The 282,184-nt window shown below is 48.5% G+C and overlaps 9 protein-coding genes and 1 long non-coding RNA gene across 21 annotated transcripts in view; 4 read left to right on the top strand and 6 right to left on the bottom strand.

The window, feature by feature from the left end:
• Positions 1-5,692: 5,692 nt before the first annotated feature.
• Positions 5,693-13,683, top strand: LOC130865358 (uncharacterized). 2 transcript variants are annotated; one of them, XR_009056102.1, is made up of 4 exons: positions 5,693-7,059; positions 10,742-10,895; positions 11,037-11,122; positions 11,240-13,683. It is a non-coding gene; the product is annotated as an uncharacterized LOC130865358 (long non-coding RNA). The 2 variants fall into 2 exon arrangements; XR_009056101.1 differs by having other exon boundaries at positions 10,742-11,122.
• A 59,332-nt stretch (positions 13,684-73,015) lies between these two features.
• On the bottom strand, positions 73,016-93,328 carry Rhcg (Rh family C glycoprotein). 3 transcript variants are annotated; one of them, XM_057756389.1, is made up of 11 exons: positions 93,142-93,328; positions 85,600-85,786; positions 82,485-82,635; positions 81,514-81,661; positions 80,584-80,750; positions 79,531-79,668; positions 79,221-79,357; positions 78,816-78,940; positions 78,520-78,593; positions 74,699-74,905; positions 73,016-73,363 (listed from the first exon to the last, which is right to left on the bottom strand). In XM_057756389.1, the coding sequence occupies exons 1-10, from the start codon at positions 93,326-93,328 to the stop codon at positions 74,723-74,725; spliced, it is 1,497 nt and encodes a 498-aa protein (XP_057612372.1). In that variant the 3' UTR covers positions 73,016-73,363; positions 74,699-74,722. The 3 variants fall into 3 exon arrangements, with proteins under 3 accessions (XP_057612372.1, XP_057612373.1, XP_057612374.1); XM_057756390.1 differs by having other exon boundaries at positions 74,710-74,905; XM_057756391.1 differs by lacking the exon at positions 79,531-79,668 and having other exon boundaries at positions 93,142-93,282.
• A 21,934-nt stretch (positions 93,329-115,262) lies between these two features.
• On the top strand, positions 115,263-152,760 carry Ticrr (TOPBP1 interacting checkpoint and replication regulator). Of its 2 annotated transcripts, XM_057756363.1 has the most exons (23): positions 115,263-115,925; positions 119,948-120,227; positions 120,786-120,788; positions 121,686-121,912; positions 123,346-123,574; positions 125,785-125,914; positions 128,814-128,953; positions 130,048-130,266; positions 132,263-132,414; positions 133,877-133,977; positions 134,334-134,427; positions 134,517-134,596; positions 134,770-134,997; positions 135,482-135,578; positions 140,326-140,383; positions 141,605-141,751; positions 143,793-143,883; positions 145,596-145,654; positions 146,886-147,017; positions 147,921-148,078; positions 149,640-151,719; positions 151,845-151,970; positions 152,645-152,760. In XM_057756363.1, the coding sequence occupies exons 1-23, from the start codon at positions 115,263-115,265 to the stop codon at positions 152,752-152,754; spliced, it is 5,604 nt and encodes a 1,867-aa protein (XP_057612346.1). In that variant the 3' UTR covers positions 152,755-152,760. The 2 variants fall into 2 exon arrangements, with proteins under 2 accessions (XP_057612346.1, XP_057612345.1); XM_057756362.1 differs by lacking the exon at positions 120,786-120,788.
• Positions 152,761-154,069: 1,309 nt separating this feature from the next.
• On the bottom strand, positions 154,070-171,000 carry Kif7 (kinesin family member 7). 6 transcript variants are annotated; one of them, XM_057756162.1, is made up of 19 exons: positions 170,947-171,000; positions 169,170-169,521; positions 166,917-167,117; positions 166,204-166,597; positions 165,553-166,072; positions 164,866-164,982; positions 164,167-164,382; positions 163,280-163,422; positions 162,744-162,859; positions 162,464-162,616; positions 160,556-160,758; positions 158,507-158,704; positions 158,175-158,300; positions 157,829-158,005; positions 156,709-156,924; positions 155,893-156,099; positions 155,139-155,337; positions 154,896-155,042; positions 154,070-154,804 (listed from the first exon to the last, which is right to left on the bottom strand). In XM_057756162.1, the coding sequence occupies exons 2-19, from the start codon at positions 169,495-169,497 to the stop codon at positions 154,437-154,439; spliced, it is 4,029 nt and encodes a 1,342-aa protein (XP_057612145.1). In that variant the 5' UTR covers positions 169,498-169,521; positions 170,947-171,000; the 3' UTR covers positions 154,070-154,436. The 6 variants fall into 6 exon arrangements, with proteins under 6 accessions (XP_057612145.1, XP_057612149.1, XP_057612147.1 ...); XM_057756166.1 differs by having other exon boundaries at positions 160,562-160,758; XM_057756164.1 differs by having other exon boundaries at positions 162,464-162,613.
• A 6,798-nt stretch (positions 171,001-177,798) lies between these two features.
• Positions 177,799-190,543, bottom strand: Plin1 (perilipin 1). 2 transcript variants are annotated; one of them, XM_057755856.1, is made up of 9 exons: positions 190,409-190,543; positions 189,734-189,792; positions 186,023-186,227; positions 184,311-184,393; positions 182,363-182,615; positions 181,689-181,861; positions 179,839-180,042; positions 179,141-179,386; positions 177,799-178,386 (listed from the first exon to the last, which is right to left on the bottom strand). In XM_057755856.1, exons 2-9 carry the CDS (start codon positions 189,776-189,778, stop codon positions 178,048-178,050), a joined length of 1,548 nt encoding a protein of 515 aa, XP_057611839.1. In that variant the 5' UTR covers positions 189,779-189,792; positions 190,409-190,543; the 3' UTR covers positions 177,799-178,047. The 2 variants fall into 2 exon arrangements, with proteins under 2 accessions (XP_057611839.1, XP_057611838.1); XM_057755855.1 differs by lacking the exon at positions 190,409-190,543 and adding an exon at positions 190,196-190,273.
• A 2,425-nt stretch (positions 190,544-192,968) lies between these two features.
• Pex11a (peroxisomal biogenesis factor 11 alpha) lies at positions 192,969-199,639 on the bottom strand. Its single transcript, XM_057756402.1, has 3 exons — positions 199,438-199,639; positions 196,999-197,114; positions 192,969-194,819 (listed from the first exon to the last, which is right to left on the bottom strand). Exons 1-3 carry the CDS (start codon positions 199,491-199,493, stop codon positions 194,251-194,253), a joined length of 741 nt encoding a protein of 246 aa, XP_057612385.1. The 5' UTR covers positions 199,494-199,639; the 3' UTR covers positions 192,969-194,250.
• Positions 199,640-199,682: 43 nt separating this feature from the next.
• Positions 199,683-236,255, top strand: Wdr93 (WD repeat domain 93). Of its 2 annotated transcripts, XM_057756400.1 has the most exons (18): positions 199,683-199,802; positions 203,500-203,837; positions 204,391-204,583; positions 206,336-206,400; positions 210,490-210,568; positions 213,272-213,387; positions 215,435-215,473; positions 218,716-218,751; positions 219,876-219,960; positions 222,897-223,068; positions 225,959-226,026; positions 226,520-226,606; positions 227,753-227,872; positions 228,786-228,999; positions 230,976-231,039; positions 232,324-232,480; positions 232,812-233,016; positions 235,973-236,255. In XM_057756400.1, the coding sequence occupies exons 2-18, from the start codon at positions 203,538-203,540 to the stop codon at positions 236,070-236,072; spliced, it is 2,100 nt and encodes a 699-aa protein (XP_057612383.1). In that variant the 5' UTR covers positions 199,683-199,802; positions 203,500-203,537; the 3' UTR covers positions 236,073-236,255. The 2 variants fall into 2 exon arrangements, with proteins under 2 accessions (XP_057612383.1, XP_057612384.1); XM_057756401.1 differs by lacking the exon at positions 218,716-218,751.
• A 4,435-nt stretch (positions 236,256-240,690) lies between these two features.
• Positions 240,691-242,001, bottom strand: Mesp1 (mesoderm posterior bHLH transcription factor 1). Its single transcript, XM_057756493.1, has 2 exons — positions 241,327-242,001; positions 240,691-241,030 (listed from the first exon to the last, which is right to left on the bottom strand). Exons 1-2 carry the CDS (start codon positions 241,999-242,001, stop codon positions 240,965-240,967), a joined length of 741 nt encoding a protein of 246 aa, XP_057612476.1. The 3' UTR covers positions 240,691-240,964.
• A 16,926-nt stretch (positions 242,002-258,927) lies between these two features.
• On the top strand, positions 258,928-260,828 carry Mesp2 (mesoderm posterior bHLH transcription factor 2). Its single transcript, XM_057756544.1, has 2 exons — positions 258,928-259,755; positions 260,542-260,828. Exons 1-2 carry the CDS (start codon positions 258,928-258,930, stop codon positions 260,809-260,811), a joined length of 1,098 nt encoding a protein of 365 aa, XP_057612527.1. The 3' UTR covers positions 260,812-260,828.
• A 6,685-nt stretch (positions 260,829-267,513) lies between these two features.
• Positions 267,514-282,184, bottom strand: part of Anpep (alanyl aminopeptidase, membrane) — a 20,578-nt gene continuing 5,907 nt past the window's right edge. Inside the window, exons 10-20 of the mRNA XM_057756138.1 lie at positions 280,893-281,068; positions 280,616-280,701; positions 279,891-280,027; positions 279,733-279,788; positions 278,412-278,559; positions 273,349-273,440; positions 272,681-272,791; positions 272,400-272,567; positions 271,398-271,538; positions 270,774-270,855; positions 267,514-268,057 (exon numbers count right to left, since the gene is read on the bottom strand). Of these exons, the coding sequence (XP_057612121.1) occupies positions 267,908-268,057; positions 270,774-270,855; positions 271,398-271,538; positions 272,400-272,567; positions 272,681-272,791; positions 273,349-273,440; positions 278,412-278,559; positions 279,733-279,788; positions 279,891-280,027; positions 280,616-280,701; positions 280,893-281,068 (1,347 nt within the window). The 3' untranslated portion in view covers positions 267,514-267,907. The remainder of the gene's footprint in view (positions 268,058-270,773; positions 270,856-271,397; positions 271,539-272,399; positions 272,568-272,680; positions 272,792-273,348; positions 273,441-278,411; positions 278,560-279,732; positions 279,789-279,890; positions 280,028-280,615; positions 280,702-280,892; positions 281,069-282,184) is intronic.

Genomic DNA, 282,184 nt, shown 5'->3' with positions numbered 1-282,184 from the left:
CTTTCTTCTACCTTGGTGTCCTCTCCATCATAGATACCTTAGCCATATTCTTATCTGAAAACGGGGACCTGCTGCTGGAGTCGAGCTGTATTGTTCTGTCCAGTGTGATACCCAATAGACATGAATGGTTCATCTTATAAATGTGGATGGTTTGGGTGGTATGACACATTTAAATAACATTGGACTAAATAAAATATATAATTAAAATGACATGTTTCTTCTGTCTTTGGTCTGAGGCTTCTAGAATTTAAGATTACATAGGGAGCTCCCACTTACGGTTCTGCTGGAAATGGCTGATCTGGGGGGGGGAGCCCCCCTACAGACCCTGACACTTGAACTGATCGCTCCGATCTCACCCGAGAGAAGTTTAATCACAGAGGTCTATGCATAGCGTGCAGGGGAAAACCAGGTGGAGAGTCTCGGGCCTGAGGGGGCTTTTGGGACAGCCTAAAAGAGCCCGTTAGGTGGAGATTACCCCTCAGTCCTTGAAGGTGGAAGTTATGGCCTGAGTCTATGGGTGACATTGTATTTTTCAACATTTAAGGTAAGAGTAGCCCTGAAAGAACCTTTAGATAAAAAATTTTAGGTCAGCAGTACCCTAGTGGGTTTGTGTGGGCAGAACTGGAGCTGACGGGATCATTGTTCCAAAAGTGGGACCCACACCCCCCACTGGTGACTTCATATTCTCCCAAATACAGAGAAACCACTAAACCAGGGAAGACAGCTGTGTGTCCCAGGCTCACATCAAACTCCCTTTTGGCTAGGTTCCTTTCGAAGGAACATGGCTGGGGCTGCCCATCCCCTGACTGCCCCTCCTCCGCTCAGCCTCAGCCTATTAGCAAGCCCCAGCTTCTGGGATGCTCCTTGGCTCAAAGCCAGCATTTTCTTGGAGAGGCTCCTACTTTGGCTCCCTGCCAGGCCTCTGGTCTCCAGAGAGATTTTTTTCCCCCCAGAGAGGTGCTGGGCTCATCCTGCTGTCAGAGGGTAGAGGTCTGTTCAGCCTTCTCACCTTGGAAGACCCCAGGCAGTGGGTCAGCCGTGACACCAGCTCTGGCCCCTTTCAGAATCTTCAGCTTCTTACTGGTTAAGGGCCTGCCAGCCTCCGTACTCTGGGGGTGGCAGAAAGTGGCTCCTCACTGGAGTTTGAGAGATGGGGGATGGAAATCCTAGTGAGTCATAGTGATGGTGGCACAAAGCACCCACCAGGTGCTTGTTCTGTGCCAGGTTCTGTGTTAATCTTGGCACACTGGGTCTTTGAGACCTGGTTCAGAGTCAATATAATCCAGGGTCCACCCTTCTTTTCTTAGCCAAATGTCATATGGGGTGGCATGAGGTATGACTCAGAAGCTGTACTTCTTAGTAGCCTGACTCGGTTGTCATGAGGTCCTTGTTTCCCAAGGGATCGGCTGGGTCTCGGGAAGCAGCATGGGGTTGTTTGGGTTGCTAGAAGATGTCTCTGCAGCATCTCCTTCTTCAGGTAGGCAACACAGCTGAGTAAGCCAGATGGGAAAGCTCAGAACCAGGCCCCCAGGACCCCCAGTAAGGAATCAGAGAGGTGGGACACATCTCCTTGGGTCCTGGTTTGTCTTGCTATTGTCTGTCAGCCAAAGCCTCGCTGTGCTTCAGTTTATAAAAATCAGGGTGGTTCCAGGACAGCCAGGGCTACACAGAGAAACCCTGCTTCAGATAGATAGATAGATAGATAGATAGATAGATAGATAGATAGATAGATAGATAGATAGATAGATAGGGACTACACAAAGAAACCCTGTCCCCAATCAATCAATCAAGACAGCCAGGGCTACACAGAAACTTTGTCACAAATAAATAAGTTAAAATAAATAAATAAGTTGAATGAATGAATAAATAAAGTCAGGGTGACCCAACTCCACCAGCTCCCACAATTGCAAGAGACTGACTGCTTAGGGTGAATGTGGGTTTTGTTTCTGCCCCTAGAAGTGGTACACAATCATATGGGAAAGGGGTAGGGTCTGTGTCCTCTGTCCAGTCTTGTTTTCTAAGGTGTATGTTGTGATATGATGTGCATATATATGCCGTGTGTGTGCAGATGGCTGCAGAGCCCAGAAAGGGGCTTCAGGTCCACTGGAAATGGAATTACAGATTTGTAAGCTGCCTAACAAGAGTGTGCAAATGTAGGCTTAGTCCTCTGGAAGAGCCGGAAGCACTCCTAACTGCTAAGCCATATCTCTCCAGCCCTCATTCTTAAGCAAAGAATGCCAAGACTCCCTTTTGTCTGCCAGTTTGGCAGCACAGAAACCTGCTGGTTAGGAGAGCGGCCATCACCTCTGAGAGTATCATTTCCTTATTAAAGAGTGAAGAGAAGGAGAGGGGGTCTCTAGTATACACGTCCTTATGAGTCTGCAGTTTCTTTATCCCATTGCATTTAAATACATATTAACATTTATGTATGTCTATCTGTATAGTGTACGTGTGAGTGTGTGTGTGTGTGTAGATCAGAGGACAACATGAGGAACTAGTTCTCTCTACTGTGTGGGCCTGGTGATCAAATTCGGGTCGTCAGGCTTGGCAGTCTCCCTACACCTTGCCAGCCTCAGCATTTCAGCTGCTGCAGATTCTCCCTGATGCTGTCAGGGCACAGCAGTGAGGCAGAAACCACAAGGCTTACGGAGCCCAGGTTCTGGGGCCTTTCTGATCTAGTTCAGAAACCATGAGCATGCCAGGTTTCCTCTTCATGGGCTACTGTTCCACCTGCAGATTCCGGAATAACACTCAAGAAATACCAGGGCCTAAGTTCAGTCCCCGACTCTGAGACAGAAGGAGAGGAAGGAAAGTAGAGGAGAGAGAAATAGAGATATTTAGAGAAAAAAAATTAGTATGTATCCCTTAATGTCCCTATCTTGATGTCGGTCACACATTTGTCATGAATAAAATCCCTGGAAGACAGCAAGCAAGGGACCAAGCTGTGCTCTCAGTCGGTTTACACTGCGCTAAGTCATTGTTTCCTGACCGTTCATAAGCTCCACGGTCTAGGGAGAACCCCGACATGCTCTCTGACCTCTGGATCAGAGGGAGGAGCTTGAAAAGCCTTAGCAGGCACATGCACAGGGTTTTATCAGGGGTATGTGGTCTAACTTGGGTCCAGGAAATTAAGAAAAGAGGAATTTGTCTGGAGATAGAGGTACCAGAGAAGGCTTCCTGTGCCCAAACATGTTTTTTTAGGCCACCAAGAGGGCAGGAGAGGGCATCCATGCCACAGGAGAGTATTCTCTGGCCAGAGGTTCAGAGAAGCTGCAAGTATCCTGATGGACAGGGCATGAAATTTGGTATGGAGCATCAGGTCAGATGGTAGAAGCTGAGAATAACAGGCAGGAGCCAACTAAAGGGACTGGTCACCATGGGTACAAGGTGGGGAGGATGGAGGCTGTCAGGCCCTGTGCCACCTAGGCCAGCTGGAGCTGAGCAGGCATGCCCACTCTGTGCCTGTCAGCCTGTAGCACTTGGCTTGGGCCTGGGAGCTCATGGAGCCATTTCCAAGTTTGCGAGGAAATTGTGGAGCCCAGAAATTGGACATCTTCCCATGCCACAGTGTTTTTTTCTACCACAATCATTTATTCATTCAACATTTACTGACGTACATTATGTGTCAAGTAAAGCCTCGGGGACAGAGAGGAGGAAACCACAGTCCTCTCTCCAGCCCTTTAGCTCTTGTAATATGGAACTTCACGTATCTATCCGCAACAGGAAGGTCAGGCTGAGGGGAGGGAGTGCTGAGTTAGTAGGCATGGGATGTGACAGTTACCATCATTTGGTGGCTTCTTGCCTCCCCTATCCCTCTCCAGTCTTCAAGAACCTGCAAGAGCAAAGCCAGAGGCCATTTCATGCTTTGCCCATGGTGGCCATCAGCTGTCACTTAGCTTCAGCCGGACTTCGGTTCTCTGGATCCCACCGGTTCTATAGTTTCCCTTTCTCCATTTAAAACAATTTTGATGTTAAGAATTAGAATATCAATAACTGACTGGGATTTATGTGTGAGAGTAGCAGAAAACATCTTAAGTACAATTAAATAATAAACCATACCTGGAGGAATTCATGGATGAGTGCTTTCTTCTCCTTGGACACCGGAAGCTTCTCTGGAGTGCCAGGTTCAGAGTTCTACCTGGTTCTCCTCACGCTGGATCCTGAGCGCAGTTCTTGGTGGTTAGGCTTGCGATAGTAAATTGATAGTGGAGAGCACCTGGCCGCCACTTCCCTGCACAGTTGAGTTATGGCCCAGCCCTGCAAAGGGAGCTTTAGCCAGCCCTCTAACCCTAACCAAGGACTTTTTCTGTCCCTTGCCTTCCAAGAACAGGAAAGACAAATGGCTTTCTTCTTCTCATTGCTACTACTCTGGTAGACTTGTTACTGGTGTGTGTGTGTGTGTGTGTGTGTGTGTGTGTGTGTGTGTGTGTGTGTGTGTAAGATAAAACTCTTAGATACTGGCCGGGCGGTGGTGGCGCACGCCTTTAATCCCAGCACTCGGGAGGCAGAGGCAGGTGGATCTCTGTGAGTTCGAGACCAGCCTGGTCTACAGAGCTAGTTCCAGGACAGGAACCAAAGCCACAGAGAAACCCTGTCTCGAAAAAAAAAAAAAAAAAAAAAAAAAAAAAAACTCTTAGATACTGTATGGTGAGTATCAGAACACATTGGAGGGTCCATGCCACTTTTGGCTACCTGGGAGTTCTTTCTAAATCTTTGGTTTGGCCTCAAGAAGACTAGAAGGACATGCCCTGGCCTCCTGCTCCCTTATGTACTGACTAGTTGTTGCTAGCATGCAAGGTGAGTATACTTGAAATCGGTTCTTCTGTGGACAGGTGAGTAGCCACTGGTGAGACGAAAACACTGGGCACTTTCTAAAACTTCTGTCTTTCATGTGGGAAAGCCAGAGGTCTGTGAGGATGCTGTCCCAGGAAGAGAGCATGTACTCTGGGTTCTGTATGCAGGACAACAGAGCAAGGTGGTTTTCAGGGTCTAGCTGCTAGCAAGTGGGTCGTCCTTATACTGAATGGCCTTGGCTCCCTTCTGGCTTCCTTTGCTTAGATTTCCTGGAGGAAGTGGCCTGAATAAATGTCACCCCCACAGAGACTTGCCAGTTGACAGCTCTCAGTCACAAGGAAGCTGCTGGGAGATACTTCCTCCAGAGTAGAGTGGCTCACAGACCCCTGTGCTGAAGAAGGAGGAGCAGAGTTGTCTCATTTCCTGTTCCGCTGTTCCCCTCATAGGCCTTGTCTTCCTTGTCTCTCTTCCAGGACAGCTCCAGGGTCAGAAGAAGGGAAAAGAAGCCGGGCGATGGTGGCGCACGCCTTTAATCCCAGCACTCGGGAGGCAGAGGCAGGCGGATCTCTGTGAATTTGAGAACAGCCTGGTCTACAGAGCTAGTTCCAGGACAGGCTCCAAAACCACAGAGAAACCCTGTCTCGAAAAAACCCAAAAAAAAGAAGGGAAAAGAAGAAAGACGGCTTGGTGACAACTAAAGAGGTGTCTCCCTTCCGACACGCGCCGCGGGCCCTATGTATGTCCACAGCTCTCACCAGCAGCTGTCCCCTCTCTGGACGGTGGTGCAGATGGATGGTGCAGGTAGAACGCGCTCTCATTCACTGTCGTGACTGCTTTTCCTTCGCTGGGACAAAAGCAGCCTCCTCTGAGGAAGACACTGAAATTGGTGAGCCAGATGTGAGGACATACACTTCCTGTCCTGACTGCTCAGGAGGCTGAGGCAGGAAGAATGCTTGAGCCCAGGATTCAATGTCAGTTTGAACAACTAATGAGGCCCTGTCTCAAAATATAGTACAGTAAAATTAAATTAATAAACAGATGGAATGTTCCCTTCTTGTGGGCCTAGTTGCTTGCTAAGTTGACCCATATAAAGTTTCTTTACTGTTAAATCAAGACCAGTCAACTGTTGATACGGTTCCTTCATGAGATGGTACATATTAACCATTTGTGTTCCTCTCATCCTACGACACCCCTTCAAAATTATTTTAACAGCAAGAAACTGGAGCCTGAGATTGTGCTGAAAGGAAAACCTTCCCAGCAAAGCTCCACTTTGCTCCGACTTCAGGCTATGTTGTCTTGAGATATAGGACAATCAAAATGACTTTTGAGGCCCAGATAATGGTGGTGCAGGCCTTTAACCCTAGTGCTTGGGAGAGGGGTGCAGGAAGATAAGAAGTTCAAGGTCATCCAGGGCTATGTGAGCTCCTGCCTCAGAAAGCAAACAAAAGAAATAAAGGAAAGACAAAATGGCTTTGGCTATCCTTTCCTTCATCATTAATAAAAGAAGGAAAGCCTCTGAGATAGCCTCGCCAACCCTGACTGAGGACTGGACCAGTTACGGGACTCTGATTCAGAGTCCTTTGCTTCCATTAGCCGGTGAGATGGTGTTTTACTTCTCCATCATGGGAGGCTTCGGTGCAGTAGAGGAAGCAGGGTGCTGGGGTGCTGGCTCGCAGACACACCCCAGCGGCAGGAGTGCCATCCAGTCTTCAGTACATCACTGTCAGTGTGTGTCTGTGGCCGCCTCTGGGTGTGTGTGTTTCTTTTTGTATCTCCGTGTCAGTGTCGAGCCGTGTGTCTATTTATGTCGGCCGTCTAGGCGTGCTCAGTGTGACAGGAGCTGGGGGCGGTGTTGGTAAAGGAAGACAGTTCCAAGCCTCAGCTCTCCCCTCGGGGACATCAGGATGCTGGTATATGTGTACTGCACATATATAGATACAGAGCTTTTGTCATGCTGTTCATTGGATGGGGGATGCATTCAAGTGTCTGGCCAGGTATGGCCTGAGCAGTGGCCTGGCTGGGGAAGCCCCATCTGCCAAGAGCTCACAGAGTTGCCTTCCCGCCCTCCCTGTCCATGGGGAGCCCCGTCCCTTCGCAGTTTACCATCTACTCTCTAATTTATTAGATGGGAGGGAGGAGAAAATGAAATGTCGCCTGAAGACAATGGCCGAGACAGCCCGACCCACCCTGCACAGCCGCCAGTGCCTCCTTCCCCAGCCTTGACTCCTCTGTCGCGAGTCTGCACATTACTCTGCTAACCCTGAGGTAAGAGAGAAAAGAACCCCCAAACCATTCTGTTAAGAAGTTATGCCCGCCCCCTGCACGTGCAGAGATAGCTGAGAACTGTTGAAGGAAGAAGCCACCAAGATGAAGGCCTGAGTGAGCATAGGATCTAGTTGATAAACCATAGACACAAGGCCCTTCATCCGCTCTGGGGCTCCCACCTCGCAGTCCCAAGACTCCCAGATCCCAGCCAAGCAAGGGAGGGGCAAGGGGCCCAAGGCAGCTGCAGGGGCTATGTTAGTAAACACTTTACTGGCTTCCTATTTTCTTCACACACACCCCCACCCTTCTCCACTCCCTGATGCCCCTTACACACTCCCAGCCCCCCAGCATCCCCCTTTCTGTGGCCTGCACAATGAGCTCATTGTCCCGGGTGTGATTTGAATAAGGGATCTGCGGGCCTGTTCCCAGCATTGTCCGAGGGGCTGGGAAAAACCCCAGTGCAGGCAGGAGGACCAGACCAGACAGAGACAGATGCCTAAATTAGCAACAAAGCTTTGTGCAGGTCCCCTGGACAAGGGCTCGCCTTGTCTGCATGGACTCAAGGGTGTGGAGCTGGCCGGCTGCTCACATGTCTCCCCATGTTAATTAGTTTTGCATGCATGTCTGAGAAGGTGCCAGGGGAGCTGTGTTTGCCTTCCTCCTCCCCCAGGAGGGGGCCCTGTTTGTGACTGGCCAGTGGGCTGGAGGCTGGGAAGTTGAGCTTGGCAGGGCTGGGCTGGGCCTACCTGGGGAGCTAGGCTCAGATTCTGGATGGGGATTCCCAGCTTCCCTGTTCTGCTGTTCTGTGGGGAGCCTGGCTTTGCTCTCCGTGCCCCCTCCACTCCTTGCCCTGCTGCAGAAAGTTGGTCAGTTCTAACTACGGGGAACTAACTCATTGGCTTCTACCCAGACCTAGGCTACTGCCTGTCCATCTGGCAGTCTGTCTCTTGCGACACAGGGCCCCTTGGGACCAGGCAGCAGAAGCGACCAGTCTGGGCTCTCTTCTGTCCCAGAGCCAGATGGCCAGTCGGCTTATCGCATTACGGCCTCCGCTGTCCCCAGACCCCTGCCGTCCATTGCAGGTCAGGATCTTGTTTAGGATATGGTGAAGAAGCTTCCTTTTCGGCTCTTGTAGTAGGGTGGTGGACAGTGTGTAGTCATGGCCTTGCCACTGGCTCACTGTGTGACCTTGGACAGCGCAATTCCCTCTGACCCTTAATCTCAGTAGTCGAATGAGGCTGAGCTTCAGGAATCCTTGCTCTCCTCCTAGCTGACACCTCTTTGCTGTTGGTGATCAGCTCAGCTTGTGTTCATTCAGCACAATGACAAGGGTGAGACCAGTGGGTTCTGGATGAGGGCGGGAGGACTATGGAAGGACAGAGTCGAGGCTTTGTGTTTTCTGGGCAGGTGATGGAAGTGAGGATTCAGCAGAGCCTGTCTCCTCGGGTCCTCCCTGAGCCCCGTGCCAGGCCTGCGTCTTCCTCTGGCCTGTATGCTGCAGTGGTGGAAAGCCACTCCAGCCCAGCCCAGGTTAGGAGAAGCTGGACTGAGAGCAGCTGCTGGCTGGGGCCCCTGCAGGCCCTTGGCCAGGGCACAGGGCACAGGGCTGAGAAAGGCTGGACACCTGCTGGGCTAAGCTCAGCCAGGCCTCCTGGCATTTCCCAGGTCATGTCTTCAGAGTGTCTACCCCTCTCGAACCCCCCAGGAACCCCAGGAGGTGAGGGGCAGGTATGCAGCCTTGTTCCTCTCATTCGCGGGCAAGTGTCTGGGCATCTGACTCTAAGCTCTTTGCCAGACTCTTCCCACCACTCATCCGCACGAGTCTTCCTTCTTGTGACCCAGCGTTTGGGTGACTGAATGTCTAAGCATAGGACTCGTCAGTCTAAACTCCCTGCTCCTTCCAGATTAGTTTTCAATCAGATTAACCAAGCCTATGCCATTCTTTATAGACAGAAAGGAACTCTCTGTGTATCTGTCTGTTCTCTCTCTCTCTCTCTCTCTCTCTCTCTCTCTCTTTCTCTCTGTGTGTGTGTGTGTGTGTGTTCGAATTTTAGATAGGATCTCTGTGTAGTCCTGGATGTCCTGGAATTCCCTGTGTACTCCAGGCTGACCTTGAATTTACAGAGATCTTTCTGCCTCTGTCTTCTGAATGCTGGGATTAAAGGCATGTACCCCCTCTCCCGACTACTGTGTGTCTTAAATAAGTTGGGGTGTCTTCAGATCCAGAAATCCTAAGGTCTTTAGGAAAATATGCGAATGCCCAGTTGGTCCTCTCTCTTGTTCCTTTTTTGCCAACCTTCTGTTCTCAGACATGGTGGGAGGTACCCTGCTCTAAAGCAGGCAGCTGGTCAGAGACCCACGGGGAGCTATGTGGTTGACCCCAGATGACCTTGGGACAACAGGTGAGCCTAGGCTTTTCTCCTCCTTTAGCTAGTTTCCTGCTTTCCACCTCCCTCCATCTCAATACCCCTTCCCCTGCCTCCCTGAGCTGTTTCTCACTCAAGCTGGGAGTCTGGTGGAGTCCAAGCTTAGTGAAGAAGAGCGCAGAAGCCAGACACAGTGAGCCAACTGTCTGCAGTAGGGGTGGGAGGAGAGAAGATGGCAGGGCCTTGGGGGAGTTGCCCACTGCCCTTCCTGCCCCATTCCTCTCTTAGCTGCCTCAGCTGCTGCCTCAGCTGTATCTGAGCTCCTTAATCTGGTGATCAGTGTGGTGCTGGGAGGGCGGGCTGGCAGAGGCTTTAGGAGGTGACAAGGGATCTTAGGAGTCACACTCTGCTGATGGAGCATCACCAAGTGTCATTGCAAAGCTGGGGAATCACATTCCAAGCGCAGCTCCCCCTCCGGAGGCAGCAGCCTTGGCTGGGCTGGACCCAGGATGGGTGGAACCCAGTGAAAGCTAGGACACAGCCCTTGCCTGCTGCAAGGCTTCACCTTGTTCTTTGTTTCTGAGAAGGAAACTTCCCAAGATTGGTGCTTTCTAGTCCTTTCTATGTGACCAGGCCTTTATTTTTCCGTAGCTGCCTTTAACCGTACCCCAGCTCCTAGATCTTCCAGCTGCCAATCTCAATTAGAAGTGGTATCTGTTTGTTACAGGTCGTCATTCCCCTGGTCAGTCAGGAGAATGCTATCAGATCTGGCCAGGGGGAGATGTGTTCTACAGATGAGTGGTTATGCTAGACAGGAAGCCTTCATATTAGTGTGAGTGGCTCTGAGGAAACCCAGACAGTTTATAAAGAGAAGTCAGGATGTGAATGCAGCCCATGTGGCCACCAGGAAGTAGGCAAAAGCCTGGCTGGAGAGAAAGGACAGAGGGACAGAGACGGGACAGAAGAGGCAGACACTCAGCCCTGGATTCATGGGCACTTAGGTTCCTGAATGTCCTGCGAGTTCGAAAGCCTCATCTGTAGTGTTGGACCAGCTGCTACCTGTGGAGCTGTGGTGACTCTAGCAGGCACACCTCTTCTCCGTAACTACGTGACAGAGAGGAAGGAGCTGGTTTTCAAGGTCACTCAATATGGCTGTGTTTGGGGGAATGGAAACACTGGCAATATTCGGAGTATTAACTACCAACTGGCCTTGGTACCAGTATGGCAACTTGCCTGAACCAGCAGCCCATGAGAGAGGGCACAGCTGGACCCAAATCAATCCATTTGTCTTTTTGTCTCTCTGTTCCATCACATAGGTGTCTGTTCATCTGCAAGCTCACAGCCTCCCTCAGGGCACTTCCTGACAAGATGGCAGGATGCATGATCCTGGGATCTCCTTTGCTCTCTCCAGGTTGGATCTGCCTTCCTTGGGGGCATGCCCCATCTGATCTGAGCTGCAGGCTGGCACTGGTAAAAACCTACCATAGCCTCTCTCTGTGGGGATGAGCTTCACCTGGGTCTCTCCTGCCCTTTTCAGCAGCTCTGTAGGCCAAGGAGTAGGGGCCTGTCCTCATTCTGACTCACCTCCTTATGCTCTGCTTCTTTCTCAAGGGAGCATGAGTGGCTCCTGCTGAGAGTGTGATGCTGGAGATGGATGGAGCCATGTTATGTTACTGAAGAAAGCTTCTGGTCTCAAGGTAGTATAAGTCTTCAGTCCTAGAATTTTGGAGACTATCCCCTGCCTTAGACATGTGCACCTTGACAGTAATGGCTTCTACTGGGCTTTTCTCCTTACTGAAATCTTTCCCTTTCAGGGTCTGAGGTGGCCTAGTAAAAAAACAAGGTCACGAGAAGATCCACTCAGAAGTCAGAGGGTCCTCGGTCCTCCAGCCCACTGTCCTGCTTAGGACATAAGGCAAGCTTCTTCCCTCTCCGGACCTGAAAAAGGAACACTGGATACAACAGTGTCTGCAGCCACTTAGCCCCTACATTTTATAATTTGGGAATTCTTCTTTTTTTCTGCTTTGTTACCTACAAGTCAGCCTATCCCTCTTCCTGACTTTCAGAAAAGTCAGCCTTTTCTCCTTTAAGCTGTCCTGGGACACAGGTCAATTCCTCTACCTAAAGCCTAAGAAGAAACAACCAACCAAAGAAACAGAAAACCCAGAAGCTTGTCTCATTTCTGACCTTCGACATTGGACTGGAAAGTGGCCTGGGCTGGACAGTATGTTTTGGCTAGGTGTGCTTCCAGCCTGAGTCTGGATGCTCTGTCTTCGCCTCTGGTTCCAAATGTTCTGAACAGCGCCCCAGTGGTTTTAGGAAGGTTTGTCATATATTTGGGACCTTTCCTGGGCCAGAGTCCCTTAGATTCTATGAAGGCACCACTTTTTCTTGATGTCTGACTTCCCCAGCAAGGTGGCTCCGCTATAGGCACAGCTGAAACAAGTCTGGCTATGAAGTCTAGAAGGCGTGAAACCAATATCCCTGTATGGCCAGGGTGACCCTGGGCCAGTGCATAGCTTCCCTGAGCACTGTTTCCACGTTTATAAAATGGAAAGGGGATAGAGAGGGGAGGGGATATGCCTTAGTGGTGGAGAGCTTTCCAAGCATTCTCAAGAAGTTGGGATGTATCCTTAGACTCAAAATATAACAATAATAGTAGCCATGCCTTTCACATACATTATGTGAGATATATAAATAAGTCCTTCTCCAACTTCAGGACTTCCCTGCTGGGGAGGTCCTGAGATGACCTTCATTTTCCCCTTCCAAGCCCTCATAACACCTGAATGGAATTCAGAGGGCATCTGCCTCCCTGAGCGCCTCCTGCTCACAGACTATTCCTCTTGTCTTTAGAGCGTCCTGCGAAAGGAAGTGATGGGTCAGGCTCTGTTCACTTTTCTGGAAAGAGAGAAGTGGCAGCTCCTGCTAGGGTCACAGGACGAATACAGAGCCAAGCTGCTTCAGAGACAGAAAAGAGCAGGAAAGAAAATGCAACGTCACCACCCTGTCGCCCCTGTACAGGGTGCAACCCAGCCACCAGGGACTCAGCAGGAGACCAGGGAAAGTGCTCCACAGCCCTCCTAGAGGGCCTCTCTCATTGACCAGCTGGCCTGGCAACTCCTCCACGCCTGCCCATGCCACACCTTTCTGGACGGTTCTGGGTCTGCTGTGCTGTGGGACACTCTGTCCAGCCACTTGGGAAACGGAAACTTCACCACTGGCATTTCCACCCTGGAGAACTAGGCAGCACACTGGGAAGCAGCCAGGGGAAGGGACTCCAGCCTCCCAGGAGTTAAAGATGCCTCTCCCCAGCTGTCCTCCCCTTGGTGCTCCTTTTCCTCCCTCCTTCTGCTCACAGCAGGCAGGGCCTGGAACCAGGAGCCATGCTGCTGTGCTGTTGCCAGGGGAGCTGGGAGGCAGATCGGAGCTATGCAGGGAAAAGGCTCAGCCTGTCAAAGTGTCTGAGATGAACCACCGCCATCCTGTGCAGCTGGGCTCAGATGTGTCTTGGCTCTTGTTCTGTGCCTGAGAACGGTGAAGCCCAGTGAGGTTCAAGGGCACACTCGCTATTCATTAGTCAGGGGTTCTTGACATCCTGTCTCTCCCAGGCATAGGTTCCCCCCTTCTTCTTTCTCTCCCTCCTGTGACACATTCCTGGGTGCCTGTGGTGAGGACTGCACACCCCCTCCTGCATGGCCCCCTCCACGCAAACCCTGAATCAACTCCTGTTAAGGAGACCAGGCGGGACAGAGACAATGGCTTCAAGAAACCATTCAGGCGGGACCCCAGCCACATTCGCCTTCCCTCCACTCCAGTGCCCCTACAGAGCCGACTCTGCTGTGACTCAGGGCACCCTTGGGCCCCCAGCTTGCACAAGCCCAGACAGGAGCAGGCCACTAGGTGCTGCCCTACACAACAACAGGCCAGCCAAGCGCTATTTTCAGTGGGCCCCTCAGTGGGCGCCTCTATCCCATTGGCTAGATATTTTTGTGCAGTTGTTTGGGGAATAGAAACTGTACAATATTTTTCTGAAATGTTCCAATGTCAAAATTAAAAGGTACATTTACTTGGATACTAATTTTATGACTAGGAATTTTCTCCAGATACAGTGGGAAGGTTTGCTAAGAAGCATAGACAAGGAAGTACAGTTCAACTAATGCATCACTTACTACTGTGGAATGCTTCAGAGCTGTAAAAGTGTGGCAGATCTCTGCATGCAGGTGATATCCAAGGCTGACTGATAAACTTGAGTGGATATATTCAGATAAATAATAAATAATAATAAATTACAGAGCAATCAAGTATGTTCTTGTTTGTATACATTTAAAAGTCAGTCATGGAGTCTGAGTTATGTGAAGCTCGGTGATAAGATACATACCGCACACAAGAGGCCTAGAGTCAAATAAAATCTATCAGCCATAAGCTGTGTCTGGATAGTTCCTGAACACAGGCACTGGACGGCAAACCTCTGGGAAATGGGAGGGATTTCTTCCTGTGTATTTGTGTTTGTTTTGTCTCTGTGTTTCTGAAATGCTTTTATTGAAAACGAAAGGGTAGTAGCCGTTTAATAGGCTTAACTTCTCTCAGTCAATGAAGGGTAGGCACTTCAGGACAAGGTGGTGATGTGTCAGGGAAAAGTGTCTTAATGGTACTGGTGGCCTCTGGCCAATGGCATTACTGCGGCCTAATAACCACATGTCACCACCATTGCTGCTACTATTAACCTAAAACCCACCGTGCTCCAGGCTTAGCTTTTCTGGTTCTTGCTTAGTTGAGCATCATTTTTCAGTCCCTCCTATGCAGGAGACAGAGCAAGGAAATCAGAGGCACTACCCTAGAGTGGGTAAGTCAAGTGTGGCTCCTGATTTCTCTCTGGGAGGACCTGTTTAGAGAAGGGGGGGGGGTTGGGCTGTGTTGATTACGAGTAGGTACCCTTCCCTGCTTTAGCCCAATGGAGGTGCCCTGCTGGGGACAGCCTGCCTTCAGGAGTGGACTGACTCGGAAAGACTCTATCTGCATACACAGCGTGTGTCCAGAGATGCACCATCTGACCCTGCTGCTCCCAATGCTAATCAAATGCCTGGCTTTACCCCCAAAGGAGTAAATTGCTTGCTAGAGGGTGTCTGTAAAGGGCAATGTGGAGCTGAGCTTTGAGGCCTAAATCCAACGTAGGTCTAGATACCGATACCACATCCCACAGAGCTCTGTGTTGGGTCCTGAGACCCGGGAGCCAGCAAGTAGAGTTGACCAGAGGAACCTGGGAAACCCATAGAGGTCCCTGGACTTTGATGGCGGCTGGAGGAAAGCAACCAGAGGTGGGACTGTCAGGTGCCAGGCCTCCTGTTCAGGTGCAGGGAGCCCTGGTTTTATACTGTGGGAGCCACTGGTACACTCATTTTACAGGCGACACTGAAGTTCAGAAATGTTGTTACATGTCCCAAGTCACAGCTAAAAAGGGTCAGAACTGAGATTTAACACCCCTCTCATTGATTGCAGTCTGGACTCCTAACCCCAAATATATCCTGTTTGGCTGGGCCATTTAAAAGAGGTTCCCTAAGTCCAAACCCTCCTGGCCAGTTAACCTCTCCCTCCAAGGTTCCCATAATGTCTTACCTGGGGCCCTCCCTAATGCTATCTAATTTCAGCCTTGGGCTATGCCACGTCTTGGAACCTAGGCACTAGGCCTGGAGAAGGAATTCTGGGCCATATAGAGATTGGAGGCCTTCGGTTAGTATTGCTACTGCGGACTACGCTATCTGCCTCCTGGGGACTGGTCATCTGCTCTCGGCAATTGCTGTCCCTCCTTCGGGTCCTTGACTTTTCAGGTCAAGGATTCTCCTGGACCCACCCCAGTGCTTCTCAGAGGTGGACCTGTGGGGGCTCCAGCAAAGCTGAGGCTGGAGGAGCAGACATGGGGGAGCAGAGAGGACGCTAAGGTTCATGAGCCATTGGAACTCTCCGGAAGCCATTGGTTTTTCAGGACAATGCTGGGGGAGGGTTAAGAGAAATTCTGCGAGAAAGAACTCTTCCAACCTTGAGAGCCCTCTGCCTCTTTTATCCCAGCTCACAATTGAAGGCTTGAAAAATCGTCCCTAATATTTTTTTTCTTGGGCAGACAAGAATGAGGAAAACAAGACTCAGCCACTAGCAAAGACAGCTCATGGCGTTTTGAGGTGTGAGGGGAAGAATGGATGGAGAAGCTTCAGAAAGCCTTAGACTGTCAGTCTCTCTTACCTGGGCTAGGGTCACAAGGGCAGCCAGAAGCCTGGCTTGTTTTCAGGCTGGAGAGTGTAAGAGTCTGAACTCTGGGAACCAGATCCCAGTCTACTCCTAAGCCTCCAGTAATGTCTTCTCAATTTTCACCATGATCCCATAAGACGATCACATTTTCCACATTAGGAAACAGTGGCCCTGGGCTCGGGAGCTCTATGACCGGAATGGGAAGCAGGGGGTCATGAGGCTCTGAAAGCCTTTGACAAGTTTTTTCATGTATGCGCAAAATCACAATCACGCTTTCATCGTTTTCATTCTCACAGGCCCTGTACCCCAGACAATAATTAACACTCTCTCGCTCCCAGCACACTAAGTGCTTGCGCAGTCCCAAATTACATTTAATCCTCAGGCGTTGGTGTGCATAGCTGGGCACCACCGGCCCTTATTCCCATCTAAGCAGCGGAGAGGGTAAGGACCGAGAAGCTGTTCAAGGTGGCCGGTGCGAGTGTGAGCGGCTGCTGAGACGTGGGACTTCAACAGTGGAATGCCTGCCTGTCCAGATGCCAGACGCTTATCCCACTGCCTCCCTTAAAGCTTGGTGGCTGGCCAGCTTGATCTGACCCCAAGATCCCAAATGAAAAACTCTCTGGCCGGCTCATAGCAGCCAGAACCACCGACTACCAGGCAGCACTCCCCGGGACGCCCGAATCCAGCGGCCAGGGCAGCAGGCTGGAGCCCCAGGGCACCGGGAGGAGCCAAGATCCTGGTCTGGGAGGAGAGGACTTGGAGGCGGGCGGCACAAAGAGCTTTTTATTCAAATTTGTTTAGAGTTTCGCGAATTTGCATGAAAAATGTGTGAGAAAAGCCAGCTCCGGTGACCTCATCCGCACCTGCCATTAACGTTCAATTAGCGGCTGAATAGTGCCTGCCGACGCGACGTGCAGAGAATCCTGCCTGCCCCGCGCCGCTCGGCGGCGGGCCGGGCGCGGGATCGGGAGGAGGGGCGCGGCGGGGCGCAGGGCTCCGCCTGAGGCTCGGGACCCGACACCCAAGACCTCCTCACCCTCAGTCTCAAGGGACCCTGGAATCCCAGGGCCCTGGAGCACCAGGCAGTTTGGAGCAAGACGGGGCCATGGAGATACGGGCTCCCTAGGGTCCTGGCCAAGTGCTCTCCGGGCCTCCCGGATCGAAGGTGGCGGGCGAGTCCTGTCCCGGCTCAGACAAGCTTCCTCGCCACCTTCCGGACAAAGTGTCAAGTACAAGTTCAAGTTCAGGGGCAGGTCCCAGGAGGAAGGGGTGGGGGGAGCCATCCCCAGCTGCCTTTGTTCTCCGGGATAAGCGCTCCCACGTTCCCCGCCCGGGCGGGGCCCGGCGCAGATACCCCCGCCCCGCCCCACCGCGCCCCGCTACAACCGCCTCCTCCCGCCCGCTCGGTGCCTGTGCCTGGGTCCTGGCGACCCTGCTCAGGGCCACGGAAGGTTCTGGGGGCTCGGGGAGGGTGGGGGAGATGCGCAGTCCGAGCCCGTGGGAGCCTCCCCGGCCCCGCAGTCCCAGCAGCAAACTGCGCTTGGTCGGACGGACGCCCGCGCGGAGGTAAGGACCCTTGGCGGGGTTCGTCTGCACCCCCTGTGCTCCGCCCCACGATGGGCTCAAGCGACCTAGACCTGCAGCGCGCCTGGTTGGGCCTCAGGGGGGCGCGCTGCGGCTCCCCACCTTAGAGGGTGCCAGACTTCAGGGGGATGGGTTCTGGGTCAGGGGCGCCTGGCGGAGGCTGGGAGAAATCATTGATTGGCCTCTTTCCCAGGGGCGGCTGGTTCACCATCTTTCTTGCAACACCCCCTTGGCCTCCACGCCTGCATCTCTCTGACTTCGGCGCACCTCAGATTTAGCAGGGACGGAGGGTACCGAAGCTAAAGCAGAGCTCCTCAGACTCGAGTCCCGTTGGGAAGGAGGACTGAGGTGTGCTTGCGGCTTAGCTAAAAGAGGAATCAGCGGTGCACTCACTCCACTACCTCCTCTCCTTCTCCGGAGCACCTAATTGAAAGTTTTGTATCAAATGGCGCTTGCAGATGTGGGCTGAGGTGGGCTGAAACCCACTGTCAGTGCTGTGATCTTTATTCTGCCGCTAAAACCTTCTTGGGTTCCCGCACGCTTGATTCCTGGACTCTTCCGAGTTAGATGTAACCCTTTCCACCCCGCCCTCTCCTAAAGCAAAAGAACCACGGAGGGCTGCGTCAGAGCTGCTTTTCACTCTCTTCTTCTGGATTGGACACCGTTTGGTGACACTGCGTTACATACTGTTCCAACATCCATGACAGTTGGTTTCTAAATTCGCAGTTAGAAGTGGAAAGTCAGAAATGTGTGTTCCCCGCTGCACCAGGTCTGCTGCTCCCCTTGGGTTCCTCTGCTTGCTTCGTTTGGGAGTCTTCTCCCTGACGTCTCCTTTATGGGACGCTGCCTGACCGAACTTTGACAAGTTCCTCCTTGCGACCCAGGATGCTATCTCCGACTTCCATCACCTTCCCTCTCTCTCTTGACATCTTCAGCTGTACTGTCAATATTTATCAATAAAGAAAACGGTTTGTTGATAAATAGATTTTTAAAAAGGTACAGCATCAAGTTAAAAAGCTTTGAGGTTTGCATTCGCTTTGCTTTTTAATATTCTCTTCCATGTAAGGTGCTTCATCCTTCTGTTCCATAACTTTAGGGGTCTCAGGTGCGCAAGCAGGGGCCATAGAAAGAAAGAATGAGACGGCCTCTCCATGTGTTCTATTAAAAAGAAAGGGGAAACATTCAGTGGGAAAAAATGTTTTAGAGTGTTTTGTGAAAGTGAAAAGGAGAAAGCAGAAAGGAGCCCCTTCAACTCCATCCAGCCCTTCACTCCATCTGACCGAGTATGGGGTGGCCTGGAAGAGCTAGGGGCATGGAACCCTCTGACTTAAGTGTGCTGTGGAGAAGCTGGCTGAAAGTGGGGGTCAACTTACCTAGAATCGTTCAGCTCCATGAGATCTGTCACTGAAACACTGTGTTGGTTTTGTATTTTGTTTTTGTGGTTTATAACCTTTTTCTATGTTGCCTTAGCTATCCCGGATATCACTATGTAGATCAGGTTAGCTGCAAACTCACAGATGTCAGCCTGTCTCTGTTTCCCAAGTGCTGGTATTAAAGGTGTGTGCAACTATGACCAGTTTGTCACCAACACCCTCACAAGAGAGGAGTCTGGGGAGAAACTTTTATTCCTTAAAAAGAAAAGAAACCAAAATAGCTTTATTTGTTTATTCGATGAATATGGGTGTTTTGCCTGTAAGTACATCTGTGTATCACGTGAGAGCCTGGTGCCCTCGGGAGCCAGAAGAGGGCATTGGGTCCCCTGGAAGCAGAGTTACAGACTTCCAGATGGAAGTGAGATGCGATGTGGATATGGCAATCAAACCAGGATCTTTTGAAAAAGCGGCTATTGAGTTATTTCGCTAGTTCCCCAAATGACTTTTCTTAGTTTGAAAAAAAAAAAGAATCTACAGAGGCTGTTCTAGATATTTCTCTTCCTCGGGGGGGGGGGATTTTGGGTTAGAGATCTCATCCACCTGATTCTCCCTGAGGGATTGTGACGTCTTAGATGAACCCCTCTTTTCCCTCCAACCCCCCAGTTTATAAGTGACAATTATAAATTATAAATAAGGACACATTAGGCAGCCATGGTTTGCAGAGTGGCATAAATACTTCTCTGCAGCAGGCAAGGACGGGTGTTATTAATATGTGTCCAATTCTGAAGTTCCCTCAGTTAAAGAACATGGATCCTGTTCTTAGCCCCCTTCGAAGAGGAAAGCAAGGAGTGGAGACCATCTGTCTCACAACTAGGAAGAGGTGCCGGTGGTTTTCGGCATGCAACTATCTATGCTGCCAAGACTCTGACTTGTCCCTGAAGCCTCATTCCGCTCCCTCTTCTTTACAAACCTGTCACTTTGGTCAAATCCCTATTTCTTCATCTGTAAAATGGGCTTGCTGATGGACTTGCAGTGAGGACAACGCTGTCTGGCTGAGTACCTGAGACATTATGAATAAACTCATGAGTGGCAGACAGTGTTATGGATAGCAATCACCTTTAATAGTTGGTACTGTCATTTTCCTCCACTCCAAAGCCTAAGAAAAATTTCACCTTCCTGGCTGGTCTCTAAGTGCTTGCAGAAAGCAGTGGTGAAGAACTGGGTCTAGGAAATGGCACTTCCCAAGGCCAAGGAAGACTCACGGATCCCCAAGGTCCTAAATACAGACACTCAGAAAGCTCTCTTCTCTAAGCAGGTTGGGAGGGGTGTTCATGGAAAGAAACTCCCCATGGATAACTGAGAGACGCACAGACCAAGACAGAAAACTCTCAAAGGAATACATCTGAAGCCTGTTTTTAATTTCTTAGTCATTTGGTTGGTTAGTCATCACCTCTGGGTGGAAAACAAGACTGGATCCTGCTACCGAAACAAATCATGTCGCTGGGCTAGCTGTCTCTGCCACCTTTTAAAAATTTAATATTTATTTATATCCGTGTTTATTGTGTGCCAGTCAAAGTTTTAGGCATTGGGGATGAAGCAGAGAACAAAACAGAAACATCACTACCCTTGGGGAGCTGGTGGCTGGTGTGTGTGTGTGTGTGTGTGTGTGTGTGTGTGTGCTCAACATCAGAGAGAATACAGGGATAGCTATGTAAGCTACAGACCCACCTGCCTCTGAGCAGATCCTCCATGGTGAGACAGGTCAGCTGGGATCCTCTCTCCTTTAAAGACTGGCTCCTTCTCTAACAGGCAATAAGCAAAGGCCATTGGGAAAATAGCTTGATGGCAGAGGCACTTTCCTGGTACATGTGAGGTCCTGGGTTCCAAGCCCAGTATGAACCACCACAAACAAGGTGACAAACTAAGGCAGAGAACCTAACCGTCTGACCTGACAAGGGATTGTGCCCTTCCCCATCCCAGGGGAGACTGAAATCCCAGCAGCAGAAACAAGGATAGAAATAGTGACATTTTGTGGTAGAGACCAAGAGGACTGGGAAGGGTGGAGCTGTATTCAGAGGTCTTGGGAAATTACATTAATTACGTTAATAGCTAACCCAGGACAGTTTGTGATCACCATGCCAATACTGTTTCAATTCGTGTTAGTAACATGACCATCAGAGCCCTGAGATGAAATGAGGAAATCAAGTGGCCCAGAGTCACAGAGGGAGCTAGCACACCTGAGTGGGATATGAATCCCAGGTAGCCTGGTTCCAGGGCTTCCATACCTAATGCTGCTTGACCTAACTGCTAATCTGGGGACTGGGGATGGGTTTCTCCTCAGTTTAAATCTATCCCCTAGAAGGTCCTTAGAGCTGCGGAGATTTCCTTCTGCTACTTTCTGTCACAAGTGTTCGGACTTTGTCTGTCTGTCTATTTGTTTCAAGGTAGGGACTCACTCTATAGCCCAGGCTATTCTCCAGCTTGCAGCAATCCACCTGCCTCCGTTTCCCAGATGCTGGATTTATACACCAAGTATCCCTCCTACTCCTTTGCAGCGTCAACTTAGAGATGCCAGGAGCCTTCTTTTGCAACTTTCTGTGTCTTGGCAGATAAGGATACCGAGTCTGGGCAAGGACTTGCCTGAAGACATTGTCCAACTAGGCACCTGCCCTCAATCATGGTCTTGGCAGAACTCATTCAGAAGTTGCCAGCCAGGCTAGAACCTAATGCAAAGGCTTCAGGGGGAAGAGCTACTGCCTTGACTGGAGACTTTTCCAGGCTCAGCTGTCCACAATGCTGGGCACTGCAGTGCCAGTGAAGCAAAAAAGATGATCCACATGGTCTTCAGGGGCTTCAGAGGACCTGAGGCACCATGCACTGAGAATCAGAACTCCCCCCCCCCCCCGGAAATGCTCCATCCTCTTTGGAGGGAGGAGAGAATGCCAAGTTTGAAGTCAGAAATGCCGGGATGAATTGTTATGTGTCTCCCCATGCTTGGGGAGGCCTGAATTTCTATCCATTCTCTGAGCTTTTATTTCCCATTGGTTGAAGGAAGACAAAGACACCTCCCAGGGGAGCCTGGTGGGTGAAGGAGAATGGGGGTGTAGGAGAAGAGGGTGAAGGTGCTCTACCAAGGGGAAGACGAATTGGGGGTCCTGCTTACTCCACATCAATTCAATAATTTCGAAAAATTGAGTTTTAGACCAGAGAATCATTGTCAGCCCTTCCATCCTAAATTCAAAAAGAGGATGGGAGAGGGTCCAGAGGGTACAGGATGGGGAAGGAGGAGGCAGGACCCGCCTGAGTTCTATATCAGCCTACTTCAACCCTAGAGACTCCCTGGCTGAGGCGAGGAGGGAACTGGAGTGGGGTGCGTTCTGTTTAGAATTCTTCCACTGCAATGATTTCCACCGTTTGTAAAGCTGGATGCCAGCTTGATTGGGTCTTCTGGATTTTCCTGGCAGAGATGGAGGCCATATCACCAACTAACCAAAACACAATATTGGTGATAGAGCCAGAGTAAAGAAAAAGTATTTTCTTCCGCTCCAGTGATCCCCAAATCTAGACCCAACTATTCTTGGGTGAAAGATTTCTGCCTCTGTTGAATCTGGGGTTAAAGTTAAGAGCACTGGGTTTTATCTAAAGAGCTAAACTCAAAAGAGCTTTTTGTCCCCTGCTTTTGCATGGCCAGTCAGGAGGCCTACCTAACTCAGTAGAGTGAGGGAGACACTTGAAGCCCCTGTGGCAACTGTCCTTGCTCAATGAGGCTTTGCTGGAACCCAAGGACGTCCATCCCAGGCCCTAAACTAATCTGCCCCAAAAAGAATTAGCCCAAAACTCTCCTAGAAAAATAACCTTAGAGGACTGGCCAGTCAATCCCATTGTCTTGCTTACTCTAAGAACATTATTTATATGATATTATAATATAATGTATTTATTATGTTGCTAGGATTTTAAAAAAATCCTAATGTGAAAGAAATCACTCAGGATGTTCATACCAACGGCCCTCCTCCTGAGCAAATTTATATCGATTAGATATGCCTTAAAGTCTTGGAAGCGCCAGGCGGTGGTGGCACAAGCTTTTAATCCCAACACTCTTGGAGGCAGAAGCAAGTACATCGCTGGTTTTTAGAGTGAGTTTCAGGACCACCAGGGCTACACAGAGAAACCCGGCCTCAGGAAAAAAAAAAAAAAGTCTTGAAAGATATATATCTTGGCATATATCTGTAGTCTATCTCCCCTGGTTCCAATCTAACTCTCATTTAGTTCCTGAATTTGGGGCCCCAAGTAGGGGCGACCTTGAGCCTGGGATCTGGCAGCCCCAGTCTGTGGGTCTGTAGGATTTGATTTGCTTCCTGCACGCAGTGGTTCAGGGTACATATCCTTTTAGCCTAGGAACTTCAGAGGAGTCTCAGGCTCCTGGCCTCAAAACGTTTTACCCAAGCCTGTCTGGGCAGAAAGCTGTTCTTATGGGATTGGCCAAGCCCAATTCATCTCGACCTCTGGGGGCTTGCCTGGCACTTCCTTTATCCCTCATCCAAGAGTCCCTTCGGCGCCGGTGCCAAGGTACCCAGAGAGAACTCACCCTGGAACTCTGTCTCAGGCCCTAACAGGAGACTTGAGGGAAAGCCTTTCCTTTCTTACAACCCTTCTTTCTTGGTCGTGTTGGCTACCTCGCCTCTCTTCTCCTACAGCTGATGGTTGTGCATTTAAGGCCTTAGGCATTCGGACCTCCCTTCCGGCTCTATCTACCACTGTCCAGTGGCTTTCACAGTCAGGGTCTCGGATTCGCCTGAGAGTCAGGTTTACTCTATCTCTATAATTTATTCTAACCTCAAGGTTCCAGAAAAGTCTCTGATGGATGTCACTATGTACAGTGTGCCTCCGAAGGGAGAGCTGTCGGGTTGTTCGCGATGGGAAATGTAAAAACTTGCCTGGTGGTGGGTGACATCAGTTCCCTGCCCCTCGGTTTCCTATCATCCTGAAAAATTTTTTCTCCCCAAGGGGGAACCCAGCTTGTTTAAAACCCATTTCTCCTGTCTGATTCTGTGGTCTGGAGATAAGTTATCTTAGCAGGCTTTTCAAAGCTATTTAAAACAACAGCAACAGAAAGCAACCCAGACAGGCCCCAGGAGGACGCACACCACTGGTATCTCCGACCTTGGGACATCACGAACACTCAGCACCCTCGCAGCCTGGGGTCTGCCACACACAGATTGCCCAGCCGAGGCCGGGAACTGCTCTTGGCAGGTCTATGACCAGACCCGTGTCTAAGCACAGGAGAGCCAGCGCTCTGTGCCCGGGGTCGGTGCCCGCCGAGCTCGCTCTGCCTAGGCGAGGTCGCGCTGAACCTAGTGGTATTTAGGGATTCCGCAGCAGCCGCGGCGAGGGCAAGATCGGGTTTGTCCCACGACCTTGGCGCCAGCAAACTGGAGAATGAGACAGACCCCAATTTTCTCCCTTTGGAGTTGAAACAAAACGTGAAAGCCCGAGCTTGGCCGCACCGCCAGAGGTGGCGCCTAAGCGGCGGGTGCCTGAACGGATTCCCAGGCCTGGGTTCCACGTCCCGTCCTAGTTGCCCAGTTAGTTAGCTGGTTAGCCAATAGTTAACTCCCAGACGACATTCGTGTAAATGCAAGGCCGGATCCCGCGAGCCTCTGCGGCCTCCAGCCCGAGAGAGCTGCCCGGTTGGGCTCCCAGAGGAGGGTCGGAGGGAAATTCCTGGTAATTAGAGGGGAGGTTTTCTCGGAGCGCCCTTCTGTGATGTGGCCTAGGCTCTAGAAGAGGAACAAAGGGCTAAGGTGCCAGCGTTCGGCGCGCCCTCCGGCCCCGCGCGCCCCGCATCCCGCCCCCTCTCCGTGCCGCGGCGGCCGCGGGCTTTGTGCGCTGGGGCCGCGCGCCGAGCTGCACCTGCCCGGCTTTAAGTACCTTGGCTAGGCAGCTCGGGCGGCTGCTCTAATCGCCATCTCCAAAGTACCTGCTCATGAATAAACACCAGCCCCATTTGTCAGGTACTTAGCGCTCATTGTGAAAGGGAAATTGGTCCTTTTCTGAAAGTGTCTATCCTCAACCCATCTGCACAGTCCTGGTTGCAGAATTTCCCCCACCCTTGACACACACACACACACACACACTCACAACACGAGGCTCCTCCAAGCTAAAATAAACTCGCTTTTCTTCCGGTAAGTGCGTGATTGAACCGCGACAAAAGGCCGAGAGGAGGAGGCCGCTGGGTCAATAGCCTGCGTCTCTCCCATTGACAGGAAAAGTCAGCACCGCTCTGTGTTTGCCACAGGGGCTTTGCAAGTCGAACTTGAATAAACCTGCAGACACACTGCCCAATGGGTTCCCCGGACACTAGGCAAAATACTGGAGGCATAGGTCTGAGATGTCCTATAGACATTCCTACCAACTTGGGTGCCTCACTGTATGGTCATATCCCCCCCCCCCCCCCAGGCATCAGATTTTGATCTGGCTCTTAAGTCTAGGGCATTTGTGATAGAGACTATAAGAATCTGGACAACACAATTTGCAAATACCCAGGCCAGTTGCGAGGGATAGGGTGGAGTGGCGCTTCCAGGAACCCGGCTGCACCGAATAAGTAAGCTTGCAACTGAGGGTTCAGAATGCACAGAGCTGGGAAGGGGTAGCCTGCCAATACATTCTTGCTTGCCTCCTAGAGGGTATAAAAGCTGAAGAGAACAACTATGCATTTTAGGTTCACACGAAGGCAGGACAGTAAACCGCAAGGAGCCGGTTGACATCCTGGGGGTGTGCTTCTTTTCCACCCTTACATTCTTGCCGACAACTGTGCTTTCTGTGTGCCTGGCGCCTGTTCCCGGGACTCTTTCCGGGATGGAATTCGTCCTGAAGCACAGCGATTTTTCCAGACCTGCAAACAACCACAAGCAGCTCTGAAAATGAAAGTGTTTGCTAAGTGGAGATTCCTCTAAATGAGCCGAGGGAAGCGGCTTTGTCTTCATTCCGTTCTCCTGATTTCGTTCTGTGTTTACAAACACCAGCCCAGAGCCCCTATACCAAGCCCAGCTTTGCAGCTCAGCCCTTGCATGGCTCATGGAGGTGGCCAGGCTGGGATTCCAGAGTCTGGATATGCAAACCTTGAGCGCAAAATCGGGGGGGGGGGGCTCCTAGAGCTCTCCTTTTACACTGAATACAGCTTCGGTTTCCAGATCCCCCCCAAGCATTAGGAAGGACTTTAGGGTTTCTGCAATTCTGTGGGTACTGCGGTCAGTGGTGAGCCGACCTAGTCTGGGAAAATCTGCTGGTGATCCACAAGCCTAGACCAGGTGAGGGAAGGAGCCTGCTGCAGGCTCCTCCAGGTAAATGGGAGAACCATGGCTGTCCTGGAGTCCTTGGCTGGTCCCAGACTTCCACCTGGGTGCAGAGACAAGACTTTCCAGGTCCTGTCCAGTCCTGGCCAAAGAAACAAAGTCAGCATAGCAGAAACTCAAACACAGCAACTTATTTGAGGAATATTCTAGAAAACAACAAGTTCTTGTTTCTCTTTGTCATTAGCTGGTGGTAGTTGATGGGGTTTGGGATTGGAATGAGGACAGACAAGGAAGGGATAAATGATTTTAGAAGAAAGGCTTAAAAGCAGAAATAGGTTTAAAACCTCTGGTGTCCACCCCAGGGGTTCAGGGCCTGAATCCCACAGCACCCCTTACTTATTTGGAGAAGACTCTTGGAGAGGACTCGGGAATCCAAATTAGTTTACCTTATGTGTTATGTTGGAATGTCTTACGGTAAGTGTGTGCGCTTTACTTCACAAATCTATGGATCTGGAGAGGCCGATTGTTGCAGGAACTAAGTGTTTCCCTTCCAGGGCAATGGCTGGATCTCAGATCATACCCGGAGCACTGAGAGGTTTGAGCCGCTCCCTCCAGTGCTCAGGTTTGGCTTTTTGGGTCAAACCTTTGGTGCACACCCTTGCTGTCCCTCAAGAAACCACCCCCACACTCCCAAAGGCCAGGGTGTGGAGTCCAGTGGGAACAGAGCAGAGGATAGCTTCAGATCTGGTTACTCCACCTGGTGGGGCAGCCGGACAAGAGGCATGGCGCACCTGCTGGGAAACCTTGGCACGTTGGAGAAACGCCTTCTCGGACCTGGGTCACATAGAAAAGGCCCAGAGCAGGTGTCTCCGTTTGAGCTCAAGCCAATACCCTCCTCATGTCTCGACAACACAGCCTTTCTTTCCCAATTTTCATGGGCCCTATATTGGGCCCCAGCCTGTTGTAGCCTTAGTGAGGGCCAAGAAAGAAGTACTGGGGTTGCAGAGGCTCTCTCATGCTGCCCACGGAGCAATGGTGGCCCCCTGAACATGGTTATGTCATGAGGTGCTGCTACTGAACCTCTAAATGGGGTTGAAAAGGAACCTGTCATCTTGTCCCATCACCTTCTGAAAACCCCCTGTCTTCCTAAAAGGATTCAGCCTACATCTGGGCTTTTGCCTTCAAGCCATTTGCCTTTGGTTGCTAGGGCCCCTACTCTGGCTACATGATGCCCACAGAGCAGTTGCAGCAGCTGGGGATAAAGGCAGGGAGGATCTTCACCTGTAGTGTAGGGCAATGCCCTCATTCTCCACAAAGTTGGCACAGGCCTTGCTAGCAGAGAGAACTGGCTGTGGTCTCCTTAGACCCTGGCTCGTCTGCTGCAAGCTTCTGAGTCTGGTCTTCCTTCTCGGTCTGTGGTGGCTAAGAAGTAGGGTCTTGTTCTTTCAAGGGCTTTTCACGAGCTTTCTTTGGCTGCCTGGAGCGTCTCTGAACACACCAGAGATCAGCAGCCAGGGTCAACTCCTGGTACACACACTCTACCCAAACCCGGCTTTGATGCCCTGCTCTACATGTTACATACCCATTAGCAATCTGTGTTGGATGGAGGAGGCAGGGTGGTCCTAGAAGCCCTTAAAAACAAAGGGCTGCAGTACCCTGCTCCCCTTCCGTTTAGTTTCGTGCTCTTGGTTCCACTCTGGTTGTGCTAGCTCCTCTCCCAGCAGAGAACGCAGCTGCCTAGATTTCACTGTTCTGACTCGGGTCAGGTCTGCAGCTGTGTACGCTTGAGCGGCCTCCTTCAGAACCTTCTGTTACAGGTCAGCCGGCAGAGGGCGCCCTGGGAGAAGAAAGGAGCGGGATTGAATGCCTTTCCTGGGTCCCTGGCGCCACACTGTGGGGCTCGATGATTCACAGCCAAACCTGTCATCCCTGTATCCCAAACTGGCAGCCTCTTGGACAAAGCTACAGAAGCAGGCCTGAAGGAGGGTGGGAAGGAGGCGTCCCCACCTACAGCAGGAAGGATGCTGGCTACTGCTCCACCGATCTTTTTATAACCCCGTGAACACTGAAGGCAGCCATTGTCAGGAGCACTGTGGAGGGGTGCGCGTGCCAGCAGTGTGTGCATGTGTTCACACGAAGTGTGCAGAAGCAAGGGAGGGCCAGAAGGTATCATCCGTGAGATGCCTGTTAGTTCTTCTGAGCTGGTCGAGTTTGTCTAGAATATTTGGTTCAAGTAATGGCTCCTCTTTGGTGATGGTAGGCAGGGTTTCACTAAGTAACCCAGGTAGGTTTTGAACTCCCGATCCTCCTGCCTTAGCTTCCCTAGGACTGAGGCTACGTGTATGCACTCCACAACCTACTTGAGTGTCCCCTTTAATGGCAGGAAACTGAGGCCCAGAAATTGGGATGGATTTATCCAAGGTCCTGCAACAATTATAAACAGTCTAGTGTTGACTCAGCTAAAGCTGGCAAAGAGCCACCTCTCAGCTGTCATCTGAACACCAATATCCTCTACTGTTAAACAATGAAACTCTACCAGGCCCATGCTTCTGGGTCATATTTGGAGGGGTGTGTGTGTTCACGTCTCAGAGGCAGCATATGCTCACTTGGGAAGAAATGTGTCTTGAGCGTGAATGTCTGTAAAGGACTCTGGGTGCCTCAGGTGGTGGCTAACACCTGTAATACCATTCCAGACACTACAGGAGAATTGTGAATTTAAGGCCAGCCTGGACTACATAGTGAGTTCCAGGCTAACCTGGGCTACAGGCTGAGAGTGAAGAGGGATAATAAAAGGATATTTGTGTCTGGGTAGGGTGTTCGTGTCTAAAGGGGTGGCTGTGACTTGGGAATAGCTTCTTCAGACAGTGTGTGTGTGTGTGTGTGTGTGTGTGTGTGAGAGAGAGAGAGAGAGAGAGAGAGAGATTTCTATCCCTAGTCCTCTACTCCCCACTGACCCCCACTCTCTGTTTTTCCCGCTTCTTCAGATAAACCCTGGAGCACACTCATCCCTGAGCCCCAAAGAGAGAGTGGGAGGGTAGAGGGGTGCTGGCTCCAGGGTGTGGCTGTGTCCCAAAGCCCAGCAGGCTCCGAGGGTTGCAATTAGGCAAAGCTTCTGGTCTGCAGAAGGAGGAGGAGGATTATGGCAAATTCATTTCTGTTTTCCACCCCAGTAAGCCTGCAGCATGTCCCTGGTGTTAGCATGAGAATGAGCCAGGGCTCCAGGAGCCCCTCCCCACCCGACCTGCTGACCCCAGTTCCCCCACGTGAATAGCAGGACTCACGGCCTGGACAGCCACTCCAACCAGTGCCTGCAAAGCCATAGCTCCCACTCAGGGTAATTTAATATATTTTAAGCCCCCGGCGGCTTTATTTTCCCTCCTTTTTGAGTTTGTTTTAGGCATTCACAGCTCTCACCCCGTCATTAGACTGCCTTATTTGACGGATGGAAGGACCTGCTATGAGACCACAGCCCTTTGTGTCCCCTACATAAGCTGGGCTTCCCCGTAATTAGAATGGTATTCCCAGCCATTGAGGCCTTTCATGAGGCGGAACAAAAACTCCCCGAGATGAATATCCCCCAACTCTCAGCCCCCTGGATGGAAAGGGGACTGTGAGTTAAAGGGACTCCTCGGGGAAGGTAGTCTGTGATCAGGGACATCTGAGATCCTGCCAGGAGCAGACATTTAGAGGCCACAGGGAGTGGGCTCCAGACAAAGGTTGGTCAGGTTTTCCCCAGGTGCTTAGCCAGCCCCAGGACCCGCTTGGCTCAGCCTTTTGTGGCAGAGGACCCGTATATACTCATGGGATTGTGGGCTTAGTAGTAAACAAGAGTGTACATGTAACTCTACAGCCATCCGGATCTCACTTAGAAACGACTTTACATTTAAACATACAAACACACACGTCAGTCACAGTTACTTTTACAAGTTTTAGGATTCTATTGTAAATACATGTATGTGAGTGCATATATGTGCACACGCATGCTCAGGACAGGACCACATTGTCACAAACCAGGTAGGAAAAGAGTTGTAAGTGTGCATACACGTCACATGCACATCCTTCAAACATAGAATGGAATTGCGGTGTGTCTTGTCGGTGTACACACACACACAGATAGACCATCTTGAGGGGAGTGTTGCTTGTAACCACGTGCATACACACACACATACACATACACACACATACTTACACACTCACACCCAGATCATCTGTGGCAGTTCATGTGCCCTGAAGTGATTCCACACTTTCCTCTGAATTATACATCTGGCCTCCTTAAACCTATGGTTAGCCTGTGTTAAAATACAGATTGACATGCCCATACATATGTGAATTTGTAAACATTGTCTGTTCATACTGACACAGGAAAATACTATGGAACGCTGTGGAACCAAAATGTGGTTACATTTTTAGGGTAGGTATCATGGCCAGATATGCAAGCATAAAAAAAGAAAAGAAAAAAGGAAGGAAAGAAAAAGAAAGAAAGAAAGAAAGAAAGAAAGAAAGAAAGAAAGAAAGAAAGAAAGAAAGAAAGAAAGAAAGAAAACCATTTGGGTTGGGTTCTTCTCTGCACCCCAGATCTTTGGGAAAAGGAAACCTCCTTTAGGGCATTTCCACTGAACTAAGCTTTAAGAATAAATGACAGGCATGTGACTATCTGGCCGATCAGTAGCTTTTCTGCTTTTCCACAGGAGAAGTTCAGAGGGTGCTCTCTATTCCGACAAACCAGGTTTCTGAGTGGCACCCAGGAGAAACAGCTCCAGAGGGAAGCAATAAATGCCCCATTTCTGTGAGGATTCAAACAAAAAAGATGGGGTAATCACGAGCCACGGATGCTGTGGGGGATATATCAGCTTCTAGTCTGTGTCAATCCTACGCGCGGAGCTTGGAGTGCGATCGTGAGGGTTGCACACTATTAATATACAGTTATGGTATGAGATGCAAGAAAGGTTAGGGCCAGGAGAAAAGTCATAGAATACATCTCTGGTTTCTCTCCACTCTAAGCCTTTATGCGTGTGTCCCGTGTTGTCCACAGTTTTCTCACAGGAGCACCTTTTCCTACAGGGGACCCACACCACAGCCCTTTAGCCCAAGCCAGAGCTATATGCAGGGCCATGGTGAGGGCAGCCTGCTGGGGCCCACTCAGATCCCCAGGACCAAAGATGAGGCTGGTGATCCTGCTTCAGTAGAAAGCATCAAAGATAAGTGGGTCAGTTCTCAAGTGCAGTCAGCTGCATGCTTATTTTTAACGATGTGCATGTTTGTGTGTGGGTATATGTTTGTGTGTGGGTATGTGTTTGTGTGTGGGTATATGTTTATGTGTGGGTATGTGTTTGTGTGTGGGTATGTGTTTGTGTGTGGGCATGTGTTTGTGTGTGGGTATGTGCATGTGTTTGTATGTGGGTATGTGTTAGTGTGCGGGTATGTGCATGTGTTTGTGTGTGGGTATGTATTTGTGTGTGGGCATGTGTTTGTGTGCGGGTATGTGCATGTGTTTGTGTGTGGGTATATGTTTGTGTGTGGGTATATGTTTGTGTGTGGGTATGTGCATGTGTTTGTATGTGGGTATATGTTTGTGTGCGGGTATGTGCATGTGTTTGTTTGTGTGTGGGTATGTGCATGTGTTTGTATGTGGGTATGTGTTTGTGTGTGGGTATGTGTTTGTGTGTGGGTATGTGTTTGTGTGTGGGTATGTGCATGTATGTTTGTGTGTGAGTATGTGCATGTGAATGCCAGTGCCAACGGAGTTCAGGAGAGGACGTCAGGTCCCCTTGATCTGGAGACAGAGATGGTTGTGAGACACCGGACAGGTCCTCAATAAGAGTATTACGCACCCTTAGCCACGGAGCCACCTCTCCACCCCCCATTTGAAAGCTTTTTAAAGGCTTGTCTTCTCTGGGAAATGTGGATGACCTTGCCACGCTGTAACTGCTGGTGGCACATATTGTCTCTATTTGAACAAAATGTTCCTCTGTTTCTCTTTGTAGGAAAAATGACAAAGGATTAGTTAGAGAATAAGGGGTATTTAAAAGCTACTTCTAAAGTGTTTGCTATTACTTTCTAAAATTTGTTTGTTCTTAATGCATTGGTGTCTTGCTTGCATGGATGTCTGTGTGAGGGTGCCAGATCCCCTAGAATTGGAGTTACAGACAGCTGTAAGCTACCATGTGGGTGCTGGGAATTGAACCCATGTCCTTTGGAAGAGCAGCCAGTGCTCTTAACCCCGTGTTTTTTATTTTATTTTTATTTTTATTTTTTTTTAACTTTCGAGACAGGGTTTCTCCGTAGCCTTTTTGGTTCCGGTCCTGGAACTAGCTCTTGTAGACCAGGCTGGCCTAACCCCATGTTTTTTTAATTATTTAATTTAATTTAATTTAATGCTATATAGCCTTGGTTGACCTATAACTTTCTGTGTAGACCAGGCTACTCTCAAACCTGCAAGCCATCCTCCTGTCGCAATCTGTCTCTTGAGTGTTGGGGTTACATGCAGACATGCGACACTATGAAAAGCTCTTGCTTGTTTGTTTGTTTTGAGACAGGGTTTCTTTCTCTGTGTAGCCCTGGCTGCCCTGGAACTCACTCTGTAGACCAGGCTGGCCTCAAACTCACGAAGATCCACCTGGCTTTGTGTTTTTATTTTTTGTCACAATTTTCCTTCGTATTTTGTAGGGATTGGGGCCTTGGCTATAGAAATTACCCAGGATTAAAACCTTTTCCCAGCGTCGTGTGACCCTAGGTACTGATTTTGAGGGCGTGGATGTCTTCAGCTTTGAAGTGGGGGTGGTCATAGCCCCACCCTGATGTGATGGTTGTGAGGATTAAAAAAGTCCTAATATACAGAGTCCAACAAGGTCTCATATGCAGTAAGTGCTCAATTAGTGTCAGCCACGGTTCACAGTGAGCATGTATAGGGCCAGTCAGAGCACCTTTTAATTTTAGTCTTTGCATTCGTAATAAAGTTCGGTGAAAATAAAACCTTGGTCAGAGGGGCTGGAGAGATGGATTGGTGGTTAAGAGCACTGGCTGCTCTTCTTCCAGAGGACCAGGGTTCAGTTCCCAGCACCCACATGGCAGCTCACAACTGTCTATAATCCCAGTTTCAGGGGACCCATATCCTCACACAGACAAACGTAAACATAAAATAAAAATAAATAAAAATGTAAATAGAGATAGAGAGAGTCCCTTGAAGTTACAAGATGATTTCAGAGATGGGGTGTTAATCTGCTGTAGTGCGCCTGACATGCGCAATGCTCCGAGTTATATTACTAGAATATAATAGATGATGATGAGGAGGAGGAGGAGGAAGAATAAAGAGAGAAAGAAAGAGAAAGAAGAAAAGAAGGGAGAGAGAAGGAGAGGAAGTGGGAGAGGAAAGGGGAGAGAGAGCCGGAGAAACACCAACCTGCTTTCTGCCTTGGCTCAGGTTGTTTCCGCAGCAGCCAGCAGGAGGAGCACAAGGCGCCGAAGCACGCAGGCGCCAGGAAGGGACCCCGAAAATGACACGTGACCCAGCACCTACTGGGTGCAGTAGTATCTGAAGGAAAGCAGGCAAGTTGGGGGCTCCGGTGACAAAATGAGGTGTCCTAGGATAAATGTAGAAGTCAGACTTCCGTAGTTCGAGGGCCCTTTCCCTGCAACGCGGCCTAGCTTTGGGCCTGCAGAAGCCCAGGCAGCTGCAAGTTCAAAGCTGAAGACAGTCCCCAGGCCACCCTGTGGAGTTGGTGGTGACCTGCTCTTAGCGGAGGGTACAGTCTCTTCGTAGCGCTCAGAGCAGGCACCCTCTGCTACCCATCACAGATGGAGGTGCGGAGCAACTGTCCCCACGAGCTGCAGTGTGGAGGAGAAAACCGCACCCCGGCTCTCTCCCTTACACACCTCTGCACAGTCCCAACTCCAGCGCTGTCCGGGCTGCTGTGTGGAATGTGGCTTGGCGGCGTCATTCCCGTCCTACTTTTTCCCACGCCAGGTTTTCTTGTCCACTACCTTGCGCTGGCAGGTGGACAGCGGAAAGAAGAGCTAATCCAGGCCCCTGGTATGCATATCTGCCAAAATGAGGGCAGCTATATGTGCGATGTCATAGTTGTTTTCACAGATGCTTTTAAATACCAGAGCCCCTGACAGTCTATCATTTCAGCTAATTAAAAATCAGTTGCCTCTCTGTTTCTAAAAATGTCAGAATTAGAAAGACGTGGAAGGACAAAAGATGGTAGCGCTTTTTTTTTTCTTTTCTTTTCTGGCTGCTGAGCAGACAGGTATGCCCCAGGCAGGGTGTGGTCTGGCATCTGAATCTGGGAGGGAGACAATTCAAAGGGACTCCTTTGCTTGGTTCCCCGTGTGCAAAGGTGGGGGGTGTTACAGAACACAGTGACTCCAGCTCTAAGGCCATGGGAAACCCTTCTCAGACCCCTTCTCTCTCAACCCTCAATTCCCCTTCTCCCACTTCTGTCCAGCAGGATCCAAAACCTGGCTCCTGCCCTCTCAGATGCTCAGGCATACGTGGGTTGGAGTTCTCAAGCTCCACATTTCCTGCTGGGTTATTTAACCTCTCCTACCCACTGACCTAGCACACCAGCCATTTGGAATATGCAGACTCCTTGTGGAAGGCTGTCTGGACCCATGGTGGGGGCATAGCTGGAGCTTTGTTTTATTTAATCCTCCCTCATCAAAGAAGTCTCTGGAAAAAAAAAAAGATAGTTTGTTTTCTTTTTTAAAAAAATAAAAATAAGCCGGGCGGTGGTGGCACACGCCTTTATTCCCAGCACTCAGGAGGCAGAGGCAGGAGGATCTCTGTGAGTTCGAGGCCAGCCTGGTCTACAAGAGCTAGTTCCAGGATAGGATCCAAAGCTACAGAGAAACCCTGTCTCGAAACACCAAAAATAAATAAAGTAAAATAAAATAATAAGGAAGTCTCATTCTCCTGGTGCTACGGTGAAATAGCCAGTGTTTTGAAGAAGTGGGGCATGGACATTTTTCTTCCTGGGGCAGTGAGTAAAAGGTCTTTGATAGCTCCTTAGGCCTTTGTAGAATTAGTTTCTGAGACCAACCAGGGAAGTACAATGTCTGTCAATGCCAGCACTTTTCTGAAAGCTGAGTCAGGAGTTCCAAACCCGTAGTGAGACGGTAGCAACAACTAAGGTTCCTAAGGGTGACAAGGGCACCAAACCCGTAGTGAGACGGTAACAACAACTAAGGTTCCTAAGGGTGACAAGGGGCACCAGTGGTGACTGGCTGAAGGCTGAGGCCTCTTGCCAGGGGTCTTGCTTTGGGAAATGGAGAAAGGTAGGACAGTTGACTTCCAGGCCTCACTCTTCCCATCTGTAAAGTGGGCTTGCCTATTTTACAGATGAGAAACTGTTTCTCTCTCAGCACAGTGGCTGCACCTGAATCCACTGCTGTTTCAGCCAGTAATTGACAGTAAGTGCAGCTCCTCAGGTGCCGGCCCACTTCTCAGGCAGTGGCTTGACAGGACACTTATGTCCCACTGATCCACCGCCTGCCAACTGCCACCAAATGTTTTTAATCTCTATTGCATCATTCTATTTATCAATAAGACTCGGGAGTCAGAGGCTGGGGTGGAAACCTGCTCACTCAGAGAGGTGGAAGAGCAACTAGATGACCCACCCTCCCAGAAAGATCATGTCCTTCCATTCTGCCAAACCTAAAACAAAACAAAAACACCACACTCAAAGTCCCTCCCTACTACTTCCTGCGCATCTCTCTATCTGTCTTCCAGACTCCCTCTGACTCTCTATGATTACTTCCTGTCTACTTGTTGCTGACTCCACCTCCTGACCCAAGGTTGATTTTATTTAATTAATGCAAACATAAACTCAGGGTTCACAATGTGATTGAATAGCTCACAACAAGAAATGGTTGCTTGGGGCTCAGCAGAAGTCAAAAGGGTCCAGAAAGATTCTGGGGAGTATCTTGGTTGGGGGCTTGAAAAGATTTGTCTAGGTGTCTTCTTGGGTAAACTGTTCCCGAGAGAGTCTATTGTCTGGCTCTGTGATCAGTGACTCATATCTGGTTCCCTCCTGGGAGGGACTTGATTGTCCCCTATTTCAAAAGTAGACAAACTAAGATTGAGATCATCAAAGAAAAAAAAACTGACTTTACTGAGTCATGGAGACAAGAGAGAAAGTTTCATCGGAGGTCTGAGGTTTTCACAGTCACACCAAGAAACTTTGACTTGGGCATAACCTTATTTGTGTAGTCACCTTCTGTCCCTTAAGGATAGGGTAGTTGCAAAGCAGGGACCTGATCCATTTCAGGGACTTCTAAGGAGAAAGTGAGTGAGTACCAGTATCCAGGCCAGTGCAGAAAGCACCAGGGAAATGGGAGGGTGCGGTGGTCAGGGAGTCAGCGTACTGGCCAGGGAGGTAGTCAGTGTGCTGGCCAGGGAGTCAGTCAGCGTGCTGGTCAGGGAGGTAGTCAGCGTGCTGGCCAGGGAGGTAGTCAGTGTGCTGGCCAGGGAGGTAGTCAGTGTGCTGGCCAGGGAGGTAGTCAGTGTGCTGGCCAGGGAGTCAGTCAGTGTGCTAGCCAGGGAGTCAGTCAGTGTGCTAGCCAGGGAGTCAGTCAGTGTGCTAGCCAGGGAGTCAGTCAGTGTGCTAGCCAGGGAGTCAGTCAGTGTGCTGGCCAGGGAGTCAGTCAGTGTCCTGGCCCGGGAGTCAGTCAGTGTGCTGGCCAGGGAGTCAGTCAGTGTGTTAGCCAGAAAGTCAGTCAGCATGCTGACTAGGGAGGTATGTGCGGACCTGGACATTGGCAGAGAACTCTTGATTTGCAGAAGGCTGAGCACTGTGGCACAGGTTATCCAAGGAGGGTTCCCGGGGTAACTTGAGGGGAATGGCTAAAGCTGGGGTCTCACTCTTGTTCTCTTTTTCCCTCTCCACAGGGAAGCTGAGAGAAAGCATGTCTTTGGAGACTAGAAGCCTAGAGGTCATTTCTGAGCATGAAATCCAGAAACTCTACAGGTCTTAGAACCCTGCTCTCAGCACCTCGGTAGAGAAGGTTCCAGAAAAGAAACTAAGTGAGCTCTTCAGTTCTGGAGCCCCAGTGGCACTCTCCAAACTTGGAAGAGGAATCATGTGGATGGCCAGAGAAGGAATCTCATCAGAACTAGGCTGTGAGCAGGGGAGGCCACGGACAAAGAGGCTCCTGGATTGCATTCTACAGAGGCACCACTGTCCTGGAGGGAGGATGTGGCCTCTGGTGTGTGGGGTGACGAAACTACGGGGTTCTCTGGAAGATCTGCTGTGCCACGGTGCAGGACAGAAAGCCCTGTGGTTAGACTTTGTCCAGCACTCTCCCACCCCCCCCACCCCCCACCCCCCGTCCCACAACCCGTTGAAGACTTGACTTTGTTCTCCAGCCTTATGGGTGACAGATCTAGATCAGAGACAGTGACCTTGTGCCCTCCCCCACCCCACCGCATTCCGGATTCCCCAGGGAGTTTGTGTGGGCTCACAGAGGCCTTTGAAGGCTGAGCGTAGTATTTTCCTTCACTTTAGAAGGCAGCAAAGGGTTTTTCAAAGGTGAAATATTTCCAGAAGGAGGATACCAAGGCTCAATCCCCAAGATGCCTGGGTCCGCGGAACTTGCAAGGCTTGGTTCAGGTCACAGAACTACACTCGCCTAGCGGGTCAAGAGCTGTTCCTTCCGTGGTGCTGAAAGTCAGGTCCGCACTGCCGGATCCGGATCCGGATCTGTCTACAAGCCTGGCCATCTGTAGCTCACCCATCACCCTCCTTCCCGCTCAGAGGCACAGGTTAAATAATTCACTACTATCTGGCAACAAATCCCGGCAGCCACCTAATGGCTCTCATTGCTTCCAGTTGTGCCTTCCGCCCTTTCTCCACTCAGCACCCAGAGTGGTCTTTTAAAATTATTTATGTTTATTTTTCCGAGATAGGGTTTCTCTATATAGTCCTGGCTGTCCTGGAACTCATTCTATAGACCAGACTGGCAATGAACTCAGAGATCCACCTGCCTCGGCCTCCCGAGTGCAAGCAGGCTCTGGTGGCATTGAGAATGCTGAGTAGACCTGGTACTGCCGCTCGGGTCTTTGCCCGCCCTCTGGCATGGTTTTCAGTCCCTGTTCCAAGAGGGAAAACACGCTACAGATGTGAAGTGAGCGTCCCAAGGTCATGCATCTGGAAAGTCACAACTCCAGCTCCAAAGAAACATGTGAGCCCAGGGACTTCATCTCCAGCAGAGGTATTATGGTGCTGGTCCTGGAACCTGACTGCCTGGGTGTAATCTCAAGTCTGCCAGTTACCAACTTAACCTCTCTGTGCCCATGTTTCCTTATCAGGAAAAGGCAATACCTTGTAATAATGCATCCACCCTGACTGGCATCGCCGTGAAGACTGAAGGAGATAACATGTGTGACGGACTTGGCATTGTGCTGCTGTTACCACTGCTGTTCTCACGGCTCTGGGTCTGAGCTCTTCCCCTGATCATGGCGGCGGGCAGGTCCAGAGGGTGGAGAGAAAAGCCAGGCTGAGAATTTCTCGCCTCATCATCCTCGATGTGCAGGAGCAGAAAGGGCAGAGGACAGAGGAGGGGCCGCGTGACTGCCTGGGCTGCTGAGCAATTTACTGGAGGAGCTCATTTGGCAACTCTGATTCCAAGTTAATTAAAGATGGCCACCGGGGGTCATTGCCATGGTGACAATTAGGCCAGAAAGAAGCCTCATTAAGGTGCGGTTTTAACTAGGCCAGACGTTTTTAACCTAAGATCTCTGGGAAAGGGAACTAGCTTGCTTCCCTTCTCTCCTGTTCACACCCGTTTCCAGACAGATCTGGCTGAGGGGGCAGCAGAGGACGAGTCCTAGGCTGAGTCCCTCTGAGTCCCAGCAAGGCCACAGGTGTCACTGTGACACTCCTCCTGTCTCTGAAAGGCGACTGGTGGGGGAGGGGGGAGGCCATGAGGCCAAGGCAGCCAGAGAGGAAAGGGATTTTGCTCAGAGTGGCACAGGACTCTTTTCCCATAATTTGAAAATGTGGACTTATCACCCAATCTGCTTCCCAAATTGAGTGGGGTGAGGGGTGCAGTGGGGGATAACAGGGGGCACACGAAGCTTTTTTCTCCTACACTGAATTGAGAAAGGATAGAAGCTTAAAGCCTGTCTCCGTTTGCAGCACTGTAATGTGTATAAGCCAGGCACGGCGATACCCACCTCATGTTTCAGCACCGAAGCAGGAAGATAGCAACACCTAGGCCAACCTCAGCTACCTAGTGAGACCCCGTTTCATGATGGGGGTGGAATCAGGTTGTGGGGAGGGAAGCTGGTGAGATGGCTCAGCTCTTAACTTGTTTCTCCCGTGGCAGACCTGCCTGGACTTGGTCCCCTAACTCATATGGCAACTTACAATGTCCCTAACTGCAGCTCCCAGAGGATCTGGTGCTGATCTCCTGATCTCTATGGGCACCAGACATCCTCACAGTGCATCTACATACATGCAGGAGAAATTCACATACACATAAAATTAAAATAAACAATTTTTTTAAAAGAAAATGAAGGGGCTGAGACTGGAGAGACAGCTCAGTGGATAAGAGCATTGACTGCTCTTCCAGAGGACCTGGGTTTGATTCCTACCTGGTGGCTCACAGCCGCCTTTAACTCCAGTTCTGATACCTTCCTTTGGCCTTCAGACACTGCAAACATGTTATGCATGGCCAAACATCCATGCACATAACAATGAAAAAGTAAAATATTTTATAGAATTAAGGGGTTGGGGGAGATGACTCAATCCATAAGGTGCCTTCTATGTAAGCACGAGGACCTGAGTTAGGCCTGCAGCCCCCATGTGAGAAGTCAGGTGTGTTGATGAACATTGCAATCCCAGGGCTGGGTCTACAGAGGCAAGCACATCCCCGAAGCTCACTGACCAACAAATTTAACTGAACCCATGTCAATGAGAGACCCTGTCTCAAAAAATAAAGTGGGGAGGCCAGAGAGATGACTCACCAGTTAAGAGCATTTGTTACTCTTCTGGAGGATTGGGGTTTGGTTCCCAGCACCCACACAGTGGCTCACAATCACCCACAACTCCAGTTCCAGGGGGTCCAGTGCCCTCCTCCTCTGACCTCCCAGGACACAAAGCATGCACGCGGTACACACACATACATACAGGCAAACCACAGACACGTATGAAATAAAAACAAACCTTTAAAACTAAATAAAGTGGAGGGGACTGGGGCTGAAGAGATAGCTCAGTGTATAAGATCACTGACTGCTCTTCCAGAGGACCCAGGTTCAATTCCCAGCATTTATATGGCAGGTAGCAACTACCTGTAACTCCAAGATCTAATACCCTCACACAGACACACATGCAGGCAAAACACCGGAGCACATAAATTAAAAATAAGTATATTATTTGAAAAAAAAAAAACTAAATGAAGGGGCTGGAGAGATGGCTCAGAGGTTAAGAGCACTGACTTCCTTCCAGAGGTCCTGAGTTCAATTCCCAGCAACCACATGGTGGCTCACAATCATCTGTAATGAGATCTGGTACCCTCAGGCACACATGCAGCCAGAACATTGTATACATAGTAAATAAATAAATCTTTTAAAAAAAAAGATTAAAAAAAAAAACTAAATGAAGTGAAGAGTAACTAAGGAAGACACTTGGCTTTGACCTCTGGCCTCTACATACATGTGTTCAGTGTACACCTGAATGTGTACGTGAATTCATTCCCTCAAGAACACATACATGTGCATACAGTACACACAAATAAAATCTAGTTTTTTTTTCTCCTCGTCGCAATATAAATGCACTGATGAAAACCAGAAGTCCCAGGAAATCACAGAAGGAGACTCTCCCCTGCCGTACTCCAGCTCAGACATAATGTCTGATGACATTTTCCATGTGATAAGTTAAGCACAGGCTACAGGGAACTGGATTCGAAGAAGCAAGAAGGGGACATGGACTTTGGTACTTGTGCCCTTTTCTACTGTTTGTATTTTATCAGAAAAATGTCAAATAAACTGCAGCGAAAATACCAACTAATGCAACATTCCTCTGTGTATGGAGATGTATCACACATTTTTCTCTACAAAAATAGGGGTCGCATTGTACCTACGAGTTTGAAACCTGAATTTATCACGTCAAGATAACAAGATGTCTTGAATGCTTTTCCAGGATGCTGCAACTTATCTTTTTTTTTTTTTTTTGAGCACATTGCAAACTATTCAAACTGCAAAGACAAGAATCAGACAAAACAAGTTGCCTGAGCTTCCCTTGTCCTTTGTTCCTCTCTACAGAGGCAGCCTTGAAGGCCCATTTCTTTCTCTTTCCTTCCCTACTTCCTTCCCTCCTTTTAGCTCAAGATGACCTTGAACCCAACAAATAGCTGAAGATGGCCATGAACTTCAAATGCACACACCTCCACCTCCAGAGCACCGATGTTACACAGTGCTCTATGATGCCTGGTTTTGTGCGATGCAGGAGGCCTAGAGTTTCTCATGCTCACAGATAAGCAGTAGGGAAACCGGGAATGTTAAACACACAGGGTTGTCTCTCAAAGGGGAGAGATGCGCAACCTGTTTTCCATCCAGAAGGCTGGAAGTAGATGTGTTTAATAATAGCCTGGTGGCTTTTATGCTATGGTGGCTGAGAGATCACGTTGGATCCTCCCCGCACCCTTACCTTGAGCTTGTTTTCCCAGTTAACCCATAGAGCTCAACTTTAAGGAAGATGTCACATGTGCTTTAAGAAGAGTTTTGGTGTAATCTTGTCTTACGCTTTGCTGTGTACAAGGGATTGAGTTCATTATCACCAGAAAACTTTTTACCAAATTATGCTGTGCTTAAATATGCATTAAATAAACTACTCAGGGTCGGACTCTTGATGTTTGAGGCAGCACTGATTGCTGAGTTATGCTGAACTGAGTTGCCTTCTTGCCTCCCATGAATCATCACTCTGCTGGCTGTAGTGTTCACAGAGACCCCCTAGAGAGCCATGCAGTGGATCAAACCCAGGGCTTTTATGCATGCTGGGCAAGCACACTACCAAGTGAGTTACATCCCTCGGTCTTTAATATCCATTTCTCTTGCGTTCACCCAGGAATGTTCTATGTGGGCACAGGCACATCAACTTTCTCATATTTCTATTTGTGCAAGTTATTATACAGTTCACCCTGTTATGTATTTAGAGCCTTTTGTGGCATGTGTTGAGGCTGGCTTCATATCAGTTATGTAGAGTTTTCTTGATCTTTTTCCTAATACCTGTCCATCGGCAGCAACTGGGAGTCTAGGGTATGAAGAAGAGGTGGCTCTGGCCATGTGATCTCTGTGTCCAGTATTCAATAGGTTGGTCAGCACACAGAAGTACTCTGGGCATAATTGCAGGTGAATGAAAAATTGGGGTAACAAAGGGAAGGGTTTAAAGGAGTGATCAGGGACCACCACGGATGACTCAGTGGCCTTGCTGAAAACTTTCGATTTCTCTATTCTGGAATATGATCCCCAAAATAACCTCACATGAAAGATAACTTACCCAAAGAGACCCTTATCTTCCAGGTCAGGAGGCCTAGTGGCAGGACATCCTTGGACCACTTACCATGGGTCAAAGCTCATCAAGGTCACCAAACACTCAAGTCCTCCATCTCTTTCCTTCACACTGACTTTATCCTCAGGAGTATTCTGAGGACCACAGGATGGCTGCCAGTAGCCACCAATGTCACTGAGGGTATGTGGTTTTCCTCAAAGAGTGATTTATGTTCCACCAAGCCACAGAGTCATAACTATCAAAGGGAAGAGTCATCCATTGGCCGGCATAAACCAGCCATTCTTAATCCTGCCGATTCAATGTTTCCTATCTATAACAAATATTCCTGTCCTGATGAAAGCTAAAGAAAACGGAACTCACATATTGAATTAAGATAAATAAAGAGGCTGGGGGAGTGGCTCAGCAGCTAAGAACACTTGCTGCTCTTGTAGAGGACATGGATTCGATTTCCAGCACTTACACAGCGCCTTACAACTATCTGTAACTCTGGTTGCAGGGGATCCAATGCTCTCTTCTGGCCTTGGGGATACCAGGCACATAGATGGCACACAGATATACATGCAGACAGAAACACTTATAAACATAAAATCAAAATAAATAAAATCTTTTAAAAAAATTTTATGATTTATTTAACTTTATTTTATGTGCATTGGTATAAAGGTGTTAGATCCCCCAGAACTGGATTTTCAGACAGTGTGAGCTGCCGTGTGGGTGCTGGGAATTGAACCCAGGTCCTCTGGAAGAACAGTCAGTGCTCTCAACCATTGAGCCATCTCTCGAGCCCCCAATAAATAAAACCTTTTAAAAGTACCAATATAAAGTTCTAAACATAAAACAACCAAACACTGGCCTTGTGGCATGAACATGTAGTCCAAATAATTTTGGGGGTTGGGAAAGAGGACATGAATCTGGGAGTTTGTGGACAGCTTGGGTAATATAGTCAGATGATTCGCATCACCCAGCCCTGTGTCAGTTAATCTTCACTGTCAATTTAATGACTTAGAGTCGCCTAGGAGACACAGTTCTGGGTGTGTCTGTAAAGGGTGTTTCTGTTCCGCTATACAGAAATACACGCGAAAAATCTGACCTAAGAACTGAACCCTGCTGGATATATTAGCAGGAAGTTTCTAGAAATCACAGCACCCCTCCATTGTTGTGCTTCTGCTTAGGAAGGGGTCTGGACATCATGGTGGCCAGGTGTTTCTTTGCTGCTACTGTCCCACGACTCTTCTCCCACATTTCCCTCTTGCTGCTCGTCCCCTGGGCCAGGGCAGGCTTTGTTGTGAGGATGTCTGGGAGCATCTGAAGCCCCAGAAACTTGCTTCTGGTAGGGATGTGAGTCTATGCTCCCTGGTGACTGGTCCAGCCCCGGTATAGCCAGGATCTACTCCTCCCCTCTTTTGGGTATCCCTTCTCCAAAAACATCAAATGTGTTATTAATAAAATAAGTTTACAGAGCTGGAGAGATGGTTCAGCAGTAAAGTGTGCTGGCTTTACTTTAAAGGATCTAGGTATGAGTGCTGGGAACTGAACCTGGGTCCTCTGGAAGAGTCGTAAGCACTCATAACTGCCAAGCCGTCTCTCCAGTCCCTGTCAGTTTAATTTTAGGTACCCTACAATTATCTATTTAATAATTTTAGTTTAGTTCTCTTTTCAGAAGGGTTTTTTTTTCCTCAAACGGCTTAAAATTAAACACGAAAGTTTTTCTACCTCTGCTCTGTGGCTCAGCCTGGATTAATTCTGAAGGAAACTAAAGCCCAGCATTTTTTTGTGTGTATTTTTCATATATATGTTCTACAAAATTCACCAGGATACAGATTATTTATTGGAAGGGTGTTCACCACTATGCTTTTGAAAATATTGACTTTTAAAAACTATCATGTGTGCCAATGTTTTGCGTACATCTATGTTTTCGTTGTGTGTTTTGGAGACAGCATCTCATGTATCCTAGGCTGGCTTCAAACTCAAGTCTAGCCTTGAGCATCCAAGCTTCCTCCTAAGTGTTTGGATTACAGGCTTATTCCACCACACTCTGCCTGCACCTTTTTTCTTTTCTTTTCTTTTTCTTTTTCTTTTTCTTTTTTTTTTTTAAGATAAATTTTTTTTAATATTTATTTATTTATTATGTATACAATATTCTGTCTGTGTGTGTTTGCAGACCAGAAGAGGGCAGCAGACCTCGTTACAGATGGTTGTGAGCCACCATGTGGTTGCCGGGAATTGAACTCATGACCTTTGGAAGAGCAGGCAATGCTCTTAACCACTGAGCCATCTCTCCAGCCCCCTTCTTTTTTTTTTAAATATTTATTTATTATATATACAATATTCTGTCTGTGTGTATGTCTGCAGGCCAGAAGAGGGCACCAGACCTCATTACAGATGGTTGTGAGCCACCATGTGGTTGCTGGGAATTGAACTCAGGACCTTTGGAAGAGCAGGCAATGCTCTTAACCAATGAGCCATCTCTCCAGCCCCCTTCTTTTTCTTTTTCTAAAAGCAATGTCAACAGCAAATAAATAAATAGTCTCCTCAACTTCTTTTTTGTTTTGTTTCTTGTTATGCAGCTCCAGCGGAAATGCTCTCTGTAGCCCAGGCTAGCTTGGAGCTTGCTATCCTCCTGTCTCAGCCTCCCGAGTGCTGGTTTTAGAGGCGTGAGTCCCTTCATCCAGCTAAACTTTGATTATTCCCTCACATACACCCCCACCCCGCGTGAGGAGTGTATCTAACCTCTCTTCCAGTGTGTGGCCCCGCGGGGTCTTTAGTCTAGGACTGAAAATCCTCATGACCTTTTCCCAGAGTCCGGAGGCCATCCAGGCTGCGCAGTCCTGTGCCGCCTGGTGCAATCTTGGCCAGAGCCTGCTCTCCAGGCGCACGGGACAGACACACACCCACAGAGGGCTTCCGGGGAGCAGTGGGGTCCGGTTGCTTTGTCACAGCGACACATCGTGGTGGACCTCAGAAGTACAGCAGGCACTGAACAGAGGAATGGGGGTTGGGGGACATTTGATCATAGGCTGTACTATCTGGAAGTCTCCTAGAAGCACCACCATGCACCCTTCTACCCAAGATCTCTCCTTGTCTGCAAATACCCGAGGCATATGGCTCTGTAACCCACCTTCCCACCATCTGGACTGCCGTCGGTGCACCTACCTAGTGATTGGCAGATTTGTGCCTTGGCAGGGTGGGGTGTGTGTGTGCGTGTGTGTGTGTGCGTGTGTGTGTGTGTGTGCCTAACATACACCCAAGCAGATTTGGCTTATTGGTTTCTTGAGCAAGGATCTCATACAGTCAAGGCCGGATTTGAACTTCCTATCTTCTGGGATTACAGGCATGTGCCACCATGTGAGGCTCAGAAGCAGGTTTGTTTTGCTTGTGTTCTGGTTTTGCTTTTCCTTTCATTATCACCACATTTTTTTCCATATAAGACAAAATTATAGACACTAATAATCACAAATGAATAGCTATAAATGGCTGGCAGCCAAAATATTATTTTACTGAATTTTGTGTATGAACTTATGATAGTTGGGAAATTAATATACTAAGAAATAATTATAGCACAAAAGGAAAATAATGACCAAGTGCTTTTCAATGAAATGCTTTTTTAAACATTGTTTTTATTACATTTTGCGAATGGGTGTTTTGTCTGCATGTATGTTTATGAACCATGAGCAAGCATGTGCTAGAGGAGGCCAGCAGAGGCATTGGATACCCCGGAACTAAGATTATAGCCATGTGTTAGCCACTGTGTGGGTGCTGGAAATTGAACCCGAGTCTTCTAAAAGAACAGCCAGTGCTCATAACCACTGAACCATCTCTCCAGCCCCTGACATTAATTTCGTGATAAAGAGAGGAGGCATGTACTTACACCTTGCTGTTTCTCAGTACTAAACAATGCTAGATTGAAATTTGAGAGAAGAAGAGTAAGCATTTGAAAAGAAGAAACTCCTGGATTATTTGTTTTGTTTTGTTTTTGAGACAGAGTTTCTCTGTAGCTTTGGAGCCTTCCTGGAACTTGCTCTGTAGACCAGGCTGGCCTTGAACTCACAGAGATCCACCTGCTTCTGCCAATTGAGTGCTGGGATTAAAGGTGTGCACCACCACCAGCCAGCTGAAACTTCAATTTTTAAACATACTCTTCAAATGTATTCAATGTTTTCTGGATAACCTACTATTTGTACTTTCCAAGTAAAACTGTTAGAGCCTCAGAACTCACTTTCTGGTCCTATTTGAGACTTTTTGGCTGCTAGAGTTGAACCCAGGGCTTCCCCTTGCACTCTGCCCCTGATTTGTATCCACAGTTCTTTTGTATTTCTAAAATATAGTTCCTGGGGTTGAACCTAGGCCCTTGCGTGTGCTCAGTGTGTGCTATACATTGCCCCCCCCCCACGACTCCCTGTTTCAAGATTTAATATCAAAAAAAAAGGGAAGGATTCAGATTCTGTTTCTAAAATTTTAATTTCACTAAACCAGGGCTTGAAAATACAAATTATACCAAAAATAGCTCAAAATTCCAACCATTAGAACCCTCTGCCTCCTCCTCTTTCTCCTCCTCCTTTTCCTTCTAAACCAGAGTCTCATTGTGCAGCCCCAACTGACCTAAAGTTCCCAGCGTAGCCCAGGCTGACCTTGAGCTCACAGCGATTAGCCTGTTTCTGTCTACAGGTGTTGGAATTAAAGGTGTGGATCAGCAGGCCTGCCTGCTTCCTCCTCCTCCTCTTCTCCTTCCTCCTCCTCCTTCTCTCCTTCTGACAGTCTGGTGTAGCCCAGACTGGTGTCAAACTTGATATGCCATTGAAGCTGGACTTGCATTCCTGATCGTGCGTCTACCTTCCTATTTGAAGCATTCATTATTAAAATAAAAGTAAGTTAGAACCATCAAGATGGCTCAGTGAGTACAAAGAACTTGCTTCAAAGCCTGGAACCCAATCCATGGAACCCATGAAAGAACAGATGCCACAAAGTTGTCTCCTGACTTCCATATATGACACACATATGCTCCTCCCACAATAACACATACATGCATGCAAGCACTCACACTATGGCACACACATGTCCCACAATAACACATACATACATGTAAGCACCCACACAATGGCACACACATGCTCCCCACAATAACACATACATACATGCACACACATGGCACATACATGCCCCCCACAATAATACATACATTCACGAACACATGCATAATCAGGTTAATATGCAAAAGGACACGTGTTTCTATGGTCTCATTTGAATGAGATCCCTTGAACAGGCAAATGCCATAGATGAGAAAGCAGAATAGGAGTTGCTTTGGTGAAAGGACGTGGAGAGCTACTGCTTAATAGGTTCCGAGCTTTCGTTAGGTTTATTGTCTTAAGGTCCTGTGAAGACGTAGTGGTGATTGTTATAAAACACCGTGAATGATTTAATGCTACCAAATTTGCATTATATGTGGGTTCTGGGGACCTGGGGCTGGGGTTCAAACCCAGGGCCTTTTGACTGCTCAGCTAGTGCTGTCCCAGTGTGCCACATCCCCAGGTCTGCTCTAGACACTTTAAAGTGATTGAAGTCGGGCTGAGGTAGCAACTCAGCGGCACAATATTTGTTTAGCTTATATGGAGCCCTGAGTTCAATCCCAGAATCTCTCTCTCTCTCTCTCTCTCTCTCTCTCACACACACACACACACACAAACTGTCAAAGTATCACAGAAATAAAGGAAATGTTTACAACTGTAAACTTTATGATACACACATAAAACATACTTACCCACATTTACATACATACATACATGCACAATTTTAGAAACATGAAAACCTCAGTAGATTAGATTAAGAGAAAGATTTAGGAAGGAGGAGCATCTTTTCATTGATATGGCTAAAGAACTGCCACTGGGGGCTGGAGGAATGGCTCAGCAGTTAAGCATATAGACTGTTCTTCCAGAGTACCTGGGTTTGATTCCTAGCACCCACATAGTGGCTCACAACTGTGTGTAACTCCAGTTCTAGGGGATCCAATGCCCATGTCCACAGACATACATGCAGGCGAAAGACACACATAAGTTTTTTAAAAATTAATTCTTAAACAACAACAAAGAAAGCATTGCCATTGACAATACAAGGGCCAATGAAAACAAACTGAAACCACAGCTCCCAGCTCCCGGCCCCATGTCTAGAAGGCAGAAGCCAGAGCATCAGGAGTTCAAGGTCATCCTCAGCTAGAGAACAAGTTTGAAGCCAGACTGGGAGAGATGAAACCCTACTTCAAAATAGAAAAAAATAGATTAAGAACAACAACAATAAACAAACAAAGGAAGAGAGAAGATGGCTCACAAGTAAAGGCGGCTGTCACCCACCCTGAAAACCTGAGTCTATGCCCAGGATCCACACAGTGGAAGGAACTAGCAACTCCTGCAGGTTGTCCTCTGAGTCCAACACCACACACAGCCCAACAAATGTCAAAAAAATTGAAGAAAATCCAGGCCTGAAGCAATGACTCGGTTAAGTGCAGGTACTGCTTTCTCAGGGAAGGAATTCAGCTCCTAGAGCCCACGTTGGACAATTCACAGCTGCCTATAACCCCAGTGCCAAGGGCATCATCTACATACATGTGAACATACCACCCCCTCACACACACATACACAGATACATGCAATAAAATAAAACAATTCTTTAAAAACTATAGTTTGCTGAATGTTATGGCGCATGCTTTTAATCCCAGCACATGGGAAGTAGAGGCAGGTGATCTCAATGAGTTCGAAGCCAGCCTGGTCTACAGAATGAGTTCCAGGACAACCAAGCCTACATAGAGAGACTGATCCTCAAATAAATAATTCTAGTAAACTAAAACATAAAAAGAAAATAAAACCAAGTTGACGATGAGTGTTGTCGTTTTGTTGGGAAATGATAACACAGGGTCTCTCTCTGTCACCTCTGCTGGCCTAGAACTTGAGATCTTCTGCTCCAGCCTCCTAAATGCTGTGATTACAAGCATGTGTTCCCCTCCTAGGTTTTCCCATTGCTTTTCAATTTGTTGGTACCGGCCGGCTCCCAGGCTAACTCCGCCCTGCCCCCTGGTGTTTGGGACAACCCTGTCTGTTTATCTTGGTAGCTCAGATTCCTTTTCTGTGTGTGTCTGGGTCAGGGAGGGGTGGAGTGCTTGTCTTTGACTTGGCGCTGTGTGTGTCTCTCTGTCTTTGTGCGTTCGTAAGTTTGCCTACATGTTACGTGACAATTAAGTGAGATCACGGGCGTCAGACACCGACTACAGTGTTCTGAAAAAGGCTCACCCACTGTCATCTCTGTCTGCTCACTCCTGTGAGCTCTGTTCTTGCCTTGGCTGTCTGGGAGGCTCGTGGTAGCTGACCCTTCTGTGCTTGTCTCTGTTTATCTTCTTGGCACATTGCAATCTCCATTTGGCTCCTTCTCTGGCCTGGACTGTGGCTATTAGGTGGGGTGCCACCACCCCTGTTTTCCGGTGGGGGTTCTCCCAGGGCCGGCCTGCTGTGAGGGGGCACCCCAAGGTCTGGTTTGCCCAACAATCACACCAAAACGGTTCTAGAGTTGTCTTCCTGGTGGCAGTCTTTCCCAAGTCCCAGCTAGTCCTGTACTTGCTCATTCATAGGACCCCAAAAGACCCTGGATCTCCTGAGCACAGAGCTTGAGACCTGGACCCTTAAAGACAATTGAGCCGCATGAGAAAAAAAATCCTAAACTGGCATCTGACACACCCAGCCTGTGTCCCTGCCATTAGCTGTTGAGCCTGGGTTCATCGTCACCACTGGGGCTCTGTTTTTCTGTCTTCAAAGCGGACTCTTGTCCCTTCCTCCTGACATTACCAGGAATCAGCCTTCAGTGCTGGCCCCTTTCAAGGACAGCACCAGGAGTTTTGCTGAAGGTCCTTCCCATTCAGAGCCATGGGTGAATGGGTGAAGCAAGCGGGGGTGGGGGGGCAGATAGAGGGTGGGCAGGTGGGAAGCCTGCAGTCTGACTCACAAAGGGGAGGGTAGCCCTTAGAAACGCTTGCCTCCCAGCTTGAAGGTTCTCAGGAAGAGAAGGGCAAGGGTGGCCAGGATGTCTGTTTCCTGAGCAAAGGGCAGCCTAGCTGCCTCCGATGGTCTTTTGGAAGTCTCAGATCTGGCCAGCAGGGAAGAAAGACTGCTTTTCCCGGGTGGGGGTGGATATTGGCACAGACCGTCTAGATACAGACTCCAGTGTCTGTCTTGAGGGATATTCAGATGCCCAGGATCTAGCAGGCTCTGCCAGCTGCCTGGAGAAGGGGGCACTGTCCTGACCACCAGCTCTAATGGGACTTCCATCCACAGCAATGGGAGGCCTGGCTAATTCTTTGCTTCCAGGGTGGGCTGGGACCCGGAAGCCAGATACCAGTACTCAGCTCGGAGGGAAAACTGTCATGCCTCCCATTCTTCCAAGGGTCAGAGTTCTGGATTCAGCATCAGCCTCTGTTCTGCCTGAAAGTCTTACATGGGCCTGTGTGAGTATCCACAGGATGTGCCAAGTAGGAGGGCACAGGACTTCAGAGGCTTCAAATCAGCAAGAGAGCACAGAATCTTGGCTGTGATCCGGAGCTCTGCTTTGGGAGTTCCACATATGCTAATGATCTTAGCAAATCCACTTCCCACAGGGGAAAGTGCAGAAGGTGCTTTGTTGTTGTTTTAGTTTGGTTTTTGATTTTTTTTAACGTGTGTGGGGGCGGTTCTCTGTGTAGCTCTGGAACTCGAACTCTGCCTCCTGAATGCTGGGATTAAAGGCGCGTGATACCACCACCTGACTTAGGTAAGAATGTTCTTTAACTCTGGTTCCACCACAGAAATGAACTTAAGTGAACCGATGGAGAATATCATTACTGTTCTTATATGTATTAAAAGCCAAGGACCTGGACTGGGTGTGTGGCTCATTTGGAAGAGTGCTTGCCTAGTGTACAAAAAGCCCTGGTGTGATGACTGCCAACCTGACAGGGTCTGGAATCATCTAGTACATCCCTGTGAGGGTTATCTAGATTAGGTTAGCCTCTGGGCAAGCCTCAGTTTATCTAGATTAATTAGGATGGGGAGACATGTGTTTTTAATATTTTTATTTCATGTGCATTGGTGTTTTGCCTGCACATTTGCCTGAAAGTGTTGGATTCCACAGAGCTGGGGTAACAGACAGTTGTGAGCTGCCATGTGGGTGCTGGGAATTGAACCCAGGTCCTCCGGAAGAGCAGCAATTGCCACCTCTACAGCCCTGGGCATGTTTTAATTGTGGGTCACAGCACTGCATAGACTGGAATCCGGGATGGAATCAAGAGAAGTCTAGCCAAGCATCAGCATTTACCGCTCTCTGCTTCCAGTGGGATGCAATCCAACAGCTACGGCAGGGTCCTGTCACCGTAATGACTGGATCTCCAGCTGTGAGCCCAAAGAAACCCTTTCTCCTTAGATCACTGGAAAGGGGAAAGGGACCGACATATGTGGGCTGGGTTCCCAGCACCACAGAGATTAGGTGTGGTGGCACACACCTGGAACCCCAGCATTGGGGAAGTGGAGGAAGGAAGATCAGAAATTCAAGGTCATCACTAGCTACATAGTAAATTTGAGGGCCAGCCTGTACTACAAGAGACCCTATCTCAAAAAAAAACAAATAAGCCTGGTGATGGTGGTGCGCGCTTTTGATTCCAGTACTTGGGCAGCAGAGGCCGGTGACTCCCCAAATCCGAGGCCATTGTGGTCTCCAGAGCAAGTTCCAAGACAGACAGGGCTACACAGAGAAATCCTGTCTCAAAACACTAAAACAAAACAGCAAGTAAATAAAAAGTCACACACCAAAACAAAAGAGGAAGCTAAGTGCCATGACACTCTGGACCAACCATATTTACGGAGAAAAGCACAGGGAAGTACTCCAGGGTGTGGTGGTCTGTACATCTTTCTAGTCCCAGCTAATTGGGAGCCTGAGACAGGAGGATTCTTTAAACCCAGCCTACACTACAGAATAAGACCCCATCTTGAGCAGTCTGAGCAGTAAGAAAATAAAAACAAGGGCCGGGCGGAGTTGGCGCATGCCTCGAATCCCAGCACTCAGGAGGCAGAGGCAGGTGGATCTCTTTGAGTTCAAGGCCAGCCTGGTCTACAATTGCTAGTTCCAGGAAAGGCTCCAAAGCTACGGAAAAACTCTGTTCAAAAAACAAAAAAAATATATAAAAAACATAAATAAATAAAAACAAGGGAGTCTGGCATTTAGTTCATGCTCTCCCACCTACACTAATTCCTCAGTTGTGAGGGATTTACACAGATGTGTAAAAATGTCAGGGTAGGAGGACACTGGGCAATGGGTATGTGCAAGCTCCACTCAGACAGTGCCATGTAAAGCTATCACAAAAGTGTGGGTGGGGACTGTAGAAGGAGTCATTATTTCCCCCATGCCGTGGGTCTCTTTCCACCCCACCCCCCTTCTCTGTTTTTTTGAGACAGGGTCTCATGTGTCCCACGCCGACCTTGAACTTAATATGTAGTCATGGTGGACCTTGAATTCCTGATTGTCCTGTTTCCACTTCCCAAGTCATAGGTAGGTATCACCTACCCCTCTTTAACCCCACTTCTCTACCCCCAATACACAGTCTGCTACTAAGATTGCTGGTTAGACGGAGATTGCTTTAGAGCACAGCTAATGTAGAATTGGTGCTCCTTGCCGCTGAGAAGGCAGATCACGTATGTCGGGGTAAATCCTCATCCTCTCTCATGCCATGCACACCCACCCAACAAACACAGAATTACTGCGTTGCCCAGGCTGGTTTTGAGCCGTGGCTCAAGCAGTCCTCTGGCTTCCGCTTCTGGTGGGGAGATGAAGCTGGTTGAGGCAACTCTGAGCTGAGGAACTCTGAAGCACTTCCCATGAATTCCTATCCCTAGAATGAGATGATTATGTGGCCAGCCAAGGGGTCAAGAACAGTGAGCTTGGGAGCTTGGATCCATGGCCTGGCCGAAGGTGGTATCAGGGGAGATTTTTCTCAGCCTCTGCTTGCTGTTTGGAAACCATTGTCTCCCTGGGAGCCAGGGAATGAGGAGGGCGGAAGTAGATCTGTCCTTCATCCGAGTGCGATGCTGAATGAACTCACAGGACAGCAATCAGTCCTGCTACTGCCCCTCTCCCCTCAGCTGCCTCCACTGCGACTCTTCTGGAACTCCTCAGGCCCTGCACAGTGGAGGGTGGTTCCCTCAGCTCTCACCAATGCCTGGGCCAGCTGCCTATGCTGCCGGTGGCTGGGGCCCAGCTGGCCCCCGGGGATCAGGCAGTGGGGGGATGTTGGGAGGATGCCTGGGTGGGCAGCCAGGGAGCTGTGGCTTCCTGGGGCCTCCCCGGGTGCTGAGCAGCGTGGCCACTTCCGAAGGCCCCTTTGTTCACCCCTTTATCCAGAAGAGCGGCTGCAATTGTGCAGGGTACAAAGCCCCCTCGGGCCCTGACTTCCCACCCTTGCCTGTGGCCTGGCTGGGAGAGGGTTTCCCAGGCTCCTGGACCGCAGCCTTCTGTCCCCTCCTAGGCAGCTGGGGACCCATATCCTCTTTTTCTATGCCCAACATCTATTCATCGAACCCTCCCTTACCTCCCCTCCTCCACACCCCCAGTCTGGCCATTCACACAGACCACAGGCCCACTGTTCTCTTGGCACCCATCCCTGGACACACAGAGAACAGTTCCCAGGCTTAACGTTAGGAGGAAGCCCCTCAGAACATTGAGCGTGGTGTCCGCTGCGCAGGTGGGTTGATGAGAAGGGCTGGGTCGGGGACCAGAGCATAGATAGGGCACAGCTAGACGGGCAGAGGGTATATGAGAAGGGCCTTGTAACTGGACTGATTGCCAAGAGAAAACAGCAAAGGAACCGGACAGCTTCCTCCCCCTCCTCCTTCCTCCGCTTGCTTCCCTTTCCCTTCTCCCCTCTTTTGAGACAGGGTCTCACGTAGCCCAGCTAGCTTCAAACTCTGCATGTAGCCAAGGATAGCCTTAAACTTCTGTTCCTCTTGCCCCCATCTCCTGAGTGCTGGGGTTACAGGCACCCACTACTGTGTCTGATTTCCTTCCTGCTGAGGAAGGGACCCAGGGCTGTGTGTAGGATGCTAAGCAAGCCCTCTGCCGCCTGAGTTACATCTCAACTGCTTGCTCCTCCAATGGGTGCTAACGTGCAAGCCGAGGCCCACACTGCTGTCCCTGTTCCTCCCAGGATCACCCTCCGAGCAAACTGCCAATGCTAAAAGAAGTCAGTCAGCTAGCTTACTCAGGGTCATCAAGTTCTCAAGAAAGATTCAAAACCCAGTAGGGGTTTTGGCCCTATGTCTTGGTTATTACTTATCCCATAGGGAAGAAAGCTGGAACACCAAGGCTGCAGACACCTGGCTTCTGTCTTCCCAGACTCTCTGGGTGCAGGGAACACCGGGAAGATTCTTCTGCTAGTCCTCTTGGAGTGGCTACTCTTGTTTGTGTTTTCAGGGGGATGGTGGGCATTCTAGTCCTTTCGTCTGTCTGGAAAAAGGCCAGGAAGTCATTTGACCTGCACTAACCTCTTAACTCTCTACGCAAAGAGGGATTGAGAAGGGCCCTCCTGGACTCATCCTCACCCCTGAGAGCACATAGGGGGCAATCATGAAGGCAGCACACTGTTAGTCTTTTTTCACCCATTCTATATAAGCTCCAGAAGGAAAGAATATCCTTGTCCGTAACTAACACAGCCCAAGGGCTGTTGAACAGTGCCTGGAACATTTGGGGACTGTTAAACATTCGAATAAATGACAGCATGGGCTGGGAGATGGTTCAACATGGAAAGGCATCTTCCCAGAAGCCTGGTGACCTGTCCTCTGACCTCCATATATATATGCAATAAATAAAATGCAATTAAAAGAGCCCAAACATTTGGTTTTCCACTAGCTTCCAGGTCCAGACCTGATGTGGATCTCCTAGTGAGGAACAGCCCCACTCCCACCCTCCTGGGGCAGCCAGCGGGTTTGTGGAAGGAGAGCAGTTACGGGTCCCCAAGTGTTGGGGATGCCGACTGTGCCTGGCCCATGTCACCATTCTTTCGGTTCTGTGGCACTGGGGTACCCCAAGAAAAGGTAGAACAGGCTGTAGTGGTAATCTGGCCTTGCCCACGTGTGAGGGCTGGGAAGAAACGTGGGGGCGGGGCAGAGACTCTGAGTCCTCATTGCCTCCCAGGGTCCCCAGGTGTCACTCTGGGCTGGCTGTGATCCGGAACTGGCCTGACTGAGAAACACTTGCTCTTTATGGCTGGGTTTTGTGAGGTTGTTTGGTGCCTGATTGGATGTGTTTCCCTGGGAGATGTCATTGGGTTTTAAACCTCGGAAGGACCATAGAACCGGCAGCAGCAGTAGTCCCGTGGACAAGGGAACACCTTGCCTGTTTCCAAGTCATCGTGAAGACTAGGGAAGGAAGCAGCACAGCCACCGGGTGGGTTAAAAATCCGACCTATTCTCGATTGGAAGTTGTGTGCCTGCAAAGGCTACATCTGCCTCAAGGGGGCGCGCTTTCCCAATTTTCACAAAAAGACATGACCTGGACTGGTGGATGGGACTCGCGTTTGTCAGGAAAGGAGGGATACTGGTACCCGGAAATCCTCCAAAATTCTCTGAAATCAGAGGACTTTTCAGATCTAGCCAGTTCTTAGAGGCAGTGAGAACAGGATATAGTTCAAGAGGGTCAGAAATCTGAATCTATGACCTCTTCATGGACCGATGGAGAGTCTTTGACGTTCTGAGCCTTCACCACACACCCAGGGCCCTGCCTGTCACCTGTCTCCAGAAGAAAGCGTCTTCTAGAGGCTGGAACGTCCTGCCCTCCTCCCGTCCCAGCTTCTGCCCACAGGACCCTCTCTGCTCATTTCCCCAGCTTTCGGGTCTGCCGACACAGATAATAAAATTATTATTTCCGTCACATTTGGTGCTGTTTCCCGGTCTAAGTAAAGAGTGTCAAGATAGTGACACGCTAAAAGCTGCTGATTATCGTGGCTCAAAGCAGGGCCCAGTGAAAAGAGCCGGAGTCAGAAATAATGCGGCCCAGCTTGTTTTGGGTGCCTAACCATACAATTAATCAGTGTGGAAGGGAAGGGAGGTCTGCCCAGCTCCTACCCTAGGAGGTAGCCTGGCAATTAAAAGGACAAACATTGTCCCCTCACCAAGAGGTTGGTGGGTGGATCAGAAGACGGTAAACACGGAGAACAGGGCAGAGTCACCAAGAACCCAGGCTAGGTTCTTTGGATTCAAACTCATATTTTTGGTCTGTGGCTGGGGTCTCTCCTCCCAACCCCCATCAAACTCTTAAGATTATCACCGAATCCAATTTAGCCGCCTGCCCTCTGGGGGACTGCGCAGGAGAACAGACGAGGCTCCCACCAGGCTCACACACATGCTCAGAGGCATTTAATCAGTCTGGCAGGGGCAGGGGTGGCGGTTTATGGTCGTGATCCCATTTCTTTCCCTCCCAGTCCAAGGGGGCCTGTGAGGAACAAACCTTTCCCTGGAATGGGCCGGAAAACTTCCCAACTTGTTTGCAAGTTTGTTCTAGGGCTAGGCTGTCACGGGGAGAGGGGGAGTCTCAAGGAAGCCCTGTGTGGCTGGCTTTCTGCTTTTCATTCCTCCTGGCTAATGGTTTTGATGGGACTCATAGGATCCACACATCCACACCAGGGTGGGGATGGGAGTGGACATTCCTATGGCAGCAGAAGTAGAGACGTACTGGTTCTCCCTTCTTCTGGGATGGATAAAGGGGCTTTCCATCACATAGAGCACAGAGCTAAGCCTCCTGAACTCTCCCTTCCTCACGAGGACAGAGAGAGGTGTGCTCAACATGAAGGGTGCTGGGGACTCAGGGAACCGTGATCTTCCGACCCTTTAGCCCACTGAGGATCAGTAAATCAATCCACTAAAGGAACTTGGTTGCTTTTATCTAACACTCAATGCAGCCCTCCCCCACCCCCACCCCCACCCCAAGTCCCCTTTGTACATTCACCCTGGGGACTGAGAGCCCAGACAAGACTTAAACTCACAGAGAGGTCAGAGGGGAAGGCCTGGTAATTAACCCAACATCCTACACAAGCAGTCAGGGGTCAGTGGGCGTCGGGGAGGAGTAGATCCCTCCAGCCTTTGGACTGAGGCCTCCAGGGGCACCTACAGGTGGAATTCCAGCTTCTGCCTAGCTGGCCGTTCTCAGGTCTCTGTGCCTTCCACTTCCTGCTAGATAGCCCAGGGCCTGTCTCTGGCTAGGCCTCTTGCAGGGGTGGGACCCCTGCCCCCCACCCCATCCAAAGCAGCAGCTGAGTCCTCCCCCTGCTGCCCCTCCCTGCTCCACTCTACTTTGGGAGGAGAATAACCTGTGCTAATTTTTTTTCTTCTTCTTTCTGGCAACTAATGGACTCCTTAAATAGCAAAAATTGCGGCCTGTAATTAAGATCTTGCTTTTTAAATGATTAATCATTGTAACCCCTTTGAGCAGCATCCTACTTCCCACTCTTCCCACATTGAAATGCAGATCGCTGGCAAAGGAGGGAGGTGCTCCCAAGCCACTAAGGAGCAATTAAACCTTCCCAGCTGTCACTTGTGCCTCGTCTGCCTCCTCGGCCCGTCCAGACGCTCAGGAGAGAGCTCTGGGCCCCTGCTCCCGAGAGCGGCGGCGCCAGACTCGCCAGCGGCTTGGCTGGGGGCACCCGGACAGTCTGCCTCCAGGCCTGACCCCTGCCCCTGCATGGCAGCCCGGGCCTGGCTCCTGGGAACTGCTAGGAAAGACGTCAACCTCCGTGGAACACTTACCAAGGAACCGGAGGAGTCAGGCCTTCCCCGTTTTCCACCACAGCCACGAGGAGGAGCGTATCATTTCGGCAAGGGGAGGGTTGAGTGCCCAGAGTCACCCAGTGGGTGGGTAGTCAGAGCAGGGCCTTAAACAAGCTCAGGTGGACTCAAAACTCAAGGTCAGTTTCCTCTTTCAAGTCCTCAATGGGTCAAGGGCGAACAAGAGAGGGAAAACCTCTGCAGTTCCTCCCCAGTTTACAAAGGGCTGTCCCGACTGATCTCTTCTCGGCCAACCTTGCAAACAGGGGCCATCTTGCGTCAGCGAAGCTTTCTTCTTCCTTTGATAGGCGCAGGAGTTCACGCCCTGATTTGGGGGTGGCAGGTTGGGCAAGGCTAGAAGACAACTTGGGAACCGCTGAGTCTACACCCCTCATGTACTCCAGAGGATCTGGGAGATGAGCTAGGCAAGATCACACAGGGCCGGTGTCAGCACTGGCTGTGGCCCCAGATGCCTATCAGGGTCTCCAGGGTCTGTGGTGGTGAGGAAGCCTGAAATGTATCAACACAAAAGCAGTTCTTGTTTCAAAGAGAACAGAATAGTTTATTCTGGAATAGGTACAAAGAACCCTGATTGGGAAACACAGCTGTAGGTTGTTCTGGACTACACGCGCTCCGTTGTGGATGAGGTGGCGTGGCTTGGTTTTGCAGCCACAGAGCAAAAGGGTGTTGTAAAGCAGGGTGTCTACTGGCATTGACTGAGCAAGGGAGCCCTGTGTACAGAGTCCAATTCGTCCCCTACCCGTTTAGACGGAATCTTTTAGCCCCTGCTGGTCTCCAATTTAATACGTAGCCGAGGAGGACCTTGAACTTCTAATCATCCTGCCTCAGCCCCTGCAGTGCTGGGACCCCAGGTGTGCAGCTTCTGCATTGTCAGCAGAAAAAAAAACCAAACCATACATTTCTCACTTCCAAGGGAGCAATAGAGCAATCTGGAGTCAAATATGCATGAGGATAGAGCGGGAAAGCAGGTTCGTGTTCCCCAAATTTCATGTTTCTGTGTGGTAAAAGTTTCGTGAAGTTTTCATAGTAACAGAACAAACAAAGTCATAAACTAAGACATTTAAAAATTCTATCAATGACCAGCCTGGTCTACAGAGCTAGTTCCAGGACAGGCTCCAAAGCCACAGAGAAACCCCGTCTTGAAAAACCAAAAAAAAAAAAAAAAAAAAAAAAAAAAAAAAAAAAAAAAATTCTATCAATGGAAGGGCTGAAAATGTAGTGATATTTTGTTTGTGTTTTAACAAATAAAGCTTGCCTGGAGATCCAAGAGCAGTGCTAAGCCGTTAGAGGCCAGGCAATGGTGGCACACACCTTCAATCCCAGGATGGGGAGACAGAATCAGATGGATCTCTGGATAACAACATCCCAACTCTTCACAAACATTGAGGTTCTAATCAGTTTTGAGGAACATTTGAAATAAGTGAGACTTTTTTTTTTCTTCTGGGAACTCTAGTGTGAGCAGTGTTGGAGATCAGCCCCAGTCCTTGTTCAGGCCAGCCAAGCACTCTGTAAGTGAGCTGCAGGGCTGGATTCTGATGGTGTCTGGTATCACTTAGCTTTGGGGTCGCTGGAGGGTGGACATCCGCTAGGTTTGCAGTACGCACCAGAAGTGTCCTTACTAGAGAGCAGGCTGTGAGGTCAAGGGTGGGGCTTTGCGGTGTGTTCTAGTGTGCAAGAGGCAGGGATATCTAAAGTTCAAGGCTAGCCTGGCCTATATCACGAGGTTGAGGTCAGTCTGAGCGACACACTGAGATCCTGCCTCCAGAGTCAGTAAATACATAACGACAGAGGCGGAGGTGGGAGTGAGCAGCCACTAACAAGGACGGAGGAAGGGTCAGGTTGGGCTCTCCATCTGCAGCATCCTCCTCTCCATGGTCAGGACGTCTGCCAGTCATCAGTCTACAGGACAGACATGGCTTCTCCAGAGAAGCTCACCGAAGACATGCTTCTTCCTTTCCAGTGGTTCTCAACCTTCCTAATGCTGCGACCCTTTAATAGGTTCCTCATGCTGTGCTGATCCCCAACTATAAAATTATTTCATTGCTACTTCATGACTGTAATTTCGCTCCTGTTATGAATCATAATATAAACATCTGATATGAGACCTGTTATGATTTTTATGCTGGTCTGCCCTGTCACCTGTGTACCCTGTCCCTTTAAGAGACAAGCTCCGCCCACTCCCAGTCTACCTATGTTGTGTCCCCCCCCATTCCAAAGAGGCAGCTTTCTGTCTCCCTCCCCCATTTAAAGCTTTCTCTCTTTCTCTCTCCTCTTCCCTCTCTCTTTCTGTCCCTCTATTTCTCTCTCTTTCTCTGTCTTTCACCCCCAAATCCCCCCTACCCTTATACCCTCCCAAGACCGACTAAATAAACTCTCCACACCCAAGCTCATTCTGCATGGTGCATATCTGTCTGTCCCCTTACTCATTGTGGTCTCCCCCACACCCCTTCCCCTGCAGTGGAATCCACCAGGGTCACTGGCGTCATAAATCATAACAAGACCCCCAAAGCGGTTGGGACCCACAGGTTGAGAATCGCGGCTTAGACTCTGCTGAAATACTTTCCAGGAATGGGGAAGGGGGTGTAAATCAGGCTTCATGAATGTGGGTTGTGCAGATCCTGTTGGGATGCGCTAGGCCAGCGACCTGCAAGGTCTGTGCCCTGAAAACCAGACTGAGATGTGTGCACAGATTAGCATGGACCCTGGGTTTAGGCAGGGGAGAGAGGATTGGTGGAAAGCAGGGAGCAGACCATAGCTTTCTACAGTACTGGTCTCGAGTGGACAGTGGGACCGCACGTTCCTGAGGGCTTGGTAAACTCAGAAAGCAAAGCCACCTGCCTTGGTCCCCAGCTCTGCCTAGCTTCCAGGGAGCCAGATGTGTTCCAGGATAGAACCTTCGCTTCATTGCCAAGTCTAGGAGCCGAGGCATGGAGAGATGGGTTGGCGGGCCTAAGTCTCACAGCTGGTAAGGGGCAGAGTTAGTTGTATCAGGCAGGTTGTCCCAGGGGTGTGATCGGCCTCCTCCCGTCAGCTGACATTATGCCTTGCACATGGTGGGAATTCTCTTGGTATGCAGGGGTCTTTTGAGGTGTTTGCTCAGGAACACACCTCCCCAGGGATGGATGTACTGGAAGGCACTTAGAAAACAAGAGGGTCATCATTATGGAATTTTCCCTCCGTCCCCAGAGGAGTAGTTGAAGGATCAGTGGTCAGGTTCTGTTGGGCATCCTGAAGGAGGACTCTTCAAGAAGTATGGGGCCCAAGGTGTCCTAGAGGTGAGTCTCCTGGGGCAGAAGACCTGAGTTTAAGAAAACAGCCCAGTTCACTGTGTCCTGTCCTAGGATGCCGTAGCTATCATGACGGCATTGTCTTCCCCCATTTGCTAGGCGCCATTGGTCCAACCCTTATGTCACCGAGCAAGTAGAAGGACAGGAACATGGACTCCCAGATAGCCCACTGGTTGGGTCAGAGTATTTGGGCTGCAGGTAATCCATAGACAGAGACTTACATAGCCCACCTGTATTTACCTCACGCATCCACATAGGAGTGACCCAGAGCTGGTCCGTGGCTGTTATGTCAGAGAGCAGGTTCAGCTTTCAGCAGTGCTGGGCTATGAGCCTTAGAGTCAGCTGGGCTGTCTCCCCAACAATACATCACACAAGCCTACAAGAGTTAGGAAAGCTCGTCAGTTCTAGCTGGTAGCTAACAAGGGCACAGGGCCTCTTTGGCCCCATCAGCAGCCCGGGAGGGAACTCAAGAGATCCGCCTCTGTGCTGGAATTAAAGGTGTGTGCCACTGCCGCCCAGCAAATAAGCCATTTTTAAAATGTGAAACTCAGAAATACTATTGTATGATATGAAGCCCTGGATTGTGAGCACACTCCACTAGGTGCTGCTAAGTTTAGACTTTGGTATGTGTTGGCTGAGGTCTCCATTCCTGTCTCACAGGAGGAGGAAACTTGACTGTGGTCTCAGCCTCCCTTATCTCCCCAGTCTCCTTATCCAGAGGTCAAAAGAGAGTGCACTACTGGGATCCTTTCCCTTGGCTCCCAGACGCAGTTCTGCCTGCAGCTCACTGCTGGCTTCTGCTGTCACTTGCAGTGGCAGAGCTGTCCTGTCTCCAAAGAAGGCAATTCCTGCCTTCCCTGACCCTCTGTTTTCCCAGCTGGAGGCAGCAGTGACAGGTTAATGGCAGTCTGTGCTGGTGCCCTCAGGATACTTTGACCTTCCCTCTGGGCTTGATGTGATCCCACATCACACACACACACACACACACACACACAGGGCCAGAGGGAGGGGAGGAAAGCAAGGGGAGAGGGGCACAAAATGATGAGGGGGGAGGGAGGGAGGGAGAAAGGGAGGAAGGAGGGAGGGAGAGAGAGACAGGAGGCAGGCAGAGGAAGAACCACTCAGAATGGCATTTATTTTATACACACTTAACTGAAGTGCATGTAATGATTTACCCTCAGAGTGTTTTAAAATGAAAAACCTGGCAGGGCAGTTGATGGTGCACTCCTCTGATCCCAGCACTCAGGAGTCAGAGGCAGGCAGATCTCTGTGAGTTCGAGGCCAACCTGGTTTATGGAGCTAGTTTCAGGACGGCTAGGGCTACTCAAAAAAACCCTGTCTTTGCAAATATGACACCATGTTATAGGAGGGATCAGATCGTCAATAGATGTATGGGGAAGGCTTCTGAATCAATCCCTCAGGGATACCAATGGACAAGTATATAGTCAGAATTACCTTTAGTGTGATTTTAAATTTTAAAAGGAAAGGGCCACTTCCTCACTCTGAGGACCCACAGCAGCCATTTCTTTGTTGTCCTTGATGGCAGAGCCTGCTTTTGTCCCTGTCAAAGGGAAGGAGAATCCTATGGTAGCCTCAGGGAGAAGGTTCTAGAAGGTGTAAGTCATTTACAGGGACCACAATCCCCATGTCGATGACTGATTCAGGCAGCGAATGATACGCACCCTTAGCACTGTGGTCTGTGGCAGTCTCACTACCTCAGAACTGAACACGATGGCTGACAAGTGTTTGCCCAGCACATCTGCCATGGTTCAGGTCTGACTTGACCAAAGAACCCAATTCCCAGGCCCTGTCCTCATGGCTAGTCACAGCCTAGGAATGTAGGTCTGGGTCCCTGACTGCTCTGCTATAGTGGCTGGAGTCCAAGAAACAGAGGCAGAAGTCGGCGTCTCTTAAGACGCAAACCAGCCCAGAGCCACTGTTCTCCTACTCTGTGGACCAAGAGGTCACTCACTCTGATTCAAAGGAGGCCATCAGCCTTACTGTTCAAAGGGAGGAATGCCAACGAATTTAGGGACCATGGTTTAAATGTTTCACAGTCCATGAAACATTGAGAGAAGTGTGTTTAAGAGAGTCCTGGGACCGGCTTCTTTGCTCTTGAAGGGAACCATAAACTTAACCAAGTCATCACTGTGAGGCCAGCATGACAGACAAACTTCCTCCATGATGAACATGCCTGATTCTTCAAGATCATGGCTCTCACTTGCACAAAATTCAGGGAAGGAGGAGTCCACACCCTGTGTCCTGTGCACATGCAGGGGATGGCAAACCTGGCTAGATGACTTACAGCTATGTGACATACTTAACATTTCCAGGATTTCAGCATTTGATGAGAAAATTCAATATTAAGACGTCGGTCCTGTGGCTGGTGAGATGGTTCAGAGGTTAAGGGCACTGATTGCTCTTCCAGAGGACCTGGGTTCAATTCCCAGCACCCACAGAGTTTCACTTTGTAGCCCTGTCTGTCCTAGAACTCACTGTATACACCAGGCTCCCCTGGAACTCAGAGATCCAGAGATCCGTCTTCCTCTGCCTCCCTAGTGCTGGAATTAAAGGTGTGCGCCAACACACTTGGCTCTTTTTACCCTTATCTTGACTCTTTTATCCTTATCTGCTCCAGGTGTGTGCTCAAGGAGACACTCGTGTAGACAAAACACCAGCACACATCAAATACTAATCTTTAAAAAATGTATACAGATGGGGTCCTCATTTGAAAGCTCCACTGGGGGAGGTTCTACTTCCGAGTTCATGCAGCCTTTGGCTTAGTCGGCTCCCTGTACTGTCGGGGCTGAGGTCTCACCCCTTGGTCGATCCCCTGACTTTCTGGAGGCCATTCTCAGCTAGACCGCAGCATGGCCATCTGCCATATCCAAATCAGCAAGGGTGTAACAGACTCCAGGAGAATGCATGCCACAACCCTGTGTGATTCTACCACACAGCCACATGTATGGAATCAACTACACCCCATCATCTTAGTTATGGTATAGCGATCAGAAGCAAACCACAGTTTCTACCCATGTAGCAAACAGGAAGTGGGATTTTAAAATGGGCTTGAAAACCAGGAAGCAGTTTGAGAAGGGAAGGAGAAGCCTCAAGTACCTGCCATGTGGATATATGTGGACATATGTGCTATAATGTACATGTGTTTCTTGACTTAGAGTTGCAACCTGATAGCTTCATTGTGTGTGGAGAATATCCTAAGTTAAAAGTGCATGTAGTTGGGCCATAGCGATGACTCAGCAGTTAGGAGCATTGGCTGCTCTTCCAGAGGACCTGGTTACCATTCCCAGTGCCCATAGAGGGAGTGGCTCCAGTTCCAGGGAACACAACACTTTCTTTTGGCCTCTGCAGGCACCAGGCACGAGTGTGGTGCACAGACACACATGCTGGCAAATCATCTATTTACACATAAAGTAAAAAAAAAAAAAAAAAAAAAAAAAGTGAATTGCACTTGGGGCTTGGGAGACGGCTAAGAGAGTGCAATGCTTGCTGCACAGTGTGAGGACCTGAGTTCAGATCCCCAGAAGCCACAGGAAAGCCGGGCACAACAACACACGTCTGTAATCTCAGTCCTGCAGATGGATCTAGCAGGATCCTGGATGCTCACTGGTCAGCCAGTTCAGCAGCCAAAATAGCCAGGTTCAGTGAGAGACCCTGTCTCAAAAATAAAATAAAATATAAAAAAATGAGCAATTGAGCAAAGACATCCCAACATCAACCTCTGGCCTCCAGACACACCCATCACCCATGGCAAGTGCATATAAACATGCGTGCATGCATGTGCACACACATGAACAACCCCCCGCCCCCAAACCAAACAAGAAGCATGGGAATGCACTTAAGCTGCTGGCCACCGCAGTCTAGCAATGCTGTGAAGGACCCACTGTCCAGTCCAAGGAAAGTTTCAGTTCCCACCTTTCCCTTTGTCCCCGTTCAGAGGGTAGTCTGGTGTGCCCACGGCCATCCTAGTTCAGAGGCCAGTCTGCTCTGCCCACGGACATCCTGGGTAAGGTAAGGGCATTCTGCTCTGCCCACGGCCATCCTGGTTCAGAGGCCAGTCTGCTCTGCCCACAGCCATCCTGGGTAAGGTGAGGGCAGTCTGCTCTGCCCACAGACATCGTGGGTAAGGTGAGGACAGTCTGGTGTGCCCACAGACATCCTGGGTAAGGTGAGGGCAGTCTGCTCTGCCCATGGTCATCCTGGTTCAATGGTTTTCCTGCAAAGCAGATGTAGTCTTCCCACCTTCTCGACTCCTGCTCCCCAGAGCCGAGGCCTCCAGAAGTGTTGTGAAGATTGACACACAAAGGCACGGTGCCTTCAAATGCTGAGTGGGGAGAGGGGCTCTCTTTTCCCCAAAACCTGCGGAATAGAGAGAAAAGGCCAGAGAAGCAAAAAGATAATGGACTCATCGAGTGTGGTTTCTTAGACATCTGAATCTGGGAACTAGGAGCCATGAATGCTCACAATATTGACCTGTCTTTCCAACCCACAACCCCTTTCTAAGCTCTTCTTGCCGCCCCCACTCCCAGCGGCAGCTGGAATATTTAACACAATATCAACTTGGAAGCTGGTCTGGGAGGGCAAAAGGAATCAATCGGTCATACATAATTAAAAGCATTTTTTTTCTTATGTAAAAATCTGGGTATTGGAATAGTAGCCCTGGTAGCTATCAAGGGCTCAGATTCTCCATCTTTAAAATAAAACAAAACCATTTTTTTAATGCCTTTGTGTGGGGGTGGGCACATGTGGATAACTCACGCAACTGATAACACTATGTGGGTCCTGAAGCTCTCAGGTCAGGTCATCAGGCTTAGTGACAAGGGCCTTTACCCATGGAGTCATCGCACTAGCCCCAACTCTTTCCATCTTGTTGCTCGGCCATGGAAGAGGAAAGGAGCTTCCTTCCTGAAGTCTGACCTGTTGTGTTGACCTCTCATCAGCCAGAACTTGGCCATGTGATTACAAGAGAGCTACAGAGGAGTCTGGGAAATGTAGTTTTGTAACGAGAGGACCTGTATACCCTTATAATGGGACAGTCAGAATTCTCTCTATTAGTTGACCAGGGTGACAATGAGTCTCAGAAATGATATAGCCCCAGAGCCTCGGCTCTGAGTCTTTGTTTAAGAGGTTCTGAATGAGTCTTCATCACAGCCAGCCTTAATACCACATATGGTAAAACCACTTCTGCTGACGTTTTTAAGGAATACATAAGGGGAATGCCAGGGCTACACAACTCATGCCCAAGTGCATGAAGCAAGTTTCAAGGACGGCAGCCTTACCCTCTTTTATTTGCTGCCCATCACCCCGATTAGTTGGTTTTGTGGTTATATCTTTCCCCGACTCAAAGCACAGCTTTTGACTTCTTTCAGCACAAGGCAGCAAGGGTTACTAGGTTGAAGAAACGAATTCTAAGTTGCACGAGGGGCCTCAGCTTTTCTTTCTACTGAGTCTACTCTCAATTCAAGGAGATGTACTAACTGGGTGTGGTGGTGCACGCCTTCAACCCCAGCACTTGGGAGGCAGAGGGAGAGGGATCTCTGAGTGCGAGGCCATTCTGGTCTACAGAGCGAGTTCCAGGACAGCCAGGACCACACAGAGAAACCATGTCTTGAAAAACCAAAATACAGCAACAAGAAGAAATGCTGTAGGTGATAGACTCGCCTGCTGTCAGTACCACCTTACAGTGCCCACACTGCTCAACACATCTACTGCCTGCATTCACGGCCTGCCATCTGTGTTCATAGCTGGCACGGTAATGACCTGAGTTGGTCCTGGGAGAGCATCGTACAATGACATCTCTGTTGTCTTTGACCTTAGTCTCCAAGTACAGACGAACTAAATCCACCCATCCACCCTCCCCATCCATCCATTCATCATTCTTTTACTCAGCAAGTACTGATCAAGATCCACAATCCGCCAGGCTTAGCCTTGGCAGACGAGCTACTTGTCCTGGTGTAGTGCACGTACCCCTGGAGAGATTGACAGGTGGCTGACCACACAAAGAAACACGCTACACTTCAGACTTGATGAGCACCGTGAAGGAAAGGTAAGAGTAAGGAGGACACAAGCAGGAACGGGGCATGACAAGTAGAACATTCTAGGCCAGTGGTTCTCAACCTTCCCAATGCTGTGACCCCTTAATACATTCCTCATGTTGTGGTGACCCCCGACCATAAAATTATTTTGTTGCTACTTCATAACTGTAATTTTGCTGTTCTTATGAATTGTAATATAAATGTCTGATATGCAACCCCAGAGGGGTCACGACCCACAGGTTGAGAACCATTGTTCCAGGCAAAGCCCACTGCTTACACGAAGCTTCTGAGGGCAAAGGCACTGTGACTAATCTCTAGGACTGGATGGAACCGGGTTGGCATACTGCCTGGCAATGAGCAGAGAGTGCTGTTCTCAGTCACGTGATTGCTTACAGCTCCCGTCTTCATCCCCCTAGACAGTACCGTAAGATCCCAATTCGCCCCTGGTGACGGAGGTTTCTGTCTTTCTTTCTGGCCTCACGATTTCTCAGATGGATATTTTGCCACCTCCCAGAACCTGGTTCCCTCACCCACAATCCTTTGTCTCAGAAATTCCCACTGGTCCTTCAGGACCCGGCTTGAACACGGCCTCCGGGGCGGCTGGATGCAGATCTGTACGTTCTGCTCTCCTGTTCAAATCCATGGGTTCCTGGTGAATTTGTCAGGAGGGACGGGTGGGAGGCCGGAGGTGTGCTGCTCAGTTAGCTTTAGGGTCTTGGGACACTTATTCAACCTCTTTTTGTTTCTCTGTGGAGTGAAAAGGGTATATATATGATATATATATTAAGGATATATATATTAAGGATATATTAATCCTGCCACATAGGTTATGACGATTTGTCAAGTTAATGTACAACGCATGCCTAGCATAGCTTGGCACCAAGCAATGCTCCCATGTTGGCTGTTGAGAGAAGTTAGCTCCTATCCAGAGCAGCCACTTCTGGGTTTTAGTTTCTCTGACCAGGGCTGGGAAGCCAGTGGTTAGAACTTCTGGACCTCACAGCCCCTGACCCAGCTGAGGCTGTGGTAACTTCGCCACCATTCAGATCTGTTCTAAGCAGACAGAACTTCTGGCCACCGTACAGTTACAAACATTGGCCCTGGCCCGTTCCCCAGGCGTGACCCTGGCTGGTGACCCTCCCCTCCTGAGGTCTCTTTCTCACCTCACCCTCTCCCTGTACCCAGCCCCTTGCAGGTGGATCCTAACAGCCTTGGAAGGGAAAGTTAGGGAGGCACTGGAGTGGGGGCCAAACAATAGAATTGGGACGCCAGATCCAGGACAGATGGGAAGGGTGATTATGTACTGAAGGGGATTCTGGGATCCATAAGGCAGGAGAAAGCAGGCGGTGCATGTGCTGTGTCTGGATCCGATGACACTACTGTTCCTTAGTGAGCACTGTCCCTAAGTGCAGTGTCTAACGCTTGGCCTTTCCGTGTGTCCCATGCTGGCTGACATACCACAGGGTATGGTGGTGTGTGAGTGGTGTTCAAAGTCCCTGTGATCATTTCCTATCTGAGTCAACTCAGGCCTCTAAAGTCCCAGTGTCTCATCCAAGTCAGGGACAGGGACATAGTTCCTGTTTGAAGGAAAGAATGAGTCCATGGAGCGGGGTGGGGCAGAGGGACAGCGAAGACTCAGATCTCTGCTGCTCAGCCATGAGCAGCATGGCTTTGGGCAGATGGCTTAGCTTCTCTGCGTCTCTGGATTCTGGAATGTGAATTAGGGCCTATGGCACGCTGACAGTTGCAGTCATAAAGGCTCAGGAAACCAGCAAGAAACCTCCCCCAAGTCTCCATCCACCTCTGGATCTGCCTGACGCCATAAGTCCCACTTGAATTCATCCTCCAAAACTCCATCTCCCAGCTCTCCTGTCTCTCACAAATGGCTCAAGTCTTAGCCTGTGCTACTAGAGAGCTAGTCAGCTGCTGCCTGCCCAGTTTCATGAAGGTCTCTTAGGGTCGCCTCGCCTGGCCAACGCTCTCTCCATGGCCCTGTCTCCCTCCCCATCGTCAACCTCACCCATTAGTTCAGGTCTCCCCAGAGGACAATCTAGACTGGAAGTTTCTGGAATGTGTTATATAAAGGCCCCGGAGAGGTAGGTACCTCAGTGGATTCTTTAATGTGGGCCCAGGGTTCCACAGTCAGACGTAGGAGTGTGAGGGGAGAGCCCTATATCAGTGAAGGGAGCCACAAAAACCTGGGCACCCCAAACCCCTGTCCTGTCTGCTCCCCGGAGAAAGGTCCCAGTCCCTCCTATTTTCCCAGCCAGGAATCCTGCTGGTTCCCACATTACCACATGAATGGGGCACATGCCCCCCTGTCCACTTGAGCAAACAATTTGGCTAGCAAATTGACATAATTACCAAAGACTGGGAAGAAAGAAGCCCCCACCCCTTGGCCCCCCAGAGGGTGGCTCCTGCAGAGTTCCTCCGGGGCTTTGTAGGCTGGGGCGCTCAGAGCTGATTAGGGACCTTGTGGCCTTTTCAAGAGCCCTAAGTGATTGGTCCCCTTAATCTGATTACAATTTGCAGAGCCCCTCCAGCCGCCTCTGAAGGGCTTCTCTTGAGCACCCTGCTCGATCAACCCTCAAGTACACACACACACACACACACACACACACTGATATATTAGGCTGCCTATTTTTAAAGTGTCCCACATACAACACCCAGGCCAGAGCAGCCGTGCACACTCCTTCAGGTATAACTACCCATCGCCCACTCATCCCTCCTCCAGGTGACCTCCTCAGCACCCAGGACCAGTCTGCAGGGACCCCAGCAAAAGCAGACTGTCTCCCCAGCAGCTTTGTCTGGGTTCCCAGGGCCTGGCTCCCAGGGGATTAGGCTCAGCAGGCAACCTGGACACAGAGTAGTCTGCTCCAGCCCCGCCTGGGAACTCAGTTCATGCCAGTCAATGCTCCAAGCACTTCATATCCAATTGGGATCTCTTAATTCCCTTGGCCCAGCGACAATGGTGCCTTTTCTCATCCTTGCTGCTGCCTGTCACCAGCCTCAGCCTGGCCCCCTACCCCCAGTGTTTCCCTACTGCAGCTGAGTGCCCTTCTCTAGGGCATAAGGCTTGTTGTATACATGTGTGGGACCCTCCAGGGTAACCTCCAACTTGATGCACCATCCTTGGGGGACCCCAGCCTAGAAGTACAATAAGAACAGTAGTTGCATGTAGGAACCCCACACAGTTCAGAACATCCTGAAAATGGGGCACTGAAGGCTGGGCCTGGAGTCAGAGAGCCTGGAACAAGTGCCCAGGGCAGGTATCGGAATCAGAGGCCCATTTCTCACCTTAGGCTATCTTTAAGAACTTTTATTGGTCTGGGTGGTGGTGGCACGCACACCTTTAATCCCAGAGCTCAGGAGGCAGAGGCAGGTGAATCTCTGAGTTTGAGACCAGCCTGGTCTACAGAGTGAGTTCCAGGACAGCTAGGATTACACAGAGAAACCCTGTCTTGAAAAACAAACCAAAAAAAAAAAAAAAGAAAAAGAAAAAAAAAAAAGACTACAGCCGCTCTGTCGGGGTTGTTGGAAAGTTAAATGACTGGGTGGGTGAGGGAAGTCTTCAGCACAGTGTCCGGCTTAGCGCTCAGTGCACACAGGTGAGGGAACCAGAAACACATCCATAGGACATTGGCAGGGCAGTCCTAGTGGACCTGCGAACTTCCTGGGAACCTTCACAGTCCAATTTTCTGGTACAATGCCCTAGCCCATAGCGCCATGAGACCTCATTCCTGTTCACATCACGTTGAGGCGACCTCTGCCCAGCTCGCTCCCAGAAAGAGGATGGGCATCGCTTCCAAGGCAGCCAGCCTGATGTTGCCCGAGGGCAGAAGCCTGTCAGTCTCTATCTTTGGTGTCCAAGCCCTGTGATCAGGGGATCACGGGGAGCGTCAAACCACAGTTCCCTCGAAGCCTGGCCCACCATTGGTTTTTCATTAGTTTGGAAGACGGTTCATAGAGACCCACGATGTGGTCCTCTGGAGGATCACGCTCTCTCCACTCCAAGGGCACCCCGCCTTCTGCACCTCTGGTGGATCCTGCCCCCTGTATCCTTCGCAGATATCCTCCCACGCTCCCTGCACCCCGCCATCTGTACTGCCCCTCCCAGACCTCAAGCCTGTCCCTTGCGCCCCTCCCACACCTCGCCCCTGCACTCCGCCACCTGCACCCCATTTCTTGTCCCCTCCCAGACTCCGCCTCTGCACCTCACCACCTGCGCCCCTCCCACATCCCGCCCCTGCACCCGCCCTGGCCCTGCAGGGACCCGAGGGGCGGGACCGCGCGACCGTGGGGGAGGGGCTGGGACGATCAGCTGGAATCAAAGCGGCCGCCCCCTCCCCCGCCACCCCGTCCCCCTGCCGAGCCGCCGCGCACCTCCTCCTTTGTCACAATGTTTTTCAATCCGGTGAAGCAAACTGTCCAATTAGAGCCGGGGCCTCCGGCTTCCATCTTTGCCGACGTTTAATTAACATGCTCCTCTTGGCAGCTGCTGACAAGTTCCAGAAACAGGTTGTAAAGGGTTTTTGTCTTTACCCAGCATGGAAAATAAGGGGTGTTACATCGCGGAACATGAATAGGTGGCACTTCAGCTTCCTCCTTCTCTCCTCCCCCTCCCCCTGCTCCGCAAAGGGGCACGGAGCCCTGAGTGTTCGTGTATGCGCGTGTACGTGTGAATTGCCAGGGAGGCGGGGAGAGCGAGCCGAGTTGGAGGCAGGCGAGACCGGTCCCTTCCTCTCTTTATGCCTTCCTTCCCAGGAACCTTTGCTCCACAAAAGATTTGGGTTCCTTTGCTCTCAAGTCTCCACACTTTCCCCTCCCCTCTCTGTTAGCTAAAGGCAAACTTGATTCCTGTCCGTGAGTTTGTCCGCGCTATATCTCCCCTTGTTACTCTTCTAGTAACTATTCCGCCTCCACAGCCCCACCAGGCTACCGCCCATCCACAGACTGCCTCTCCAAACGCTCCTGTCTGTCGTAGTCTACCTGTCCGTTGCAAGGCTGGGAATTTAAGGACCCGAAACTTTCCCCATTGTACAGCAGGAGTGGGGCTGGCCTGGCAGAGGAAGGGAAGGGCTAGGGAAAGCCGACTGGAAGGGGAGCCTCCCTCTCCCTAGCCTGCTGGAATGCACCCAGAGCAAGTCAGTGTGGCCTTCTCACCAGGGTGGACCATTAATGTAAGGGAAAAGGGGGCTTGGAGAAATAAAATGTAGCCGGGTTGAGCCCCCCCCCCCCCCCCCGCCTCCCAGGCTGGATGAAATTCTTGTAGAGATAGTGGCCCTTTGGGCAAAGGTCAGGGCCAGGCAGGGGACCAGGTTCTCTGGATCCATATATCTCTCACAGGGGCCCCACCAGAGAATTCACACCCATTCTACAAAGAACATCAACAACATTTATTTACTACATAGGATAGAGTGGTCTGGGGTCCCCAGGAGCATGGGAACTGTGGTTGGGGAACAGGCAGTGCTGGAAGAGTCTGAGAAGTGGTACCCCCTGGGAGGGTCAAGCTCACTCCTGCCCCAGCCACTGTCCATGCTGCTTTTCACAGGCTATTGAGCATGGTGACCCCAGGCAGGGGCAGACCTTCTGCAGCTGACCCTGGCTTGGAGCTCACTTTGTCAGAATTCCTCTGTTCTCAGGCAAGCCCCCTGGGATGAAGGGGGTCTGGGAGGTGCTGGGTCCAGGTCAGCAGGCCTTTCAGCTGCCCTGCTCCTGAATCCCTAGCTAGGCCGCTCCACCTCCTTCCAGAGCTTGGGGACAGTCTGCGAAGCCTGGAGAGGAGAGAGAGAGAGAGAGAGAGAGAGAGAGAGAGAGAGAGAGAGAGAGAGAGCAGCGGGTGGGATGTCCCTACCAGGCCTGCTGCAGTTTCCAGGCACCAAAGGGGACACCAGCAGCAATGGACACAGTCTGGCTTTGGTATTCCCCAAAATCTTCTTTCCTGACATGACCCTTTGCCTTTTACCCTAGACTCAGCCACTTCCAAGCTGTTTGTAAGATCAATGACAATGACCTTGAAAGACCCCAGTTCCCCCACTTGTTAGCCATGCGGCTTGAGTCCTGTCCCTTAATTTCTTCAGCTATTAAAAAGAAAGAAGGGGGCCGGGGATGTAGCTCAGTTGATGGAGTGCGAACCTAGCATGTACAAATTCCTGGGTTTGAAGCCCAGCATTGGTTAAGCAGGGTGCAGTGGTATGCACCTGTGATTCCAGCACTTAGGAGGTAAGACAGGATGATCAGGAGTTCAAGGTCATCCTCGGCTACATAGTGAGTTCAAAGTCAGCCTGGGGTGTCTGAGATCCTGTCTTTAAAAGGGGTTGGGGGGCCGGGAGGTGGTGGCGCACGCCTTTAATCCCAGCACTCGGGAGGCAGAGGCAGGTGAATCCCTGTGAGTTCAAGGCCAGCCTGGTCTACAAGAGCTAGTTCCAGGACATTTAGGACTGTTACACAGGGAAACCCTGTCTCGAAAAAACCAAAAAAGAGGGGGGCGGTTGGGGATGGCTGGTTGAAATGGTACACATCTGTAATTCCAGCACGTGGCTGAGGCAGGAGGATACTTCTTAGTTTCAGGCAAGCTTGGGGTATGAGCAATTACCCTGCTTTGTGGAAATTTCTCAAGGGTTGGTTGGTATTACAGCACCCCATTAATACACTGTGCTCTATAGAGGGGAAGGAGGAAGGTCTAGCCTGATCTAACCAAGTAAAGTCAGATCATAGATGAGGAAACCGAAGCTCGATCTCTAGGTTGAAGAGAGTCTCCAAGTCACACAGCAGCAAGCAGTCACAAAGTCAAGTGCGTCGCTGGGTCTCTTTCTTTTCTTTTCTTTTCTTTTTTTTTTTTTTTTTTTGGCTTTGGAGCCTGTCCTGGAACTAGCTCTTGTAGACCAGGCTGGTCTCGAACTCACAGAGATCCGCCTGCCTCTGCCTCCCAAGTGCTGGGATTAAAGGCGTGCGCCACCACCGCCCGGCCCGCTGGGTCTCTTTCTATGTGCTCCTCCAGGCTAACCTATCCCACCTCAGGGGCAGGAGAGCTCACGTTTCCATCTGGTTTTGAGACATGAGCCTCTATTGAGAGAACCTGAGCACCATCCCCCAAAGAGAAGGCTTACCTGCTTCTCACCTGCCTTGGGAGCTTAGTGTACCAAGGATGTTGAAGGTACTGGAGTTGCTAAGGATACTGGAGGTGTTGGAGGTACTGGAGCAACCAAGGATGCTGAAGGCGTTGGAAGTACCAAGGGTATTGAAGGTACTGGAGGAGCAGGATGTTTGTGGGTGAGGTCCTCAGGAATGTAGACAGTGTTCACCTCTTCAGGAATCTGTGGAGAGAGGGCAGGACCCGGTATGCCTAGTAGAACTAAAGGTGCTGGGGTGAGCGAAAGGCTGCAAACACTGTGTGGCGAGTGCCATCTTGTGGTCATGTTAAAAATTGCATGACACAAACATTCCTTTATAGCTTGCGATGGGCCCTGTCAGAACTGCAGAACTGGCCCTGTCAGGGTGCTCAGGCAAGGCAAGAACCAAATAGGGTCCCACAAGGACAAACGCTGGGTGGCATAGAGTTCAGATTGCATTCTAGACTCTTACAAGCACATGGGGGGGTTTGAAAGATGAATAGTGTGGCTTCTCAGAGCTAGAGTGGCATCCCAAAGAAGAACAAGGGAAGGCAAAGACTGGAAACGGATCTGGGAAGTGAAAAGCATGGGTGGGGCTGCTCAGCCCTGCCTTCTCGCAGCTGTCTCACCCCCTTCCCCTGGGAAGCCGGCTCATGACCCAGGCAGAAAACCCAGGGGTGCAGGGACAGTTTCCGCTTCCTCCTGACCTAGCACTGCTGGGGGAAGAGGTGAACTTGGCATGAATTACAAAGGTCCTAACAATGCAAGATGGGATGGAGGGATGTCTTGGTAGTTAAAGAGCACCTACCCTGCAGTCATGAGAACTGGAGTTCAGATCCTAGCGCCACGTGACACTCCAGGTGTCTGGCACATGCCAGTAACCCCAGTTCCAAGAGGAATGGAGACAGGAGGACCACTGGGGCTTACTGGATTCCAGCCTAGCTGTGAAGATATGAGCTCCAGGTTCAGGGAGAGACCCTGCATCAAAGGACTAGGCAGAGAGTGACAGAGAAACTCAACACCATTTTCTGAACGCATAGGTACATATATCTGGGTGGGCACACATGGATATACATTCAGGCACATAGAAAGATGGATGATGACATACAGGCAAGCAGATAATAATTATAGATGGTAGGCAGATATATAGATAGACAGACAGACAGACAGAGGCAACTCCCATGTATGGAGATTTTGGGTCCATTTTATTAGCATCATGCCCAGGTGTTTCTAATTGTAGTGTCTTAAATTGTGTTGGTGTGGGCTTTAAAGAGAGGATGAAAATAAAAGTTTGCTAAGAATATAATATGCAAGGCAATCTGGATGCCAGACAGGAAAAGAGGAAGAGCGGGGTGGACCATCAAATCTCAACAGCATGTGGAAGACATACATGGAGAAAAGAACGAGAGGAAACATGCCAAAAGGTATTAGTGGCGCTTCGAGGAAGGTTGTCTGTGTGTGGTTTTTTGTTGTTGTTGTTTTTTTTTGTTTTGTTTTGCAGTGTGTGTCTATGTGGTGAGACTGAACCCGGAACTTTGCAACCTGCGTTCTCACGCTGTACTACACCCTCGGATCCTTGTAATCATATTTCTTGATGTGTTTCTGTAATGAGCGTCTAGTAATATTTATAATTTAAAATAAGCAATAATTTAAAATAAGATGACTCAGTGGGTGATGGCTCTTGCCACCAGGTTGATGACCTGAGTCCCATTCCAGAACACACACACACACACAGGGAAGTTGAGTTTCTCTGTCACTCTCTGCCTAGTCCTTTGATGCAGGGTCTCTCCCTGAACCTGGAGCTCATATCTTCACAGCTAGGCTGGAATCCAGTAAGCCCCAGTGGTCCTCCTGTCTCCATTCCTCTTGGAACTGGGGTTACTGGCATGTGCCAGACACCTGGAGAGAGAGAGAGAGAGAGAGAGAGAGAGAGAGAGAGAGAGAGAGAGAGGTAAACATGAAAATGTATTGTGAATTACTGTCGGGGAGAGAAACCGTGATGCCATTAGAGGCCCAAATTGTTGGTAAAGCAAGAGTTCTGGGCTGTAAGGATGGCTCAGTGGATCAAGTCACTTGCTGTCAAGCCTGGCGACCTGAGTTCAATTCCTGGGACCTACATGATGGAAGAGAATTGACTCCTACAAGTTGTCCTCTGACCTCCAACAGATGTGTGCCCCCACATACATACACACCCACTTGTGAGCAGACACGAGAGAGCAAGAATGAACAAGCAACACATACAGAAGGGAGAGAGAGGAAGAGAGACAGTTTTGCTATACTCTGGTGTTGACTTCCTGGAACACCTCCATGTTAGGTTTTCTACGGACAGGCTAAAAGTGGTGGTGTTCCACTTCTGAGCCAGAACCCCCTGGGAGCTTGGCCATCCGTAGATTCCCAGTCCTTCTGAAAGAGGCCCTCCTGGCTGGCATCAAGTGGCAATCTCACAAGGTGACCATTATGCAGTCTGAAGTTGGACACCACACCGATTCTTTCACCAAGAAGAGAGTCCCCTGGGAAGAGCTCTTACAAAACATTCTCATGTCCAAACCCTACACCCCTAGAGCAGTGGAACCCAAGCTGCTGGACGGAAGCTCTGAGCTGCCCCAGAGGCCTTCCCAGGTGACTCTCAGATGCCAGGAAGGGTAAAAAGTCACCAGCCTAACAAGGAAGTTCTCAGATGGGGCTTCAGCCAATGTCACTCAGAGGTTCTTAATACTTCTGGGTAGGATGACTTGCTATTTTGTTTTTAAGGTAGGGCCACATGTATCTACCAGGCTGGCCTCAAACTGTGTTAGAAACTATGTATCTAAGGATGACTTTGACCTTCGGTTCTTCTTGCCTCTATCTCCAGGGTGCTGGAATAGTGTAGCGCTGGGATCCAACTCGGAACCTCATGCATAGGCGAGCATTTTACCAATTGAGGTATAGCCCCAGCCTTTGCTAGTCTGTTTTTTGAGGCAGAGCCTCACTCTGCAGCCCAGGTTGGCCTCAAACCTGTGCCTATCCTCTTGCCTCAGCCTCTTTCCTAGGCTAGGATTGCTCGGTGACACCGCTGCTGTTAGGGTCGGGGACAGACTTTGGAAGTTATGACTAGAACACACCAGATTCAGGCCCCATGGTAGGCTGCTCGTGTGACTCCACTCCCAGAGTGTGTAGAAAGAAAGGTATTCATGGCCCCCTTGGGGTGCCCAGGGGAAAGAAAGAAAGACGGGTAGGGAAAAGTCTTCAATTTACAGGCGACACCATGCCCTACATAGATTAGGTTAAGGCAAGGTGTGGGTGTGGTGGGGGGTATAGCTATCCTTGTATAGAGACAAGATGAGGGGATATAGCTATCCTTGTATAGAGACAAGATGAGGGGATATAGCTATCCTTGTATAGAGACAAGATGAGGGGATATAGCTATCCTTGTATAGAGACAAGATGAGGGGATATAGCTATCCTTGTATAGAGACAAGATGAGGGGGGTACAGATATACTTGTATAGAGACAAGGTGGGGGTATAGCTATCCTTGTATACAGACAAGGTGGGGGGTATAGCTATCCTTGTATAGAGACAAGGTGAGGGGGGTACAGCTATCCTTGTATAGAGACAAGGTGGGGGTATAGCTATCCTTGTATACAGACAAGGTGGGGGTATAGCTATCCTTGTATAGAGACAAGGTGAGGGGGGTACAGCTATCCTTGTATAGAGATAAGGTGGGGAATACAGCTATACTTGTATAGAGACAAGGTGGGGGTACATCTATCCTTGCATAGAAACAAGGTGGGGGGTACAGCTAGCTATCCTTGTATAGAGACCAGTCTCTAGAAATTACCTCCCAGTAGATAGCATCTTCAAAGCAGTTTTCATCAGCAGCTTGTCCCCAGAATGGCAATTTCAAAATGAGCCCTAAATAGATCGGAGGACACAATGGTCAGAACACACTCTTTGCTTACCCCAACCTCTTCCCTCAGATGGACCCCACATTCCCAGTCCCACAGCTGACAATACAGATATCAGGTATTCTGGGGGAGGCCCAGGTCCACCCTTGAGACATATTCTTGGGTCCCCCCCCCTTAGTAAGTCCCCAATCAGGACCCCATCTTTTCTAGTGTAGCCACTCTCACTCACCCACAATGATGCCGCCCACCAGGGCTATGGCCAAGGTCAGGAGGAGGCTAAATATCTGGGATCTGCCCTGCATTTTCTTGGTCCAGTCTGCCTTATAGCCCCCAAAGCCAAATGAATGGAGCAGCCTGGGACAGAGACAAGAATGAGTGAGGACCCCATGGAGAGGCCAGGGAATTGATTACTGCTACCCCACCCCTGTGTTCTTGAAACCCCAAGCCTCCTCCATCCCAATTACTCTATTCCTCTCTTGGACCCTTGTGGCAGGTCTGAGGGTGGGGAGAGAGGCCAGTGAATGGTCTAGAGTGGAAGAAGAGGCTAAAGGAGGAAGACATGTCGGGTCCCACAAAAAGAAGGAATAGAGAACGAAGGAGAAAACCCCACTTCTCACACCTTCGCCACACTTACCCTGGCTCTCCGTAGATATCAGGAGAGGAGTAGGCTGCTGTCACAGCACCCACGATGCCACCTATGATGCCAGGGATGCCGTGCAGGTTGTGAATGCCACATGTGTCCTGGATGCGCAGGCGGGACTCCAGGAATGGCTGCAGGGAGGAGGGAAGACGGTGCTGCTCAGGCCGTGGCTGTGGCAGGGGCACGGGAGGCCTTCAAAAACACAAATCTAGTGTTCCCTAGGTCTCACCCCTTCTTCCTCTCCCTGCTTTCAGGAACAAACCCCCCCCCACAGCATCCCCAGCCCCAGCCCTAGGGTCCTCACCGATAGGTACGCGAATCCTAGGGTGGAGAAGATGCCACAGAAGAAGCCCACGATGAGAGCGCCGTAAGGCGTGAGCATCATCTCCGCAGCTGTGCCCACGCCCACCCCGCCTGCAAGTGTGGCATTCTGGATATGCACCTGGGCAGGGTAGACAAAGCGTGCAAGCTCTCAGCTCTGTTCCTGGAGCGTGGCCTGCCTTCACATGTCACACAAAGCTGGGAGCCGGGAACAGCTCAGATTCTGCCTCAGCAGGCCAGGAGCAGGTTGGCCTTGGCCCCAGCTGAACACAGCTTCTTTGTGTGCTCTGCAAGTAAGTCATTCACGACCCCCAGCAGGCCTGGACATGTTCTGTGTCCGTGAGGCAGTGTGCTGCTGGACACGCCCATGGACCCTAGAAACCCATCTGCCCATTCCCCTTCTCTCCATGTCTACCTGTGGGTCAGTGGGTGTATCTGAGTGCATGCTATATCTATACCAGGGATTTGTGGGCCCCCCACGCATGCCCAGCTGCTACCAATGTTCTTCGTCAGCCATGACAGGTCCTGGGCTGCTGACTCCTCTAAGTGTGGGGACTGGTACAGCTTTAAAAAGCCCAAGAGGCCGGGCGGTGGTGGCGCACGCCTTTAATCCAGCACTTGGGAGGCAGAGGCAGGCGGATCTCTGTGAGTTCGAGACCAGCCTGGTTTACAAGAGCTAGTTCCAGGACAGGCTCCAAAACCACAGAGAAACCCTGTCTCGAAAAAACAAAAAATAAAAAAATAAAAAAAAATAAAAAGCCCAAGAGGCCAGTGGTGTCAGGAGGATAAAGACCTCGCAGAGGTGGGGGAAGCCGCACGCACATGGGCAATTCTGCCAGGCGGGCCTGCTATGACACACAGCTGGCACTGGCTAATAGCGTTTCAGGCTGTGAGGAAGGACAAGAACACTTGGTAGGGATGGCCCTCTGTGAACATCCAGGTTTGGGTGTGCCAATCTAGAAGCTGCCTGCCACAACAAGGTGCAGGCAGGGCGTGACAGTCAGAGAGGTACCTCCCCGCAGAAGCCCCTGCTCACCATGTCCAGCCTGCCCTTCTTGTGTATGATACTGGACACTGCCACTGTGGTTAGCACACTAGCCGCCAGGGAGAGGTAGGTATTGAGGGCTGCTCGGTGTTGGGTGTCTCCGTGGGAGCAACTGGCTGAATTGAAGCTGGGCCAGTATATCCATAGGAAGAGGGTGCCTGGGTCAGAACATATGCAGGCCAGGGGCCAGGAGAGGAGGTGTTAGGCCAGGCTCACAGAGCCCAAGTGGAGGCACTGCCTTTCCGCTCGAGAGATGGCCGGCTGCTTCCAGCCTATAAGAATCACTCTCATGAGTGCTCCTTCTGGAAGGTTCGCCTGGCCCAACTCACCTAGATCCCACTTGGCCTCCCACGCCACGTCACAAAGCCCTCTCTGTCTCCCCGACCCTAGGACTGGTTACCTGTCGCCTACTCTTAGAGCATCGTGGGGGAGAGTCTCCCCCTCTGTAGACAGATTAGCTGGTGGTACTACCGTCTCTCAGTCTACAGGGTGATGGAAGGGAGGGCTAGGTCTGATAGACATCACAAGTTCCTGTTTCCACTCTGTCTGCCTTGGGTTATTCCAGGAGGGAGAGAATCGGACACCCAGGAGTCTAGAAGTATCTACAGGGCACTTCATTCTGCCCTTCCTCCCAAAGAACCAGCAGACGCCCACTACATGGAGACCAGGGATGCACACGACAATCCTCACCCACCATGCAGACCCTCACACATTTATAGTGGCCCTCACCCAGCATGGCTGTTCTTACTCCTGACAGGTGTTCCGCTCTTCATTTATCATGGTGACCTGCACTCTCTACGGCAGCCTTCCAGCTAGTCCTAGTTGGTCTTACCCACTCACGGCTGTATGACCAATCATAGCAACCGGTATAGCTCCCCCACCATGGCAGCCCTCACCAACAGGACAGCTGTTCGTTCTCACCAATCATGGCAAAAAGGTCCGAGTGGTACACTGAACTCTGTCTCCGCTTGCTCTGCTCCAGATTCTTTCGGTAGAGGATCCAGGTCACTGTGAGCCCAAAGTAGGCGCCAAATGTGTGGATGGTCATAGAGCCCCCTGCATCCTTTGCCTGGAGTGCAAGGGGCCTGTCAGGGCCTGGTACCCTTTCCCCCTCCTTCCTCACAGTACTCCCCACCCCACACATATGCACACACGCTTAGCTGTCTCTGTCTCCAGCTGTGGGACACAGAGCCTAGTTCCCTGTCCCTGTTGCCTTATTTCTTCCTGTGTATATGTGTGTGTGTGTTTGTTTGTTTGTTCATTTTATCAATCTGACACAAACTAGAGTCACCTGGAAAGAAGAACCTTCAATTGAGAAAATGCCTCCATCCCGCCGGTCTATAAGCAAATCTGTAGGGCATTTTCTTGATGTAGGAGGGCCAGCCTTGGGTAGGGGGTTTTTGAGCTGTGTAAGAAAGCAGGCTGAGCAAGTCATGAGAAGCAAGCCGGGAAGCTGCATTGCTCTGTGGCCTCTGCTTCAGTTCCTGTCACCAGGTCCCTGCCAGGACTTCCTTTGATAACGGACTGTCAAATGGAAGTCTAAGCAAAATAAATCCTTTAAAGCAGATTTTCATCAGAGCAATAGAAACCCTAAGACAGTTCCCACGGCAACCAATTGAGCAGAGGGAGGTAGGGATGTTGACTGGCTAGCCAACAAAATGCCAGGGCCCTTTCCTCTTGTCCTCTCCTTGGCTTCCTTAGCTCTCCTGGTGTATGCTCTGTAGCGCCCTCTGCTGGGCTGCCTAGCCCTGGAGGTCAATCCTTAACACAGGGCATGCTCAGCGCCTCTTTGCTTGGACCCCTCACTGAATTGTACATTCTGGGGCTTATCTCAGTGTGGCTCGCTCCCCTCTGCCTCTAGCTCAACAGAGCCACAGACTCTGAAATCTTACCTCTATCAGGTACAGGATGATGTACTCATTCACTGCGAAGAGGGTCACTTGGAAGAAGGTCATGATAAGCAGTTGGACTGGGCTGATCTTGCCTAGAACTGCCCCAAAGGCCACACAGGTAGATGCCACACAGAAGTCAGCTTCGATGATGCTATCGAGAGACAGGACCAGTGAGGAGCTGCAGCTACAACCAGAAGCGACACTCCAAGCCTTTGGTCCTCTGTGGACTGAGACCGGTGGTTTAATCCTCCTGATCCTCAGTTTCACTCTCTGTGATAATGGGCTCACCCTAGCTAGGACCAACATGCATAGTGTGCCCAGTGAAAAGCCTACTTTGGCTTCTTGTAGAGACCGTCCTGACTTAGAGGACAGAGTCAAGCTAGGATGGGGTCAGAGATGAGAGATGAGAGAGTCGGTGGCTGAGGGCTAAAACAAAATGGCACAGTGACTGACTGGAATTTAAGGTGGTCTAAATTCCTCCCTCCCATAGGGTAGGGAGTGTTCAAGGCTGGGCTCAAATGTAGAAGAGGAGACTTGGAAATGTATAAAGTGATCAAATACTATTCTCCTCCACAAGGAGGCACCAGGGAGGCTCCTTTGTAGCAGTGGACGGCATGTCTTCCCTTAGCCTTGTGGGCTCTATGCTCAGGGACCCAAGTGGTTCATCCACTGTTGTTGAACAAGTCCTGTATTTAGGGTACAACCCTATCCCCTGTCTTCTGCTTGCCTTTCCAGAACCTCCTCTTATTGTCTCTGTTTGCCAAAAGCCCTCCTCATCCCCCCCCCCCCGCCAATGTGGACCCTGCTCCTGACACGGAATTCACTCCAGACTCACTCACCCTGCCCTGCCATGGCCTTCTGGGTCCTCCTTGTCACTGTACCCACAAGGAAAGGTCAGCGTCCACACAAGAGACAGAAGGACCTTCCCACAGGAAGTAAAGATCTAGCGTGGTGCTGGGCATAAGGAGGGGGCAGGAAGGCCCAAAGAAGGGATGGGGCAAAGGGTGGTACAAAGGCTCCCCTCGATCCTGAAATGCCCAGGCTCCGCCACCGCAGCAAGGGAGTCAAGGAGGCGTGGTCACCTACTGCAGCCAAGCAATGCCTACACCTGCAGGAGACCCTGCTTCTGCCCACCTCCCTGCAAGCAGCAAGGCAACCCCACATTCTCAAGCCGACTTCCAGTACAGCTCACGAGACCGTGAAAGCTGTCAGTGGGGTGGGCGTAGGGAAAACAGGGTTGCTTCCTCAAGGCTGTCGAATACAGAGATTCTCCACATGTGTGAGGGTGTGTGTAAAACACAGACTCAGGGTGAAACAATCTCGCTGAGGTCCAGTTTCTGGAATGAGGGCAGGACCTCTCCAGAGGATATTTATAGGATGTCCCCACACACACACTGCTAGCCTTGCTCAGCACTGTGTCTGCGGGATCTGCCTGAAAGGGTGATGGGCTACTGAGTAAGCAGTCGCGTGGCCTCCTGAATCATCTCCCCCAACCACAAAAGGTGGGTACTTCTCATCAATATTTCATCACTGTGATACAAAGACTCAGCGAGGCCCAGTGACTAGCTAGAGTTCTCCAGATGCATCCCAAAGAGCCACCTGATGGGGGTGCCCCTCAGGAGAGAAAAAGAGCAAGAACAGAAAAGCCGGGCTTCTGCCCATCGACACCCGGGAGGTGGATCTGGCTACCACATGTTAGGGGTCTCGGGGAGGCCTGAGCAGAGCTCACAGAGGAGAACTGCCCCAGGGTGGCAGGTGAGCATAGCCAGGACGGATGTCAGAAGTATATCCATACCTATAAACCCGCAGGCTAGATCTGGGAACAACACGCCCATCCTAACTTGGGCTCCCAACATCGGCTCCAGGCCAGAGGCTGGAATCTAATCCCCCAAATCCTTTGCCCAAACTCTATTTATCAAGTGACCAGCTTGCTGACTAAGTAGTTCACCTCGAACTTGCTAACTCAGGGTTTGTAACCACTCTTTTGAAAAAAAAAAAAAATAATGGCATACTTTCTCATGTGTCATGGCCATTCTACCGTAGTGGCTAATTAGATATATAACAGGTAGACTCATGCTTTGGGCCTATGGTATTGAGGCTGTTTTGTGCATGTCACAGATTTTACTGAAGGCAGTTTATCTAGTCAATTGTTTTTTTTTTTCCGTGTGTCAGTCACTGGCCACTTCTCTAAAGAGGAGAGTGAGGTACCTGGTGGGAAAGTGCTGGTGACACTCATCAAACTGAGAAGTTATCACAGGAGTCACTTAGAGGACTGGAGGTGGGAGAAGAGGTTGGTGCCCCGCCCTGAAAACCCACACCAGCCTTCCAGCTCTTATTCCGCCAGAAGAGGTGGCTTGCAAGGAGAGAGGGGCTCCATTTGGCTGAGCTCCCCATTGCTGTTCCCAGCAAGGGACCCTCTGAGGCGCGCTCAGGCTTCTGGGCCGCCCTCCTGGGTCCCTGGGGCTGCGTTGTCTCAGAGCATTTTAGTGTGTGGAAGCAGGGGCTTGGACTCTTCCTTCCTCTTCTGGAGAAAAGACTATCCTCCATCGTGGGAGAGAGACCCTCCCACGGTACCTGAATAGCATTATACACAATCTCTATCTGGAGAGTGGCGATAAGAAAACGGTGTGCGTAGCACAGGTGTCCATCACCCGACCAAGGTGTTCTGAAGGAAGAGCCACCTAATCCCAAACCCTCAGAGCCCACCGCCCTCTTCCTGTCTTCCTGTCCCTGCCCACTTCCTTTAACCCTCCCTCCCCCCACTCACCGGGCACCCGCACTACCATTCCCCCCCCCCCCAGGCCTCTCCTTTTGAACCTTTTCCAGTTTTTCTCGCCACCCACCCTTAGGGCCTCCCCTGTCACCACAGGACCCATCCCAATCCAGACCCCGACCCCACCCCCACTCCTGAGCCATGCCCACTCAATCCTTCTCCCCAGGACTCACCCCCAGCCAAAACCGGCTAGTGAGCATCTCCCAGTCCGCCTGCGCTCCCTCCCCACCCAGAGTCCTCCCCACCCAGGGTCCACCCCACCACTGCCGGACGCGCCCTCCCCGCCGGACCCTGCCTGGTCCATCCCGCCCCGCCCCTCCCCTCGAACTCTCCCGGGCTCACTTCTCCACGCTCAGGATAATGTGGCCTTCTTCAAAGAAGCGGAACCAGCCCTGCATGAGCAGCGCCCACTGGATGCCGAAGGCTGCCAGCAGGAAGTTGAAGCCTACGGCGCTGAAGCCGTAGCGCTGCAGAAAGGTCATGAGGAAGCCGAACCCCACGAAGACCATGGCGTGCACATCCTGGAAACCTGCCGGGAGGGAGGGCGCAGCTGAAGGTCTCTGCTGCTCAGAGAAGGTCCACCATGGCTTTGAGTCTGACAGGCCAGCACAGCCTAGGGCAGCTCCTGTATTTTCAGCCACTGTGGCAGAACCTGGAGCCCTGACTCCCTTTTCCCCTCATCCCTGCTCCCTTCTTCCTGGTAACCAGACTGCATCTGGGTGGCCGGAACAAGAGGGCTCTTGATGGGTTAAATAAATAAATAAATAGCCACTACCTTCATCTTCGGGTTCTCTGGAGGGAGCGGGGGTGGGGGGGAATTAGCGGTGGCTCTCCAGATTAGACCTTTGGGTAACAGGATCAAGATGACTGAGAGCACCCTTGGGAGATGACACGTTTTCATGTTCCACCCTCCATCTGGATGGCACTGCTGGTCCACATGCCCTCCCCTCCCGTCCACACTTCCCCTTCCCCCCCCCCCCAGCCTTGCTAGGTTGTGGAACATAGGGCCTTCACTCATATGCCTTATCCATGAGCTTTTTCCACGGGCCGGGGGCATTTAAAGTGGAGGCCAAGCTATGAGTTACACTCTGGGTCCAGAGTCTAGAGCACAAATCATCTCGGGTAATGTAGTCTCCCCCTCTCCACTGTAACCTTTTCCTCGGGGGAGAAGAATCAAAGTTAATCCGAATAAGCAGGACCTCAGCAGGCCAAGCATTGGTGCACACAGCTATCACGGTCCACACGCCGCCCTTCCGCCTCCACCACGGAAGGCACCTCCTCCAGCCATGCAGAGGGAGGAGTTATCTCTCCCCCACCTCTCCCCCCCCAACACCCACACAACACCCACACCAAATACACGGCCTCCAACCATGCAGTGGGAGGAGTTATCTCTCCCCCCACTTCCTCCCCCAACACACACACCAATTGCATGGCCTCCAACCGTGCAGTGGAAGACGTTATCTTCCCCACCCCACCCCACGTCCTCCAACCGTGCAGTGGAGAAGTTGGAACACCAGTGTTTCATCTTCGGGATGGACAGCTGTTATCAAACAGACTTGGATCGCAGCACATTTTATTAATGCCTCACAGATGTTGCAGAGGTAAAATGCAGATGTGTAGTAGAGTTCTTGGCATAGTGTGCACCCAGAACAGGTGACCCAACTGGGCAGCTGTCTTTATTTATTATTGCTCAAGCACTGCCTTTGTTTCCAAGTCTGACCAGATTTCTACCCCACAGTGATCCCAGCAAGTCCCCTCCCCACTCTGAGCCTCAGTTTCTAAAGGGATGAGCTGAAATGATGTGGGATGGGCTAGAGGAATCTAAGCTGTTCTGCCAGCACTAATACTATTTGCTTTTAGTAGAGCCCAAGAAAACAAAACAAGAGATGGCAAAGAGCTTTAGCAGTTGAAAACTTAAGTGTAGTGGCATACACCTTTAATCCCTGCACTTGGGAGACAGAGGCAGGCGGATCTCTGTGGGTTCGAGGCCAGCCTGGTCTACAGAGTGAGTTCTAGGGTTACACACAGAGAAACCGTGTCTTGGGGAGAAGAAAAAAAAAAAGCTCAGGGGCTGGAGAGATGGCTCAGTGGTTAAGAGCATTGCCTGCCCTTCCAAAGGTCCTGAGTTCAATTCCCAGCAACCACATGGTGGCTCACAACCATCTGTAAAGAGGTCTGGCGCCCTCTTCTGGCCTTCAGGCATACACACAGACAGAATATTGTATACATAATAAAAAAAAAAAAAAAAAAGCTCAGACCGTGAAAACCTAATAGAAATAGGACACAAAGCCGGGCGGTGGTGGCGCACGCCTTTAATCCCAGCACTCAGGAGGCAGAGGCAGGCGGATCTCTGTGAGTTCGAGACCAGCCTGGTCTACAAGAGCTAGTTCCAGGACAGGCTCCAAAACCACAGAGAAACCCTGTCTCGAAAAACCAAAAAAAAAAAAAAAAAGAAAAGAAAGAAAGAAAAAGAAATAGGACACAAAGGAACTGTGGATGCCATGGGACACAAAGAGCCAGACAGAAGGGCTCCCGTTGGCCTCATCTGGGGCAATTTAAGCACCAAAATAATGGTTTCTCATAATGTTACAATCATTTACATACAGGAATTCTTGAGTCCGTGCTGATAATAAATGGGCAAAAATGGACAAGGGAGCAAAGAGGACTCTGTCCGCAATGGAACACTGAGGACTCTGCTTAGAATTTGGGTAGAGAGTTGGGATTGGAGAAATGATTGCTTTCACAGCAGCAGCCCCATGAGCGATGCTAATGCAGGGGAAAATTCCAAGAAGAGCAGGGCTTCGCACCGCACCGTCTTAAAGATTCTGCCAACAAATGACTCATTGCTCTCAAGGGAGGAACAAACAGTAGTAATTGCACAGAGGAAAAATTAGGTTACATATTAACAGGGGGAATAAAAATTAACATGTCCAATGGTGGCAGAAGGACTTTGTGTGCCTCCAGATGGGACATCCTATAAAGGAGGTATCCCCTGGTATCCCCCGTAGGGTGCTCTTCCTCAGACTGCAGGAACAAATTTAATAATGAAAAAACAATTGGACACAGAAGGAGGAGTCTATTGTTAAGAGGGGTTGAGGCTGAGGCAGGGCACAATGGCACATGCCTGGTAGTCCAGCACTTGAGAGACTGGCCCAGAAGACTGCAAATCTGAGGCCAGCTTCCGCTTCATAGTAAGGCCTTGTCTCAAAAACAAAACAAAACGATGGTGGTTAAGCTGTACTCTTGAAAATTAACCAAGTCGTGGAAAACGAAGAAAAGGCTTTTCTTTTTAATGTTCCAGATTAAAAGATATGCCAATTATACTTAATAAATACATCTACACTTGATTTGGCAGAGAGTATGGGGAAGACCTAAAAAAAAAGTTATTAGGTTAGCGAGAGAATTAGGTATTGATGGCGGGTTAAGATTCCTCACCCAGGTGGATGTATGAAGCTGAGTACTGTTGATCTGGAAGTGAGCACTCCTTACTCCTGTTCTGAGGGAGGAAGACTATGAGGAATGTGAGTGACCCTCCCAAGTGATTCGTGATGGGTCTATACGTGTGTGTGAGTGTGTGTGTTTGTGTGGGAATGTATGCAGTGTGGGAATGTATGCAATATGAGTGTGTGTGAATGTATGCTGTGTGAGTGTGTGCGTGTGAATGTAAGCCGCGTGTATGTGTTTGTGTATGTATGTGTAAATGTAGGCTGTGTGCGTGAATGTATGCTGTGTGCGAGTGTGTATGAGTGTGTGTGTATGCATGCCGTGTGTGTGTGTGTGGCTGGAGAGAGAAATAACAATGCCGGCATCTGAGATAAAGTATATTGCAACATACTGTGTCTCTCTGTGTTCTCTCATTTTTGCAGCATCTGTAAATTTAAAATTATTTCCAAAGAAAAAGTTGAAAGAGAAAGAAAAGGCAGCTCCGGGACCTGCCAGGCCACCTGCTTCCCTCTGGTTCCCAGTCCCACTGCAGGGGCTTTGCTGTTTCCTTTACTAGAGGACTGTTACAGAATTACTGTTACAGAATGGCCTCTCTCAGAATAATGCCCCCTCACTGAGAAGCTTTTTGACCACATACTTTTATTTTATTTTATTTTTTAACAAGGTCTCAGTTTGTAGCTGTCCTGGAACTCACCATGTAGACCAGGCTGGCCTCCAACTCACAGAGATTCACCAGCTTCTGTCTCCCGAGTGCTGGGATTAAAGGTGTGTGTCACTACACATAGCTGTGACCACCTACATTAAGGCAGGCTGTCCCCTCCTGGTACCCTCATTTCCTTCCCGGTCCCATTACAAAGTGAAGTTGTATGTTTGCTTGTTTGTGTAATCTTCTAGACCAGAAAGCTGCAGGAAGATGTGCTATGCCCGTGCTGACCGCCAGGGCATTCTTAACACCTAGGCGAGCACCAAGGGGCGCTCTCCGCCATATTCTCAAGAATACAGCATACTGGCTGCTCTCACAGGGGACCAGGGTTCAATTCCCAGGACCCGAGTGATGGAATGATGGCTCATAATCATTTGTGACTCCAGTTCCACGGGATCTAAACCCTTTGGTCTCTGCAGGCACTAGGAAATGACACCCTGAGAGCCTTGGCTCCTCTTAGATACCCTCTACTTTACAGCACTACTGCCCTACAGAGAGGCAGTCTGAGGCTCAAGGTTAGGTTGCCAAGTTAGGGATTTGACCCAGATGTTTCACTGAGAGGCTCATCATCAGGCTATGCTGCCGCCTTCTCTGGTTAAATGAGTTCTGATGGATTAAACCTAGTCTGATGTATACGTCCATAGAAGACCAGGTGAGCCTGGAGGCTCTGGCCTCAGGAGACAGGCTCTGAGTCGTGGGAAATCTGGGCATCCTCAACTTCAGGTCCTTTCCTAACACGTCTTGACCTCCTTCGGGGTCTTCGGAAAGCTTCTGGGGTCAGGACCTGGTGACCCTCCTTGACCCAGCTTCCATTGTCAGAGCTCATGGTCACTGAGGCTGCGACAGCAACTGGGAGGAGGCTTCATGTTCAGCAACTGGCGTGGCACTTCAGATCTCCAAGAGCAGGAGGGTAGGTTCCCAGCTAGCTCTGTGTCGACTGTCTGCGAGGGGCTGTGGCCGGGGATGCTGATTTCAGGCCCCGGTGCTGACCTGCTCCAGAAACCAGAGACACCTGGCAGGTTCCACTGATCCCTTGAGTAGGGATGAAGCTCCCACAGCATGCCCTGAATGGGTGCTGATGGCTACAAGCCAAGAACTAGGAGAACCACAGGGGCCCACCCTTTGGAATTACTTGGTCTTGCGGAAACCAGGGCCTGGAGATGCACCTGGCCAGAAAGCTTCATGCTCCTTAGAGTCTAACCACAGTCACAAGATCTAGCAACTCAAAGATCCGTGCTGGGAAGAGGCAAAGGATGAGATGTGGGGTGGGAGAGTCACCCAGGAGGACAGGCTCAGACCCCAGAGAAACTGCCTGGATTCCTGGTTTCTTATTGGGTGACCTGTGTGAGACACGCCTACTATATGTTCAGTTTTCTCATCTGTGAAATGGGGTGTGTGGGAGAGTAGTAACGTCTCCCCTTGAGGGTTGGTAGTGATGAGCTAGGAGAGATCCCATGCTTGACTGGAGCTCTTTCAGCCACCACAGCACTTCCTGTGCTTGCCAAGGAACACAGCTCCCTCCCACTTCCTGCTTCTGGGCGAGCGGGGGGGGGGGGGGGGGGGGGGGGGGGCCCATGGAGTTAGAGACCAGGGTTACTGGGGGGGCATCCTTGGTGTTTAGGGTTCCCTTCTCCCTCAGCATTCCCCCCTTCTCTCTCCGAGTCCTTCTCTTAGGCTATTCTGAACCTCTCGTCCTTCTTCCTAGGCTTCCCGTTCAGAGGTCCTTTGGCTGCCCTGATCTCTCATTGTCAGACACGGACTGCCTGCTTGGAGCTCAGCACCCCTGGCCTTAGGTGTTTTAGCATGCAGTGCTCTGTTCCCAATAAATCTAGGAGTCCTTGAGGAGCAGAGGATATACAACTCATTTGTCTAGAGTGACCATAAATCCTAATTCACTGGAACAGTCAGGGTTTATGTCTTGCTCCCAACATATTGCGGCCAATCCCCTCTAGATAAACACTTATGGGGTAATGGAAAAGAAGACAGGTGGTTGGGTGAAGAGGGACAGTATAGGAGTTGGGGAGACTGAGGACTGCATCCCTTCTTAGGGGGTGTGAGGTTCTATAGCTTCCTGTGGGGTCTCGATGCCCTGTGCTGCCAGCCCAAGAGCTATAAATGCCCACGAAAGGAAGCCTTTCCCTCATACTTTTCTATGGGGCTGGCTCTGGTGCCCAGATGTGAGCAAGACCGCTGGAGATGAGACGGAATAAGTCAAGGATGAATCCTATGCTCGCCTGCTTCCCACACAGAAGAGGAAGGTTCGGCAGATTTACCCTGTGAATTCTGAAGCCACAGCTGTCAAGACCTCTTTTGAAGCACACAGCCCTGAACAGGGGCCCCCTTCATTTCCAGACACAGAGGATGCCCTGCCGCTGAGCATACAAGCTGCAGAGGGACAGAAGTTGACATAGCAGCTGTTGGAGAAGAGCTTCAGGGTCCCCTCAAAAACCAGTGGCCCATGACCACATGAGCGCCGGCTGTTAGAAGAATTGTCACTGGCTGCCGGTAGACAGCGTGGAAATTCAGAAAGCACAAGAGCACTGGCAGACCCTGGGCTGGCAGTTCAAGGTCAGGCTGCCTGGGGTGACCTTGGGCTAATTCTCCGTGCCCTCAGAGATGCCTGAAGTCCTCAGGTGCCTGTGTTTAGTGCTCTTGGGGTTGATGGCTTTGTTATAAAGCGAGGGTCACACTCCCAGTACTTCTTCACACCCTTCCTGTGCGGTGACTCCCGCCAGCACCCCTAGTCAGTAGAGAAGGAAGTTAGGGTCCTTTATGATTGTCATCTGCTTGAGAGCACCCCCAAAGCAACAGAGTCATGATAGGAAAAAAAAAAAAAAAAACAATGTCATTCCAGGACCATATTCTTCTTCGTCATCTTCTTCTTTTTTCTTTTTGATGTGTATGAGGGCTTTACCTGCATGAATGTCTGTGTGCCACATGTATGTCTGGTGCCCACAGAAGGCAGAAGAAGTCATAAGATTCCCTGGAACTGCAGTTATAAATGGTTGTGAACCACCACATAAGTGCTAGGAATCAAACCCCCGTTCTCTGGAAAAGTATCCAGCGCCCTTAACTGTTGAGCCATCTCTCCAACCTCTGTAGTCTCATTCTTAACCACAATATCATGGATGCAGACAATCCCAGGGCAAGGAACGGTGTCCAGATTTTTCTCCAAAGCCAAAGAGGGTGGGTGTAATGACCTCCTGGCCCAACACCACCTGTGGTCCACGAAACCTGTCTCCATAACAAAAGTGGAGGGTCATCATGCCATCCTTGTGACCACTGACATTGGACCAACCCCCTATTTGAAGTGTATGGGAGCCAGGTCATCTGCTGGTTGGTTGATGGAGGTGGAACTCTGGCTTTTGAGGACCAAGAAGGACAGGGACATAGGAGTGTCTGATGGTTGGGAGAGATGAAAATTAACCAAACTAACCAAACACCAATTTAAAAAAAAAAAAAAAAAAAAAAGGCAGCCCACTTCTCCCAGGTGAGTGCCCATAATCAGGTTTCCATAGCAAGTGTGAGCACGTATGGCCACTTCTCCCAGGCTGAGGTAGGAGAGTGCCCTGGTGCGGAGCCTACCCTGGGGCCAGCTCGGGACTGTGGGGCAGTATCGCCCCTTCACCTCCATCCTGTTCCAGAGGCAGAGGCAGACCTAAAGCGGAGAGCAGTCAGGCGGTCGTCCAATGGGAACCACCGGGAGACTACAGGTGAGACTGCCAGATAGGACTTACTTGAGTAGCGATAGTAAAAGTCGTTCTCAATGTCGCTGGAGATGTTCTTGAGCTTCTTCTCCAACCACCAGCGGGCATCCGCCTGGATGTCGTAGCGCACGAACACGCCGAAGAGAACCACCATCACCACCTGCAGGACCAGGCAGATGACGGGCAGCCGCCCCCGGAGGTTGGTGTTCAAAGCCATGCTCTGCACTGCTGGTCGCTCCGCACGCCGGGCTCCGAGGCTAGGGAGGCTGGGGCGACACTTTTAGGACACGGACACTGGGCGGGGCGGACGCGGAACAGCTGACCCTGGTGCCGCCCTCGCGCCCAGGGCGCTATCCAACCGGCAAGAGGCCCGCGGGGCGGCCCCGAGCCCGGCGCCCCTGATAGCTCCAGGTGAGGGGAGCAAAGGCAGACAGAAAGAAGAGAGTAGAGCGTCCCAACTTCCGCGCGTCCTGTCGATGCCTAATCTTTTCTCCCTTGTTTGGGTGAATAGAGCGAGAAGATCTTCACCGCTCATCCAGATCAGAACGAAGAATTCCAAGACTGGAATCACTACCCACATCGCCACCTCTGATCCTTTTGTTGTTGTTGTTTTGTTTTGCTTTGTTTTGGTTTTTGTTTGTTTTGTTTTGTTTGTTTGTTTCAAGACAGGGCTTCTTTGAGTAGCTCTGGCTGTCCAGTAACTTGCTCCGTAGACCAGGCTGCCCTCGGAACTCCCAGAGATCTGCCTGCTGCTGCCCCTCCCCCACGGAGTGCTTGGATTAAAGGCAGGCACCACCACAGCCCAGCCACTCCCATCCTTTTTGAGACATTCTACCTCTATAATCTAGGCTAGTTTTGAACACTTGGCGGTCCTCCTGCCTCAGCCTCCCAAATGGTGAGATAACCAGCTTGAAGCACCGCCACTTAACATCCTTTTCTTTTTTCAGTTCACAAAATATAAAGGGGATGCATAAATAAAAAGCAAGGGAATTATGAGAAGCTGTCACAAACCACAGCAGTTTTGGGGAAGGTACAGAAAAACATAAGGAAGAAGATAGAAACCATCAGTTTTCTGCCATGCAGAAGCAATCCTGGAATTTTGGTGTCTGTAGGTATATAAGTTCAGCCTTTCAAGCTTATTAGAGACGACACAGGCTCAGGAGAGATCGTTTTACTCTGTAATATTCATAGATAGTTTGTGTTACTCAGCAGTTCATAAATAAACATCCCTCTGACTCTTTACAACGTCTTTATTTACATTGACTGATTGATGATTGATTGATTGATTTTGTAGAAGCAGGGTTTCTCTGTGTAGCCCTGGCTGACTTGGAACTCACTGTGTTAGCCTTGAATTTACAGTGGACCTCCTGTGTCTGCCCCCTAAGTGCTGGAATTACAGGCATTCTGTCACCAAACCTGGGTTTCTGCTGTTGTTATTTTTTTTCATTTCATTGTTTCTAGGCAGGGTTTCTCTATGTGGTCCCAGCAGTCTTAGAACTGCTATGGAGACCAGGCTGGCCTTAAACTCTGAGAGTCTGCCTGCCTCTGCTTCCTGGGCACTGGGATTAAAGTCTAGCTTTGGTTCTGGTGGTAGTTTGTTTACCTTATTTTGTTTTGTTCTGTGGTATTGAGACAACATCTTCACACATTAGCCAAGGCTGGCTTCCTGCCTCAACCTCCCAAGTACTGGAATTACACGTCTGAGCCGCCACACTCACGTTCCAACATTCTTTTTATTTATTTTTAATTAAACAACATTTAGTACTAAAAAGATAGCCCAGTGGTTAAGAACAAGCACTGAGTTTACAAAGGACCCAAGTGCTGTCCCCAGCGCTCATGCTGGTGTCTCCCAGCAGCCTGCGACTCCTGGAGGGCCTGATGCTGCTGGCCTCTGAAGGCACCTGCACACATGTGCACACACACCTCCTCCTACACACAATTAAAAGTAGTAAAAATAAATCTTAAACAACTAATACCTTTTGTTACATTTTGTTTATGTTCATGCCTGTGTTGTAGCTCATGGGAAGGCCAGAGGACAGCTTATGGGAACTGGCTCTTCCCACCATGCAGGTCTGGAGGATCTAACTCAAGTCTTCAGGCTTGATGTGAGGCATCTTTATCAGCTGAGCCAATCAGCCGGGTTCAGCATCCTTGTTAAAAGCAGGGTAATACCATGCTTGGCCAAGCCAGTTTCTACCGTTGGATACTGAGGCTGAAATCAAAGACACCTCACTAGATTTCCCCGAGGAAGTCCCCACCACACAAAGTACACACTCCAGGGGTGCCTGCCAGGGGTGGGTCCCTCTACACACCCCATATCAGCACCGGACTTAAGACCATATTTGCCCATAGGTAACACATGACGCCGAGCCCTGGTCAGTGTGTTGGGAACTCTGAGGGTTCTGCCATGCCAGCATGGGTCACCGAGGTCCCAGTCCTCAGCAGAGAATTATCCTGGCCAGACACCATAGAAGCCTTGCCAGCAAAAACTCTCCTTCATACCCTTAAATTCGCAACAATTCACAATATTGTAGACACATGTTGGAAGTGAAAACTGAGTTCTCGGGCAGGCTAAGGGCCTAACCAGAGAGTCAAACCCCTGACTGTCTTATTACAAAGGCTGAGACCCTACCATGCTGTTTGTGATCCATGGCCAGCACATCTCACTGGGGATGACACCCAAGAACATGGCAATGGAGATCAGTGGACTGAAGAGAAGGTTGCAGTGTCCATCTAGATCCCCAGGCCTCTAGGGGCCACAGAACAGCCACTGACTGGAGAAGAAACAGTGGCGGGAAGTACAGCCTCTGAGAACAGGCCTAGCAGGGATCTATGAGAGGCTTGTTCCGCAGGATGGCCATCAAGGTTCGATAAGGAAGCAGAGATGTCACACTCACTCTAAGAACATCCCCTTTTCACTGGCTGACCCACACCCCTAACAGAGTCCCTAGCATCCCTGTGGGACTGGAACCTGGACTCTACTTGAGATGCTGCCTAACGGACCTAGAATATCATGGCCCAGGCCTAGGATCCTGACAGAGAGCCCTAAGGAATGTCCACGGGACAGACCTGGAATCATAGGCCAGCCTGGCTCCTCACAGGGACCATAAGAGAGCTCTTTGACATTGATCTTCACAGAGGGACTACATCTGACAAGCTAGGGAAGCCAATGAGTACATTCAGAGAACCAGAAACTCAAGGCTGAAGAAAGACACTATTATCAGGTGGGGTTTTTTTTTGTTTTGTTTTTTCTTTTTCGAGACAGGGTTTCTCTGTGGTTTTGGAGCCTGTCCTGGAACTAGTTCTTGTAGACCAGGCTGGTCTTGAACTCACAGAGATCCGCCTGCCTCTGCCTCCCAAGTGCTGGGATTAAAGGCGTGCGCCACCACCGCCCGGCCAGGTGGTATTTTTTCATTGATCACATTTCTGGGGCGTTCTACTCATAGGTCACTTTGAATTAACATCGAAAACATCATGTCACCTTGTGGCTGGCGAGTTTGGTTCTGCTGAGCAAACTTTCCGGGTACCAGAAGCATTTACTTACTTAGGAAGTCGATATGTAACAGTGCACAAAGCTTTGTGGTATTTTTCAGTCCTGGGGATGTTACCCCCTCACCCCTCTACTGACCTGTAAAATGGGAACAATAATGCCTGGGTTTTGAAGACTCAAGGCCCGTCAGTGGGGAATGGTGGAAAGACGGCAGACCTTGCATTTGGACATGCTGTCTTCTTCCCCTTGCTGGGTGACCTGGAGAAAATTCTTAGTCCCTCTGGGCTTGAGGACTCTATTGGGTACAAATGGGCATCCCCAGGGCTTTGCAAGGGCAAAGAGCTCTGGAGATGGGTGGTGGTGGTGGGAAATGATGTGCATGAACTCAACACTGGCTTACTAAAATAAAACCTACAGCTGAGTGTGAGCGTGGTGGTGCCCGCCTTTCATCCCGGCACTTGAAGGCAGAGGCAGGCGGATCTTTGTGAGTTTGAGGCCAGTTTGGTCTACATAGAGAGTTCCATTAAACCTCAAAAGGAAAAATGCCAAAAAGAACATACCCAAGGCACTATGATCAGGACGGGTAGGGGAGAAAGAGGATTAAATGAGTAGGCAGGCAGGGAACAGAAGTGGGAGCCAGACGGCCTCGCTGTGTTCCTTTTAATATTCTTTCACTGGCCGTATGGCCTAGTCAAACATTAAAACTATAATTACAAAATTTAAAAATAGTTCTTTTAGTCTTGAGAGAGAAAAAAGCTGTCGTACCTCCATGGAGTGCTCCTTGAGGGGCTGTGCCTTTAGCACATATGACCATTATGACCGTATGCTATGGGGTGGAGGTAGGGGTGGAGCTGTCCGGGGCTGCAGGTTGTCTAGGGAACACAGAGATTTGTAAATATCCAGACGCCCATCTCTCTGGGCTCCTCAGAGCACCTTCTTTGAAGAGTCTCCCACTATGCCCAGTCTCCACAGTAGGCCAACAGAAGTTTTGAGGTCCTAGAGGTACCCCTTTCTTACCCAGTTAAAATGCAGTGTGTCACGAACCAATCAGGTTGCTCTTCTTCAGCTTCCCTCTTTACAGACTGCTGTCAACAAGCTGGGTCCTGGGGTCATAGACATTGCTGACCATAAGTGTCCCTCAGTATGGGCCTGTGCTAGAAAGGACAGTTCATAAGCTTTCTCCTTTATGGGGTACCTGTTGCCCAGTCTTCTGAAGCTCCTCAGTCCTGGTCCAGCTTCCATCCTGGGTTTCCAGCCTCTGTTAATTCTGGGAACCCAAAAACCACCCCACATGGCATCTTCACTAACCAGCACTTTTTGTCTGGCTTATGCATAAGAATCTTGACAGCTACAAGTTCAGAAGACTTGGGAGATATGATGATGAGGGACTCAATAATTCTCTATCCTACATGAAAGCCAATGGCAACTTCGTCATTCCCTCCAAAGGGAAGTATAGTTAAGGTTCACCCCTACCCCCCCACTTCAGAACTAGGGTTTGATCGTAGATCGTAAGCCCTGTAAGAAATCTAACTAACGGGAGAGAATCCTGGAGAGGCCTCTGCAGGGGTCTGGTTGACCAGTCCCGGAAGGAGCTGCAGACAATAGCCCACATCAGCTCTCAGTCATGGAAGTGAGTCATGGTGTACACCTGGCCCAGTTAAGTCTTCATGTGATGACAGCCACCATCTGACTGTAACTGCGTGGAAATTGCCGGCAAGCACTGCCCTGGGTTCCTTTTCAGGTTTCTGACCCATGAAATCATGAGCATAAGCATGATTTCTCCGAGCAGCTAAGTGTGGAAGGCACTGCTGTTCTTTTTGATACAAGGTTTCTTGTAGCCCAGGTGACCCTCAAACTCACTGAGTAGCAAAGAAGTATGTCAACCTCCTGACCCTCCCTGCCACCACCTCTTCTTTTAACCTTTAAATTTGACTTGATGTTTATGTGTTTTGCCTGCATATATGTATACCACGTGAGTGCCCGGTGCCCTTGGAGGTCAGAGGATGGCATCGGATTCCCTTGAACTGGAGTTACAGGCCTCTGTGAACTGCTATGTGGCTGCTGGGAGTCGAACCCAGGTCTTTGGGAAGGACAGACTGAGACATCTCTACAGCCTCATCTGCCTCTACATCTTGGGTGCTGGGATTACAAGTAGGTTCCACCATGCCTGTTTCTATAGTGGTAGGAACTGATCTCAGGGCTTTGGATACACTAGGGGAACACTCTCCCAACCAAGCCACAGCTTCAGGCTTGTAGTCATTTATGCACAAACTAAAGACTCTTGCTAGATTGTTTATCTTGCCCCACAGAAAACTGCACATTCTTAGCAACCAGGAAGAGAACAGGATAAACATTTGTTGACTCCTCTCACAGGCCTGAGCCTTTCTGCATACAACCTCAGAAAGCCTTTCAGATTCTGAGAATCAGAGACAATTGCTCCTTTGTCAAAAAGAAGATCACCGGGTGATGGTGGCTCATGCCTTTAATCCCAGCACTCAGGATACAGAGGCAGGTGGATCTCTGTGAATTAGAGGCCAGTCTGGTCTATAGAGCAAGTTCCGAACAGGCTCCCAAGTTACACAGGGAAACCCTGTCTCGAAAAGCCAGAGAGAGAGAGACAGAGACAGAGAGAGAGACAGAGAGACAGAGACAGAGAGAGAGACAGAGACAGAGAGAGAGACAGAGAGAGAGAGACAGAGAGACAGACAGAGAGAGAGAGAGAGAGAGAGAGAGAGAGAGAGAGCACACATCAGACCAGATATGATGGAGAACACCTTTAATCTCAGTACTCAGGAGGAAGAGATCAGCAGATCTAAGTAAATTCAAGGCCAGCCACAGCTGCATAGTGAGACCCTCTCTCAAAGAGGGGGAAAGAAAGATGTCTTGGTTCAGAAGGGGTAAGACTCCATTTAGTTGAGAGTTAGATCGTAAAGCTATGCTTGAGGAAAACTCCTAAAATCAGGACTGAAGGATTGGGAATTAGAGAAGGAAGTTCAAGGTCAGCTTGGCAGCTTGGCCTTGCTAGGATAGAGATCTCCAGAGCATCTGTGTTTAAAGGATTCAAAGCGTCCAGATTGCTGCATCCTACACATTAGTTCTGAGAACAGCAAAACAGGGCATTTAAGGTGGAACTAAGCAATGAGTTTTCATAGAAACTTTCAGCGACAGAGAGCTAGAGGAAGGAAGCCTCCGAGCTTCACGTGGGCAAATCACTCCCCTTAGTTCTCAAACGACCCTGTGAGGACTGGGGTTGGGCTCTGCAGGTAGTCAATAGCAAGACAGAGAAGTAAATGTCATAATGCCTTGGAGAATCTCTACATGAGCTAGGCACTTAACGCAACATCCCTGAAGCGACAGCCCTGACTCTATCGCCTGGTAGGATACAGAGAGAAAATTGCTGGGGACTTAGCTATTTGTCCCAGACTACACCCAGTTATGCAGTGCAGGCTAAAAAAAATAGTCTGGCTGGAACAGCGAAGGGGAAGAGAGGTGGGTGGACAGGCATCAGGTCCCATTTGGCCTGGAGCCCCAGACAGAGAGAAACTGGGAGACACAAATGAGCCGTGGCACAGAGAGGTGGTGGGTTCCTGGAGGACAGTGAGTCGAAGGCTCATTGGCCTTGGGTTGAGTGGACCACGCCCCCGAGATAGCATCTCACTCTCAGGCCACCTATAATGGGCTATCCCACCTAACCCCCCAAGTTAGACGTGAAGCCACTGGCACCAGAGAGAAAAATGGACATGCTTAAAGTCCCCCGGGTTGGCGGCAACAGGACAAGACAAAAGGACTCCTGTCCCCAACTCCTGGGCAAGCTTTTCCTGTCAACTTCTTGCAGTCTAGGATGAACAAGGGCTTTACCTAGGGACCCCTGGCCTGCAACATCTCAAGCGGACAGAGAAGGGGGACTACTAATAATTACACGGAGACAGCAGGTGCAAACAGGATTGCCTCAGGCAAATGGGACACACGGTCACTCTGGCGTGACAGCTGACTGCCACCCACCAGACTTGTAAGAAATCTTCTTTGGAGCCTTATGGCCTAAGAGACCTGAGAACTAGTTACCGCTTTCCTCATGAGGTAAGGAGCCAGAGCATGGAGGAACTGTGAATGTCCTGCCTTCCCGTGCTCTTCAGGGTGCCTAGAACTGGCTACTCCATAGCTGGCCTCTGTCCCCACCTGTAACGGTGGATACATAAACAGAGGCGTTCCATCTGTCCCATTCCTGCCTATTCGAGGTCAAGGGCTCTGCCAAGTCCCACACAACTCTAGTTCCAGGTGCCTCTCACTGGTAATACCCACTGAACCAAAGCCATCATACTATGGGTGTGACTATCAAGCCCTTTTATGCACCAAAAGGCAACAGGGTAGAGATATAGGAAACCTGTCACTCCTGGCCTGGAAGCCAGGTCACTGTGGGAACATCTGGAACATAGCCTATGCCAGCAGAGCTCAGCCCAGATTGTGGGCTCACACCATACTTTTTGAACTCTCTAACTTCTAGGAATTGAGTTATAAATCAGAGGTTATCACTGGTTAAGGTCTCCAGTGCCTTGAATTCATGAATGAATGAGCTAACCGGGAACTGGGTGATTTCTGCTCCACCATCCTTTTCCCTGACAAGAAGCTTATTCTGGGCCCACTGGTCAGGGTTAGGACATGTTATAGTCTAGTCCATAGTGATGGGTTAGGAATGAGCATGTGACCTTAGAAAAACCCCATCAGATAGACACTCAGGATTTTCCCTGCAAATCCCTGGAGCCTCCGGATGTAGCATGAGCCCCACTCAGTGAGATTAGCCCAGTAAGGCTTATTGTGAACGGTAGGAATAGAAAAGATTTGTGTTGTGCAACGAAGTTAATGGTGGTTTGTGAACATAGCCATGAAAAATAAATTGTCATCGTCTTAATAAGTGGTAAAGTCTGCAACTAGACCCAGGGCACAGCTCTTTAGGGGACTCAGAAGCACTGAAAAGTGGGAAGCTCTGACCTCAAAGGGTGGCTCTCGGCCCTCAGGGCACAGCAGATTCATCTGAACCCGGGAGCACCAAAGTCCACACCTGCCAGGTCCACACTGAGAAGTTCTGATTTAATCGTTCCACAGTAGATCTCAGGCTCACTGACTATTCTAATGTGCAGCACTGTGGAGAACACAGGATCCCTTCCTCACCCTGCCCTCCTTTGGTTTCCCTGTCCCTCCTGTTAAGCAGTGGGTGGGATTCTTCCTGAGATGGCAGGGCATGGTTTTGTAAGCATTTCTTTTTTTTTTTTTTTTTTTTTTTTTTTGGTTTTTCGAGACAGGGTTTCTCTGTGGTTTTGGAGCCTGTCCTGGAACTAGCTCTTGTAGACCAGACTGGTCTCGAACTCACAGAGATCCGCCTGCCTCTGCCTCCCAAGTGCTGGGATTAAAGGCGTGCACCACCACCGGCCGGCTTGTAAGCATTTCTTAAAAACAAACAAACATATGTGTATGGCACACGTGTGGATGCCCGAAGAGAACGGCGGGCTCCTTGGAGCCGGAGTCACAGGTGGTTGTGAGCTGCCTCATGTGGGCGCCGGAAACTGAACTCTGGTTCTCTAGAAAAGCAGCAAGCGCTCTGAACTGCTGAGCCATCTGGGTTTTGAACCAGGGCCTCTCAGATGCCACTAAGCAAATGCTCTACCTCTGAGTTATGCGCGCAGCCCGTTTTCTTTCCTTCCTATCTGGAAACAGGGTCTTGCTAGCCTGTAGCTAGCTCACCTGGCTGCCTTAAATTTCCAATCCTGCTGCCTGAAGCTCCCGAGTAGGCAGTATGACTGGCCTGTGCCACCAGGCCTGATTTATATTTCTAACCAAAGCAAGCAATTATATTTAATACATAAGTATATGTTCTGGCTGGTTTTCTGTCAACTTGACCCAAGCTAGAGTCGTTGGAAAGAAGGGAGCCTCAATTGAGCAAATGCCTCATTGAGGTTGGCTACAGGCAAGCCTGTAGGGCATTTTCTTAATTGGTGAATGATGTGGGAAGGCCCAGTCCATTGTGGGTGGTGCCATCCCTGGGCTGGTGGTCCTGGGTTCTGTAAGAAAGCAGACTGAATAAGCCATGAGAACAAGCCAATAAGCAGCACCCCTCCATGGCCTCTGCATCAGCTCCTGCCTCCCGGTTCCTGCCCTGCTTGAGTTCCTGTCCTGGCTTCCTTCAGTGATGGACAGTGATCTGGAAGTATCAGCCAATTAAACTCCTTCCTCCCCTACTTGCTTTCAGTCATGGTATTTCATCACAGCGTCAGAAACCCTAAGATAGTCAGGCGGTGGTGGTGCACGCCTTTAATCCCAGCACTCGGGAGGCAGAGGCAGGCGGATCTCTGTGAGTTCGAGGCCAGCCTGGTCTACAAGAGCTAGTTCCAGAACAGGAACCAAAAACTACAGAGAAACCCTGTCTCGAAAAATTAAAAAAAAAAAAAAAACCCTAAGATAATACATATATAAGGTTTTATTTAAAAAAAAATAAAATGTAACATTTGGGGCTGGAGAGATTTGTGGCAGCAGATAAAAGTATTGGCTGCTCTTTCAGAGGACCCGGGCTTTGTTCCTAGCACCCACATGGATGGTGATTCCTAACTGTCTGTAACCCCAGACCCAGGAGATCTGATGCCCTCTTCTGGCCTCCTCAGGTCCCGGGCACCCACATGGTTCTCAAATATACATGCAAACAAAACATCCATATGCATAAAATAAATTACATTTTAAAAATAAATAAAATTTCTAGTTAAAGAAAAAACAATATAAGCTATACAGTTATATTGTGCGGACTATATAATTGTGCGTAATTATAAATCATATAATGAAGAATGAAAGACCCTTCTCCGAGGGTCTTTCAAAGAATATATATTTAATTTATAAAATTATGTATCTATTAAATACTTGTCACAAACCTAATAGGGCTGTGGCAGTGGACGACATAGTCACTCCTTTTTTTTCAAGACAGGGTTTCTCTGTGTAGCTGTGGTTGTCCTGGAGCTTGCTCTAGAGATCTGGCTGACCTCGAACTCAGCGATCCACCTGCCTCTGCCTCCTGATAGGTTGGGTTTAAAGCCATGAGCCACCAAGTCATTCACTCTTAAAAGGATTTTAGTTGGAGAGCACTGTTCTCACCACAGCCTTTCCAGTTGGAGAAACTGAGGCCCAGAGAGAGGAAATAACTCATCTGGACTACGGGGCTCAGCCTAGAGCCTCGAAGGAAGCTCCAGTTATCCGGGATCACACTTACTGGGCCTCTCACAGCCTGGCTATGCTTGTTACAGAGGCTCCAAGCTAGAACTCTGCTCTTCAAAGGCCCCCACCTTACTGTCTTGGTTTCCAGGTATAGATAGCAGGGAGTCTATGAAGTGGGCCAGGAATTCGCTGGAGGTGACCTTGAGTCGGAGCTCAAGTGGCAGGAAAGGTTTGCTGAATCGCGATAAGGTAAAATCTGCGGGTCCCAAAGGCAGCCACCTGAGACTATCGCATCTGGAAAGCAGCCTGCGGGCTCTCTCCTGCCCTGAGCAGGTGCAGGGTAGAGGGAAGAGAGGTGAGGGGAAGAGGGGGAACAAGCAGAGGGAGGGAGTACGGTGCGGAGGCGTGGTCAGTGGGTGGTGAAGTAGGGTCGGGAAATGCCCAGTGGTGTTTTAACTGGGTTACTTGGAGACGCAGATCCTCTGGACCAGCTTCCCTTCGGTAAAACAAGGTTCTAGGCAGTAGCCTACGAAAGGACTCAGGACTAGACGCACGGGGCTCAGAAACGGCAGGCAGGCAGCACCTCTAAGGTTGGGTCAGCCGCTGGTGTTCAATCCCAGCTCCCCCTCTATTTTGCTTACTCCTTTCTTCTGGCATGTGTCACCGCAGACATCTCCCACCTGACAGGAGTGCGTTAAGGAATGACAGTGGCCTAGGACAGGCCTGTGGCTCAGCAATATCCTTACCGCTCTTGTTCTGTGCTTCCCCAAGGGACCCTGCTGTATATTACCCCAACCTGGCCCCGGGAGGCCCCGGGACTCCCCGGGACTCCAGACCTAGAGTCAGGGCCTTAGGTTTCCACTTTGAGAAAGTGTAAAAGGAAAGCTACAGAAAGAAGTGATGGTCTAGACAAATGTCCATCAAACATATGTACTGTGTTCGGAAACATTAACTAACTTTTACGACGTGTTTTGTTTTGTTTTTCGAGACAGGGTTTCTCTGTGTAGCCGTGGCTGTCCTAGACCAGGCTGGCCTCAAACTCATAGAGATCCTCCTGCCTCTGCCTCCCAAAGACGTAGGTCTAAAGGCCTATGCCACAACTGCCCGACCATTTAATAACTTTTGAGTTCAATTTATAGGTTAGATTTGTTTGGGGGGGGTGGTCTTCAAGAATTTAAGTGATTTAATTAGCTTGTTAAAAAAAAAAAAAACAATAATCTTGGGGGCTGGAGAGATGACTCAGTGGGTTAAGAGCCCACTGATAACCTGGATTATCTGGAAGAGAATGGCCAGTTCTCTTAACCACTGAGCCATCTCTTTAGCTCCCCGCCCTTTTTTTAAACATGAAGCTATATATACAGATACATATATCAAAAGCATATATCAAAATGTCAATGGAAGAATTATAGCCATTATTTTATTTATAACATCTGAACTTTTTTTTTTTTTTTGAGACAGGGTTTCTCCGTAGCTTTTGGTTCCTGTCCTGGCACTAGCTCTTGTAGACCAGGCTGGCCTCGAACTCACAGAGATCCGCCTGCCTCTGCCTCCCGAGTGCTGGGATTAAAGGCGTGCGCCACCACCACCCGGCATATCTGAACTTTTATACAATGGCATTTATTTAATTTATTACTGGGTTGGACACCTTCTCTCTCTCTCTCTCTCTCTCTCTCTCACACACACACACACACACACACACACACACACACTCACACACACAAAACAAAATAAAATAAAATGATTGGCATTTTGAAAATCAACAAACAGACACTGAAATGACTTTCCTGTCATAAAACATCACTCACGCTGGTTTTGGCATGCAGTCTTTAGCTGGACAATAGTAGAAACAACATGTAATTTTGAATTCAAATAAAAAATGTTAAAATATTTTGATGTACATGCTATCTCTGATTGAAGAGGACCTATTTTGGTCTGAATTTTGCCTCCTTTTTATGGCTATGGGTAGCACTTCTCAAAGGACCCTGTCCAAATATGACTTAACTCTCCAAGCTAGAGAAGGTGTGGGGAGCTGGGATTTCCTAATGCGCCTGCTTACATCTGAATCTGGCTAGAGCCCATGTTCTGCCCTGAGTCTCGCTTTGGCTGGAAACACCTTCCTTCACAGGTTTCAGGGATCCCGACCAGCTCCCCCTTTCCTCCCTGCAATACTGTACGTGAATCTTTTTTTTTTTTTTTTGGTTTTTTCGAGACAGGGTTTCTCTGTGGTTTTGGAGCCTGTCCTGGAACTAGCTCTTGTAGACCAGGCTGGTCTCGAACTCACAGAGACCCGCCTGCCTCTGCCTCCCAAGTGCTGGGATTAAAGGCGTACGCCACCACCGCCCTGCTGTACGTGAATCTTGAAAGCCTTCCCTCCCTCCTTCTGTTCCTTTCCCCCACTCCCTACCCCAGGTCCTTCTCTCCCCTACCCCTTCCTCCCTTCAACTTTCCAAGTTCTGGGAACTATACTTGGGGCCTCAGGCATGCCAGGCAGGGGCTGTACCACCGAGAAAACTGATCAACACCACATTTTTGAAATCGCAATAAAAATTATGTAAGATAAAGATGACGCTTTTCATCATTTTAAGGGTACCTCTCAGTTCAGGGGTAAATACTTCCACACTATGGCACAACCACCAACCCCCGTTCATGTTCAAAACTGCTTTGGCCTTCCATATCATAGGAGAGAGAGAGAGAGAGAGAGAGAGAGAGAGAGAGAGAGAGAGAGAGAGAGAAGCTCACAGTTTCTAAGATATGGATATGTGATATGGAATACTGAAGTAGTTCCTGAGATGAATGAGACGGTGGTTTGCAACAATGTGAATATATTTTAGTGTTTTGAGGTTCAAGCTGATCTTGAACCCACTACCTACCTAAGAATGGCCTTGAATTCCTGTTCCTTCTGCCTCCACCTCTCAAGTGCTGGGATTACAGACTACACCCTGTTTGTGGGGGTTACAAGGTGCTAGAGAGCCTGTCAGGAGAAGGGCTGGGGCAAACTGAACCCAAGGCTTTCTTGTAAGCTAGACAAGCACTCTATAAACTGAGCTACACCCCAGTTTGCCTTGTTTATGCTTTTGAAGAATGAATTTAAGAGGGATTCCCAGGCCCTGCTCTGGAACAACCCGGAGGCTGTGGGATTCAGGCTTTGCTTAGGGCCCTGGTGCTGGGTGGGCCCTCGCTGTCTTGGTTCTGTACAAGGGTGGGAAGTTGCAGGGATTTACTCCTGAAAGGGGAAGCATGGATTCCTAAGGAGTGGGACCTCACACTAGGATGCTGAATTTACCCTGCTCTTCCCAGGCTCTGGCCATAGCCCACTGGGGAAGGTTTCAATTTTGCCCATCTTCCAGCTTTCTGAGGTCCTCGTTCTTTTCCATTCCTGCACCCAGGAGCTCACTCATTTCCTGAGCCTTTCTAACCCGTGGAGTGTATCAAGAGGGATTTAAGCCCCTTCCTCTGGAGTAAATGTGTCCTCTGTTGGGAAGGACCAGGGGCTGACGAGAGCCAGGATGGGAACTCTGCAGTATGACAGCCTTCAGAGGAGTCTGGTCTCCTTCAGAGGGCTCTGGTCTCATAAGAACCTTCAGTTCTGCTCAGGCGTCCCATGCCGCCCATCTGCTCTGGCCCCTCTCCTGGTGGCCTCCAGAAGGAGACGCCTCCCCAAGGCCTTTTTAGCCCTTGAATCTCCATGCCTATAAACAGCCTCAATGTTCCGGGTCATGTCTACAGTCACCTGACATGAGGGGTGTCTGGTGATAAGGCAGGACTAGGCCATGCCTCACTGCCCTCAGTTACAGCTTGCGCCCCTGGCCAGAAAAGGGAGGGCCAGACCCACAGGATTCTGGGACCACACCAGCCTGCAGACAGGTTTTGCCCAGTGGGCACCACTGGAGTCTGAGGGGGTGGGGTTGAGAAGAGAGCAGAGTCTCAAGCCTTTAGCTTGCAAGAATGTCCCGCATCTCCCACACACACCCTGAAGTGGGAGTCCCTTCAATCATCCATGAGACTTTCAGCAATTTACTTAGCCATTCCAAGCTGTATGAATGGGGGATTTTAAAAGACCCTGTAGGTTTTTTTGGAGAATTAAATATGAATGCTCTTGTCTTTGATGTCCTGTATTCAGAAAGTGTTCATTAAATGCAATTTCTCAGCCAGGCACACAAACACACACACACACACACCTTTGATCTCAGCACATGGGAAACAGAGGCAGGTGGATCTCTGAGTTCGAGGCCAGCCTGGTCTACAGAGTGAGTTCCAGGACGACCAGGACTGATAGAGAGTAATCCTGTCCCAAAAACAAACAAAAGAACAACAACAACAACAAAAAAAGAAGCTACATAATGGAGAAACCTTCTCTTAAAACAAAAACCGAAACAAACAAGCAGAACTCCCTCTCCCCCCTCAAAAAGAAAAACCTAGAATGCTATTTCTCTTTGCTTCCTTCTCTCTAAGAGTTAACGACCACGGCTTAGGTGTCTGAGTGTGGTTTGTGTCTAATCTGGGGTCTGGGAGGAAGCCCCACTATTGGGGCGTCTCCTTCACAAGGCATCGTGATTCACACCTAGGATCCCAGCACATGGAAAGCAGAAGCAGGACGAGTGAAGCCAGCCAAGGCTACAGAGTGAGATCCTGTCTCAAAACCTCCATAACAATAACAACAAATACAAATAAAATGCAATAAACTTACAAATTTAAAGGTGGCACCATCAGATTGTCTAAACCAGGTCCCTTCTAAGCACTCGGTCTCAAGGTTGGAGGGGGCTGGAGAGAAGGTTCAGTAGAGTGTGTACGGAGGGTCTGAGTTCTGCTCCCAGCACCCACATCAAGTCGCTTACAAATGCCTGTGACTCCAGCCCCAAGGGATGCAACGCCCTCTTCTGGTCTTTGAGCGCACTGCATTCATATGCACATATCCACACATATACATGAAAACTAAAAATTAAAATTAAAGTTAAAAACCACTGAGCAATCTCTTTCACGCAACTGAAAAATAAATTTTTATTTATTTTTATGTGTATGGATGTTTTGCTTGCATGTAGGTAAGTCTGTGCAACACCTGTGTGCCTGGTGCCTGAGGAGGCCAGAAGAGGGCATCAGATCCCCTGGGACTGGAGTTACAGATAGCGGTGAGCTGCAGTGTAAGTGCTAGGATTTGAACCTATGTCCTTTGGAAGATCAGCAAAAGGACTCTTAAGTGCTGAGCCATCTCTTCATGGCCGCTCCTCCCATTTTTAGGCTTTGGAAATTTACTCTGCACAGGTGCCTGAAGTTACACAGTCCTGGCCCCTAACTCCCCGAGCTCTCAAAGGCCAGCGTAGATAATGCTCCCGTTCAGGAAAGGTGGGGACAGGCATATGACACAGGCTTGCTGACGTGCAGTCAGGAGGGATGAGACACAACTTCCCTAGCTAGTATCCGCTGCCAGCCACGGGAGCACTAAATGCCCACCCGATGCTGGCTGGATGGGGGGGCGGGGAAGATGAGGGTTGAGGGTCCGCGTCTTTCGGGGAAAGCAGTGAGGACTTCGGCAGAGACTAAACCCAGTCCTGGGCCTCTATTGCTAGCTGTGAGAATTAGTCTGAGCCTCAGTTCCCTCGTGTGTAGAAGGAAGAAGAAAATAGCACCAGAATCACCATAAGGCGGCCCAGCATCCCGACCGTCCCACTAGGTGCTAAAAATACTTGATTTCTCTTCTCTTTGTGGGGGAGAGAAGGAAGCAGCTTTCTCCAAAAGAAGGAGACTCACGTGTCCCAGACGCAGCCTCTCAGTCACCCAAGGTCTTTTGAGGGATATTGCGGGGAGGATCTCAATAAACCCCTGGTTTCTGCTTTTCTTAGGCAAATTAAGGACAAGCAATTTTGTGTGAAACAGAAGTCAGAGCCAGTGATGGAGAGCTGTCGTCGCCCCCTGGTGGCACTTTATGATATCGGCCTGCTATTCTAACAGGAGAAATAAATTCTTGGTAATATTTTAACGCAATTTACTGAATATGCATTCTGCTAGGTAAGGCTACAAAGAGAAAGACACGGCTTGTTATGGTTTGAAAATGAAGTGTCCACACAGGATCACGTATTTGAGCATTTAGTCCCAAGTTCGGTGGTGGCTTTTTTTTTTTTTTTTTTGATTGTGGACCGAGGTAGGTCACTGGGGTGGCCTTTGAAGATCTCACTTCCTACCTAAGCACCCTGCTTCCTGTGTCAGTGAGATTAAGTTTCATCACAGCTCCTGCTGGACGCGTGGGCAGGTTTAAACAGCTTTGGGAAGTCACTCTCTCGTTCAGCCCTGTTGAGGCAGGGTCTCGCTTGTCTCCACCTAGCTGTTATTTCAAGTTAGCAGCCCTTCAAGCTTCCAGCGGCTTCTCCTGTCTCTGCCTCCCGTTTTGCTGTGGGAGTGCTGGGATTGCAGGCAGCCACTGCTCTGGCTTTCTGTGGGGTTCTGGGGATTGAACTCCGGTCACCAGGTTAGTGCGTTCTCACTGAGTCATCTCCCTGGATCACAAAAAAAGAATATTTTTAGTCTATTGTCCTTTTTAAAAAAAATATTTTAGGGCTGGAGAGATGGCTCAGAGGTTAAGAGCACTGGCTGCTCTTCCAGAGGTCCTGAGTTCAATTCCCAGCAACCACATGGTGGCTCACAACCATCTATGAGATCTGGTGCCCTCTTCTGGCAGGCAGGCATATATACATAATAAATTAATAAAAATTTTATAAAAAATTTATTTTACTATTTTGTGTGTGTGGGTGTTTTACCTGCATGCACATCAGTGCACCATGTGCCTGCCTGCTACCTGAGGAGGCGGGATGCCTCCATGTGCATGCCTGGTGCCTGAGGAGGCAGGACGCCTTCATGTGGAGGCTGGGAATCAAACCTGGGTCCTTTCCAAGAGCAAGTGCTCTTAACCACAGAGCTCTCACCCAATTTTATTATTCTTAATGTTAGCCTGAAATTCAAATTTACCCCAAGCCATTGTAGCAATAGTACTTTGTCACACACAGGTGTATGTGATTGCTCAGGGCAGCAGGAGTAGGCCAGCAGGCCCTAATCATCTCAAAGCTCAAGAAAAACTCAGCTGTCCAAAAACTGTGGCTGGGAAGTGCCAGTCTAGGTTCTGACACAGAGACATGGATATCTACATGACTCCATCTCGTCTGGATGTTCCGAGGTTGCCCAAGGGAGCTCTTAGTGGCTTAGCTCTGCCCGACCGAAGCCAAAAGCTTTGTAACATCATTGAAGGTCCGTATTACCACCGATTTTCAATTTACTGACTGAGGATTCATTTTACTGGTCATCAAAGCCAGCAAATCTGAGTCAGCCATGGGGACTGTGTAGCCAGCCTTCTTATCTGAATCAGGAAGCACCTGTCCTTGCCATTCTTCACACCCACAACTCAGATGGCAGTCCATCCCCTGACCCCCTCACCTGACGATGAGACACCTAGGGGAGCTCATCCAGGCATAGGACTTTAAATGGCAGCTAGGTACGCATCATTTCCAAGTTACCTCTTTGCCCCAGCTTTTCCCTGTTTCTCTATACTCGCCTATCTAACAGCACACCTGAAGCCTTCCCACCTGGGGAATTAGCCTCGTTTCATTTCTGCTGATGCGATAAAATAAATAGCCTGACAAAAAGCAACATAGGAGGTAAAAGGGTTTATTTTTAGCTCACAAGTCTAGATTAGGGCAAGGCAACAGGAACTTAAGGCAGCAGGAACTCGAGGCAGTCAACAGTCAAGAGCGAAGAGAAACGAACTTCTGCATGCCCATCTGCTGGCGCCCAGCAGAGTTTTTTCACTCATATAGTCCAAACCCTTCTGCCTAGGGAATGATGCCATCCATCATGGGCTGGCTCTTCCCACACTCATTGCCTTCACTAAGACAACCCCACAGAGATTGGCCCACAGGCCCATCCAGAGTAGACGGTCCTTCACCGATACCCATCCCAGGTGATTCTAGGTAGCATCAAGCTGACGAATCATCATGGGGGTCCAGCTGGCATCTTAATCACGTTGCCTGACTAGAGCCTGATACTCTGCCCCCTCCTTACCATCACTTCCTTACTCCTCTACTCTTTTATCATCTTTCAGGCCCTAAACCTCGAAGTTATCATCATAGCCTGCAATCTGTGGGCAGCTACTTTTAGCTCCTCCACACCTGGAAAGTATTTTTAACACAACCGTGGTTCAACATTCCCCGCACCCCCAGGAACCTTGGTCCAAAGTCACTGCCATAAAGTGTAGACCAATAGTCTCCACGTTTATTTGATGTTTCCCCTTAAGAACACAGGATTACATTAGAGGGGCTAAAGAGATGGCTCACTGGTTAAGAGCACTTGCTGGTCTCCAGAGGACCAGAGTTCAATTCCCAGCAGCCACATTAGACGTCTCACAACTGTAGTTCCAGGTCCAGGGGACCCAAAGCCTCTGGACTCCATGGGCACCTACACTCATGTGAACATGCCCATACGCAGATATAAAGATCTACTCATGATTAAACATAATAAAAGAAATCTTTTAAAAGTAACATACAGAGGGGCTGGAGAAATGGCTCAGAGGTTAAGAGCACTGGCTGCTCTTGCAGAGAGGTCCTGAGTTCATTTTCAGCAAACACATGGTGGTTCACAGCCATCTATAATGGGATCTGGTGCCCTCTTCTGGCATGAAGGCTTACATGCAGACTTACATCTTTTTAAAAAAATACACATAGAAAGGTGTTGAATCTGTATCCCCAACATATGTTGTTGTGGTCCTGCCGCAGCCTGGATTCAGGTGCTGAGATGGGGAAGGGGTGTCAGTGCTAAGAAATGAACTGTCCGACCACAAGATGAGTTTCACACAAGTGGATCGCCCTGAATAGCTCTAGTCGTCTTTATTTATATGAAGAAACAAGCGTATTTTTCCATAATAACAAACAAGTTTTTCTCATTTTTCAATGTTAACCTCCAGCAAAAATAAATATGTCAAGTATGTATTTTCCCAACTTTTATATCGAAACATCTTCAAACCACAAACAACACTTATCATTTTGCTAGCTTGGCCAAATACCGAGCCAGATCCTGTCTTTACAAAACTAAAGGAGATAAACATAGGCACACATTTTCAAAACAACAATCCCATTTAAAGTATATTTATAGAAATAAAAGTGATCTGCCTTTCAGAATCAGAACAGCTCCCAGGGTCTGAAGTGATAGCTGGCATCCCCAGACAAGAAATTTGAGAAACATCAGCTCCTAAAGAATTTCAGGGGAAAATATTTGAGAAAAAATGGGATTTCCAGGAATGATCACATCTGTCTCATGCATGATCAACAAAATGACATTAAAACCACCAAGAGAATCATCAATATTACAAGAGAGAAGAGAGTATGCAGGCCACGTGGCCCCAGCAGTATTCTGCACCATAGTCCACTTGCTGGTCTCTGCCGAGTGACTGTCCCCGAGGGCTGCGCCTCATCTGGAGACCTGTGGACAAGTACTCATATATTGGTCTGAAACTAGGTTGCACAGCTCCCAATAATATGTATATTTAATAAGCAAGTTATGTGTAGAGACTTTAAAAATATTTATTTTATGTGTATAAGTGTTTTCATACATGTATGTATACACACTTCACGTATGTCTGGTATCCATGGCAATCAGAAAAGGGCATCAGACTTCCTGGAATTGTAGTTATAAATGGATGTGAGCCACCAATGCATACTGGGAATGAACCCAGATTTGATTGAATTATCTTTTTTTTCTTCAATATACAGTTGGTATTCTAGGAATGGTGTCATATTATTTTTATGTGTTTATTTGTGATTGAATTATTAACATTAATGTGAGGCTTTATTATAGGAATTTTACAAGGCTGTGTGCCCTGTTTTGGAAAGAAATTTTAAGTTAACACTCAATCAGATAATTCTAAATCCCTTAATCTGGTACCAACAAAAACTCATAGGAGGGGCAGAAGAGACGGCTCAGTGGTGTAAAGCAACTAGTTCTTGCTGAAGATTGGAGTTCAATTCCCAGCACCCACATGGTGGCTCACAACCATCTGTAACTTCAGTTCCAAGGGATCCAACGTCATATTCTGATCTCTGTCCACAGGCACGCACATGGTACCTATATATGATATCAAAACACTCATACATTTAAGATTTAAAAATAAATAAATAAAATAAGTAGTATCTAGTGGCCAGGGGTGAGGCTGAGAGAGAGCATTGTCAACAGGTACCTACCAGGCCCTGGGTTCCATCACCAGCAACCATCCCCCAACATACATAAATTAAAAAGAAGAAAAAGAAACACCTATGGCTGTTGGAGATGTTGGTACAGGTGCTTGGCTGTCCAGCATGCACAAAGCTGTGGATCTGATCCCCAATGCCCCATAAACAGGATTTAATAGGGGCATGCCTGCAATCCAGCACTGGGGAGGCGGAGGCGGGGTGATCAGAGAGGTTCAAGGTACATCACCGATTTGAGGCCTGTTTGGGATACAAGAGAAAGTCACAACAATCAAACAAACAACAAAAACAAGTTTAAAACAAAAAGTCACAAAACACTAGCATCTATTGAATGGATGAGGGTTAAGATTTTTTTTTTTTTTTTTTTAAAGGCAGGTTCTGGGAATATAGACGTCCTGGTATAATTTTTTTTTTGCACCCAAATAACTGACTTAGGTACTCTCTGGTGTGTTGGTTGTTTGCTTAGTTTGTAAGACAGCCTCCCAGATGTTCTGCAGACTCTTCGTGGATCTCACTGCTTCTATTTTGACTCCTTTAGTGGTCCGTATATCGAATTCTTCCACCTAGGACCCCGAATCCTGTCACTTCCCTTCCTTCCCGGAAACCTTTCCCCTGGCTTCCTGTCCTTCACAGGATCCACATCCCTTCCACTGTACTCCCTGCTGCCCGGCTGGTCTGGAACCCTCGATCCTCCTACCTCCGCTTCCCGAGAGTGGAGATTATGAAATTCATCTTTACGGAAAAAAACTAAAGCCTCCGTCATCGGATTCTGTTCCCTAAAGACTTCAGAGTAGTCTAAAGAGAGTCTGACCCAAGCCACGCCAAACCCTGGCCCGCACACCGCCCAGGCTCCGGGGTCCCAGGAAACAAGCCCCGCCTCCCACACGCACACGCCCCCGAAGTACCGCCTCTTTAAATTTTAAAACGAAGGCTCAGGCCAATGAGGACTGAGTTTCTCCCCCGGAATTCATCGCCCCGCCCACAGTCACATCCTTCACCAATCAAACGGAGCTTTTCTACACTCCTTCCAGTTAGGGTTAAAAATGGGAGTGCTTACGTAACTCACGTTCAGCTCGCAGCCAATAAGAAGCAAACTTGGGAACCAGCTCCTCCAATAGCGGCAGCTGTCGCGAAGCGCGGGAGGCTTCGGAGCCTTAGAGAAGCGGGCAATGGCGCTGGTTCACTGAGCAGAGTGCCTTGCCTCGGGAAGGGCAGCGCGCGGCCGGGGGTGAGCCCGGTGGCGGCCGAAGATGGCCTGCTGTCACAAAGTGCTGCTGCTGGTGGACACCGCGGGCGAAGCCGATCGCCACAGCCCGGCCCGGCGCGCCGCCCTGCGCCTCCTCACTTACCTAAGCTGCCGCTTCGGCCTGGCCCGGGTCCACTGGGCCTTCAAGTTCTTCGACTCCCAGGGGGCCCGGAGCCGACCCTCCCGCGTGTCTGACTTTCGCGAGCTGGGGAGCCGCTCCTGGGAAGACTTCGAGGAGGAGCTGGAGGCCAGGCTCAGGGATCGCGCTCCCGGCACCCACCTGCCCGGCCCGACGCCCAGGGCCACCCACACGCACGGCGCCCTGATGGAGACGCTGCTAGACTATCAGTGGGATCGGCCGGAGATCACGTCGCCCACGAAGCCCATCCTGCGGAGCAGCGGCCGGAGACTGCTGGACGCCGACAGCGAGGCCCGGGAGGCCCAGACCGCGTTCGGGGGCTTTGGGAACGCCGTCTTCCTCCTGGCGCCCTGTCCGCACTCGCAGAGGGAGCTGCTGCAGTTCGTGTCCGGGTGCGAGGCTCAGGCCCAACGCGTGCCGCTAACCCCCAAGCAAGTGATGGAGAAGGTGCTGCCTAAGAGGGTCCAGGAGGTCATGATCGCCCGAAATATAACCTTGTACTGGGTGGACAACACCGAGCGGTCCAAGGTAAGGTGAGAGCGGTCTCGGATCCAGGACTAGATCCAGCTAGAACTTGGCAGGCTCTGTAGAGGGCCATAGACCCAGAATGAACGGTGTATCATGACCCCGCGTCCCTCCCGAAAGAGACCCCTGCGGGTCCCAAAGAAGGACCGTTTTCCCCAAGAAAATGAGTAGATTCTGAGTATTTACTAAGTACGAGTGTGGAAGAGCCTCTGCGCTTTGGTAGCTGTGTGCTTTCGCGTACTTAGTTTTCCTGCACAGTACTTTGTTCCAGCATGTGGAAGTTTGGTTCGGCCAGGCCACGGATCTTTTTTCTTTTTTGGTTTTTCTGAGACAGGGTTACTCTGTGTTGTCCTGGCTGCCCTGGAATTCACTCTGTGGTCCAGGCTGGCCACGAACTCGCAGAGATCCACTACCTCTGCCTCCCTGGTGCTGGGATTAAAAGCGTGCGCCACCACAGCCCGGCTCAGGTCACAGATCTTGACTGCTTGTTTTGTCTTGTGCTGCCCTGTCTTCCTGCACCTCTAGTCCTCCCTCTTCTAAAGCTGTAGAAACCTGTCTTAACTTTTGTTGTTGGATTGGCGTGGTGGCCGCCCAGCCCACACCTTTAATCCCAACACTCAGGAGGCAGAGAGAGGCAGGTGGATCTCTCTGAGTTCAAGGCTACATAGAGAGCTCCAGACAGCTTGGGCTCTGTAGAGAGAGACTCTGTCTCCAAAACAAACAAAACCAAAAACGCTTTGTGGTTGTGGCATGTAGAATTGTGTCTATTCTGTTCGAGTTGGACACGTCTGTCATTTTCCATCTGTTCTAAAATACCACTTCAATGATGATGGCCTATGGGAAGCTGAGGCAGGATTGTCACAGCTCATGCCTAGCCAGGCTCCATAGAAAGATTTTTATCCCCAAAAAAGCAAGCAAACAAAAATCTCAACCTTGACCTCTTGGTCTCTTTCATATGTATATATGTAAAATTATAAGGTGAAAATATATATAAAGTTTAATTTTTATTTCTGTTACATTATTTATTAAAGATATGAATTAACAAGCCGCTAAAGTAGAGCGGTGACTAAAATAGAGTTTATTCTCTTTATTTTTTTTTCTTCAAGACAGGGTTTCTCTGTAGCTTTGGAGCCTGTCCTGGAATTCATTCTGTAGACCAGGCTAGCCTTAATCTCACAGAGATCTGCCTGCCTCTGCCTCCTGAGTGCTGGGATTAAAGGTGTGTGCCACCACCGCCCGGCCTAAAATAGTTTATTTTCTAGTGTGGAAGATGTGTTAAACAGATGAGCAAGTAAGTGATGATTTCAAAACTTGCTCCAAAGAAAAGAAGTGAGGGTGAGGCCAGGCAGGTGGTCAGTGTATTAGAGGTGTCCTTCGGGAAGAAGGCCTTTCCTAGCAGAATTGAACAGTGAATGAGGAAGACCGTGAAGGCTTGAGAAGAACATTCCCAGACAAAGTTCATTCCCAGGGTGTGAGCTGGGAATGAACTTTATACATTACAAATATAAAGACTAGGATCTGGGGTTCCATGAAGCACTGGGGAGAACAGAGTTGGGAAGGCGAAGTGCTGCTCCACCAGGTCTGGCTTGAGTCATAGGTTTTGTTCTGTTCAATGAGAAGATTTGGACAGTGATTTACACAGGAGGAGAGCTTCCACTTCCTAGAATACACAGCTCTAAACCAGGAGTTGGTGAAATAGCAAGACTAGAGATGAGAAGTCAGCAATAATCATACAGAATGTTAAGATTTAGGGGGAAGAAATGGGAGGTAAATATGATCAAATACATTAAAAGAAATTCTCCAAGATTTAATCAAAATTATTTGGCTTTATTTTACGTATGGGTGTTTTGTCTGCATGTATGTCTACAGGGGCCAGAACATGGTGTCAGATTCCTTAGAACTGTAGTTATAGGTAGTTGCCAGCTGCGATGTGGGTGCCAAGAAGTGGACCTGGTTCTAGAAAAGCAGCCAGTACTCTTAACTGCTGAGCCATCCCTCCAGGTCTAATGAAAACATTTTTTAAATCTGGGTGTAGTGGATCTCTGAGTTCAAGGCCAGCCTGGTCTATGTAGTGAGTTCCAGGACTCACTAGAGCTACACAGTGAGGCCCTGTCTTGAAAAAAAAAAAGGAACAACAAAAACAAATAAAAATTATGTTAAGTGTTAAGATGACTAATCAGTTAGGAACACTGATTGCTCTTCCAGAGGATCTGTATTCAATTCCCAGTACCAACCTGGAGACTTACAGCTTTTTGTTTTTGTTTTTTTGTGAGCTAAGGTTTCCCGTGTTGTCCTGGCTATTTTGAAACCAAGCTGGCCTTGAACTCACAGATATCTGTCTGCCTCTGCTTCCCCAGTGCTGGGATTAAAGGCAGGTGCTAGGATTAAAGGCACACACCACCACCGCCCTGCTTTTTAATGTGCATTGGTGTTTTACCTGCCTGTATGTCTATGTGAAGGTATTGAATCCCCTGGAACTGGAGTTACAGACAGTTGTGGCTTCCACCTGGGTCCTGGGCCTCTGGATGAGCAGCCAGTGCTCTTAACCACTGAGCCATCTCCCTGCTCCTTGTTTACAACCTTTTGTAACTCCACTTCCAGGGGATCTGACATCTTCTTTTGGCCTCTGAACGGCACCAGGCAAGCAAGTGGTGTATACATTCAAGAAAAACACCTATATACATATAATAATAAATTATAAATATATATCTACACACATATATACATACACATGATAAATTATATATATATTTAATACATGTAAATGAAAAGTCAACATGCTCTATTAAGCTTTGCCTTCATCTGCAAACAGCCCCACTCCACCTTTCCAAGCTGGTCTTGGCTGAAGCAGTTTCAATAGATTTGCTTCTATCCTTTTGGCAGAAAAAAAAAGTCATAACAGTGATATCTGAGCTAGTTTGCTTCCTTCCACATAGCAGTGAACTGCATGTATGATAACAGATTAATTGATGAATTAAGTGTTATTTGCTGTTACAACACTTAAATGGTGTGCACAACTGAAAGAATACTTTCAGAATATATTGTGTTTTTTGTTTCTAAAACTGAGACCGGTGTATAGCTCAGGTTGTCCTGGAATTCAGTCTTCCTGCTTTAGCCTCCCAAGAGCTGTGACATTTAGTTGATCCATCAAAGTCCATGGAAGTGTCATTTTTACAAACATGAAGGTGGTTTCATTCTTGGACTGGTTGTGTTCTGTCTGCATTTATGTCTGTATTACTTGTGCTCTTGGTGCCCTTGCAGTTCAGAAAAAGGTGTTAGATCCCCTGGAATTGGAGTTACAGATAGTTTAAGGTACCATGTGGCTGCTGGGAATTGAATCTGGGTCCTCTGGAAGAGCAACCCAGGACTGAAGAGTATTTGCTGCTCTCCCAAGAGGACTTGAGTTTGGTTCCCAGCACCCATGTTGGGCGGTTCATAACTGTATGTAGTGTTAGCTGGCCTTTGAGGACACCCACATACACTGCATATACTTATACAGATATATGCATATAAATAAAACATGAAAAGCACTAAAAAGAGGGCTACTTTAAAAAAGAATCTTTTCTTTCTGTGTAGTTTATATTCATTTGTGTTTCATGTGTGTAGGAGGGCAGTAGGCAATTTTGGGTAGTGTTGCTCAAGTGGAACTCACCAAGTAGGTTAGCCAGCCAGTGTGCCCTAAAGATAAACACTCTATTTCTCGGTGCTAGGATTAAAAGCATGTGTCACTGTGCTTGGCTTTTTAACCTGGGTTCTGGGATTTGAATTCAAGTCCTTACACCTATAAGGCAAGCTCTTTATTGGTAGTCATCTCCCCAGTACTCTGTTTTCTTGAAGGAATGTTGTGTGGTAATTATGACTGTGTAGTAATAGATGCTAGCTGTTATTTGAACTTGGTTCAACAGACACATTAATTGTATAATTTGACCCTTTAATGTTTGTATCAACTTTTCCCCAATTTCCTCTAGTTTATTCATAAATGCTTAATTTACACTAACCTAAACTCTTTGTCATGTTCATTTTAGTTGTGGGCCTCCCCAGACCATGTTGGGTACTGGACGGTTTGTGAACTGCTCCACCATGGAGGAGGCACCATCTTGCCATCCGAAACCTGGAGCCTGGGTTTTACTAAAGTCAGGGAAACGGTACTGCAGAGTGGTGACAAGCTGTCACATGAACCTCACCTCTCCCCGTGGATCTCAGCTCTGCCAATAGATGCCACTGTAAACTGCTTACTCTATAATTCTCCTGAGTATGAAGCCTCATTTCCCCAGACTGAAGGGACATTGTTTCTCCCTGTTAAAGGTAAGCAAATAGCTTTTTAAAAGAATCTTATTTTTTTTCCTCAAGGCATACTTCCAATTTCTTTAGCATTTCCTATAGCCAGTACTCAATTTCACTGAAAGAATTTTAAAAATCCATAAGCAAAATAGACACCACAGGAAGACTGAATTGTAGTACGACTGCCAGTGCACATGTGAAAGAAACAAGGGAATAATCACAAGAACTTTTCAGCCCTTCCGAAAAAGAAGGGTAATATTGTTCAGATACCCAAGCACATTGCGTTGTAGAAGAAAGTGATAAATTAGAGATCATATAAAAAGAGGATGATTACAGAAGAAATAAGTTACAAAATCCTCAAACAGTTCTTGTTACCAGGAAAACCAACAACCTCACAATTTTTTTCCCATATGATTTACTACGTGGTGAAGCTCATTCTGAATACATCTGTATTCACAGGGAAATACTGCATAGAGATGGATAATTTAAACTATGTTGTAATTATGCTCAGCTTAAGGATTTTTAGTGTTTTTTTTTTTTTTCTTTGTGGTTTTTTGTTTGTTTTTGAGGTAAGATCTCAAGCTGGTTTCAGACTTGCTAGCCTTGAACTGCTTGCTGGTCATACTGCCTCCACCTCCTAAATGGTGGGATTCTAGGTGTATGATTCAAGAGTTGGCCAGTTTAAAGAATTTTTAAGAGTATTTTTGGAGGCTGGAGAGAACACCTGCTTGGTTCCTAGCACCCACATGGTGGCTCACAACCATCTGTAACTCCAGTTTCAGGAGATGCAACATCCTCTTCTGACCTGAGGACACTAGGCACATGTATGTACACATACATACACATATATAAACACTCTAACACATAACATCCTCTTCTGACCTGAGAACACCAGGCACATGTATGTACATATACATACACATATATAAACACTCTAACACATAAATTTAAAAAAAATTTAAAGAGTACATTTGTTTAAGCAGTTTACCATTCAGCCTTTGGAATTATGAAGATAATATATAATACAGTTTTTATAAGATTTTTTTTTCTATCTGGTACCTTGATATTGAACCTAGAGCCTACATGCTAAGCAATTATCTGCCACTGAACCATATTCTGATCTTACCAAAGTAGGCTTTTTTTTCTTCCAGTTCTGTTTTTGAGTCTTCTTTGAGACAGGACCTCAGTATGTTGCCTAGGCCACTCTATCTTCCCCCTCAGGCACCTGGGTGCTGGGATTATGGACATTTACCACCACACTAGTCAGGGAGTCTTATTTTTTGTGATTGAGAAGTTCTGGTACCATACCCATTGTGTACCTCCTCTGATAGCGTGTAGACCACAGGCTAAGGGTTGAAGTGTGAATTGAGTGACATTACCCACTGTCTCAACTGGAAATCTGATTCTTTTCATTCTTGCTATGAAATCTCTTTTAGAAACTATTTCATACATTAAAATTTTAATATTCTTTATTTCTACCAGGAAAAGAAATTCAAGAAACATGGACAATCTCCCTAGAGCCCTTAGCCATGCATCAGAGACATTTCCAGAAGCCAATCCGAATATTTCTAATAGGCTCAGTGGCCCAGTGGTCTCTCTCAATGAGTAGTGAGTTAGGCACAGACAACTGGATGCTACAAAGTCCAGGGGCTCAAAGGCTGTTGTTTCAGGAGCTGGTAAGCAGGTTGACTGCTGAAGAATTCCATTTGGTAGGTGTCCTCCACACGTCGGGGATTCTTGTCAATAGCACTGGCGAGATGGGACAAGCTTGTTAACAAAATGCCAAGGATCGCCTACCTGATCGCTCTTACTGAAACTGGTGGTGGTTCAGATGATGCTGTTTATACTGGAGCATGGCAGAAATAATGATTATTAGTGAAGAAACCATTTGTGAAGTTGCATACATTATGAATCCAGTTAAGTTAAAGAACCTGAATTTACATAGGGAAAAGGTAGTTGACCCAATGAGTATTGAATGAGAATGAGATGATGGGTGGTTTCTCACTATTTATTAAATATTCTGTAATATACTTTGATTTTAATCTATTTAAGAAAATGCTGTATAATGTAAAATTAAATATAATAACTTAATAGGTACTCGAACTTAGAACTGTCTTCTGAAAGGAACGCAAATATATCCAACTTTGACTTTAAAATGGTGGCTTCTTTTGTTCCTTTTGCTTTGGTTTTTTAAGACAGAGTCTCACTTTGTAGCCCTTGCTGGCCTGGAACTCAGCTTTGTAAACCAGACTGGCCTTGAAGTCAGAGATCTGCCTGCCCCAGCCCCTTCAGTGCTAGGATAAATATTGTGTAGCACCACACCCAACTATGATGTCTATTTTGAAATTACTCTCAAATTCCTTATTTTTCTTTGCCTTTGTAATCTCAGGGAAATATCTTCATTCTGGATCCTGTGGTAAAAGATTCTAGAGGAAGATTCTAGATCTGTGGGAACTGTCTTAAGAGTTGCATGTTCCAGTGGAAAGAACACTTTATTGTGTTATTACTAATGTGATACAAAACTTGGTTATAATAGGTAGACAAGCTTGGGGAGTCAGGCATCTGGATTAGTTCTCAGCTCTACGGCTCAGATGTTGTGTTGGCTAAATCCTTCAGTGATTTATTGCCTCACAGTGAAGTACTTTGTTCTGAAGTCAGGTGTACCTAGTAGCATTTTCTTACACCAACAGGTGACCTTGAACAAGGAGCTTTTTCCTAAGCTTCAATCCATCCTATAAAGTGGAAGTGATAATCATTTTAAATTGAGTGCTTGTAAGATTCGGCAAACGTGTAATGCATGTATATATAGCTGTGCTTACTTTGGTTGCCATATTCTAGACTTGAGGAAAGTGGGCCAGGAGTTCTTTATTCTATTTCCCAATTGAATAAATCTTGTTTTCCTGCTTCTCACTATTAAAATAAAGCAAATACAATTGGAAGGATGCAGAGACAATAAGCACATAGTAAATATTACTGGCACTGTAAACTTTTCCTTATAGGTTGAGATTTAGGGACTGTATAATTAGTAACTGTGAGTTCTCTTCTGCCACTGTCAGCCGACGATTGTTCTGTCTCCTAGTAGGCTACATTCTTTTAGGCATATTGACAATAATAGTCTCGACTAATTAGCATTTCTTTGCAGGTTGCCAGTGTGGATCCTGGTGAAGGCTGGCCCCCCATCACAGGAGTTATTTCCCCATTCTCTGCCAATGCTCTGATTCTCACAGTGTTCCGAGCCAAAGAAGCTGAATTTCAGAGACATTTTCTCCAGACAGCTGAAGGCCCCCAGGAAAAGACGTCCCTTTTCTCAGATGTTGTAGATAGTGTACTGAATCAGGTTCATAATTTATCTGAAGATCCTGTTTCTTCTGGTAAGTTTTCCCACCAGTAATTAGCATGGCATGAGGTGGTTTGCAGTCTCTCTTCCAGCCCTTTCCATCATGCAGGTAGTGGAACCCTAGGATGTCGTAAGACAGATAAAAGCAAGCCCTATTATACGCTATAGGCAGTTTAAGTTTCTAGTTTTAGAAAGCCCGAAGGCCTTCAGCTGAAGGCTCTAGAACACTTTGAAAGTCGTCATAAGATGAAACCTGGCTTTTTTTTTTTTTAATATTTATTTATTTATTATGTATACAATATTCTGTCTGTGTGTATGTCTGCAGGCCAGAAGAGGGCACCAGACGTCATTACAGTTGGTTGTGAGCCACCATGTGGTTGCTGGGAATTGAACTCAGGACCTTTGGAAGAGCAGGCAATGCTCTTAACCACTGAGCCATCTCTCCAGCTCCAAGCCTGGCTTTTTTTTTGAAGCTTGACTCTTACTATATAGTTTATGACTATACATGTAGATGGATAGGACATAAAAGTAGAAGGAGATTAAAAAAAGCAGGAGGGACATGGGTAATAACAATGTACAAAAAGACAAAATATTCTATATTTCTCTCATGTGGGCCCTGTCTTTCTGTATACATACATATATATGTGACATGGAAGCTGGAGGTGGGAAGGGGAACAGCAGAATTGGGACAGGTTAGGAAGGGGTGATAAATATGAACAGGGTTCAATGATGCATGATAAAAGTCCCAATGAAAAAAAATTTAAATGAATGAAAATACAGTGAAACCTATATTTTATACACTGAAAAATTAATTTTAAAGCTTGGGGTGGAGAAGGCTGCATGAGAACTGGAGAGATGGCTCAGTGCTTAAGAGCACTGACTACTGCCTGGAGACCTGCGTTCAATTCCCAGCTCCCACATACGGCTCACAACCATCTGTAATGAGATCATGGGTGCCTTCACAGCTGTCACAGGCACTACACAAAGTGGCGCACAGACATAAAATTACAAAAAGAACCGTGAGGACTGTGGAGATGGCTCAGAGGGACTAAGAATGCTTGCTGCCCAGCCTGAGAATCTAAGTTTGATCTCTGGAACCCATGTATAGAAAGAAAGAACCAGCTCTACAAAGTTGTCTCCTGACCTCCATGTGCACATTGTTACACACACACACACACACACACACGGTAATATAATTAATAGACAAAGGTGCACTATATTCATAAGTAAACTGCTGAGTGCATGTTTTTCATTCCATAAATAAGAGGTAAAGGTGCTGCTGTGGAAAGGAGTGAAAGGAAAGGTTGGGATTGGTATTCTAGAGATATGGCCGAGTGGCAAGGAAGAGAATGTGGCCCGAAGGCAAGAGTGTGGGCTGGAAGAGGGCAGTGGATAGTACTGTGTTCTTCTATTGTGTTTATGTTAACTCACTCTAAATTCAATTGCTGCTTTTTAGGTAGGATGATGTATTAGCATATTTGAAATAATACATATTAACCAAAGCAATGGATTATTTTGTATCTGCGACATTGTCTTATTTGTCAAGTGTGTGTAGGCTCTTTGTAAAGTCTTTAGAAACAGGTCAGAAAGCTATTTTAGAATACTGTAAAGCAGCATTCTGAGTATTTTGCCAGAGTGTTCTAGCATGGCTCAGTTGCGTGGAGTAGGATAAGTTGGCGTGATGCCGTACTGTCCAGGCTCCCCACCATTCTTTATCCTGATACGATCCTATTCCTGAGGTCCTCCTGAAGCTTGGTCTGGTGCTCCAAACATCCTCCAGCAGGCCTGTTCTAAGGGTGCCTGCTCTTCTATAACTCGGCGTCGTATCTTACTGTGTCAGAATTACCAACTTGATGCAGCATGATGGTTCTGCTCTGTGGTTTTAGACTGCTTTTATGTTAGTACATTATTTATTCTTGTACTAAAAGGCACTTTTAAAAGGAAGTAAATTTTTTAGTATAGAAAAATAGCATAATTTTAAAATGCATTTAGAGGAATATTTCAGAATAAGATCAAAGGTTGTGAGAATAATAGGAGCGAAAGCTTCAAATTGTGTTTGTATTCCCCACCCCCTTCCACCCTTATCGCAGACAAGATAGACCTGCAGGAGTCAGTGATGCAGAATGGCGGTTGTTATTAACAATGAGCATTTACGTGCCCTTTGGAGAGAGGGAGTCAGTCCAGGGACAAAGAATTGAATTTTCTCCTTGGTTCTTATGTCTTCTTCTGTTTCTGTCCTTTTAGCCCCCTGTGTTCCAGAGTGGGCCCAGCAGGAGCTTAGTCGTACCAGCCCCTGGAGTCCAGCTCTTATGGAAAAGTGGTTTCCTTTCTCTAACGTCAGTGGTGCCACTTCAGACTTGATGGAATCATTTTGGTAAAGCTTTATACATCTTTTTGAATATTGATTATTAAAGTCAATAGTCAGATGTGAACAGGCTTGTCACAAGGGAGCTTACCCTTAAATAACTCAGTGTCATGTTTTACTATTGCAGATTTACCAACTTGATGCAGTATGGTGGCTCTCTGCATTTTGCATTACTATATTATTTTCTTGTACTAAAAGGCACTTTTTAAATGAAGTAAATTTATCCTGGATATAAATAGAAAATAGGATAGAAAAATAGGATAATTTTTAAATGCATTTAGAGGAATATTTCAGTCAAATATAAATACATAGTATACAAGCACATTTATCTCCTTTAATCACTGTTATATTGCTATGAAGAGACACTGTGACCAAAGCAACTTATAAAAGAGGGATTTAATTAGGTGTTTACTTTCAGTTTCAGAGGGCTAGTCCATGACTCTCATAGTGGAGAGTATGGCAGCAGGCAGACAGACATGGTTTGGGAGCAGTAGCTGAGAGCTTACATCTGATCGTTAAGTTGGAGGCAGGTCAAGAGAGAGATGAGGCCTGGTGTAGGCTTTTAAAGCCCAGTCACACACCTTTTCCTACAAGGCTACCCCTCCTAATCCTTAGTAGTCTACCAACTGAGGACCAAGCAATCAAATGGGAGTGCGTCTATGAAGCCATTCTCATGTAAACATCACACTGTTTATCTATCTGTATAAATATATGGCAGCAAGAAACATTTAGAACTACGTATCAATGAAAGCAGAAATTAAGCAAACTTGAGTTGCTGAGATGGTTCAGTAACTAAAGCTGCCAAGCCTGATGATTTGAGTTTCATCCTGAGAACCAAATGGTGGAAGAAGGGGTAACTTCTGCAAGTTACCCTCTGACCTTTACATATGCACCATGGCACGTGTGTCTCTTCTGCTGCCTGTGACTCTCGATGTAGAAAGTCTTAGCTACCATGTCTGTCTACGTGCACCTTTGTTCCTCATCGTGATAAAATGGACTATACCTCTGAAACTGTAATCCAGCCCCAACTAAATGCTTTCTTTTATAAGAGGTGCTATGGTCATAGTATCTCTTCACAGCAATAGAACACTGACTAAGAAACATAGGCTTCACTGACTATTTTTCTAAAGAGAAATTTAAGAACCAATTAATAAGAATCAAGTACAAGAAGGGATAAAGAGGGCTGGAGAGATGGCTCAATGGTTAAGAGCATTGCCTGCTCTTCCAAAGGTCCTGAGTTCAATTCCCGGCAACCACATGGTGGCTCACAACCATCGGTAAAGAGGTCTGGTGCCCTCTTCTGGCCTGCAGACATGCACACAGGCAGAATATTGTATACATAATAAATAAATAAATAAATAAATAAATAAATGAATAAATAAATGAATGAATAAATAATTTTTTTTTTTTTTTTTTTTAAGAAAAAAGAAGGGATAAAGAATCAGTATTGCCAGGCGGTAGTGGTGCACGCCTTTAACCCAGCACTCAGGAGGCAGAGACAAGCGGATCTCTGAACGGGTCAAGGCCAGCCTGGTCTACAAGAAACCCTCTCACAACAAAACAGAAAACAAACAAACAAAATCCAAGGTCAAAATAAAAGTTCCTCCTCCCATGACATGCAGATTTTCTGTAAAACTTTAGTACATGAGGCAGTGTGGCATTAGTGCACAAATAAACCAAAACAGAAGAGGACCTGGAAAGTGACTGCTATATGTGGCAGATAGCAAACAAGGGTGGCATTGAGAGCCAGCAGAGAAGATAGCCAAAAGATCAAATCAGATTTTAATCATTCAGAAAACACAACAGTAAATTAAAAAATATGGAAAGCACTTTAAAATTATTAGAATGGTAAAACCCAGGATAGATTATATCTAGGTGTGTATGTCTGCGTATAGATATGTCACATGAGTGTAGGTAACCTAGGGGGCCAGAGTTGTCCCCTGAAACTGGAGATAGAGATGGTTAGAGATGGTTTGATAGAGATGTGGGAATTGAAACTGGGTCCTATGAAAGAACAGCACGTTCTTCACCACCGAGTCATCTCTAACCCTCTTATACTTTTGATAAGACTTGTAAAGATGAATAACTAGAGATATTTATATGCAAATGAAAAATATGTTGAATAAGAGCAATTGCAAAAAAATATGACATCATTTTTATAAAATTTACAACGTAGAAAATAGAGATCTTGCTGGGTAGTGAGTAGAGATGGACTGTGACTTTAACTATGTCTGCAATGATCAATTTCTTTTAACAGTCTGGAACAGGTACAACTATTAACAAGAATTTAATCTCTAACTCTTTTTTTTTTTTTTTTGGTTTTTCAAGACAGGGTTTCTCTGTAGCTTTGGAGCCTGTCCTGGAACTAGCTCTTATAGACCAGGCTGGTCTCGAACTCACAGAGATCCACCTGCCTCTGCCTCCCTAGTGCTGGAATTAAAGGCATGCACCACCATCGCCCGGCTATCTCTAATCTTTTTTTTTTTTTTTGGTTTTTCGAGACAGGGTTTCTCTGTGGTTTTGGAGCCTGTCCTGGAACTAGCTCTTGTAGACCAGGCTGGTCTCGAACTCACAGAGATCCACCTGCCTCTGCCTCCCTAGTGCTGGAATTAAAGGCGTGCGCCACCATCGCCCGGCCCGGCTATCTCTAATCTTGATGCTAGGTTCATTCTTACCTTTTTCTATTGTTTTCTGTTTTTCTGGTTAAAAAGTTCATATTTCCAAATTAACAGCAAAATTTTAGAAAGAGAAAAAGGGGGAGACAGATCTTTACCTTCCAGCTCTCATGGGACAGTCAGTCTGCTGAAGACTGGCATGTGTGTATGAAGTTGGTAGCCCTGTACCTGTTCTGATTCTGCTGGTTTGGAAAGTTAGAATTTGTCTTTATACTATGTATCTTGTCTTATAGGTTATTACAGGCCGCCTCATCTGATAATGAGGAATCCTCTAAAGCTGAAAGTGAGCTAACACGCTGCCTCTCTGAACTCTACCAGAGAAAATCTCATGAAGAATCGACTGAAGTTAATCAAGACCGCGGCAGAAAGAAACGTATGCTTATAGAAAGCCTGTTTCTTGTGGCAGTCTTTTTTCCTTTTGAGACTATATTTAAAACTATTATACTTTCTAAAAAAGAAACAAAAGATTGATTAAGATTGAAATGGTAACTAAAGGCAAATTTTTATATTTCAAATTTGAAAGTATTAATTCAGTTTAGATTAAATCACTAATGTTCTTGCTAATGAATTGAACATCCTCATTTTTATTATAATAGAAATATCAGTACAGCTTTTTTACTCCCTATTTACAAATATTTGCTCATTAGTTACTTTGCCTCTCCGAACCCCATGCTAGGGGCATGAACCTAGGGCATCAGGCATGCTAGGCAGTGCTTTCCACTAGAGCTACATCCCCACATGACTTTGCCTTTTTGTATTTATTTATTATGTATACAATATTCTGTCTGTGTGTATGTCTGCAGGCCAGAAGAGGGCACCAGACGTCATTACAGATGGTTGTGAGCCACCATGTGGTTGTCGGGAATTGAACTTAGACCTTTGGAAGAGCAGGCAATGCTCTTAACCACTGAGCCATCTCTCCAGCCCCCCCCCCCCCCGGCTTTACCTTTTTAATCATTCTGCTTCGCTCATGTTGTTGACTATGTAGATTGTTTTCAATTTCTGTCATTACAAATAATACTCTAGTATACACACACACACATATCATGCATAAATTCTGAGTTTCCAGGAGTGAGTTGTCAGTGTTAAAGAATAAGAAAATTGGCTTTTGATGTAGATTGCTAAATTGTGCTTGAGAAAAGGCATCTACTTGCCTAGCATGCCTGAGCTATAGGCTCCATCCTTAGCACTACCAGAAAGAAAAGTCTCACCACCACTGTCTCTTGAGCAACATCAAAATGAAGCATGTTTGGTATTTGCTTTGGGTAAAATCATTGAGATGGTTCAAGAGAGATGGCTGAGTAGTTAAGAGCACTTTTTTCTTTTGTAGAGGACCCAGGATTAGTTTCCAGTATATGTGTGTGTGTGTGTGTATTCATGTATACACACACACACACATAGCATAATATAGTTCTTGATTCCGTAGAGGTAAAAGTTGACTTTTCTTCCACACTGATGTTTTGGCAGGCGGTATCCCTCGAACTCCAGTGAGACAGAAGATGAATACCATGTCCCGCTCCCTGAAGATGCTGAATGTGGCGAGGCTAAATGTGAAGGCTCAGAAGTTACACCCAGACGGTAGTCCAGACATTGCTGTGGAGAAAGGCCTCCAAAAGACAGCTGTCGGGAAAACAGGAGAGAAATCGGAAGATAGAGGAAGAACATTAAGAAGTTCTAAACTTAAGGGTATTCATTCATTCATTCTAGAGCGTTTGGTATCTGTGTTGTTGTATAAGAGAGCTGGAAGCTGGGGGGTTCCAGCCCAGTTGATAGAGTGCTTGCCTAGCATTCATGGAATCCTTCGGTTGATTCCCCACATAAAACTGAGCGTGATGGTACACACATATAATCTCAGCACTGGGAGATAGAGGCAGGAGGATCAAAAGTTTGGTGTCATCTGTGTAATGAGTTTGAGGGCAGCTGAGCTATATGAAACCTCTTGTAAATAAATATACAAATAAATAAAATGAAATAGGTGAGGGGGTGGGACATTGAGATAATTTGGGGAAATGAAGACCGGACTAGGACAGCCTTGGTTGTCCTTCTTCAGGAGCCATCCACCCTTTTAAAATTTGTATTTAATTAATTTATTTTATTGACTTAGGGTCTCATATAGCTGAAGCTATCTTCAAGCTCTCTATGTAGCTGAACCTGACCTTAAACTCCTGATCCTCCTGCATCCACCTCCACAGTGCTAGAACCACAGGCATTTGCCACTATACCCAGCAATCTTTGAGCTAGGTAGGGTTTTTCATTGACCTGAAGCTTGCTGAGAGGCTGGGCTAGCCTGGCTAGTAAGCTATAAGGATTTATCTGTCTCCATACCCCCAGCACTGGGATTATAAGCGTGGTCCACCACATTTGTCTTTTAAAACGATGATGCTGGGAGATCAGGTTCTCATCCTTACAACTGAGCTGTGGCCCTCAGGTGGCCATATTGTTTAATTTTAAATAATTTTTGTAACATTTTCATTTATATTGTATGTTATGGTGTACATACATAGTGTGTGCATGTTGCAGTGTACATGGAAGTCAGAGGGCAGTTAGTGGGAACTTGTTCTTTCCATCCACAATGTGAGTTTGATCCTAGAGGTCAAACTCAGGCCATCAGTCTTGGCAGCAAGACTATTTAAATATTGATCCCTCTTACTAGCCTTTATTATTTTTTTAAGAAATCTTTGCATATTTTGGATAATGAACCTTTATCAGATGTCCTTTGCAAATATTTTCTTCAAATCTATGACTTACCTTTTACACTCTCATCAGTACGTTGGTAGAACATTTCATTTATTTAGCTTTTTTCTCATGTAGCCTAGGCTAACCTCAAGCCCACTATGTGTCTGAGTCTTGCCTTGATTTTCTGTTTTTCCTTCCTTCTAGATATTCCATTTTTTTTGCAGGTTAAAAATGATTAATGATGTGTGTGTGAGTTTATAAAGATTTATTTATGATTATGAGTTAACCTGCATTTATGTATTTGTACCACATGTGTGACTGGTATCTGCAGAGGTCAAAGGAGGGCTTCACATCACCTAGAACTGGAGTTACAGGGAGTTGTGAGCCACCAGATGGGTGCTAGGCACCAAACCCAGGTTCTCTGCAAGAGCATCAAGTGCTTTTAACACTGAGCCTTTTCTACTAATCCCTGCTAATGTGGTTTCAGTTTCAAATTCCACTCATAAATTGCTAATATTTAGGGAAGTGGCAGGCTTTTGTAGGTTAGCTTTTTTTAAAATACAACCTTTTTATGATCCCCCATTAATTTCAGGAGCTGTCTTATTAGTTCTTTCAGATTTCCTGTGTAGAAAATCTTGTCGTCAATAAACAAAGACATTTTTAAAATTTTTTTTCTTGATCTTAATTTTTATTCTATACATTTACAAAGCCTTAGACATAGTCACTAATCTCTGTTCTTCCTCAGCCTTGGCACTAGTGATATTTTGAATGAGATATCCTTTCTTGTTGACCTGTGCTAGGCACTGTGGGGTGTTTTAACATTATTACTAGCATCTATACACTTTATGCTAATAATCCCTAGTGTCTGCCATGGCAATCCAGACCAGATGTAGTTAGATTTTTCCTGGGAGACTAAAGTCTCTCTCCCCAATTGATAAACCCTTTAAATGATACAGAGTTGATCAGAGTATGATAACCAAATGTTTGTTTGTTTGTTTTTTCACAGACTTTAAAACTGAAGAGGAGCTAATGTCTTACATACATGAAAACTACCAAAAGACTGTGGCTACAGGAGAAACCACATTGTATTCATGTGCTCAAAATATGGTCTCAACCATTAAAGTGTTCCTAAAGTCGAAGGACGTCAAGGAAGTAGAAGTAAGGACTTCTGCTGTCATCAATGTAGTTGATAGTTTAGTGCATGTACCTTGAAGAATTTCCATTATGCTTACATGACTGAAAAATTATTAGTAGGCTGGAAAGCTGGCTCAGTGGTTAAAAGCACTGACTGATCTTCCAGAGGAACAAGTTCAATTCCCAGCTGCATGGTGGCTCACATTTGTAACTCTGATCTGATTCCCTCTTCTGGCCTCTTTGGGTACTACATGCATATGGTGCACGGATGTATATTTAGCCAAAACACCCATATTTGTAAAATAAAATAAAGATAATTTTTTTAAATGATGAGTAAAGGGTTGTATATAATTCCAGATTTTGAAATGTGAGCCTGATAAAATGGAGAGTGGACTTTTGTCCTAATGAAAGTGCTATAATTTGTGTGTGTGTGTGAGTGTTTGCTACATGAATTAAACTAATGGGTTTAACCCTAGCTGCTCTTCAGAATCAATTTGTTGTTGTTTCGGTTTATTATTATTGATTATTGTTTATATTTTATGTATATGGGTGTTTTGTCTGCACATATGTCTGTACACATGTCTGTACACATGTGCATTGGGGCCCCTGGAACTGAAGTTACAGACATTTGTGAGCTGCTGTGTGGGCACTGGGAATCAGACTTGCATTTTCTGGAAGAACAGTCACTGCTCTTAATCAATGCGCTATCTTTCCAGGCCTGCTGTTTTGTTTTTAATGCTGGTGTCTAGTCCTTTCAGACTGACAGACTAACTCCAGGTCTCTTTGTATTAGGACTTGGGCATCTGTTTTAAAAAAAACTCTGTACATAACTTTAGCAGTGCTGTAAACCACTGTTTTAGAATACCTTATTCATTTTAATTAAGTGGATATCACTGGGTGTGATGACATACTCCTTTAATTTCTGCACTTTGGAGGTAGAAGGATCTAGTGAGTTCCAGGCCAGCCTGGTCTACATGAATAGTTCTAGGACAACCAGGGCTACATAGAGAAACCCTCTCAAAGAAAAATGTGTGTGTGTGTGTGTGTGTGTGTGTGTGTGTGTGTGTGTGTGTTATAAACATGTGAGTGCAATGTGTTCAGAGTCCAGAAGAGAATAACAGATCCTCTAGAACTAAAGGTACAGATGGTTGTGAGCAGTCCAGCATAGGTACTAGGAATCATCTGCACAAGCAGTTTGTGCTCTTAACCTTAGCTGTTGAATGTCTATAGCTCAGGGAACCTTCCTTTAATAGTTGAAATCTAAAGGCTTGCTGTGTCTACTTGGATACACATAGATTTTTTTTGTTTGGTTGGTTTTTTGTTTTGTTTTGTTTTATTAAACCTGCATTCTCTTGACATCAAAGGAAAACATTCATTCCAGTGGTTTTCATTCAGATGAAAGAAAAGGGAAGTATATAAGACATTAGTCAACTGTGCAGCAAACTAGAAATGAGTAACATTTAATATAAAAATTTTGTATTTGCAGGTGGTTTGCCTGAATCATATGAACAACAGCCTCTTAAAAACCAGCAAAACTCTCCGACAGAATCATGGGGGAAAACTGGATAAAGAAGACAAAGTGAGAGAGTAAGCAACCACTTTGTTCAATTTTACTACTACTCCAAAACAGAGTTCTCAGGTTAGCTTGGGACAGTTTAACGCTGTCAACTACTCAAGCATGCTTTTGTTGGTGATCTTTATGATGTTCTGAGGGGCAGTTTAGGTCACCTGTTACCTAACAGGTATACCAGTGTTTAGAGAAAGCACTGGATTCTTATTGGACTTAGACTTAGTCTTCCTTTCCTTTTTTTTTTTCTTTGACACTGAGCTGCTTTCCCTGTTCTTGGTCATTGCTTCCTATGTGAATAGATCTTTGCTTAGAGAAAGAGTTTCCAGTAAGCGACAGTCAAAGGAGATGTGACAAAATATTTTGTTTCTTCCAGGTGCCAGCTTCAGGTGTTTCTTCGTCTGGAGCTGTGTCAGCAGTGCCCCTCAATACTGGAAAGTACAGATGAGGTAGAACAAGTAGTGGAGGAGGTGAGTCCATGGCTGCTGCCCTGAGAGCATGTCCCTGCGCTTTCTGCTTCCCGGCAGAAGCTATGGTAATTTTCTGCAACCTCTTCCAGGTGACAGATTTGCTGCGCATGGTATGTCTCACTAAGGACTCAGCATACCTGTCAGAGTTCCTGGAGGAGATTTTGAGACTGTAAGTTTGATTACTGGCTTAGTTTAAAATTGTTACTGAGGACTCCTCATGTTAGCTTATTTATAACACTTAGAATTACAAGATTACAAGGGCACTTTTTTTTTCAAACTGGGTGGAGGGATAGGGAGGATGAGATGGGAATCTGTTCTGTATCTAACCAATATACTTCACAGGTATATTGACTCCATCCCGGGGACAATTGGACAACTTTACCACAGCCTGGGGTTAAAGATTCCTCAGAAGCTGGCTGGAGTCCTTCCTACAGAATTTTTTAGTGATGATTCTATGACTCTAGAGAGTAAGTCACCACCTCCCCCATCAAGTGCTCACAGATCGGTGTCAGGAGTCACTGAGTCTGAGCAGCTGGAGGAGCTGAGGACCAGATCAGCTAAGAAGAGAAGGTATTGGAGCAATTACCTGTACTATAGTTGAGTTCAGAGAAGGGACAAGTTTGAAGACAGTCTTGTTTTTGTTCATTTAATGTGCTGAGTTGGTAGTTGCCCTTGTATCAGAACCACAGACATAAATTTTCAGGAGTCCCTCCAAGTAGCATCTGACACTTTGTTTTTTACTCAGGGAATAGGTGGTATTTATTTATTTAATACAAAGTCCTTTACTGTCTACGGGGGTGTCTAAGAGCTAGGAACCTCTTCTGAAATAGGATTAAGGTTTAGCTTATTTATAACACTTCCCTTGCTGCCTGTCATTGTTATTAGCCAGCTGAATCTGTAGTAGTTATTTTTCTTAATTCTGGATTTGTTATAAATACAGGCCAACCTCAAGATAACTAACTAGAACTTACTTAAACAATGTATTTTAGATGCTGGGTTCATGCAAGCCTCACTACATCTTTCTTTTATTTGGTGTGTTTTCTATTTTTAAAAGGAAAAATGCACTAATAAGACATAAAAGCATTGCAGAGATTTCACAGACTCTTCGACAAATTGAAGTTCCCAAAGTGTCCAAGAGAGCTACTCGAAGTGTAAGTGATGGCATTGATTAAGAGCTAGCGGCTCCTCTGCGGCTAGGGTTGACGGTGAAGAAGAAAGGCGGTGTTTCTCCGGGTGGGAAGACAGCTTTGGTACCTTATCTGAAATGACACTTCAGGGTTTGGATTCTGGAATATTTACAAGCAAAAAAAAATTTTTTTCTTAAATCTTTGGGAGTTAGAGAGATGACTTAGTGGTTAAGAGCAGTTGTTGCTCTTCCTGAGGTCCTGAATTAATTCCCAATACCCTCATTGTGACTCAGAGCCTATTGTAACTGTGCTACTATGGCATCTGCTGCCCTCTTCTGGTGTGCAGACATACATGCAGACAAAAACACCCATATACATAAACAAATCTTTTGGAAAGAAAAACCTTTGGATTTTAGTGCCATTCTGATTTTGGACTTTTGGATTTAGGTATATTCAGCTGATGTTGAATATTTCTGTGAACATGTATGAAACTATAACCAAAGGAATAAAGAAATATAAATTTAAAAACCAACAACAAAAGCAACAAAATAAGGGCTAGGGTGATAGTTGAGTTAGTACTTGCAGCCTAAATTCAGTCTTCAGAACTGCTGCGTGGACGTACACAAATACGGAAGCAAAAGCACGTGCGCGCACACACAAGGACGGGGGTAGAGGGAGATAGAAGCTCAGTCAATAAACTTCTTGCTTTAACATGAGAACCTGAATTTTATCTTTAGAACCCATGTTGAAAAAATACATCCAGGGCTGGAGATATGGCTCGGTGGTTAAGAGCACTAGCTGCTCTTCCAGAGGTCCTGAGTTCAATTCCCAGCAACCACATGGTGGCTCACAACCATCTGTAATGATATCTGGCACCCTCTTCTGGCATGTATCAGACATACATGGAGGCAAAATGTTGTATACATAACAAATAAATAAATCTTAAAAAAAAAAAAAGAAACCCTGTCTTAAAAAGCCAAAAAAAGAAAAAAATACATCCAATTGGACTAGAGAGGTGGCTCAGTGGTTTAGCAAACATGAAGACCTGAGTTAGTTCACAAATCCCTGGATCTGCTAGACAGCTAGCCTAGGCTACTTAGCAAGTTTTAGGCCAGTACAAGACCCTATTTCAACAAAATTGTGGATAGTACCTAAGAAAGGAACCCCTAAGTTGGTCTTTGGCTTCCACATGCACACATGTGGACCTGTCACTACAGAAATACACACATCTGTGAACAAACAAACTCAAAGACAATGGTAGTGATAGTAAAATGAAGAAAGCAAGGAAAAGCTAGGAGTTAGGGCTGGAAAGATGGCTCAGTTAAGAGTGCTTGCTTCTCTTCCAGAGAGGACTCCTTTGGTTTTCACACCGGGAAGACTCACAGGCACCTGTAACTCCAGTGCTAGGGGATCCTGTGCCTTTTACCTCCAAGGACACCTGCACAGACACACATGCACAACTGAAAATAATAAAAATAGGTCTTGGCCAGGCATGTGACTCACGCTTTTAATCCCAGCACACGGGAGATAGAAGTAGGTGGATCTCTGAGTTCGAGGACAGCCAGAGCTGTTATACAGAGAAACCCTGTCTCAAAAAGCCTAAAACTAAATGAATGAACAAACGAACGAATAAATAAATAAATAAATCTTTTTAAAAAGTTAAGCAAGAATAAATTCAAAGTCTTTAATGTACATAACAAAACTTATAAAACAACAGTGAAAATATTATTGAAAAATAATATGATTGTAATAGGTGTTTGATTATCTCCCAGAATCAATGTGTTACATTTCATTTCAGTAGTAATTTGGGGGTGGGGGAGTAGATAAAGATGACCACTGTCATGAAGCCTGGTGGTAATTGGTTTTCCTGTGGCAGCATAAGGGCTTGCAGGGAAACAAAACAGTATACCTAGAATCTACTTACTAGGTGGGATTAACGTCATGCTGAGGAAAGACGGGAGAATAAAGATGCAGTGATGCTTTGGAACACGAACTGAGAAGAGGGCAAGTCTGAGAACTTGCTTCTGAAGCATCCGCTACGGCAGTAGTTGTTCATTTCTAAACTGCCCTTATCATGGGAGGTGGGGCTTCTTTTAGACATAGAAGTATTCACTCTTCTTAACTTATCTTATCTGTGGAGAGCTGCCAGTTTCACAGATCTTACAGTCATGACTGAAGGGCAGAAATCCAAAAGTGGATTACAGAAGCTGAGTGAACTCTGTTATCACTAGTTTTTATAGTGATTTACTCTTTCTAGCATTTTTTGAAATTTTTATTTTATATTGTCCCAGACAGCCATGACTGGACCCAGTGCTCAGGAGGCAGAGGCAGATAGATCACTGAGTTCGAGGCTGGTCTGGCCTACCTAATGAGTCTCAGGCCAGCCAAGGCTACATAGTGTGACCCTGCTTCTGAAAATAAACAATAATAAAAAATATCAGAGCAGACTTACGGAGATCAGAATTTGATATTGATATAGAATTATTTCATGCCAGTTGGTACCATAGATAATGATAGCTGTTGAACAGGCTCAGATATTAGTTTCTATTAGAATGATTGGGAAAAGTACCTCCTTGATACACTCTCCTAGTTTTTCTTTCTTTTCTCATTTCTCTTTTTAAAAGATTTTTTCACTTTGTGTGTATTTTATGTGTATGTTTTAACTGTGTGTGTGTGTGTGTGTGTGTGTGTTTAAATGTACCATGTGAATACCTAGTATCCAGAGACGCCAGGAAAGGACATCAGATACCCTGAACTAGAGTTCCAGACAGTTGTAAGTGGCACTATGGGTAATGAGAACCAAACCTGAGTCCTCTGAAAGAGCAGCTATTGCTCTTAACCACTGAGCCAAAACTCCAGCCTCAGTTTTTCTTTGTAAATGGAAGAATGAGGTTAATAAACAAGGTTAATTACAAAGGACTGATTAAAATGTTAATAATGTGTCAATACAGAAAAAGTAAAAATCGTGATAGTAAATATTTAAGCCTTAGTAGGCTGTCCAGTATCTGTCATTTTGTCACATTTCTGTTAGGAAAGTGACCATGGACAATTTGTAAACACACAAGCTTTGTCTTCTAAAAGTAACTAAATTATTTATTTATTTTATGTATATGATTATTTTGCCTGCATGTCTGTCTGCACATTTGTACCTGGTGCCCAGGGAAGCTAGAAGAGGACACCAGGTCTGTGGGGACCTGGTTGCTGGGTACTGCGAATCAACCCAGGTTGTCTGGAAAAACAGTCAGTGCTCTTGACCTTTGAGCCATCCATCTCTCCGGCCCATTTTGTTTCCTAAATAAGAGCTGATCCAGATTTTGTCTGTATATTTTGGTTTGCTCATTAGAGACTCCTATGTTAAACGTGTTTTCGTAGTTGTCGTTTAGATCATTATAGAAGGTATTACCAACCATTGTAACTAATAACTATCATATTTGGTTTTTCCAGAAAGACCCTAATTATATTACTGAGAACATTTATTAAGTTTTTCTCTGATAGTGCAGGACTGTAATCCCAGTTCTTTGAAGACTGGGGCTGGTGGAATGCAAATTCAGAGCTTTCAGAATGAGTTCACAAAACTAACCTGGGCAAACCTGTCTCAAAATAAGGTATAAAACCAGGGCTAGGAGTGTAACTCGGGAGAAGAGTCCTTGCTTGTTTCAGGGCTCTGGGTTCAATCCCCAGTGCCATCAAGAAAAAAAAAAAAGTTACACGTCATATGTGGTATTCCATTCTTCAACTATTATGAGAAATGGCACAGTTGAAACAGCAAGTAGATGGGGCTGGAGAGATGGCTTCATGGTGAAGAGCACTGGCTGCCTTGTGCAGGACCCAGGTTCAATTCTCAGCACCCACATGGTGCCTCAGAGCCATGCATTCTATGGATCAGTGACAGAGGATTCAGTGCCCTCTTCTGACCTCTGTGGGCACATTAATGGTACACACACAGACAATGCAGACAAAACACTCATACACACAAAGTAATAAATAAATCTTTAAAAAGAAAGAACAAATAGGAAAATTTTGAGAAAGGATTCCCTTATTAGATGCACCTGGAATTTAGAGTTTTGACTTCTTTACTAGAATACCAAGCCAATAGAGGTTTGATGGAGAAAAGTTAAGTGTCCCATGTCCTAATCAATCTGTATGGCTTTCACCTTTTTAGGTCATCATTAAAAAGTTGAACAGTATCTCTTCTCTATCCAGTCTTCAAAAGTTGTAACACCAGTTACAGTCTGTATAATCCTAGACCTTTTTCTGTGTATACCTAAAACAGACATCAGCAGTTTATGTTTGTTCATAACGGACCCACATCTTCATGAACCTTAAAAATAATTTCATCCTAGCTGGGCATGTGCACATCCCTTACACATTCCTGGTGTAAGGAGCTGAAGCGTGAGGATCGTTACATGGCCAACCCCAACTACATAGAAACTCTTGTTTACAAAGAAGCAATAGACTTAAGCTGCCATACTTACTATTCTGAATTCAGAACCCTCCCCATCACCGTCTCTAAGGTGGTATACACAAGTCTCCCGTGTGTGGTTTCAAACCCTCATTGGTTGGGGTGTGATTTCACTGTTGCTTTTTGTTTTGTGTGTTCACAGTGCTTCTCATTCTGGATTACTGCTCTGTTGCAGAGGTGTCTTTGGAGCATGTACTTTAGTGCATTTTTGCTTTGGATCTCTCTGAATTGCAAAGGTCAGAGAGTTTCAGGTTGAGCTTTTATCTTGAACAAATGCCTGTATTGATCATCCTCATTTCTCATTTCCAGGAGACTTCTCACCTTGCTTCTGCACAGCCATCACTCCCAAGGAAAGACACGGGTCAAGGTGTGTTTTGTGTTTTCAACACCTATTCACTGGATTGGCAAATTTATTTTGATTGAATGTATTTAATGTAAGTTACAGCTCTATATCAACACTGGTTTAAAAAATACATCCAAATCCTTGTTTGGGGGGAATAAGATAGTTCATATAGCCTAAATTAAAATACTGCATCATGTAAATCACTGACTTAAAATATTTTAAAATGTCATTATCATGGAGTCCAAAATTAGGAAAAAGAAAAGAAAGAAAAAGAGTGAGGGAGGCAATGAGACTGTTTTAGACAAAAGGAATTTAACATGTTGGTCAAAGTGCACTCTGTGGTCCTGCTTGGATCTTAAGTTAATTTTATTTCTTTCTTTTTTACAATTATAATATAATTATATCACTTTTATCCTTTTCCACTCTCTAGTCCTGCTCATGAACCTTCCCCTCCCTTTGGAAATCATGGTCTCTTTTTCTTTGTTATTGTTATATGTATGTGGAGTACAAACCTAAACATATAAATATACAAACTTCTCAGTCTGTTCAGTGTTGCTTATATGTCTATGATTTCAGGACTGACCATCTAATATTAGATAACCAATCAGGGGCTTATATCTGCTAAAGACTATTTCTCTGAAGTTAATATATTTTTGTTTGTGTTTTTGTTTTGTTTTAAAATAGGCTCTTACTAGTTAGTTCTGGCTGCCTGGCACTTGATCGGTGAACCAGCCTGGCCTCTGGAGCCAGAGAGCTGTCTTACCTTGACTCTCTAGTGCTAACAGATAGAAACAATTAATAAATCTATAAGTAAAGGTACTAAATTCATTGTTTAAAAAATACTTCCCACGAAGAAAAGTTGAAGATTAGATTAGATGATAGCTTCGCTGCTGAATTGTACCCATCATTTAAAATAAACACACTAGCTTGTATTATTTCAGTTGATAATTCTAGACAGTTCGTTGAGGAATGAATTACATTGAATAAATGATGCTGAGATAACTGTATATCCATGAACAAAAGAATGGTACTGGCCCTCTACCTCAATGAAAATTCTGTGTAAAAACTCTTGGAACCTGTAAGGTCGGTAGTTTTGAGATCCCCGAGAAGAGTGCTATCCAGGGGAATCATTTTAATACTTAGCTTTACAGAGTGGCTTTCTTAAGCAGCTCTGTGTTTGGATCCTCAATTGACACCAACATAATGCTTTTTATCTCTTTGTCTCCCTCCCCTCAATGCTCTTAGAAGTGACTAAAGTCCGAAGAAATCTCTTCAACGAGGAAATGCTTTCTCCTTCAAAGCGGGGGCTGAAGCGGGGACTGCCTCGCAGCCATTCTGTATCAGCCCTGGAGAGTTTGCACCACAAACAGAACAGCTTCAAGAAGACCAAAAGTAGCACTTTTCAAGGTAACCACAAACACAGTTGGTAACAAACTTGCTGGTAACATTGTCCTACTTTTATTCTCAAATTAGTAATCTGAGTCTTTTGCTCTTTTCTGGATCAGTTTAGCTAACTGTTTGCTAGTTTTATTATCTTTTGGAGAAACTTGAATTTTTCTTCATTGACTTTCTAGCCTTGCTTTCTCTACTTACTTTGGCTTTAGTTTCTTGCTTTTTCTTTTTCTTTCTTAAAAATTTTTGTCATTGGTTTTGTTTTAAGACAGGGCCTCTATTTGTAGGGTGCGGGCATTAAGTTGTCTCTTTGAGCTCATCCTTCTTGGAGTACCTTAAACTTGAGCAGTTAGGTTCGTGTCTTTCATCTGATTAAGGATGTTTTTAACATTTTCTTCAGAAACGTTTTCTGCCACTTTTTTTCACCTAGAATTCTCATGGTACATGTGGTCACATACATAATGGTACAGTGTACACGGGTGCCTCAGTTCTTAATTTTTATTTTTATTTTTTTTAGTTAGGCTGTTTGGTCAGGCTGTTTAATTTTGGGAGCCTTATTTTTCCGATTCACTGATTATTCTGCCTGCTAAGACATGTGGTCGAATCCCTTTACAGAGTTTCTTATTGCATCTGTATTTCTTTGTTGTTATTTTGAGTCTGTTTCATTTAACCTAGGCTGGCCTCAAGCTTGTTAGTAATATTACTAAGACCTTTGATTTCTTTCTTTCTTCTCTCTCTTTTTTTTATCCAAATTATTTTTATCTTTTGGAAATGTTTAAATTAAAATATAATTACATTATTTTCTCTCCCCTCCAACCCCTCACTCCCTTTCAGATTCATAGTCTCTCTTTTTTTTTAAATTATTACTGTTAAACACACACACGTAAGTAAGTGTATGCATATGTATGCACATAAATATATAAATACAACTTGTGGAATCTGTTTAGTGTTGCTTGTGTATATATGAGTTTAGTGCTGAACACTTGATATTAGATAACCCCTCGATTTGTAGGGGTTATCCTCTTTGGGGGATATTAATTCTCCCTCTCTCTCAGTCATTAGTTGCCCATAGTTCTTTGTCTAGGCCTAGAAAAGAATCTATGAGATTATGTTAGCGTGTCTGTTGATGTCATTATTCAGTTTTTATTCATCCAAGTTGTTGAAGTACAATATATGTAGCTTCTCTGTCATTTGCAGCAGGTTTTCTGTCTCCTGGCTCTTATTAATCTTTCTGCCCCCTCTTTGGTGATGTTCCCCAAGCCTCAGGTCTGCAGTTTGTGTTGTGGATATACTAAGTTGGGCAAAGTACCCCACAATCAGTTGCTCTCAGCATTTTGGCCTGCTGTGGCTTTTTGTATTGGTCTCCATTAGCTGCAAAGAGATGCCCCTTTGATAAGAGGTGAACGCTCTACTTACCTCTGGGTATAAGGATAGATATTTAGAAGGCAGGTAGGGATTATGCTAGTTTAGTAAAGTAGGCTGTCCCCTAAGACCCATGATCTCACTAGCTGTAAATAGTTGGTTAGGTTTCTCTACCAGGCCTGAGTTGACTGGGACCAAAGTCTAACTAGCCAGCTGTTGGTTACTTACTGCCAAGACAGGTGCCTATTGCACCTTAGGGATATTTTGCCAGGCCGCTCACTGTTACAGTTCATAGGCTTCACAGCTGATTAGGACTGTGGGTTACCTTCTTCCCTTGGCAGCTTTCATGACAACTTCCAGTACAAGAAAAAGGTAGTCCTCAGAAGGGAGGCTTCTGGGTCAGATCCAGTTCAAATTATTAAGTCCTGTGTCCAAAGTATTCAAGTGGACAAGATCCACCTGCCTCTGCCTCCTGAGTGCTAGACCAGCTTGTATCCTTTTTAATCAGAGCTGAAGACTACTCTATTCTGATGAGCCCTGAAGGTGTAGACTCTAGCTCAGTTTAACATCTTCTCTAGCCAGTAAAAAGCCACACATAAATTCAGACTGCTCCCTTTCCCTTGCTGCTGCCTGAGAGGGTTAAGTGAGATTTACAGTTTACACTGTTTTCGCATCTTAGGTTATCACAAACTGCTGACTAAGAGTGTAGCCGAGACCCCAGTTCATAAGCAGATCTCCAGGCGACTGCTCCACAGACAAATCAAGGGCAGGTGAGTGACAGCCCAATCCAGACTCCGTCAGGCCACCTTCAGCACCATCCCACAGGCTGCTCTTTCTTGGCTAATTCTTTACCTTGTTGCTTATGTTTTACTGACAGTAGAGCAATATGCACTGTTGCGCTCTGGCCTCTCTCACTGGCTGTAATTCTGAGATTTATGCGCACTGCTTGTATCAGTTTGTCCCTTTTTTAAGTAGTATTCTATTAAATGGATCTTCTGCAGTCACCTGCTGACATGGGGAAAGGTGGGTCCTTTTTCCTGCCAGGCAAGGCTGGAGAGCCAAGTTAGCCTTTGCTGAGAGAGGTACATCCCGGGCTTGTGTTTTCCGTAGTCACTGTTGGACTAGGATAATTACTGCCCCTTTCCAAAAGAGAGCCATCTCTCGGGAGTAAATTCTGTCTCGACCTTTTAGTATCTCTTGTCAGCCTCTACAACACCCAGTCTGAGACACGAGCAGCACAAACAAAGCCGAGGGAGCTCACTACCCCTCCTTTCAGGTCCCTGTTGGACTCTTTCCTCCCGTAGCTCATTAAGAACAGGGAAAAAAATACATCTACTACATATTATCACAACTCCTCCTGGACACTGTATACAGATCTTACACCCTTGTGAAAGTTACAGGGGACTTGTGAGAGTGAAAGTCAGAAGTCCTTGATGAGCTGACGGCTGTTAAAGCCCTCCAGAACCATGCCTGCTCTCCACTGTGGCTGTACACTGTTTAGCTGACGGCTATTAAAGCCCTCCAGAACCATGCCTGCTCTCCACTGTGGCTGTACACTGTTTAGCTGACGGCTGTTAAAGCCCTCCATAACCATGCCTGCTCTCCACTGTGACTGTACACTGTTTACCTGTACTTTCTTTAAAATACATTAATGGAATTAAAAAAAAAACAAAACTCTTCTATTTTAAAACTAATTTTGACATTGTCAAAATACATTTCACACCCGAGTAGTAGTGGTGCATGCCTTTAATCCCAGCACTCGGGGGCAGAAGCAGGACTCTCTGGTCTACAAAGCAAGTTCCAGGACAGCCATAACTGTTAAACAGAGGAAACCCTGTCTCAAAAATCAAAAAAAAAAAAAGAGTACATGGTCTCTTACAGAGGACCTGAGTTCAATTCCCAGCACCAGCACCCACGTAGTATAATTTGTAGCAATCTGTAACTCCAGCACACATTTTTTCTTATATCTTAAAAAATTCTATTTCCATGTATACATACACACACATATATGTATATATGTGTGTGTGTGTATATATATATATATATATATATATAGAGAGAGAGAGAGAGAGAGAGAGAGAGAGAGAGAGAGCATAATTTGATGGTGTATATTAGCTTATGCAAGATTCACAGTTCAGTCCTCAGTTCTCACAGGGATAATAATTGTGAATGAGGGTGCTCACCAGTGCTAATATTGTCAAACCCTAAGAGTTTTGTAACTTTGCTGAGATATATTCTCTTTACTGTGTTTTTGTTGTTGCGTTCTACTTTGTGTGTGTATTTGTGGTGTCTGTGTGAGTGTATACTTGCATAACAGAGAGCATGTGAAGGTTGAGGACGGTTTTTTAGAGTTGGTTCTATCCTTCCGTCCTGTGGCTCCTGGGGATAGAAACACAAGTTGTTGGGCCCGGTGCCGGCACCTTACTTGATGAGCCTGAGTAAATCCTGAGTGCTATTGACCTTCGTGCTGTTGCTCTTCAAGGTCTTCTGATCCTGGTCCTGATATTCACGTAGTTGAAGAGTCTCCTGAGAAAGAGGATGGTGAGCGTGCTATCTACTCTTTTTGCATTCTACCTAGCTTCCACGAAAGCTGTTCTGTGTTTTTCACTCAGCATATCCTCAAATAGTTACAGAAACAGGGGTGGCTCTGGATCTAGCATGTGTGAATGTTGCTTTACTGCAAATGTATTAAATTTTTTGGGAAGAAATAGAAATACTTTTGCGTACTAGAAATAGGGCTTGGTGTGAGGATACAACTTCCATGTTATATAGAGTGCTGTGACTTAAAGTGTATCTTAATGAGAGCAGGTGTTCAAAACCACTTTTTTAAAAAATTTTTTTCCTTCCTTCCTTTTTTTCTTCCTTCTTTTCAACAGAGTTTCTCTGTGTAGCAGCCCTGGCTGTCCTGGAACTAACTCTGTAGACCAAGCTGGCCTCGAATTCACAGGCCTGCCTCTGCCTCCCGAGTGCTGGGATCAAAGGCGTGCGCCACCACCGCCCAGCTCAAAGACTACTTTCTTAAATTGTTTAAGTATTTGTTGCAGAAAAATGGCTTGATAATCCCAGCACTCAAAAATACTTTAAATAGCCGGGCGGTGGTGGCGCACGCCTTTAATCCCAGCACTCGGGAGGCAGAGGCAGGCGGATCTCTGTGAGTTCGAGGCCAGCCTGGACTACAAGAGCTAGTTCCAGGACAGGAACCAAAAAGCTACAGAGAAACCCTATCTCGAAAAATCAAAAAAAAAAAAAAATACTTTAAATACATTTTAGTGTGTATTCTTCCTAGACAAAAATATTATGTAATATGTATATAGAAAACCTAGGTAAGCTGGACGTGGTGATGCATGCCTTTAATTGCAGCTCCACCACTCTGAGCACAGAGGCAGGTGGATCTTTGTGAGTTCAAGGCCAGCCTGGTCTACATAGAGAGTTCCAAGGCAAGCAGTGGTACATAACAGATAAACTCTGTCTCAAAAAACAAACTTTTTTTATATACGGAAGTCACACTATTTACACTTTTCGCTCTTTCTGTCACACTTGGAGGCAGCAATTAATGAGACTTATAAACGAGGAGGCTCACAGGTCAGTGTGTTCTACCCCCTTGGTGGGACTGTGTATCAGTCTCTTGTACATTTTTCAGACATTTCAGATGCCTCTAAAAGCCATTGTTGAATCTGGTATCACAGATTGATGCCTGCGACACAGACACTGGGGAGGGAGGTGCTGAGTCTGAAATCCCTCCTGTTTACCAGCTCTGCTTCTGGTTTTGCAGAAACAAGTTTGAGACGAAGTCCTCGAATCAAACAGTTGTTGTTTAGCAGAACAAATTCTGGTTCCTTCTATTCTGTGTCTCAGCCAAAGTCTCGAAGTGTGCAAAGACTCCACTCATTCCAGCAGAAGTCAGGTAATGCGAGCCCGTCTGTCAAATGAATGTTTCTGGGAAAGGGAATATGCAATTTGATATTTTCTCAGTGATTGAGAAGGTTAAGATTAGAAGTCAATAATTAAGGTGATGGCTAGATAGCAATCCTTGGTCTGTAGCCATTCCTCCTTGGATTCCTACAGTGGTCACCCATGCTGCTGCTGCTGTAGGTAACTCATTCACTCCTACACACAGTTGCCCAGGTAGAGGGTGGGTACTGTCAGTTTGTCTGTTCTTCATTCTGTTTTCCATTTTTAGCTTGACTAATGTTTTTACATTTATACTAAAATATATTTATACTAAAAATAAGTTATTTCAGTTGCTTACATTTTCTAAAATAAGGTTAAAATCCAGGTATACAGGGCCTACAGAGATGACTGAGTAGTTAGGAACACTGCTTGCTCTTACAGAGGACTGGGTTCCCAGTACTCGCTATTGCAAACACCTGCAACTCTAGTTCCAAAGGATCCTGTATTCTGTTGGGTTGCCTCAGGCACTGCATGCACGTGGTGCACAGGCTTATATAAACAAAACACGTATACATGTAATAAAATAAAAATAAATAAAATCTTTTTTTTTAATCCAGGAAGGTAGCAGTCATTGCAGTTGTGTGCATCATCAGTGGGGATTCTCCACCCCAACTGCGCTAAACATTGTTTTTCTTGTTTAATCATGTTGGGAGCACTGGACATGGTGGTGCACACCTTTAATCCCAGCACTGGGAAGGCAGAGGCAGGTGGATCTCTGCAAGGTTGAGGCCAGCCTGATCTATGTAGTGAGTTCCAGCAAGTGCTACATAGAGGGACCCTGTCTTGACCCCACCCCCCAAAACATATTACCAGGGCAAGTCTTGAGGAAGAATGAAATGTTGTTTTTGACTTGCAGACCAAAGAGAAAACTTTCCAGTCCAAAATATTCAGTCTCCTAAAACACTTCTTTTTGGGGCTCTATCTGAGATAACTGGCTCCTCCAAGAAGGGCTCAGCCCGAATTAGGAAGTCCTCAAGAAGCATGTTGGATTCTGAGATCTCTACAGCTTACCAGGTATAAAATTTCTTCAGTGTTTAAAATAGTACAGTCTTGGGGAACATAGAGACGTGGCTGAAAGAAAACTGCGAATCTGTAGAGAATAAAAGGTGTGGATGGGTGTGGTGGTGCGTGTCTTTACTACCAGCACTTGGGAGTCAGAGGCGTCAGATGTCTGGGTCTGAAGCCAGTCAGTGAGTTCCAGGACAATCAAGGCTGTGTAAAGAAATCCTGTCTTTAAAAAAAAAAAGGTTTAGGTGGCTGACTTAAACCTCATGAATGGTTGCTGGGAATATGGGGGTTTAAAGCAGCAGGTTTGGCTGAGTCACGGCAGTGAGGAGGAGATAGAGGTGCTACATGTATGATTACTGCTTCTTCCATCCAGTCCCACTTCACTGGCAGCTGCTCTTCATGTCTCTCTCAGGACGAAGCCACTGAGTCAAGTCCTGCGTGTCTTAGTCCAGACATTTTTGCTTGCCTCTGTCCCCCAGCCCTGCCCTCTTCAGTTCACCTAGAGCATTTTATTAGCTGTCCTCCATTTGGATCAAGCTGCTCTCTGCCATCTGGCCTCACTAAAAGCAAAGTTCCCTGAGTTTTCCTAGAGCAGAACCCTTGTGTTCAGAAATCATCGTTTTGTTTGAAAATCATTGAAACTGCTTCACTGTTAGAGGATACCACAGGGCTACACGACCATGGCCACTCTCCCCAGGGCCGGCTCCATGTTCTCATCGGTCCACCATGTCCATATGCGGGCCTGAGCCCTCCCCACTTGATGCTGTTGCTACTCAGACTGGACCTAGAAAGCTACCCGTTTTCATATTTCTGCTTTTGTTTGTATTGTTTTCTGTAAATCAAGTCCGTGTCCCTCCCCACTCCCCCACCCCCGCTGCCCCACTTTCACAGTCTCTGCCTTCCCTCGCAGATGCTCGTTCTTTTTTTTAATTAGTACTTATTTGTGTGTGTGTGGTATGTAAAGTGCTGTGCACATGTCATAGCATGTGTGTGAAGGTCAGAGGGTAGCTTTTTGGAACTGGTTCTTTGTTCCTACCTTTATTGAGGGATCCAGGGATCAAAGTTAGGCATGTATGGAAACATTTTTACCTACTGAGCCATCCTGTTGGCCCTCAGCTGAGCTACACAGCTCCCTCTGTGCTTTCTTCATGTCCCTGCCAGCTCACTGAACATGAAAAACAGCCTGGGCTTCCCCTGAAACAGACAGTCATGTTATAGAAAGATGGACATTGACTGCCTTACCTTGTAGAGTTTTTAGCTACACTGTTAACAAAAAAGAAGGAGATTTGGGGTTTGGGAGTAGCCTTTCTGAGACATCATTGTTGCTATGTATATTCTACTGCCCCGTCTCCCGCCTTGACTGTAGGAAAAGTGTTCCAGTAAAATCTGAGGAATGTTTGGGGACAGGAAACAGGTCACTACTTCTAATTTCCACTTAAGACCATTCTTTCGGCTGACTTTAGATCTCTTGTTTGGTTTTCTAGAGGTCTAGAGATTATTAAGACTGATCTTTAGAGAATAGAGATTATAATATTCAAGCTCTGAATAAACATTTTTATCTTTTCAGACTCCCAAAAAGAGTAACCAAAAATCTCCAAGCTTTCCTAAGACTACACCAAGAAAGTTCCCTCATACAGCACAGACTTCACTATGCACTCCAGAAAGACTCCAAAACTCCCCTACAGAAATACCTCCAGCTGAGCAAGCCATTTCTGAGACATCCTTAACAGGCTCCTCACACGGTTATAGCTCACCATTGGCATCAAAAGTCACTCCCCAAAAAAGAGCCTCCCCTGCAGCAGAAGAAACCTCTCCTCTCCTCACAGAGCTGCCCAGAACACCCAGTGGGGAAGATGTCCAACGTCCTCGATGCTTGTCAGACTGTGCATGGCTACACTCAATGAATTCCAGTCCAAAGGGCCTTTATTGTCCAGCATCCCCACCTCCCTTGACTGCCCAGTCCCAGAGTCAGTGTCTAAGCCCTGTAAGATATTCTTTCAGAACACCTCCACGTACAGCCCTCGCTGGCACACCTGAGCATCAGAAGCACCAACAGCTCCCTCTCCCCAGGACCTCTCAGGTACAGGAACCTGCACAGAAACTACAGGAGAAAGCCATCAAAATCCCAAAGAAGCCAGCAGACTCCATTCCTTCTTCCCTACCTCTTTCTCCAGAGGAACACTTTACTTCTGGATGTGATGGCTCCCAGCGTCAGCTTAGGAAATCTTTGTCAGCCTCTCCTCCTACATCACCCAGCATAGCTGCATCTGTCTCTTACTCTGTTCCCTCAACTCCTCCCAGAACCCCACAGAGAATGACCTCCCACCCCATCCCCCCTTCTCCGCCATCGAAGCTTAGGAGACAATGGAGAAAGACCTCCAGTCCTCAAGAGTTCCCAGAGTGCCAGCCTGGACCCTCTGCTGCTCCAGTGCTTGAGGCAGCTGCCAGCCCAGGGGCCATCGTAGGCTCTGGAGGACAGCAATCTCAATCTTCTGAAGGACAGAGCTGCCCGGGCACTGGTTTCAGGAATGCCTGGCAGGTATCCTCTCCTGTGCTCATTGCAGGTGACACAGAGTACCATCCTCTGATTGAAGCCCAACTCCATAGCCTTGAGAGTCATGAGGTAAAAGGTGGCATCTTACCAGGGGAAGAAGGTGAGGGGCGGAAAAGCACACGAGCTGATGAGCCTTCCTCTGTGTCTGGCCCTGGAATTCTTCCACCTGTCCCTTCCTCTGTGTCCAGCTCCCCTGAGCTGCTGGCCTACACCTGCATGGCAGGCAGAAGGCAGAGCGAGACTGGTGCCCAGCAGGGGAGCCCACACACTTTGGAGGCCACTGGCAGCCCTCAGACCTATGAGGTTGAACTGGAGATGCAAACATCTGGCCTTCCCAAACTCCGAATTAAAAAAGTAGACCCTGGAGCTCTTCTGGAAGCTGAGGCTCCAGGAAAGGAAAGCCCTCTAGGAGAGGAGGGTTCCCTCCCTGCTCTTAGCATGCCCAAGGCCAGCAAGTCCTCCAGTACCTATTTATCACCCCCTTGCCTCCGCCCCTCACACAGCACGCCTGGCAAAAATGGGGGGCAAACCTTCATCTGCCAGTCTTGTACTCCCTCGCGCTGCCCGCCCAGTACCCCCTCTCCATTTCAAGCAGATGTCGGGGTTTCTTGGACACCATCCCCCAAGCAAAGTGGGAAGACCACTCCTGAAATTATCAAAGACTGGCCCCGAAGGAAGAGGGCAGTGGGCTGCAGTGCTGGTCCCTGTGCTGGGAGAGGCGAGGCCAGTGCCGACTTCCCTGGGGCTTCGTCACTGCCTGAGGCTGAGGGAAAGGAGCAATGCCTTGAAGGTGGTGACCTCCCTAAGGCTCTTGTCTTGGAGGATTTTGAACTAGAGGGGGTGTGTCAATTGCCAGACCAGACACCTCCCAAAGACAGTGTGTCTAAGACTGAGGAAGCCTTCTCCTGGGGACAGTTTGGATTAGGCTCCAGAAAGAGACACCAGTCTGCCAAGGAAGAAGCCGAATACGACGTCAAAAGGGTCTGTGATTCCCTGAGTGAAGACCCCCAAGCTAGCAATCACAGAGAGTGGTCTCCACACTGGAGTGCACCGCCAGTCTGCTCTGTAGGGGAAGACGAGGTGTTTGTTTCTGGTGAGTGTAGTTTTCAAACCAACATGTGGTGTGTTTTCTCTTGGGCAGAGTGGTGAGGAGGTGTTTGGCACTGTGGGTCACCTGGAGTCTTGTGGGCCTACACTTACCTTGTGGCCTCTCCTTAGGCTCCACCCCACCCTCTGGCTGCATGGTACGGAGCAGCCTCTCTGCCAGTAGTCTGCAGGCCCTGACTCAGTCTCCGCTGCTGTTCCAGGGAAGAACACCGTCCTCTCACAGCAAGGATGGCAGAGGTAAGCTGCTGTTAAAGGTCCCAGGTGCTTACCAGGGCAGGGCTTTTCTGTGAGTGACATGCAGGATTCTTGAGAGTGCAGAGTGTGGGAAGGTGGTTTTGACCCTGCAGTGTTGTGTGCCTTTCCCAGAGACTTCATGGTAGAACTTGGGGCGCCTGAAGAGAAACCTGCAAAATCCTCCCAAACTAATTCAGATGCTGGGAGTGATGCTGGTCTTGTAGTCTTGGGCTCTGGGTAGTGAAATGGCTTGGGCAGCAAAAGTGACAGTGATGAGCTACTTTCTCAGTCGGTTTATGTCCACATTTCCTTTACATTCATCACTAGTAAGTTCTGTCGGCCTCTGCCATCGGACCCTAGGTTCCCCACCTTCTGGCCGTTATGTAAAAGCACAGGATCCAGCTACTGAAGACAATGGTTAGAAACATTTGTGGTGAGGGGCTTGGGTGGCTCTCTTACAAAACATTTCAGCCATGCAGAGTAACGTAAACTCCTCTAATCTGACCTAAAAGAAAGACTTCTGTGTGGACACACATTCGGGCACTTGGCGATTCCAGCACTGTCTGCACATATCCCTTAAAACAGTGTCGGTGACGCTCCTGAGTCCCCTCCTGTAAGACCCTCTGTGGTTAGAGCTGTCTTTTATTCAGGCCTCACTGACCTCTGCTTTTCCCTAGATGAGGATGTGGATGTGTTCCCTTCCACTACCGAAGTGTCTCCTTTCAGCCAAGCCTTCTCCCGGAGACGGCCTTTCAGAACCTACACGAGGAAGAAGCTCATCAGCTAGCCCTGGAAGAACACAGCTGGACTCAGAATGAGGAGCAGAGCCTGGCCAGATCCCTTGCCAGAGTGGCTTTCTCTGGGTGTGGAAACAATGCCAGGCTCACACCACCGATCCCAGCAATGTGCCCAGAACTTAATGGGACTGAGAAAGTTCACAAGCAGCTAGGTCTCCCGTGGAGTTAAAGAAATTGGGGGCTTTGCAGGGTGTGGTACTAGGCCTATAGTCCCAGCACTTGGGAGATGGGGGCAGAAAGCTCAGAAGAGTCTGGCCGCTCAGCAAGTACACGGACAGCCTATGCTATATGAGACCCTGTCCCAAAAACACACAACAAAAAGACATCAAGGACCTTGGCTTTTCCCCAGTCATTGTTGAGCTTACCACTGGAATGCCTCGTGGACTTCATCTGAGGCCAGGCCCTGGCCTTTGTGGGGAAGGTTAGGAATCTGGTGGGCAGCCTGGCAGTCTAGACACCAAGCAATGTCCTACTGCAGTGCCCTGACCTTGGTGAGTCAGAGGACCATTGCCACAGTGAAATGGAGAAAAGAACCCTTGATAGAGTCCCTTGAGGTGCATGCCATAGGCTTGATTTCCCTGACACAAGCAGTACTTCATAAACTAAGACCCGTATGTAAAGACTACAGCGGCTAGGTCACAGTAAAGTCCTCCTGGCTACTTAGCATTCAGTGGTTTTGCCTGGGAGTAATTGCAACTATGGTCCAGAGTGATCATGCTGTAGGTCTGCCCGGAGAGCCAGCCACATCATGGCAGGGGTCTTAGCCAGGTATGTGCTTGGCATCTGGGTTGACCTGTAATCAACTAAACCACCTGCTGTGGAGTCTTGGCAGGAGCTTCATCTGCAATGAGGGCTGCTTTGGTACCTTCTCAGTCTTCCCAGAAGGGTCAACCCTATTGTGGCTTCCTATTGTCAGATTCCAAGTGAAAACTCCCATTTCTCCTTTCAGAGATGTTCACTTTGTGTGGTTGAGATAAACTAAAAATGAAGAAAAGGCAGACCTGGAGTGTCTGCCTGGGTTCTGTTCCCAATACCACTGATAAAGAAAGGGCTTCAAATTGGCTCGGGCTTTCCGAGGTCAAAGTTCGTGGCTATTTGTCCACCTGTGCACTGGCAGGGAGGCAGCCAGGAAGTAGAGAGGAGGGGCAGGACTCACTCCAGTATCCCCTTCAAGGATGCTCTCCAATAGCCTAACTTCACTAGACTCCAGCTCCAATGGGCTCCACCGCTTCGCTGAGGACCGGCCTTCAGGAGTCTTGTGGGCACATTTAAGATGTGAACTGTAATGACATTATTTCTGTTTATTATTAAATGATATTTTAAAAAATTCTAAAAATGGTAATAACTTTCCTAGCTCCCCACCTACACAAGACCATCGAAGCTTTAACCCTGTTGTCATCAAGCCTTGGATGATCTCCAGCTGTGTCCCACAAATGGAAGGTAGCTGTCAGGTACTACAGCTTAAAGGGGCAGTAGGAGTTTGCATGTGTTTCAAAAAGAAAAAGACTTCCTGGATTTGATCCCCAGTACCACAGTTGGGGCTCAGCCCGAATTTGCTGACTCCAATTAGTGTAAAGATGAGACAGGGTTTACAGTGTGAGGCTGTCCTTCACAGAAGCCAACAGGCAGCCTCTCAGCAGGACTGCAATTGGAGGCAGGGCCTGACCAAGGCCTACAGGGGGTTTTTCCTGACATCGATCATCCATGGGCTGTTTCTTCGGGGTTCCCACCGGGGCTTAGGCAAAGGTCCAAAGTTCCAGGAGAGGCCCGCTTCACCCACGGATAGCACCCGCCCTCCTGGGGGTTCAGTTGTTTCACGGGCCCTCAGCTCCTCAGAGGAGCCCTGCTCGCTGCACAAGCTTGAACGTTTCCATGTCAGGGGTAGTGGGGCATGGACCAAGTCCCTGCTCTCATCCCAAGCACGGGGCGCCCCCTCCAGAAGGGAGGGCTGCCAGAGAGCTTCAGGAGCTGCTGGGTGGAGCCCATCTTCATTTCCAAGGCCTTGTCTGTTTTCCAGGCAGAGGCTTCTCCTCTCCCCACCTGTCAGAACAGCATCTTTGTCAGTCATGAAAGAAGACATAGATGTCCCCAAACCCAGTGGGGCAGACTCACAGGGAGCACCAGTGTTTACCTCGGCTCTGGCCTGCCGTGTTTCCTGCCCCGAGCTTCTGTTTCAGCTCCTGGTTTATCCACATGTGTCGGCCCAGTTCCTTCTCCAGAGCTTGAATCCGGGCCTCATATTGCCTCTTGCTGTCTGCTAAACCCTCGCCGAGGTGCTCTGGTGTGGAGAGACAGGATTAAGGAGTGAGGGCTGTGGGCAGGGCACCTTGGCCTAGAGGCTGTGGGCAGAGCGCCGGCACTCCCCTGCCCTCACCTCGGCCCTGCTGGAGGAGCAGCTGCACATTCTGCTCGTGCTCCTTCTGCTGCAGGGTCAGCTGGCGGTCCATCTCCAGGCGCTGCCGCTCCAGTGCCACCTCCAGCCAGTACACCAGCCGCTGCTGCTCCTCCAGCTGCATCTCGAGCTCCGAGAAGGCGATCTGTTGCTGGTGCTGCTCCTCTCGGAGTGTCACCACCTGTCCCAAGACCAGCCAGGCTCAGCCACTACGCCATTATCTTTCCCCACGTGGTCCCCAGGAAATCACCGGGTCTTTCCTGCCTCTCACACAGTGCTATAGACAGTGAACTCCCAACATCAGAGCTGGCTGTCCAGGTGAACTTACCACAAACCTTTCCCCACCACAGAGTACACGGTGGAACCGTGGGATTGCACCCAGAGCAGGATTTCTCAACCAAAGAATAAGGCATTTGGGGCTGGGTGATTCCTGGTTGTGGGGCCTCCTTCCTCACCTCCCAAATATCAACCAAAAGTACCTCAAAACATATCCCTGGGGGGGGGGGACGGGGAACAGCCTCTCTTGAAATCCCATGAATGTGGGCCTTCAGACCAGAAGGGAGAGGAGACTGAGTCCTAGATTCACTGAGATAACTTCAAAGAGACTGGAAAGTAAAGGGGACCCTGCCCTTGACTCCTCATCTGGGAGGAAGGGACAAACTTTTTGGAGTTGCCAGCAGAGCCTCCAGCAACAAGATAAAGGAAGCAGAGGCAAGGGTTTGTGCTGGTAATCCACCTTGTCAAAATACTTGCAGAGCAGAGCTCTGGTCTCCGAGGAGGAGAGGTAGCTGAGCTTGGCCATGAGATTCATCTCACACTGTGACAGCAAGGAGGCCGAAGCCCGCAGCACCCGCTGGCGGCATGTGATGGCCTCGTTCTTATACTCAATGGCGGCGTCCAGGGCCTCGATGGCTTCATCCAGCTGGAACAGCGTCCTCTCCTCCTGAAGAAACAGGTGCATGCATGGAGGAGGGGTACTAACCTTCCCTATCAACAGAGTCCTGGACAGATATAAAACAGCCAACGCATAGACACAGCTGAGCCGTGTCCCCTCGACCCGAGAATGTCTTGAACATAGCAGAAGTGCCCCTCACTGCAACAGCACCAGGGTCTGCCTGATAGAGCATGACGGACACAATGCTCTGAGGCTGGGTTCTCAAGGGAAGCTACCTCTATTCCCTTCGGGAGACGCTTGGGGAGCTCCAGAAAGCGGAGCTGCTGGGACTGCCTAAGACCCTGGACAACCAGGGATAAGCTTATGCAGTGCAGGCTTTCGCTGTTAGGAGGAAGAGCATTTTGTATACAGCACAGCACAGCCGTCTAGTTCCGCTGGAAGGGAGCTGAGAAGTCCATAAGGTCCCGCATCCATCGAGGGGGCCCAAGAGACAATCTCACCCCACCTTACGAGGCTTAGCACACACTAGGGCATTTGTGTCCTAAAGCAGCAGGGCCAGCACTGACAGAGCCAGGAGAGGAGGTAGAGGGTGGACAAGGGATCAGTCAGAGAGCTGAAGCATAGGGACAGTACTGGGTGGCCTCCCAGTGGCCATACCTCGGGTGACAGCAGGCTTCCTTGTCTCAGCTTGCTGTCAATCTCTAGGCGTTGCTTCAGCAGCGAGTCCTTCTCCTGGCGCAGGGTGTCTATCTCCCCACGGATCTGCTGCTGGTTCTGGGCACTGCCTTGCCGCAGCTGCCCACTCTTCTCAGACAGCTCCTTCTCCAGGTGTTCCAGACGGCTGGACACGCGCACGATGTCCTCGTTTAGGGCCTGAGGCAGCACCACCAGTGGTCAGAGAAGGAGCAGGTACTGTCCTCACAGAGGACACAGAAAGGGCCCGGCTGGCTCACTAGGTGCTAAGGAGGATATGGGTCCTTCCCTGGCCTACCTGTAACCCCGATGCTCACTTAGGGAGCAGGGCCCTTCAGAGGACCAGGTCATCTGTGGGGGAGATGGCCCAGAGGATTGTGCAAGCGGAGAGAAAAGACTAATATCAAGAAGCTGCTGTGCGGGCGGCTATCAGGAGACTTGGCTGGAGAGTATGGGACTATGGGAAATTGACCCTCCCTGGAGGCTCATGTGGGAAGAAGCAAGGGGAACTGTGTCCAAGGGATGTTAGAGATCACCTAACGTCCCCCGGGCCTCTCAGATTTGTGCTCCTAGTCTGAGTGTCCACAACCCTTCAGGAAACTGGCTTTGACCCAAGCACCTGGATTAGAACAGGCCTGGATTTGGGTGTGACATAGTCCCACTGAATTCTCTTGGCCACATTCTGATCCCATCAGCAGCTGGACTTCCTATTAAAGAGGAGGTAACCATGGCAGATGCAAATGGACACACAGCCTGCCTCCCCCAAAGCTGGAATCTACTTGGCCATACCATTTCCTACACCTGTTCCTCATTTTGCCCATGTGGGTCCCAAAAAGCTGTTTGCAAAACGTGAAGTGGACTATGGGATGGGCACCACTGTCCCATATGCTAGTTCCTGTATCATAAACAGCCTAAAGCCTTGGGATTTGTGGGAACCCATAGGATACAGCCCAGAGGGCAAAGCTTCCCCTGTCTTACCTGGCAAGACCATCACTTCGAAGAACCTCACCCACCTACACACTGCCCTGTAGGGCCTCACCTGGCCAGGAATCTTGTGGAGGGGAGTGGGGGTGGGGGGGCTCACCTGGCTGGACCTCAGGCGCTTGCTCTCTAAGCCGGTCTTCTCCTGTATCAGGGCCTCCTTCTTAGCCAGGATGACCTCCCGCTTATGGAGCTCTTGCCCTAACTCCTCCAGCGCCCGCCTCTGCTGCAGCACCTTTTCCATCTCCTGGTCCAGCCACTTCTTCTGCTCCTCGATCTTCTGAGGGACCGTGGGGGAGGCGGGGATCTCAGTACCCGCCTCGAGCTGGAGCCACTACCCAAGGCCCCACAGAGAGAGCAGCAGGTCCCACAGCAAATCCCCAGTGTACAGTGGCAACGAGCAGGCTCCCCGCCAATCTCACGGGGACACGGGCTCAGCCCAGCCGCACCTGCTGCTGCTCCAGGCTAACCACGGAGCCATTGCTGCCACTGCGCCTCTTCCTCTGGAAGGCTGCAATCTCTTCCGTCTTGATTTTCAGGATCTTTTGCTGTTGTTCATGCTTCAGCTCCAGTTCCTGGGGGGAGGAAGCCCGGTGAGGAGAGGAAGAAGCGCGGTGGAGAGAAGGCCTGCCGGACAAGGCCATGGCATGCGCTCATAAGCCCCAAGTTTCCTATAAGCTCTTGACGGACCCCTCTCAGAGAACCTCCAGTAGCCTGTTTCTAAGATGGTGTAGCTGTGAGCAGCGGGAACCCTCACCCACCCGGCCAGCCAGAGCCTGACCTTGACGCGATGCTGTCGCTTGTTCATCTCTGTCTCCAGACGCCGCTTCTGCTCGGTCTCCTCCCGGAGCCGCCTCTGAAGCTGCCCCTGCTGTCGCCGCATGAGCTGCACGTTCCTCTCCAGCTCCTGGAGCCGGGCCTCGCTTTGAGCTGAGAGTGACACCAGCCTCTCGGTCGCCTGCTTCTTCTCCTTCAGAACCTGGGACCCACAGAGCAGCCACAGGGCTAGGCACGGAGCTCGTAAGGAGCCTGGCACAGTGCTTAGCACTTAGCAAGGGTGGGCAGGGCCAACAGGTGGGTGAACAGGAGGACACAAGGAAGGAGGGAAAGGTAGGTGGACGGGAGGCTAATGACAGCAGAACACTAATAATGTAGCTATGACAACTTCTGTTCTTTGGGTGAATTGTGCTAGATGCTCAGTACATAGTAACTGATCTAACAGACTTATGACAAAGTCTGCTTGCTGGGCTGGGGAAATAGTTCAGTGGGTAAAGATGCTTGCTGCCAAGCCTGGTGACTGACTTGAGTTTGATTCCTGGGACCCACACAGTGGAAGGAGAAAGCCAACTCCTAAAAGGTGTTCTCTGAACTACACACACACACACACACACACACACACACTGTGACGCCCTTATACATACACACAAAAATAAAGAAAGAAAATTGGTATGACCATTATCCCCACTTTATAGATTAGGAAACAGGCACAGAGAGGGAGGTTAGGGGAGTTGATCAAGAACCCCCACCCAGGGACTGGAGAGATTCAGGGGTTAAGAGCACTTGCTGGAACCCTGGGTTGGGTTCCCAGCACCTCCATGGGCTCACAACGATCAGTAACTCCACTTGCAGAGAGAGGATCTGATGCCCTCTTCTGGCTTCTACAGGTACAAGCACACATGTGTTACACATATATTCATTCAGGCAAAACACTCATACACATAAAAATAAGTAAGTCTTTGATCCCAGCACTTGGGAGGCAGAGACAGGCAGATCTCTGTGAGTTGGAGGCCAGACTGGTCCACAAACTGAATTCCAGGACAAGCGGAGTAACACAAAGAAACACCTTCTTGAAAAACAAACAAAAAGACAGAGGCAGGTTTTTAAAGCCAGGCGGGTTCCAGAGCCCATATTCTCAGCCATTCTACCAGATCACCTCTTGGGCTGGAACTGAGAAAAGAAGGAAAGAGGGAAGTGGAGGGAAGGGTAGATGGGTGGGTAGGTGGAGAGGCAGCTGGGATCGTCTGAAGAGAAAAGCTAGGACGGACACGGACAGGGCTGAGGGCCAAGCTGCCTTCCTCCACACTCTGAATGGGACGGTATTCAGAGATGGAGCGGCCTTTCACGAAGTAAGTGGAGGCCTGAGGGCGACCCTAAACTAGCAACCAGGCATTCAATAAAAGAGGGAGAAACACCAAGAGCACAGGGGCACAGGAAGGCAGACACACAGACAGAGAGGACCGCCATCCACAAGCCTCAGGAGGCCTCGGACAGGCCAGACCTGTGGAGGCCTTGAACTTGGACGTCCAGCCTCTACTGTGAGAATCCGCTCTCGCAGCACTAGCGAATGAATATAAACTGCACGAGCTGCTCAAGGGGATCATGTGAAAGACGGGCACACACAGCTAAGCAGTCGTCTGGCGGAAGGCTAAACCAGGCCTTGGGGACAGTGCTCGGTCTGGGCAATCTTCTGTAATACTCAAGGCCTTAGGTTTCCTTCCCAGAAAAAAGCAAGCAAGCTAAATTAATGAGGGTCCGGTGGACACACACACTGACAAACAGGAAAGACGGGACTGGAGAGCAAGCTGGGATGCATGCACGGACAGCGTAGTGGGCTGAAGGACATTCTCTTTAGATGGCCGCCCTTCCTTGGTCGCTAGGCAGCACCCACCTCTCTATTCCTGTCGTGTGGAAAACTAAGCTTATTACAACTTACCTGTGGCACCAGCCTAGGGGCCAGGAGGAGTAACTGCCACCAGCTAGGGCTGATGGCAAGGATCTCAGTACATACAGATTCCAGCCCCCCCCCCCACTGGGGAACCCCAACACTGACCTGTACCTGGCTTTGGGCTGCAGCCACTCTCTTGCGGAATTCCTGAAGCCTGGACCGCTCGCTGGCATCCTGGGGCTCCCTGCCCTCCAGCTCCCGAAGTTGTCTCTGCCCTTCATACAACTCCGCCCGGACACGCTCGGCCTCCAGCTCCAGCTCCCGGATGCGCTGGCTGTGCTGGCGGTTCAGGGCCTGGGCTGCCTTCCCTGGAAGAAAGCGGGTCCCAGACGGTGGCACAGGCAGACCCCTTTCCAGAGTATTGTTTCCCAGGCTGGAACACTACATGGGTTTCTTCAAGCCCTCACGCCAGCCTTTCTTTAATCCATTTGCTAAATCACACCCACACACACACACAAACCCTGCCTCTAGTCCTGGCTGACCAAAACTCCTGATGTTCACCAGGTTGGCCTTGAACTCTGATCCACCTGCTTCTGCCTCCCGAGTGCTGGAATTAAATACATGCACCACCCCTTCCAGCCCCCTACTCAATTTTTAAATGAGTTTTGCTTACAGAAGTGACCCAAATGAGCAAGTTTTATCTTTATCTAATGCCTGACAACAATCAATATATACCCTGAACCTGCATATATCTCTAGCTTCAATCTGCAAGAAATACGAAGGACAGAGGAAAAACACCCCTGCTGGGAGTGAACAGACACACTCTGGCAGGATGACTCAGAGCTGAGAGATGGGAGACCTCAGAAGCCCACGAAGCCAGCAGAGCCTGCCCAGGGCCCAGGTATGGGAGTCCGACTCAAGCCAATGAGGCTGAAGAACACCGCTGGGTCACCAGCGGACAGTGCCTGGGTACTAAAGGAACAGGAGTTTCTAATGTGGAGAGCCTGCAGCTTCACCCCCGGCACTGCACAAAATACACAAGCCAGCCTGTAATCCCAGCACTTGGGAAGTGGAGGCAGGATCAAGAGTTCGAGGCCAGCGCTGGCTACACAGCACCTTTAAGACCAACTGGGACTACATAAAACCATCTAAGAAAAGGAGAGAAAACGACAGGGGCATGGCAGGGCGGTTAGTCAGGAAAAGGTCCAAGTTTGGTTGTTTGTTGTTTGTTTGTTTGTTTGTTTTTTTGTTTTTTGTTTTGGTGAGGCCATTGTAGGTAGAAAAGTAAAAGGGTACGGTAGCTGGAATTTGTTTCAAAAGCTTTCAGCAAAGAAATGGGTCTGGACTCTTCTTTCTTCACTGTCTGTTTGAAAGTTTGAAAAGGGAATTTCTAATAAATTCACAGCTAAGATATTCAGACCTGGGCAGTGATGATGCACACCTTTAATAAAGATGTCTACCACCAAGCCTAATTACCGATGTTTGATCCCCAGGCCACATGGCGGAAGGAGAAAACTACCCCTGTAAATTACCCTCTGACCTCGACAGGGGCACTGTGGCACGTGGACACACACACACACACGGCAGGGGGGATAGAGAATAAATAAAAATGTTTTAAAAATTTTTTTGAAAACCTATCAAATGGTTACCATTAAAATTATCCCCCGTTCCTCAGCTCATCACCAGTACCTGATGTGGCCCATTTGGAGGGAGTGGGTTCTGATTTATACTGTGTGACGAGGACCGAGAGTTACTGGTCTCGGCACCTCCAACACAGCAGGTCAGGAAGTAAGGGGCTCTGTTTACTGAGGGCTAGTCAAGACACACCACCAGAGTGACGTCATTTCACTGTCACAGCCATCCTATGAAACAGGTTCAGGCATCACTCCCTTCAGGCAAGAGGAAGCAGAGGGGTTATGATACCTGCTGAAGGCCACACAGCTAGAAGAGGCTGAGCTAGGTCTCAGACCTAGGCCCTGTGGCCTGTGCTGCTAAGGGGAACACTGCCAAACCCTCTCCAAAGCAGCATAGGAAGAATGCCAGGCGACTGGGGACCAAGGAGGAACCACTCACCTGTGCGGACCAGCTCGCCAATGAGCTCCTCCTTCATCCGGATGTTGATGGCCAGTTCCCGGATCTTCTGCTGGGCCTGAGCCAGCCGCCACTCCGAGGCCATGGCAGCTGAAGCCTGGCGGGGCTGGACTGGGACCTTGCTGCCACCAACTGCTATGATATGCAGACTGTTAGGGTCAGCATCCTGACTAAGAGTGGAGGAAGCAGAAGAGTAGTGTGGAGGGGCTCCTAGGTGAGTAGAGACAGGAAGAGGACCCTCTCTGTTCTCCATCCAGCTTACCATGGGGAGCAGGGTTGGCAGGAGCTGACTCTTCTAGGCAGACCTCTGGGCCCTTCCTGTCAGGTGGGCTCCCCGGCTGGACCCCTGCCCTCTGGCTCCAGTTGCTGATCCCATTTCTGGAAGGCAGAAGCAGAAGTCAGTACTATTCCCCAGCTCATAACCCAGCCTAGCTACTACCTCTTAGGCATGGCGGGAAGAGGAGAGGCCTCTGGACCCTCCAACCCTCAGGATCAGGATGAGGCAGAAGCCAGAAGTCAGGAGCAGAGCTTAGAAGATGCCAAGAAGCTGCAGGTACCAAGGATCACCTTGGAAACTGAGCAGCAGGAGGCCTGGGCACTTCCTCTCACAGGCACCCCAGCGACGCCTTCCCAACTCGAGCTCACAGTCCCCCAAGGGCTGGTGAACATGAGACAGGCAAGCGCCTTCTGTCATGTGAGAGGCCTTCACACCACCACTGGGAGAATGACCAGGAGTCTCCCACAGCCTAGCACAGCCCTGAGAGGATCCTGGGCATCCACACTCTGGGTCTCCCTCACCTGCGAAGGTGTAAGGTCCGCTTGGGTGGCTCCTCTTCTTCCTCCTCCTCCCCTTCCTCCTCTGAGGTACTGGAAGAGCTACTTCCCAGCTTGTCCACTTGGGCCAGCACCTCCGCCTTGACCTCCCTGCCGTTTGTCACCTGCTAGGGGAACATTAGGGACTCAGGATGAGAATATTTGTGGGGCATCCTCCTAGCCATCTCCCTCCCAAGGCTGTTGCTGGGGTGTGCCCAGCCATGCACACCCTCCTCTCCTCAACTTCCGTCGCCCTGTCTTCACCCTCCAGATCTGTCAAGGGACACATTGGAAAGTAGTCTCGTCCTCAAGGAAGGATGTGATCCCCCAGCATCTGGGTCTCCTCAGGTGACAACCTGCCCTTTCTAGTAGGCAGCTCATGTGAACCTAAGCCCTTTCTCACCATTGACGCCCTGCCGGAATGACGGGTACCTGACAGACTCCCACCCAACCTGAGCCCTCTACAACTGCAGAGCTGAGATGAGCTGGAGATCTGAGGAGTACAGAATCAACTTTATCCAAAAGACCCCAAGCTGCAGAACCTATGGGCAGGGGACCAAGCCTTGGGGAGACAGAGCAGAGCTTGCGGAGGAGTGAGCCTGAAAAGAGCCACCCGCAGATATTAAGAGTTCCATCTTCAGGTGTACAAGGTGCCACCTTGTCATCGCCAGTCTCCTCCCTCCAGCGGTCTCAAGATGCTCACTGGCCCTGTCCACTTCTGAGAGGCCCTACAGTCTCGTATTCTGGCCTTTTCTCTAGGGACGCTTAAAATAGGCATTTTATAACTCACAGCTGGTCCCATGGAGACACGAACAAGGGACACACACCCCAATGTTGCCCTGACCCTGCTCCAAGCCTTGCCGTCTCCTCACCTGCTCAGAGCTAACTTCTCCAGGAAGACAAGTGGGGGACACCATGCCCAGCATGTTAGTGTGAATACCCCCCAGGGGGGCTGTGTGAGGTCGAGGCACAAAGGACCCGGGAGGCAAGCCCTGCAGGAGCCCTGGTGCTCCCCAGCCAGGCCGTGCCAGCTCCAGCCGGAGCCGCAGTTCCACCATCTCCTCCTGCTGCTCTCGCAGGCGGTCACTCTGCAAGACACAGTCCAGGGGACACGGATGCCAAGGGATGTTTGCTGACCAGCATAAAACAAATCAGAACATCTCACCTTCTGGGATGAAGCAGACGTTTGAGTACCACTGACCCCATCTGGATCCCATCCTGTCTGAATAACATACTAACTACACTAGTTGACTCAAGCTCCCATGTCCAGTGCCCATCACATTCCCACCATGCCCGCATGCCTCCCCTTACCCCGACCGGAGAGCCCAGCATAATGCTGACCTGATGAACAGACTCCCAGATAACACCCTGCTGCCCTCATGCAAGGGCCGAGGTGCCAGGCATGGCTGTCAGCGCACTCCCTTCTCTGTTCTGCCCTCACCCCCATGCTTCTGTCCATGCCGGGCACCTCCCATCTCTACAGACCCCTTCACCAGCATCCCCTGCCCCAGTTCCCCATTCAAACAAACTCTGGGAAACTCTCCCTCCCTCCTGCAGGAAGAGCATCCTACCTGCAGTTTGTACTGCTCCATGGCATCCTCCAAAGCTGCCAGGAAGTCTCGATTCTCCTCCTCCAGCCGGGCCACCTGGCTCTGCAGGCTCAACAGCTGCTGGGCCCCCTCATCTCCCTATGCGGCAAGGAAAAAAGCTTTAGGCTAAGATGGGACCTGCTAAGGCACTGGGACACCCCAACTCTTTCTCTGCCCTGCCCCCAGCTCACCCAGTCCTACTCTCCATTTTGTTCCGAGAGCTGCCTTGCAACGGGTGCTCCTGGCCCATCTAGCCTTACGTTTACTCTGTACGCCATTTGAGCTATCTCCCGTCATTATTAATAATGCTTTAAATTTTGCTTATTATTAATAGCACTTTAGTTTTGAGCTAGGGTATTTCTATGTAATCCAGGCTAGCCTGGAATTCGTGATCATGTTTCCTCTTTCACGGGGTTGGAATTAGAGATGTGGTCACTATTCCCACAGGTCACTTTTTTATTAATGTTATATTAAGAACACCTCGGTCTTTACCAGTGTGCTTGGTACCTGTTACACCTTCCGATCTTATAATATCCTTGTTTAACAGATCCAGAAGCTAAATAAAGTTAAGGAAGTGACAGTGAACCCCGAATATACTGTTAACAGGCACGACTGCCCAGCAAGGACCCTCTTCCCTCGATCCCTACCCCGAGCCCACCCCAGGACCACCTTTCTCCCGCTGTTCCCCTGCGCCGTCTGGTCCTCGGCTGGAGCGCTCTCGATGCCGCTGTCGGGCCCAGAGGCAGAGCTCAGGGCGCTGCGCTCGCCTTCCACAGCGCACAGCCAGTCCCGCACCTTGCGGGCAGCTGCGCCCGGCAGCCCCGGCTCTGCCTGCAGTTCTCGCAGGAGGCTGTAGGCGGCGCTAGTGCGGGCCCGGCAGCGCGCGCACTCGGCGCCCAGGCCGGCAGCTGCTACCGTGGAGCCCCCTACGGGGCCGGGCACGCGCCGGCCGCGGTGGATGATGCGCGTCTCCGAGCGGTGTCGCGGCGGCCCGCGCGTGCCCCCCGCCTGCTCTTCGGGGGCGCGCTCGGCCTCGGGCCGCCAGTTGACTGTGGCGCGATTGCGGATGTTCTGGGCGCGGCTGGCATAGTTGAGGGTGTTGAGAGTTTCGTCGAAGTCGGACGAGGAGGGGCTGACGCAGGCGATCATCACCGTCTTGGCGTTCCCTCCCAGGGAGTCTTTGAGGATCCTGCCGGCCAGACGACGATGAGCATCAGCGGCTGAGCTCTTGTGAATACTCACCTGGGACCAGGTGACAAAGCCACCCTTCCTGGAGGGCTCCATGACCCCAACCGAGCTCAGAGAGATGGGCCAGCTCACCGGGTGATCTTGGAGTCGCGGTAGGGAATGTGACTGCCGCGGCGCTGAGGGTCCCCTAGAGCGCTGATGACATTGCCGAGCGCTAGCAGGGTGCTGTTAATCTGGATGCTCTCCTTGAGCCGTTCGCCGGTGCTGCCGGTCTTGAGTACCCTCTCGGAGCCTGCCAGGTCCACGAAGTGAAATTTGGAGACCAGCAAGTGGCCGCCGGCGGGTCGAGGCAACCGGCTGGGAGCCCGTCCCCGCTGCTCCAGGGTCACAGTGAAGACCGTGTGTGAGCGGCTGGATAGCCTGTTGAAGTGGGTGGCGCCTGTGTGGCGCGCAGCGTTGCCCATCTCCAGGAGGCTCAGCACCTCATCCAGGCCTTCCACGTCCACTTCTTTCACCCCGCACAGCACTGTGGACACAGAAGACTGTGAGCGGCTCTCCTACAGACAGCGAGAAGACAAGCACAACAGTCCAGACTCTTACTTGTTCTTCCTCCCCCAGAAGCACCCACTCATGCCCAGGGTCCCAGCTTTCCCACACTTAACCTTAGTGCTTTTCACTCTGGACACAGAAGCATATATTCAACTCACTGGAGGCAGGGAAAAAAAGCCTGGATGGTGTTTTCCTTCATGGACTGTCTCTCCCACACAGGTAAGCCAGCCCACTCTCAGAGCAGCCTGAGGTTTTCCTTGCCACAGGCCTCACTCTCAGTCCCCAAGATTTCTCACCAACATTTCCCCGCTCATCTTCCCGAAGCTGGATGTCCCGGCTGGCAGTGCCCACTTCTAGCAGGTCTCGGAACTCCTCCTTGTACACTTCCAGGTAGGACACGTGCACCAGGCAGTCCAGCAAGTCATTCTCATCAATGAGTTTAAAGGCCTCGGCCATGGCCCTTGGGATGATGCCCTGCTCATCTTCATGCAGGGAGGCTAGGGAGACACCACAGAGTCTCCTGCTGCCATCCGCCCAGCTAAACCTGGCCCAAGTATCCTACACCCCACCATCAGCTTGAGAATGGGGCTGCAGCATGGAGAAGATGAAGACAAGGACCAAGATGGACAGACAGCCCCCGGTAGGCGGTGCTCCGGGATGGTTAAACAGAATTAGGGAATTCGAGCAACTGCTCATGGTTTCATCAGCCCCAACAGATATCAGATACCCTGGGACCAGTAAGTCACTAGCATGGCCCATGCACAGCTAACTAAAGGGCTCTTAGTTTTCTTCAAGGAAGTAGAGTATTCATCCTAAGATCCCATATGAAGTTTGCTTAAATATACTCACAGCAGAATGCCAGGAAGTTACTAAATAAAAAGGAGATCGAAAGACTAGGGTTGTGGCTTAGTGGTAGAGCACTTGCTCACATGTGAGACCCCAAGTTCAATACACAGCAATACACACACACGACTGAATAATATTTAATGATAAATATTCATCACACACATATCTGGTCTTTATCACTATCCCCAATTCAAAGTAAATAGTTCCACATATCAGGGTCAGGAACTAAAATACTATTCTGTGGCCAGAAAATTCAGATGTTGCCAGGTGTGGTATTGCATAAGCCATGAACATTTACCATGAAATATTATTCATCTGAGGGTAGGCGTCCATGTATGTGGTGTTGAGGATCAAAGTCATGACCTCCAACATGACAGCAACTCCACCAGTGAGCTACTACAACTGCAGCCCTATGGCATATTATTAAGAAAATAAAACAGGCTAGAAAAGAGTAAGTATAAAATAATGCCATGTTTAGCTGGGCATTGTGGCACATGCCTTTGATCCCAACACTTAGGAGGAAGAGGCAAGTGGATCCCTGAGTTCTGGGCCAGCCTGGTCTATGGTGTAAATTCCAGGACAGTGAGGATGACACAGAGACTACACAGTTTTGTCTCGAAAGACAAAAAAATAAATAAAAAATAAATTCATGTTTAAAGAATAACTATTTTCACAGAGAAAATGCTCGAAGAGGCAATTATCAAACATGCTATTTTGTATTTTTCTGCATTTTCTTCATATAATAAACGATTATACCTTTGTAATGCTATGGTCTGCTTATGTCTCCCCGAAACTCACTTGTTAAAATCCTCACCCCTACTGTGATAATATCAGGAAACAGGGTGACGAACTCATGAGTTGGAGCACTCATAAATTAAATGAGTGTGTAGGAAAAAAAGGACATGGTGCTGGAGAGGTTGCTGAGGGGTTAAGGTCACTTACTACTTTTGCAGAAGACCAGGATTTGGTTTCCAGCACCCACATGGTGGCTCACAACCACCTGTTATTCTAATTCCAGGGGATCTGGTACCCTGTTCTGGCCTCTGAAGACACCAAGCATACATGTAGCACACATACATACATACATACAGGCAAAACATTCATACATATAAAAAGAAATAGTTTTTTTTAAAAAGAAAAAAGTTTAGAGCATGGTATGGTAGTGCATGTCTATAATTTCCTAACACTTGGGAAACTGAGGCAGAAAATTGATAGTTTGAGGTCTGCCTACATTATGCAGTGAATTCCAGACCAGCCTCAGATACATCAAGACTCTGCCACAAAAGACAAGAGAAAATAGTTCATGCTACTATGAAGGAGGAATTCCTCCCATTGGAACTGGCCCCAAGAATCTTCCCCGGATGCAGAGGCTCCAATCTCAACTGCTCTGACTAGAACAAGATTCCTAGACCTTGGAAGCCTTGAGACACGCCAACTTGCCTTGTCCTTCCCACGTTACGATTCCAAAACCCATCTTATCTCATCTCGAGAAAGACACCCACCCACAACTCCACCCACCCTTCCTGCCTTTCCCAGCAGCTGGCATGGCTAGTCCCACTATGGAGTGCTGATCTCTGTCCAGGAAATCTTCATTCCCTCCTCAGCATGTCACCTTCTCGGGGGAGGGGGGGAGGGGGGCAGAAATTCAGGAAGACCTTGAGGCCCCTCAAAGTGGTCAAATGGGCACAGTACAGGTCACTCACCCACACTGGCCTCCCCCATGGTATATGTCTTCCCGGAGCCTGTCTGACCATAGGCAAAGACGGTGGCATTGAAGCCCTCAAAGAAAGCCTCGAGAAGGGGCTGGACGCAAGCCTGGTACACGGCCTCTTGTCCGGTGTCCTCTCCCAGTACCACATGGAAGCCAAAGTGGCGGTCACGCCCCAGGGTGATTCGACCATGCTCCGGCTCCACCTGCAGGCAACTCTGATGGCCATGCAGCAGCTCCTTGGGCAGCAGTGGGCGAACTCGAAGGGCCACCCTCACCGGGGCTTCCTCAGCTCCAGACAGCCTCTGGGCCTCCAGCCCCATGATGAAGGAGGGCAGCTCTCGGATCTGCAGAGAAAAGGAAAGGCCCCTGCCATCAGGACCAGACCACACAGCTGTAGACCTTAGGTAGACTGGAGAGGGATGCTCAAAGTTGAGAGCGTCTGCTCAACCTGGCACCCATATGCCACCCAAACAGTGATACCATCTTAACACAGTAACTTCTCTCGACATCCTCCACTGGCAAAAAAAAAAAAAAAAAAAAAAAAGGCCCACCACTTCGCACCCCGGGGTTTAGTGTTCCAGCGGACCCCTTCCCTGTGACCTCATCTCCAACCACACACAGGGCACCACACCAGGGAACTCTTTCACCTTGATACCCACTAGGCTTCACACAGTCCACCACTGTCCATCTCCGAGACTGCTCGACGCCTGCCTGTTTCTTCAAAGAAGCCATTGGGTCCTTCCAGGTAAGTTCCCATCACTAAGTTCTGCCAAATCCATCTCTTAAACACCTCAAGATCTATCCTCATCCTGTCTTGCTACCGACATCCTGAAGGGATGATTTTTGTCAGCCTTCTGAGTCTCCCTGCCTTCTCCAAACCCACAGCCTGGGGCAACTTTCAAAAATGCAATCACAGCAATCTCCTTTTTTTATATACGCCACCACCACCAATAAAGGAAGCTTAGAACAGAAACCCCACTTTCCCCGTCTCCTGGACAACCGTGCCTCTCCTCACCTCTCAGGTCAGCAACCTCTGTGTTGGGGCTGGACCCACTTTTTGCACAGGGCCAGGGAAACTGCTCTTTTCCGTGTCCACCACCACCATAGACAGACCTTTGAGCTGCCCACATCAGACACTGACCACACAGATGCAACTGCCAGATTCGCTTTCCAAATGGAAAGCGAGAACCCTCTCTGTTTTGAATCCTATCACCAGCACCCAGCACAGGGTACAACACTACCCAGTAATCCGTGATGACCGCCCCCCCTCCCCCCGAGCTCCATCCCCCTTCCTCATCACATTCCTTAGTCACCAGTACCCCCACACTGCACTTAGTTGTTTTGGTATTTACTGTTTAGTCTTTGTATTTACATGTATAACCGCTCATTCATTCGGTCCGGGTTAGGTACCCGGACCTGGATACACATAGGTAACACTGTCTAGCGGTGTGATAACACTACCTGGAGTGGTAGTAACACTCCAGGTAAGGCTCTGGAGCTTAGACCTGGCTTCTCCATCCCCACAATCAACGCCCCGAGCCTCAAAGGAGTCCTGACAACTTCACCCGCGCGATCAACCACTGGGAACAGGCCCTCCCGGAAAGTTTGCAAAAGCGATTACAAACGCGGACCCTCGCAGGCTACTCCTCCTAGCCAGGCCGGCCCAGTGAGGAGCTCCGGGCAGGCTGGGGAGCACCGATGGGGCGCTTCTCAGGCGCCTCCCGGGTGCGCCCCGCCTCGCCCTCCACCCTCTCCCGACCCACACCCACCTGCCAGGGTGCGAGCGCAATCCCCGGACCTGCGGTCGTGCTCGGCGCCCCGGCGCGGCGCGCTCCGATGCCGTCATCGGGACCCCCGCCCCCCAAACATCCCTCCCTTCACCCTCAACTCCGCCTGCCCTGGCGCTCGGGGGCGGAGGCGCTAGCTGGGCGCCTCCAAGTCGGCCCGCAGACAGGGCGGGGCGGGCCCTCGGCTGGGGGAGGGGCGGGCCTAGGCCAGAGGGGGCGGGCCTGGAGAAGCAGCCAGTGGCGTCACTTCGACTCTCAAAAGTCTCCTAAATCCACACTAGGCATCCGTCCTTCACTTAGAGACTCACTTCTTTCTTTCTGCTCCCAGCGTTAAGCCATCCTCCTCATTAAAAACAAAACAAAAGCAAAAGCCCACCTTTCTTCAATTCTAAAACAAACTTTGTCACATTTTAAAATTTCTGAGATCAAAATGCATTTTACAGTCACTGTCAAAGGACACATGTCATCAAGAGGAGTGATACAGGTGTGGCCATCTTAGTGACCTCAGAGGGATTGTTCCCACTGGAAACACCATGCACTGTTGAATGTTTAATCCAGAACTGGAATCCAAACGGGATGGGAGCCATAAACCTGCAATCCAAGCGCTCTGAGGGATTCCTAAGGCAGGGAGATAGGGAGGCGTTCAATGCCATCCCGAGTTACAGAGTGAGACTTTGTCTCAAAACAAACACAAATATACGAAATCAAGACACCAAACCGGGAAGTAGTAAGGCATATGCCTAGACCAGGGAGGCCTTGCTTTCCATCCCAAGTACCACAAACAACCACCGCCATCTCAGAATACGTATGTGTCACTTAAAACAACACCAAAGAAAACTCTGATATAGCAGTAATTTTTAATGCGGTACATCCGCAGAAGATTGCCTGTTATAGACGGGCAGCATAATTAAAGGCTTTAGAAATTGCCGGTTCTCCCAGATCTACATGAGAAAACTCTCAGCCCCAAATGGAAGAAACACAGTCTGAAATGACAAGAACAAAGACAATGTGGTATAAGCAGAGGAGAGGGGAGGGGTCCCCAGAAGGTGGAGTCAGGGGCAACAGTACCAAGGACCTTCTCTTTCACTGATCTGCTGCCATTACAGACGCTAAGCACCCAGAGAAAGGAGGAAGCACCATGTGGTGTTCAGGGCTCTGGGGATCAAGCGATCTGACCCTATGTTCTTTCCTTCAGTCCTTGTATGTCACGTGGTTAAGTCTGTTTATTCCTGAGCTAATCGCTGGCAAGGCGATGGCCTACAGGCGCTCAGGAGAAGGCATAAGTAGTGAGAAGTCAGCCAGAGCCAAAGCCTAGACTTTTGAAATACGAGCAGGTAGCCAGCTGATTCCTGGGCGAGGAAGGGCCACCAGGAGGACACCAGACAGCTCTTTGTTAGGTGCACATGGGCTGATGCCCGGGATCTGCCGGAAGCTGTGGCACTTCCTATCATATGCAATTCAGTGAAGGAGATAAAGCAATTGGGAAAGGCAGATGCAGTGCAGAGTTCTCTCACACGCCATAGAAGTGCATTGTCCGTCCCAAATATTCTAAACCAGTTAGAGACCCGAGCAGGAATGACCCAAAAACGCAACGCAGCCTGCCACGGAGACAACCAATGAGATTCATTCAGACTCTGGATGTGAAGAAGTCAGAAGCTAAACCTGCATAAACATTGCACAAGGCGATAGTGACTGATGAAACATCGCATTTTTCAGAGGAGTTATGACCATAATTATAATGGCAATTATAGTGATTAAGTTACGGATAAGGTAACACTGAAGCTGCTTCTGTTACGGTAAAACTGTAGAATCCTGTGGTGTTAGGCGTCTCTGGAGCTGTCAATCCCAATTCATGACTTTACAAAGAAGTAACCTTTGCCCAACCCTTACCATTGAGCAAGTGGTGACTTCATGTCTACCGCCAAAGCCCAACATGGCACAACTTGGTATGCCCGTCCCAGGGTTCAAACTGTGGTCTTTATCTCTGTCCTCAATTCAAAATAGCTGGTTCCACGTATTAGGTCAAGAACTGAGATAAATTTTTTTGTGTGTGGTCAGAAAATTTGGGTTCTGTTAGATGTGGTGGTGCACACCTGCAATCCCAGAACTGGGAGGACGGAGGCAAAAGGATCAGGAGTTTGGGCCCAGCCTCGGCTGAATATTAAGTTTGAGACCAGCTTGGGCTATATAAGACCCAAGAAAGAAAGGGGGCTTGAGGAGGAGAGGGAATGATGAGGCAAAAGGGAAAGGAAGAGGAGGATAAAGAGGAAGGGATAGAAAGAGGCAGGGAAGGAAAGAAAAATGAAGGAAGGAAGAAAGGAAAGAAGGAAGGAGGGAGGGAAGGAAGGAAGAGAGGGAAGGAGGAAGAGAAATCCGGATGCTTTGACACTGTGATAGGCCTAAAGACCATGAGGATCTGACCAGCGGGTTTTTATTACTTATATGGAAATGCAAAGTACAGGAGTAGCAAAGACCCTCCTGCCGATGAGCAGTGTGGGGACAGCTAAGCAGATAGAAACACTGGAACGTATGACCCAGATAATCCCTCCCGTAGAAATAAACAAAAAGAATATACTAAAAGTTAGCCTTGTATAACAGGATGTTGATCAGCGGCAGCAAGTCAGGCTGCCTGAGACATCAAATAGAACTCGGTTTGTTGACTCCAACTAGGCTCCAAACAACAATAGGTCAGAAATTTCCAGCTGACCTCTGAGAAACTCTCGATTCTCCTGTAGTATTCAGTCACAGAAATTCCAGGGTGAAGGGATTGGGAAACATGCAGGCCTCCACATGGATGGAAAAGCTGACTCCTCACTTAAATCATGTTTTTAAGGTAGTCAAATGTATAGAACAACATTGTATTTGGAGAAATACAAGAGACAGTGTATTTCCACAGGGAAAGATCACTCAGATGTAGGTTTAAGCCGATAGAAAGTATTTAATAGCCAGCTGGTGACTACACCAGGTGTTTTTGGGACCCAAATGCAGTCTTGAGCCTTTCTCAGGGTGGGCACATGTGCACACGTGTGCGCGCGTGCACACACACACACATATGCGCGTGCGCGCGCGCACACCCAACACACAAGAAACCCCACATCCCTGGCTGACACACCTTAGTTAGCAACAACAGCCAGAAGCGGAACTACAGAAGCCGAAACCCAAGGTTAGTGCGTTTAGGGACTTTCTCAGAACTACGGGATCTGATGGATGAGGTCTTCGTTCTTGTTTTAGCAGGCAGGCTTAGCTGCCACGTGCTGGGTTCCCAAGCCCTGGTACTTCCATCACGGTATCCGTTGTGCGCAGGTCTAGGGCCTACGACGTTCTGGGGCCCTGTGACAATAGCATAATGACTTCGTGGTAAAGAATAAGTTTAAAGTTGTAACTAAGAATTACAAACTATAAAATAAAAAATATGACTAAATTTAAATAAATCAAATTTAAATCAATCTGTGCTTGAGAGCACATATTGCTCTTATAGAGGGCCTTAGTTTGCTTTCTGGTACCCACACCATGTAGCTCACAAACAATTGTAACTCCAGGTTCATGAGATCAGACACCATCTTCTGGCTTCCTGGGGTAGCTTACTCAAGTGGCAAACCCACACACAGACACCTTTTATTTAATATTTTTATCATCATCATCATCATCATCATCATCATCATCATCAGTTTTTCAAGACAAGGTTTCTCTGTGTAGTCCCGACTGCCCTGGAACTCTATAGACCAGGCTGGCCTCGAACTCAGAGATCCACCTCCCTTTGCCTCCTGAGTGCTGAAATTAAAGGTGTCTGCCATCATTGCCAGGTCAAAATAAAACCTTTAAAAACAAAAAACAAACAAACAAACAAAACAACAACAAAAAAACTCCTGCTTGTTTAAAAGCAATCATAAAGATGAAAAGCATAGTTATAATCCAAAGGAAGACACATGTGGTGCATGCAGCCAATAAATCATCACTATCTGGGAAAACGTGCAGAGCCCAAGCCTCAAGGGGGAAAATAAGTTACCAAGAGGACAATACTTAAAAGCTTTGACGCCACTTCACAGTAGGGGAACTAAGAATGTTCAAGAAACATAGTAGGACTTCTTGTGATTTGTTTTGCTTTGTTGCTGCGCTGTGGGTAGAATCTCAGGGTGGGTGGGGAGGTCTAACTTGGGTAGTAGATATCCAGGGTTAGGCATGGGAGGTCCACGGTGATGGGGATACCTACAACAGATGGGGAGGTTAGGATGAGCTTGCCTTTCTCTCTGCACATCCAGAGACCTGGTGTCACTTTCCAGCAGCTGCCCGTGTATCTCTGCCAGAGATGGATGGGTTCTGTCTTCACAGCCCTGCACACCAGTGTCTAAGAACTCCTCTTGCCAGATCCAAACACACTCAAGTCCAGGGCATTCCTGAGTGTGGTGTGTACTTAAGAGGGGTATGCTAGTCATGTTCATATGTGCATGCTCCTGTCCACTCCCCTTCCCTATTTTTTTTGCATCCTCAAATTCTAAAACCAGGGCTGGAGAGGTGGCTTAGGGGTTAAGAGCACTGACTGCTCTTCCAGAGGTCCTGAGTTCAATTCCCAGCAACCACATGGTGGCTCACAACCACCTGTAATGAGATCTGGTGCCCTCTACTGGCCCATAGGATATATGTAGGCAGAATACTGTATACATAATTAATAAATAAATCTTATGAAAAAAATAAATAAAAAATAAAAATTCCAAAACCATGGAAGAAGGTATAAAACTTATTACAACAGAGGTCTGCCAAAGACCAGGGGTCAACATACCACAGAGCAGGGGCCAAGGAGGTACTCATGGGTCTGAGGGATCCCAACAGTATGGTGTATATATGAATGTCTAAAAGGAATAACAGACATGACCTAATGATTTGTGTACATATATACAGCAGCGGATGGCAATAACTGAATAAGATAGAGTTTCCTTTGGAAAGATAGCTGAAATTATTGGTTTTTGAAATCACGTATTACTTCATCAAGACTATCAAGGTTGCTGGACGGTGGTGGCTTATGCCTTTAATCCCAGCACTCAGGAGGCAGAGACGTGTGGATCTCTGTGAGTTTGAGGCCAACCTGGTCTACAGAGCGAGTTCCAAGACAGGCTCCAAAGCTACAGAGAAACCCTATCTAGAAAAAAAAAAAAAAAACCAAAACAACAACAACAAAAAAAAAGAATATCATGGTTACAAATTACAATTTGTTCATAGATTTATGCATATATGCATAATAGTGTGTGTGTTGCTGGGAATCGAACCCAGGGCTTTCTACACGTTACGCATATGTTCTACCACTGAGTTACATCCCAGTCTTATTGTTTACAGATGGGAAGAAAAAGGAAACAACCTATAAGTTCATCATTAGGAAGCTAGCTACATCAAATTATTCTTATTACTTTCATATTCTGGATTATCATTCAAAAGAGAACATAGGGCTTCTGATTCTGGTACAAAAAAAATGGCGAAGATATACAGTTGTGGAGCTGGGGCGATGGCTCGGTGCTTGAGAGCACTTGTTGCCTTGGAAGAGGACCAGGATTTTATTTCCAGCACCCACATGGCAGCTAACCACCAATATATAACTCAGTTCCAGGGGATCCAGTGCCCTCTTCTAACCTCCATGGGCACCAGGCACACACATGGTGCACAGACATATATGTGAGAAAAACATTCATACATGTAAAGTAAGAGAAAAAAAACTATTTTAAAAAGTGTAATAAGCATTTTAAAATGATGGAGTAAAGTCAGGGAGGATACCACCCACCGTTTGTGTAAACAAAGATAGGTGTTTATACACATGTGTTTGTCCAAGCATAGCCTCTAACTGGAAGGCAGCATAAGAAACGGAAGTGTGGCTGGTTTTTGTTTGTTTTTTGTTTTTGTGGGGGTTTTTTGTTTTTGTTTTTTGAGACGGGGTTTCTCTGTGGCTTTGGAGCCTGTCGTGGATCTAGCTCTTGTAGACCAGACTAACCTCAAACTCACAGGATCTGCCTGCCTCTGCCTCCCAAGTGCTGGGATTAAAGGCATGCATCACCACTGCCCGGCATGTGGCTGTTTTTATAAAAGAGAATTGAGAAATCCAGAAAGGAAAACACACACCTCGCAATGTTTGAACGTTACAAGTATATTTATGAATTTCCTAGATTGATCAAATATTGATATTCTCCAAAAATGGGATTTGGAATGAATGGTGGCTATGGATATGTGCTCTATATAGTATACGCTGTTAGGCTAAAGGTGACCATTGTCGGCTCCCAGCGTCTGGGGTATCAACATTCAACAGTGACCACACAGGTGGAAGGCAGGAGTGATGAGAGGGAACCGTGGCTGTGAGCAAGAGCTGGGGCTATAGAGGACAGACCCGAGGCTCCACTGTGCAGGCAAGAGAGACGTAGAGTCTGAACTGTTATCTAAATGAGCGCACAAAGGCTTTGGCCCTCGTTGTTCTTTTTAAAGCAGTGTACTGAGAGCCAGGTTATCAGAGGGTCTCAAAGCTCAGCACTAAAAAAGCACCAGGAATTCCTGACATTCAGAGGGAACAGGCCAGAGCCAGCATCTCCTAGCACTGGAGAAGGACCCAGCCTGTGCTACTTGGGAGAAGGAGAAGAAGAGGAAAAAGAGAGGGGGAAGTGAGGGAGGAAAGAGAAGAAAAGAAAAGAAATTGTCAACTGACCCACTACCAAAAAAAAATGTTCACAGAGAAAGGATATGAAGTTTAGATGTCATTTAGATGTGAATTTAGATGTCATTTTGCCACAAATTTTGACACAGAAGTGAGAAATTGAATTAAGAAATTACTTTTTTAGTTAAAAAAACAAAAGAAAGAAAAAAGGGAAAAGAAAAGGAAGCCATGACATGAAAATCGCCTGCTACTCTGGTGCCCCTTAAAAACTGCCTGTGATGGCCAAGCCCCCAAAGGATGCTTTAGAAATGTTGTGTACAGCATCGTGGGGGGTGTAGCTCAGGCTTCCAAGGAGCCACCCTGACCGAGAGGCCCACTTAGAAGTGTGGTTTCTGTTTCCTTGGTGAAAGGCGAACCTTCCATGGGGTGGCGCCGGGGCGAGCAGGGACGCAGGTCGCTCAGCTCTTTTTGCGCAGCTGGTTGTACTGTGCACGGCCCAGGATGGGCTCCATGACGCTGGGTCGGAAGAAGCTGTCGCTGACCCTGCGCGCAGGCTTCTCCCGGGGCATGGCCAGAAAGCCGGGACGCGCCGACGACTCCGCCTTGTCGTCCAGACCCGGGCAGGAGGGCGCGCTGAGCCCCCGCACGCTGCGCAAGCCACCGCGAGGCTGGCTCGGACGCTGCGCGGACTCCGGACTGGCTGGCCGCGCTCCGGACCCCTTGCGCTCGACCTCTGCTGGCGGATTATCGATGTCTCTGAATTCGCTCTCGGGCTCCATCAGGGACAGCCTGGGAAGCTGACAGCAGGGCACTCTGGTTAGGGATCCCTCTCCTTGGAGTCATCCCCCTTTCTATAGCTTTTGGCCTAGTTCTCCGCTCCGGGAGTGGGGGTGGGAGCGGCCATCACAAGGGCACAGACTGGGGTGCAAGCCATCAGGATGTGTGTGTGGGGGGGGGGATCCGAGAGACCCCTGAGGTTTTAAAAACTCTGGTCGCCTCTAGTAGTGGGAGGAGTCCTCTTCTTGAAGCTGATTGAGTAACCTTTCCCTGGCCAGCTCTAGGGGCCCCTCCCCTTCCACCAAGCTCTACTTCAGCCTGCTCACCCTGCTCAACCTTTGGAGAGGGTGTCAGGGATTCCCAAAAAGACGGTATTAGTCTTGGCTCCCCCACCCCCACCCCGCGCTGTGGTTGATAGAATTGATCTAGGGCCAGCTACTCTCCCTAGAATGCACACAGCCTACTGTGCAGGTTGCCCTGAAAGCTTGTGGCCAGGCCCTTCCTCCGGAGCTAAAGGGGAGGTCTGAGCTTCTAGGAACTCACAGACCAATGACTCCATCATCAAAGGAAAGGCACAATGTAGGGGAGAGATCTGAGGCCAGGGCTATGAATGTCTGTGCTCTGGCCTGGCAAAGATCAGTCTGTAAGAAGGTTATGAGTACTGAGGATTGGAGAAGGGTCTCCACGGGGCTGGAAGAAGCGGGGGCGGGGGTGTCCTACATCTCCTTCAGCCAAATCTACCTTGGGAGAAGGTGGCCCCGGGGTGGGACTCACCGGCACATAGTGTACCACAGTGTCTACCACGTTATCGGTAACACCCTTCAGGGCATCCGATAGGGACATGGCCCTCCCTTTGGTGGAGGAGACAGCCTGGGCTGGTGTGAGGTGCAGGATCCTTCCCACCGTGCCCAGCACAGCCGCGGGTGCCCAAGTCACTGCTGAGATGGTGTTCCGGAGGGTCTTCTGCACGGTGTGTACCACCCCTCCCAGGAGGCCTCTGGCATTGGGCAGGGCTGTTACCTGCGGGCCAGAGAATCATTAGCCCCTGTCCTGCATCAACTCCTCTGATCCTTTCCCTAACCACCAGCCCAGAGCTAGAGGGGAAACGTGGATATGACAGAGAGAGAGAGAGAGAGAGAGAGAGAGAGAGAGAGAGAGAGAGAGAGAGAGAGAGAGAGAGAGATTTTTGTCCCTAGCTGTGGGTACTGTGGGTAGTGTGGCCTTGGGCATGTCACTTCCTCTCTCTGAACACCCCCCCCCCCAACTTTTCATCTGCAAAATGGAGCAGCAATCCCCGCCCTGCCTACTTTACTTTTCTGGGTGTTGTGGAGCCCGCTGAGTGACACAGTGATACTTAGTTGGGTGTGGATTGGGGGTGACCTAGCGACAGAGTCCTTTATTTTACTCAGCTTCTCTGCTTCTCAGCCCCACCCACAGGCTGTGCAGCCTTAGGCTCTCAGTCTCCTTATCACCTCTCCAAGCCCGTTCTCTTCAGCCTCTGATCCCTCTTCTTCCTCCTCGTCCGTCTCCTCTCCCTCGCTGTCCGTCTGGTCGTCATGGCTCTCATCCTGGGAGGCTGCTAAGTTGTGCAGCCAGGGCACCCGCACCTCACTCTGCCGCCGCCGCGGGGACACCACCTGCAGGGCTGCTGACGCACCCCACTGGGCCAGGCTGCTCTGCGGGAGAATGGCCAGCAGACAGATGCTCAGTGGACCCCCTAGGCTGGGACAGGGGTGGTGAGCAGGGTCTGGCCACACAGGGTCTTGGGCTTCTTTGTTTTTATTTATTTATTTAATTTTATGTGAATACATGTGTACCACCTGTGTGTCTGGTGCCCACAGGGGTCAAAAGAGCATTAGATTCCCCTGAACTACAGTTATGGGTGACTGTGAGCCTCCATGTGGGTGCTGGGAATTGAACTCAGAACCTCTGGAGGAGCAGTCAGTGCTCTTAACCTCTGAGCCATCTCTTCAGCCCCATATACACATATTTTGAGACAAGGTCTCACTATGTAACCCTGACTGGCAGAAACTCACCGTGTAGACCGGGCTGGCCTTCAACCTGCAGAGATTCTCCCGTCTTGTTTCTCAAGAGCCCCAGCCCCCGGGAGCTATCTTTTAACCTTGGGATGGGTGCCATCACCACCACGCCAACATAGCATGCATCCATCCCTATCTCAGAAGGGGTAGGGGGCTACACACAGAGTAATAAGTAAAACCACTCACAGCCAGGTGTAATGGGAAACACCTGTAATCCCAGCACTTGGAAGGTTGAGGCAGGAGGACTGCCAGAAAATAAGGGCTAACCTAGGCTACAGAATAAACCCATTTCAAAAAAAATATTCAATTAAAGCTTAAAAATAAAGTAAAAAGACCTTTCACACAACTGAAAAGCGGTCACTGCCGCTCCTGAGATTTCTCACCTCGAGCTCTGTGGGTGTGTGGCCTCCAGTGAGCTAGGCAAGGGCTCTACCACTGAGCTGCAGCCCTGTTCAGACCCCACCTCCATGTTCTCCGTGCTGTTTTACTTGTCTCTGGTGTTCTGTTTATTTTTGTTGGAGGGTCTTGTCTTGTTGTCTTTTAAAATGGGGTCTGGATACAGCTCTGGATAGTCTGGAACTCACTCTGTCAACAAGGCTGGTCTCACATGTGAAGAAATCCTCCCGCCTCTGCCTCCCAAGTGCGGAGATCATTAGCACGCACTTATATGCCTGACTTTAGTGGGTTTTTTTCCCTCCTTTTTTCTTTCCTTTTTTCCCTCTTAGTTTCCCACTAAGTTCCTTATTTCCAAAAACTGAAGCCTAACTGCATCAAGAGGAATGGAGACGCAGCTTGGCCTGAGTGCAGTGGGGAAATGGCCCGGGTGTAGTGGGGAAGGTGGCCTGGGCACTTTGGGTCATGAAGACTGGGAGTCAGGGAGACTTCTAGAGAGGGTGGGGGAGACAGAAGAGGGTGATGGATCAGGACCACCCCTCAATTTGTGCCCTATTCTTTCTCTTCTCCCATGGCCTGGGCAATTAGCCCAACATCCTATTTATTTATTTGTTTGATTGCTTGCTCATTTGTTTGTTAAGACAGGGTTTCTCTGTGTAACAGCCCCAGCTGTCCTGGAACTAGTTCTGTAGACCAGGCTGGCCTTGAACTCACAGAGACCCACCTGCCTCTGCCTCCCGAGTAATGGGATTAAAGGTGTGCGCCACCGCTCTCTTAAGATCCCTGTCTTTATGTCTAAGGTTCCAGCCCAGCTTGAAGGATGTTCCCAAGATAGTGGGACCAGGAAACCCACAGAGCAGGGCCAGGCAGAGTTATAAGCAGACACTCACCAGAGGTGCCACACCCGGGATCCACATGGCCAGAGAGTGGCCCTGCTTCAGGGCCCAGGCAGTGGTCTGCATGGTGTGTCGAGAAAGAGTGTTGGCCAGGGTGCTGACCCTCCTCACCAGGCTCGGTTTGGCCTTGGGAGTCTTCGGATCCCTTTGCTGGCCAGAAGTGGGGGCTAGATAAAAGATACGGAAGAAAACAGATGGAAAAGGGATGGAGGGACCTTGACTCAGCAGTCAAGAGCGCTCGTCACTCCCGTAGAGGACTTGAGTTCAGTTCCCAGCACCAATATGGTAGCTCAGGGCATCTGTCACTCCAGTTCCAGAGGATCCAATGTCCTCCTCTGGCTCTTGCAGGCCGTAGTCACACACACGGTGCACACATATACTTGCAATCAAAACACTCATATACATACATTTTTGAAAGACCAGAAAATGGCCTCAGGGTGGTGCCTTGGACTGGAAAGGGGTTGTCTTACTTCAACCATGACTCCACTGGTGCTAGCCAATGCCAGCTCCCTCTCCCTCTTACATCTAGGGTGGAAGGAGCAAAGGACCAAACTCCTCTAGAGATTCCGAGGGACATTCCCTATCCCAGAGCAAGGCCGATAAGACTTGGGGTCTCCCACTGATCCTCAGGTTCTGAGTGGTAGCCAGCCAGTCTGAAGGGCAGTTACCTGACTCCTCCTTGGCTGGTGGCAGAAGGAACTCTACCACCTTCTCAATGCCGCCCAGAGCCAGATCAGCCCCTCCAGAGGCCAGTCGGCCAACTCGGGTGTTGGCAGCATATTCCACGGTCTCTTTAGCCATCCCCAAGGCAAGCTCGCAGCTGGCCAGGACCTTGTCCGATGTGCTGGCGATGGGCACGCTGATGCTGTTCCTGGCGCTTCGAAGGCGGGTAGAGATGGTACCTTTCAGTTCAGAGGCGAGCTGAGGAGTGTGGGGAGACAGTCAGCCGTGTGGATTTCCTGACAGGTCCTGAGCCCAGTTCTCTGGAGGGCCCCATTTAAAGACCCAGGCAACCAGACCAGGCAGCACACACTTGTAGTACAAGAGCTGGAGGCTGAGACAGGAGGATCACCGTGAGTTTTGTGTTATCATTGGCTACAAAGTGAGTTCTAGACCAGCCTGGGCTACAGTGTGAGACCATGTCTAAAACCTGAAAAATTAGGGCCGGAGAGATGGCTCAGTGGTTAAGAGCACTGTCTGCTCTTCCAGAGGTCCTGAGTTCAATTCCCAGCAACCACATGGTGGCTCCAAACATCTGTAAAGAGATTTGGTGCCCTCCTCTGTGGGTATAAATGGAGGCAGAAAGTTGTATACATAATAAATAAATCTTTTTTTTAATTTTTAATGATTTATTTAACTTCATTTTATGTGCATTGATGTGAAGGTGTCAGATCTTGTGGAACTGCATTTTCAAACAGTTGTGAGCTGCCATGTGGGTGCTGGGAATCGAACCCAGGTCTTCTGCAAGAGCAGTCAGTACTCTTAACCGCTGAGCCATCTCTCCAGCCCAATAAATAAATCTTTTAAAAAAACTGAAAAATTAAAAATTAAAAAGAAAAGGGTGCAGGGACCAGCAGAAATATGTGGCTATGTGGGAAAGAAAAAGGCCACCTTGGATGTGCCAGTCACCTGGGTCTCCTGGCTTCTCCACATTGCATGAAGATCCATTCTGTAGCCCCAAAAGCTTCCCTGGTGGCACCAGTTCTGATGCCCTCCTTCACATAAGGCACCCCGTCTTCCAAAGGCTTGCCTCCCTCTTCTGTCTTGCTCACAGTTCACACTGATTGACAGATATGACAAGCTTTATGCTGGAGTAACTTGCCTTCTTCCTTCTGAGACGCCAGGAGCTCCTCTGTGGCTTGGTCTAGGGCACTAGAGAGGAGGTGACCAGCAGACCTGCCCCTGGTGGCCTCCACCTCAGGCTGGGTTTTCTCATTTGCACAATGAGGGCAGCATGCTCGCCTCATCACTACAAAGCCCCATCCTCAGGGGTGACCTGAGAGGGCTCTATGAAGGGCACGCTACGACCGTTGACAAGGGCAGGACATGGGCACAGGGCTCATGGGAGATTTGTAGGACAGGCTGGTGGTTGGTCAGTAAAATAGATGAGGCTATAGGCATTATTGAAGCCAGTACTGGATAAGAGTAGATAAAGATGTGGCCCGGGGGAAGTGACTTGTTTCATCTCACGGTCTATAAAGGGTTGGATCTCAAGGCTGTGTATGTGATCCCCCAAGATCCCAGTGAGTGGACTTGGTGGCTTTGGTAGTTGTTGTCACCACATAGTCCTGTGCCAAACCTCGGAGTCCCAGATCCCACGGCCGTAATATCAGAAGGCTGAGCAATTATGGAAGGGACCACATAGGGGTTAACCCTTTCTCCCCCTTGAGGACCCTGAAAGTGTCTGTCTGAGCTTGTCCGAGGCATATACCAGCTATACCAGACACCCCAACTCTACCTGACCCCACAGAAAGAAGAAGAGGAGTCTCCCTCTGCCTAAAAGGGTGCTCACCCCATGAACACAGAGGGTTACACAGCCAGGGCGTTGGCTGCTCTCCTTCCTGAGAGGAGGTCACAGTGGAGTCTACGGAGCACCTCGGAAGAGGGAGGACTCACCTTTTCCGGAGGATACTGAAGGGCGGGAATCTTTTCCTCCAGGTGGTCCAGGCCTCTGCAGGCCAACTCATTGGCAGCTGTGACTGAAAGGGAAAGGCTGTGTTGGGATGATCTCTGCCCCTTCCCGAGGAAATAACAGTGGCCTCTGTCTCAAAGGAAGCACATCGGGGCCCACGGATCCCAGCTCTCCTGCTTCCGAGTCATCTGGACTCTGCTGTATTTAGTACCCATGTACTTATGGCTCCTTGAGGGCAGGGTCATTTTGGACCCATTAACCTACACCTGCTCAGCATGGTCCTTGTTCTTCACTTCTAGGACCCTGGGCAGCAGCTCTCTGCTGCCCCCTCCTGTCAAGAGCCAGAACCGTCAGCCTCTGTGTTTGTAAAGCGGGAATGGATGAGCAGACTTGGAGTGGGCAGAGGTGGAAACTATGAATCGCCACCAAAGACTGCTCTCTCTCCTCCCAGACTCCCCATCCAGTGTTCCGGAAGGCTGTGAGGAAGTGAGAGAATGCATGTGGGAGTGAGGCAGGTGGTACCAGGCCCCCTGGCATTGGCCTCAGGGGGAGCAGGCCTGGGCTTGCTTAGTCCTGGAGATGATGGATTCAGCCACAGCCAGAGCAGTTCCAGACTGTCCCTAGACCCAGATTTAACCCCCAGATGTCAAGGACTGAAAGGAGCCATGGGGAAGAGAACGAAGTTGCCCTAGAGGAGTGGAACAAGCCCTGGGATGCAGATGTTTCCAGGGGCAGACTGCCCATGGTCTGCTGAGAACACAGCCTCTATGGTCGAGGTCACGGACTGTGCGGGTTTAAAGAGTGTTTATAGATACTCTTTCATATTTGTTTGAAACAGCAAAGAGCCCAGATGACTTTGGCTGTCTTCAGATTGGACAGAATGAGGGCATCCAAGAGGGCTAGCTAGCCTAGAGCCTGTGGTATTTATCATCATCATCATCACCACCACCATCACCACCATGACCACCATCACCATCATCACCACCACCATCACCCTCACCACCATCATCATCACCATCATCATCGTTATCCCCACCATCACAACCACCACCACCATCATCATCATCTTCACCACCATCATCTTTGCTTGCACTGCTACAGTGGCTTTCATTGAGACTCCGCCGGTTCATGATACTGCTCCTTCTGCTGTATTTGGAGTCGGGTTAGCTAGCTGTCCTGCCACAGGCTCCCCTCTCACCACTGCTCACATAGTTCTACCCATCTTTCCCCTTGAAAATTCTTTGACTAGCCGGGCGGTGGTGGCGCACGCCTCTAATCCCAGCACTCGGGAGGCAGAGGCAGGCGGATCTCTGTGAGTTCGAGGCCAGCCTGGTCTACAAGAGCTAGTTCCAGGACAGGCTCCAAAGCCACAGAGAAACCCTGTCTCGAAAAACCAAAAAAAAAAAAAAAAAAAAAAAAAAGAAAGAAAAGAAAAGAAAAGAAAATTCTTTGACTGTCACTGTTAACCTAGGATGCCCTAGGCCGGGCTACAGTTAAGGCATGCATAGTAGCAAAGAGATCTGCATCTATGCCTCTGTTTCTGCAGACAAAAAGACCAGGAAGTTGTTCAGGAAGGTGGACAAACAAGTTGTGAGATGATCAGACAGATGATCAGACAGACTGACAAGCAGATGGGCAGACAGGCAATGATTATCAGTGGGCGGGCAGGCTGCTGCCAAGTTCAATGAGAACTCACACTGGGTGGACAGCCGGCGGACAACCGGCTCCATGCTCCAGGCAGCCAGATTGCTGGCACCCTGGACACCCTTCTCATAGGCATTGCACACAGAGGCCACCAGGGGGTGGGCCTCTTTGGTGCTGTTGTAGGTCTTCTGGACACATTCGCAAGTGCCGCTCACCACAGGCAGCTGCAGGACTCTGTGGAGCACATTCTCCTGCTCCTGTGAGGGAAAAAAAAAAAGAGTCAGAGCCTCCCACACCCACTCAACCTCCCTGCAAACTGAGCCTAGCTAGGGTCATACATGGCGTTGGTGAGGGCAGCCCAGGTCTAAGGGAAGCAAGGTGTCTATAAACCACTTAGTCATGGGACCATGAGGGAGCCCACAGGGAAAATGAAAACCTGCCTGCAATGCCTTCCTGGTCACTACCTAGACTCTGGGGAACTCCTGAGGCGACCTGTGTTCTCTGGGGAACCAAACCAAATCCCAGCTCACCCCTCTTAGACTGACTGCCAAGTTAATGTACCTGTTGAGGGTTTGAGTCTCCCTTCAACTGGTAGCTTCATCTAAAGACTTTCATGGTCTTTTTGAGATTCTGGGCCCGGGTCTAAAAGTAGGCTGGCCGTCCCTCCCACACCCCTTTCTGCTCGCTAGATTCTCTCACTTTCACCTCCTCTATGAGACAGCGACTCAAGTAGCCCTGGCTGGCCTTGGACTCAATACTTGGCTAAGGATGACCTTGAACTACTGATGTTTTGACTCCTGACTCCACCGGGACCAGCTTTTGACTCTCCTCCATCATGGCTCTGTCTGCTCTTGGGCTGTCCCTACATACATCACCCTGCTATGATTATGTGCATGTGCCTCCTTTCTTCCAGCAGAATGTCCTCTATTTCCCAGCGCCTGTGTGAAAGCTTGACCCTGGAGACATGAGCCATACATGGAGCTGTGCCGTGTGGAAAGTATAGGCTCTTCTTTACTTTTTGTTTGCTTATTGTTTTTATTGAGCTATATATTTTCCTCCACTCCCCTCCCTTTCTCCCTCCTCCTCTTCTACCATGGTCCCCACGCTCCCAATTTACTCCGGAGATCTTGTCTTTTTCTACTTTCCATGTAGATTAGATCCATGTATATCTCTCTAAGGTCCTCTTTGTTGTCTAGGTTCTCTGGGGATGTGAATTGTAGGCTGGTTTTTCTTTGTTTTATGACTAAAGAAAGCCACCTATGAGTGAGTACATATTTTATTTGTCTTTCTGGGTCTGGGTTACCTCACTCAATATGTTTTCTAGATCCATCCATTTGCTTTTTTGTTTGTTTTTTAGCCCTGCCTGTCCTGGAACTAGTTTTGTTTTTTTGGTTTTTTTTTTTGGACAAAGTTTCTCTGTAGCTTTGGAGCCTGTACTGGAACTAGCTCTTGTAGACCAGGCTGGCTTCAGACTCATAGAGCTCTGCCTGCCTCTGCCTCCCAGTGTTGGGATTAGTGGAAAGCACCACTGCCCATGGGCTCTTCTTGACTACACAAACGAGCAGATCTGAGGCCTCCTGGGGCTCCTCTGCAAGAATCCTTTCCAGAACGTCTCACTAGACTTGTATTTGGCTATCTCCTTGGTGGGCTTGATGCCTTCACAGAGCAGCTGGTGCCCTTGTGGGGTAATTTTGCTGAGCTGAAGCCTGCCTCCACACCCCGCCCCCGCCCCGCTGGAACAACCCTAAACAAATCTCCTTCATCTTTTGTGTGTCAGCCCTTCACACACTTCCAGTCAGTGACACCCTGCAAAGGTTCCTATTCTGTACGAAACAGCTACACGTTCTATCTTAACTTATAAACGGGTCACACGATGTTCTTGTGACCCTTTCCTTATGACGCTCTAGGATTTGACACAGCCTTTCTTAAGCTGGTACTCCAGTGAGTCTGAGCCTTTGGGGTGCACTGTGGTCCTCTCGTCTTATTGGGATGTCCTACTCTTACCAAAGCATTTTGCTTTGTCAGCGGTTATGTAATCAAGCTTTAGAGAGTAGAGAAAAAGTCCAGTCTTAGAGTGAAGGAATGAGTCTGGTGGCGTGGTAGGAAGTGACCTTTACTAAAGGTCGTTATGCTCCGGGACTCTGGTCAGGGCACCTTGATCTCAAACCTAACAGTCATTTGCTGTTTCAAGTATTTGAGATTCAGAGATAAGATTTGATTTACCCAAGATCACACAGATAGTAAGTAGCAGAGCCAGGAAGTCAGTCAGATTTGATTTGATTTTTCTTTTGTGTGTGTGTGTGTGTTTCTGAGACAGGGTCTCACTGGGTGTGATGGGATGTGTCATTGATCCTAGCACAAGGAGGCAGAGGCAGGCAGATCTTTGTGAGTTCGAGGCCATCCTAGTCTACAAAGTGACTTTCAGGACAGCCAGAACTGCTACAAAGAGAACCCCAGTCTCAAAGAAAAAGATAGGGTCTCATCTAGTCCAGATTGGCCTTAAACTCACTTTATAACCAGCACCTGATTCTCCTTCCTCTACCTCCCAAATTCTGAGATTAGAAGCATGTTCACCATATTGGACTGTTTCCAAGTCAGGTTTGAAATGGACTATATGGAATTTGCTTCCAAATAAATTAAGATAAAATAAATTAACGATTGGGTGAGGATGAGGCAGATTGGCTACGAATTCACCGTCTCTGCGATGAGTCAAAACTACGTGGGACCTTGTATCCTTTTGCCTAGTCTTGTGAATGTTAAGAATTGTCCATCCAAAAAGTAGCACAAGCCAACTCTCCAGGGTTGACCCCTCTGCTTCAGCTCTGTATCACTTCAGATGCACCCTGTGACACAGGCTCTGCTTGCAGGGGGTCAAGTTAGCAGAACCATCAAGGAGAACGGCTTGGGCTCCGGGACAAAGAAACCACACTATGTTAGTATATCATCCTGCTGGTAAGTCAGATATCAGAAGGAGAAAGGGGTTTGGAGAATGTGAGGAAATATTCTCTTTAACGTTTTGGACAGTACTTTCAAGGGTTGTTTTGGACAAAGTTAAAGGAGAAACGGGCTGGGCATGGAAGAAACCACTAACTTAAAAAGACTTAGCATTTCTTGCGACCCATTTTCACCCCTGTTACGGTTTAGTACAAAACAAAGCAGTTATCCCCAGAATGGAGGTTCAGAAAAACCTAATTAAGGATGAGTTTAGTCTCCGATAGGGTCATAACTCTGAATGTCACTATCTGAACTATACCCAAATCAGAGAAGTTTTAGCAAAACATATCAAGGGCCTAGAAAAGTATCAGAATTATTTAAAATCATGGTGAAAACCAGGCCAGAGATGAATGATGGACACATGGTGTGTCCCCTTTATTTCCATGCATGGCAGCACAGGCAGTGAGGGCATTGCAGCGCCACTGAATGCATGGGTTCTGTGTGGCATGCATGTCCTCCTGAGTGGTGCACTTTTGCCTTGGGGTTTAAGGCATGGTGAGTTCTTGCCCTGTCTCTCTGTGACCCCCAACCAACACTCCTATCCTTTTCTCCAAGGCTCTTAGACCTTCATAGGCATCGTCTCTTTTCCCCAGTTCCCCCAAACACCCCTGCTAACAGTGGCAAGGGCAGGAGTAGTTAAGAGAGAGTCAGTGAGTTGGGAACCTAAGGCCGACTCATCTTGCTTAAGACCCCTGGCTCTCCCTCTCTGCGCTCTCCTTCTCCCTCGGTCGTCCATTCCCCATCTCACATGAGAGGCCAGGTTACTTACAGGGAGGTCTCCATCCAGCAGGGTCGGGCCCTTGTTCATTGCCATCCTTACTCTTCAGCCTGCAAAGCAGAGTCCCAGGTCCGTCAGAAGCCCACAGGCTTGCAGTCCGCAGGGTGACTCCCGACCTCTCCCAGCCACCCACCAACCGTCCGGGAGCTCAGCTGCCCTAGGTGGAGGACGAATTTCCCGTACAAGAGCCACTCCTTGGAGTCCCAACACAATGAATGTCCTACTCTGCTCAAAATGAGCTCCATAGTCTGCTCAAAATTGATGTCTGCTTTTTTTTTTTTAAAGGGCTCAAGATAAAAGAAATTGTAGGTAATTATATACAGATAAGGAGAGAATGAGAGAAAAGGTTTAGGATGAAGTCTGAGGTTCTTAAACCAGAGTCCCAAAGAGACTGAAGAATGAGTGTCAGGTAGAGTCTAGTCCTTTCTTCATGACAAAATTCGAGTTAATTACCATTCCCCTCTCTTGCCAGGTAGGTAAGCCTCCCAAAGAACTGTCTTCTGGGTAAGCCCATGGCCGCTCTGCTCTGGTCTTTGCCTCAGTGGTCTCCCTGCAGAGCACTGCGCCCCTTGGAATTTTCCCATCTGCTCTTTCTCCCAGCCCCTTCCCCTTTAACACTCAGAAAGCAGCAGGGTAAGGCAGACACCCAAGAACCCCCACACTCACTGCAGCGGACGGCCACCTCAGTCTCAGAAGACCCAGCTGTGGAAAGTCTCCTCCACAGAAGCACCTCCAAGCCACTCCAGGGAATCTTGGGCAATGCCTCTCAGACCTCCCAATTGGAGGAGGGCATGGAGGAAGAGAAAGCTGGGCCGGCCCGTTGCCATAGCTGTCTGACCCAGGATGTCCCCTGGGCTCATCCCAGCTTCTATGGGGGATGCTTAGCCAAGGACAAGGTTGTTCACAGAGCTGACGGAGCCCTGTGCCAGAGCCCCGAGATAGTAGTTCCAGAATATTTCTGGCTTTCAATGGACAAAAATTGCTTTCCATAAAGAAGGCACTAGTATTTGTGCCATTAAATCCCTAAGATCAAAGTTCCATGCCAAAATTCTGTCCCTGTCCCCAATCTTTGGTCCCTTCCCCCAAAAGTTTCTATGGAGCAGTACTCCCATAGTTTCTCCCATCCTTTGCCGTTTGCTAGCAAGGATGACTGTTGAACAGCACGATTCAAATCCACACAGGGATGGGGTTCGGTTTACTGTATTAGTCTATGACTATCAAGATAAATTCCCAGAAAAGAAGCCCAGATAGAGCTGAGTCCTCAGTAATCTGGGCTCTGAGAGAACAGTTTTGACCTCTGTAAATCTCAAAAGAAAACATTTTGAAGCTGGTTGTACATGCCGGTAACCCCAGCACCCAGGATGCTGAGGCAGAATTGATAATTTGAGGGCAACCTGAGCTACAGAGCAAGAGCTCTGCTCAACAAACTAGGAGCTGGGGGCGGAGCTCGGAGCACTTGCCTAGAGTTGAAGACCCTGGATTTGATCTTCAGCACTGAGGAAAGGGGGCGGGGTGAAACTTTACCTAGCCTAAAATACCTCCAGAACAGGAAGAAGGAGAATCATTGTTCACCTAAGTCTGCAGAAGTGATGGTGGTGTTGAGTTTGGATTTGTTTTGTTTTGTTTTGCCAACCAATAGCACCCAGACAGTCAAGAACTATCAGTGCATGTCATTCCTTCCTCCACTTAGGAAGCTCAAATTTTAGTTCCTGATTAAAGTAGGTGGAACTCTGTGGTCCCAAACAGTGTCTTCCGACCAGCTAGAAAGGGCCTCTTAATCAAAATGAGAGGACAACACGAAATATCGTTCCTATTAGCAGATTTGCATGTTGCTGACTCTACTGAGTTAGTGTGGATAACAGAACAGAAAAGTACCAGGAGGTAGGTTCAGCAAAATGACTCAGCAGGTCAAGGTGACTGCCACTAAGCCTGACCACCTGAGTTCAGTCCCTGGGACCCACATGGTAGGAGAGAATTGACTCTGACAAGATGTCCTCTGGCCTCCACAAGCATGCTGTGACACTTGAGTAGTGTGCATGTACACATGCACGCACACACACACACATACCGATACATAAATGTAATAGAAAATAAGGATATGAGAAATAGATGCAGATAGCTCTCTGGTAGTAAATTTTATCCTCTGTGTAATAAACCAGGGAACAAGATGTCAGGAAAGGGAGGAATGTGGAGCGAGGAGCTTCCAAAAGTAATGGATAAGCGAAGCCTTTGATACTTATCAACCTTGGTCTAAGCCTTTAAGCTGAAAGACAGCTGTGGCGAAGGAGGGACGCGTGTGTGTAAAGTGGCCTCTGCTCTCACTTCAAGGTCCAGGACAAATGATCCAGAAGGCTCGCGTCTGGACAAGTCCCAGGTTAAAGGGCAGTCTGCCTTCTCGGGTGGTGGCTCTGGGCCAGAGGGGCTAGAGGGCTCTGTGCCTAACAGCTCTGCTGACAAAGCTGGCCCTTTGACTGCTTCCACTGGGATTCTAGAAAGTGGGTGAGAGGTGAGAAGGGAAAGAGCCAAGCAGATCCTAATGGGGGAGGGGGAAGAGGCAGTTCTCCAGCAGTACTGGGGGATGGGAAGGTGCTGAGCTATCTCATGCTGACCCCTTCCCTCCACTGCAGGAGAGCAGGAATCCTGGCCAGTCTGTGCACAGGTGGGTCCCCAAGCTGAACAGGCCACGCAGACACTTGCGGAGCCAGCCCTCAGCAGTAATGCTCAGCGTGAATGAGCTGGTCTGTGCAGCCCCTCAGGACTGTGGACCCAGGAGGAGAGGTTAGTTGAGGGGAACGATATAAGGGACCTACAGAGTTGGGAGTTTACAGACTCTAGAGATAGTAGTTCCCAACCCGCCCACCATCCTCTCCACTGTGTAAGACCCAAGGACCAAAACCGATATCTGCAACACACTGCTATGAACTCTAGGCAGGCTTCTCCAGGAAGAAGCTAGCCAGCCATGGCCAGTCTACGGTGGAGCACCTTGGCAGGGGTGGTCTGAACAGTGTGCAAGGGAACCTTTCAACCAAGAGCTTTGACATCCATAGTCCCTGTGCCACCCTCCCAGCCTGCACCTGCCAGCCCCGCGCTTCCTCAGACTGGATCATCTGCTCACTGCCTTACTCTAAACTCTAATCCCAGACACATTCACAGACACGTGAGTCAACTCTGCTTAGAAATTTATTAGACATAATCGATGTTACCGTACAAGTAGCTACTTAGACATATTTGTCTTGTTTTAGCCACTCTAGTTTCTCTCGGATTCCCTCAAACTTTTCTCCCGTCACTCATTTTAAACATAGAGAGCCAAGGACCCATGTCCTTTTCAAGGATCTTCGTCACATTCACGGGAAGCGGTTATTCAATTCGTGGTTCTCATTTCCATTTAAATGATACAGATGGCTTTATAGGTGCTGTCACGGGCCCACCTAGTGGCGGGGACTCGGTGTGCCCATGTACTCTTCACTGGCCCTAAGGCTCTTTCCCATCCGCACCCCCCCTGCTGTCCTGAGTAAACCTGATTTATCACAGAAAACTGACATTCTTAAATTCAAAGACAGGAAATTTTTAATTCTCACATTTTGATTAAAATTATTGTGGAATTGCCCCAATTGTTATGTAGCTTTAAATAAAATCAATCTGGCTAAGTCTAGATTTTCTTTTCACGGACTAGGACAGAAACCATCAGTGAAAGTTCCAGGCCTGGAATGTGTATGTGTGTTGGGGGGTGGGGTGTGTCAAGGGGCAAAAGGCAAAGGACTCTTGAGCCTGGAAATGCTGCTGACGGTTATGACATGGTGGAGGAATCACCTTGGAAAGAACCAGAACGAACCTCTGACTTCAGTCTTGTTAGCGTCAGTTTCCTTATCTGTGGACTTTGTAACAGGCACCACAGCGACCTTCCACCCACTTCCACCTCCGTCTCCTCCGCTGCACCCTCGCTGACCCGCAGCATTACCTGGGCATTCCACCCAGACACAACTTACACCCCGAGGGTCCTGACGCTTCCCTGAGTCTACCTCTGGACACAGTAAGGACACACTGCAGCGACGGCCAGGGTCAACAGGTTAGGAGGCTCCAAGCCCAGCTTCCCTCCATCCCACACGGACACCTGTGGGGTCAGGGGTCGGAATAACAGATAGGAGGAAAGGGAGGCCTTAACCAGAGCCAGGAGTGCCATGCTCCAGCTCTGATGAAATCAAGGACCCATACAAAACCAATCCACAGTTCTAGTTTCTTTGGGTCTTCTATGATTTCTTTCCTTTCCATTTTTATTCATTCAGCAAACATAAAGCTCTTAAGATGCATATAAAAATACTCAGTAATGTTAGCTGAAAGGAAAATACTCAGAAATCCCGAAGTTACTGCAGCATTTAAAGAAAGTATCAGTCTGCACGCGCCACTGTTGGTCCCACTTCTCACATGATTAAACAATTAAGCACAGGGAGACCTGGGACAAAAACAGACGTCTGCTCCACTAAGCTGTTAGCCTTCAAGCCTCCAAACACCTAGTGGGTCTTCAGTTTCAACTGAGGGTACACTATAGTGATGAGCCCGGCCACGGAGGACACGAGACCTCCCAGTCCCACGACACCGAGATTGGATTTGTAGATCCCGAGGTGATTCAGAGGGATGAGGATGTCACACAAGTTCTTCACTGTGTCTAGGAGCAAGGGAGGATGCCGCTTCAGAGACCGGAATAGGAGTAGGAGAAAGGACTGGAGCCAGTCGGTGTCTTCAGTGACCACGCTGTACCCAGGAGGGTCCTGGGATGACTTCTCTCTCTTGGCCCTGTCCCGGGCCACTCGTTCCATCTGCAGCAAGATCTCATACAGATCGCGGGCCAGGCTCAGCAGGAGGAAGTAGTAGTAGTGGCGGGTCGCCCGCATCTGCCATTTATCTCTGTTGACGCCAGAGGTCAGACCCACACTCTTTACCCACAGGACAGTGTCACAGATGTAATAAACCACGCGGTTCAGGTTGGCTAGCGTAAGGCATAAGCGGGGCACTAGGTCCGTGACTTGGATGCTCTGTTCTGTTGCCTGGATGGCGTGAACCACGTTGCCTAGTCTGAACCCTGTAAAAAGAAGCCACAGAATCAGCACTTAATTACTTCTTAATGGGAGGCAGAAGCCCCGTGATGAGTTAAGGATTTAGAACTTAGCAGCTGATCGCAGTTGAGGCTCACAGTCCTAGCTGAGGAAAGAAGGAGCCCTACCGTGATCCTGAAAAGCCCAAAAGATAGTGACCTTTACGATTTGACACCCCCATTCCAAGGTGTACCTTAACATTCATTTCCAGGATACTCCAGACCAGGTTAATCATGGGTGTGTGTTACTGTGTTTGAGTATTAACCTCTACCCTTTAGAACCAAGAGTACTTAACACGAGTTCCAGGCTTAACATTCTTATACATTTGATTTCGCATTTGTAGTGCTTTAAATAAGAATGCTGCCCGCCCCCACAGGCTCATAATTGAATGCTCAGTCACCAGGGAGTAGAACTCTTTGGTAGCATTAGAAGGTCAGGAAGGGCGGCCTTGTCGGGAGAAGTGTCACTAGGGGCGGGCATTCAGGTCTCAAAGCCCATCCCAGGCCAGGCCCAGTCCAAAGTCTCTGTTTCTCTCTCTTCTTCTCTCTCCCCCGCTCTCTCTCTTGGCCTATAGATCAAGGTGTGGCTCTTAGCTACTCTCCAGTACCACATGGCCTGCCGCCATGCTCCCAGTCATGATGATCATGGACTAAGTCCCTGCAACTGTAAGCAAGTCCCAAATTAAATTCTGTCCTATATAACGGTTGCCTTGGTCATGGTGTCTCTTCACAGCAACAGAACAGTGACTAAGACACCACCAAAAGGCTGCCTTAGGCAAAGCAGCAGTATCATTTGAGGGTCATTCTAGTTCATCTTCCTCTAACTATGGAAGAGCACAGAGAAATGGTAGGACTGAGGGGCTACGGTGATCAGGACTCACAGGGAGTGCCTAGATGAACTACCCAACCACTGCAATGTGTGCCCTTATATAAGCATGCATTAGTCAATTGGGGGTCACCTGTATTTCTTGGGCACCCAGAGATGGGTTATTTGACTTAGGAACTGCCCAGAAACAGCTACCCTCCAAACACAATCTCAGAAGAGCACTTGACATTATTTTAACTAGCACAGAGCAGTATATGAAAAGACTGTTTCAAAACCGGGGCTTCGGGTTCTCATTCCAGCTCGTGGGCCAGCTGGGTGAATGACACTGGGTAAGTACCTTCTGGCCTCTCAAGACTAGTGAAACTCTAGGGGACACTTCAGCAATGACATTCTGGAGCATTTATTACAGAATTTCTAATCTTAGCCTTCAAAGACAACCAGAAATCTTACCCAACTTTGTTGACTATTTAAGTCTTCTTTCTCTGCCAAACCAGGTTTTGGGGTTGACACTGACACTCCAGGACAGTTAGCACCTAGCAGTCCTGAGTCTCTGCTAGGGGAAACCTCCCTTTCAGAGTCCTTTGTCTCTCCAGCCACACCTCAAATCCTACCTCCTTCAAAATATTTTTTTCCCAGCCATCATATTTGGCACTAAATAGGATTTATGTTATTTTATCTCTCCCATAAAGCTGAGGAATGCTCATTTATTAAGTAGGTACTCGAACAACTCATCGATATGGGATGGTCTACATCTCATCCCAATATATCTGCTGATCTACTGCCGAAACATCTGCTTTGCATCACACAATGGAGTCAGGCATGTCAAAGTTATAAGAAGCATGGGATCTCCCAGGATGATTGATATGAGGGTGCAGCCATGGGTGAAAACCCCTGCCATCACTCTTTGACTTTCACATGGAGCTACCTGACACACTAAGAAAATGTACCCATTTGGGTCCCCCACGGATCCTCACTGGAGGAGAAGGAAAAGGCATGTGCTCTAGGATATGGCTGTCCTGGTCTACAGAACGGCAGGGGTCATGCTAGACTGAAGCTCATGGTGGGCACTGCCAAGACACTCTTAGAACTGAAGTGAACCAGCACACCGTGTGCCCCACCAGCTAAGATTATGCAGGAGGCTATGGTACGGCATCAAATGTGACCAGAGGAACGGCCCACAGCAAAGCATTCAGCCTTGGATCCCCAGCAGGACTACTGCCAGCAGCACTGTAGACTTGGGTGAGTGGAAATGGAGACCTTGAAAGCACGTTGTCAATTCCAGGGGCCGAGGCTAATGATTTTAAACCAGAAGCCGCCGTCCCTCGAGAGACAGGTACTTACATTTACGGCCAGTGCTCACACTGGACTCCAGCCTCTTGAGCTTGGTTACCACCGCCTCTTTGCCAGCTCTAGACTCTAACAAATATCTAAGCAACATGCATGCGTGTTGAGTGGCTCTGAAACGGAAAAAAATAAATGAGGAAAATGGTTTACAAAGCAAATAAAATTTGATTCATGAAGGGAAGGAGGAATATATGTTTTAAAAGCAAAGAGAAAAATCATGCTGAGGCCAAATTTCTGGGAAGGTTTCTCATGCTGCAGCTCTTACAAAAGCAACATTCTGCAATAGTCCTTGCACAGGAGGGCCAAAGGGTGAACATGCAATGGAAATGTAACACAAAGGTTAGGAAAAAGGACTCTAAAGCCCTTTGCTGGCACAGGAAGATGGATGTCGTGAAAAGCTGCACAGAGATGTCTCTCAGCTCCGCGAAGGTCCATATTCGCTATCTGCCCCTGGGTAGATCTGATTTCTAAAATGATTGTTTCTACCACATAGTTTAAACTTACTATTTATGCGACAGGACACAATCTCAAAAACCAAGTGAAAAGTCCAGTCTCCATATTTAGTTTTTAAGACTAAAGGACCAAAGACACACCAGTCTACAAATCAGCACCTATAGTGTTTGTCCTTCAAACCAACTAGTATTTTACATACAGCTGTTTAATAATACTGCACATTCAATACAGTGATTATTATCACACCAACAATGGTAACAATAACAGTGACATGGCCACGAATACCATAGATTAGAATCACAAACATCCAAATGCATCTGCTGCCTACTTAATAAAAGCAGGTTCTGGGCCAGGTGTGGTAGTTAGTGCACACCTTTATTCCCAGCACTCAGGAGGTAGAGGAAGATAGTCATAACCAGCCTGGTCTATATACAGAATTCCAGGACAACCAGGCCTACAGAGTGCAACCCTGTCTCAAACAAAGCAAAAGAACAACAAACGAAGATCAGTAGGTGCTGGTTGGTCCCTGCTGTCTTAGAACTGCACCGGAGTCCCTGTAGGGTATCAGTGTTCTTCTCAGCAAAACTGGCACAAGGTTGGTGGCTTGTGCCTACAATTCTAGTGCTCAGAAGGCTGAGACAAGGGGATTGTGGTGGCACTCTGGGCTACAGAGTGAGATTCTCTCGAAATAAAGAAATAAATCCTCCCCAAAGTGGTCCATTTTCCACAATGATGAGCTACTTCTGGGTAATGAAGTCAAGAAGGGAGAGTAGAAGACAGAAGCCACTTCTGGCCAAAGGTCTCAGCTGTGCATGTCAATACATCCTCCTCTCTCAGATATAGTCTAACAGGAGAGGGGCTGAAACCAAGGCATTATTTTAGGAATGCTAGCTTGTTTATGGTTACACAGATCCTTAAGAGGGTTGGGAAATAAAATTTTGCTGACCATCTATATCCAAAATTACTGTTTTATTAAAAAGGCATGGCAGGGTACATTCTGGGCACACTAGAATTCGGTGTTTTGACTTTTGATGGAGCACGTATATTTTCAATCATTTTGAAAACCTATCAAGTCAGACGGAAGACAGCATAACTAAGTTAAGAGGCGGGTGCTAGAGTGGACCGTGTGGACCTGCATCTCTCGGCTCTGCAGTCCCGTTCTTCTTAACCTCCTGCTTCAGTTTCCCTAGATGTGAAATTGGGAGGTTAAAGTGTCTCCTCCTCGGGGCTGCATTGAGGAGCTCTACAGTTGGTCTCCTGGAGTCTATTAGGGTTTTTCTTATACGTTTAGTGTACATTAGAGGTTGAACACAAACACCTGGAAAAGGCTGTTAAATAAAACTGCTATTTATTTTTTTCCTTTCCTTTTCTTTTAAATGGTCATTGAGCACCACTCAGACAAATTTCTCTTTTAAAACAAAAATGAAGGGGGGATTAGTTTCAAACACTCATGGGTGCTTTCAAAGCTACACCATGTACTTTGGAGGTATCGATCAAACTTTTTTTTTCCACTGTACTTCTTACAGTTTACAAAGCTTCTTAAATCTCTGTCTCCAAGACTCCAAGACACAGGCTGAGCCCAAGTGGAAGATAAAGAAGATACAATTGTCTTTCCATGAGTACTTCATCTGGCGCTCCAAGCCGCAGGGGTTCTGCTTCCTTAGGTACAAAAGAAACCCAAAGTTTCTTTTGAAAAGAAATCTCTAGGAAAGATGTTGCGCGTTGGGGACTCAGTTTCCCTCTCTGGGGGCAAGTCAGGAGATAAGCTGCTGTCATAGGCTGCTGTCACCGAGGTGGCGGGTGCGCACAGCCCCATTGGATTTCGGAGGAGGAGGGACTCGGGTCCCAACTCCCTCAAGTGGGAGCTGGCCGCGTCCTCGTGTCACGATTTAAAGGGCTGTTATCTCCTTCTCCGAGCCCTGGAGAGGAGGAACTCTTGAGTCCGGACCGGGCAGGGGTGGAGGCCGACGGCACCCGACTCACCTGAAAAGTCGGTCCCGGCCCTGGCTCTGGTTGGTGAAGCGGATGAAGGCGTCCATGGCTCCCACCCACGGCCACGCGTCGCACCCGGCTCACTCGTGGGTCCTCTGGGGACAGTCGGGGTCAGGGCAGCCGCGGAGTGGGCGGAACCGGGTCTCCGCCCACACGGGGACGGACAAACCTTCGGAAGCGCGGCTTTTTAGGTTTCCGGTGGGGACCGGAAGTAGTAGTTACTAAGGCGATGCCAAGCCGCGAGCAAAGCTACGTCTCGCCAGTTCAGCTGTAGTGGCCTCCTCCCGTCTCGTTTCCAGGTGGAGGCACTGAGTGGGTCAATCCGCTCCCTGCCTCGGGCGTCCCGGTGTGCTCAGGTACCCATGAATCCCACCTGGAACGCTGAATGGTCTTCTCAGGCGGTGGACCCCGAAGTCTTCTTTTGGAGACAGCAGGCGTCCTCATTTCCCTGTGTCTGACCTGATGTGATGCAGGCGACAGAGATAAGCCAGTCCTAAAGGGTGTTTCTAGCTGGAGAGTGGGGAAAAGTGAGAGAATTTTCTATTAGGAGTATTGAAACCCGAGTGATTCTTTCCAGAGGGAATCCTAAAAGGCTCAACATGAACAAAGGGCAGGCGAAGGAGATCGTAGTGATATCGCGCTGCTGATCATTGGTTTAGTAGAACTGGAAAATGGGGCCTTACTTATTTTGTAATCTTCTCTTCACCCTTCCCTGTTTTTCTGTTTGTTTCTCTCATCCCCCATTATTTTCTCTCATCCCTGACTCAGATGGCTAGGGTGGGAGTATTCTGCTGAAACACAGACTCAGTCATGTCACCCTGCCTTCTTTTTTAAGTTTTTTTGTTTTTGTTTTTGGTTTTTTTTTTTTTTTTTTTTTTAAATTTTCGAGACAGGGTTTCTCCGTAGCTTTTTGGTTCCTGTCCTTGAACTAGCTCTTATAGACCAGGCTGGCCCCAAACTCACAGAGATCCGCCTGCCTCTGCCTCCCGAGTGCTGGGATTAAAGGCGTGCGCCAGACACCTCCCGGCCACCCTGCATTCTTAGAGGATCCCCCAGAGGTGTTTTCTCAGGATGGGGTAACATGGGAGTTGCCAGTCTTCTCTGAAAGCATCTCTGCCGGGACCTCTCAGTGACACTTCTCTAGACAGCTGTACCTCACCTCACTGATTCCTGCAGCGACCTGGGCCACAGTACACAGCCCTCTCTTGTCTGGCACTCTTTCCAGGGACATCAAGGCTCCCTTTTGTGGGTTAGACTCGGGAGGAGACTGGAAGGCGATTTTATTGAGCATTTGAAAGAAAACAACAGGGCAGGCAAAGTGTATATCTCAGTAGCGTCCAGGTATAGAGAGATGAAGAAGAGGAAGAGAGAAAGCTGTGCTTTTTCACAGTGGAGGTCGCTAAGCAGTTATGAGGTGAGAGAGGGTGGGGCTGGAGCTTCAGAGAGTCAGTGAGAAGGCCCAAGGCCCCTGATAAGCTCTGCAAGCAGCTGCTTGTAAGTAATTTTATAAGATTGTTCTCTATAGCCACGAAGTAAGGTGGCTTTCCCCTTTTCTGCTTTTCTCGTCTTTATTACCTGCCCCAGACCTATCCCTAAGACTTGAAGGCTCAAACGGTTTCTCTCCCACCCAACAGTCCCCACAGCCACTTTTGAAATAATTATTTGGAGGTTTAATATTAGTTATATTCTGTTAACCGATGGCTCAAGCTTCTTAGTGGCTACCCCTAAGCCACTACAAATGAACCCATTATAATATAAATTAACCCATTTCTAATAATCTGAATATCACCACATGCCAGTGACTGGCAATACTCTGGCTTCTTACTCCTCTGGTGGTTGCTGGCACCTCTCCAACTCTGCCTTCTTTCTCCCTGTCTCTCTGCTTGGATTTCCTGCTTATCTTTATTCTGCCCTGTCATAGGCCAAAGCAGCTTTATTCATCAACCAATAAAAGCAGCACATATTCACAGCATATGGAAAGACATCCCACATCATGGCTTAGCTTTTTCTTTTTCCTTAAAGATTTATTTTTATCTTTAATTGTGTATGTGTGTGTGTGTTCATGCACATACATGTACATGCTGGTGCCCTCAGAGGCCAGAAGAGAGCATTGGAGCACCTGGAATGGGAATTACTGAAGTGGGTGTAGGAACCTAACCTGGGTCCTCTTGAAAAATAGCAAATGTTACTGCAGAGTCATCTCTCCGGCCCTAGCAAGTTGCTTTCTAATTTCTTTTTTTTAATGCCAGCTTGGATTATCATATGGATTATAACAAATGTATAGTCAATGTAGGGAGAACTGACATTTTAACAAAATGAATCTTCCAACCCGTGAATAAGTTCTCTCTCCTCGTTTAATCTTTGCTCTGAGATAAAGTTTGTTAAAGGCTGTTTGGCCTTCTACATTCTAATACATCATTTCTTGTGTGTGATTCTGATGCAACAATTCCCTCTTGGGCTTATGTTTCCCAATAGCAAGTCTAGACCCTTCTGAATGCTCTATCCACTGCTTGTGACTTATGAGATTGTCTAGTCTAGCTAGTTAAAGAAACCACAGTAGTCCCTGCTCTGTGTGAGTTTAGCTGACTGTCCTCACTAACGCCCTCAAGTGGTCCTTGCCCCAGTATCAACTAGCCTTGTCCATCACATACTGGAAGCACCATCGTATATGCACTCCAGCATGTAGGGAAAGACTGTGATGGCAGCAGGGTCTTTATAGGACCCTCATAGACAGCCACTTTATCAACAGAAGACCATGCTGCCCTGAGTTAAGCATTTTAAAATGTCTCATAATTTTGTCATTAAATGCTTTTTAAAGCCATGACGACAGGCCGGCATGATGGTTGAGTGGGTAAAGGCACTTGTCACCAAGCCTAATGCCTGAGTTCAATTTCTAGGACTTGTGAGGATGGAGAGAACCAACTCCTCAGGGTTGTTCCCTGAACTCTCATATATCTTAGTTTGGGTTTCTATTGCTGTGAGGAGACACCGTGACCATGGCAACTCTTACAAAGGAAAGCATTTAATTGGGCTCACAGTTTCAGCGATTTAGTCCATTATCATCATGGGGGACATGGCAGACGTGGTGCTGGAGAAGAAGCTGAGAGTTCTCCATCTTAATCTGCAGACAGCAGGAGTGATTGTGTACTGGGCATAGCTTGAACATATATGAGACCTCAAAACCCGCCCCCACAGTGACACACTTCCTCTAACAAAGTCACACCTACTCCAACAAGACCAAACCTCCTAGTAATACTACTCCTTATGGGCCAACATTCAAACACATGGGGATCTATGGGAGTCATACCTATTCACCATACCACACATGCACTATGGCACACGTGTGTGTGCATATGTGAGCACACACACACAAATAAGTAGGAAAATGTAATTAACATTTGAAATCTTTTACACAAAATTGTACACAACTTTTAAGCTTTTGAAATACAGATTATTTTTTCCCTTCCCGTAGTCTTCTACTTCATACAGAAATATAGAGAAGAGATGCTAAGTTATAACTACTTTAGAAATATCTAATTATTCTGATTTTGCAGGTTTTTTAGTCAGTAGTCTTTCCGTGCCCGAGATAGTTCTGTAGACTCTTGAAGAAGTTCACAGATGCAGGACACGGGGCACGGGACCCACAAAGCTCCTGATGAGGGAACACATTACACCACCAAGATTGGAAGTGTTAAGCTGCATCTGACTGGTCCTGAGGAAAGAGAAAGAGGGAGACTCAGTGGCTTAACCAGAGCCATCTGCAAAGGCAGACAACCAGGGAAAGGTATTGGCTGTAAGTTCAGTTTGGAACACAAGATAGCTACTTCTATCAGGAGGGGAAGAAAGACAACAGAATGACGAATTCTTCCACAACAGTGCACATCATGATGGGTTAGTCTGGAAGTACCTATCCCTTCCGATGCCCACGTGACTATGAAGACCATATCCTGGGAATGTGGTAGCAATCCTATGATACATAAGGAAGTTGTTTGAGACATCCTGGCTTCTTATTTACCTTCTTCTCAAAGTCTCTCTTCTCACTTTGCTTCTCAGCTTGGAGTTCCCAGAAGCTCTCACTGCCACCTGTTGAGATGTCATCCTCCAAAGGAAGTCAGGCTCAGAAAGTCAGGCTGTCTGTGTTTGCCAAGGGACCACTGGAGATTCCCTCTCCAACAGAGGCAGACTGGCCTAAGGATGATGAAAAGAATTTTGTCTTCAGGGACGTGGATCAAGAGCTGGACTCCCTGCCTCAGCCTTACCGAATGATCAACAAGCTAGTGAACCAGCTGTTTGACCACTCGTGGGAAATTATCCAAGAGAGAGAAGCTGTCCGGGAAACTGAGAAAAACCGCATCCAGCCCACTGTTTACCCTCCAGTCACAGAGATCCAGGTATGAACGAGGGTGCCTGGTTTTCATTTCAATGTTAATGGAAATGCCTGATTCAGGAAAGGGAGGAAACAGCTCTATGAACAGCACATGTGCATTTTTGAGAGATAGTAGGCATGTTGCTTTTGGTAAAAGAAAAAAAGCTGGCAGTTGCCTGCGGGCAGTGGGGTGTTATGGTTAGCTGACTGCACCAAGGCCCTTTGTGCTGTGTTATTGACACTGAAAAGCTTCATTAATGTATCAGGCCCCCTCCATGCTTGGCAGTTGCGGCCTGTCAGTGGCTCAGCTGTTGTTCTTCCCACAGGATACTAGATTTAATACAGCAGAGGACCTGTAGGTGTGCTTATGTTCAGAATATCTATCTAGTCTCAACTTTTGTTTTCCCTGGCTACTGCCCCCCCAAAGGGAAATGCTTATGGCAAGCATTTTCAACAGGCACGCGTTTGGCGATGCTGTGCCTACAACGAGCCTTCTTTGAAAAGTTAGCTCAGATTGTGCGATGGCATCGACAGCTGGAAAGACTCAGTTTGGTCCTTTTGTGTCTGTGCTTCCCCAGCTCAGCAAAAGGCCTGGCGGCATGGCTGTTTCACAAGACTATCTGTTTGTTGGAGGAGTCAAAGGATTCTCCATCTATAATCTGCACAATTTCAAAAGAATGTATGTTTGGGAGAAGTTTAAGGTTGATGTTGTTTCCATCTGGGCCACGGATCTAGGCAACGAAGTACTTATTGTTCCTGTGGATGAAATAGGTATTTGTTTTTCTTCTTTTTAGATTAATTTATAAGTACTTGTAGACTGGTATTCAGTTTAATTTCTTTTTCAAGTATGGGTGGAGAGAGAAAGAGAGAGAGATACAGAGACAGAGAGAGAGAGTAAGTGGAGTGAGGGGGGACTTATGGGAAGGACTGATGTTTTCATTTAAGAGAGAAAATCTGAAGAAATTTGAAGGTCTGAGCAATGACGGGTCAATAAAGGAAAAATTGTTCTGTGATGGTCCAAGCTGTGGATTTAGCTGAAATGACATGGAAGATACAAGGGAGTGTCGGTTCTGGTTTTGCCCCTTTCCTCTAAGAATAAAATTAGCTCCAAACAAAAAATTTAAAAATGAAATGAGAGGGCTGGTAGGATTGCCTCGCCATCATGCTGCACTTTGGGCCCTAGGACTCACCTGGTAGAAGGGGCCTGGCTCCTGCAAGTTGTCCTCTGATTGCCACAAGCCTGTGTGGCATGAGTGCCCCCTCTCATAATAAATAAGTTGTGATAAAAATTTAAATTTCTTTTTTTTTTTTTTATTTTTGAGACAGGGTTTCTCCGTAACTTTTTTTTTTTTTTTTTTTTTTTTTGGTTCCATCCTGGAACTAGCTCTTCTAGACCAGGCTGGCCTCGAACTCACAGAGATCCGCCTGCCTCTGCCTCCTGAGTGCTGGGATTAAAGGCGTGTGCCACCACCTTCTAGCAAAATTTAAATTTCTTAAAATGGAAAGGGGAATACAATAGACGTGGTGATGAGTAGCCGCTCATACCTGCAACCTGGCACTCGCACGCACGGCAGAAGAAGCAAGAGGATCGGGAGTTCAAGGTCATCCTCCACTGCACAGGTTTTCTCTGAGACCATCCTGAATTACATGAGAGCCTGTCCCAGTTACCCTTCCTACCAAAAAGACTTAACGATAAACCTATTTGTGGTAAAGGAAGTGTGCTGGGCAGCACGGGCAGTGAAGATTCCTTCCTGCGTTGGATACCTGGATGGGCTTAGTAAGAATGATAGGAGAATAAGATGTTCGGGGCATGTGAATTGAAGAAGTCCATCTGAACACCCACAGAGTTGAGATACCTGCAGGACATCTGGGCAGGACACAGGGGCCTTTGGGATAAAGGAAAAGCCGTATTCATTATGATCCCTTATACAGATAGTTTCATGTCTGTTATCTTCTTTTGATGAATCTGAAGGCAGACTGCCTTGGGGACCCTTGTACAGTGTCACAGAATACCTGTCTCATGAATCTTTATTAGGATGGATTAGATTCACCCACAGTGGGCCAAACACCTCTATGTGATCAGTTTGTATCATGGGTGCAAAGGAAGGTTATGAGTAACTTCCTAAATAAACGTAAGAAGAAAAAAAAAGATAGAAAGAAAAGAAAAATAAATAAAAAGGGAGGGAGGGAGGTAAGAAGTCACTGTAGGTGACAATTGCATCCTGAACTCAACAGCTTTAATTGCACAAGGAGCCTAGGGGGTTAACGTTCATGGACCGGTGAGGGATAATCCTTTCTGACAAAGGAACTTATGAACCCAGCAGAAGACCTCCAGGAAATGTGGGTAACACTAGCTAGGCAGGAGGGGTCTGGGAGGGAAAGAAGACTGAGGATCTCAAGGTGAGGTGGGGACTGCTGGGGGTCAGAGCAGCATAGGCCGCATGGGGCAGTGAGCTTAGAGGCAGAGACTGCCCTGACCCCGCCTGGCTCCCTGGGCTCACAGTCTCTATGTTCCTGTTTCAGGCATTGTGAGATTGTTTTACTTGTATAAAGACAGTCTTCTTCTCATCAAAGCCATCAATGAAATGGTGAGTCCCTGTTCTTTCACCTTTGGCTGGGGAACATCAAGTAGGTAACGCAAAGCACACACTGATAAAGGCTTGTATCCAGGATGTATGAAGCTGCAGCAAATCAAACTATACTAAAACCAAATGGGACCAAGATGGCTCAGGGGTAAGGTGCTTGCTGCAGAGCCTGATGCCCGATGACCTGCGTTCTTAGGACGTACGTGGTGGAAGATGAGAACAGGCTCCCAAAAGTTGAGTTCTGACTTCAGTTCTCACTGTGACACACACACACAATTTTAAAATTGCTTTTTTCCCCTGCATTTAAGTTTTTAATTCATGTGGCTTGTTTAAAATGGGCATCCATAATAGTTGTCAAGTGAAGGTGGGAGAGGAAGGCAAGGCAGGGCAAGGGAAACAAATCCCCCTCTTTCGGTAATAAAGCGCCTGCTTTATTCCATCATGGATTTTATGATCTCCTGAGACATATGGTCCTTAAAAATTGTGTTTCACTTTTAAAGACCGATCTTATTCCAATGGATGCCAGTGTGGGCTGCTACCAGTTTCCTCCGGTCCCAGATGGCATCGGGGTTGTACTTGAGATGAACTTTCTTTCCCAGATGGTTGTTGCAAACACCTCCATCGTGGGGCAGGAAAATCTCAAACCTATGGGTGTTGCAACCTCTAGAAATTTTTAAATTACTTTTAATAATAACTGTCTATCCTAGATTTTTTTTTAAAGCCTTTCTTTTAGCTGGCTTTCTGGTCAGGCAGTAAGATGGGGACTTCTCCAGAGTACAGTGTAGAAATGGCAGTGACTAACCCAGAACTGCTCAAGGACGGAGAAGCAAAAAAGGGAGCAGAATCTTTGGAGGAGCAAGGAAATGAATCCCATGCCAAGAAAGACTCCGCTGAAACTCTAGTCTACAACCGCCATGGATTCTTGTCTGGGAAATACCGGCTGCTATGGTAACTGAGCAGTCAGGTGATGCTTGCTAGGCTCTGTGAAGCTCTTGGAGACTCACAACAGTCAGGGAGATGGGATGGAAGTTTTGTCTGGGGACAGATATGATCTTACTAAGGGATGTGAGACTGTGTCATCAACTTCCAGAGAACCTTAGAACTGGGCCATAAAAATGCCCCGGGCACAGCAGGAGTTGAAGGATGCAAATGCAGGAGCTGGAGAAGTGGCTTAGCCAGCGAGAGTGCCTGCTGCTCTTCCCCGTCCCTACATCAGGCCACCCTGAAATGCCAGCACAGGGATATGACACCTTCTTCTAGCCTCCTTGGGCACCCACACCACATATGGCCCATACTCTTACAGATACACACATTAATATATATATACATATATGTACATATATGTACATATACAAATATCATGGAATGGAAAATAGCAGAAGTTGATTTTGTGTGTGTACACGTGTGTGTGTGTGTGAGAGAGAGAGAGAGACAGAGAGAGAGACAGAGAGAGAGAGACAGAGAGAGAGAGACAGAGAGAGAGAGAGCAGAGTCACTGCACACATGTGGAGGTCAGAAGATGACTTTCAGGAGTTGGTATCTTCACTGTGACTTTCAGAAAGAACTATACGTCTCAGTATTTTTTCATTAATAAGTTCTCAAAACTATAGTAATTGCAGGTTTTAGAGTGAAGTTTGACTTGTGTGTGTTCATATGTGTGTACATGTATGTGCAGATGGGCATGCACCCATGTGGAGGCCAGAGGACAACTTCTGGTGTCTTCCTCAACCACTCTCCACCTTAGTTTGGCACAGGCTCTCACTAACTCTGTGTGTAGCTCACCGATTTGACCACCTGGAGAAGCAAGCTCAGGGTTTTCTCCGCCTCCCCAGCACAGGGATTAGAGGCACACACTGCCTCCCTCAACTCATCGTCATCATCATCAACTTTATGTTTTGACAATTTATATCCAGATTTTACACGAATGCTAGGGATCCAAACTCGGGTCTTCATGCTTGCATGGCAAACCCTTTGCCAGCTAAACCGTCTTTCCAGACCCATGGACTTTGGAGTTTTTGTTGGTTGTTTTTGTGTTTTGAAAGACTGTCTCCCTATGTCGCCCTGCCTGGTCTAGAATGTGTTATGTAGACCAGGTCAGCTTTGAACTTGTAGAGATCAGCGTGCCTCTGGATTAAAGGTGTGCACCACAGTGCCTGATGGGCTTTCTTTTGATTGTTATCTGAACATAGCAATTGTGAAAGATATTAATATCCTCACTGAGGAAACTGAAAAACCGACTAGTAATTAGCTTTCATTTAGGAATTCATTAGGGGAACTTAAATAAAGATTAGCAATTTCTTGGATTTGGACGGTAATAAATACAACTAAAATTGTGACGCCACAATGCAACATCATAATGACACAATGGAAATTGTCACAGTGGAGTGTAATGCTACAATGGGCATTCCAGTGGCATGGTGGAGCTTTGTGGACTCACAACATAATATTGTTGTAGTGCAGGACAGTGATGTCACAGTGCATCATTGTGATGTTACAGTGCAGGACAGTGATGTCACAATGGGTCATTGTGATGTTACAGTGCAGGACAGTGATGTCACAATGGATCATTGTGATCTTACAGTGCTGGACAGTGATGTCACAATGCATCTTTGTGATGTTGCAGTCATGAGGGTGATGTCACAATGCACCATTGTGATGTTACAGTGATGGATAGTGATGTCACAATGCACCATTGTGATGTTACAGTCATGGATAGTGATGTCACAATGCACCATTGTGATGTTACAGTCATGGATAGTGATGTCACAATGGATCATTGTGATATTACAGTGCAGGACAGTGATGTCACAATGCATCTTTGTGATATTACAGTGCAGGACAGTGATGTCACAATGCATCTTTGTGATGTTACAGTACAAGATAGTGATGTCACAATGCATCATTTTGATGGTTCAAGAAAGCATTTTAATGTACCTTACATCACAAATTGTCCAGTGCAACATTGTGACAGCATGGTTAAGTAATGTGACATCAGTTGGGATGCAATGTGATGTCACAGTGGAGATTATAACATCACAATGCAGCAGTGTGGTGACAAAATTGAATATTGTAATGGCACAATGCAGAATTATTATGTCTAAATGCAAACTTGTGTTGTATGGTAGATCATTATAACACAAAGCAATATTGTCATCACACAATGGGACATAATGCCGCAGTGCAGCATTCTGATTACACAATTTAGGTCTGTGATGTCTCAATGAAACATTCTAATGACACAATAGAACATTATCTCATCACAATTCAGCATTGTGGTGGCACAGTACAATATTATGTCTACACTGGAGCACTGTGACATCACAAACGGCATTAAGATTGCAGAATGGAGAGTTGAGATGTCACAATGCATCATTGTAATGTCGTCATGAAGCATTGTGTTGGCACAAGTCAGCATTTTGAGGTAACAGTGCTGTATTATGATGTCACGATTGCACATTTTTATGTCACAGTGGAGCTACGCTGTAGCCCAATGGAGCCTGGTATGGGTACAGTGGAGCATCATGATAGCCACATGGGGGCTGGTCATGCCACCTCATTTTGTAGGTTTGCAAAATCTCTGCTGTAGGTTGATAGATTGAGATACATAAATAAAAATTGTTTACTCTTTAAACAAATTAAGGAGCTCACCAATAAAACTTGTCTAGCTGCCTTATTTTATTAGTAGCTCTCAAGCTCCTCCAAGGTAGCATACCCTAGATTGGAGGAGCTTTATTCTAAGGCTACCCCCAGCTTCTGCTCTATTCCAGCTTGAGGTTTGTCCAACAAGCACCAGTGTTCAGTATCGTAGAGATCTCACCTTGACTAAACTGAATAATTGACTTTAGGGTTTGGAAACCACATCAGATGGCATCCATGACCCATGAGGAACAGTGTCTACAGCAAGTCCCATTTCTTCACATGCTGTCTTGTCCCGTTCCTGGGCAGAGATGGGGAATGCAAAATGATGGGCAGCACCGCACCATGGCAGGCTTCGGGAGGACCCCTGTCCCGGTGTGCCCCACAGGAACCCCTGCCATATGCTCCTCTCCTGTAGCAGCTGGCCCTCACTCTGTCGGCATCTCTTCTTTTCAGGATGATGCCAGCAAGCAAAGCAGCTGTGTAAAGACAGAGCTCTCTCAGACTGGGGACTACGCTGCATTCCTCTTCCAAGGCAAGCTCACCCAAAAGCTGCGAGGGAAGTTCCGATCTGTGTCTCTCCCTTTTATTTAGGACTAATTCTAGATTTAGATATGTGTGGTGGCACCAGGGAGGCTCAGGTAGAAGGATCATGCGTGTAAGGCTACATAGTGAGACCCTGACTCAAAAAAACAAACAAACAAAATAAATAACTTTCAATTTAAAAAAAAATAGCAAGGGCTAGAGAGATGGCTCATCAGTTGAGAGCACTGGCTGCTCTTCCAGAGGCCCAGGGCTTGATTCCCAGCCTCCCCATGACAGCTTACAACCGTCTATAACTCCAGTTTCAGGAGATCTGACACCCTCTCTTGGGCACTGCACACAGGTGGTGTACAGACATACCTGGAGATGAAACACTCATACACAGGGAATAAATAAAGCCTTAAATAAAACCAGAACAGTAGCAAAGCCAAACATAGTTCCTCCATATTCTTCACTAGCCACCATTTACCCTATGGCATGAGTGTGGACACAAAGCCAGTAACAGTAGTACTAGATCACTGACTAGCCCCTACTGACCAGGTTTCCCATCGCTTCAGCTTTTTTTTCTTGTTATTTTTTTCTCCTTGCTTTAGGCAAGGATACAATATCGCATGGAGTCATATGTCCTCCTAGTGTCCTCCTGTGACAGCTTCTTGGTCATTGCCTGGTTTCCATTATCTTGACATTTTCCAGGAGAATCAACCAAGTAGCAAGTGGGGTGCCCTTCACTTCAGGGTGTCTACCTTTTTTCTCATGGCCCAGCCAAGGCTGGGATTTAGGGGAAGCTAGCACACTGTCTCAGGAACTGTAGGGTCCCAGCTGACTTGCTTTTGCTCATATTAGCCTAGGTCACAGGTTCCTCCAGACTGGCTCCAAAATCCTGTGCACAAGCAAAGCAAAGCAATCCTCCTGCCTCACCCTCCAGAGTAGCTGTCACTCTAGGTCTACCTAGCTCACTGTTTTCCTTTTTATCCTCTTCAAGGAGCAAATTTCTAAAGTCCAGACAGCATGCAGAGGAAGGTGATGTAGGTGTCTCTCTAGGCAGGAGTACCAAAGATCATGTGGTCTTATGTTGAAACCACTGTTGTAATAATTAGATATTGTGGGGAGCAATTTTGAGAAGATACAGATATCTTTTTTTGTCTTGTTTCTTTCCTTTTTTTTTTTTTTTTAATCTTCTCTCATATATTACATCCTGACCAGTTTCCTTTCCTCGCGGTCTCTTCTCTCCCCTAGATCCACTCCTCCTCCATTTCTCTTCAGAAAAGGGCAGGCTTCCCAGGGATGTAACCAAACAAGTATACCAAGTTCAATAAGGACAAGGCACCTCCCCTCATATTAAGGCTTGACAAGGCAATACAGTAGGATGAAGGGGGTCCCAAAAGCAGGCAAAAGAATCAGAAACAGCCCCGTTCCCGCTGTTAGGAGTCCCACAAGAACACCAAGCTACACAACTGTAACGTGTGTAGAGGGTGCTAAGATTGGTGGGTAAACTTTTTTGTTTTGTTTTTTGTATTTTGAGGCAGGGTTTCTCTGTGTAGCTTTGGCTGTCCTGCAATTCACTTTGTAGACCAGGCTGGCCTCAAACTCAGAGATCTGGCAGGTAAAACTTTGAGAAGAATTAAGATATCTGATTACCTGCCAGTCTTAGCCCCTGCAGCCCATCTTGCCGGCTGCAGTTATGCCTGTGTCAACAGAACTTATTTTATTCAAATGTTTGGTAGTTTGATTTTCAGCTTTTAAATATTTGAACATATTTTATATGAGTCTGAATTTATACTTTTTTTGTCCCCTACGGGCCCTCAAATGCTAAATGCTTGAGGAAGATAGAGATTTGAGATTTTAGAAAATTTAGGACATGGTAGGAGCCTAAGAGATGGCTCAGCAGTTAAAAGCACTGGATCCTCTTCCAGAGGACCCAAGTTGGATTCCCAGTATTGATATGGCAGCAAACAACCATATGTAACACTAGTTCCAGAGGATCTGGCACCCTCTTTTGGCCCTGCAGGCACCAGGCACATACACGATGTACAAACATACATGCAGTCATGTTCTTGGGCTGTCACAACAAAGTACCACAAAGTGGGCAGCTTAGAATAATAGGAAACCGGAAGTGTGATGTTAAAACGTCCAGATGACTGTATTCTTAATAGCACATTGAGGCAGGACCCCAGTTCGTGGGAGAGCAACCTCTCCCAACTGGGCCTTGCACTGGGAGAAGGCCCAATAGCTGTCTATAGATCATCAACTCAAAGGTTGGCTAGAAGAATTCCAACCTTTCCATTGCTCCAAGACTCTCTTACTGTGCTCAGATGTGCCACCTTCCTTCCCTAGGTGGCAATGTCAACTCTAGGGCAGACTGTCAGTAGAACTGACTGTTTGCGGCACAGAAATTGGGGGACTTGGCAAAGAAGACAGTTTGATTAAAAATGCAGTGTGTCAGTGTTGTGGGAGAAGCCCCCAATTCCTTTAGATAGCCATGGTGTAAGGGGTCAGCTCTCCATGCAAACGTTGCTCAGTTAGTGACGGCTGGCCATAGCCAGTGCTTCAGTTGGTGCAAGCCTCTCTTCCATGGGTGCCTGCTGCAAAGGTTCTGGCTCTGCAGGCCAGCACTTCCGAGAAAACACACCTTCTTCAGCTGAAACTCGCCTGCTAGCAGTTACTTAACGCTTGCTTGGTTGGTTTCCCAATGCAGGAGCTGGGGATGTTTGGCTGGAAGTGTATAAATTGCCCAAGGAGACTTGGATAAAGGAAATGGAGCACCCACAGTCTGCTCAAAATCCAAAGAAAAAAACCAAGCAGCTGCAACTGGTAGGAAACAGCTTTTTCAATCACTGCTTTTCTCTCCGCCCTTAGCCCAAATCTACCCCAAATCCTCCGTGGAAATAGCAAGGCCACTGAAGGCTTGACAGATGACACCAGGAACAGTGACTGTCTCCAGAACTGATTTACTTTAGATAGAATATTTGTTAATAGAGGTATCTTGAGGAACCCGAGTTTCAGGGTCTCTCTTGACTTGGACTTGCTACCCCTGAGACAGCACACAGGCAATTTTTTCGCAGGGGATGGGGGGTTGTTCTGATTCCTGCCCCACAGATAACTTTCCCTCTCCTGGTCTGAAGTGATCCTTGAAGGTTTTGTGGTCCACTCAGGGTCTCTCAGAGTGTAGTAATACAGACAAGGTTTCTCTGTATAGTCCTGGCTGTCCTGGAATTCACTCTGGAGATCAGAGATCTGCCCGCTTCTGCCTCCCAAATGCTAGAATTAGAGGTGTGTGTCACCACTGCCTGGCTTTTTAAATTTTTTTGATTGATTATTGATTGATTTTTGTTTTTTAAGACAAGTTTTTGGTTTTTCTGTATAGCGCTGGCTGTCATGGAACTCTCTTTATAGACCAGGCTGGCCTAGAACTCAGAGATCCTGAGTGCTGGAATTAAAGGTATCTGCCTCCACTGCCTGGCTATTCACTTTTTTTTTTTTTTGTACTGAGAATCAACCAGCATGTAACAGTAGTCGATCTTTTCTTTTGTTGTTTTTTTGTTTTGTTTTGTTTTGTTTTTCGAGACAGTACTGTATCTCTGTAGCTTTGGAGCCTGTCCTGGAACTAGCTCTTATAGACCAGGCTGGCCTTGAACTCACAGAGATCTGCCTGTCTCTGCCTCGTGAGTGCTGGATTTAAAGGTGTGTGCCACCACCACCCAGCTAGTAGATCTTTTACTGTAAATTATATTTGGAGTTACTTAAATATAAACTGTTATCATCATCGCTGTATCTCCCAAATCAGAAATGTTCACTTTAGGAACACAACAGAGGCTGCTGGGCATAATGGCTCACTCCTTTCACCCTAGCTCTCTGGAGGCAGAAGCAGGTGGGTAGATGTGAGTTCAAGGCCAGCCTGATCTACATAGTGAGTTCCAGGACAGCCAGCGCTACATAGTAAGACCCTGTCTTGGAAGAAAAAAGAAAAGTAAAAGGAACACAACACAATATAGCCATGTGCAGAAACATCCCATGGTGCTCTATACATGTGTCAATTTAAAAAAGAAAAGGACGGCCCTGAAGATGGTTTGGTGGGTAAAGGAACACACTGACAAGTCGACAGCCTGCGTCTGACCCCTGAGACCCACATGGCAGCAGAGAACTGACTCCCACAGGTCATTCTCTGATTCCCACAGCCCAGCCACGGCACACACAAGGCTCCTTCTCACAAATACATAAAAGTCAATTAATTATTAAACTAAATTATTTCTTTAAATATTAAAATTTTAAATTGAACTATTTAATTCAATATTAAATTTTAATTTAGTTTATCAAAAATTAATTACAATATAATAAAATATATATCACATAAAATAATAAAAAATTAAAGAAATACTCATCGCAAGTTTCTCCCACATTCATTTTTATAATAGTGTCCTAACGGATCCACTCATCCCACACCTATAGTCTCTAAGTACTTCATCTTTCTCCAGCCTTAAAGGTCATGTCTTGAAACCCTATAGGCTAGGGGACTGCCCAGATATTGAACCTCCATGTGTACGCCATGAATTCACTTGTTTTTGTTGTTACTGTTTGTTGTTTGGTTTTTTCAGATAGGGTTTCTCTGTGTAACAGCCCAGGTTGTCCTAGAACTTACTCTGTAGATCAGTTTAGCCTTGAACTCACAGAGACCTGCCTGCCTCTGCCTCCTGAGTGCTGGGATTAAAAGGTGTGCGCCACCATACGCAGCTTGTGAATTCACTTCTTAAAAGAAAAAATGGGACCAGGGGAGAAAGAATATCTCTGAAGATAGCAGGGAGTCAGGAACACACATCAAACCTATTGTGAATTTGTTTCCGTTTCTCCTTTCCTTCCTCAGAGCACTCCTGAGCCTGCCGCTATAGAGTGTGTGGAAATGGTAAGGACCCTTAAAGTCTTCAGAGAGACCTAAGTTACATTTGAAGAGGGGGTCGTGCCCGTAAGTGAAAAGTACATCCTCTATCAAGTGTACTGCTAACATGTCCTGCTGGGGCCCTGCTCCCAGCATCTTTGGGTCTTAATCGCAAATCTTAACAACCACTGAAGACAGCCTCAAACCATGTGACCTGAGGCAGGTTTGTCTGAAGCTCTGGGAGCTCAGCCCCAGCCCCAGCACTGACAAGCCCCCAAAGTATTGTTCATCACCATTACTTGAGACTCTAATTTCCCTATGCTGTGATCTCCCTCGTGTGGAGTGGGTTAGAATGGCTGTGGGCGTTCTGGGTTGGTAACTTTATGGGTATTTGTTTTTGAGGCTGGGTGTCCATGTAACCCACACTGGTTCTTGAACTATCAGTTTTTCACTGCCTCCCAGTGTTGGGATTCCAGACACACACTACCATGTCCTGATTTTGTTCTTTGCCTTAAAGAGGACCCCATGGAACCTGGGTTTGCCCCTGCCACTGTGACAGTGTGGTCCACCAAGGCAGTGAGCTGTGGGGTTCATTTTCATCTTGTGATGCTATGGGAGATGGTGCTGGGGTACATGGAGCATACCCTTTCTTAAGGTTTAGCAGAGGACCCACAAACATCTGAAATGGGGTCCCTCGTGAGAGCTCTTCCTTCCACCCTTCAAATTACACTTAGTCTCAAGCTACATAAACAACACGTGGCAACATCACTCTTGGGAAAGTTAGCTCACTAGCCGACAGCATGGGGGCTTAGGCTCCTGCAGCACTTGGGAGGTCCATCCAGGAGGATCAAGAGTTCTCAGTCTTCCTTGACTATGGCACAATTATGAGGCCAGCCTGTGAGGTACATGAAATTCTCTCTCAGAGAAGAAACATTTTTCAAGACGTAAGCAATGGTTGAGGCTCCTCCAGAGAGAAGTGTTCAGGGCTGGGGAGGAGAAGAAAAAAAAAAAAAAGACAAGAAGTCAGACATGGTGGTGCACAACACTATTTATTTATTTATTTATTTGGTTGGTTGGTTGGTTTTGGTTTTTCGAGACAGGGTTTCTCATAGCTACGGAACCAGCCCTGGAACTTGCTCTGTAGACCAGGCTGGCCTCCAACTCACAGAGATCCGCCTGCCTCTGCCTCCTGAGTGCTGGGATTAAAGGCATGCACCCAGTGGAGCACAATTTTAACCCCAACACTCAAGAAGCAGAGGCAGGCAGATTTCTGAAAATTCAAGGTCGGCCTAGTCTACGTAGTGAGTTCCAGGATAGACACCAGGGCTACAAAACAGGACTCTGTCTCAAAAAAGACAAGTCTCTACCACATTGGTTCATATGAACTTACTGATTTTTGTATGTTGCTTAAATGAAGGTGCAGAATTTAAAGAGATACTCTCAGAAAAAATGAAGGGTGGCTGGAGAAATGGAGGGATGTCTCGGTGATTAAGAGCTCTTGTTGCCCTTGCAGAAAGTGAGTTTGGTTCTTAGCACCTACAGCTGGAGCTTACAACTGTCTGTAACTCCAGCTCCAGGGGATTTGAATTCCTCTTTTGGCCTCTTCAGGCACCTACACTTAATGCACACTCCTCCACACAAACACACGACCTCAAAAATCGATCTAATAAAAGGGAGAGACTCTTAGGTGCAGAGTTCACACATCAGAACAAAGGCCTCTGTGAGTCCCTCCAGCCCCGCTGGGCTGTGAGTGCCTTGTTCTCTTCCTCCCATCCTGGCCCTGCCGGTCTCTTTACTGAGCGTTTATATCTCTTCTCATGACTTGCTTGCTGTCTAATAACTTTGTGTCTTGTAGACATAACCATAGCTACAAGTCCTGACAACCTTTTCCGTTTCTTGTTCTTGCTCTCTTAGGCTTTCCAGGGTCTCTACTAAAAATGTTGAAGAGAGGCAGTAAATTAGCCTGTGTCAAATTCAGCCTGTGTCTGTCCCTCCAGCCTCAGCTTGCTAAGAGTTTGTTTTGTGCATGGTGATTGATATGGGTCTATTTTCACTTTTCTACATGTTGATATCCAGTTATGCCAGCACCACTTGTTAAATATGCTTTTTTTCTTTTCTTTTTTTTTAAATATTTATTTATTATGTATACAATATTCTGTCTGTGTGTCTGCAGGCCAGAAGAGGGCACCAGACCTCATTACAGATGCTTGTGAGCCACCATGTGGTTGCCGGGAATTGAACTCAGGACCTTTGGAAGAACAGGCAATGCTCTTAACCACTGAGCCATCTCTCCAGCCCCCTATGCTTTTTTTTCCATTTGGTATTTTTTGCTTCTTTATCAAAGATCAGATGTTCAAAGATGTGTGGATTGATATCCGGGTCTTCTATTCAGTTCCACTGGTCCTCCTGCCTGTTCTATGCCAATACCAGGCTGTTTTCAGTACTGTAGCTCTGTAGTAGAGTTTGAAGTCAGGGATTGTGCTGCCTAGATGGAGGTATTTTCTAGCTGAAGGTCTCTCTTCCCAAATGACTCCTAGCACACAAATTGATAAAAACAAACAAAAATAAATAAATAAAAACACCTACCCAGCGTAAGCTGGCTACATAGCCTGTGCTGTCCTGTTCGGTAGTGTGCTCTGTTTGGGTGATCTACACAGACACTCGCACACATACACATGCGCACACACGATAATCCTAGGTTCACAGGTATTTTCAAGTTTAAATATGAGACATGAGGCTGACTTCTTGTTTCTGTGTGAATTTGTCTGGATAGTTTTCTGTTCAGCTTCCAGTGTCACTATGTGCTAGCCTTCCTTGTAAGGTAAGCTGTATATCTTCCTCTTAGGTGAAAGTCGTGAGGTCTTACTTAACAGCAAAGAATTTTATTGTTTTCAACTTCTGTTCAGTCCATTATTTTTTCAATGTTTTGAGTCAGTTTCAGTGATAATTCATTTTATATAAGCATTCTATTTCATAAAGATATGTGTGTGAAGCTGGGTGTAATGTACACCTTTAATCTCAGCACTCAGGAGGCAGGGGCAGGCCGATCTATGTGAGTTCGAGTCCAGCCTGGTCTACATAGTGAGTTCCAGGACAGCCAGAGCTAAATCGTAAGACCCTGTCTCAAAATGCATACATCCCACCACCACCACCAACAACAACAACAAAGATATGTATATAAATGTTTCCTTTGTGGTTTTTTCTTTTGTCTATTTCTTTTTCTTGATCATAACATTACTGAATTATTTGTGGTTTTTTTTTTTCCCCAGAACTTGGGACCAAGACAAAGCCCTCATACAATCCAGGTAAACACCTTATCACTGAACTAGCTCCCCAGTCCTGTGCCATTCTATCGTCAAGACTGACTCTTCACAGCTTGCTGGTTTTAGTGTGCTAATATTTTACTGGATTTTTTGCAGTGTGACACCTTTCAAGTCTATTAAGATTTGTTTTATGCCCCAAATATTGTTAAATGCATTTGAAAAGATGGTAAATTCTGTTTGTTTTGAACAAATGATTCAAATTCTCTGCATCCTTCTTGCTTTTCTTCCTACATCCATGCTATATTTCACTCCCATGTCTGGGTGCTTCATCCTACCATCCTTTGGAAGTGGCATCTCTATGGCTGTTTTTGTTTTCTCCCTTCTGTGAGGTTTTTGTTTGTGTATTTTGAAACCCTGTTATTAGACGCAGAACAGTTTGAGGAGCTATGTTCTCTGACAAACTAACATTTTAACTTTACTCATGTACTCTTTGGCTCTGAGTAGTCTGTTCTGATTGAAACCCAAGTCAGACATTAGTATCGGCCACCCCAGCTTTCCTTTAATTATTTCGAGTTAATATATACCACCAGTTTTAATAGTTTTATTTTTAATATGTTTATTTATATTTAAACTGAGAATTGAAGTAGGGTCTCTCTCTGTCTCTCTGTCTCTCTCTTTCTCTCTCTCTGTCTGTCTATTTGATACAGCATCTCTCTGTGTAGCTAAAGCTGATTTTAAATTTGCCCTGTAGCCCAGGATGGCCTCAAACTCATAATCCTACTGTCTCAGCCTTCCAAGTGCTGGCTTAAATGGAGTTTGTTTTTGACATCATATGGTTGAAATTTGTATTTTCATTAATGTGTCTTTCTTATTTTTGTGCTTGGTGCATTATGCATATTCAGTAAATATTGGTGATAACACAGGGATATAAGAATGAGTGAATTCCACCTAGCAGTCAGAACTGATGTATCTGCTTCCTAAGTATAGTATTTAGAGCATTTACATTTAATGTTGTTATTGGCAAGTTTGAGTTTTCCATTTCTTTCTTTTTCATTTCTACTTGTCCTGCTCATTTTTCTCTTTTTCTTGGCATCCTTAAGAATGGTTATTTTAATGATTCCATATAATCTCCTTTGTTAGTTTATTGTGCCTTTGCCTTATTTTAGGACTTAAACATTTGTTTTAAAACTGACATTAAGTTGAGTCCTCCAGTTTGTGTAATGAAGATTAAACCACCTAAGCCCATAGCAGGTAAGTAAGAGGTAGCACTTGGTTTTTTTTTTCTTTTTTTCTTTTTTTTTTTTTTTTTTTTTGCTGTCGGCTCCCCTTTTGTTTTACTTTCTAGCCCTACTCCGTGTTCTTGTTTCCTACTTATTAGCAGTAATAATTAATTAAATGCACAATTCTAAAGAGGAATTTTTTAAAACTCTGAGGCCTTAGGACTAAAAACCAAAAGGAAGCACAAATATTACAAGAATTCAGTTGGTAGAATTAGGAGATTGGAGCTGGAGAGATGGCTCACAGGATAAGAGCCCTGGCTGCTCTTCCAGAGGTCCTGAGTTCAATTCCCAGCAATTACATAGTGTCTCACAACCATCTGTAATGAGATCTGGTGCCCTCTTCTGGCTGCAGGCATACATGTTAGCAGAACACTATACATAATAAATAAATCTTTAAAAAACAGAATTAGGAGATCAAAGAGATTGCTAGGAAGAATTAACTCATTCCCATACTTGTATATAAGTCATTATCACTCTTTTGCTTAATGTCTGCAAACAAGCACGGAGATCCGAAAGACAAATCTCCTTCATTCTAGAAGCTGAAGGTCTACCAAGGGAGAGTGGAAGGAAGCCACAGTATGGTATTTTAAGTATAGTAACTAGAAACATTTAGGACTGTAAAAACAGAAAGGAATGTCTCACTCTGCCCAGGGATAAACAAAGGCTTTATCAAATGAAGGGATATTGGAGCAAAGTCTAGAAGGTTAAGTAAGAGTTGACCAAGAAGAGGAAAGCAGTGAGCCATTATAAGCGGAGAATATGGAGTATCTTGGCACCCACATGGTCTTAAAGACATACCAATAAAAATATTTACCTACACCCGCAGACTTCATAGCGTTATTGACAAGGACAGCAGACTGGTAGGTAAAATCTATTTTAGTTAAAATTTATACATAGGAATACTTTGCAGCTGTTAAAAATCAAAAAGAAAGTGTTGGAAAGATGGCTTAGCAGGTGAGAGCGCTGGCTGCTCTTCCAGAGGACCGAGGGTTCAATTCCTAGCACCCGCCTGGGAATTTATGATGGTCTGTAACTCTAGTTCCAGAGTATCTGACACCCTCACACAGACATATATGCAGGCAAAACATCAATACACATAAAATAAAAATAAATAAATTATTTTGGAAAAAAAATCAGAGAGAAATGCAAAGGCCAAAGAATAGCATTAACTTAAAAATATAATATTAGTGGAATCTGGGGATGTGGCTCGGCAGTAAGGACATGTATTGTTCTCACAGAGGACCCACGCTCACTTCGTAGCACCCACATGGTGGCTCATTCCAGTCAGAGGGGACCTGACACCGAATCTGCCCTCCATGGACACCGGGCATGCACACGCAACACAGACATGAAGGCCAAACACCACACGCGGAAAATAAAAGGTCATTAAAAATTTTAAAAAGAAATTAGTGATAGAACTCACAAGATTTGTTACAAGGGCTGGAGAGATGGAGCAGTAGCTAAGAGCACTTGTTGCTCTTATACGGGACCCACGTTTGGGTCCCATCAGCTACACGGCAGTTACAACCATCAATAACTCCAGTTCCAGGGAATCGGGCCCCCTCTTCTGACCTCTGTGGGCACCAAGAATGCATGTGGTGCACAGACATACATGCAGGCAACACACACATAAAACAAATACATATATATTATAAAAATGGTAAAGGTTTGTTATAAAACTGCAGTAATTAAGAAAAGATTAATCATCTGGGCAGTGGTGGCACAGGGCCTTTAATCTCAGCACTGCGGGGGGGGGGGGGGGGGGGATCTCTGTGAGTTCAAGGTCAGCCTGGTCTACACAGAGTGAATTCCAGGACAGCCAGAGCTACACAGAGAAACCTGGTTTCACGTCTCAAAACCAGCAAACAAACAAAAAAGATAAATCTATAATCCTAGCATTTACATAGGCAGAGGCAGGAGGATCATGAGTTCAAGGTCATTCTCTATCACATCTTGAGACAGACAGACAGTTTAGATAGATAAGAGTTGTAAATGCCAAGAATGGCAGTAGTGGTCTGGGATATAGTTCAGTAGGTAAAGTGTCTCCTGCATAAGCCTGATGACCTGAGTTCAGATCCCCGGAACCTACATAAAAAGTGTTGTGTGACGCCGGGCAGTGGTGGCGCATGCCTTTAATCCCAGCACTAGGGAGGCAGAGGCAGGCGGATCTCTGAGTTTGAGGCCAGCCTGGTCTAGAAGAGCTAGTTCCAGGACAGGAACCAAAAAGCTACGGAGAAACCCTGTCTCGAAAATCCAAAAAAAAAAAAAAGTGTTATGTGATGGTGCGTGCCTTATAACCCCAGAACTGGGAGGGCGTGAGGGCAACTAGACGGATCCCTGAAGCTAGTCGTCCATTCGGTCTAGCTTAATCCACTGAGGGACCCTGTCTCAAAGACTAAAGGTAGAGAGTGATCAAGGAAAGACAGCTGACATCTACCTCTGGCCTCACACATACCTATAGTAACAAGTACACAGACACCGCACACACGCATGCACATATGCACGCAGGCACAGGATGGCATAGTGGACTGGGAATATTTTAATAGGAGTGATTGCCTGCTGGGCATGAGATCCTGGGTTTTACTCCTAGCTCTAGAATGCAGAGGAGGGCAAAGACTGCATAGGAATAGCGGGAAGTGATGGTCATTGCCAGGTCGGGGCCTTTCTTTGTTGGAGAAACAGCAGCACAGGCCTTAGCACACCACGGGTGTTTCCAGGTTGGAGGTACAGAGAGGGAGAACATTTGCCCTTTGCCTGGACTCTCTGAGCCTTTGCATTAAAGGGAGAGGGTGGCCGGGGCTGGATCCCTGGCTCACAGATCCACTGCGGGTTTCTGAGGTGAGGCTTCTGAAGGAACCAGCAAAGGGAAACAGGATTTCATTGAATCCTGGGATCTCTTCAATCCAGGTACCACATTTAAAAGCCCCTTGGAGATTTTTTCAAAGATAGAGGACTACAGTGGGCTGGGCTCCGGGCAGAATCACTTCATCAAGGATGTGCAGTGGGAACAGCACATGGAGATCTTCTGTGCCTCCTACAGGAAGTACCTGGAAGGGGAGTGGGAGGAGGAGACGCTCAGGTGAGCACGGGGGAGGAGGAGCCTGGGTGAAAAGGAGCTGCTCACATGAGCCTGGGGGAGGAGGCTGCCAGGCCCTGCTTCCTGCAGAGCTGAAGAGCTGCTGCTGGCTCTGTGCCCACTGGACCCATGTAAGCATCCTGGATGAGTCCCCCTCTAAAACCTCTTTGAGCTTGAGAGAATTTCAGCAGATTCTTCCTAAAAGTTTATTTTAATTTTACTTAATTAACTTTTTAAATTTTGTGCATGGGTGTTTTGTCTACATGTATGTCTGTGTACCATGTGAATGCAGTGCCCATGGAGATCAGAAGAGGGCCTCAGATCATCCACAGGAACCAGATTATAAACAGTTGTGAGCTACCATTGCGGGGGTGCTGGAACCCCAACTGCTCTAGAACAGTGATTGTAACCAGTGAGCACTCTCTCCAGCCCTAGCAGATACTTGTAAAATGTTCTGTGGGGCTTGTTTAAATACAGCTAGACGAAAGCTGGGAACTAGAATGTTAAAGAGGAATAGCTATATGGCTCAGTGGAACACTATCCAAAGCCTGGGTTCAAAGCTCAGCACCTCAGACAAGGGAAAAGAAGCAGGAGCTTCATATGTATCTATGGAGATGATACTGTTTCTTCCTGGCTTTCAAAAAGGAAAAAGCACACAAAGAGAAGATAACAAAAAAAGAAAAAAGAAAAAGAAAGAAAGAAGTTACCACCATTATGGACATTTCCCTCCATTTCTTTCTTTTTTTTTATTAATTAATTTATTTAATTATTAAAGATTTCTGCCTCTTCCCCGCCACCACCTCCCATTCCCTCCCCCTCCCCCAATCAAGTCTTCCCTCCTCCTCAGCCCAAAGAGCAAGCAGGTTTCTCTGCCCTGTGGGAGGTCCAAGGACCACCCACCTCCATCCAGGTCTATTAAGGTGAGCATCCAAACTACCTGGGCTCCCACAAAGCCATTACGTGCAATAGGATCAAGAACCCATTGCCATTGTTCTTCAGTTCTCAGTAGTCCTCATTGTCCATTATGTTCAGCAAGACCGGTTTTGTGCTGGCAAAACTGGAAGTCAATCTGTAGAAGAATGAAAATAGATCCATATCTATCACCATGCACAAAACTCAAGTCCAAATGGATTAAAGACCTCAATATCAGTCCAAACACACTGAACCTGATAGAAGAGAAAGTGGGAAGTACTCTACATCACATGGGCACAGGAGAACACTTCCTACGTATAACCCCAGCAGCACAAACACTAAGGACATCATTGAATAAATGGGACCTCCTGAGACTGAGAAGCTTCTGTAAAGCAAAGGACACTGTCACTAAGACAGAAAGGCAACCCACTGACTGGGAGAAGATCTTCACCAACCCCGCAACTGACAAAGGTCTGATATCCAAAATATACAAAGAACTCAAGAAATTAGACCGTAAAAGGTTAATCAATCCAATTATAAAATGGGGCACTGAGCTGAACAGAGACTTTTCAACAGAAGAAGTTCAAATGGCCAAAAGACACTTAAGATCGTGCTCAACTTCCTTAGCAATCAGGGAAATGCAAATCAAGACAACATTAAGATACCATCTTACACCGGTCAGAATGGCTAAAATCAAAAACACCAATGATAGCCTCTGCTGGAGAGGTTGTGGAGAAAGGGGCACACTCATCCATTGCTGGTGGGAATGCAAACTTGTGCAACCACTTTGGAAAGCAGTGTGGCGGTTTCTCAGGAAAGTCGGGTTCAACCTACCTCTCGACCCAGCAATACCACTATTGGGAATATCCCCTCCATTTCTTCTTGTTCTTTCTTGCTATTTCATAGCACTGGGATCTAACCCAGGATGTGTGCCAGGCAGGATCTCTGCTGCTGAGCGTTACACCAGGCTCTCCTTGTCTTTCTAAACGTGATGATGTATAGGTCTATAGTTATTACAGTATGTTAGCAATAGCATATGCTAACACCTCAGTCAGCAGGCAAGCCTCGTTAGCCCACGCTCTGATGGTCAGAACTGAGCCCAATGTCTGAAGTAGCCGTGGTTTTAAGAACCAACTTTCTTCAAAGCTGTGTATGACTTTGGAGCAATCTTGTTTTCACATGACAAATGAGATCTCTCCATCTTGCTGTCAAGTGCACCTTGAATGTCCTCACCTCAAGATATAGATTCTGAAGGCTGAGCCTTGATGGCAGCCCTTTATTGTGAGCTGAGACCCTTGCCTGGCTTGATGGTGCCCACTTAGGTCCTTCTGCCCAGGAAGATGTTTAGGGATCACATGTATTATCCGCTGTGGGAATACCATAAAAATCCACAAGTACTCCAAATAAGGGCCATTTTATCAGCACACTTTGAGTGTTGTGACCCCCTGGTGAGAAAGCATTTATGGAATGTCACCCACATCTGGCCTTTAAGAGATCCCCTCTGGGGGGTTGGAGAGATGGCTCAGTGCTTAAGAGTACTGACTGCTCTTCCAGAGGACCCAGGTTCAATTCCCAGTACCCACATGGCAGCTCACAACTGTCTAAAGATCCAGTTGCAGGGGATCTGACACCTTCACATAAAATAAAGTTAAATAAACCATAAAAAAATATTTTAAAAAAAGAGAGATCTCCTCAGAGGACAGACGGGGCCTTCTAAAAGTGTATGGGGGGGGAGGGGCGTTCCTTTGGCTGAGTCTCCAGCCATACCCTGCTGGCCTATGAGTGACCCACAACTTCACTAACACTGTCTTCATCTGTGACCAAGGTCTGTGTGGCCCCTTAGCCCCAGCATGGGGCTGTTGTGAGGCTCTGGGAGGCTCATCCCCAGAAATTAAGCCATTCTGATCTTAGTCACTTATTGTGCCAGATCTCTTCTTGCCAAGGGGTGTACGTGGCTCTGACTCCTGTCTGTCTTTCCCAGCACGGCCACATTCCACTTTCTTACTCACTCCATGATCCCAGTGCCAGCGGATGTCAAGATCTGTCCAGGTAAGTGAGAGTGGGACAGCAGTCGTCTGGGAAGGGGGCTTCCTGGGGGTGTGCCACATGGCAGACCTCACGTAGTGGGCAGGAGTGAAGGTGGCAATCAGGCTGCCAGCTGTAGCTTGGCAGTGTCTGTCTGGGTATGTGTCTCTGAGCCCAGTTTCCCTAAGATGGAAGCACAGGACTTCAGGGAGAGGCCGCCCTGGAAGGCCGTGTGAGTATACGTCTGTCACGCTGCTTCTGGTTATGAAAGCGCAACAACCAGACCAAACTCTGACATCAACTGGATGTCTGTCTAGAAGATGTAAAAGCAGCCAAAGGCAGCTGTAGCCTATGCTAGGAATGGCGTACAGAGAGGTACCAACTGTCCTTCCTGGGAAGTCCATCTTTCTGCCGAGAGGAACCTATTAGGACTAAACACTCCAGACTTGACAGGCAGGACACAAACCGAAGGCTACCTGATGTCTAATAACGCCCTTTCTTCTCTCCCCACCTCCAGGGGCAGCCCTTGTCCTCAGCATACACTGGACTGGAAGTCATAACTTCTTCCTCTATTCGCTGAACAAAACTCTGAAGGATAAAACTGGTACTTTAACTGCCGAGGCTGAGACAGTGCCTTAGCATGGGGCTCTGAGAGCCTGTGCTTCTCCAGCTGAGCTGTCAGAGAGTGTCCTGAGGGACCCGGAGCTGTGCAGGCAGAATTGGGTTGCTCAGTGGGTGCTCAGGGTCTGTCCCTGACTGTCATGTTTCTTGTCAGTAGTGACAGTATCCAGAGTCCAGTGCACAGGGCCCTACAGAATGTGATGTGAATGCAGAGTGGGTTTGGCTTCAGAAGGCCAGCGCTTGGCCCAGCCCAGTGTATGTAAGAGGTTCAGTTTCAGGCCAGTTGCTTCCCGTCCCAATTTTTTTTCTTTGAAACAAAACTCAGGTATTGTACATCACTGTAAACTGAGTGTATTGGCTGTAAGTAGCAAAATCCAGAAGGTTCAATATAGGAAAAGCCTTTGAAGCTATAACACAGGTAGTGATGCCGGACACATCCACGGACACAGCCTTATGTGCAGTCTGCTCAGGATAAGGTCTTGAGTGGCTGGCACCTGTGCTTTTTACATTCATGCTGTGCTTCCAAAGTCAGGTTGAAGCCAGGCAGTGGTGGCACGTGCCTTTAATCCCAGCACTCGGAGGCAGAGGCAGGTGGATCTCTGTGAGTTCAAGGCCAACCTGGCCTGCAGAGCAAGTTTCAGGATAGGCTCCAAAGCTTCACAGAGAAACCCTGTCTCAAAAGAGAGAGAGAGAGAGAGAAGTCAGGATAAGTATGCATGCAGAAGGACTAGCTTTCCTCTAGCAGGCAGCCTGGCTTCTAATCCCCCTCCTCCCCGCTTGTCTACTGATTGGCTACAGCCTTTAGTCGAGCTGCTTGTTTATCTCTCAGTCTTACCTATGCGATGCAGTTGTAACAGGATCTGCTGCATAGAACTCTTCTGAAAGTTAAATGAAATGCTACCTGTGACCTGTAAGAAGCCTATGTCCTGCACGTGCCCGCAAATAGCTACTAAATGTTAGCTGTGACTTATTTTACTCTGGGAAAGGACACAGTACTGAAGAGAAGTGAACAGTCTAGACAAGGGGCTCCCAGTGCTCAGAGCCTGCGCCGGATAGACCAGTCTGGGCCTCATTACCCTGGTGGAAGCGCTGGGCAGGGTGGGGCCTGGCAAATGTCTCTTCCCTCTAGACTGCGAGAACGTGTGGCCCTGTGCTGCGCGCATTACAGTGTCTCAGATCAGCAGCTCCTCCTCCTACCTGGCCCTTGCCTGTGAGGACGGTGTGCTCATTCTGTGGAACCTGGCCCAAGGTGAGTTCCCCATCTCCCCGCTGACTGAGCACAGATGGGTCTCCTCAGTGAGCCTCCAGAAGCTGGGGATTCCTTCATTTATGTTCATAGTCCTCTTGGGGCAGCTGGGCCTGCTTCCCTTCTTCCTTCCTGGAACACACTAGCTTCTATTGCCCATGTTGTCATTGAGAGCTGGCTCTGTGCCTGACGGTACATCAGGTCCTGAGAGCACAGCCATCGCTTCCCCTGTTCCACTGCAGGGAAGATATGGCTCCCAGCACAGCTTGAGAGGTCCTGCAGCCTCTGCCCCTGCTCTCAAAGAAAGCAGGTCTTCTTCCATGCTGTACTGCCCCCATGCCAACCAGCGGGAACTCTGCTGGTATTAGAGCTAGGGACCTAGAAGGCGGCCAAAGCAAGACCAGCAGTAGTCCAGGTTCCTGGTCCAGCTTGGTATATGCAGAGATGGTGACATCTGGAAGGATCCACGAGCCAGGCTTCAACAGGGATCGTGAATCAACAGTGACTCACAGCCCCATAGCCAACAGCTTGTTTTCAACTCAAGGGGAAGATATCAGTAGATGCTTGCTTGGCTGCACACACATACAGTTTCTAAAGCCACATCTTCTGTGTGCTGTGTGTCATCCCTTGGGCAGCTGTAGGTCAGCTGGGCTGTAGATCCTCCATTCAATTGCTGCTTCTTCCCCTCTAAGGCTAAGGCCTTGGTCTCCCATCCCCCAGCTCCTCTCTAGACACAAGATTCCTTGCGATGGCTCCTCTGCAATGGGCATGGGTTTTCCCTTTGCAGAGGCTGCACATTGCTTGACTTGGTCCTTACCTGATACATGCCCCTCACACACTTCCTAGTCACAGAACTAAAACCCATGGCTGCTACCTCATCTTTTCTGATCAGCTAGAGTAATTTTTTTCTCCCCAGGATTCCTCTTTGGGGTCATTGCTCTGCCCGAGGGGTGTTTCTGCCAAAGCATTCACTTCCTAAGATTCTTCCTGGTGCACGAAGGACGGAACGTGTATCCGGAAGGCCCCGTGAAGTCTGAAATGATGTGTGTGGTGCTCTGCACTGATTCTTCCCTCCACCTGGTGACAGCCAGTGGGACCAGGGGGCCCACCAGCGAGGTGCTTGTGGAGAGGTCAGTGGCTCAGGTCAGACAGGAAAGACCAGCAGCCTCTGCCTAGTGCCCACAGCCATACCCGCCACCCTCCTGTGCCTGAGCACAGTGGCATGTGGGTAGGGCACAAATCTCTAGAAAAACTGTCCCTTTCCCATGCCATGTGACCACAGAGAGGCTCAGCTCTCCCAGAATAACTTTCACCAATTTCCCCAGAGATCTTTAAGAAAAAATAAAAATAAAAAATAAGGCCAGGCATGGTGGCACACACCTTTAATCTTTGCATCCAGGAAGCAAAGAAGCTTGGGGTACATAGTGAGAAGGGTCTCAAAAATGTTTTTTTAATGTTATATGCATGTAAATGAATCCATACAGTGTGTGTGTGTGTGTGTGTGTGTGTGTGTGTGTGTGCGCGCGATGAGATAAACTGTCTGTGCCCAGCAGAAACTGATCATCTCCTGTTCCCCAGGGAACTGATCACATCCTCCTCCTCTCTCCTTGAAGGTTGCTATCAGCTGCCACATAGCAAATCTCCCCCAATATGACTGGCCGCAGAAAGCAGTCCTTCAGCATCACCCCCATGCCTGCAGTCAGCCAGGCCAGATCTCCACTGGCCTTACCTAGCTTGCACAAATGCTTGCAGGCCACTGAGGGCTCATCATCTACAGGCTAGGGCCTAGGATAGCTTCTCTCCCTCTCCTGGAAGCCAGCAGGCTGTTGACCAGAAAACACCAGGTTCCCTTCCTCCTGCTCTTTCCTGCTGGCTGCCTGAGGCTCCTCACAGGCGTGTCTAAGCTTGCCCATCCGTGAGAGAGGGCAACAGCAAAGTACACAGGCTTCTCACTCTTCTGGATTTTCTGACGTCTGCTAAGATCTTACTGGAGAGGCACGTGCCCTGGCCACGCCCACGTTCCTTAGCTTTTATAAAAATTTATTTTTATCTACGTGTATGAGCGCTTGGCTGCATGTATGTTTGTGCACCGTGTGCATGTTAGCACCTGCAGAGGACAGGAAAGGGTTTCAGATGCCCTGGAACTGGAGCAATGCACTGTTGTTAGCTAGCACATGGGTGTTGAGAACCCAACCCAAGTCCTCTGGAAAATCAAGTGTGTTTAACCACTGACCCAGCTCTACAGCCCCAGTTTTTAGGAAAGTTGCTGATAAATATTTGGGTTGGATTTTTCCCAATTTCCACATAATTTTCCTTTTCTTTCTTTCTTCCTTTTTTTTTTTTTTTTTTTTTTTTTTTTTTTTTTTTTTAGACAGGGTTTCTCTGGGTAACACTCCTGGAACTCACATCGTAGACCAGCTGGCCTCAAACAGAGACCTGCCTCCCTCTGCCTCCTGAGTGCTGGGATTAAAGGTGTGAACCATCACACCTTTTTTCCTTTACTTATCATTCCTTTGGTTTAAGGATTTACCATCTTTGTATGATTTTGCCTCTAAACAATGCATTAAGTTGTGTGTATTTAGGAAATTATGAGTGGAATCATATTCTATGAGCCTTCAATTTGCTTTCTATTTATTCTGTTTATTCTGACTTGCTTTATAACATTGGCCATGAAAGCTATACATGTGGGCACATGTTTGTACCTCCATCCAGTTCAGTTTCCATTGTGTTATATTCTGCTGCTTAAGCAGCCTCCTGCTGGTGAGTATCTACACTGTTCCTGGTTTTGTTGTTTGTTTGTTGTTTGTTTCATTTGCTACTATGAATGATCCCTTCATATATCTACTGGTATACATTAACTGTTTCTCTAGGGGCTGGAGAGATGGCTCAGTGGTTAAGTGCACTGGCTGCTTTTCCAGAGATTCTGAGTTCCATTCCCACCAATCACGTGGTGGCTCACAGCCATCTGTAATAGGATCAAATGTCCTCTTTTGGTGTGTGGCATGTATGTAGAGCACTCATACACAAAATGGAAATAATACCTAGGAGAAGATAATAAAAGCTTCAAACCTTTACAGAAGGGGAATGCCCTTTTTGTGCCCCATAGGCCCACGAAGCACCTGGAAGAAGCCATCTGTACAGTGGCCCCAGTCCCAGCCTTACCTGGCATGGTAGGTCCTTGGTCATCTTCTGTGAGTGTGTTCATCATCCCTTCCAGAAACAGTTGCTGCCAGCCTACTGCATGCTAGGCATTGAATTTGCTTTGGATATGTAAATGTATATGGATATGGAAGAGAAACCCCAAGGCTGGGTGGGGGTAGTGATCAGCAGTAGAGTGAATGTTAGCAGGCTCCAGATTCAATCCCAAGCACCAAGTAAATATAACACACCAAAGAGAATGTCCTCACCCTGACGGCACTCACACTTCATCAGGACACACATCACCAAACAGCTGCCTCAGACCTAATTTGTAATGTAACAGAGCAGGGACCACCTGATGCAGAAGTTGCAGAGGGGAGGGGAGTGTGACAGGAGGGGACAGCAGAGCCAGAGAAGCTGAGTGAGACAGTATCGAAAGGTACTAACCAAAGTTCAGGTCAGTAGGTATGAAGGAGGAAGAGGGCGGGGATGGGGCGGAAGGACCAGCCTTTGTGTGCTGGCAGAGGATGCAGGCATCCCTCCCGTCAATAAGACCCACAGCACTGAGAGGTGGAAACAGGGAGCATCGTCTTCTAAGAGGGACTAGAACCATGTGCTGGCCTGCCCTGGGTGTAGCTGGAGGAGAACGGGTGTGCTGGCTGGTCCATCATGTCAGGGTCAGAGACAGAGGTTAGTGAGAACAGCTGTGACTTCTGGTATGATGTGGCCGTGGGTGAGGCTCTGCAGGGCCCAGGGTGGCTCTTGGAACATGAGTTTACGAATGTCCACTCTGTGCCCACCAGGAGTTAGTAATCACTGTCAAAGCTAGTGTCCTGTTGGGTCCCTATAGTCCCCAGGAGATGAGCGGACCTGACAGGCAAGACCAAGAGAGTGAGTTCATAAGTGTCAGAGAGGGACCCCAAGGGCATGCAGGAAGGGCCCCTGAAAGCCCAGGATCAGCAGGGAGGGAATGAGGGCAGCACCCTGGACTGAGAACCAGATTTTCCCTTGTGGCAACTTATATCTGAAGTGGGCAGATGCCAGGAGGTAGGAAGAGGGTCCCAAGGTGGCCTCTACCCTCTGCCTTTCTTTTTTTTTTTTTTTTTTTTTTTGGTTTTTCGAGACAGGGTTTCTCTGTGGTTTTGGAGCCTGTCCTGGAACTAGCTCTTGTAGACCAGGCTGGTCTCGAACTCACAGAGATCCGCCTGCCTCTGCCTCCCAAGTGCTGGGATTAAAGGCGTGCGCCATCACCACCCGGCTACCCTCTGCCTTTCTGTGAGAGCCAACTCTGAGAGTTCTTTCTCTTTCTTTTCTAGGTGCTCATCTTTTCCAAGAACCACTCTATAAGTCTCATGGACGTGACCAAGGCTGAAGTCATCTGTGCCTTTGCGGCCCCCATACACCACCACCAGGCGATGCCCTGGAAGCCGCTCTTCATTGTGTCTCCACACCATCCCTATTTTCTGCTTCATGGTATGGAAGGGAATCTGAGAACAGCCACTCAGTGCTGGGGCCTACTATATTCTTCCCTGACCTTTCCTGACCGCTCACAAAAGCTTGGCAGCGGTTCTCAATTGCCTCCTCAGCCCCCTCTGTCCCAGGCCAAAAGAGACTTCAGCCTGGTTCCCACAATGTTCTTTGATAAAATGCTGGCAAGGTCTTTATTCTGCATGCTTAAGTAATTCCCTCCCAAAACAAGCCAGGTCAGCCAGCCTCCATAGCCAGAGAACAGTCCCACATCCTGAAGACCCTACACCCATGGAGAGACAATTACACTGAACACAATGGTCTCGTCTCCTCACAGGAGCACACCTGGATGGTAACACCACACATACTGATGGTGCCAAGGGCACCCCAGATTCTATTTTCTGTTTCAATTTTGAGGACTATTCCCTCCTGGAAGATATCTCCAAAAATTGTACCATTTCTCAAAAGGACTTGGAATATAACCAGGCCTTCCCCCAGGTGTTGCCCCTGGAGAAAAGATGTGAGCAGAATCTCCAGAAGAGGTAAGATCCCCGCCCCAACCCCACCGCCCAACTGTGGGGTGTCTGGTGAGACCCCGCCTAACTGTGGGGTGGTGTCTGGTGAGCCGTCACTGAATATGGTTTGTGGTTAAGAACTTTTCCATATTTAATTACTGCTAACTGAAGGGTTTTTACCACATGAGCCAACCTATCCCACTCTGTGAGTGCTAGGCCAGCGAGAGATTCTGCTCTTCCAGAGGACCAAGGTTCTATCCCTATCACTTACATAGCAGCTCACAACCATCCTGGAGTACAAGAGATTTGATACCTTCTTCTGGCCTCCACTGGTCCCAGACATGCAGGCAGCAAAACACCTATATGTTGGGGATAGAGACCCAAAGGCCAGCAGGACCAAAGTCTGAACTGAGAGTCTGTATTAAGTTTAGAGAAAAACACTTCTCATAAATCAGCCTCAAAAGCATTTTCCGGGGAGCTTTTAAAGGCAATGGACACAGAAAAACTACATCTTGATTGGCAGTTGCAGGGGGAAGAAAAGCAAGCAAGCAGTTTAACAGAAGCCAGAAACATGCAATTAGCTGGGGCATTTCTAGTCCAGGTCCCAGGCTGAGAACTGCTCCTCAGCCTAAGGCCCCATGCACCTTCTGCCCCGAGTTTGCTTCCTTCGACATTTTCTTTTCCCCCTGGTGGCAGCCTCCTGGCTTCCCCTCTCTTCCTGGCACAGACTCATTAGGAGATGATGTCAGCATATTCTCAACAACTGTCCTCTTAGCTCCAGACCAGAGCCCAGGGGCTCCTGGGAGCACAGGCCACACACCATGCAGTGCCTGGAAGCTGCTTGGCTAAGTAGGCTAGCCTTCCTTGCAGGCCAGGTTCTCAAAGGTGGAACTTTAGGGCCTGGTGACAGGCACATCTGAGTCCCCATTCGCCCCGCTGTCCTTACCCTTTCCCACACAGACCACAGGAACAGAACTAGAAGTCTGGAGTGTGGTCTGCGTGGCTTTAGTCTGGGATTCAGTGGAGCTCTACTATACAACCAGACATCCAGAGTGGTACTCCTCTCTCCTGTGAAACTTGGCACGCATCTTTTCAGTTTTGTCTATTGGTTTTAAGAGTTCGCTGTCAGCCAGGAATGATGGCACATGCCTTTAGTCTCAGCACTCGAGACAGGCAAGTGTGGGCCAGCCTGGTTTACATAGCAAGTGTCAGCCCAGGTAGGCTACACAGTAAGACCCTTCTGGAAAAGATAGATAGATAGATAGATAGATAGATAGATAGATAGATAGATAGATAGATAGATACTGATATATATTGCCTTTAATTTTTCCTATTTTGTCTTTGGAGAAACCAAGAACCTGGAAACACCTAACCTAGATGCTAAGTTCCCATAATTGTGCGAGAGCCAGGTTTGCCCCTTGTCTCTTTTGGGTTTTGTCCCTGTCCTCTGTGAAGAGTTCCCATGTCCAGCTTGTTCTGAAATGTGGATGTGGGCCTGAGAACCAGGAGGTACGATGTGGTCAGCTGACACTGGCACATACTAGTGGTGACCGTGACAAACCTCAGAGACCTTTGAAAACACTACTGAGCTCTGCCAAGAAAGCGTGGTGGCCTTGCCTTCAATCCCAGCAGAAGCAGGCAGATCTGTGAGTTCGAGGCCAGCCTGGTCTATGAAGTGAGTTCTAGGATAGCTAGGACTACATAGAGACCCTATGTTGAAAAACGATAAAAACCAAAAAAACAAAGGATAGTCTCTCTCCTTTGCCACCAGAGAGAAAATCAATGAGGAATGCTAGACATATGTTCATATATCTTTTCAGGAACTATTTCTAGAGTCAGGCATGGTGGCACAAACCTTAATCCCAGCACTTTGGAGGCAAAGGCACAGACAGGAGGATCTCTATGAGTTCAAAGTCAGCCTGGTCTACATAGTGAGTTCCAGGACAGTCAAATGTATAGGCTTTTTAAATTTTGTTTGCTTGTTTTGATGGGTATGGGAACCTTGGGGATGACAGGGATGTTTCCTGCCAGCTCTCTTTAAAAAGGAAATTTAAAAAATTGTGTGTCTGTGTGTATTCTTATCTGTATGTACACCACATGCATACGCATGTGTGTGGGGACCAGGTCCCTGGAACTGGTGTTCGAGGTGGTTGTGAGTTGTCTCATGTGGGTGCTGGGAGCCAGACCTAGGTCCTCTGTAAGCAGTAGGTACTCATAACCACTGAGCCATCTCTCCAGCCCCTGAATCCCCCTCTCCAGCCCCTGAATCACCCCCTCCAGCCCCTGATCCCCCCTCCAGCCCCTGAATCCCCCCTCCAGCCCCTGAATCCCCCCTCCAGCCCCTGAATCCCCCCTCCAGCCCCTGATCCCCCCTCCAGCCCCTGAATCCCCCCTCCAGCCCCTGAATCCCCCCTCCAGCCCCTGAATCCCCCCTCCAGCCCCTGAATCCCCCCCCTCCAGCCCCTGAATCCCCTCCTCTCTTTGTTTGGCCTTTTTTCTTTCTTCTTTTTTCCTTCGAGACAGGGTTTCTCAGTAGCTATGGAGCCAGTCTCGGAACTTGCCCTGTAGACCAGGCTGGCCTCTAACTCACATAGATCTGCCTGCCTCTGCCTCCCAAGTGCTGGGATTAAAGGCGTGGGTGGGACACCACGGCCGGGCTGACCACAGACCTCTGCAGCTGTGAGCCACAGTCTGCTTTAGAAATGGTGCTGTAGCAGGTACGATCACTTCCCTTCAGAAGGCTGAATGATCCCCTTGGATATTTTGTTTGTACATGGGCTTCTAGGCACCCATCTTCCTTGGGCCTGCTCCATAGAGCAACGGGCCTGTCATTCTCAGGAAAGGTCTGTCCGGCTGAAGGGACAGAGATGAAGCCAGTGTGTCATCTTTCAGAGTTCCCCACCTGAATGCTCAGGGTCAGCCAGGGACCAGGGGACTGGGTGGCTGGGGTGACAGCTCTCATTGACGGTTGTGTGGCCCTCAGCTTCCAAAAGCTGGTGAAGACCCAGATGAAAGGGCGTGATCAGTGGACACGGCTGCGGAGGTACTCCGTTATTCTCCAGAAAGAAAACTTAAAGAAGTGACCACTCTGGGACCTCCGCAGGAGCCTCCACCTTGACAGCCACTCCCCATGACCCTGCAAGGCAAAAGGTCAGTGACAGAGAGCCACACTCCAAGCCTCGGAGCCAGCGAGGCCAACAGATTTTGAGAACCCTCGAATACTAAATGCCTCGTGGAGGTTAGATGTATCGGTCAAATAAAGAAACTGGAAGCCGCTGTGCGTGTGGCTCATCACTGCCATCTAGCCCTGACCCCAGCAGAGCCCAGCTCTTGGATTTCCCAAGTCTAATGAGGACCGCTAGTTCCATAGGCCTAGGGGAGTCACTTCCTTCAAGTACGACAGCCAGCCTGCCAGCTACTGTGTGGCCCCTTCTCTTTCCACACCCTTACCCACTCGAAGCAGTTCTTCACAGACTCTTTGACGGCCTGGGCCTGGTGTGTAGCACAGTAGGGAAAGTACGTATTTAGCATGACCAAGGCCCTGGTGAGGTGCCCCAGAAGAAGGAAAATGAAAGAGGGCCAGGAGAGTGGAGGGGAGTAGAGGGGAGACCACGCAGATATGGGAGGCAGGGTCAGAGAGTCGGTACCTGGTGGGAGATTGACCGCTAGAGAAGAACAGAGAGGCACGGGTCTCTTTCCAGAAATCGCCCTTCCTGGTGGAAAGCCACACTCCCTGCTGCTCAGGGAAATGTGTTTCTCTGAGGACACCATGTGGTCATATTGAGAACTGCAGGAGGCCACCTCCCAGGCTGGCCCTAGGCCAGCGGATCTCGGCCCCCCCCCCCTCCCCCCCCCCCCGGTCTTGACCGACCTTGCAGGTCTGTGCTGCTGCTTCGTTGTGCTCCCATTCACCTCGTCTCGTGGGGCACAGGCCTTCCTTGCCCTGGCTGGCACTGACACCGACCGCCCAAATGTCCCCGGATAACACTATGCTCCGTCCTCTCTTTCAGTGGGAAAGAGAATTCAGTACACAGCCCCTGCCTTCCTCCTCTCCTTTCCCCTTCCCCTCCCTCCCTCTCCTACTCTTCTCTCTCTTCCTCTCCTTCTCTTACCATCCCTCTCCCTCTCCTTTTACTACCTCCCCTCCATCCTCCTTCCCTCCCTAATCTCCCTCTCCTCTCTCTTTCCCTCCCTCCCTCCTCCCTCTCTCGCCCCTCTCTTCCCTGACAGCGCTTTTTTGAGATGAGGTGGAAGCCTTGGAACTTCAGTCTTTTTTTTTTTTTTTTTTTTTTTTTTTTTTTTTTTTTTTTTGGTTTTTCGAGACAGGGTTTCTCTGTAGCTTTGGTGCCTCTCCCGGAACTAGCTCTTGTAGACCAGGCTGGCCTCGAACTCCCAGAGATCCGCCTGCCTCTGCCTCCCGAGTGGAACTTCAGTCTTAACCCAGCACAGGACCCAAATGCTCAGAGCCAGGCTTCAGGAGGGGCGTGCGTGCTTCATCCGCCAGCCCTTACGTCTGTCCTTGACGTACAGAGGAGAGCGCAGACCCAGGTTATACGGGTTGGAGCAACCCCCAACAGTCGAATCACCTTTCCCACAAGCCAGCCACCCACGGTCACAGTCAAAGGGACTTGGCTGACTGGAGCAGCAGCCAGCTAGGAGTGACCCTTCTGGAGCCCCAGGAAGAGCGTGGACCTGTAATGGGAGTTTACCCGCATCTCCCTCGGCCCTACTCCCTTTGAGCTAAGCTCTCTCCTGGGGTGAGCAAGCATGACACACACAGTACCCAGGTACAAACCACATCCATGACACCCAGTGCACAAAAGTGGCCTGGGAAAGGATGCACACAGCACACACGGCTCATGTCCCTTTCCTGTGGCTCTAGCTGAGTCCCAAGTCTGCCTCTTCTAGGCCTGAATGTGGTCAGATGATGATGTAGGTGACACGGGTCTGTGGTGCATGTTTATCCCTAGAGGGACAATAGAGGTCTGTCCCCCAAACTTCAATCTGCCCAGGGGAGGGAGAGCTCTGTAAGGTAAATGGAAGGTATCCTGAGAAGAGTGTCCTGCCAGCTACGACTACGCTGTCACGTCTGCCAGTGACACAGGCCCTCTTACTTCCGGTGTGTAGAAGGGAAGAGGGAGCCGGAAATGCCAAGGACTTAGGTGTGGCATCCAGAAGGACCAGTGAGACCTGGCGAAGCCCTCTCCAGGCTAGGAGGGCTCAGTGTGCCATCCGCTGAGGAGGAAGCTGGCGGTCCCAAGAGAGGGTCTTCCCCTGGATGACAGAGGCCCCAAGGAACATCAGTAGGAGAGCAGCACTAGGGTGATGCGCACAGCACCTAGGCACGAAACTTAATACAGCATCCCCGCCCAGTGTGGCGGGCACCAGAGGGAAGGTGTACATAAAGCCATGAGGCCTGGCCCCCCAGGACAAACGGCGTTGTGGCGAGATGAGGCTAACCCTTAGCTCTTCGGTTCTCCGGGTTTCACAAGCTTGCCGTACCCTTACCCATGTAGAAGGCCCCTATTTACCATGCGTGGCCAGAAAAACCTGTGATCTCAGCCACGTGCAGCTTGTCTAAGTGTGGTCACTTTCTCATTCTCTGCGAGGACCCCATCAACCCGTTTCTCTTCTACCTGACGCTAAGCCAAACTCTTTTTTTTTTTTTTGGTTTTTTGAAACAGGGTTTCTCTGTGGTTTTGGAGCCTGTCCTGGAACTAGCTCTTGTAGACCAGGCTGTAAGCCAAACTCTTGTGCCTGCTCAGGAACCATCCCTCACCTGCTGATGAGGGCACTGTCTACCACCACCCCCCTCCCTCGGCCCCGCCTTCAGACGGCATCCTTCTTATGTCCTCAGAAAACAATGGCTTAAATACTAATTTTTATTCTTAGTGCGTATGGGTGTTTTACCTGTACCACAAGCGCGCCTGGTACCAGCGGAGGCCAAAGAGGGCGTCAGACTCCAGTTACAGCCCATGACTGAGATTACAGACAACTGTGAGCTCCTGGGTGGGTACTGAGAACGGAACCGAGCTTCCCTGGAAAAGCAGTCAGTGCGCTTAACTAGGTTAGATGGAGAAAGCAGCTCCCTCACTGAAAGAAAGGCAGCTGGAGCCAGCGGGATTCAGAATGGGCTCCCCTAGCCTGGTTGGTACCCATGTGCGTGTGCCCTGCTTTCTGGCGTGAATCTGGACCTCTCCAGACCTTGTAAAGAACTCGAAGGAGTTGAGGTGCTGTCTAACAAGGCTCCAGAGTCAATCCCAAAGCAGACACTTGGTATCTGTAGTACCTGTGAACCTCATCCTTCCTCACAACTGCCCACCATCAGTAAGACGGGCCTGTAATTGCGATACCTCTTAGGTTGGCTGCGAACCAGGGTGACAGGCTGCCCCACCATCTGCCTTGGGGCTGCCCTCCTGGGCTGTGGTCTTCATGATGAACTGGCACTTGGAGTCTGCTCCAGGTGCTGATTGGGCCAGGAAGCGAGGAAGGGGGCAGGGAGCAGTGGGAGGTGACTCTTTTCTACCGACAATCCTGTGTCCCAGCCACTATTAGCAGGGACCTGTTAATGAAAATTCACACCCAGGTGCTAATAAACAGTGGGCTGCTCCCAGGCCCCTCGGAGGAGAGGCCCTCTGCGGGGAAGGGGGCTGGCAATGAGCTCCACTTATCTGTGAAAAGACTTGCTAATATCTTTAATTCCCCATCCTAAAACCACGGGTCTTTGCCTCCTGAGTGCTGGGATCAAAGGTACACCACAGCATCCATATAAAACTACTCGAAAATTAGTGAGAATAGTTGCCCAACTCTTATGAATATGCCAAAATCGTCACCTTGTGCTTTTGAACACAAACACCCCGCCTCTTGTCACCACAGCACTTCTGTGAGGCGAGGGCAGGAGGACCAGGAGTTTTGGGGATATTATCTCAATAAAATGTTTATTTAAAAAAACAAATACCAAGGCCCAAATTTCTGACAGTTGAGGGGGAGAGAGAGCTGTTGCACCTGAGTGAGCCCTTGGTAGATGCTACTATGAGTCAAGAGCCCTCATAGGACTGTTCTCTGCAACCCCCTGCTTGGTTGATGCCAGTCTCTCTCTTAATGAACTCCAGGTGCCTCTCTTCTCGCTGCTTCTTCCTGATCTGAATTGCATCAGCACAGGTCAGCAATCAACAAAGTCCTCCCTTCACCTCACCCTAGCCCAGGTCTCCAAGGAACCATGATCACACCAACTCAGCTCTCCTACCAGCGTTATTGATGTCTCCAAGTCGCGTGGGAGGGGCAGCGTCCCTAGTGCTGCAGCCCAGAGGCCCAGAGTGAATAGACACCATCCTCCCGAGGCTGAGCCCTCCAATGCCCAGGTCCTACGCGGATCTGAGTCTTACCTTTACGCTTTTGTTAAACATACGCAAAGGTAACCAAGACACAGGTTGACCAGGATGGGGGTAGAAGAAAGGACTCTGGGCCTGTGTTTCCAGGCTGAAGATGACAAAACCCTCTCTCAACAATCCCGTTAGCTTTCCTGCCACATAGCAGAACTTCCAGCAAGATATGTGGGTTCCTGCTTATAATCACAGCGTGAGTTTGGGCCAACCTGGGCCTTACAGTGTGAGGTCCTAGCGGAGGGACGAGGGACGGCGGAGGCGGTGGGGCGGGGTGAAGGGGACAGGACCGGAGACTGACAGACACACAAATGCCAAATGACACCAGCACAGACGGTTTATTCACAAATAAATAAATATACACCGAGCAGAGTCTTGTTCCTGCTTCATTTTAGAGAGTTTACCCTATGGGTCCCTCCTTCCAAGGAGGGCAGAGAAGGCATGTTCTAGATGAGGCTCCCAACCCGGGAATGCCCACGTTGGTATCGCTGGTGCCTCTTCCAGGAAATACTCGCTTCGAAGGTGCGGAGGCAAAAGGAAAAAAGTCTCTGTGCTCAGACAGGGTGCCAGTCATCCAATGTCCCTTCGACTCTTCAGGCTGGCGGCCACTCTTGCGGCGTCCAGGTTTCTAGCAGAGCCAGCACGTCGCTGCTGAAGAGCTGCAGAAAGAGTGAACAGTGTCGCAGTCAACACCTGCCCCAGTGCCAGGTCCGCGCGCTTACGTGCTCCACGCTCCAGGTTCAGCGAGGGAGCAAAGCGACCTTAATCCCTGCCGGTCCCCCACTTCCCACCCCGTTTGGGCACCAAGGGAACGCGGAGATGCTCGCTAGGGAGATCGGGTGAGGTCAGCTGCTCTCCGAGGTGAACCAAGGAAATGGTCCGCGCTGTGGGGCTGTGCGTCGCCACCCGACAGCAGGCGGCGCCACCCAGACGGCGCGAGGAAGGGGCTACTAACCGGAGGCGAGGGGCTGGGCTCCATCTCCTGCCTTTCCAAGGATGCTGTCTCTGTCTCAGCGTACAGGAACGATGGGTCCCAGGGCTCCGCGACGACTCGGGGATCAGGGCAGACGGGCCGGGCCCTCCACGACACCCCGCTGTAGGCGGCCGGACTCTGATGCAGACCGAGCGTCTGCGACTGCGCCGGGCCACCGTCCGGGCATAGCGGGCAGCCTCGAGGTGACGCCGCGTCTGCGTGCCGCTGCCGCCGGAGACTGTCCTCGCTGAGGCCCAGCACGGCCGAGAGGTGGCCGATGTAGCGGATGGCCAGGCGTAGCGTCTCGATCTTGGTCAGGCTCTGGCCGGTTGGTGCCACGGACGGCGGCAGGAAGCGGCGCAGCTCATGCAGCGCTCGGGCGAGCGTGCGCATGCGTAGCTTCTCGCGCTCACTGGCGCTCTGCCGCTGCCCGCTACCCAGGCGGACGCCGTGCGTCCCGCGCCTGCCGGGGGTCCCAGTGCGCCGGACCGGGCGGGCGCAGGGTGGCACGGGGCTGCCGACCTGGGCACCGTCCCACGAGTCCGAGGACCAGGCCGGGGAACAGACGCTGTCCCGGTCGGAAGGCATCGGAGGGGGCCGACGAGAGGGACCCGGGATCCAGGACTGGGCGAGCGGCGCGCACAGGGGCTGGGCCATAGCAGCGGAGGCCGGTCCGTTGGCCCCGCGGCAGCTTTATCCCGAGCCCAAGGTGTTAAGTGGCCCCTTCCAGAACTCATCAGCACATCAAAGCTGGCTCGGGCCAGGAGTGGGGGCAGGGGCTGACCCTTTGAACCAAGAGCAGGGGCTCTAAGGTGCAGGACCCTAGCTTGGTTCAGTCTATCCTACCTGGGCCGTATTTGGGGCGTTACAAAGACAGGCGTCTATGACCTGCAGTGCTGAACCCCAGCCCTGCAAGTAGAAAGAACCACGCGCAGAGAACTGAAGTTCAGCTCCGAGGTTTAGGGTACGCCTTCCTATAATATGCAGTTTTTCCCCCATCACCTTAATTTACAAATTGTATAACGAGATCCTGGATTGCTTTGGCCAACTGTGGACTAGGGTAGGAACCTCTAGACATGGAGAGAACTGTAGCCCATTCCTCCTCAGAAGCTCTGTGGTGGCCTGTAGCCTTTCCCTGATGTCCAGGCTTGGGAGGCACAGTGAAGAAACGATCTCAATCGGTGAGGTTGCTGGGTTGTCGGAGCAGGGGGAAAGGAGAGCCTGCGCCCTACACTACAAGTCATTCCTAGTCTTGACCAGTTGGGAGCTTGGTCGGTTTCCCAGTTCTCGTGTGACTAGTGTTTGGCAAAACTCAACAGCCCTGAGCTGGATATGGTGGCACACTTGGGAGATGGAGGCAGGAGGATCAGGGCCAGTCCTGGCTATATATCATCCATACTAACTTGGGCTGCATGAAATCCTGTCTCAAAGCAAACCAAAAGCAGGAATCTTCCCCTGTCCATGGCAGTCTTGCAATCCCCCTATTTCCTAGGATGCTATTTGTTGGTTCTTGTAGATGTCTTTCATTTTTTCCAAGATTCATTTTTATTACATATATGTATAGATGTGCACCGATCTGTGCCAGAGAATGCCACGTTCCTCAGGACCCACAGTTACGGGCAATTGTGAGCTGCCTGAGGTGGTTTCTGGGAACTGAACCTTAGGGTCTCATCAAGAACAACGTATGTTCTTCTTAGCTGCTGCGCTGTCTCTCTAGTGCCCTCCCACTTTGAAACAGTGTCTCATGTAGCCCAGGCTAGTCTTGAACTTAACTATAACCTAGCTGAACTTTAACTCCTAATCCTCCTGCCTCAGCTGAGTGCTGAAATTGCATTTGTGAGCTGATGTGCCTGGCTGTTGAGGATGTCTGCTCTTCCACACCTGTTTAGTGTTGTACTGGAGGTCTCGGCTGGGAAATAAAGAGATATAAATATATGTTGAAGAGAAATAAAACTGTCCCTACTTACATGCTTATTCATAGTCTCAAGGAATTGGGTATATAATGCATGCCTGTAATTTTTGGGAAAAGAAGACAAGAGGCTCAAGAGTTTGAGCTAGCCTTGGCTACAAAGTGAATTTGAAGCTATCCTGGGCTACACAACTGTCTCAAAAAAAAAAAAAACCCTACTAGAGGTCTAGGTGTGTGGCTCAGTTGGTAGAGTGTTCACCTAGCCAGCAGGAAGCACCTGCTTGTAACTCCAGCACTGGGGATGTAAAGACAGAAAGACCAGAAGACGAGGATCAAGATCATTGGCCTAGACAAAAGGCTCAGTAGTTAAGAGCACTGGCTGCTCAGCTGGGCAGTGGTGGCTCACAGCTTTGATCCCAACACTAGGGAGGCAGAGGCAGACAAATCTCCGTGAGTTCAGGAGAGCCAGAGAAAACCTGTCTCAAAAAACCAAATGGGTGGATGGAAGATAGATAGATAGATGATAGATAGATAGATAGATAGATAGATAGATAGATAGACAGACAGACAGACAGATGATAGACAGATTGTTAGATGATTGATAGGTTGTTAGATGATAGATAGATAGATAGATAGATAGATAGATAGATAGATAGATAGATGATAGATAGATAGATGATAGACAGATTGTTAGATGATAGGTTGTTAGATTGCTAGATAGATTGTTAGATGATAGATAGATGATAGATAGATAGATAGATAGATAGATAGATAGATAGATAGATAGATAGATAGATAGATAGATAATAGATAGCACTGACTGACTGCTATTCTGGAGAACCCGGTTCAATTCCCACCACCCACATGGTGACTCACAGCTGTCTGTAACTCTAGTTCCAGGAGTTTGCACTCTTCTGGCCTCTGAACACTACATGTGCATGCAATACACCAAAGACACGCAGGTGCTCATACACACAGAGAGAATTGAAAAAATATTCTCAACTACATAGTGAGTTTGAGGCGTATCTCAGAACCAAGGCCCTGCGCCTGATGGGCAGATCTGGGATCAGCTGTCTGAGGGGCTGAGGCAGGAGAACCACAAAGTCCTGCTAGGCTACAGAGTAAGTTCAAGGCCAGCATGGATAACTTAGTAACTCTCTGTCTCAAAATAAAAATAAGGCTGGTAGAGCACTTGCTTGACATGCACCCGGCAAAGTGTCTGATTTGCCTGCTGAGCCCCTCGGGTGTGAGTTTGTGTCGTTAACCTAGTGCATAGTTTATGGCCGTCATCTCTTCTCCAGCCAGGCCACCAAGTACCTGGTGTCTATGACCTTTCTTCAGAGGAATGGCATCTCAGATCTCCCAGGGGTCCCATCCATCTTCTGGATGAGTGATGGTTTGTTGCAGTGAAGACCCCAAGGATTGGTACCCAATTCTCTGGGCATCTCTGCCCACTCCCATCTCTTTGCCCTTTGCCTCCTCAAACACTTCTCCATCCTTCCCTCTGCCCTCTGTCAGAGGGTACATGCCCACAGTCACACCCTGAGAAACAGTACTCCACTGGGGAGTGGAAAAGTGGGGTTCACGCTGTGAACTTGCTTTTGTGCCTGACCCTTATAGTCTAGCCCAAGCTGAGACAATCCACTGAGAGACCTCAGCTAGAGGCACATAGTTTCAAATGAAAAGATGACCCGGTCCAGAGGGCATAGCCAATTCCCTGACCAGCCTGCTTCTGGATCCTCTGCCTGCCTGCTCCAGACCAGACCGGCATTGCTTACTGCTTGCTTCTTATTAATAGCGCTTTGAAGTGAACTCTATTTTATTAAGTACAAAGTGAGTCAGGATAAGATGTGGTGTCAGAGATGGGGGGAGGGGGTAAAAGGTCCAGTGAAGGACTCAGGACTGCCTGAGAGGCAGGGCAGATGGCAGGACCTGTCTCCGACCCGTCCCTGAAGTCTTGAGTCCTCAGACTAATTCACTGAAGTACCTACCTCATGGAGTGCCTCCCTCCTGTCCCCCCCCCCCTGTTGTCCCCATGGTCTCTGGGAAACCACCTCAGGGGCCCAGCTGGTGCAAGGGCAGTCCGAACCTCCACTTTCCTCTGCCCCTTTGATCTCCTTATCTGGCCACTGTCTTCAGCGGGTTCATTTGGGAGCTGGAGTTAATGAGTTCTGCAGGCTGCACTGGCCCATACAGCCTCCCCGCTGGGCCAAGGCCTTCACACTTTTGGGGCCTATGTTTTGACAAGTGCCAGAGCTAGTGGCTGCTGCTCCCCTGGCCCGAGCCTCCCCTGGTTGCCAATGTGTAAGGCTGGGAAATGAGGCCTTGCCACCACCCCACCAAAACAGAGGTGAAAGTTCAAGCCTCAGCCGGGTGGGGGTGGGGGCAGGCAGGACAGGGCGCCCCCCTTTCAGGCTCAGGGTCCAAACTCAGCCTTCATGCTGGAGCCTGGGCACCACACTCCCACACACTCTGCAACCCCAGTGCCCTCCTTTCCCGGCCTTGCTAATCAAAGGCGCTATGTAAAACTACCTTGCAGCCCCTAATTCTGGGGACCCTCAAATCCCCAGCAGGCCCTTAACCTCACGTCTCAGAGTCCCAACGAGACATGGGAAGAAAGAGGTTTCAGGACACAGCCAGGCCAGGCCCACATGAGCCAGATGTTCTGCAGGATGGAGCCTGAGAATCCAGGAATATAAAACCCCAGGCCTGTGAGATGGCTCACTGGGTCAAGTCATTTGCTTCCAAGTCAGGCAGCTGAGTTCAATCCTCAATCCTCAGGACCTACAAAACCTGAGAATTGTCACCAGTGCATCTGCAAGTGTGTGTGTGTTTATACACACACAGTCCATACATAGAATAATAATAAATATTTTTAAAATTGCTTCAAAATAACAAAAGCACCACCCCCAATACAGAGATCCAGAGACAGAAAAGGAACCAGAGAGCAGCCAGCCCCTCCCCTCCCCTGAGACCTTCATTCTTTAGGTCACAGATAGATGACCCAGGACCCATCTACTTAGAAGGCCCAGAAACAGAGGCCTCCATCTCTCCCCCTCCCTGTACCTCCTTGCCCATCAGCCACCCCACAAGCCTGGTCGCCCGATAAGGCTCCCAGAGGTTCCTGAGGCTTCCAGGAGAGCCATTCCAACCAGACCCCCATGGGCCTCCTCCTCACACCTTTAGCTCTTGGAGCCACGGAGCTGGCACACCATCTGGAATATATTACTCTGGACCCAGGATAATCTGATTATCTGGTCCTGGGCCAGTTGGATGCTCAGCCAGTGGCAGCCACAGGCAGCAGAGGGGTGATGAGGAGGGAGGGGGTGGGAAAAGAGGAAAGAGATTTGGCAGATCACCCCTCCCCACCCCCGGAAAGGCTCAAGAGGAAATGCCAGAAGCCCCGTGGGTCTGAGGCTGGCTGATAATACGGAGGGAGTAGGTATCGCCTCTCTCTTTAGGGGGTCATATTTATGACACCCATCCAGGTAAGTTGGGGGTGGGTCTGGGCCTTAGGGTGAAAAGAGGAGAAACTGAGCTATAAAAGGATTAAGGATCTGAGCTAGCTATCCCAAAGCAAAGACGCAAACGCGTATGAACGCAGGAAATGTGGCACGCCCCCTCCCTTCCTCATTCTAAAGGGATCAGGTACTCTCCCTGTGGAGACCTCTGCCGGCGCCTGGGTGTATTTACGTTCTTGCCTTCCCAGTTGCTGCCACCAGAGGGCGATGTACAGTCACTTGAAAGTTATTTGTTGGTGCTTTTTTTATTATTGATTTTTATTGAGCTCTATATTTTTCTCTGCTCCCCTCAACCCTCTCCCAAGGTCCCCATGCTCCCAATTTACTCAGGAGATCTTGTCTTTTTCTACTTCCCTGTTGGTGCTTTTTTTGACAAGATCTCCTCCACCTGAGGAAACCAGAACGGCCTCAAACTATATATATCCGAGACTGGCCTCAACTCTGGGAAATTCCTCCTGTTTCCGACTCCTGAGTGCTGGGATTACAAACATGGAACACCGTGGAAGCTTTAAACCTGACCAGGTCAACCTTCCTCCAGTCACTAGACTTTTGCTGGAACTGTAGCTGAGGTTATATTTTAAGGTGGGGTGAGATGGGCGAGGGAGAGTGCGGGGGGTGGGGAGGGATAACCATGCCTTTGGGGTGGGCTCTGTGAACCTGTCTGTTCATCGACCTGGCAGGAAAAACGAATTTCTATGCAGACAGCAAAGCAAGACAGGGGCCCAGAGAGATGAGAAGGGAGATCAGGAACACACAACCCTAGATCCAGCTAAAGCAGAGAAAGAGCTGGGCTTGGTAGTGCGGGCCTGCAACACCAGCCCTTGGGAGGTGAGGGCAGGAAGATCAGGAGTTCAAGGTCATGCTCAGCTACACAGTCGGTTTGAGACTAGCCTGGGCTCCCCATCTCCAGAGAAATAAACAAACAAACAAGCAAGCAAGCAAATAGTGTGAAAGATCTGACCCCTTTGCTCCAGCCAGTCCGGGAGGATCTGCAGAGCCAGTCGACTACCAACAAGAGGAGTGTGGCTGAGGGCACCCGCCGCCTGAAGGAAGATGGGCCAAGGTGTCACTCAGACAAGAGGAAAGTTTGGGGAGCTCTGTTCCCCCGCCACCCTATAGCAGTGAAGCATCAGGCAAGGGGTCTGCAGACAGGAGCAGGAGTGGGGATCCCACAACACGTTCCAGGCCTAACCAAGGCCCTCAGCCAGCTCCAAGGCTCTGTCTCAATGGTACAGGTACCTGGCATTAAACCCAGAAACGAGCTGGAGACTCTGGTCATGCCAAATGGGCTGTGGAACAAATAGGCGAAGAGGCTGGAGCTTAGACTGGTCACATGACTAAGAAAAAAGGAGAAGGGCCTCGTGGGGTCAGCCCTTTGTTCTTAAAACCAAGGATCTGGTGGATTGACCCTTGATTTGTTGAGGTTCCTCTTCCAGACAAGTCCAGAGCCAGCCCTGGGCCTGACGCAGGAGATTTCTTTACTCCTCAGATAATGTCCAATCCCAGTCCCTGTGAGGGCATGGAGGGTGGCCAGGGGCCAGGCTGCTGGCCTCAGCCGCCCATCTCTGGAGCTGGAGTGGGCTGGCCCGAAGTTTCAAAATGTTTTCCTACGCACCTCATCCAGCCTTTCTGGATGGGAACCTGTCCTGACGAGAAAGGAGTAAGGGGCAGGAGTGGGCGGGCTGAGCGACAAACTCGGATGCAGAAATAGCCACTCAGTGGAAGACTGTGGCTCCAAGCCTGTAAGACAGCTCTGCACAGCCAGCAGCCTGCGGTGCTGTGTGTTTTGCAAGGATTTACAGTATATATGTGCAAACTCAGAGATAGGCTCATTGCGTGCATGTCCTTGGATTGTCAGGTTACGGTCTCCAGACGTGACACAGGCAGTTTGGTCACCACGTAGAATACAGTGGCCTAAACCAAGGGAGCCACCGCATGGTAGAGCACCGAGCTTTACCGTGGGATCTTAGGGACCGTGTCGTACATATTGTTGGCTGTGTCATCACCATACAGTACCTCTGCTGGGGGGAGGGGGAGGTCTGAGTTCAAATTTCAAAGAAAGTGAATCTTAACTGTAATGTTTAGTTTTCACAAGGAGATTCCATCTATAAATTATTGAAACAAAAATTTCAATATTGTTTATTATGTATACAATGTTCTGCCTGCATACCAGACGAGGGCACCAGATCTCATTACAGATGGTTGTGAGTCACCATGTGGTTCCTGGGAATTGAACTCAGAACCTCTGGAAGAGCAGCCAGTGCTCTTAACCTCTGAACCATTTCTCCAGCCCTGCTGACATGATTTTTAAAGCCTTCTTCTCTTCTCTTTAATTTTTTAAAACGTGTGTGATCGATTGTTCTTTTTTAAAACAAGGCCTCATGGGCTGGAGAGATGGCTCAGAGGTTAAGAGCACTGGCTGCTCTTCCAGAGGTCCTGAGTTCAATTCCCAGCAACCACATGGTGGCTCACAACCATCTGTGATGAGATCTGGTGCTCTCTTCTGGCCAGCAAGCATACATACAGACAGAACACTGTGTACATAATAAATAAACAAATCTAAAAAAAAAATTAAAAATAAATAAATAAAACAAGGCCTCATGTGACCCAGGCTGGCCTCACTGACACTCCTAACCCTCCCAACTCTGCCTGCCAAACACTGGGATTACAGGTGTGTGCCACCATGCCTGGCTCACGTGTGCAATATTAAAATGAGATTTCAGGGCTGGCGTATAGCTCAGTGACAGAGTACTTTACTCAGTATACATGGGTTTCATTTCCAATAACACATGAACTGGCTGTTGGGAGTCACTGGGGTCCCAGCACTGAGGCTATTCCTCAGCTACACAGGGAATTCAAAGCAAGCCTAGGATGCCTACGACCCTGTCTCAAAACAAAAGCCCAAAGTACACGAGAGGACCTGAGAGCAGGGACTCAGGTGATTCTTCGATGTTTGTTGGTGTTCAGAGCATCCCTAGTCAAACAGTAAACACTGGGAAGAACTCAAGGGGCCCCAAAAGGTGAATGGACAACAATGTGGTCCAAACCTAGCATGCAACATTATCCAACCATAAAAAGGATGGCCTGAGATCCATGCTACAATTTGGGTTACCCTCAGAAACACGATGCTGAGTGAACCGAGGCTGACGCCAAGGGCAGAGGTGATGTGGTTCCCCGACGGGAGGTATCCAGGTATCCGGAGAAGGCAAAGCGCAGGAAGGGGGCAGATGAGAGGCTACGGTGTGATGAGGTGGAAGCAGGGCACTTTTGTCGCTTACGGGACCAGGGTCCTGTTTGAGTGATGAAAACAGTTTGGAAACAGCTGCAGTGTCACCGTGTGTCTTATGTCACAGAGCTTCCACTCGAACATGCTTTCCAAAGGGCTGCCACTTGTCCTGTAAAGGCCTCCCTCATGTGACTGAGGGCCTGGCATGGATTCTCAACACTGAGGGGAAAAAAAACCAAGCATCTAGGATGGGTGAGGTGCCAAGTTCCACTCCCAAAACAAAGACGGGAAAAATGTATGTAAGTGTGGTGTGTGTGTGAATGAGTGTGTGTGTGTGTATGTGGGGTGTGTGTGTGTGTGTGTGTGTGTGTGTAGACAGAATATCACTCTGTAGCCCAAGATAGGCTCAAATTCATGGCAATCCTCCTGCCTCAGCTTCCTGAGTGACAGACTTGTAGCCATGCACAGCCACAAGGCTTAGAAATTTTTAGGTTGAAGATTCACCTTTTTAAAAAATTAAGAATGTGGGGAGGGAAATGGGAAACGGGGAACAGGTGGAAATTTTAATTAAAAAAGAATAAAAAAAATGAAAAAAAAATTAAAAATGTAATGTACAAAATTTTAAATTGTGACTTCTATCTCAATGGGATTTTCACTTTTCTTCTGCTTTTTGTAGGGAAATACAGGGCCATAAAGACGGTTCAGTGGGAGAAGGTGCTCACTGCCAGGTCCGACAACCTTAAGGCCTGTGACCCCAGTCCCTCAAGGCCTGTGACCCCAGTCCCTCCCTGCCTACCCAGCACATTCTCATTCACACCCTTCCACACACACCGCCCTGATCCTGGCCTGGACTCACTGGACCCTGCCCTGTTCCAGCTCCAGCCAGTTCCCGCCTGCTGTAATCAGAGTGTCCTCTTTCCCTTCCGAGTCCCCCTCCAAAAAAAATCCCGTGGGTCCACTGCCTTCCTAAGATCAAGCACCCCACACAGCTTAACCACACCATGTCCTACCTCTCCCCACTCTGTCCCGGGGTTCCAGCACCCCTGGCCCTCCCCACCCAGGCTGACTTCCAAGTCTGTCTCATACTTTTTATTCTGTCCACAACCCCTCTCCCTGCAGAAAATCGACCATTTCAGGTCCTCTTTTACCACCTGACTGCCTTCCTGATTTTCAGGCCCCTTGCATACCAGGTCCCCCTCAGACTCAGAGCTGTCCTTTCCCTCCTCCTGACTCAAGAGCGGGCCACTTGTCCCTTAGCCCTGCCCCTAGTGTTATAAAGCGCCTGTGATTCAAAGCCAGGTGCCACTGGGTTAGAATCTGGCTCTAGAGACCGTCCATGAGAGATAGCACCTCTGTGGGCAAGAACAACACTGTGGGATGAGTCATGGGGTTTGAACTCAAAAGTGCTTAAGATAGCTCTTCTGAATCTTGGCAGGAGACACCCAGACCCCGGGGCACTCTGTGGCCTTGCCCTAGTGGCTGTCAGTTTCTGGGGCTCCCTACGACACTGGTGGTGCCTTGTCAGGACTTCTTTGGCTGTGCCCAGCATCAAACACAGCATCCCAGGACCAGAAGAGGCTGACTCAGAGCCCAGAGACACCTTCCATCTCTGGTCCAAAGACACAGCCCTGCCTTTCCTCTGGCTTCCGCCCCAAGGATTCTCTGGGGTGTTGAGAAGCCTCTGCCGCCTGTTTTGGAGGCCCGTGCACACTCCAGTTCCCAAGTTAACACCTTCTGCCCCGAGGGAGGCAGCCTTTCGTGTCAACAGGCAGCCAGAAGGTGTGAAGTCCGCCAGTGGCCTGGCCCACGGGGAGCCCAGGCTGGCCCTCTCTTCTGGCCAGTAATGAGAATACCACCCAGCCCTGCAGCCCCTGCCCACTTGCTCTTGCTGTGCCCTCCTGCCCTCCCTTTTCCCACAGCCTGACACCCTGGGGCAGGAGACTCATGGGAGGAGGCAGAGAAGCCAGACTTACAGTCACAGGCCAATATATATGGCTTCAGCTTCCTGGATCTGCTCCTAAGTATGTACGGCCATCAAGGACAGGTTGGACCAGACACCTCACCACCATCACCCCCCCGACACACACACACACATGCAAGCACGCACATGGGCATGCGAGTGTTCATGTGTGTGCACACGCTACCCCAACACATTCTTCCAAAGGGCCAGAAATGGAAGCACAATCCAGGTGATTCAGGACACCTGGTGTGCGAGGCCGTGTTGAAAGGCGCACAGGGTGGCGGGCTGAAGCTGGGTCTCCCTGCTGTCTGAGGCAAGTAGCATAGCACACAACACACACCAGGGTAGATGACTGGGGGATTCACGAAGGCAAGACTAGCAAAGGGCAAGACAGGCCTCACTTGCTCGTGGGCACCTGGGGCAGATTCTAGCACAATGAAACCTGGTTTAGGCACATCTGTGTTCAGGGGATGCTTGGGGGCTGAGGGGCTTAAGAAAAGCAGCTGATAGTTTGGGTACGTGGGTACATGGGTACCCCATCCCAACAGGAAGTAGTTCTGAGCCTCCATTTTTAGTCTGGTCTGGTCTGGTCTGGTCTGGCTGGCTGACCACCACCTACAGCTCTGACCTAGGTCCCCTGCCTCGCAGTGCCAACCTCACCCAAGCTGAAAGGGCAAAAGCGATGGTGGTCTTAGGGTCCCAGTCCTGACAGCAGGCTCAGCAAGGCCAGGACCCCGGCACAGTCAGGACACGGCGGGACAGTGTCAGGCACACTCCCACTTGGCACTCCCCAGGGTCCTCTCTCCGGCTCTGGACCTCAGGAGGGATCTCATAGGCTCCAGACTCACTAGTCTACTCTGTGACAGTCACCTACCTAACTCTTGCAGGCACCCGTCACCATGGCCTTCAGGGGCAGGCCACTCCACCTTTCACAAGGCAGCTCTTGGCCAGCGGCTGGACTGGAACATTGGCTCAGTGGTTAACAGCACTTACTGCTCGTGCAGAGGTCCGTGGTTCAGTTCCCAGCATCCACATGGTGGCTCATGACCATCCAAACTGAACTTACGCATGGTTGTGAGGCACCATGTAGGGGCTGGAACTGAATGCCAGTCCCCTGGGAGAGCAGCTCACGCTCTTAGCCACAGAGCATCTCCATAGCCCCTCTTCTGAGGTTGGTTTGGTTTCTGAGATAGGCCTTTACTTTGTAGCTCAGGCTAGCCTCCAACCCAGTATATAGCCTGGGCTGGCATCAGAACTCCAGCATCCTTCTTGCCAATTCCAGCACGGCTTGGGGTTTGCTTCCGTGCCCTTGGCACCTGGAAGGCACCCAGCACCACTTCTCCTCCACAGGCGCTGCTTGCCTCTCACCCGATGCCTCCCGAATCTGAACTCTCACAAGGGTTCATGCGGTTCTGTGCATCCCATATAATTGCGGCTAACAGGGGCACAGGCTTTGCATCCTGGCTGGTAGCCAACATTTCCTGGGTACGGGTCTCACTCTAAATTAGATCAAGCCATATCACTGCTCAAGATCAGAACCTATCTGTGCCTGGGCTATAGAGCCTGTGGTATATATATATATATATATATATATATATATATATATATATATATATATGTATATATAAATATCACTAGAGACCTGTTCCGGGTGAACCTGCCCCCAGCATCTTCCAGAATACTAACTCTGATATGAATCCACTTGACCAAGCTGCACCAGCTGACTTGGCCCCTCCAATGATGAGGAAAGCCAAGCACACACTCAAAATGTCAGCTTAACATAGTAGTTTTTTTCTTTCACATTAAGGAAATTCAGGGGTGAGCAGTCCATGTTGTTCTCAGGGGCGGGGTTTCTTTTGGCTCCTCCATCCTCAGTGCAGTGCATGGTTTCTGCCCTTGAGATTACCTTGGAATAATCTGGTTAGCTCAGGTTCCAGCCGTTGTGTAATTTTCAGGTAGAAAACAAAAAGGCAGGAGCGTAGGGGGATAAGCACCGGAATGGTGCCTCCGAGTCTTGGGGCATTTTCCCAACACAAGCTAGGCAGGAGCTGAGGCAGGAGAATCACAGGTTTGAGTCCAGTCGAGGTAACATAGTAAGACTCCCTGTTTTTTGTTTGTTTCATTTTTGAGTTCTCCCAGAAGACCGAGCCAATGAAAACCACTGATATCTTGTTGGTCTTCCAACGTGCGGGAGAAAACCAGGCTATACCAGGCCTCACACGGCATCACAGATCCCGTTAGTACGGACACAGAAAGCAGGTTAAAGCAGAGGAATGTGGGTAATGAGCAGCATCTGCTACACTCCCGAAGGCCACGAACATTCTGCTGATTCTGCTGGCCTGATCTAGCCTCTTCCTCCTCCCCTCACAGGAAGAGGGGAGCCTGTGCAGCCAGGACACTGAGGCCCAGGCCCCAACCTTCCCAGCCACAGCACACAGCAGGGAAGATAACCAGAGGGACTCACAAAGAGAAGACTGGAGGGCAAGGCTCAGGCCTACGGCGGATTACCACACGGGAAATACCAGGTTCAGGCACACCTATGTTGAACAACACACTTAAGGGCTCCAGGGCTTCCAGGAAACAGCAGACAGTTCCAAAACCTGAGTGAGAACCCTGCACCCAGCAGGAAGTAGTTCTGAGTCTCCATTTCTTTTCTTTCTTTCTTTCTTTTTTTTTGTTCTGTTTTGTTTTGTTTTTCGAGACAGGGTTTCCCTGTATAACAGTCCTTGCTGTTGTGGAACTAGCTCTTGTAGACCAGGCTGGCCTCGAACTCACAGGGATTCATCTGCCTCTGCCTCTTGAGTGCTGGGATTAAAGGCATGCACCACCACCACCTGGCCCCTGAGTCTCCATTTCTGGTCTTTTCTGGCTGGCTAGCACCTACAGATCTGCATGTTGCTCAGGGGACCACAGGACAATGTGTGTGCTGAGGATGGACATGGAGGGGACAAAAGTGTGGACCAAGGCCAGTGCTGAGAGTTCCAGAGACCAGAACGTTTCCCTCTGCCAGGGCAGAGGAGACCAGAGTCCTCATGGTCCAATCTACCCCTTGACTCATTTGCTGTCCCTGAATGTCCCGGAAGAGGTACATCAGCTATGTGTTCCATGCCATGTGATTTTCCCCCAACGGTTATCTTGAGACCAGAGCCATAAAAGGAAAAAACAAAAGTAGAGTCAGGCATGGTGGTGAAAAGCCTTTAATCCCAGCACTTGGGAGGCAGAGAAATCCTGTCTCAAAGAAACAAACAAAAAAACTAAAGTTGAATAAATTGCCCAAATCCTACCAGTTCGAAAGGGGTGTAACTGGGGCCCTAAGCCAGGCCCCATGCTATAGCCCAAAGCAGTAACCACTGACCCACACGGCCTTTTTGTACCAATTAGAGGCTGGTGAAGGATGAACATTTGTCTACCCCTGCACAAATAGGGCCAGCATAGAGTGTGCCCTATGATTCACGAGTCTGGCTGGGGCACTTTACATCTTCTCGAATATATACTCTGAAGCCCTAGGGCCTGGGCTCTGGAGCTAGCCCACACCATAGAAGTGGGCCAAATTAGCTCGGAGGAGAAAAAGTATTACGTACCTTGTTCGGGGCTCTGTGCTGCTGGCAGACTCTTGGGATTCACCAAATCCCTTCACAGGAAATCCCTTAGGCTGGCTCTACAGGTCGGAGGCGGGGTAGAATAACTTCAGAAACTCAGAACTTCCTGGAGATTATAAGGCCAGTTTACACACTGCATTCCACAACTGCATGTCTAGCTGGCTAGGCAGAACACTCCTGAGTAAATAAATAATAAACGGTGGGATTTTTGTTTTGAGAGGCATGCATTAGAAACACCACGAGAAATGTTTATCTGAGATTTCAAGTGACCACTTTTGCGGTTCTGGGACCTGATCTAAGGCCTTGGCCAGCGCTTTACTGAGCTACATCCCAGTCCCACAGTCTAAAATTCCAGATGCAAATGCAGATGAGATATCCATGGAGACAGCCACAGCTGGGCAGGTAGAATTAACATCTAATGCTCTATCTCGTAGCCGGTAATTGTTGCTAATTGTATATTTTCAAATAGCTAAGGGAAACTGTTGCTAATTGTATATTTTCAAATAGCTAAGGGAAAAAGAGTGACGGCTAACACTTGTGATCCTAGCACTCGGAAAGCTGAGGCAGGAGCATTTCCATGAGTTTGTAGCCAGCTTGATCTAAAAGATGCTGCCCCCCCCAAAAAAAAAATTAGAGCTGGGCATGGTTTCACGTGTTTGTAATCCCAGTGCATGGGAGGTGAACATAGGGGAGTTGATCGTCGAATTCAAGGACAGTCAGATGGACTTGAGAACCTGTCTCCCAAAAAACGTAACAGGGTGTTTTAAACTGAGAAGGGTATAGTCAGTCATGAAGACTTTCAGGACAGCTAGAGCAACATAATAAAGAGACCCTGTATCAAAAAAAGAAAAGAAACTTGTGTCTTTCCGTTCTGGAGGCTGGGACATTCCGGAGCACAGCGCCAATATGCCACGAGGGCCGCATCCTATGGCAGAAGCCATCCCAAGTCAAAACAGAGTGAGCATGGCAGAGAGTTAGCCTTTTTGACAAAGTCAAATTCAGTCAGGAGAGCAGAGCCCTTGCAGCCCCTGTCACCTCCCAAAGGCCCTATCCTCCACACTGTTGAGGGGGGAGGAGTATTTTCAACGCAGGAGTTCAGGGGACTGACCCAACACCTAGTCAGTACTGTGTACTTCCTAAGGAGACCTGAGCTCCTGAGTTCACAGAGATGCCGTGATTTGGCTAGACCATGGATGACCGCCTTGAGCTGTCAGTTTGTAGAGTCACAGGGCCTTGGGGAGGGGTGTCTTGATCTGTCAGGGTTCCATCTCTCGCCATGAAATATTTGGCTATGTAATTTGCATGATAAAATGTTAGCTTGCGAAATGAGGAACCTTTATATGGCCATTATTGACTCCTGGCTGTGCCGGCTAAATCAGTTCTTGGAAACTTTTAAAATTTATTTGAACTAAAGCTTTTTTATTTATTTACTTTATTTGCATGAATATTTTGTCCACGTGCATGTATGTACACCATGTGTGCCCGTTGGATCCTCTAGATTTGGGGTCACAGATGGTCATAAGCCATTATGTGGGTGCTGGGAGTCGAACCCAGGACCTTTGTAAGAACAAGTGCTCTCAACCACTGAGCCATCTCTCCAGCCTCTCTTAAGTATTCAGGTTAAGCCGGGCGATGGTGGCACACGCCTTTAATCCCAGCACTCAGGAGGCAGAGGCAGGCAGATCTCTGTGAGTTCAAGATCAGCCTGGTCTACAGAGCTAGTTCCAGGACAGGCTCCAAAGCCACAGAGAAACCCTGTCTCGAAAAACCAAAAAAAGAAAAAAAGAAAAAAAAAAGAAAGTACTCAGGTCACACTGACCTTGACTTACTGATCACTGATATATATTCCAGGTGTACCTGGCCCTCACACGCCTGCTCTAGCAGCACCTTGTCACCCCACCACCAGGTCTTTCCCTTCTGGCATGCTCTCCATGTCCCCTCTCCCTAATCAAACAATGCTCTTGGTCCAAGGCCCAGCGGCAACCGCTCAGCCTCCACGGCCAAGGCCCAACTGTCCCAGGTGCTTTCATTTAGCCCCTTCCCGGAGGTCATGCAGGACACGGGCGCCCTGTTTAAACTGTAATTGTCACTGAGGGAGCCTGCGCGACTTAGGTTTTGTTAACTCAGTTATTTCCCACAGCCGTCCTGGGAGCAGGCGCCCTACTCATTCCTGTTTCGCCCATCGGAAGGACGAGCTCAGGCAGGTCGAGGGCCCTGCAGAACAGCAAAGGGGCGCCCATAAAAGCTTTGATAGGCTCGCACATGGGCTTCGTTTGTTTTCGTTTTTAGAGACAGGCGCTTCTGTAGCCCAGGCTGGCCTCGAACTTTCTATGTAACTAGGGAAGGACGTGAACTCCTGATCCTCTTGCCTCTGCCTCCCAAGTGCCTGGATTATAGCCGTGAGCCCTCTCCCCGGTTACAGTATCTGCAGAAGAGAAATGCTCTCGGACAAGGTTTTAACGAGTTGTACAGGTTGACCTCACACTATACCCCCATCCTCCTGCCTCAGCCTCCCCAATGCTAAATTACTAGTATACGCCGCCACACCTGACTGTCACTCCCTTCTTTATAAGTGGCAGGTGCACTGAAGACCCATTGTAAGGCTTTCAGGACCATTCCAGCAGGGCCAGAAGCCACCCTGCAGCAATACTGCTGACATGAGGAGGAAACTGGAGTTCAGAGGCATTAGATGACGTCGAGGTGACACAAGGCACAGTTGGCTTTGGGTACCCACTTCCTTCCACTTCCTATTCTTTTCCCCTGGGCTGCGGGGTTCCATTTTTAGGGGGTAGAGAGAGCTGAGGTCAATGAGAAGACTTTCTTAGTGTCACTCAGCAAATTAGCTAACGTGGGGCCCGAGGAAACCCCTAACATATCCTGCCTGCCACATGCAGCGCACCCGAGAGCACTGGGTAAACGTTACTAGGAATAGCTCATCACAGGCTAATGATAAAGGGCAACCGCTCCTCAAGAGGGCCAAGGAGGCACAAGAGGGACAGCCAGATACCCTGCAGTCCGTGGACCGGCCATCCATAGTGGCGGTGGGTTCCTGGGCACTCGGGCTGCAGTAGCTGGGCGGAGTGCGGGTGGGGGCTCAGTGAGAAGCTTAGCAACTCCATCCAGATGCGAATTGTCCCTCCCACACTTCCCGGCAGCAGGGGCCTCAATTAGAGCCTTCAGAGGGGTCAGAATCCACACCTCCGCAAATGGGCCCGCTTTCCCAGGGCCCCCCCTGCCCAGACCTTCCCTGGGCTCTGTGGGTTTTGACACCTCTCTGCAACCTGGCAGGGGGCCACCTCACACCTTTGGTCCAGATAAAAGTTAGGGCCTGGAGGTGACCGGTCCAGCTTCCCAGAGTCACACCAGCCATGGCCCAGTCACCCCCTCCTCGGAGCCTCCAGGGCCTCGACCACTGGGTCTTCTCCCAGAGCTGGGGCTGGACCCAGCACTCAGATTCCACGTCCCCGGCCTCATCCTCGGATTCATCCGGATCGTGTCCCTGCTACATCGCCCGCCGGCCCTCGCAGTCAGCGGGCCTGGCCCGCAGCTCGAGCAAAGCCCAGGCCGCCCCTACGGCGACCCGACGTGCGCGTCCCGCGCCGGCAGGAGGACAGCGGCAGAGCGCCAGCGAGCGGGAGAAGCTGCGCATGCGCACGCTCGCCCGCGCGCTGCATGAACTGCGCCGCTTCCTGCCCCCGTCTGTGGCGCCTGCTGGCCAGAGCCTGACCAAGATCGAGACGCTGCGACTGGCCATCCGCTACATCGGCCACCTGTCGGCCGTTCTGGGCCTGAGCGAGGACAGTCTGCAGAGCAGGCGCCGACGGAGCGCAGACACCGCGTCCTCTCACCGATGCCCTCTGTGCCCCGACGGCGGCCAGTCGCAGGCTCAGTTGCTTGGCCCTGGCCTGGGATCAACCATTAGTAGTGGGGTGTCCTGGGTGTCCCCTCCCGCTTGTCCCGGACCCCGAATTTCACCTGAAAACCTTGGGAGCAGGATCTCCAACGTGGATCCTTGGATGACACCTCCTTATTGTCCCCAAATACCCTTGAACCAGTCCTTAGGAAGAGTCCCCGACACCTCTCACTGGACACCACCCCAAGCTTATTCTGGTGTGCAGACATCCCCAGAGCCTAGCAACAAGACTGAACTCTGGTCACCATCCACTGCTTCCACAGAGCCGACTGAAGTGTACCAGGTAGGTCCCAGGGCTCCAGCCGCTTTCTCCAGGGAGGTCCCCAGACTTCGGTTGGAAATAGAGTAGCTGGATGGTCTCTAGCCTGTACAGGGTCTCCAACTTTTCAGGTCCCAGGTTCTCTAGTGAAGGGGAGGATGGAAGGAGCCTTATTGACAGCTATAGGGGAGAAGATGAGTCCCTGGGACATTAAAGCCACCTCCGCAGTGGCCATCACTGCTCTACAACAGTCTCCACAGCCTGGGGAAGAGAGGATGGCCCTCGGATTTACACAGAGGCCTGGGTGGAAGATGAGGGGTTGCAATGCCAAGAAATTCTAAGTTCAGGGCAGGATCGAGTCCCGGGGGTACAGGCAGAACTTCCTGAATAGATTCTTCTGGCGTTGGGGACCTTTGTGTTTTCTTTGAGGTCTATTCATTTGTGAATGCCTTATGGTCCATAAAAGATTCTATTAATGACTGAGTTTTACTGAGCGCTCAGTGTTTGCTGACACTGTTCTTTGTACGTTACCTGCGTCTGATTATTCATCCCTGCTAATACAGCCCTGTGAAGCATTAGCACCCCCATTTTACAGGTGGGAAAACCGAGATGAAGAGACTTCTCATAGCTAATGAGGAGCAGTGTGTCTCCAGAACCAGTGTTCTTGACCTCTCTGCACCCCACTGCCCCGTTTGGGCCATCCAGACACCACCAGCTGCACTGGGGGGGGGGGGAGGCAGGGGGAGAGCAGCCAGGTTTGAAATCTCCAAACAGTGGCCAGGGAATAAGCCCTTCTTGTCTCTTTTGCAGAGTCTTTCCGTGTCTCCAGAATCCTGCTTGTCCCTGGGAAGCCCACCCCTCCTGCCCCGCCCTTCGTGCCAGAGACTACAGCCTCAACCTCAGTGGGGCTGCTGGGGCCACCATGCAGAGGCACTCTCCAGCTCCGAGGACCAAGGTTCAGGTCCTGCCTGCCGGCTTCCTGTGGCCAGCCCTACCCCGGGCTCAGGCCTGCAGCTCAGTAGCTGTCCTGAACTTTGGCAGGAAGACCTGGAGGGACCCCCACTGAATATCTTCTACTAATGGCCTTGCCTGTCGGTGTGGAGGCAGGACTGGTTGAAAGTGCCTTCATCCGCGTCTTCTGTGGCATTTGAGCTTTCCGTAGTCACAAATCCCTTTCCCCAGGTGACGCCTTTCATGGAACCTGTCTGGAACAGACAGATAGTAGGTACCTTCCCTGACTGGAGGGGTCTGTGACAGTGCCCTTCACTCCTAGGTATCCTAGACCAGTGGTCCTCAAACTTCCTAATGCTACAGCCCTTTAACACACTTCGTTCCTTATGCCGTGCTGACCCCAACCGTAAAATTGTTTTTATTGCTACTTCATAACTGTACTTTTGCTACTGTTATGATTCATAATGTGAATACCTATGTTTTGTGATAGTCTTAGGCGACCCCCTAGTTGAGAACTGCTGTTCTAATGGCTCGGAGTTCTATGGAGTCTAAGCTGCTCTGAGAATGGGGTGTCCTAGGTCTGGACGATAGAGCATGACCATGCCCTGCTTGCTGGTGACAGCTGGCCGGAATCTTATATGCTTGTTTTATACTTGTTTTATAATTAAAAAGCAAACCAACAAAAATTTGTTTGCTTCTGATTTTCTTTTATCGGCTTACATTTTCCTTGCTCTTTTGAAAGGAAGTATTTCTGTTGAGGTCTGCCACTCCTCCCCTTCTACAATCCAGGCCTGCCAAGATTGGCATGAGCTTGTCAGTTTGACAGTGTTTGCTGTGCCTGGGTACAGGAGCTCCTGATCTACAGCGATAGATGACTTCAGGGTACATGTGTGCCGTCCTGGATAAACAGGGCTGAATGGTGCCCAGATACTGTGAGGTAGGGCTCTTTCAAAGTTATAAGAAATGTGGTGGCCAGGCGATGGTGGTGCACACCTCTAATCCCAGCACTTGAGAGGCAGAGGCAGGCGGATCTCTGAGTTCAAAGCCAGCCTGGTCTACAAAGTGAGTTCTAAGACAGCCAGGGCTACACAGAGAAAGCCTGTCTCGAAAAACTAAAAAAGAGCCGGGCGATGGTGGCGCACGCCTTTAATCCCAGCACTTGGGAGGCAGAGGCAGGCGGATCTCTGTGAGTCGAGACCAGCCTGGTCTACAGAGCTAGTTCGAGGACAGGCTCCAAAGCCACAGAGAAACCCTGTCTCGAAAAACCAAAAAAAAAAAAAAAAAAAAGGAGTGGGGATGTAGCTCAGTTGGATCAAAAACAAGTCACCAAAACAGCCTAGGTGGAGAAAGGGAAGGGAGGAAGCTGTTGATTACCTGGCCAGGATCTTGACCATACGTGGGGCCTCCCATGTGTGGGGACCCTGGTCCTATATGGAGCCAGTTGTCTGTTGATATGCCCTAAGACAAGTTACTCCCTTGTTGGCACAAGTTTCTGTCCCACCAGCAGCTCCCAAATAAACACACTGTGGCTTATATTAATTGCAAATATTCAGCCAATAACTCAGGCTTATTACTAGCTAACTCTTACATTTAAATTAACTCATATTTCTTATCTATACTCTGTCACATGTTTTGATACCTTTTCTCAGTATGGCATGCCCATCTTGTTTCTCTCTCTGTCTGCTGGCAACTTTCCCAGGCTCCACTCTTCTCCCTCCCATCATTCTCAGTTTGGCCTAAATATATCCTGTTCAGCTACTGGTCAGTCAGGTTCTTTATTAAGCCAATCACAGTGACACATATTCACACAGTATAAAGAAATATTCCACACTCTCTCTCTGAGCCTCAGTTTCCCCCTCTCCTAAAGGAAGAACTGGCTTAGGTGATTACCAGAGGTCTATTCTTTTTTTCTCTCTCTCATCTGTTAGAAGTGGTCTAGTTCCAGCTTCAGGGTCTAACAGTCCTTAAGGACTGTCACTAATCCTGGAAAGATGAGGAAGAGTCTACAGCACACGTATATACGCACACATGCATGCACTCATGTGTGCACACACAAGCACACTCACACACAGGCTTACTTCAGTGCACACTACACTCAACTCTTCTTTGCTGAGTAACTGTGGGTGAGCTATGGAAGTCCTTTGTGTCTGTTTCTCCAAATGTGCAGTGGGGATCATAATAGACCCCACCTGCCCCTCAGATGGAAAATGATGGCCGCTTAAGAAACGGAGTAGCTGAGTCGGGTCACAGCACTTATGACCCGGTCAGGTGACTCCCAAACTAATTGGATATTGAGCCACCTGGGCACAGTGTCCCACTTAGAGAGGGACTTTGAGGTCCAGACAGGATTAGACTCAATAGTTCTTCCTTACACCTTAATTTCCTTTTATTTTTTTCTTTTTTCTTTTTCCTTTTTTTTTTTTTTTGAGACAGGGTTTCTCTGTAGCTTTGGAGCCTGTCCTGGAACTCACTCTTGTAGATCAGGCTAGCCTCGAACTCACAGCAATTCACTTGCCTCTGCCTCCCAAGTGCTGGGATTAAAGGCGTGCGCCACCACCACCCAGTATGCCTTCATTTTCCAGTTGAACAAAGAGATCTAGGGAGGAAAGCAACTTCCCATAGCTCCCAGCTAGGTGTAAGCACCATGCACTTGACTCCAGTCTGCCGCTCCCTCCTTCCCAAGAGGACACGGGGCTCAGTACCTGGACTACCTGTCTACCTGTCTCACTAGAGTGGCCCCAAGGCAGAACCAGACAAGTGCCAGAGCTTCCTGTGATTGACACTTGCTTAGGATGAGCTCCCAAATGGACAGAAAGAAATCATTCCTGCATCAGTCCCCGGCATGGAGGCCCAAAGGGATGTGGGGAATGGGGGAGGCAGAAAACCCACTATAAGTTGCTACTGGAAATGAACTTCCTCTGGATTTTGGCAGCCTCAGTCCCCAGCTCTCTTCTGCGCGTTCCTTGAAGGCCACCCACTATGGGGACCATGCACCTCAATCAATCCAACCAATCGCCAGGCTGGAGTTTCCTGGGAGGCTAGACAGCTTGATGCTTCTGGAACAACATAAGCAGGTAGGCTCAGCCCTGCTTCTCAAAGCTGCAACTCCTCCCTGTCTCCCCACCCATCCCTTGTCTTCGAATCTCACACAGACCGCCAGGAGCTATCTTAGAGCAGAGGGGATGGAGATGTTGGTGCCAGTTGGGATGACTGGGGGTCCTTTTATCATCTTTAGGAGACTAAACACTGCCTGAGTATTCACCCAGGACTTCTAATGGCCACGCTGTCTCTACATGCAGCAGTTGAGGCTTGGAGGAGCGGGCCTGGTTGGCTCAGAATCAAGGGTGCGGTAAAGGTTAACTGAGCTTGGTTCATCCCTCACCTTCAGATGCTATTCTGAGACCCCTGGGACTGCTGCTGTCTGCTGGAAGCATCCTCATCCCTGCTGGCAATGGTCTGTCCCCTGGCAGGCAGAGGCTGGACAGGCAGTGGGCAGCCAGCATTCTAGTGAGTTTCTTCTCTGGGACCTTAACTAAATTCCCGTGGGCAAGCTTTTGGCTCTGGGTATCTCAACTGCATCTCAGGGGACTGGCATCTTCTTCCAGCCACGCAAAGCCTTATGAATGCCATCATTTTAAGGAGACAGGGAACAGGAGCTTGTAAATGTGGATGTTGAGACTCTGGCTCAGCTAAAAGGTTTGGCTACCACTAACTTTGACAGTCGAGTCAGAGGTCAGCTCCTACGCCAGAGTCACGACTTAAGCTCTCTGGCCTCAGCTACCTTATCTATAAACCTGAGATGAGGGTGGCTGTGGAGCTCCACAGCGCAGCACGAGCCTAGCGTGCATTAGGTTTGGTCCACAGCACTGAAAAAGTCAAATTAAAAACAACAACAACAACAAAACCAGGTTAAGATAGTTTATGATCATTTAGCATCAGCTAAGAAGAGGGGATGCTGATAGTCAGCTGATAAGCCAATTCTCCCCTGTGATATCACAGGGACCCGAAACGGTGAGACTGACCCCTCCCCCAGCTGAACGCCAGAAGGTCAAGTGCTAGCCGCGGCTGCTGGGTACTGGCGACAGGAAGGGTTGGTGCGGAGTGAAGGAGTCCGGACATTTAATCTAGGGCAGCCCAGGGAGCCTCACCAAGGCCAGGCCACAGGATCTTGCCCCTCCTCGCCCTTTGATATGCAGATAGAAGGGGAGAAGTTGGGAACTTTCCCCACCCCAGTACCCGACTACCTCCTTCTCACTTGGGAAAGAGGGCTGCTTGGAGCCAGAGGAGGCTACGGATGGTGGTACTTGCTGTGTTGCAAGCATGACCTTGAATTCCTGTCCCTCATGCTCCTGTGTCAAAAAGTCACTGAAAAGCCCGAGAGGTGGCTCAGTTGATAGTGCTTGCTGCTGCTCAGCCTTGAAGACTGCCTTCAGAGACCCTCATAAGGTGGAGAACAACCCAGAAAGACAGATACTCTATGTGGACTGCTGGTCAACACACACGCGGATACACACGTGCTCACACGTGTACATGTACACACACCCACACAAAAGCAGTCAAGAAGATAACAGCTGCGGTACGTCTCACGCCACGAGCCTTTAATTCCAGCTCTCGGGAAGCAGAGGCAGGCAGTTTCTGTGAGTTCAAGGCTAGCCTGATCTGTTTATATCTGGAGGCCATCCAGAGCTACAAATTAATCGATTGATTGATTGATTGATTGATTGATTGATTTTTTAAGAGGGATTCCGGTTGGGAAGTAATGATTGTGGGTAATAACTGATGTCCCAAGGTCCCCTGTGGCTGCCAGTCACCTTTTTCCTTCAGACCATCCAGCAGGGCCTGGTTGGGCTGAGGTTGTGTGAGCTTCCTACAACCGGGCTATGTTACTGTTTTTGTTGAAAAGAACTGACTCCTTTGCTTGAGATCCCACAGTAACAAAAGAATAAAAGCCTGATAGCCCTACCCGCCTTCTCCATCTGTCTCCTTTTCCTTAAAGCTACAAGACAGACCAGGGGCTCGGTCAGTCAAGCACTTGCCTCACAAACATGAAGATCCAAGTTCAGCGACGCAGCACCCATGCAAGGGGGAGAGAGGAGGGTCTGCAGGGCTCATAGGTGAGCTCTGGGTTCAGTAAGAGATGCTGTCTCACAAAAAATAAATAAATACGCCAGACGAAGGTGGCGGATGGAGGCAGGTGGATCTCTGTGGGCCTGGTCTACCGAAGGAATCCCAGGATGGCCAGAGCTGCTATACAGAGAAACCCTGTCTCAAAAATAAATAAACAAACAAACAAACAAACAAATAAATAAAAATAAGTGAGTAATAAATAAATAGGTGGATAGTGGTAGAGGAAGACCACCTGTGACCTTCACACACATCTGCACACACACAAGGACTTAGACACGCAGATACCGAGATACAAATAAGAGTTAGGGAGGCAGGGAGATGACTCAGTGGCCTTGCAAACCTGGCGGCTGGAGTCTGATCCCAGGAATCCAAGTAAAAGTGGAAGGAAGGAACCAACCCCACAGAGTTATTCTCTGACCTCTACACGCGTGCGGTGGCATATGAGCGGCTGAACTCTGCCCGCAGGTCTATTCGAGCATCTGGGGGATGTCTGAGCTATCTCACCTCTCCTCAAGGCAAGGGTCTTGCTCTCGGCCTCCTTTTACAATGTCTGTCCCATTCCCAACCCCTAGGAAGGCGCCACAAAGCATCCAGTCACAGGTGGAGCCTCAGAGATAATCAGTCCATGATGACGAGTCAGTCCTCACACAGAGCCAGCTCCTTCCTCTCAAGCACAAAGAACTTCTTGGATCATCTTGAACCAGAAAAGGCAGTGATCCCTATACCATACCTAGGACTAAGACGACTTAATTATGAGTGACCCCCTCCTGCCTGCTGCCCCAATTCTTTTCGTTCATTTACTCCTAAAGCTTGTGACAGAGATGGACTTGGGAGGCACTGGGCTCTTTATCAGTACTTCCCAGTGTGCTTATTATGTTTAACTCTGTCTTCTCCCTCTCTCTCCCTCCCTCCCTCCTCAGATAGGGTTTCCTTAGGCTGGTCTCCAACTCCTGACCTTTCTGCCTCTGTCTGCCGGGAGCAAGAGTGTGTCACTGTGCCTAGCTTGACCCCTGATCTTTCTGCCTCTACCTGCTGGGAACTGGGAACAAGAGTGTGCCACTGTGCCTAGCTTGCTCAATTTTTTTTTTTTTTTTTTGATTTTTCGAGACAGGGTTTCTCCGTAGCTTTTTTGCCATTTTTTTAATTTGTAAATAGAGACGGGCAGCCCAGCCTGGTGCTTTTGTGCCTTTGCAATCCCCAGAGGCCAATATGTATCTGGCACAAGAGGCTGTCCTTAGCACCAGCCACTCTCCATTCAAGTCTTCCCAAGCTCTCCTCACCCAGCAGCCCAGCCTTTCTGGTCCCCCAGAAAATCCACCTGGGAGCCTGGAGAGGAGGTCCATGCTCAAGGTCATGACTCAGCATTTAGGTTTGGGGTCTCTACTATACCTTTCCCCCATTCCCAGGTGCCCAGTGTCTCTTTGAGTGCCCACAATAGGAGAGCCATACCCAGCACACTGCCCCCTTGAGATCTGGTAGAGTGGGTCCTGTGGGAACCACCATACCCACCCCCCTCAACTTCCAGGAGGTTCCTCAGGGCCCAACCCTAAAAACTTGTCCTTGGAATCGGCTGCAAGGCACTGTATGGGGCAAGGAGGCACGGTCCTTCCTCCACTCCCCTAGACCTATAGCATGCCCCCCCCCCAGTTCCTCTCTCCAGCCTCCCCAACTGTGAGTGATAAAAGTCTGGGAGCTGATTTTAGAAATTCTTTATTTACATTTTCTCTTAAAAATATATATAGATCTTGGTGCCCTGTTGATTCTTTGGTTCTGGGTCCTGTGGGGAAAGCGGTAATGTGTGCAGGGTGACTCTATCCGGGCGGCCGTTGGTCCAGTAAAGTCTTCTTAATCTGGCCTCAAAGCTGGGCTTCCCTGAGATCAGCCCCAGAGGCCTGGGCCTGGGGCAGAGTTGGCATGAGGGGCAAGGGCTGGGCGGTTCCAGAGCAGCCTGACCAATAGGAGCAAGGCTGGCTCCACCGGGTCCTTGAGGGTAGGATGCTGGTGTATGGCGCGCTGAGGACAGAGACCCTGCACAGACTGCGGAGAGAGTTGATTGGTGTCGCAGGGACCAAGTGGCTCTCAGGTCCAGGTCTCATTCCTAGCTGTTTGCTGTGAACCATTGAAATACCGCGTCCTTGTTCTCCCTCACCCACTTAATGTTGGCTTTCGTCTTCTCCAGAGCTTGCTCCAGAGCCCGGGTGCCCGAGCCGAAGCCTGTGTCTTGGTTCTCCGCCTTAAACTGCTCCAGCTGCCAGGAAAACAAAGCGTCAGGTCTGGGCTGGCTCTCAAACTCAGCCCTGAGAAGAGAGGGGCTTCCCAGTCTCTCACCCTCTCACCCGACTCGCAGGTCCCTGGGGATGGAGACTGTAACTTGTTCCCTGTATAAAGAGCTAAATCCCTCACCACTTCGTGGGGCTAGAAGTACTCTCTACATAGAAGTGGGGGAATCACAGCCCCAGGTGGAATCTGTAAAGAGGGTATCGGGCTCCGTTGCGCAATATTCCAATGACTTGGCCCTGACTTTTAGCTGAAGAATCTCAACCCGGTAGTGAGCAAATGAAACAGGTGCCACGTAGGAGCAACGATTGCGGGAATTTCTGACCCTCCCACGATCCAGTGGCTTCAATGCCTAAGTAGCTTTTTATTTTTTTAATTTTTTTTTACAAAGAAGTGGATACAGGGGGGTGGGGATGAATCTCAGGAGCAGAGAGCTTGCTAAGCCTGATCGAGGCCCTCATCACTTCAATAAAGTGGGGTAGAAGACTTTTTGTTTGTTTTTTTGTTTTTTGTTTTTCGAGATAGGGTTTGTCTGTGTAGCTCTGGCTGTCCTACAACTCACTCTGTAGACCAAGCTGACCTCAAACTCACAGAGCTCTGCTTGCCCCTGCCTCCCTGAGTGCGGGGATTAAAGGCGTGCGCCCCCACCGCCCAGCTGGAAGACTATTACTATCCATTCACAATATGGTTTTGTGCACACCGAATCTTAAGGTATCCGCGAAATAACTGTTAGAACTCAGGCTAAGCTACCTCTCACCGACAGTTTACCCAGCATGTGTGAAGCCCTCGCTTCCATCCCCAGCACCAGAAGAAATAAAAGGAAATTGAGAGCTAATAATTTAGCAAGGTTTCATAATCCACAACATCAGTGGTACACCTAGGAACAGCCATGACAGCCTGAGAAGCGACATGATTGCCCCTTAGAACAGCACCAGAAAATTTAAGAACTGAGTCAGGTGTGATGGCTCACGCCTTTGATCTCAGTACTCGGGAGGCAGTAGCAGGTGGATCTCTGTGAGTTCGAACCCAGTCTGGTCTACAGAGACTGGGCTACAGTTACTGGGAAACCTTTTTAGAAAGCCAAAAAATAAAAACAAAAACAAACAAAAAAAACCCAAAGGTGTAGGGGTGCACCTTAGTGGTAGAACGCTTGCTTTCATGTCAAGACCTGGGTTGACTCCCCAGTACCACAAATACACTTTTTAAAATATCCTACATATGAGAGAAGAAAACAACTCTTTAAAACACACAGGCCTAAAATGATATGACACTCAAGTATAAGCAAAGAAAAATAACAAATTAACTGAATTTCATAAAAATTAAAGAGTCTCTGTAAGTGGGAAGCAGAAGCAGGAGGATCGTGTGTTCAAGGTCAGCCTGGGCTGTATGGTAAGACCATCTCAACAAAACAAAATAGAAAACGTGTGTATCAAAGGTGAAAAGACAGTCCACAGAACGGGGGGAGATGTTTGCAAAGCATGCAGCTGTATTAAAATCCACAGAGAACAGTCACAGAACAGCAATCAAAGGCACCAGCCCAATTTCAAACCAAGCAAGAGACACAGATATAAGTTATTCCAGAGATGCCGACGGCCAGTAAGCTCCCCTCATTATTCGTCCAGAAAAGACCATAACAACGCCCAGGGACGCTGAGAAATTAGAACCATCCTACACTGTCGGCAGAAATGTTGCAACAGTAAATTTGCTCCAGACAACATTTTGGCCTTTTATTCAAAAAAGCTAAACGTGAGCCGGGCGGTGGTGGCGCACGCCTTTAATCCCAGCACTCGGGAGGCAGAGGCAGGCGGATCTCTGTGAGTTTGAGGCCAGCCTGGTCTACAAGAGCTAGTTCCAGGACAGGAACCAAAAGCTACAGAGAAACCCTGTCTTGAAAATCCAAAAAAAAAAAAAGCTAAACATAAAGGAAAGCAATGACCCAGCAAAGTCCACTCTTAGCAAAATGCCCAGGAGAAATGAAAGCGTGTTTGTATAAAACTACGTGTATAAATGTTCACAGCAACACTGTTCATAAAAGCCAAAATTAATAAATAAAAGGGAAGAACTGAAAAGCTCATCCGCTGAGGAATGGAGGTACAGACGTGGTACATGGACACAAGGGAATACTACTCAGCCATACAAAGGAACCATGCGTTTTACAACAGGAACCTGAGATGCTAAATGAAAGAAACCCGACACAAAAGGGTCATATGTTACATAATTCTGCTTTAAAAAAAGGTCACGAAATTTCATGATTCTATTTTATGAAATGCAAATGTGAAGTAAATGAGTGATTGACAGGAGCTAGGGGGATGGGACAGAAATGAGGAGGAACTGCTAGCAACTAGAGGATTTCTTTGGGGAGCTGGTGGCAAATACTGGTTGTACAATCTTATAAATATACTAGAAAGCACTTAAAATGGTAAATTTTATGGTACATGGATTGTAACTCAATTTTTAGGTAAGGGAATCTAGGTATACAATCCTAGTTATTTGGAAGACTAAGGCTAGGAACTAAGGGTTAGCCTAGGCAATCAATCAATGACTAAATTTTAAAATTCAAGATTTTTTTAAAAATGGAAACATTAATATATACAAAGTCTCTCTATTTGGTCCTTGTTCTGTGAGCAGATGCCACCACCTTCAACTGGGACAAATAGAGCCTGGGACGGGACAGGTCTGGTCCTTACCTGCTGCAGTTCATATTCGGTGGAGAAGCGCCGGGTCACTCCCTGGATGAGATTGGCAAAGGAGAAAGATCCTCCTCCGTAGCTGTGGGGTGGGGGAAGGATGAACGTGAGCAGTGGAGGGGCAGAGACCTAAGGGACAATCTCTGCGAGCGTCAGGGAACTACAGAAATTTACAACCATTTTGAAGGAGACACAAGGAGACAAAACAAAATGGACCCCCACCAAGATCCCAAAGAGACCCTGCCAGGACATGCAGAAGCCAAGTCTTGAACACAGCTCAGGCTGTAGGTCCCTGACTCCTTGTCCCTGTCGGAGATTTTTTACCCTGGCTATAGTTTTCTAGGTAAGAAAGTCCAGCACAGGGGTGGGGACGTGTAGATCACCCCAGCAACCCCAGCCTTGGCCATTGGTAATTCTTTTTTTTTTTTTTTTTTTTTTTTTTTTTTGGTTTTTCGAGACAGGGTTTCTCTGTGGCTTTGGAGCCTGTCCTGGAACTAGCTCTGTAGACCAGGCTGGTCTCGAACTCACAGAGATCCGCCTGCCTCTGCCTCCCGAGTGCTGGGATTAAAGGCGTGCGCCACCATCGCCCGGCCATTGGTAATTCAACACCCCAATCAGACTCACTCCTCGAAGAGCTTCTTCCAGTTGCTCCGGACAAAGTCCCAAACCAGAGACTGCCCGGCCGCATTGCTGGCAATGTTGATGATGGTGGAGGTGGCATCCTGCCTCCGGATGTACTCAGAATTCAGAGTGTAACTCAGGTACCTGTGGCAGGAGGCAAGGGTAGGGACCACTTGAGAACTGTGGCGCCATGATACAGGATTGGGAGCCTGATGTCTCACACCCAATCACCGCCTCTAGCGTTGCTCAACATCCCTTTGATGTGTGAAGGGCTGTGGGGCAACCCGGGTGCTACTCCCTCTGCAGGTGGGAAACTGAGTCACAGGGTCACAGGGTCAGTGGCCATGCAAGCACGTGCCGCCCTACAACTCCCCGAGAACAGATGAGGGAAGGAAGAAGTTCCAGCCACTGCAGCCCTCACACCAGGTAGGGTGGCCGCTCCTCACTTTGATGTGAAACGAGACTCAGTTGAATGGTTTGTCACTAACGCTGAGGGAGCACTCATGGGTCTAGGGGTCATGAGTGTCCTGTGGATCAGAAACAATCTCTAGCAGTGGTCTCTGGAACTTTGCAGGTCTGGCCTCTGAAAGGGCTACCAGGGTGGGAGAGACCTCACTGAGGTGCAGGAGACCTTGCCCTGATGCTCACAACAAAGCCCACAGCAGTTAAGAGTTAGGGATCCAGCGGGTGGTGGTGGTGCACGCCTTTAATCCCAGCACTTGGGAGACAGAGGCAGGCGGATCTCTGTGAGTTCGAGACCAGCCTGGTCTACAAGAGCTAGTTCCAGGACAGGCTCCAAAGCCACAGAGAAACCCTGTCTTGAAATACCAAAAAAAAAAAAAAAAAAAAAAAAAATTGGCTTGGTCACTTACTAAGCCTGTGGTCATTGGGCTATTAATTGTTTTGCGTCTGAGCTTCTCTGTCCTCACCAGCACAAAGCTGTGAGGCTGTAGGAAGAGGAGCACAGAGGCTTGGCTGAGTCTGTGGGTGGGGCCATGTCCTCACCTGTTCAAAATCCACACATCCTTGCTACAGGCCAGGGCTGTTCGGAGTTTGTCTGCCTCGTTTACCAGAGTGGCAGTCCGGAACTGTCCCCAGGCAAAGTCCCACTCAGCCTCACCGCCGAAAGCAATGGCATTGCAGTAGACAGTAGACCTAAGGTTGGGGTGGATCCTGGCATGGGGGAGTCGGGAGCAAAGGATCAGTGGAGAACAGGGAGCAAGGAGTAGCCAGTCACTGGCCGGGGCAGATGAGGACAGACAGGGAAGGAGCTGGAGAACACTCACGGGTTAACAGCAGGATTGCTCATCCACTGATTATAAAGTCTAGAAACCAGGTCCTTGCACTCTTGGAGATCACTGGAGCAAGCCGTGCTGATGGCGTTAACTTCATTGTACCTGTCCCAGGGGTGACATGTGGTTAGCACATCCTGCCTGGACCCCCACCAAGACTGTCCTCTCAACACCACAAAGCGAGGGACCTAAGACTCTGGTCCACCTGACTCTGGGGATTTTCCTGCTTTCTTCCTGCCTGTGATTTCTGGGGTCCCAAGGTAGCCTCAGGCTTTTGGTTTGAGTCTTTGTTAAAGAGGTTAGGACTGGGGAGGTTTGTAGATGTTTGCAGCATTCAGGAAACCCCGGGTTTGATCCCAACATTGTACAAACTGAGGGTGGTGATGCACACCTGTAATTCTACCACTTGAGAGCCTGAGGCAGGAGGATCAAAAGTTCCAGGCCAGCTTGGGCTACATAAGACCCTGTGACAAAGAAACCCACAAAATCCAAAAAAAGCTAAAAGAGACCACAGGCCAGGTGGGTTCTCAAGAGAGCCCCCTGCACTTAGGAGGGCTCTCTCCCTGGCTGTCAGACATGGAAGGATCCAGAGAACACTTTCAGGCGGTGTTCTCAGCTCTCAGGTCATGTGGGACGTCCGGGCTCACAAAAGTCACACTTACTGTTCCATGAGCGTATCTGGGCGAGTGGTCCAATTGTTGGTTTCAGCTTTGAAGTGATTGAAGAGGGGTGTGACTTGCTTCAGCAGGTATTTCTAGGGAGAGAATGTAGGAGCAGTGTCAAGGATCCAGGTCCACCTGCCTGGGCTGGCAGTCTCTGCAGGTGTGAGTGGGTACTGGCAGTCAGGGAGAGGTCAGGCTGCGCCCGAGGCCAGCACCTCAGTCTAGGTTTCAGATGGCTGAATTGGTGTTCTTTCCCCTCAAATCCGAGTCAGTCCTAATCCACTTCACCCACCCATCACTGTTTCTGACTGTAATACCAGGTCTCCCTTTCTGATCTTATTGTGAGCAATTTAGGGAACACAGATGAGCAAACAACTTCCAAGCCAGCAAGTTCATCCCTCTTATTTTTTTTTTAAATTATTTATTATGTATACAACATTCTTTCTGTGTGTATGCCTGAAGGCCAGAAGAGGGCACCAGACCTCATTACAGATGGTTGTGAGCCACCATGTGGTTGCTGGGAATTGAACTCAGGACCTTTGGAAGAGCAGGCAATGCTCTTAACCTCTGAGCCATCTCTCCAGCCCATCCCTCTTATTCTTGCATTCCTTTCTTAGCTGTGCTAATTCTGTGCACTGTTCTTTTTTTACCTAACTCATGTGAGCCCCAGACTGTTATTAAAGTCCTTTGCAGATCTGATTTGATGTGGCAGACTGACTTCTGTGACATACTGAAGCCATTCTTCGATGGTAAAAAAATCAACGTCTCCCCTCCCCAAGAACATCTGTTCTTACAGGAGAGATAGTGGTGGCTGTGATGCCAACACAGGGCCACTGGGAAGGGAGGAAGGAGGTAGGCCCAGATTTGGAGAAAAGGACTTGCTAGCCAGGTGGTGGTGGCACACATCTTTAATCTCAACACTTGGGAGACAAGCCAGCCTGGTCTACATAGCAATTTCTAGGACAGACAAGGATACACAGAGAAATTCTGTCTCAAAGAAGAAGAAGGGGGAGGAGGAGGACGAGGAGGAAGAGGGGAAGGGGGAGGGGGAAGAGGAGGAAGAAGAAAGGAAGGAAGGAAGGAAGGAAGGAAGAAAGGAAGGAAGAAAAAAATGAAGAAAAAACATAAAAAGAACTTGCTGTAATAAGGCTCAAAATTAAAAAACCTGGGGAGCTGGGCGGTGGTGGCGCACACCTTTAATCCCAGCACTCGGGAGGCAGAGGCAGGCGGATCTCTGTGAGTTCGAGGCCAGCCTGGTCTACAAGAGCTAGTTCCAGGACAGGAACCAAAAGCTATGGAGAAACCCTGTCTCAAAAATCCAAAAAAAAAAAAAACAAAAAAACAAAAAAAAAAACCTGGGGTAAGACGAGGGATGTGAGTACTAGAGGCTGGAATCCAAGTCTGTAAGTCAAGCTCCAGCCTGGTCCCTGTGTCCAGTGGCAACCTGCCCTCATTCACGGGAGATGCTAGACCAGAGAGGCTGGAGGTGCTGGGCACCACACACAGTGAGAAGGGTTACAAGGGGGTCAGAGGTAGAGGTTTCCATCAGTTGCCATTTTGTCCCCCAAGAGTAGGCACTACCAACTTCACTACACACAACAGAGGCCCATGCCAGGGAAGCCAGACAATCTTGAGAGAACATTTAGGACCTATGGCTATTTCCACCTTCCTATGGTGCTTCCAATCCCTTTTTGTTGTCTTTATCATCATCACCATCATCATCACCACCACAACCACCATCATCATTATCATCACCACCACCATCATCATCACCATCATCATCACCATCATCATCATTGTCATCATCATCATCATCACCATCATCATCATCATCATCAACATCACCACCACCATCATCATCATCATCACCATTATCATCATCATCACCATCATCATCACCACCACAACCACCATCATCATTATCATCTCACTATATAGCCCTGACTAGCCAGAAACTTGATCTGTAGATTAGGCTGGATCACACTCAGATCCTTCTACCTCTGTCTCCTGAGTGCTGGGATAAGGGTGAGCACCACCACGCCCTTTTGTTCCAGTTCTGGTACGGCTTCGAGTCACTGTTTATTGCCTCACCCTCATATCCAAAATTGCCTCTCAGCCTCCAACTTGACAAGAGACCAAAACAAACAGAAAGCTAAGAGGAAAGAAGTCAACAGAGGGAAAAGGAAACTCCACAAGCCCTGTAATAACCGCCCTCAAGAGAGACAAGAAGACCCTGTACTGGACAGGAACGAGAGGGAAGAATAGAAGCATCCCACAGGTGAGGGGACCCTCCCTGGGGGAGAGTGAAGAGTCCCCAAGCTGGAAAGTAGGAGGGACATAAAAACCAGGCAAAAGCAAGAGAAAGAAGTGGAATTACTCAGACTTCCAGAAAGACAGGAAATGGACAACAGACAGGGAAGAATTTCAGAGGGACAATAAAATAGTTCTGATACAGCGCGTCTGTGTCCAAGCTGGCAAGACCCAGACTGGCCCACCAGTACTGCTAGAAGAGCCCAGAAGGTTCCAGGAAGGAAAACTGGTCTCATACGAAGAACTGGAAATGACAAAAGCTCTGGACTTTTCAACTGTAACATGAGAACCCTGGTGTCAACAGATCAAGACCTTAGACATTCTGGGTCGTGATTTCCAGTTCAGAGACTTTCCAAACCCAGATAAATTCTCAGCCCAGTGTGAAAGCAGAACAAAAGACATTCCTGACGACTTGCCTGAGAAAACCTACCCTCACAAATCCTTCCTCCAAACTCTCAAGACCATGTACTCCCTGAGAGAAAATAGACAAGGGAGCCATGGGATTCAGGAAGCAGAGGGCCTCTCAATCAGAAGACCTAGTGCATGGCCCGAGCAACAGTCCTAGAAGTGGCAGAAGACGCCAGGAAAGGCACGACCCCTCCTATGGGATCAGTCCACAAAGCCTTCCTAGACAGGGGAACACAAGGTGCCCACACAGCACTCCAGCTGGCTCCGAAGGGCATCCAGACCCCAGGCGTATGCTGCATGCTGGTATTGTGATTGTGCTACAGCACCAGTTTGAGAGGAGCCTGGGCAAGCACAAAAAAGTTCTGTTTACCAAAATAGGCATTTGCGATCCTAAGCCGATAGCGGGTTACTTTTAAATTAAAAAAAAAAAAAAAAAAAAAAAAGATGGTTCAGAGGTTAAGAGCACTTGCTGCTCTTCCAAAGGACCCAGATTTGATTCTCAGCACCCACATGTTGGCTCACAACCATCTGTAAATCTAGTTCCAGGGGCCCCAGACCTTCTTCTGGTCTCTTTGGGCACAAGGCACACACATGGTGTGCAAACATAGATACAGGAGAAACACTCATACACAAAAGAATTAAAAATTAGGGCTGGAGAGATGGCTCAGATTAAGAGCACTGGCTGCTCTTCCAGAGGACCTGAGTTCAATTCCCAGCAACCACATGGTGGCTCAGTCATCTATAATGAGATCTGGTGCCCTCTTCTGGCATGTAAGCACACATGCAGACAGAACACTATATACATAATAAATACATACATGCAGACAGAACACTATATACATAATAAATACATATATACATACATACATATGTACATCTTTTAAAAAGTTAAAAAATGTAAAAGTTTTAAAGACTTCCAGGCCAACCAAGCAGTGGTGGTGCACGCCTTTAATCCTAGCACTTGGGAGGCAGAGGCAGGTGGATCATTGTGAGCTTGAGGCCAGCCTGGTGTACAAGAGCTAGTTCCAGGACAGGTTCCAAAGCTACAGAGAAACCCTATCTCAGAAAAACCAAAAAAAAAAAAAAAAAAAATTCCAGGCCAGCCAACAAAGAATATCTAAAAAATAGACAAAGAGACAAACAAACAAACAAAAACAGCCAAAAACTGGGCTAAGGAGTTTGTTCAGTTAATCAAGGGTTTGCCAAGCAAACATGAGTTAGTTCACTTTCCAGAATACACACACACATGCAGACACACCACACAGACAAACACACACAGACACATCACCAACACCGCAATCCCAGGGCTGGAAGCTGGGCTGCAGGGTCAGTGAGTCCAAACAACAAGGTGGAGGGAGCTAAAGTGCTTGCTGCCCAAGCATGAAGACCTGAACTCAAATCCCCGATCCCATGTAAGCACACACCTGGGAGCCCAGCTCTGAGTGGACAGACACAGGTATTGGCCAAACACAGGCTAGCCAAAATGGTATTAACCTCTGGCCTCCACGCATACAAAATACACACACAATCAATCAATCAAATCCCAACAACAAGTCTCTTAAATGTGGTCTACAGAGCTAAGACTCCACCAAATGAGCATCACAGTGGAACTCAGTCAATCCCAGCTATCAGATGCGTTAAGAATTCCTTTGCCAGCCGGGCGGTGGTTGCGCACACCTTTAATCCCAGCACTCGGGAGGTAGAGGCAGGTGGATCTCTGGGAGTTCGAGGCCAGCCTGGTCTACGAGAGCTAGTTCCAGGACAGGCACCAAAGCTACAGAGAAACCCTGTCTCGAAAAACCGAAAAAAAAAAAAAAAAGAATTCCTTTGCCTGCTGTTTGCTCTTTTATGAAGGATGCCGTGAACATCCCATGGGTGTGACTTCATTCTGAGCCAGTTCCTATGTCTTTGGTCTCTCCAGTGGAAGCTCCACATAGCTAAGCCACGCTACGAACCTGTCAAAGCCTATAAGAACAGTGCCTTACTGTCAGCCTGGGAGGATGGGCGGTGGTGGTCAGATCCACAACTCAGCAGACCAGTGCTGCTGGCAACAGCTGCTTAAGGCACCTGGCTGGTAAGACAGGCAGGCCTTTATCTTCCCATGCAATGTCCTCTCCAGGCCTCCCCAAAGCATTAACTTCCCATATTTCCAATGGGCAGATTTTGCTAGGAATCTTGTCTTCATGGTGGGGTGTCTACTCTTCTAACCTTCTCTGTGTCTGTTCCTTCTAGATCCTCCTAACTCTGTCATCTTACCCACACCTACTTATTTTCTTGAAAGAGCTTGGACAGGTAATGAACCTTCCCAGCGGTCTAACTCGGACACGGGAAGTAGCAACTCATACCTTCATAGGGCCGTAGACCTCGGAGCGGTCGAACATGAGCTTGAAGTAGTTAAGGCTGGTCAGGGCAGCCTCCCAGGGCATGTATTCCCTTTCGTTGTAGAGGAAGAGGGTGTTGCTTAGCGCCAGAGTGATGGGTATCTTTTGAGCACTGGAGACAAACAGGAAGGCCCAGGTCAGCATCCACCAAACCCAACTACACCCTGGGGACCCTAGCTCAGGTTCTCAAGGACACACCTAAGCCTGGGTCCCCTGAGGCCTTCATATTTTCCATGGGGGAAAGGGTGACACAGGTGCTCTGTGGTGCCACCAATTGGGCCCCACCTCAACCTACTGCCAGTTGTGTTTTCTCGTCTAATATCCTTATTTTGTTTAGTTTTTACTATGATAATTGGTTTGTCTTTTGTTTGTTTGTTTTTTGAGACAGAGTCTCTCTAAGTAGCCCTGGCTGTCTTGGAACTCCAGAAGTAGACCGTGCTGGCCTTGGCCTTGAACCCGCCTACCTTCCAAATCCTGGGATTAAAGGTGTGCACTGACTTCCCCAAAACCACACAACACAAAAAAAAGACCCAGTTCATAGCCTTGTGCTATCAACTCTGCTGAACTTTTCTTTGCTTTTTGTTTTTAATTTGTATACATTACGTGTTTGTGTGTGTGTGTGTGTGTGTGTGTGTGTGTGTATGTGTTCCTGTGGATGTGTGCATGTGTGCTTGCAGGTATGTTAGAGGCCAATGTCAGATATGTCTTCCTTGGTGGCTTTCCATCTTTTTGTTTTGTTTTGTTTTGAGACAGGGTTTCTCTGTAGCTTTGGTGCCTGTCCTGGAACTAGCTTTTGTAGACCGGCCTGCCTCTGCTGGGATTAAAGGTGTGCTGAGTGAAGTATTCTTTTTTTTGGTTTTTTGAGACAGGGTTTCTCTGTGGCTTTGGAGCCTGTCCTGGAACTAGCTCTGTAGACCAGGCTGGCCCCGAACTCACAGAGATCCGCCTGCCTCTGCTGGGATTAAAGGTGTGCTGAGTAAAGTATTCTTTTTTTTTTTTTTTTTTTTTTTTTTTTTTTGAGACAGGGTTTCTCTGTGGCTTTGGAGCCTGACCTGGAACTAGCTCTGTAGACCAGGCTGGTTGAACTCACAGAGATCCCCCTGCCTCTGCCTCCCGAGTGCTGGGTAAAGTGTTCTCACACTGTCAAAATCCTTCTCCGTGAAATGGCCATGTGGGGACCCCAGAGGAAGCTGCTCTAGGGGCCCCTGGCACAGCACCTGGTGGGAATCTAGAACAGCAGGGGAAACATAGGTCCAGTCACTGTCTCAGTCAGGAGGGCACTCACCTGGCCAGGTTGAAGGAGTCATAGATAATCTGTGCACGATTGATGGCAGGGATAGCCTAGAAAAGGAAACCGTGTGACTCTGGGCTTCCAGGAAGGGGCAGACCCTGCGGTCTGATGACCCATCATCCCATGGGGGGCAGGGCAGGAGGGATACCTACAGTGAGGTCTGACTGCAGCTGATTCTGAATCTTCCTCCAGTTGCCTTCATCGTAGTTCACCTGGTAGTAGCCCGTCACACCCAGGTTCAGCAAGACCCACTCATTGGCTCCAGTGGTCCTGAAGTCAGCATTCTGGCCTGTGGAGCAGGGCCATGGGCAGGACTGAGTGGAGTGTGCCCAGAAAGTCATGAAGGACCCTGAGCCTCCTCTCAGCCTCTGCCTTGCCTAGCCAACTTCTACAGGTAGCCTATGTAGGACACAGTTCACTTTCTGGGCCTTTGCATGGAACCTGATCCTGATTCCTAGCCCACCACCCCGTCATCCCAGCCAGACTTTACAGTTAGGCAGCCAGAGAGTTCCTGAATATTTCTAATTGTGTGCCTTCTGCTGCCTGTGATTGGCCTTCACCTTCGACTCTTCAGTGTCTGGTCGTGTAAGGCAGCTTACTGTACCTGCCAATCACTTTCCTAAGCATTCACAGGAATTCCCTCCTGGACTTCTCACACAGCTCGATGGAGCAGTTGTCAGCTTGACAGAAAAGAAAGTAAAGGCCAGAGAGGGTCGGTAACTTGCCCAAGACTACACAGAAGCAAGGTGAAGTGGAAGCAAAGACACCAGCTCCATTTGTGGAGTGAAATAGTAAAGGTAATCTTCCCTCAGCTCTCCCATAACCCCCCTCCCAGAACAAGGGCCAGGAGCCAGCAGATAAGATAGGGATGGATTACTTCTCTTGGTTTCCAGCCAGTAGTGACCCTCCTGCTGCTGCTGCGCTCCACTTTTGAGAAACGGAATGGGCACAATCCATGTGTAGCTGCAGTGAGAGACCCAGAGGCCAGTCAGTGGTGATGGCAACTCTTGGGCACACCATGGGTACCCCTCTCAGGTGCCCAGTGATGGCCCAACACCGATCCCAAGTGTCACCGTGCTCCTGACACAACATGATCTCCTTCCTGTGGTCCACCCTTCCCTGGGACCCAAGCCTTCGTGACCCTATGTGCTCACTCAAACTGGGAGGGGCGGGTAACAGTGGAATCAGGGTCAAGGAGGAAGTGTTCCTGGGAGATTTCTCCTGTAGCGGTGTTCACAGTGACAACGGGAAAGCCCATCTGTAGAATCCAGCGGTCCATGATGGTACTCACGTTGCCTGGGAGTTGGATTGCTGTCTGGTCGTTCACAGCCTGTTTGAGGGACACAGTGTGGCTGACAAACCATCGTCCTCCTGTGCCTAACACCCAGGCAGCTTTATGGCCAGCCTAAGTCTATGGTGCCCCTAATACAGGGCAGGGGAGCGGAGGACAAGGGACCACAATCAGCGCTTCTCTCCTTGTCTGCCCAGTGCTGAGTGAGCTGGAGAACCTCTCTGCCTCTAGCTGACGCCACACTGATGACACACCTGGGTGTGACCCATGGCCAGGGCACCTTCTGAATGTTTAGAGATGAGAACAGAGAGAGATAAAGCAGTGCCCAGTGTCACAGGCAGGAGCAAGGGACAGGTCTTGTGGGGTGTGGAGGAAAGGTACCCCATAGGAGGGAATGGGGATGCCATAGCCCTTGTTACTGTCTTCTTGGGTCTTTTTCATCCTTTTCCAAATGCATGGACACCTCTTTTTATAGTCACAGCAAAAAGCCAAAGACATCTGCTAATAACTAAAACCGCGGGGCTGGAGAGATGGCTCAGAGGTTAAGAGCATTGCCTACTCTTCCAGAGGTCCTGCGTTCAATTCCCAGCAACCATATGGTGACTCACAACCATCTGTAACGGAGTCTGGTGCCCTCTTCTGGCCTGCAGCATGCATGCAGACAGAATACTGTATACTATTACTACTATTGTAGTATACAATTGTATACATAATAAATAAATAAATAAATACGTGAATCCCTGAAAGCCGGGCAGAGGCGCCAAAAGGGAAAGCTGAGGCAGGGGAAGTCTGGAGCCACAAAAGACAGGGAAAGGGAGCAAGCTTTGTTGGAAGACAGGAAGGCAAGCGGTGGAGGAAGGATCCAATGAAGCACCACCCAGTCAGCTGCCAGAATGGGGGGTGGTTAATAGACAGGCTGGGGGTAGGGGGAGGGGGGACTGGAACCTGCCCAACTGTGTCTCTGTGATGTCCCCTCCCCAGAGAGATGATGGCCTTGGGGCCCAGAAGGACTTGGTCTCAGCCAGAGAGTGGCTGGGCAGGATGATAGGGCCCTAGGGCTCAGGAGGAAACACTGATGAGGAGAGGTGGGTGGGGCTGAGGAGGGGTGGGTGGGGCTGAGGAGGGGTGGGCAAAGTCTGCACAAGACTGGGAGGC

The sequence above is a fragment of the Chionomys nivalis genome, chromosome 23 (assembly GCF_950005125.1).
Source record: "Chionomys nivalis chromosome 23, mChiNiv1.1, whole genome shotgun sequence".
Taxonomy (NCBI): Eukaryota; Metazoa; Chordata; class Mammalia; order Rodentia; family Cricetidae; genus Chionomys; species Chionomys nivalis.
This window is presented reverse-complemented; position numbering and strand designations above follow the sequence as displayed.

Excerpts from the sequence above, each read along its gene's own strand:
- Rhcg (XM_057756389.1), bottom strand. The coding sequence starts at position 93,328 with ATGGCTTTGAACACCAACCTCCGGGGGCGGCTGCCCGTCATCTGCCTG. Across the intron at positions 81,662-82,484 it reads TCATCCTGTACCTGATAGAG|GCAAAGGATGCAGGGGGCTC; the intron begins GTAAGATTTCAG and ends CTTGCACTCCAG. Across the intron at positions 79,358-79,530 it reads TAGGATTCGCGTACCTATCG|CCATTCCTGGAGTCCCGCCT; the intron begins GTGAGGACCCTA and ends TCCTCCCTGCAG.
- Ticrr (XM_057756363.1), top strand. The coding sequence starts at position 115,263 with ATGGCCTGCTGTCACAAAGTGCTGCTGCTGGTGGACACCGCGGGCGAA. Across the intron at positions 121,913-123,345 it reads CTGCTGAAGAATTCCATTTG|GTTGCCAGTGTGGATCCTGG; the intron begins GTAGGTGTCCTC and ends ATTTCTTTGCAG. Across the intron at positions 130,267-132,262 it reads AAGAAGTTCTAAACTTAAGG|ACTTTAAAACTGAAGAGGAG; the intron begins GTATTCATTCAT and ends GTTTTTTCACAG.
- Kif7 (XM_057756162.1), bottom strand. The coding sequence starts at position 169,497 with ATGGGGCTGGAGGCCCAGAGGCTGTCTGGAGCTGAGGAAGCCCCGGTG. Across the intron at positions 158,006-158,174 it reads TTAGCCTGGAGCAGCAGCAG|AAGATCGAGGAGCAGAAGAA; the intron begins GTGCGGCTGGGC and ends ACGGTCCCTCAG. Across the intron at positions 154,805-154,895 it reads CACGGCAGGCCAGAGCCGAG|GTGGGGAGAGGAGAAGCCTC; the intron begins GTAAACACTGGT and ends CTGTTCTGACAG.
- Plin1 (XM_057755856.1), bottom strand. The coding sequence starts at position 189,778 with ATGGCAATGAACAAGGGCCCGACCCTGCTGGATGGAGACCTCCCT. Across the intron at positions 180,043-181,688 it reads TCCCGGGTGTGGCACCTCTG|AGCAGCCTGGCCCAGTGGGG; the intron begins GTGAGTGTCTGC and ends ATTCTCCCGCAG. Across the intron at positions 178,387-179,140 it reads CTGTGGTACACTATGTGCCG|CTTCCCAGGCTGTCCCTGAT; the intron begins GTGAGTCCCACC and ends CCCTGCTGTCAG.
- Pex11a (XM_057756402.1), bottom strand. The coding sequence starts at position 199,493 with ATGGACGCCTTCATCCGCTTCACCAACCAGAGCCAGGGCCGGGACCGA. Across the intron at positions 197,115-199,437 it reads GGCCGGGACCGACTTTTCAG|AGCCACTCAACACGCATGCA; the intron begins GTGAGTCGGGTG and ends TTTCCGTTTCAG. Across the intron at positions 194,820-196,998 it reads TGTGAGCACTGGCCGTAAAT|GGTTCAGACTAGGCAACGTG; the intron begins GTAAGTACCTGT and ends TTCTTTTTACAG.
- Wdr93 (XM_057756400.1), top strand. The coding sequence starts at position 203,538 with ATGTCATCCTCCAAAGGAAGTCAGGCTCAGAAAGTCAGGCTGTCTGTG. Across the intron at positions 210,569-213,271 it reads CGCTGCATTCCTCTTCCAAG|GAGCTGGGGATGTTTGGCTG; the intron begins GCAAGCTCACCC and ends TTCCCAATGCAG. Across the intron at positions 227,873-228,785 it reads TCTGTGGAACCTGGCCCAAG|GATTCCTCTTTGGGGTCATT; the intron begins GTGAGTTCCCCA and ends TTTTCTCCCCAG.
- Mesp1 (XM_057756493.1), bottom strand. The coding sequence starts at position 242,001 with ATGGCCCAGCCCCTGTGCGCGCCGCTCGCCCAGTCCTGGATCCCGGGT. Across the intron at positions 241,031-241,326 it reads AGCCCAGCCCCTCGCCTCCG|CTCTTCAGCAGCGACGTGCT; the intron begins GTTAGTAGCCCC and ends CTCTTTCTGCAG.
- Mesp2 (XM_057756544.1), top strand. The coding sequence starts at position 258,928 with ATGGCCCAGTCACCCCCTCCTCGGAGCCTCCAGGGCCTCGACCACTGG. Across the intron at positions 259,756-260,541 it reads AGCCGACTGAAGTGTACCAG|AGTCTTTCCGTGTCTCCAGA; the intron begins GTAGGTCCCAGG and ends TCTCTTTTGCAG.